This window comes from Leucopleurus acutus (assembly GCF_964270905.1).
Source record: "Leucopleurus acutus genome assembly, chromosome: 8".
Classification (NCBI taxonomy): Eukaryota; Metazoa; Chordata; class Mammalia; order Artiodactyla; family Delphinidae; genus Leucopleurus; species Leucopleurus acutus.
In genome coordinates this window covers 96,519,073-96,797,714 of record NC_139151.1, presented here as the reverse complement: position 1 = coordinate 96,797,714, position 278,642 = coordinate 96,519,073, and the positions used below count along the sequence as shown (strand labels likewise).

Sequence of the window (278,642 nt, the reverse complement as noted above, 5' to 3'; positions counted from 1 at the left end):
GTCTCTTGAGCTTGTAAGGGGTGCCGTTTCCCAGTCAGGACTCCCTGCAGAACCCTGAGAAAGGTGAAGTGGAAGCTTCCTCTTCCATGGAACTGGAAGTGATGAAAACATAAGGAAAATGCCACCTACCCAGTCCACAAAGACTCACCTTATTACTGCAGCTGGGGTGTTTGACCCTTTTCAAAACTACTCCATGGTTCTTCCTTCACAATGCCTGCATTTCTGCTAAAAGCAGCATATGTCTCAGCTCTCTTACCACACTAGAAGCTCTTTAAGTGTGAGAATCAGAACTTTTGCTTCTCTTTATCTCCTTAGCATCTGGCTCATAGAAGGTTCTCCAGCTAAGAACTTCAGGGCTGAAGAGCCATCACAGATTATGTAGTTGAAACCTTTTTTTTTTTTGACATAGATGAGGAAACTGAGGCCCAGAAAGGGGGAAATGTCAGGTTTCCTGACTCCCACTTGGCTTATATTGACTGTAACTCATCTCCGTACACTCATTCGTACAACACTAAATCACGGAGCAACCACACATCATAGGCCGCAGAGTAACTGTTTTCTCTGCCTTTGGCAGCAGGCAGGCCTACTTTGTCACTTACTAGTGCTGTGATCCCGGGCAAGTTACTTCTCTGGACTATTTCCTGCTCTACAGTAGAAGAGCATAATACTATCTATCTCATAAGATTGTTGTGGAGACTATAATCGTTCATTAATCGCTTAGCAAGGTGCCTGGCACACAGTAAGCATTCAAGTAACGTGGGCTACTATTATAACAAGACTCCGAGGCCCAAAGTTTATGTTTCCTGCTTTCAAAGAGATGCCAGTTTAATCAGAGAAAAAGGGAATCATGGAAATGGACAAGGGGCAACAGGACCATAACAGAAAGGCCTAAGGGCACAGGGAGGGCCCGACTCTGCCTCACTCTGCAGAGTGAGGACCATTGGAGTCAGCTCTCTAAGGACAAACAGAGACTTGCCAGGAAACGCAGGGGAGGGCAGCCCAGGACAAGGGCAAACATCTGACAAAGGGAATGAACGGGGCCCCGCCTGTAGTCCCGAGAAGGGCCGGACCCGCACATACTCACGGCGCGTGTCTGCCGCGGCGCTTTCCCTCCTCACCGGCAGCAAGAGCACCAAGGGTCTCCAGGCCACTGCATGGGAAGATAGACACCGAAGCGCAGGGTGAGGCCTGAGGAACTCCCTGCGCTGGGCGTGTAGCCGTTCCTGCCCCGGGCCTCAGCCAGCTGTCCACTGCTCACCTCTGGCCAGCGCAGCGGACCCCACGAGCCCCAGCCAACAGCCCCGAGCCGCTGCTGCCGCCGCCGCCGCCGCCATGTTCCCCGGATGCACTCCAGGTAGCCGAGGGCAGATCCATAGGACACGGAGCCCCAAGGGCACGGACCGGAAACGGAAGTGTGCAACAGAACTTCTTCCGGGCGGACGCGGGGTCGGAAGCAGAGGTTCCGGGTTCCGGGCTTCGGGCTTCGGAATGAAAGGAGGGAAGACAGGTGAGAAAGCGAAGCCAGCGGGTGGGGAAACCGTGACGTGAACGTGCCCTAGCTTGGTGTGACAGAGGCTGGAGAGAAGGCAAGGATCCTAAGGAACCAGACTGGTGAGAGAAGAAGGGGCGAGAAGTCTGGGTTCCACATTCCACACCCCTCCCCCGCTCCCTGAGCTAAGCTTTTGATGAGGGCCGTTGGGCAAGGCTAGGGGGAGGGAGAGAGAAGAACGGTTTCCCTAGCGGCCGTTTCCCAGGCGACTCCAGGTGGAGCGGGAACCCTGCACGTGGCGATGGGCTACCTCGGGCCCCGTGCTAGGGACGGCTGGGCTCCGTCTCGAGTTCTGGGAGGAAGCCTTGGGGAGTCATTAGGACGAGCGGGGAAGTGCCGGGGAGAGGCTCAGAAAAGAGCAAACGTGGATCTGAGAGATGTCCTAGGACAAACCTCAGATTGTAAGGTCTGGATTCCCTGCGCGGGGAAAGAGGGACCCGGCCACAAGGACATGGGGATCTTTTTGTCAGGTTCTGCTGCCCCGAGCCTCACAAGTTTTATGCTAATAGTTATTTGGTTAGTAAGGCTTTTTCCCAGGCTTTTAAAATCATAGGCTTTCTCCAATCCCTCGCTTTCATGTGTTGACCTAAATACCAGGCCTTTTGTTACATAAAGGAAAGGAGTATTCCGTGTTTTCTCAGGGAAACACCCAGAGTACGAAATTTTTATTTCATTAGGAATGTGATGTCATTGCAAGAGCGTGAGTCCAGCTTTGGTTGAAGGAGAACATCAGAGATGTCATTAACAGGGCCAGGACTAAGGCTAATCTGGTCCGACTGTGCCCTCACTTTTCCCTTCTCCTTCCTTGGACAATTGGATTCATAGGCTGTGGCTATGGACTACTTCAGTTATTCAGGGTGGTGGTGTTTTGCAGACAACTGGCAGAGAGAGAAGTTGGCTACTACCATGGAATCACCAGAGGAGCCTGGAGCATCCATGGATGAGAACTACTTTGTGAACTACACTTTCAAAGATAGGTCACACTCAGGCCGTGTGGCTCAAGGCATCATGAAACTGTGTTTGGAGGAAGAGCTCTTTGCTGATGTCACCATTTCAGTGGAAGGCCGGGAGTTTCAGCTCCACCGATTGGTCCTCTCAGCTCAGAGTTGCTTCTTCCGGTCCATGTTCACTTCCAACCTGAAGGAGGCCCACAACCGGGTAATTGTGCTGCAGGATGTGAGCGAGTCTGTTTTCCAGCTCCTGGTTGATTATATCTACCATGGGACCGTGAAACTTCGAGCTGAGGAGCTGCAGGAAATATATGAGGTGTCAGACATGTATCAGCTGACATCTCTCTTTGAGGAGTGTTCTCGGTTTTTGGCCCGCACAGTGCAGGTGGGCAACTGTCTTCAGGTGATGTGGCTGGCAGATCGACACAGTGATCCTGAGCTCTACACTGCTGCCAAGCACTGTGCCAAGGCCCACCTGGCCCAGCTGCAGAGCACAGAGGAATTTCTCCACTTGCCCCATCGTCTACTCACTGATATCATCTCTGGTAAGTTGAGAGAGGGGGAACATCATACCCAGCTACACCGGTATGATGTTCAGTGAATGTTCTAGTTTAGGAGAAGGGTACCCTCAGGCTTCCTGGTGTTAGTTTACATTATTATTCTTGATAAGAATTTAGATACCTTCTGAGAGAGAGTAAGTTGAGATTTAGTAGCTGATATCAGAGACAGAGTCCCTTCCAGACGAAGAGGCTAGGAAAACAAAGCAACATTTCACAGTATATACAAATCTTGGATTGAAAAGAAAAAAAACAGCAGCACTTAGCCACAAAAGGTAGTGAGGAGCTATCTGCATTTATATTCTAATCTCTCTTGTGCGTAAGTGGTCTCATCCATTCTGTACTTTGCATGTATTTGTGGGACTAGTTAGGTAAGTAAATTGACAGTGAGTCAAGATACCTAAATAAGAAGCTTCTCAAGTGATTTTCCAATTTTTAGGTAACAATCCTGACTCCACAAGTGAGGTATAACCATACTTCAAGTGTGAGTTTTGTAGCCTAGTAAATTGCTTCCATGGCAAGTAGGAGAATATCAAATCATCCATTTTGATTAAAAGAAACAAGGCAGGGACTTCCCTAGTGGCACAGTGGTTAAGAATCTGCCTGCCAATGCAGGGGAGACAGGTTCGAGCCCTGGTCCGGGAAGATCCTACATGCCGTGGAGCAACTAAGCCCGTGCTCCACAACTACTGAGCCTGCGCTCTAGAGCCCGCGTGCCACAACTACTGAAGCCTGTGTGCCTAGAGGCCATGCTCTGCAAAAGAGAAGCCACTGCAATGAGAAGCCTGCACACTGCAACAAAGAGTAGCCCCTGCTCGCCGCAACTAGAGAAAGCCCGTGCGCAGCAACAAAGACCCAATGCAGCCAAAAATAAATAAATAAATTTATTTTAAAAAAAGAAACAAGGCAATTTTATGTTAATTTCTCATACACGTACATATACATACATGGTGGTAGTCTGACAAAGATGTTCACGTTTTTAAAGCCACTTGTTCTAAATTTCCCTTTTGGATTGTCAGATTGCCATTGACCATACCTTTCCTCTGGTTTTTACAGATGGAGTTCCATGTTCCCAGAACCCAACAGAGGCAATAGAAGCCTGGATCAATTTTAATAAAGAAGAAAGAGAGGCTTTTTCAGAGTCACTCAGGACTAGCTTGAAGGTAAGGCAGATATCTTTAGGGTTGGGCACCATGATATCCGTGCATTCCAGCCATTTATTGGCCTGGCCTCTTTGATGCTGGTAAATAAGTCTCTGGCTTGAAACTGATAAGAGCTGGGGAGGAGGATGTGTGTGTGAGACCAGAAGCCACCAGCCTCTGGGCTCCAAAGCTCCTTGAGAGAACTACTCATCATTACATTAATAATCCAAAGTAGCAGCTCATGATAATTATAAAAAAGGCTGGAATGAGTGTAACAGGTTTTCTCTTTCAGCATAAGATGCCTGAAAGTGATTAGAGGAGAGTCAGGATGACACACAGTAACTAGAGCAGAGTAGGTTAGAGCAAGGTACAAGTGTGTGGTCTGGGACCTTAAGGATATGTATCTCAAGTGAGCCTTAGCCTAGAACTGATAGATACCATTTATACCTTTAATTTCACCAATAGGAAATTGGGGAGAATGTACACATTTACCTGATCGGGAAAGAGTCATCTCGTACCCACTCGTTGGCTGTGTCCTTACATTGTGCAGAAGATGACTCCATCAGTGTAAGTGGCCAAAACAGCTTGTGCCACCAGATCACTGCAGCCTGCAAGCATGGCGGAGACTTGTATGTGGTGGGAGGGTCCATCCCACGGCGCATGTGGAAGTGCAACAATGCCACTGTGGACTGGGAATGGTGTGCGCCTTTGCCCCGTGACCGACTCCAGCACACCCTGGTGTCTGTGCCCGGGAAAGATGCCATATATTCACTGGGTGGCAAGACGCTGCAGGATACCCTCTCCAATGCAGTTATCTATTATCGGGTAGGTGATAACGTCTGGACTGAGACAACCCAGTTAGAGGTGGCTGTGTCAGGGGCCGCTGGTGCCAACCTCAACGGGATCATCTACTTACTAGGGGGGGAGGAGAATGACCTGGACTTCTTTACCAAACCGTCCCGACTCATCCAGTGCTTTGACACAGAGACAGACAAGTGTCACGTGAAACCCTATGTGCTGCCCTTCGCTGGCCGCATGCACGCAGCTGTGCATAAGGATCTGGTGTTCATCGTGGCTGAAGGGGACTCCCTGGTGTGCTACAATCCCCTGCTAGACAGCTTCACCCGGCTTTGCCTTCCTGAGGCCTGGAGCTCTGCCCCATCCCTCTGGAAGATTGCCAGCTGTAATGGGAGCATCTATGTTTTTCGGGACCGATATAAAAAGGGGGATGCCAACACCTACAAGCTTGATCCTGCCACTTCGGCTGTAACTGTCACTAGAGGCGTTAAGGTGCTGCTTACCAATTTGCAGTTTGTGTTGGCCTAAGGCTGTGAGGGAAAGAGCGGCTGACTTTTGCCCTCCCTTTCTCCAGCACCTACCCATCCAAACTCAAAGTCCCGGAGGCCCCCATTCAGGTACTATGTTATTTTTTGGCACATGTTAGAAAGGCAGCGCCTCAACCCTTGAACTCATAAGGGTGTTCCGTTTGGGGCTTTTTAGACTGCTGCTTCTCAGCTGGCTGGTTGAACTGAGAGTAGGCCAGCCTGTTCGCCATCCCCTTGTAATCCTGTGCCTCCCTACAGAGCACGTAGAGCAAGCCTCTTCTCCGCCCTTAGGCACTGCCTCCCCTCTTTACCTGATCAGTGTTACATAGAAGCACCCCTGATCCCGGGACAGAAGGAAAGATGCCCAGTCTTCCTTTTTTTCCATAGCCTGTTAAGTGGCTAATTGGTCATTTTTCCACGAAGAATTAGGTGTTAGAGTTCTCCTTCAGGCTTTGGTTGGGAGAATGGACTAAGCTGAAGGTGTCCTTCACCAGCAAGAGTCTACCCTAGAATTTAGGACGTTTGTCTGTTGTTTTTCATCTGTCTGTCAAGAAATGTATACTTTGGTTTTATTTTTGGCTTATTCCAAGGAGTAAGCCAGAAAGTAGAAAGGATTATTTCTGATTAATCGCAGAAACTTTTTTCAAACTCAAATATATAAGGTCTCTATTCTTTTAAAAGCTCTAAGCTAAGCCAAGAGCTAGGAACTGTTCATACAAATAAAAGTTTTTGAAGCGATATGTGTGTCTGTTTTGAATTCTGAAGGGGTGACTTCCTAAGGGAAACTAATTACATACCCACACATTTCTAAGTCAGTCACAATGCTGATTGAATCCCATACTTCCTTGTCTGCATACAGGATGACTGCTCCAAGTGAGGAGAGCCCCATAGGGCCAGTGAATTAGGATTCTGACAGTGGCAAAGAGCCATAGCTGAGTATTTCTCTTCTCTTTTCCTAGTGTTAAACGTCTTTGAGTTATGGGGGTAAATATCATTAGGCACAACATCAGGTGCATGACAGATTTCTTGGACCTTTGGAAATAAACCCTTATCCCTGTCCCATATCCCCAGGCCCCATGAATAGAAGCCACACTAAATCTTCCTAGTCACACAACAGTGTTATTTCAAGAAAATGAAACAAGACACAGGGAGTGAAATTAACCATTACTTAGCACGTTTCTATTACATCAAGTTTGGGCTTAAGCCCCTTTGGTCCTGTTAAACATTCTTATTCTGTAGCAAGCCAGGGTTGTCCTGAGTTCTTTCTAATCCATGTACTTCATATCTGCGATGTGTGACAAGTCTCATTCTTTGCTGCTCCTGCAGTGATCACCCTGTGGAACTCTCTGAGAACTTCCAGCTGGCCAGGTCTGATGTAGATGTGTGACCGGATTTTGGTGATGGCTCTTACGGCCTCCTCTGGAGTCCAGTTGTACACCTGAAGTGCAGGGTTGGGAAATCAGACAAAGAAAGGACCAGGTGTTAAGGTGTCCTTGACCCAATAACAAGTGCTAAAGGGCTCTCAGAATTTCATTTTTTTAAAAATTCCACTTTGCAGGGAGTTAAAAGCTATGCCCCACATATTATAAGTGGGAGAGCACTTTAACCCCTTCAGTCAAAGTCCCACAATTATATGCAATAGGCTGGGGGAGGTAAAGGGGGGGACCCAAATCAGTCTTTCTATCTAATTTTTATTCTGCCAAACCCTGGAAATAGAAGGTTGAACACATGAAGCTGAGATCCTAAATTCAAGTGGGCATAGGCCTACTAGATGTCCTCTCTGAGCTAGGCTGTTGGTTACAAGAGTTTCCTGGAAAGACTACACAGTTGATGTTTCTATGCAACTTGTCACCATGTCTAGAAAAGAGTACTTTTAAAATTTAACTAGGAGGGCTATCTTTGTGTCCTCAGGATACTTACTGGTTTAGAACTCAATAGAACCAAGAAAGTAGAGATTTTTAGCCTGCTGGTTCAGTTCTCACTTTGCCCAAAATATCTCCTGACACCCAGTTTCCAGCAAAACAGAGTCCAAATGACCAAAGCTTTAGTATTGTTAAATCATATATTCACCAGTCCACAGTAACACAAGGCCAGGCTGTTTATCTTTACATTTCCTTTTTCCTTAAACTATCTACATTACTTAGTAAATGCTCTGCAGGGGCCTCACAGGTAACAAAAATGAGCCGGGGGTTTGTAACAGGAAAGGATGGACTAGAGTACTGGCTTCTAAATGTTTGTAAAAGCATCCCACCTGCTGATCATAACAAATTGATAGGCAAAATTCTGTTGGAGCCACTGTTTCTAGAAATTAATGTCCAGAACTTTACTCTGAAATACTTAAAGAAACGTGAGTCCTATAGAGCTGCAAGTGATCAGCACTATTATCTACAGAACTAGATTTCCTGACATGTTTATAACAAGTGTTTCTAGCCTTTTGCTGGTATTAGCATCCTTTGCAACTCCATATTTTGAATGCTCGTTCTAGGTCAGTGCTTGACATACATTCTCATTCAAGCTTCACAACACATTTAGTTTGAGGAAATTGAGCAATGGAGAGGGGAAGCCACTTTTGCCTAAGGTCACACAGCTGGCCGGTGAGAAAGCCAAAGGTCAGCCTGTCTGCAAAGTTCAGGTGCTTTCCACCTCCCAACAGCCTGAAATTGGGAACATGGCTCCTAGCAAGGTCTGCCAGTAGACTGGAGATCTGCTGTAAAGGGGACCGGTCCAGAAAGACCTTTTCTACCTGAATCAGATATGCTGCCACCATAGTGGCACTTCTGGAACGCCCAGCCTTACAATGTACGTAGACAGACTGGCCTAGCGACTGGTACTTGAGAGCAAACTGGACTCCTTTCTGGAGGTTAGCCAAGGTTGGGACTCCGGTCATGTCTATCGTGCTGAGCCACAGCTGCTCGACTCCTGCATTCTTCCACTCCTGGAACGAGGTCCACCAGCATAGAAAAGAAAATGAAAAAAGCCTGATGTGAATGGTAGGAAGATGGGCTCCCAAGAGGCAGCGAAACAACAAGGAAGCTTCACGGTTTACTACAATGTGAATATACTGTTTACTGTTTGCCTAAAAAGAAACTTCTTTCAGAAATGTCTTTAAAATGGCTGACCTACATGGCTGGTCTTTCATCACACAACAGCAATGCTGCTGAGTTAGGATTATGTCCAAGATTTAAAGTGTTCTTAAAGTACCATTAGGAGCTTTAGTACCAAAGCTAAAGTATTTGAATCTTTAGCTACAAAGTACGAGCTGTATAAAATTCATCTACAAAAGCTGTGTAACTATTTTCGCATGATCCAGCTGCGAGGCTGGACTACTATGTTTTGCAAGAACTTTCTGTTTCTCTGTCCATAAGCCTCCTCTTTTTTACCACTTTTTTTGAGAGGGTATGTGGTAGAAAACAGTTATTTTAAAATTAAAATAATGCACCTACTTTTGTTAGTGCAATATTATCACTTAGGAGGAAGAAAAGAATAAACAGGAGAAATAAGGCCTCTGGCAAACTGGGCAACTTTTTTATTTTGCCTTAAGACTTCAGGTAGGCTCCAGCTACTCTTGATATTAATCACTTTAGCAAACCAGAAACTTATGACTCCGAACGAGGGTCAATATTTTATACAGCTCATGAAATTAACAAAAAACAGCAAAATCTGGCAGCATGGGGCTTATACATCAATTATGTCAGAAACACCTAGGGAGCTTGCTAAATGTTCAGATTCCTGGGACCCCACCCTAAAGTTCCTGAGTCAGAATCTCTGGGGGTTGTACCTAGGAATCTGCTAGTTTAACAAGACTGCCAGGTAATTCTTAGGCATATTAAAATGTGAGAACCACTGCCTTGGAGATTAGGCTAGTGGGATAAGATAGCTGCTCACAAATGTCAATTGCCTCACACCCAGAGACGAGCACTTTCTGTGACTTGCTTCGCAGGATGGACCACGTTAAGGAACATTCACCATTTTGGCTAATAACTCCTGAGGTCTTGTGGCAAAATACTGTGGGAAATCCAAGGAACTGTTACCCATTCTTTAAAAATGTATGCCATCACTGATCAATATATTTTAAATGTGAGTCACAATTTTTTTAAGATTTCAAAAAAATCTACAGTTGAAATAACGGCATGTTCATTAGGCTCTATCAGTACAGTAAACAAGAAAATAATTGTGCAGTGCTAATAGAAGTCAAACACTGTAAAGATAGGGCAACATCTAATAACCATTATGAACAGTTCCACAAATAAGCATTCACATCTAATGAAAATTATGATTTAGGCCTGAACTTTATTTATGACAGTGCTTTGGAGTTCCACTATCATCTCTTAACATATATATAAAATTCCCTCAAATCAAAACCAAATGAACCCTATGCAGTTTTTGCAATGGGTTGTTTTATGATAAATTCACCAGGGATTGGCCGTAGCTTTTCTTTTTACAGTTTATAGGACCTTCATCTTGAATATCTAACAGTGTCTGATCCATACTTAGTGCTGAGTAAGTGTCAAATGAATGAAAGCAAGCCATAGAAAAGTTGCCTTTCAGTTCTGGTTACTGATTTGAGTTATCGACATTAAGAATACACTTGTGCACAAAGGAATAATCTAAGTTTGTCAACTCTACTTTTAAATGCCTTTCACATCAGTTTTTATTTCACAATTAATTTATACCCCCAGCCGCAGCCATTTAAGCTTAGAGGGCCAGATCCTCCCTGAGGAGGCAAAAAAGCCTGGGACGCCTGTCTCTGCGGCAAGGTCACCTACAGCACCCCCTCCCCCAACCTCCTCCGGCTCGCCAGGCCCTGTGTGGTGGGCGAGGCCGGCGGGGCGCCTCGGCCCCAGTTCTGCCCACGGGACCCGGCGCCTCACCTTTGGGGAGTTGCACAGGAACCTCGTCTCATACTCCTCGTTCATGGTGATGAGCCCTCGCACGTTCTCGTCCTGTACCAGCTGCCGAGGCAAAGAGGGGGCTCAGAAAGGGCCGCCGAGGCCCGGGCGGCGCTCGCCTGGCTCCCAGCCCCGGCGCGGCCCGGCCTCCCGGCCCGGCTCACCCGACGAGTCATGTTCCGCAGCGGCAGCGCGCCCAGCAGCACCGTGTTGTCGATACGGTTGTACCAGTCGCGGTGCGCCGGGCCCGGCATCTTCCCGCGGAACAGTGTGTACAGCAGCGTCGGGTAGAAGAGCACCCGGGCCAGGCCGGCCTCCAGCAACGTGCCGGCCGCCATCCTGCCCTACCCGGCCCGGCGCAGCGACGACCTGCCCACTCGCGGGCTCGCGGGGGGCGGCCGCGAGGAGGGCCAGAAGAGCGACGAGGCCGAGGACTGCGAGTCGTCCGCGGCCTCCAGCGAAGGCGACACGGCCGGCGCGGGCCTCTTGAGCACCGAGACCTCGGGCCCGGCCCCCAGGGACACTTCGGGAGAGCCTGGGCCCCGTGGGACCGGCACCATGTCTCGGGAGGAGGGGCCGCCGGCCTCGGGGGAGGGACCAGGGCTTCCCGGGCGGGAAACTGGGACCCCTGACGAGGGAGGGCGCGTCCTCGGTCCAAGGTTGTGAGTTTGCCGCGTGTGAAACTGTGATCGCTGCCTGTGCCATTGACCCCCCCTCCCGAGGGAGGGGGCTGTGACTCCAGGTGAGGAGGTCTCTGACCCCTGCGTGTGAAACTATGACCCCGACCGAGGGAGGCGGGGCCCTGGCCAATGGCCAGTGGGCCTGTGACACCTTCCCCAACTACCGGCCAGAGGGAGGGGACTGTTATCCCAGGTGAGGGTGTGACCCACCAAAGGGGAGACATGACAAGGAGACTCTCTGGTAGGGGTAGCCCTGAAGGAGAGACTGGAAGGGACTTTGAGCTTTTAAGTAGAGAGGCTTGTTGGAGAGGCCCTGATCCTGGACAAACAGGGGACCTGGGTTCATCTGGCCCTTCCTTCCCAACCTATCCCCCATCTGCCTGAATTCATGGCTGCCTCCTCCTGCACAAACTGCAATCACTATGTGTGTGTGTGTGTGTGTGTGTGTGTGTGTGTGTGTGCATGTGTGGAGTGAAATATATCAATGTTATCTACACTATTTATGAAAATATATTAATATTAAACATTATGATAAACTTAAATATAAAACCCACAACCTGCAAATAGACGAGAGGAATAGTTGTAATGCTTATTATTTATATTTAAATAGTACTCTGAAACGTGCATCTTGTGCTTTTTAAAAAGGTTTATCGCCTTATAAAAGTAATACATATTCATAACAACTGGAAAATACAGGAAAGTAGCATAATCCTACCACCTCAAATACATTTGTTTTTTCTTCCAGTTTTCTTTTCCATTAATTTTTTTTTTTTTTTTTTTTTTTTCTGTACGCGGGCCTCTCACTGTTGTGGCCTCTCCCGTTGCGGAGCACAGGCTCCGGACGCGCCCAGAAGCTCCGCAGCATGTGAGATCTTCCCAGACCGGGGTGCGAACCCGCGTCCCCTGCATCGGCAGGTGGACTCTCAACCACTGCGCCACCAGGGAAGCCCCTACAATTTTTTTATATAAGTTTGTTTATTTATTTATTTTTGGCTGCTTTGGGTCTTTGTTGCTGCACTCCGGCTTTACTGTACTTGCGGTGAGCGGGGGCTACTCTTCAATGCGGTGCACAGGCTTCTCATTGCAGTGGCTTCTCTTGTTGCGGAGCAGGAGCTCTAGGTGCATGAGCTTCAGTAGTTGTGGCTCGCGGGCTCTAGAGCGCAGGCTCAGTAGTTGTGGCGCATGGGCTTAGTTGCGCCGTGGCATGTGGGATTTTCCCGGATCCGGGCTCAAACCCGTGTCCCCTGCATTGGCAGGCAGATTCTTAACCACTGCGCCACCAGAGAAGTCTGGAAAGAGAAATTTAAACCACAGTAAAGTATCACTCCACTTCTACCAGAATGACTAAAATTAAAGGACTGATAATACCGAGTGATGATGAGGATGCACTGTTAATATTTTAATATTCTTTCTGGGTTTTGTCTCTTTCAACGAACACATTCTCTAACAAAAATGGGATTGTTCTGTACCTGTTAATTTGTTACCTGCTTTATTCACTAAGCATGTGTCATGAATATTTGCCCACAATTAAATATTTTTCTGTATCATTATTTGAAAAAATATATAATATTCTAGGCTATGGCTATATCATATACTTTATCAAGTGTTTGATATACTTGATAAAGTATATCAAGTATATACTTTTTTTATCAGATTTTATGCTATTCCAACAATGTTATGATCCATAATACATCAGTACATCTCTGCTTTTTTTTTTTTTTTTTGCTGCATGGTGTGGTGTGTGGGATCTTAGTTCCCTGATCAGGGTTGGAACCCATGCCCCTGCATTGGGAGCGTCCAAGTCTTAACCACTGGACCACCAGGGAAGTACTAGTACATCCCTGCTCTTATCCTGATTATTTTCTTAAGAAAAGCTCCTAGAAAGATATGTAAACTTTCAAATTCCTCCAAACAGACTATCTGAATTTTACTCCCACCAGCACTTGGAAAAGGCTTGCTTCTCTGAACCCTTGTTAACATTTTTAAAAACAAATCTTAATCAATTTGGAAAGCAAAAAATGAAGCAGGAAGCTTTTCATACTCGTTTATATCTCACATCAGGCTTTTTTGTATTTGGACTGTTTAGTGTTTTGTCTATATTGGGAAGCCCTTTGAAGTTAGAAGAATCTGTGTTCTTCATGTAATTGTTCTTCCACCCGACTCTGGGGTAATGGACTCTGGCCTTCCTTGGTAACTAGATGCAAGAATGACACTAGCGCCCTGCAAGGAGTGGCCCTAAGTCAAGGGGCAGGTAAAATCAGGAAGGTTACTGGTCGCCCTTTGAGAAATATCTGTTGAGCTGGACACTGTGAAAAGCATTGGAGAGACAAGAGGATAAGAAGACAGGTGTGGTCCACGCTCTCATTTAGCTCATGGTAGGTTGCAGGAAGTTTCTGGATGCTAAACAATTCATTCTCTTTTTTCATACTCAGCACCAAGATATGTCTATTCATTAATTCAACAATATTTATTGATGAATTGGGGAGTTGGATGAAGGTAGTCAAAAGGTACAAACTTATTGTTATAAGATAAATAAATACTAGGGATGTAATGTACGACATGATGACAATAGTTAACATAGCTTTACGATATATTTGAAAGTTGTTAACAGAGTAGATCTTGAGATTCTCATCACAAGGGAAAAAAGTATCTGTATGAGATAATGGATGTTAATTAAACTTATTGTGGTAATCATTTCACAATATATGGAAATCAAATTCAAAGAAGCCCCAGTATTTATTGAGCACCTACATGGTATTATTTTAGGCCCAGAGAATATAAAACAGAAAAGATCCCTATCCCATAGAGTTTACCTTCTGGTGTGAGAAGACTACAAATAAAATATGTAAAATATGAAGTACAAAATATACTATGTTAGATGGTGATAAGTGCTTTGGATAGAAACAAAGTGGCAAAGAGGGACTGGAAACACAGGTGTATGTGTGTGTAACTTTAAATAGGGTGGTCAGGGAAGGCCCAACTGAGAAGGTGACATTTAAGTCAAGACCTGAAGGAGGTGAGGAGGTGAACCACATGGATATCTGGATGATTCTATGGCACAAAAAAGAACGGGACAGATTCTCTGCTTAAAAGGTTTCTACCAGGGCTTCCCTGGTGGCGCAGTGGTTGAGATTCCGCCTGCCGATGCAGGGGACACGGGTTCGTGCCCCGGTCCGGGAAGATCCCACATGCCGTGGAGCGGCTGGGCCGTGGGCCATGGTCGCTGAGCCTGCGCATCCGGAGCCTGTGCTCTGCAACTGAAGAGGCCACAGCGGTGAGAGGCCCGCGTACAGAAAAAAAAAAAAAAAAAAAAAGGTTTCTACCATCTACAGCAGCTGGGAGACAAATATAAAATTAATTGTGGTAATGTATGTGACAACATTCTATAAGCTATAATGGTCTATAAATGTAAGATGTTTTCAGTAAATTACACATAAAACTATTAACAAGAACAAGATCATATATCAATATTACAAATGTATATAAAATGATAAACTACACCGTACAACTAAGGAATATGATAGTGTACAATTTAGGGGCTAATTGTTCAGATTTATATGGTACCAGAAACACTGTGGTTAGTGTTTTTTTCCCCCCACGGGGGAAAGAGATGCTTCCAATACATGGGAAAGCCTTTGAGGCTTCTGCTTGGGAGTCCACTTATTGTTTTGTGGTAAGGTTGGGTATAATCAGTATTTGTGGGTAGAAGAACTATTTGCTCTGGGAAGCCAGATGTTACAGAGAAATCATTTGCAAACCCATGAGTTATTTGTATGTTTGGGGCCAAAAGGTCCCTGAAGTAAGTTTCCTTTCTCTATCTGCATTTTACTGTCCCACAAGGTGTAGAACTTGTGGAATAAATGACCTTTTAAACGAACGAATGAACTACTGTACTGTTTGCATCCACCTAGATCCTGGGATTCCTGGGTCACTCTGAAGGAGGTCTTCAGGGACCTAACTTGGGTTATTGAATTTTTTTTTTTTTTTTTTTAGTCGGGGGAGAAGCAGGTTAGGGCTGGAACATCAGTCTTTTAACAGAACCCTTATGAGCTTCCGGGCGCTGCAAGGATTTTTGCAAGGTTGTGAGTTCACACAGCTGATCATTGCTGCTAGAAAGCATTCCCCTAACTCTGAAAGCTTGCAATACACTTACATTCCACATCTCAGCAGAGAAGGAAGGCCTGGATCCTGTTGCTTATCTGCTGGGGTAGAAAGGAGGGTGTGTCATGTGCCCAGCGCTGGCGAAGCACCATCCCATTCACTCATTCATTCATCCATCTAATATTTTATTATGCGCATATTCAGTGCCAAGTAGAGATCCTTGCCCACTAGTTCATCCAGAACTCCTGTGGAGAGCCGAGAACTTCAGGGTCTCAGGCCGGGGGTCTTCCTCCAGCAGAGCTCCGAGACAAAGAGATGTGCCCTTGCCGCTCCTTGAGCTGAGGGTTCCGCCCGAGGCCCCGGGGGCTCCTGCGGAGCTGCTTCTCCACTCCCCAGCCCGAGAGGGCGCTGTAGCGCCGGGCGCTCGACCCGCCCCTGAGCATTGCTCCGCTCAGATCGGCGCTGCCGGCCGCACCACGGTGGTACGTTCCCTCAAGCCGCCCTCCCCCTCCTTGTCGGCCCTCCCCGCCGGTGGTAGGTGCCGGAAGTGCCGCCATTTTGGGGTGTTCTGCTCGGGCGGCAGCGGCGGCGGCGGCGGCGGCGGGACGCGGAGGCTCCCACGGGACTCGGCCTCAGCAGTGAGGCGGCGGCGGCGGCGGCTGCGAAGGCGCAGGCAGCAGCTGAGGCAGCGGCGGGCTCAGGTGCAGCCGCTGGTGAGTGCGGCGGCCGCGGGATAACGGGCCGCGGGTGGGAGGGAGCGAGGGAGCGAGGGAGGGAAAGGGGCAGGAGGGAGGCGCCGCGGGGCGGGTCCGGTCCGGGCGGCCGCGGGTCACAGGGCCCTTTGGGCGCGCCCGTTCCTGGTTCCCCGCGCCTCGGAGGCAGGTCAGCGATCTCCTACCCGCGTCCCGCCGCGCCCAGGGAGACCCGCCCTCCTCGTGGCCTTGCTCCTCTCCCCGCGCCCTTTGCCTTCATTCTCCGGGCTCTGAGGGCTCCGTTCTCTGCCCAGGGATAGCTCCGTCCTCCTTTTTCCGGCCGCCGTGCCAGACACAGGCTGCCTGCTCCGGACACCCCTTCCCTGCTCCTGTCGCCCCACGTGTTCTTGGTGCTTACCCTTGGGGGGGGTCCCCAGGACCCCCGCCTCTGGAGGGCTGCGCTTCTCCTCAGGAGCTTCGAGAGCCCCCCTTTCCTCGTCCCACATCCGCTAGGGCCTTGGCTCGCCCTCCCCCCCACGTCAGGTGCTCACCGGTTATGGCCTAGTAGCGGGGCTGGATTCTCGCACCCGGGAACGCGGAGAGCACGGTGAGGAGCTTTTTTCGCTAAGGACCTGGTTTTGGATTTAAAGCCGCTGGTGTCTTGGTTGTGGTCCTCGGAGCAGGATGTTGTTTTAATTCTCTAAGACGGTTGCACTGGCTCTTAAGTAGCTTCTCCTTGGTTTACGCTCGTCCCCATAGTTGAGGGGAAGGTGGTGCGATTTTGGTCGGAGCCTGCTTTAGCAAAATGGAATCTTTTTCTCGCCAGCAAAGTTAATGCTGCAGTTTTATTACCTTCGAGGGAGAAGGCTGTGTAATAGTGTCCGGTAGTGTGGAGTGCTTTATAATGTCTGCAGTGTAAGAGGTAACAGGTACCCGATGAATCGTTTACAGGAACTTCACCCTTAAGAAAGGTCTCTTCGCTTTCTTTGATTCTCTGTAGATCGAAGAGGTTTTAATTTCATTCTTTCACCTTTTCCACAAGTGTTGGGTTGGCCCTTTTCCACAAGTGTTGGGTTGGCTCTTTTCCACAAGTGTGGCATCTCTCAGAGTGGTACGCAGTTTTCAGTTTCTCCTTAAATTCTTGCTGAGGAAGAGTCGTCTCTGAGAACCACCAAGGATTTTTCTGTTTTAACATTAATGAGTCCACTTGGAAAATCATCCAGTTACCATAGCGTGCATAAACTATTGCTACAGGTCCCTCCCCTCCCCTCGTGTTTTTATATTCTTCTAGCTTTACTTACAGTATGTGGTTTCTAATCATGAGTTAGCCAGGATTGAAGCGTTGCTGTTAGGAAAGCGAAGCAGGAACTTTCAGCTGTTGTTTTAACCTGGAAGTTTATGGTTTCCCCAGCGGTTCTTTCGTCTTGACTGTCCACCACCTGTTTCCATTAAGAATGGCCCTTGGCCCAGAGCATAGGCCTCAACTTCTCTCCAACCTTTCATTTTTGCCCACGGGGTTATTTTCTCCTCAGATGGTATCTAGACTTAAAATCCATTAGCTGGTGAGGCTAGATTAGCTGGAGAGATAGAATATCTTTTCCAACCACTTCACTTTTCAGATGAGGAAACTGAGGCTCCCAAGGTTATTTGCCCAAGATTATGTAGCAGGTGCACTTAAAACAGTTTCAACATAGGGTTTTTTTTGTTTTTGTTTTTTTTTAATACAATATCATGAAAAATAATGCAAATTGCCCTTTAAGATGTGATGGAATGGAAAGGGCCCCAGGCTTGGAGTTGAAGGCCTGAATTGTAATCCTTGGTCTGTTACTGGCTATAAAACTTTGACCAAGTCACTGTTTTGAGCCTCAGCTCATTCTCATCTGCGAAATGGAGGAAATCGTGTCTGTTTCACATGGTGCCAATTCAGCTTCAGTGCAGTAATGTGTGAAAGTGTCTGTAGTATAAGAGGTAGTGAAATTTTGAGCCAGAATGATTTATTTTTCTGAAGATTTCCAGTTATTTTTGTTATTACAGAAGTAACAGATTCATTATTAAAAATGCAGATAAGCCAGAAAAAAGAGAGAAACTCACCTTTAGTCCCACCACTCAGAGGTGATTGTTAATATTTGTGGTCTTTATCTTATTATCCTTTTTATATGCTGTAGAAATGTTTATTATTTTAACAAAATACGCTTATCCTAGTTACAGTTTTGTGATATGTTTTTAAGTTTAGTAGTAGGTGATAGGCATTGACAACCACATTTTAAATGATGCCCTGTGTTTAAGCTCCAGCACATATGAGTTAGGCCAGTGGATATCCCAGCATGGGAGCAGAGAATTTGCTGTTTTAAACATGCTGGGCTTGAAGAAGAGGAGAGGAAGGGCAGAGACCTAACGTTTATTGTATGTCTACTGTGTGATTTTTTTTTTTTTTTTAAATATTTGGGCTCTGCTGCTAAACGTGGAGTGTGAGTCGTGAATTCCATGCCCCCTCCTGTGACTGCCACTGCAGCTTCTTTAACTTAATTTTCCTGTGAGGCCAGATGTAATAAGGAACTGGAAAGTTACAAGGTGGTGGTGGTGTGCCTTGGAAAGGGAAAGAGAAGAGCTGTCACCTGGAGGCCAGGGTGAAGAAGTTGGAGGAAGTAGGAGCATAGGCTCCTCTGCTCAAGGCTTTGGGTACTTCCAACAGATTGCTCTGTTTTCTGTAAACCAGTGAGTGAAGCTCACTGGATTTGGTGAAACTCTGTGTCCTCTGCCTTTTTTTTTTAACAGCTTTATTGAGATATAATTCACATACCATGCACTTCAACGGTTTTTGGTATATTGCATTATTAATTTTAAAAAATTGTGGTAAAATATATATAACAATTTTCTATTTTAACCATTTTTTAATATTTACATTTTTTAATGTAAAAAACACATAACCTAAAATTTAGCATCTTAATTATTTTTGAGTGTATAGTTTTGTAGCATTAAGTACATTCATATTAATGGGAAACAGATCTCCAGAACCTTTTCATCTTCTAAATCTGAAACTCTATACCCATTAAACGACTCCCATTTTCTCCTTCCTCCCACCCCAGCCTCTCATAACTACCATTCTACTTACTGCTTCTATGAATTTGACTACTTTCAGGTATGAGTGGATTCACAACAGTATTCGGCTTTTTGTGACTGGCTCATTTCACTTACTGTATCTTTAAGGTTCATCCATGTTGTAGCATGTGACAGGATTTCTTTCCTTTAAAAGGCTGAATAATATTCTGTTGTATGTATATACCACATTTTGTTTATCCATTTATCTGTTGATGAACACAAGTTGTTTGTACCTTTTGACCATTGTGACTAGTGCTGCTATGAATATGGGTGTGCAGATATCTCTTTGAGACCCTTCTTTCAATTCTTCTTTCTTTTTTTTTTAGTGTTTAATTAGGCTGCTCCAGGTCTTAGTTGCAGTGTGCGGATCTTTAGTTGCGGCATGCATGTGGGATCTAGTTCCCTGACCAGGGATCGAACCCGGGCCCCTCTGCATTGGAAGCGTGGAGTCTTAACTGCTGGACCACCAAGGAAGTCCCCCTTCTTTCAGTTCTTTTGGATAATATTCAGAAGTGAATTGATGGATCATATGGTGGTTCTATTTTTAATTTTTTGAGGAACCTCCATACTGTTTTCCATAATGATCCTACTATTTCACAACACCACCAACAGTGCACAAGGATTCTAATATCTCCGCATCCTCACCAACATTCGTTTTGTTTGTTTCTTCTGTTTTTTTTTTTGGCCGCGCCACGTGACATGCAGGATCTTTGTTCCCCAACCAGGGATCAAACCCATACCCCCTGCAGTGGAAACTCGGAGTCCTAACCACTGGACTGCCATGGAATTCCCTTTTCTTCTTCTTTAATAGTAACGGTCCTAATGGGTGTGAGGTGATCTCTCGTGGTTTTGATCTGCATTTCTCTGACTAACGATGTTGAACATTTTTTCATATGCCTGATGGCCATTTGTATGTCAGCTTTGCAGAAAAGCCTATAGAAGTCTTTTGCCCATTTTTAATTTTTTGGGGGGGGGGCTGCATTGGGTCTTTGCTGCTGTGCACCGGCTTTCTCTAGTTGCGGTGAGCGGGGGCTACTCTTTGTTGCAGTGCGCGGGCTTTTCATTGCGGTGGCTTCTCTTGTTGCGGAGCATGGCCTCTAGGTGTACGGGCTTCAGTAATTGTGGTACGTGGGCTCAGTAGTTGTGGCTTGCAGGCTCTAGAGCACAGGCTCAGTAGTTGTGGCGCACGAGCTTAGTTGCTCAGCGGCATGTGGAATCTTCCTGGACCAGGGCTCGAACCTGTGACCCCTGCATTGGCAGGCGGATTCTTAGCACCACCAGGGAAGCCCCCTTTGCCCATTTTTAAAAATCAGATTTTTGTTGTTGTCGTTGTTGTGAGTTGTGGTACTTTAAATATTCTGAATATTAACCCCTTAATAGATATATATGATTTACACATAGTTTCTCCCATGCCATTTCACTCTGTTGTGTCCTTTGATGTACAGAATTTTAAGTTTGATGGAGTCTCCTTTGTCTGTTTTTGCTTTTGGTGCCTTATCCAAGAAACCACTGCTTAGTCCAGTGCCCTGAAGCTTATACTCTGTTAAGCTTCTAGGAGTTTTATAGTTTTAGGTTAAGGTCATTTTAACCCTTTTTATTGTTTGTTTGTTTGGCTGTGCCATGCTGCTCGGCTTGCAGGATCTCAGTTCCTCCAACCAGGGATTGAACCCGGGCCACGACAGTGAAAGCCTGGAATCCTAACCACGAGGCCACCAAGGAACTCCCCCATTTTAACCATTTTTAAGAGTACAAAAAAAAAAAAGTACAATTCAGTGTCATTAAGTATGTTCACAGTGTTGTGTAGTCATCACCACTCCTCTGTTTGGAAAATTGAAGTTTTCTTCACCCCAAACAGAAACTCTGTAACCATTAAGTAATAACCATCCATTGCTCCCTCCTCCTAGCCCCTGGTAACCTCTGGTCTGCTGTCTGTCCTGTGAATTTGCCTATTCTGGATATTTCATGTAATTGGAATCATATTTGTCCTTTTGTGTCTGGCATATTTCACTTAGTGAAAAACTTAGTGTTTTCAAGGTTTGTCCACGTGTGGCACGTATCAGGACTTCGTTCCTTTTTGTGGTTGAATTTCTCTCCTTATTGAGGTCAGGGATGACTCTTTCATCTTGGTATCTTGCCCTCTCTTGGTGCTCCATAAAGGCTCTTGAATTGGTTTAGAATTCATGCTCTTCATGTGGATTGCCAATTACTGGGGGATGTCCACTGACATGCTCAAATCTCTGGAAAAATTCAAACGTATCAGTGTGCTTAAAAGTATGTAACAGGGCTTCCCTGGTGGCGCAGTGGTTGAAAGTCTGCCTGCTGATGCAGGGGACGCGGGTTCGTGCCCTGGTCTGGGAAGATCCCACATGCCGCGGAGCGGCTAGGCCCGTGAGCCATGGCCGCTGAGCCTGCGTGTCCGGAGCCTGTGCTCCGCAACGGGATAGGCCACAACAGTGAGAGGCCCACGTACTGCAAAAAAAAAAAAAAAAAAAGTATGTAACAGTAACGCAGATCACGGTTAACAGCATCATTTCTAATTTCTAATCTAATGATAATTTCTAGTCATTTTCAAAATACAGATTATGTACGGAAGAAGTGTCACATAAAGAGAAGGTATAGGCAAGTTTCTGCTTTTGCTGTCTAATTAATATATGAGTATTATACAGCTTTTGCTGTATAATTAATATATTTTTTGTTAGAGGGGTGGAATGATATCCAGGTATTCCATATTGTATAAAGTTTATAAACCTGGCATTTAATGGCCTGCTTAGAATTAATAACGAATACTTTGAGGGTAAGAGCATTTTGAAGGTTATCATAAGCCTCCCAGTTTGTTTCAGTATATTCAGAGTATTCTCATGCATGAAAGGCTTTCTTCTCTTTTTTTTTTTATAAATTTATTTATTTTATTTATTTACTTTTGGCTGTGTTGGGTCTTTGTTGCTGCACGTGGGTTTTCTCTAGTTGGGGCGAGCGGAGGCTACTCTTCATTGTGGTGCGTGGGCTTCTCTTGGGGAGCACGGGCTCTAGGCACGTGGGCTTTAGTAGTTGCAGCACATGGGCTCAGTAGTTGTGGCACATAGGCCTAGTTGCTTCGGGCATGTGGGATCTTCCCGGACCAGGGATTGAACCCGTGTCCCCTGCATTGGCAGGCGGATTCTCAACTACTGCGCCACCAGGGAAGCCCCTCAAGGCTATCTTCTTAAGGTGAGCTTTTACTTAATTTTTTGGAGGTTCATAACTGATTTTGAGCTGCTTGATTGTCTACTTTTCTTCTCTTTGCTTTTTGGACCTAGCCTCCAACTCCCATTTTCCTCCCCAGTAAGTAATAAAGGGAGTTTAATATTAATCCTTGGGACATGGGATGAACTGAAAGTTTTATTTGGTTAACCCTTTTGTCCCAAACAAGTATAGTAAATTCCCTACATACGAACGAGTTCCATTCTGAGAGCGTATTCGTAAGTCCAGTCTGGTCGTAAGTCTAACAAAGTTACCCTAGGTACCCAGCTAACACAATCGGCTATACAGTACTGTACTGTAATAGGTTTATAATACTTTTCACACAATGCATAAAAAACAAACACAAAGAACATTTTTAATCTTTCAGTACAGCACCTTGAAGAGTACAGTGGTAGAGTACAACAGCTGGCATACAGGGGCACGTTTGCATCTTTGAAAGTTCGCAACTTGAAGGTTCGTACGTAGGGGACTTACTGTATTACAGGCCTCACAGTACTTAGCACATGGGATTTTATTTTAGTGTTAGGGAGGATTTATATACCTCTCTTTCTTTCTTTTTTTTTTTTTTTGCTACGTTGGGTTTTCGTTGCTGCATGCAGGCTTTCTCTAGTTGCGGCGAGTGGGAGCTACTCTTTGTTGCGGTTGCATGGGCTTCTCGTTGTGGTGAGGTGGCTTCTCTCATTGTGGTGCGCAGGCTTCAGTAGTTGTGGTACACAGGTGTAGTTGCTCCGCGGCATGTGAGATCTTCCTGGATCAGGGATCGAACCCGTGTCCCCTGCATTGGCAGGCGGATTCTTAACCACTGCGCCACCAGGGAAGTCCCTGTATACCTCTTTTTCAAACAACGTGAACCATTCTTTTGTCCAGAATTATTCCTTGATTCTTGATTATTTTTGGTAATTAAAAGTAGAATGTATCATGGAAGTTCAAGTATTTCACTATACTTTTTTTTTTTTTTGCGGTACGCGGGCCTCTCACTGTTGTGGCCTCTCCCGTTGCAGAGCACAGACTCCGGACACGCAGGCTCAGCGGCCATGGCTCACGGGCCTAGCCACGAACCCGCGTTCCCTGCATCGGCAGGCAGACTCTCAACCACTGCGCCACCAGGGAAGCCCCTCACTATACGTCTGAAACAAGAATTAACTTTCTATGTAGGCTTTCTGAGTGGAACTTACACAGATTCTGCTAGTTGGTTGCTATTAATATAATCCTGTATTTACCTGCACACTGTGCTGTGGCATTCTGAAATGGTCAAAGAGCAAGTAAAATAGAAACAAGAAAAATTTTTATGCTAATTTTTTTATTGGGGTATAGTTGATTCACAAAATTATATAAGTTTCAGGTGTACAGCATAGTGGTTCACAATTTTTTAAAGGTTATACCCCATTTATAGTTATTATTAAATATTGGCTATATTCCAAAACAAGAAATTTTGAACAAAACCTACAGAATTAGTCTTCCCATAATTGAGAGTTGATTCTAGGATTTTCGAGTTCTTAAAATTGTTTTGAAACCTGTGGTTTGAAAGAATGATGTGACTTGACTGGGGTTTATAGGCATTGCTTGGGAGGGTAAGTTTGACAGCTCCAACCTTTGGTCTTAAAAATTGGTAATATCACTGAGTGACCTTAACATTTCTGAGTCTTTTTTCCCATCTTTAAAATGGAGATAACCAACTTGGAATGTAATGTGAGAATTAATTGAGATAACTTAAGCTAGGCACTGAATAGTGCCAGGCACAGTGTTGATAATGCTATTTCCTTTTTTCATCCGTAAAAATGGGCCTGCTACTTATCTCTTGGGTCAGTAATGCAGTTCAACCAAATCAGAGACACTGTTAAAATGAGTAGCAGTGCCATACATAGACAGTAGCTACTGTCAGTGTTCCTTTCCTTTCCCCTTTTAGGTGTATTTTGTTTTGCATTTTCCTTTGTCCATTGTGGCTTAGGGATAAGATTGTTTCCTGAAGTCCAGTTCGTGCATCTGAATTGTTTTGCTATGAAGAGTGTCCTTTCCCATAGAACCTTTAAGCTCGTTGATCCCTGTGGAATGCTCAGGTAATGTGGTTTCCTAGATTTCATCTTCACTGTCTACACTTCACGTGGGAGTTTGTTGATAGGGAGTCTTCGATGTTCATAGGAAACTGAAAAATACAGATGAATGTATTATTGGATTTGCTGTAGGGATACCTAGGTCTCCTCCTAGTTATAGGTAACTAGTTTTAGGCTTGGAGAGAGGGTGGGCTCTAATATTTAGAGTTGTAATGTAGATGAAAGAGTTAATCAGTTTTAGCTATTTGCTTTGTAAACTATATTGTATCAAGAATCTTTATCTGAGCTTTATAATTTGATAAAGACAGTTTTCTTGATGAGATCTTTGTAATTGTAACTTGTCCTTGTCATGAAATTGGCTTTAGAATCTCCTTGAAGTACTGGTTTCCTTACAGAATTAATCAGCATAGCTGTTCTGTAGGGTTCTTTTTATTTTGGTTTGGTTTCTTTTGGCCTCACCACGCAGCTTGCGGGATATTAGCTCCCCAGCCAGGGTTCGAACCGGGCCCGCTGCAGTGAAAGCGCCAAGTCTTAACCAGTGGACCGCCAGGGAATTCCTGTGTTCTGTAGTTACTTTTTTAACCTCTGCTATGCTATGGAAGCCACGAGCATAAATTTGTTTATTTTTAACTTCTTTGAGTTCCAGACCTGTAAAAAATTTCAAGAATGTTTTATATTCATCATAAACTGCACATTGACTTATTAACACATTCTTTCTGCTAAGGAAATCTTTAATTCTTCTAAAAACGTTATCTCACAGGCTAGAAGGATAAATACCAAAATTTTCTCTGAGCATTGGGGCATGAGCAACTTTTTTTTCTTCATACTTGCCATTGTTTTTACATTTTTATACAGAGAACATGAAATTCATAAAAGTTACATTAAAATTAGACTTTGTGCTCAAGAGATAAGAAAGCCTAGTTAGGGGAGACTGAGTATAAAATATCTTAATAAATGATTTAAAGCATTTTAACTCTTAGAGCTTTGTGAAGTTCTGATGTGACCCTCAGTCAGCCAACCTTTTCCCCGCTTTACAAGAAATGGACTCACTTTCAGAACAGCTTATGGATTGTAACGTTTTGATTTTTCTTTTCCTCCACTTAGAAAATTTGGCAGCAAATATGAAGAGGAATGGTGAGTTCTGGTTTAGAGGCTGCAGTGAGATCTCACTTAATTGATTTTAATATGCTACTTTGGGGATGTGTTCATAGGTTAGGAGTGTAGCTTTAGAAAGAACTGTTCACTAACTTTATGACCTCCATAGCTATGTTCAGCTTTGACAATGGAGTTAAAATCACTCCCGCCCCCCCCCGCCCCCCCTCCCCCGCCATGTTGAAACTCCACTGAAATTATGTTCCCAAATTGGGAAACGTCTTTAGTTTGGGGATTATACAAAATGAAGATTTTTGGTTCTAAAGCCGTTTAATTTTATAGTGTTATACTTTTAATTTTGTTAGGTCAGTAGTTTTCATTTACATAACATTGCTACTTTTTAGCAAAGGAATCACTAAATTAGAAACTGTCACCACTTTCTCATTGTTCTTTTTACCTTTTTGTTTCCTGTGAGATTGAAGCAAGCTCTTGCAGAGTCTGTGGGAATGTGTGATATTTTGGTGATAATGTGGGGTAACTAATTGTCTACTGTGAGTAGACTGTCTTTTTTAACCCAGTATTATTTGGACATCTGTTCAGTTTTTGCTAGTTTCTGTTTTGTACAGATAATTTACTGTAGGCTTTTCCCAGTTTTTTTGTGCTTGTAGCTTTTGTGTGTGGGAAACATTCTTTTCTGCTCCAGTCCAGCCCCCCCCCCCACCTACTATTACATAGTTTAGCTGGTGTTTCTCTCTTGCATGAGTTGTCTGCATGATGTTGCTAACTTAACCATGCTAGGTTGGGTAGGCTATTACCAGGGAGAAACACCTTTGCTGTCCCTGCTGGCTGCCTGCCTGATTCTGAACGCTGCTGTCTGATCAAGAGTCTTAGGGGGTCCAGGGAGTGAAAGGAAGTCAGGGTGGTGGTGACAAGCACCTTGAAAATGTATGACTGACATTCATCAGCGAGCTGGTTATTCTTGCACATTGAAACAGTACTGCTTTGTGGTTATATAGTCATTTTAAACCTTATAGCAGGCTTCCAACTAGGATATTTCACTGGAAGCTGTTTATGTGGTAAAAAGACTATGTATTCCTTAGGTCCATAATTCTTAGATTTATGGCCAGAGCAAGAGGAGCAGGCATTGCATTTTGTGTTCTTCAGCCCTTCCCTGCTCATGGTTCAATTTCTGTTTGTCATTTAGTGCCTAGCTAATCTTTGTCATGAAGCTTTTCATGTCCATTCATTCTAATACTGTATCATAGGATGTTATTTAGTGTTAAGATTTTTTTTTCATTTCAGTGAGATTTTAAGGTTTTCTTGAGGATGGAGATTGCCTTATTGCTTATTTAGTGTATTATATATCTTTTAAGGAGTCAGGCATGCAGTCCCTACCCTAATTATACTCTGTGATCTAGCCCTTCTTGTAACAGTTCAGTGGGCCATGGCCCAAGCTGGGCACATCAGTTTCTTCTAGGTATTTGAGATTGGAACTGAGAATCGTGTCTTTAGGGAACAAACAGATCACCTCTATTCAGAGAACTTGAAACATATAGACTCAGATCCTGGGGCACAGCCAAGTTCAGGCTTAATACATGTGGAAGCAGTGAAGGTCAGTCTGCAGGGAGGGAGAATTAAGTACATTTATCCAGGAAGAAGCATTGATGAGAAATGTAGCTCTGGAGAGAGAGGCAGACTAGAAGCACATGCAGAATAGAAGCCTGGGTGCAGAAAGGCTTTGCAGGTGTGGCCCTGCTGTACTTTCTGCCTTTGGGTTCCATGAGATACTCCAGTATCTTTTCAATTAATGCCATTTTTTTTTTTTTTTTTTTTTTGCTTAAGCTAGTTTGGAGGACGTTCTCTTAATTAAAACCAAAAGAGCTTTTAATAAAATGCTTAGTGCAGAACTCTGCCCAACATTTCTTAAATTGATTTGAATTTTAGAACAGTCAAGCCTGGGATCATGGCTCTTTGGAAGATTGCCCTTTTCCCCCAGCAGCCTCCTCACCCTCAGGCTTAGGCTGCTTGGGGTTTTGGCTTCTCCATCTGTAGTGTAGACATTCATCTGTGTTCTCCCTTTTGGTGCACAGAGTGCTTCTCTCTGGTGCTTTACCAGCTCAAGAATGAGGGTTGGGTTTTTTTTAAAACAAGTTTCTAATGATTATCTGTGTACAACTAGTTATTTTTAGGCATGTAAGACTGATAATAAAGTAATAATACTATTTCAGGTAGGAAATTTAAAGCGAGCCATCATTTATAAAGAATTTTGTGAGGCATGTGAATTAGGTCCTTTCTTCATTTCTAAAGTAGCACATTTGCCTGTTTCCTGATTGTTTCCTCTTAAAAAAAAGTTGATGGACTTGAGTGGAACACAATAATGTGGGTTGAACGGCAGTTGAGACTTTAAACAAAGGGTAATGGTGAATGGCTGTGTGCCCAGTTGATGGAGTCTGTCTGCTCTCAGCTCAGTTAGTAACTTCATGAATGATCTGTAATAGGAGCATCACAGTGGTGTTTTTCTCTTTGAGAAATGTTAATGAGGGAGAGAGGGAAGCTCTGAGAAGGACAGTTTAATGCTTCTAATTTGATTTTTTTTCTTCTTGTGATCATTTGGTTTCTGTTAAGTTGAAAGACTGTATTCCAGAGAAATGTAAAATTTCTCTGTAATATTAAAACAGGAATTAAAAAGAAATGTGGATTTGTATACTACTAGGAAGGAATAGATTTGCAGGGTAGAAAAAGCTGGAAGTCGTTATTTTACATGGGAGGTCAAATTGTTGAGAAAATAAACCTAAACAATGTTATGCCTTTGTACTGTACTGTAGTGTGTGTATAGTATTGACCCAAGGGCTGTTCATGGAAGAAGTTATATGTTTTTACAGTCCACAGTGTTTACTGGTATGGGGCCCTTGCACAAAGTAAGTAATTGATAAATATTTGTTGAGTACTATATGTTGAGTGGCACTTAATTTTTTGTTTTGAGACAGTTCAGTACTAAGGACTAGGAATAGGAAGAAAACTTTTAAAATTGAAATTCTGTGAATCCATTTCTTCAAATCATTGTCTTTTGAAAATAATCAGTACTTTAAAGCTCCAAGGAGTTTTCTGGGGAATAAAATGTAAGCAGCTTTCCATTCAAAGACATTAAGTTGGCTAAGATTTGGACTATAAAAGCCTTCATGTATCTTAAAACCTCATATTGTATATTGCCTGGACAAAATCAGAAGGCTCCTAGACAACCCTGATTCTGGCTCTGTTTTCTGTAGCTCCAGAAAATAAGAAAAGGAGAATCTGATACTACTGGCAGTCTGTGCTCTCTTGCTTTTCTGGGCCAAGACATGCATTTAAAAATAAAATCAAGGAAATTGTAAACCAGTAGTAAAAACAAATAAAGCACCCAAGAGTTTGCCTCTTCTCATGTCCTGTGCCCTGAGTCTCTTAGATTGTCTAATATTAAACTAAAGTGACAAAACTATGCTCGGGGCTTGTCCTCTGCACTTCCTATTTAAAGTTTATGGGAAATAATCATGAAAAGACACCATATTTATTATATCATTATGATTTTTATCATATGCCGTTTTTGTTTAATAGCGTGTGCATGCATTTACAAGTCCAATTTTTTTTTTTTAAGCTTGCAAACTTCTTTACTGAACTAATTTGGGTTATAGATTGTGGTGATGGGATTGGAAAACTACTTAAAAATAACTCTTTGGGACCTGCTACAGGAAAGCTTAGGTGAGTAAATATATGAAAACCAGATACAATATTTCTATGGAATATCTTTTTTTTGATGTGGACCAATTTTAAAGTTTTCATTGAATTTGTTACAATATTGCTTCTGTTTTGTTTTTTTGGCCTTGAGGCATGTGGGATCTTAGCTCCCCAACCAGAGTTAGGAATAGAACATGCAGCCCCTGCTTTGGAAGGAGAAGTTTCTCGCTCTCTTTTTTTTTTTATCTATTTATCTATCTGTTTGTCTGTTTGTTTATTTTTGGCTGTGTTGGGTCTTCGATGCTTCACGAGGGCTTTCTCTAGTTGCCGCGAGGGGGGCTACTCTTCTTTGAGGTGCGAGGGCTTCTCATTGCAGTGGCTTCTCTTGTTGTGGAGCACAGGTTCTAGGTGCATGAGCTTCAGTAGTTGTGGCTCGCGGGCTCTAGAGCGCAGCTCAGTAGTGGTGGCGCATGGGTTTAGTTGCTCCACGGCATGTGGGATCTTCCCGGACCAGGGCTCGAACCTGTGTCCCCTGCGTTGGCAGGCGGATTCTTAACCACTGCGCCACCAGGGAAGTCCCTCTGTGGAATATCTTGATGTCTGTTGTTTACCTTTAGCTGACAGTATATCTTGTCTCCTTAGGTCCATTTTTTTTTCTCTTTAGACTTGTGAATTTGTGTTTTACTTTTATAGTACGGTTATGAATCTGGTTTCAACACGTTTTATCTTAGTGGCATTTATATTTAGGGTTTTCAGTAATTATTAGTTTGAGATCAGGGGAAGATTTTTATGAGCACAGAGACACTTCTTGAGCTTTGTTCCAGCTGCTTTCTAGCTCTCAAGTTATTGTTGTTATCAGGCCTAGGAAAGCTGAAGTTTTAGATTATTACTGTGAAATCAAGTTCTATTTTTATTTATTAATGTTAATTTGTCTGGTGTAACTTTGCTCTGGGCTAAGTAAGACATAGAGGAATGTTTTCTTTTGAATTCTGACTGCTCCACTTCTCTTAACAAACCAGATCCACAGATTAGACTTGTAAATGATCTGTTTTCTTAAGGTATCTTCTAACAGAATGGGTCTCAGGGGAGCTGAGCGCCAGCACACATTTAGCTGGGAGTGACAGTTCATCTCCCTGAATTACATCCCCTTTGTCCATACACAGCAATTTTGGAGGCAAGACTTGCAATTTAAACTCTGTTCTGGTCTAATCAGTGTGATTTATTTTATAATCAGTTTTATTTATTATAATTATTTTGTGTGATATGTTTCTGACATAATCATGTAGGGAAGCTGAAATTTCTTGAGTAGAAACTTGCTTTGGAGAACTTTGAAGTCTTGATAGGAAAATACTGAATATAATTTATGCTGTATCATGATCTGGAAAGATATGGAAGCATACGTAGGTCACTGAAACTTTATTGAGCTGTATTTATTTAATTGTTTTTATGAATAGGGAGATTAAAACTTGAATACATTTAACTCTTGCAAGAGAGTCACTAAAACAGTTAATATTTCTTCAGAATTGTATACTATATGGGAAATAATCATGGAAAGACACCAGGTTTATTATATTGTTTTTATCATATGCCATTTTTGTTTAATAGCCTCTGTGTGATGCATTTACAAGTCCTTTTTTTTTTTTTTTTTAAGCTTGCAAACTACTGAACTAATGTGGGTTATAGATTGTGGTGCTGGGATTGGGAAACTACTTAAAAATAACCCTTTTGGACCTGCTATATTTCTTGAAGGCAGCTTGCTGAAGAAAAATTAGATCAGGCTTTCTGGATTGCTAGATCCAGACCATCAAAAAATGCTCTGACCGGGCTTCCCTGGTGGCGCAATGGTTAAGAATCCTCCTGCCAATTCAGGGGACATGGGTTCGAGCCCTGGTCCGCGAAGATCCCACATGCCGCGGAGCAAATAAACCCATGCGCCACAACTACTGAGCCTGTGCCCTAGAGCCCACGAGCCACAACTCCTGAAGCCCAGGCGCCTAGAGCCCATGCTCTGCAACAAGAGAAGCCATCGCAATGAGAAGCCCGTGCACCGCAACGAAGAGTAGCCCCCACTCGCTGCAACTAGAGAAAGCCCGCGCACAGCAACAAAGACCCAACGCAGCCAAAAATTAAAAAAATGCTCTGACCAAAAGAAAAAAAAGCCTGCTGGATCCACCCCCAGGAATCCTCGTGGGTCCCCATGGTAACAACCTCCTTGCTTACAACTTGTCACTGTGTAACTGTCACTGGGGTTCAAAGAAAAGCCAGTATATCAAGAACTGTGTGGCATTAACTACTCCTTGGTAAAATGCTGTTGCACATTTGCAACAAGCCAGAAATAGAAAGTTAAAGTTTCTGTGTTCCATTAATTAGATGCTTTAAAAAGCTGCCTAATTATGGTAAGGTGCAGTAGTGGGAAGGTGGTGGGTGGCCAAGGCAGGCATAGGAAGAAGCCATAGGCTCCAAATGTTAGGACCTTCATTTTCTTCTCTAAACCTTTCATTTTCCAAATGAGGGAAGTGAAATGTGTTACTTAAGTTCACATAGAAGCAGAAGCAGGATGCCATCCCAGATCTTCTCATTTTCCAGGACGGTTCTGCTGTCTCTGCCCACACATCACATTTGCCATGCCTCTACTTTTCAGAAACCAAGTATCAGTTTCTGAGGTTAGGAAAAGACCTTAGAGGTCATGCAGGGGAATTTTCTACCCAGTGGAGGAATCCCTTCTACAGCATCCTGGGCAGGTGCCCTCTGCCTCTTCCCTCAGGTGGGGGTTACCTATCTAGTTAGCAAAAACCCCACTGCCTGACTTCAAAGAGAAGATAGTTTTACATGGCTTTCCCATTTTAAAGCTATAAGCTTTATTTTTCTCCCCTTATAAATTAGCAATTGAAAATCAGACCGGAATGTTTTTCATTAGCCTGTTTATCTCCGTTTAAGTCATGCTTGTCAGTCATGACAAGGCAGATAATTCGTTAGAAGAATTATGTCATGCCTAAACTCTAGAACTTTGAAAAGATAATGCCATATTTGGAACAAGCTAGTCCTTTAACAGCTGAGAGGGAAGGATGATAAATGCTATATTCAGCTTCAAGTATTTTATAGCGTGCCTAATAAGATGAGATGATGGTGAGCTAAAGAGTATCAAAGAGGCCTCAAAATATTTAAAAAATAAAATCAAAAGCCAGATAGGCAAGCTATTTTGTATTTTTTATGGTGCATTTGTGACTGTTTTTGTCATTGTTTAGAGTAGGTTCATTTACACAGAAATGAGTTTTGGATTCAAAACCAACATTATTTTGGTAATTATTAATTACACGTACAAAAAAAGAATTTTTTTTAAGGTCCGTTTCTTGGATGTCATTGTTGCTCAATATGCCAGTCATTTAATGTCCCTTCAGTAAGTGCTTCAGCTTTTATTTCACTTTTCTTCTTTCCTAACTGCTTAAAAGGTAGTAACAGGTAAACATTTAAGATTATTAGCTTGAGGTGTTTTTTTTTATACCTTTTAAGCAAAGCATAAATGCATATTTTCTAATAAGGTATACAGAAATGTTTTCAGTTTCTTATACCCACAGATACTTTTTCCTCGAAGAATTTACCATATTTAAAAATGGAGAATTTGGCTCCAATGTTAATTTTTCTTTCTGTCTTACCAGAAAGTTAAAGTGGAAATGCTGTTGGCAGTCTTTTGCTGTCTTGACTTCAACACAGTAGAGAATGCTATAATGAAAATGTGGCTGAGTTTTTAATATTCTGGAATTTCATGACCACTAGCACTTCTTGTTGTGCAGCCAGGGTAATTAAGGTAATCAAATATTTTAGTCATTAGCGGGTGTGGCCTGGCTCTGAAAGAAATCTCTAATTGTAGCCTCAACCCAGTGCCCTTTTCCCTCATTTAGTCCAAAACATATTTATTATTTTTGTCATTATTCTGGTTCTTAATTTGACCAGTGAATTTTTGCTTAAAAGTTCATCATACAGTTTTTCTTGATAAGAAAGTATGCTGAATTACAGTGTAATGACAGAAACGAGCTGTTAGACTTCACGTTTTGGGTGGGAGGTGTGGGGAGTGAGAGAGAGAAACGAAAAGGAGAGGAAGAGAGAGATGGTTTCATCGGTACCATTTTGTAGACAAGGAAACTTGAGGTTAGGAACCTCAGGGAGGATAGTAACTTATTGGGGGCATCCAGCTATCAAGTTGTAGGTCAGGGCTGGGCTTTGAGTCCACACTCCAAATTCTGTGCTATTTTCCTTTCCTTTTCTTGCTTCTAAAGGCTAAGCCTCATGAAAATAATGTAATAATTGGGCTTCCCTGGTGGCGCAGTGGGTAGGAATCCGCCTGCCAATGCAGGAGACTCGGGTTCGAGCCCTGGTCCAGGAAGATTCCCGCATGCCGCGGAGCCACTAACCCCGTGCACCACAGCTACTGAGCCTGTGCTCCAGAGCCCACAAGCCACAACTATTGAGCCCAGAGTGCTGCAACTACTGAAGCCTTGCACCTAGAGCCCGTGCTCCGCAGCAAGAGAAGCCACTGCAACGAGAAGCCTGAGCACCGCAATGAAGAGTAGCCCCTGCTCACCACAACTAGAGAAAGCCCGTGTGCAGCAACGAAGACCCAGCATAGCCAAAAATAAATAAATAAGTAAATATTTTTTAAAAAATGAAATTATTTTTGTAACCACTCCTTTTCATGTAGTAGTATAATTTTTAACTGTTAATCAGTAATGTAAATTCATTGTCTTATTTTAGAAGTTCTTACCATTGAGTTAGGAAAAAATGGGCGTATCTTTTAACTGCCCTGGTAAGATACTGTTTGCGTACCTTACCTAAACTGTTTACCTGTTTTCTTGTTGAAAAGTAGGAGTGATTTAACCCTAACGAAAGTGGCATGGAAATGTGGTTTTAAGGTAGGTAGCATTCATAGCATCTTTGTGCCTTTAAAAAGAAATGCATGGAGTTCCTATGGGCAGATAGGTGGGGGTATCCCTCCCACAGGTCATTTAGTAGGTGAGAAAACTGGATGTTACATCTTTATTTGGTTCCTTAGTGAGAAATGATGTGACATGAAAGACTGCCATCTCCCTTTTTTTACCCTTCTTCTTAAAGTCTGGTCCCCATCTTCCAACTCCCATGCCCCACAGCCATCCTTTTGGCTCTGACATTGCTTCTTAATTCCAAACAGCCATATTCCATGAGCTCCTAGAAAAGAGAGAGAAAGAAATCACCAGTCTCTTGGCTACCTTGCAGTCAGTGCCATTTTTACCAAATGGTCTGCTCTGTGACCATGTCCTCTTTTGACTGGACCCACATTAAAGTGTGTCCCAAATGCTATCTTGATATATGTCCTCACTAGCAATCTTGTTTTTTAAGTCTCCATTTACAGGTTGATTCACAGTGGGAGGGAGAGCCATGTTCAGAAACTTTCTGATAGCCTGATTTTTCTTGTCTTTCATCTCTTTGCTTCTATTTATGTTCTTTGTACCTCTTCCTTGAGCTTGCACCTTCTGCATAGTTGACTGTATTATATCATCTTTGAGGCTGCAAAATAAAAGTTGGAAGATTTTAAAGTTCCCAGAATAATGTTGTCGCCCACATTGCACATATGTCACATTTTGAGTTTACTAGTTAAGCCTCTAAATATGTACTTTATATACAGTATGTGCAGTGTGATGACTTAGGTTGCCATGAGAACCTAAAAATTTTAGGCTTAAATGGTTCAGTAACAGACACATTTTTTTCCTTTATTGTCTTAGAGGAAGGCTAGGTTTTTCTTTTATCTAATATACTTTTTACAAATTGAGATATTAGGCAGTGGCTATTCTCAGATATCACGTCTTGCTGACAGGATGGGTAGCTTCTTTGTTTGCCTATTATCAGTCGTCTTTATTCCAATCTTCCATGCTCTAGTTTTTTCCCTCTCTACCTGTCTCCTATTACTTTCTGTGCTACAGGATAGAATTAGAAGTAGGAAACTGGAGGCCTTAGCTTCTTAAAAAAAAAGTACACCTGGTAAGAGAGGAAGTATCTAGTGGGATGTTCCTCAGCAGATCTACAGAATTCCACTCTCCTGTAAGCCTCCTGAGGTGAGCTGTGGTAGTAAAATTTGCTTGGGAAAAAAAAATTTTTTCCTGAGGCTTTTTTTTTTTTTAATTGAAGTTATGGTTGATTTACAATAGCTTGAGAATTTTTTTTGAGAAATACTTATTTGTTTATTTAGGCTGTGCCGGGTCTTAGCTGTGGCACATGGGATCCTCATTGCCATGTGTGGCCTCTTTAGTTGCGGCATGGGAACTCTTAGTTGCGGGATGCATGTGGGATCTAGTTCCCTGACCAGGGATCAAACCCAGGTCCCCTGCATTGGGAGCTCGGAGTCTTACCCACTGGACCACCAGGGAAGTCTGAGAATTTTTTTTAAAAGGCATTATGTTAGTCTGCATCTAAAAACAATTGAGATTCTTTTGAATTGGGATATATTGTTTTGAATAATTTCTTGGCCAGGGTGACTTGTTTATTCTTGACTAGGTTTAGTCATGAAGATTGCCTTCTTATTGGACTAGGAAGTGCAAGAGGAGATGACAGAATGTTAGAGATGGAACAAACTATATATCATTTAGTCTTTGGTTCTTAAACCTGTTTTGGATCATGGACCCCCCTTTGAAAATCTGGTAAAAAGCCATGGACCCATTTCCCTATAAACATAAATTAAGTACATAAATATATTTTACATATATATAAAATTTTGCACATAATATAGTGGGGTTTATGGCATGCATGAAATATCCATGAATTCTACAGGTCTGTGGACCCTAAATGTGGACTCCTGATCTGGTCCAATACCATTTTTCACTTGAGGAAGCAGGTAACAGGAAAGAAATGACTTGCCAATGGCCATACTATAGGTGTGTATAGCCATTTTGATTTTGTGGTTATACTTTAAACACCCTTGCTGTATACAATTGTGGTTTTTTGCATTGTGTTATCTTTTTTTTTTTTTTTTTTGCGGTACGCGGGCCTCCCACCGCTGCGGCCTCTCCCGTCGCGGAGCACAGGCTCCGGACGCGCAGGCCCAGCAGCCATGGCCCACGGGCCCAGCCGCTCCGCGGCACGTGGGATCTTCCCGGACCAGGGCACGAACCCATGTCCCCTGCATCGGCAGGCAGACTCCCAACCACTCCGCCACCAGGGAAGCCCATGTTGTTTATCTTTACGTAAGTAATCTTAATGGGTAATTAAAGCTGTGATCTCACCCAAAAAATAACATAGTAGTCCACAATACAATACACTTTGGGAAATCAAAGTTGCTATAACAGGCCTGCTCAGAAAAATTAAATGTATTAAAAAAATGTATGAGACACTAACACAGTTAAGAGATTTTAAATAAAATGTTGAACACTTGCGTGTCCTTGTTTTGTGGGACATGAAAATGCCTCCATTGCTGGAATTCTGCTGTGGTCTTTTCTCTTTTTTTAAAAAAAAAAATTAATTTTTGGCTGCGTTGGGTCTTCGTTGCTGAGCGCCGGCTTTCTCTAGTTGCGGCGAGCGGGGGCTACCCTCTTCATTGCGGTGCGTGGGCTTCTCATTTTGGTGGCTTCTCTTGTTGCGGAGCACAGGCTCTAGGCGCGCGGCTTCAGTAGGTGTGGCACTCGGGCTCAGTAGTTCTGGCTCACGGGCTCTAGAGCACAGGTTCAGTAGTTGTGGCGCATGGGCTTCGTTGCTCCGTGGCATGTGGGATCTTCCCGGACTAGGGCTCGAACCTGTGTCCCCTGCATTGGCAGGCGGATTCTTAACCACTGAGCCACAAGGGAAGTCCCTGTGCTCTTCTTTTTCAGCACGTCAAACAGAGTGTGGACAAGGCTGTGCCTTGCACTGTGAGATCTAGGTGGTGGGATTGAGAGATCAGTTTTGCCATAATTTGGCATAATTTGCTCATCATTACTACATTACCTACAAAAGGTAAAGAGAAAATTTCAAATGGTCAATTTGCCTATAAAATATACTAAAGTAAATAATTATGGTGAACCAATTAATTTTAAGAATTTGAAGGGTTTTCTTTTTTTCAGTTTTAGAGAAAGCGTTTTGCTGGGGTGCAACCTAGTATGTTTATTTATGTCCCCCCAGCAACCTAGTATGTTTATTTATGTCCCATAAACTGGAGGATTGTGCACACACATATACCAGACATGTCAGTGATGGAAAGGAGCTAGGCAATGTTCTCTTCTCTGGAGCTCCCCTTCGCAACTGGGTGACTTAGCAAGTATTTTGTAATCAAAGATCTCAAATGCACAGTAAGTATTGGTTGATTCATTGAGAACTAAAGTACAGAATCATTTGAACCCATCGACCATGCATTTTCTTTCCTTCTTTGGTTGCCTGCCTTTTTTTTTTTTTTTTTTTTAAAACCATGCATTTCTTATCTTTGGAGAGTTCACTCTGGCCAGAAATTAAGCTTTTCATATATTTCACATTGAGATGAATCTGAATGAATTGTTCCAAGCAAAGTAATTTTTAGAACATAAACATTTGACTTCTGATTATATAAGCCAGCATCCTGGGAAATATATTTTAAAAGTTGTATCAAATTTATTTTAACTTGTAAATCAGAAGAAAAGAAAAAGAGAGACCTAAAACTGTCTGAGAGTTGGAATGAGACCTTCATTCTGAAAGCAGCAAAGGGCCCATGAAGTCTAGGACCCTTCACACACATGCGGAATAACCTTTTTTGCATGTTAAGTTCCAGGATTTAAATGATAAATTAAGCCTCATGGCTGCTGCTGGCCTGGTAAGAGTGCAGCCTGCTGAAGTTCTCACAGTGTCTTTCCTGTTTGCGGTGGCAGAGGGATTCTTGGTGTAAGTGACTGAAATTATCGGGAAGTTCCTTGGCCAAAATAGAATCTCAAACCTTTCTTCAAGTACCGGCCTGTGTGTTTCTGTTTTTTGTCTGGAGCATGTGAACACAGTGCATGTGTGTGAGATAATTGGGCTTTCACTAATGGCCCCCTTTCAGCAACCATGTATGGATAAAGCTGTTCAGGTCCCTGCTCCTCCCTCTCTGAGCAGGGAGGAGGACCTGTTTTGCTGAAGCTGCTGTTCCACTTTTCAGCTTTCTATATTTGTACAGCAACAGCAGGAGCAGCCCACTAGCTCGGCCGCGTGGCTGCCCTGTGTGCCCATCCTGGCTCTGGCCTGCTCAGGGCTCAGCCAGGGCTTGCAATTTGTGTTCTTCCGTGCGTCCATCTGTCTGTCTGTGTACATTTCTGTGGAGGACTGAGGTTTTCAAGTTGAAGAGGTGACCCGTTTGTCTTTTTTGTTTTGTTTTGTCAATTATAAATGGTAAAGAATGTTTCAGAATCTTGGGGATGGGGTGAGGAGACAAGATTTGTATTATTTAACAAAATATATTTTAGGGAGAGGATGCCAAACTGGTAAACATAGTGTCAGAAATGGTCTCTGGGTTCTCTTAGAAACTTTTCTCATTAAAGTAGTAGTGTTTTTTCCCTTTGGTTTTTCACTTGTCACAAAGCCCAGTTCTTAGGGGTGGAAATGAATTCCTTTCCTGGCACACAAATTTCCTGATGTAAGATTTGAGTAGAAAAGGCTGAGACACGTTTACCCCCTTAAGAAATGACCTCATACACATCTTTTTGGAAGAGGGTACAGTAGGGGCTAAGCCTCTTCCCTTGGCCTTTTGCCGGGAAAGGAACTGTGGGAAATGCCCCATTGCTTTGGGCTTTGCAGTGGCCTATGCTGTTTGCACAGATTCAGAGTGCTTTGTAAAGTTTGGCCTTACCAGAGGGCTTGTAATGTTTTTTGGTGTCATGTCTATTTAAGGAATAGTATGGGACATGACATGCAGACAGATTTCAGTTTATTTCCAAAGAGTATTGGATTTGTTATATATTTAAGGAGTACTCTCGTGCTTTGTTATGAGATATTCTGATTAGACAGAAATGAATTGCTCGATCTTGATCAACTTAAGTCTAAATTCAAGTTGGTTTCTTTGTTTTACCCTTTCCTTTTACTCCCCTCCCCCATCCCCCCCATGAGTCATAAGCATGCCGAGTTGGGAATAGAACTTGTCAGCTGAGTAGGGATGAGACAGTTCTCTGCACATATTTGTAACTGTGGCCCATGAGGAGAGTAAAGGACTTAAAATGCTGGAGAAATACAGTCACTGAGGCAGGTTCTTCTGTGGCTGTGTGGTATGGTTGCAGGGTTCCATGTGACCATTTACTGATGTATTCTACCTTTGAATCACTTAGGAGTCTGTTGTTCTGTGACTTGTCCATTGTTGGCTTCAGGTGTATGTGTTTGTGTAGGGCCTAGGACCTGGTGCTGAGTCTCTCATGGGTCCTACATACTTGATGACTTTATAAAATACTGTTGAGTGTGGCATTAAGTGGGCTTCAGCTTCCCCTTGGCAACTCTTAGTGCCTGTCTCATTTTGCCATTCTACTAATGTTTTCTCATTTATACCATGAATCACTATATACTCTCTTTAGGGTCTATCATTGGAGATTAAAATCAGTGGCAGCTCTCTGATTTTACTGCTCAACCTCAATAAAGGACTCTGTGGTTTAGCACATCTCTATTTCAGCTTTCCCTTTGTTCTTGATCTTTAAAAAAAAATTATAATTTTCCTGGTCTCATTAGTTGTTATTTTTTTCATTGTATGCTTTTTGAAAGCTTCCATAAATCCTTTTTTGATATGATGCGGGAGGGTAATAAATAAATGTTTATAAATAAATAAGTGCTCTTAGAACAAGTGGTTCAGTATTTCGTAATGAAGGTTACACTTACACTGGACGCGAACAGGCCCAGTTGAAGATTTGTCAGCCAGTCATTGCCTTCTTATCTACACCCCTCCCTCTCCCTCTAATAGGAAATATTTCTGTCTAATGTTAGGTACTCCATTTTGTTGGGATTGACATCTACACACTGCTGTATTTAAAGTAGATAACCAGCAAGGATCTACTGTATAGCACAGGAAACTCTGCTCAATATTCTGTAATAACCTTAATGGGAAAAGAATTTGAAGAAGAACAGAAAAAAATTAAAATCTTACGTCCTCCATTTTGAAGAGAAACAATCCTCTCCCACCATAGGCACCAACCTTAGTGCCTGGAATAATAATGATAGCAAAAGTTTATTGAGTGGTTTCTGTGTGCCAGGCAGTGTTCTAAATGCTTTTACATACATGAGTTTTAAAATTCTAACAAACATCTTCTAAAGTAGATACAGTTACCATAACCATTTGGCAGATGAGAAAACAGGTATAAAGAAGTTAAACAGTTTACCCAAAGCTAAACCTGGCTAGTAAGCTCAAAACTGGGATTCAAAAGCAGTGGTGTGGGAGCTTCCCTGGTGGCGCAGTGTTTTAAGAATCCACCTGCCAATGCAGGGGTCACGGGTTCGAATCCTGGTCTGGGAAGATCCCACATGCCACGGAGCAACTAAGCCCATGCACCACAACTACTGAGCCTGCACTCTAGAGCCCACGAGCCACAACTACCAAGCCCGCGTGCTACAACTGCTGAAGCCTGCACGCCTAGAACCCGTGCTCTGCAACAAGACAAGCCACCACAATGAGAAGCCCGTGCACCTCAATGAAGAGTAGCCCCCGCTCGCCGCAACTAGAGAAAAGCCTGTGTGCAGCAACGAAGACCCAATGCAGCCAAAGATAAAATAAATTAAAAAAAAAAAAAGTGGTGTGACTCCAGAGTCTGAGTGTAGGGTGCATTATAGGCTTATAGTCAATATTTGACTATTAATTTTATTAACACGTTCTGAGTTTTATTTGGGGATTTTTGAATCATGAATCAGTTTAACCCAGTTTCATTTTAGAATTTCCTTCTGAAAATGACTATACTATATGACTTTGGTTTTGCAGGTCTCTGTCAACTAATTCATTTTTTGATGATAAAAAGCTGGAAGGCAAATAGTCTGTGAAGCATTCCCAGAATTACTAATTTATCTCTGCTGGTGCCAGACTGTTTACTGAAGATATTGAAAGCAGAGTTAATTTTAGTTTCTTTAACTCTTGGTTCCTGCGCTACACATCTTCAGGAGAGGCCTTCATAGGGGAGCATGGGAAGGGAAGACTGGCAGATTTTACCTAATCCACTAGCTGTGATCTGTGTTAGTGTAACAGGATAATAGGGAGATGTGTTTAAAAGAAATGATGATGGAAGAATTATTGGTAGGCTGAGTAATTTCAGTGGAGGGTAGCAAAAATGTTATTCCATCTTAGACGTGATTAAATAGCACAAAAGTTTGATTTAGACAGGGAAGAATCAGTTCTTCTAAGGTGTTTGTCTCTCTCAAATTGATGACAGATTTTCTCTAACCGTATATGCTTTCCCTTGTGTATATGCTGTCCTATGGGTTTTTTTTTTTTTTTTTTTTTTGCGGTACGTGGGCCTCTCACTGTTGTGGTCTCTCCCGTTGCGGAGCACAGGCTCCGGACGCGCAGGCTCAGCGGCCATGGCTCACGGGCCCAGCTGCTCCGCGGCATGTGGGATCTTCCCAGACCGGGGCACGAACCCGTGTCCCCTGCATCGGCAGACGGACTCTCAACCACTGCGCCACCAGGGAAGCCCTGTCCTATGTTTTTTGTTTGTGTAAATCTTGTCTTCTGAACAGGGATGGGGATTGGGCCTTTTTTGTACCCTCTCTGCTTCTAGGTATCAAGTTGGATGTTCTCTATGTGTGTTTTTTGATGGATAGATCTCCCATTTTACAGAGAGCTTGTTTTTGTAAAAATGAAATCAAAGCACTGACAAGTTTAATTTTGTGGAACAGTGGGATTTTTTTTAGGAGTGATTTGAAGGAGGTGACAGAGATCATATAAATGGGTATTTAAATGTGAGAAGCACTTTTAGGAGCACAATTTGAGAGTGATGAAAGCATGATAACTGAAGTCACTTTTTTTTAAAGTGACAGTATTAAAGAGATATTTAGAATTTGCCCTAGGGCTGCACATCCTTTGGGATGAATCAAGTCATGCTGAACATACGCCCTGATTGGCTGAAGCAAAGGTGTAATTTTTGTATTTTCTGGCATAAAACCTAACTATCTCAGGAAGCGTCTCTACAGAAAGAAGTGGTTTCTGGTTTTGTAGAATTATGACCTTAAGAACAGAAAGAGATTGAGTAGAGTTTCCTGCTTTTCAACAGAATAGGACAAACCTCCTGAGACAAGACCATATGGAAGCATCCTGCTGAGTGCCCATGTGTTTAGGGTGAGGTTGGGGCAGATGGTACAGGCAGGGTTCCTGGCTGCTTGGTCAAAGATTTTGGAGATGATAGAAGTTAGGTGTTAGGTACTGTGGAAGAACTGTTGTATGTTGTATATATTGGGCATGTTAGCCTAAGAGTTGGGAGTGAGCTCAGTGAGAGGATATTGATGTATTTGGTAGTGTTGGGGGTAAGATAAGGGAAAAGGTGGGGAGATGCTGACCTGGAATGATAACCTGCAATTCGATCTTAACCTCCTTCTGAGATTAGGGAGGGGGACACAAGATATGGTGTGAGAAACAAGATTCCAGATCCCTGGCCTCTTTTGTTCTCTAGAGCTTTCAAGCAAGATATTGCAGGACTGTAGGATTTTTCTATTTAAGCTTGAAGCTGTTTTGATTCCTTTTTGAGGTACTAGGCCAAAAGCTGTATTTATAGAACTTGTTTTGACATATTATCTCACCCTGTCCTTTGCTTTCCTTACTGGAATCCGGCTAATGTTGCACTCTGCCTGGCAAGAAGGGTTGATTGAAGAAATGTACACATAGATATACAGCTGAGTGATTGAAAATACCTCCAAACTTTGTAGATAGTCCAGCTGTAATGTTTGCAGTCAGTTGAGTTGCTGGGATAATTTCAAATGGTATAATATAATTACTCGGCTCACACATGGTAGGTATACTGCTGGTTAACCTGGACATTGGCTGTTTCCACACACAAGTTTCTGGCAAAGCAGGAAAAAAAATACAAAAACAAGGTGCTTGTTTTGTAACAGAGCTTGAGTTGGGATTTTTCTTTGTCCCTCATAATTTCAAGAGTTTTCTTTAAAAAAAAATTTCTGTAGAATAGATAGCATATCCATATGTAGACAATTCAGTCAGTATTCCACTTCTGCAACCTTGTTAGCAATTTTTTCTTTATCCTTCCAGAGATATTCTATTTATGTACAAGCCATGTGTAAACCCTTTCTTTCTTTTATTTTTGCCTGCGCCACGATGCTTGAGGGATCTTAGTTCCCCGACCAGGCATTGAACCCGGGCCCTGGCAGTGAAAGTGCTAAGTCCTGACCACTGGACCGCCAGGGAATTCCCAATCCTTTCTTATATAAATATATCCTCCTGATCAGTCCTTAGTGGTACATTGGAACTACCTTTTTCTCTTTAATAGCTACAGAGTGTTCTATTGTGTCTCTGTACTATAGTTTATTTAACCAGCACCCAACTGATACGCATATATGTTTCCAGTTTTTGCTATTATAAACAACGTTCTTATGTATGCCCCTTTGTGTACATCAGGTGTAAGCTTATTTGAAGGCTGTATTTCTAGAACTGGAGTTGCTGAATTGCTGGATTCAAAGGGCATGTGCAGGTTTCACTATTGATAAGATATTTAAGATCATTTTTTATATTTTGCAAGTGCTATTATCAATTGAAGACTAGAAAGATCTTTTTTGTAAATTTTATTATAGTTGATTTACAACGTTGTGTTAATTTCTGCTGTACAGCAAAGTGATTCATTTATGCATATATAAATTCTTTTTCATCTTCTTTTCCATTATGGTTTATCATAGGATATTGATTATAGTTCCCTGTACTATACAGTAGTACCTTGTTTATCAGAATAGAAAGATCTTAATGCAGTGTCAGTCAGACTGCTACGCCAGGGCTTCCCTGGTGGCGCTGTGGTTGAGAGTCCGCCTGCCGATGCAGGGAACACGGGTTCGTGCCCTGGTCTGGGAAGATCCCACATGCCGCGGAGCGGCTGGGCCCGTGAGCCATGGCCGCTGAGCCTGCACGTCCGGAGCCTGTGCTCTGCAACGGGAGAGGCCACAACAGTGAGAGGCCCGCGTACCGCAAAAGAAAACACAAAAAACTGCTACCCCAAACAATTACTGGAATGAACATATGACCTGAAAGAAAAGACCTACGGAGACTGTCCTGAAATAAGTTGAACTATCAAAACCAGCAACCATTATTGCTGGAGAAGAGGCATGTTGCCTAGGGTAGGGAGGAGTAGCCCCTCCTTTTAAAAAAAATTTTAGGGGACATGGTGATGGTAGCTGAATCTGCAAGCCAGATATATTTCTTTTACTCTCAAAATGTTAGTTCCACCCATTTATGATCTCTGCCTTAGAAAAACATTTGTGGTCCATGTCTCATTCAGTCCTTTTCCCTTAAAACTACTCAGATGGATATCATGAGACCAGTCATCAAAATCAGCCTATAGGGGGCTTCCCTGGTGGCGCAGTGGTTGAGAGTCCGCCTGCCGATGCAGTGGACATGGGTTCGTGCCCTGGTCCAGGAAGATCCCACGTGCCGCGGAGCGGCTGGGCTGCTGAGCCTGCGCGTCCGGAGCCTATGCTCCGCAACGGGAGAGGCCACAACAGTGAGAGGCCCCCGTACGGCCAAAAAAAAAAAAAAAAAAAAAAAATCAGCCCATAAATTCCAAGTACTTGTTATGCTTAAAGTTTAATAATCACCTCAGAAAAATAAAAGCAAACGAATATTTTGAGTTCCCCTCCAAAAAAGCATTTTACAGACTGGCTTATTTTACCAAATAGAGTGCTGTGACTCCAGAAAGTAAAAATCTTACTGGCTGCTTGTGGAACCTGGGTCACTTAGTCTGCTATCTTCACTTTAGTTCCCTCATCTGGAAAATGGGAATGAAAATGCTGAAGAATCTCCTTTGAGCACTCAGGAGAATAAAGTCATTTCCAGAAGGTTATGTATTATAGAAATGACTCTTCAGAGACATCAAGATTATAAGGTAATTTAAAAAGTAACTCTGACAGTGTTTTAGAAAAAAAAATTAGTCACATTCTGCCTACATGGTACTAACATATGGTGCAGCCCTGATGAGCTGCACAAGTGGGCTGAAATCAAAATGCATTTGGAGAGAGGAGCAGTAGTGACTCACTAGATGAGACAGATTTGGCCTTATGGCCGGGCAGTGAAACTAAGGCGGAACTGGTGGTCTTTGAACATGCCAAATTTCAGGAAATGATACATGAATATTATGGGAAATTGGAATGACTGAGGCTTTGGGTGCGGATTAGGTGCTTTGTCAGTGTCTCAATTGTTGTAGCCCTCCTCTGTATCTTTAGAACCCCCACTTCTTCTACACAGTGGGGAACCTTTGCTGCCTCTGACTTCTGTGCATGGTTCCCTGTGTCTTTGGGAGGTAGAAGCTGCTAGGCAAATATTTAACACTGATATGCCTGGAACATTGGGTTCAAACTAGAAAGATACATAGGACAGTTAGCAGTTCTTCCCGGAGAAAGCTGCACATTAGCTTAGCTACCATATGTAAATTGCTGCTGCTACATCCAGCAATTTTGTTGCCCAGGGCTGACAGTGCTGCCAAGGAAACTGGAGGAGCTAAAGACAGAATGAGATTCCTACTCCCCTCCCCCTGCAATAGAGAGCTGTATGGGGAGGAGAGAGGGAATACTTAATGGGGATTTGAGAATTACTTGGAGAGTATAGGCATTTGGGAGGAAGTAGGAAAAGAGATTTTTTAAAATGTATTTTGCATTCCCTGTCTGCCTCACCTGAGCACCTCCAAAATGGAATGCCTCTTAGGTGAGATGAACTCTTGTTTAGCTGTGTACATAGTCGTATGGAAAGATCATATAACTAAACAGAGATAAGATGGCAGATCAGGGAAAGGAAGAAGAACAAAGTCCAACTCACCACCATTCAACTTTGTGAACCACTTTTTGTAGCAGTTTCAGAGGATTTAATAATTACGTTGGGGCTTACCTGGTGGTGCAGTGGTTAAGAATCCGCCTGCCAATGCAGGGGACACAGGTTAGATCCCTGGTCCGGGAAGATCCCACATGCCACGGAGTAACTAAGCCTGTGCGCCACAAGTACTGGGCCTGCTCTCTAGAGCCCGTGAGCCACAACTTCTGAAGCCCGCGTGCCTAGAGCCTGTGCTCCACAAGAGAAGCCACCGCAGTGAGAAGCCCGCGCACTGCAATGAAGAGTAGCCTCTGCTCGTCGCAACTAGAGAAAGCCCACGCCCAGCAACGAAGACCCAACTCAGCCAAAAATAAAAATAAATAAAATAAATTTTTTAAAAAAGGAAAAAAAAAGATGGTGGCTTTGTCAGATAGGTGTTATATTTATTGTTTGTGATATACAGATAAGGAAGATACTGGCAAAGTCAGGCTTTATGCCAATTCTGACTCTTGATTCTTTTTTTTAATAGATTTATTTATTTTATTTATTTATTTTTGACTGCGTTGGGTCTTTGTTGCTGCATGCGGGCTTTGTCTAGTTGCCGCGAGTGGGGGGCTACTACTCTTTGCAGTGCAAGGGCTTCTCACTGCGGTGGCTTCTCTTGTTGTGGAGCATGGGCTCTAGGCGTGTGGGCTTCAGTAGTTGTGGCATGCGGGCTCAGTAGTTGTGGCTTGCACAACTAGCCACAACTGTGGCTCTAGAGCACATGGGCTTAGTTGCTCCATGGCGTGTGGGATCTTCCCAGACCAGGGCTCGTACCCGTGTCCCTTGCATTGGCAGGCGGCTTCTTAACCACTGCGCCACCAGGGAAGCCCCCTGACTCTTGATTCTTAAATATGGGCTGCTCACAAGAAAAATGTTTATAATTGTCACATGAAGAAAGTGTTGCCATTTTGCATAACAGTGTTAACACTACTGAACTGTACACTCAAAAATGGTTAGATAGTAAACTTTTCTTTTTTTTTTGGCCGCACTGTGTGCAGCTTGTGGGATCTTAGTTTCCTGATCAGGGATCAAACCCGTGTCCCCTGCATTGGAAGTGTGGAGTCTTACCCACTGGACCGCCGGGGAAGTTGCTGTGTATTTTTTACCACAATTTTTTTTTTTAAAGCTGGGGAAAAATTGTTGCCTCTAAAGAGAGGATGAGCATACTGGCCAGTGGCGAAGGAGATGAGGTTGAGATCTGTTTATAATCTTCTCTCCTAGGGTCAGGGAGAGAACACACGTAGATGACTCAGTCAGTAAAGAATCAGAAGCCCCAAACTTAAGTGTGAATCATGGAAATAGTAGCCACAGAGCAAGTGTCGGAAGGGCGGGGGGAACGGTTTTTATATACCCCACAGAGGAAGTGTCGCGTTTTATCCCTGCTGACCAAGACAAATCAGAGCTAAGCCTGATGTACAGGACTCAGGCTGTTTAACATGGAACAGTTTACTACTGTGGAAGGAGATGCTCTGGGAGTGATAAGAATAGAAGAAGGGCATTTACTGTGTGTTTCAGTGTATCTGTTTAATCCACCTAATCACCCCCATTTTACAGATGAGCAGAACAGTTAGTGGTTAGTTTTTCAGTCTTGAGTCCACCTATTTGTTGCTGAATACTTTTACACATTTCATTTGATGCTCTAGTCTTTGAGTAGATTCTACTCACTATTAGTTGTGATGTGTGTGCCCAGGATCCTGAATTAGAATCTGGTGACAACTGCCATTCCCTGGCTGCAGGTTCCTAGGGAAAACAGGTAGAGTGGCTAATCCAGACAAACTCAGCTGGATTTAGCACTAATCCCTGGTGGAGTTCTGCATCATGAAGAGCTTGGCTAGCTAGGATAGCTTCCAAAGTTGATCCTTTCATCTGGTTATTTGGCTTTCTAGGGTATGGGGGTGGGAGGACATGCAGTTTTCCAAAGCAGTAAGCCCAACCTTCTTATTGAGTCAGCCGTATAACCGGAGGAAAAAGAAAGAAGTGAGGGCGTTGCAAACAGTCTAAAAGGTAACAAACATTTTTTAAAAGCACGATTTTCCTAAGTCATTCCTATTATTTGTCTTCTGTTCCAGTTAGAGATTTGTACAGTGGCTTGAGTGTATTCTGGGCATCCATTTGGTTCCTTTTGAGATAATGTGTATAGTTAAGTCCTCTTTTACAGGTGAGGAAATTGACACTTAAGAGATGTTAATGAACTTGATCAGAGTCACACATCTGCTGAGTAACAGCAGGAAGTTTTCACTACCTTTAATCAGATCTCTCTCAGGACAGTTGAGACTTTGGACATTTACCTACTTAACAAGATTTGCCTAAGAAAAAAGGTCAGGTTCAACTTTATGGAGCTCAGCATTTTAAACGGTCTTTTCTGTGGTTTGTGTGCATGATCTTCCTTATAGATAGTTTTTAACTTGATGTTCTACAGGACCCAGACTGTTCATTGTAGAGCAACTTATTACAGTGGAAGGAGATGCTCTGGGAAAGATGTGGCTAGGAGAAGGGAGTTTACTGTGAGTTTCAGTGTATCTGTCAGGCTTTCAACCAAGGTTCCAACTGCCTGGCATTATATTCATTCCAGCCAACTCCTTCATTGCCTGGATTCATGTGATCTTGAGAGTTACTTCATTGTATCTTTTCTCATCTGTAAATGGAGATAGAATAGGTAGGAGCATTAAATGTAAAGCACTGAAAACACCGCATGGCGTACAGTACTCAAAACATGTTAGCTTTTATAATTGTAGCCACTTATAAATGGACATTTCTCCCTACTTTCTGGTGATAAGGTGTGCAGATTTTAAATACCATATACCATCAATTTGAGGATGCACGCATTTATTACCATTGATGGCATCTTAAATTCCTTGATTTGTGATAACCTGTTAGATTCGAAGAGAAAAATCTGTGCAAAAAACTATTCATCTCAAAGCTGGATATAAAATCAGTGAATTATCTATTGTTTTAAATTATCCAGGCCTGTTTTCAAATTTCCCAGGAGACCTATGGTTACCCTGAGGGCCAGGAGAGGCAAACAGGTAGGATCTGCCTTGCCCCCCTCTGTCTTCAACCTGAACAGCTTCACCTTTATGTTTATGGGAAAAACACTGCATTTAAAAACATTTCAAAAATCTCTCATCTGGATAGTTCAGTTCTTCTTTAGCTCCCTGCTTTATTTATATCCAGGTATTATTGAGAGCACTTACTAACAATTGTTAGTAAGTTAGTGAGTCATGTTCATGAGGCTAGGGTCATGGGTTCAGGCCTTATGTAGGTCACTGAGAATTACTGTGCCTGTTACCAGCCTCTGTATCTAGAGTTTGGTTCAGTGCATACTATGTAAGAGCTGTTGATGGTGACTGAGTCAGTGACCATTTATCTTACTGTAAAGGACTGTGTTTTGTTATTTACTCAAGATAGAGGCCAGCAGAAAACTCTGAAAAATAAGAAAGGTTCATTACCTTGCCTACACTAAGGGAGGTGTGTAGGAGATCTGAGACCTTTCCTATCAGCCCTGAGAGATGGTACTGTTCATTCACTCTTGCATCCTTGAAACATGTAAGTTCCAGGATATATTCCAAAACCAAATATAAATTATTTCCAGATTATTTATTGTGGGATAGGTACTTTGCCTTTCAGAGTCCCCTGTACCACTGACTTGCCAAGTACAATTTTAATACATCATGGCAGGTCATGTTTGGAACATCTAAACATATCACGAGCAGACAGTCCTCCTTGTTTCCCTCCATCCTCGTCTGTTGCGTTGCTCCCCACCCCACCTAACTTTTTGGTGCTCCTTTTCCCCCCCTAACTCTTTTCACCCCTCTTTGGAACCACCTTTATGCTTCCACACATAGTGATTAAGAACATGAAGGTAAGATTAATAGAAATAGACTCTGTGGAGCTCCAGGGAATTACAGGACAAAGGTAGTTCAGGCTTCCTCACAGATCTTAATGCATTTAGTTTGGTTCCCCACAGAAATGAAAGATGTAAAAAACTCAAACCTGAAGCTTTTAGTTTCTATTTAGCTTTCCTCTCTCCCCAAAGCATTTCTGTTTTCTTACAGACAAGGCAACAAAATGTAGGAAAATTCAAACTGGAATGACAAAGCTTTTAGAGAAAATACTTGGAACTTCCCTGGTGGCACAGTGGTTGAGAGTCCGCCTGCCAATGCAGGGGACATGGGTTTGAGCCCTGGTCCGGGAAGATCCCACATGCCGCGGAGCAACAAAGCCTGTGCGCCAGAATTCCTGAGCCTGCGTTCTGGAGCCCGTGCTCTGCAGCAAGAGAAGCCACTGCAATGAGAAGCCTGTGCACTGCAATGAAGAATAGCCCCTGCTCACCGCAACTAGAAAAAGCCCATGCACAGCAAGAAAGACCCAGTGCAGCCAAAAATAAAATAAATTTTAAAAAACAATAACACCATTCACTTAAAAAAAAGGAAAAGAATCCGCCTTCCAATTCAGGGGACACGAGTTCGATCTCTGGGCGAGGAACTAAGATCCCACATGCCTCAGGGCAACTAAGCCTGCATGCCCACCAACTACTGAGCCCGCGTGCCTCAATGAAAGATCCCGCATGCCGCAACTAAGACCCGATGCACCAAAAAAACTAAATTAAATTTTTTAAAAAAGAAAATACCTTCTTGTGTTGTGTATTAGTCTTCCCACTGTCCTCCTGCAAGTGACTAGGGCCTGTGTGGAGGAAGATGGTGTGTCCTTTTTCTGTGTGCTTAAGTTTTCTTTAAAACGTCTTCGGGTGACTTAGTAGGATGATTAATATCCTACTTATGTGTTTGTTTTTTAAATAAATAATTCACTTTCCTTTTTCTCTTGGCTATGCAACTAAGGTTGTTCCTTAGCCCCCTATATATAGGGCCGCTATGTTCTCTGGGACCTAGATGTGTGTCCTTCATACTTTTAATATAATGGCCCTTCTTAACAACCCCAGGCCTCCCTTTTGCTCTTTGTATCCTGGAGATTCCCCAGCTAGCATGCAGTATGAGTCTGGTCTCACAGGGTCACACACTAGCAGTGTTTCTCAACTGTTCCATGCAACATATTGGGAAACATGACTTCTTGGTCTTTTATTTACCCTTTATATCTTCCAGAATAAAACTAACAAGTAGACATTTAACTTGTTCTCTACCCTCCAAGGTAACAACTACTTCAGAGCCCTCTCAAGACACACTGTCTCAATAAAAGTTTATTCTGCCTAGATGGTCACATTTCTCAAGAGAGATAGACCATGGGCTCCGGAGTTAGAATCCCTCATGTAGATTATTTTAGCATCTAAATTCTTAGAGTAATCCCCACCTTAAATGGGTATAATGATACAGGATTGAATGAGGTGTTGTGAACTTAGAAAATGTAAGTTCCTTTCCACTTAATAACTTAATGATGTAGGCAGGTCCAAGAAAGTGCTTTTAGAAGTTTTTTTTTGTTAGTGTAGACTTTGCATTAAAATGGTTGGGAGCATCATTAGTTCATTAGCAAAATTGAAGACCAATTAGGTCCATATGAAAAGTCAGATTAAGTACTCAAGCACCCATTTTATGTCAGTCAAGAAATGTCTGTGTGTTCACGGAGGGTAGGTAGAGTGTAGTGTCTCACAGTGAGTTCTGGTTCTAGCTTTGTCTTTGAGAATTCTTACACTTTCCAGAGTAGACTTGGTGACTTTCAGCAGTTCTCTGTAGCCAGGGCCAGGCAGAAAGTACAGTTGGCAGGAGTTGTAGATGGAAGTTTGTTGGAATTTGGGCAGCTTTTATAGAATCAATCTTGCAAGATTGTTCAATAACGTTTAAAAATGAAACAGACTGGTTTTGTGGTTCCTCTGTTTGCTTTTACCTTCAATTAACTTCCCCATCTTCCGATTTTTTGTTGGTTTCAGTGGTTCACCACTGTCCTGGGGCCACCAATATGCATTTGCAAGGCAGGAACTTGGGGTTGCCTTTGAAGAGCTTTATGCCTGGCACCAGCCTATTCAGGAAGGTTGGTTTGGGGAAAATCATGGCCTCTTCACATTAACAATATGATCGTTAATTGCTAAAAGGATTATACAACCTTTAGCTTTACTGTAGTTTCCCACCCAAAAGCAGATGCTAAAAAATGATTGTTTTGGTGACCTAGCTGTGCTACAGTTCAACTTCATAAATCCTAGTCAGTGTTTTGCTGTTTGTTGTGACATTTTGTGGTAAGCCTCTTCTTAAGCCTTTTAGTACTTTAGTTCTCCATTTTTAAGTTGATGGTGTTCTTAAATTAACTTTGAGATGTGAAATGTAATTTATCGTTAAGGTATTGTATACTTTAAAAATGGGAGAGGGAGAGTTTGTTTTTTATCTTCAGTCTTGGTGACAAAGGGGCTTTTCCTTGGAAAGAAGCTACATATCTGGAATTACGAGAAGTATAGGCATGGCCCACTTATTTTTCTTTCCTTGGTTTTTTAGAGTGAAGACAGTAGTCCAGAGAGGGAGGTGGAAAGCTACAGGTATGGGCTAACTGCTGGATGGGTGTGCTCTGTGGTTTTCTTTTTAACCTTCTTGCATGAGGCCTGTTTTGCAGAAGTGAAAAAATTGCCTTCAGAAAGGTGATGGCTTTTCCCTACATTATGGGATAAATTTCCTGTTCCTAGGAAGCTAGATTTTTTTTTTCTCTCTTTGAACTCTTTCTCCTTAGCTGTTTCCCAAGGCAGGCTTATCTCCCATTTGAACTAGCTGCTGCCTAGTTCTAACAGCTGGGGCTGGGCAGAGGGTGGAGAAGGAGAGGGGAGAGGGGAGGGAGGGTAGGTGTGTGTATGTATGTACATCTACACACAGCAGCTGCCCAGCTAGCTTTCTTTCCCCTTTGCACTTCATAGCTGGAAGATCCCAAGTAAACAAGAACAAGGATGAGGACAGAACGTAGTGGATTTCACACAGATAACATTACCCTCCTGGAACCAGAAGTTGTTCAACATACTGCTTTTTATTTATTTTGCGGCACGCGGGCCTCTCACTGCTGTGGCCTCTCCCATTGCGGAGCACAGGCTCCGGGCGCGCAGGCTCAGCGGCCATGGCTCACGGGCCTAGCCGCTCTGTGGCTCGTGGGATCCTTCCGGACCGGGGCACGAACCTGTGTCCCCTGCATCGGCAGGCGGACTCTCAACCACTGCGCCACCAGGGAAGCCCAACATACTGATTTTTAAATCAGCACTGGGGCCTAAATAAAGCTTAAGCTTACACTATATTGTTATCAACTAACAATTACACTTAAGTTCCAGAACTATTTTGGGACCTGAAAATATGACCTGATTTGAATGGTGGTCACAATTTGACAGGACAGTTTATTTGGTCAGGGTTAGTTAGTCCCAGAAACTCCAAGGAAGGCTCTGAGCTTAACACTTTTGCTGAGAGCACTAAGCATGGAAGAATGTCTTTCTGCTAGTCCTTTGACACTGACTGGGGAGAAGATAGTAGTGATTAAGGATAGGGAGAGGAAATGGAAAAAGATTTCAAAAAAGGTAAATTTTCTTCCCTTCAACCTTGTTCTATCTTCTCATACACCATATATGATAATTTTACAGGCAAACCAACTTGCACACAACAATTACTAAACTTAGTGCTTTTTGTCTTACAGTGGTTTTAGATTTGGAATGGAAGTTTTTTGTTTTTTTTTTTAAACTGGAAACTTCATCCAGAGAAGATATGCTTTACAATTCTTGGAGGTATCTTAACAACCTAGAATGAAACTCCTGTCACAGAATTTGGATGCATTTGCTCACAATCTGGAAATAACATAAGCCCTAGGGAAGGAGGAAGGGGGCTTTCTGCCCACATCCTATCAGCAGTCCTTAATTACTAGAAGTGGTTGAGCCTAGCCAGCAGGGCACACAAGACCAAAAAGCAAAAAATGCAGGCGGGAGGCCCAGGAACAAAATCCAACTCGCAGAGATCCTTGGTGGGCACCAGTGTTTTTCAAATTTTTAATTTATTGCCAGGTTTTAAACATGGGGATTTCAAGTACAAATGGGACTTTTTTTTTTTTTAATTAATAATTCTATTCCTTCTTTTCTTTAAAACCCTCTCCCCCCTTTCAGGAATTTTTTCATTGTCTAGATTCTCATGGAAACTCAACAAAGATTTTTTGTTTTGTTTTAAATTATATTTAACTGTCACATTTTTGCAAAAAGTCTCCCACAAAGTGAGATGTCACAGAGATAATTAGCAATTTAGGTCAGTATATTTTTGCATATGCAAGGTACTAGCTTGGGAGTTTTAGGAGACCCACTAATTACATTAGAAGTACTAAATTTTGGAAATGAAATTCAAGTCCATAAAGGTTTTAGGCTAAATTTTAAGTTATTCTGGTTGGTTATTTTCAAGTGGTATCAATTGGTTGCTTCTTTTCTACATCCCTTATGTACCATTTAACTGCCAGAAGCTCAGGGGGTGGGGGGGGGGGAAGCCAGTCTACTTAACTGTCTTAGCTTATGACTTTTCCCTAGGTTTTTGTACTTTTCCTTAAATAGACTAATGGTGGGGATTTTTAATGACATAGGCTCTCTTTTATAATTTAGTAGTAGGCTCTAATTTCCTCTATGCTCATATAACCAGACTTCACATTTTTGCACTTTAAAACACATTTAGATTATTGAGATGGAAGTATAAAATCCCTTCACCTGTCACTGAATTCCCTGGTTACATCAATCAAGATAGACAGCCTGTTGTTCGCACGTACCACCTGGGCTTTTTTGCTCACCTATGCTTTACTTTGCTCTTTCACTCTTAACAAAACAAATGCTGTGATTTCTAGCATTTCTCTCTTCTAATCCAGTTTTTAAACTGTTGATTCCCTTCTGATATTCTTTTTTTTTTGGCATTTTTGAATTTTATTTATTTTTTATACAGCAGGTTCTTATTAGTTATCTATTTTATACATATTAGCGTATATATGTATACACTATGTATATGTATGTATATATGTATACTCAATCTCCCAATTCATCCCACCCCTTCTGATATTCTAAATGCAGGGTGTGCTATTCTTTTGAGGGTTTCCCTTATCCTCTGATCATTTTTAATGATTTGGGTTATTAATGTTACAGCAGGCTGACTGCTCCTACCCTCACACAATTAGACTTTAAATTGTTTCCCTTAGAACAAAGTAGAGAGTATTCAAGGCAAAGAAAACTGAGACAGCCAACCAGGGACAGAAGAGGAAACCATGACTATAAATTCACAGACATGTGGTAAAAAGAGACTGAGGGAAAGTTAAGGTCTTCTTTTGCAGTGGACCCTGGGTTATAAGGCTGGAACGGTTTCTGAGCAAGAAATTTTAAAATACAACTACTTATGGACAGTTTTCTGTGAATAACTTTTTAATTTCCGCCTAACAGCTGCATTTTTGTATTTCCATAATTGTTTTTTTATCATCACTTAACTTTGTAACCCTTTTCTAAAATTGAGTGACTTGTGATTAATTTCTGTTCTTTCTTTTCACACAAGCATGTTGAATTTAATTATACTGAAATAATTCTTGTGACCTGCCTAAAGAGAATCACCCTCCCTCATGTAATAACATTTCCATCTTGTAGGTTTTAAAAACAGTGCAGCCTTATAAATCGTAAAATGAATTTTAAAACATTACAACCTTTGGCTTGGTAAAGATTACTGTAAGGAGTGCACATCTTTCCTACACTGAGCAGTGCTCTTTTGTTATAGATGTGATTTTGATTAAAATAGAGATGTAATTAGTAGTCATGTATTTCTAGTGAATAATAAAAGCATAACAACCAGTGGCCTTCCTGAAAACTTGATTCCTTTTTAAAGGAATCCTTGAACTAAAAAATCTAATTTGGTTGTTAACTGGCCTCACAAAGTTGCACCTTAGTCTAGGTAGTTTTCTATAGGAAGAGGCTTCTGATCGACTCCAGTGTACTTAGAAACAAGGACTAGCCTAACCAGTAACTCAACCAGCCCCAGCTTGGGTTAACATCTTTTTGTCTGGCAATCAGGGCTTGGTGAACTGTGTGTACTGTGTGCCAGTTGCAGTCTCCTCTCACTTGCTGCCTGTTTTTGCTTCCTCTTTTAATAGGGTGGAAGAGAGCTCCTGTCACTTCTGTCTCTAAAGTAGTAGATCAAATGGGCAGGGTCTCTGAAAAAAGCAGAAAAGCAGCTATCTGCTATTTTAGTTCTAAATTTTGCGTGGTTATGTCTGGATATTGGACAGAAGATACAGTTTCTACCTTCCTCAGTCAGATGCAGACAGGTGTCAGCCATCGTTACACAGACTAGAACATTTAGGCCTGTGCCACGACATTACTGCCTTTCATTATTTTTTGTTAACGTCATTCTGTATGTTTAGGAGTTCATCTGTTTACCTCTTTACAGGCTGAACATAACTTCTTTTTTTCAAAGTTCCCTGTATTGTGAACTGAGCTTGAGTGAAGTCTTTGAGGTAAGGCAACCCTAATGATAAAAATGGAAAGAAGGCCTGTGAAATTTGGGAGCCTTCAGAGATACAGTTTTAGAGTCACTGCCTAAATATTGAAATGCCACCATTTGTTGTTTGGAGGGATGTGGAGCTAAATTGAGAATGGGAGTACCACATCTGCCTTGACTGCTAAATATATCCATCTCTGCTGCTCACCCATAATAGAATTTTTATGTGCACATTCATTAATTATGGTTTTAGGAACAGTTTAAAAGAGGGCAGCCACTGAAGAGACTTAGTCTACATTCCTGTTTCCTTCCTTTAAGTGTTTGAGTATTTGTCCCTGGTAGGCCCCAGTTCTTTTTCATTATTATCACTGTGGTGGCTTTTGTTTAGTTTTCTTTTGTTTTTTGTTTCTCTAGAAAGGTCAAACTACTGAAAAAAGTGTTCCTTAGTACTTTATCAAGAGGCAGAATATACTATTCCATTTTTATTTTTCACTTTTTAAATTTTCTGGCAAATTAAGATTCAGAATTAGTAAAGAAGTTTTGCCCTGTGCTACCTAAATGAATGTCAGTGAAACAGCAATTTTTAAAGTTTTCACTGTGATGAGGAACCATTAGGTAGCATACTTTGCTCTCAAGACCATCAAGAAAGCAAGGCTGGTCCAGTGCAGGTAGTAGTATAAGAGCAGTATGTTTCTGGTGGCCAGTTCTTCAGCCAGCTTGCCTCTGGCCTGCTTCTGATGGATGGTCTGAACCATTAAATGACTCTTCTGAGGTTAGTTTGGAACCCAAATAGTGCGTTCGTTGCTGTCTTTGGCACGTGGAAAATAAGTTCAAACCAAGGCTAACAACCCAGTTCTTTCTAAAATAACATTTTCAGACCACATGAAGTGAACTTTTTTTTTTTCCCCTTTTCTTTTGCTTCAGGTAGTTTCAGGCTTTGGGGGTCCTCAAAAACTGATTCTCAGGGAGGAGTTTGGAAGATGTGAAACAAGCTTGTGTTTCTTCTGCTCTGTTAGCCACTGCTATCTTCATGGATCTGACACTATTTATCTGACAGTGCACTTAGTACTGCTTCGCCAGGGAAAATCACACAAAACAAGCCTGGCGCATCAGCACTTTCATTGTGTGCTGGGCTGAGCCTCCCTTCACATGGTCACATCCCCCTTTTAATCCAATACTCCCTTCCCCTTCCCCAGTCCTGCCTGTTTCTGTGGCACTTATTGCTGGTTTCCCTGAGCTCCTGTTTCCACTTTGTGTTTTTTGTGGGGCCCAGGAAGCTAAAGCTGTGTGTATTTGTGGATCAGACAAGTGCAGCAAGTTAATAACATTGGCTTCTGAAGGGGAGAGTGAGGTGATGGCTGCGTTTAAGTTGGATTTCCTTCCAGAAATGATGGTGGATCATTGCTCTTTGAATTCCAGTCCCGTGTAAGTATTTTTGTTGTCTCATTTTTATCATAAGTAGAGGAACTGGGCTGTTTTCTTTGTTATTTGATAAAACTGGTCCCTTTCCTTAAAAGAGGGAAGAAAAAATTGGGTGAGGAAGCCAAAGTCCACACTATTGTTATTTTCTATTGTAGTCTGATTCTCTCTCATTACTGCTGATTTCCTCTAGCTATAAAAGTTTTGTACATAAGGATGCATTTGATATATGACCAGCAACATCAGCTCAAGTGTGCTGGCTCCAGTCCTTTTAAGCTGTAGTTTTCCCACCTGATAGATTCCAAGGTATTTTTTTAAACCATAGTTTTATTACTTTGGGTTGGGTATACAACTTCAGATAATCTTTTGGAAAGCTATTTATTTGTATGTTTGTTTATTTTTAATGATCAAATTCTTAGACTCCTATCACAGAGGACTGGTAGCTAGGGTGTATTTAGTAGTATATACAGAACGCTGTATTGACATGTAAATTAGTCGTGAACCTTGATTTCCGCACCCCTCAATCTAATTGAAAATGCAACACAGTACATGATTCTGGGGACATCAGATGTGCCCCCCCAAAGGGGGGCAGACTGGATTAATCTTGATTGGGAATTTGCCTTAATAAATTTTGAATGTGGAAATGAGAAACCTAATCAGTTTGCAGTACTACTGTTCAAGAAGTGACACTGCCATTGTATGCAGCTAAAACGCCAACCTGGCTCTGAGTTATACCTATAGGGGGCCTGAATTCTGGGCTTTGTAGAAAAGAACACACTTCTAACTCTTGATTTCAGTTTCTTTAACCAGGCTTCATAGTACCTTGGAACCTAAGTAAAAGAGCCTTAGGTTATTCAAAGCCAAGAATATTAAATGGTACACTACTCCTTAGATAACAGTAGTGCAAGTCTTTTGAGATTAGGCCTCCATGTGCAAATCAGTCTGCCCTGGGATTAGGTGTAACAGGTGTTGTAATAGCAGATTCTCAACAGTTCTTTGTGGAATAGTTTTGGGGCGGGGGGGGGGCTCAAAGTTAGGTGGCTTGCTGATTTGGGATGGATCCTATGCCTTCTCTATAGTCTCCAAAATAATGGTAATTTAGTTGTGTCTTTTTATGAGAGTTCTCTTTACTGCTAAAATAAAACTTTAGCAGTAGATTATAGGTGAAATCACAATGAATCCCATCATAAAGACTTAATAAAAGTATTCCCATGTACCAGATATATGGTCCCTAGAAATAGGACTTTGTGGCTCAAATTATCTTTCACTGTAACACTTTCTCTCTATGCGTTGCAACTGCCTAGTGTTCAGTCCTTAGATACAGCATTTTTCCTCAGCCTGTTTCTCATCTTTTACAAGGTCGACCTAATTCAGTATCCCATGAAATCTGGATCATGGACCACTGTGTGAAAGTCACCTGGAGTATAAAAATGCAGGTTCTGGATCCATGTGCAGATATTCTCATGCTAGAATGGGCCCAAGAATCTATTTTAACAATGTCCCATGTGGTTTTTGTGTACACTTAAGTTAGAGAACTAATGGACTGAATACAATGCTCTTTCTGAGTACAAGTAATCAGGGAGTACACTGTTGTATTATTTTTTCCCAAGAGCTTTTACATTTGTTTTAGTCATCCAGCTTCACAAAAGCTTTGTGAGGTTAATTGGGCATAAACTATTGCCCCTGTTTTACAGATGAGAAACCCAGTTGAGAGAAGCTATACCTGACTTGACTGAGGACAGTTGGTATCAACCTTGGGCCTAAAATGCAAGTTTAATGATAGCTGCTTTATTTTTGCCCCCTAGACCTGGCTGCCTCAGGTGTCACTGAGCAGTTAACCATCAATGCTTCTCATTATTGCAAGTCCTCTGGCCCACTCCCATGGGCACCACACACCCAAACCCCACAGAGTTGGGAAGAAGAAAGTTCTACAGAATGGTGTATGCTTGCCACCTCTTTCTTGGACTCTCAGCCCTTCTTTTCACTCAGTACTTTAGCAGTAGGCTTGATAATTATTAGTTTTCTCTCTGAAGTGATATTGCCTGGGAATATGATCTAGCAATGTATCTATTCCAAAATTTCTTTACAACAGAGAAAAATTGCTGGAGGAGCTGTGGAAGGGCTGGGAGGACCTGATCCCTAGTTCCCTTTCTTATTTATAATAATAGATATTACAGATACTTATTATTTGTAATAAATAATACTCTTCAGCTTCCACTGGTTCCTTTTACTTTGTTTGCACACTAGGTCATAGGTGTTCTGTAGGGATTGTATCTCAGACCTTTTCCTCTTAGCTTTCCCATTGCTTAAGGGGGCACTGATGTGCTTCTCTGATTCTCAGATCTTTATCTATCCCCCAGATGTCCCTTGAGTTCTATGACTTTGTTCTAAATACTGCCTTTTGGATACCTCCATCTGGAGGTCTCCCCATGTAAAAACAGTTCCCCAAACTGTCTGTACTAGAATCCAAGAGTGATCAGTAATTTCTTTTCCTCATCTCCTTTATCGATTATCTCCAAGTTGTAGTGAGTCCTGCCGCCCAAATTTCTCAACATTGCGGGAATGGTTCCTAATCTTAGGGTCTGGTTTGTGCAAGAGCCTCCTGATCTGCATATTTCCCCACTTTATTCATCCTCTAGATTATTGCCAGATGTCTTTTAAAAGACAAATCTAATCACCCCTTGTTTAAAAATCTTGGAATAAAGTTCAGGCCTATCGGTATAACATGGAAAGCCATTTCCTGGGTCTCTCCAACCTCTTTATTCTCATCAAATTTCTCTTTCTGCTTTTTAAAAAATGTTTTTATACGCCCCCCCAACTTTCTCAAGTCCTTTTCCTACCTTTCTAATGTTATCTCACTCTTCTGTCCCTTCTGAGTCCTTACCATTTCCTCATCACCCCTTAGACTTTCATACCTCCATGCTACATAGCAGTTTTTCTAGCTGCCTACTCCATTCAGCTTAAATCCCTGTGCACACACACCCCCTGCCCCAAATAAGTTAAACCATATTAGCCACTTTTTTCACAGAACTTTTATAAATCTGTTAAAGCATTTGTAGCATATTGTAGTTGTGTCCTTCCACTTGTTCAATGCCATTGTCTACGGGGCCGGTATTGCTCAGTCTGCTTTTATAGCCCCTATAGTGTGTAGTATCTGATACACAGCAGGAGCTTGGGAAGTACGGTTGAATGAATGATAAACCCTGTGAGGCTTTTTTCTTAATAATTAGAGATGATTACTGAGGTAAGATCTTCAGACATTATCTCTCTTCCTCAGGCAAGAAGGCTGAAAACCTTCACAAGTAGATTGTTACTGTTCTGTTGTTGAATGGTGACTTAAAAATATTGATAGCTTTTTCTAGTACCTAACACCTCAACTAACAGGAAGATCTCCCTTTATTCAAATTAAAATTCCTTCCTTCCTTCCAGCATAGATGCATCTAGTCTTGTTCCCCTAGAGAACATCTGGTAAGTAACTTAGGCCAGTGTTTCTGGGTCCTTTTCATTCTGGTGTTCTTCTGTGCTAGTTTTTCCACAGCACATTGTGAGCCAGAGGACCTGGTAGGGGTGGGTGGTGGCTGGAGATTGGGATGCAACAAGTATTTATGCCTGCTGGGGAGGTGGAGGGGTAGGTAAGTATTTGAAATTTTTCTGTCTGTATAATGAGCAAATGGAGGTCAACAAGTAATGAGAAGGGGAGAGGGAAAAAACTGAGTTATTAAAGGTTTTGGAAATGATTTTTAACCAGATGTGAAGGTAGTATTTGCCAACCCGTCTGCAAGGAACAGATACCACTCAAGCTAGCATATATGAAAGGGTTTTCTTGTAAGGACACAAGTAGACTGGACTATAATATAATCAGGAACTCTACAGCTGAAAGACCCGGAAACTCCATCTTTTTGACCTAGGGCACACGTTCTGCTCTGTCTGCATGTGCTGCTGCTTCTGTTCTTCATCTACCAGATAATTTTGGTTGCAGCACGGCTTGGCTTTGCCATTGCCCTTCCAGGCTGTCTTGACACCCCCCGCCCCAGAGCGTTTTCATCCCACAAAAGAAACCCTGTACCCATGAGTAATCATTCCCTCCCTTTCTCCCTACCCCTAATCCCCATTCCTAGGCAACCACTAACCTACTTTCTGTGTCTATAGATTTGCCTATTCATTTCACATAAATAGAATCACACAATATGTAGCCTTTTGTGATTGGCTTCTTTCACTTAGCATAATGTTTTCAAGCTTCATCTATATTGTAGCATGACTCCTATTATCTCTTGCCACTGCCCTTTCATCTTGTCAGCTTAACTCGTGCTGTCCCGAGTTGCAGCTTTTCCTCTTCCAACTTCACCACTGACTGCCTGTTTCTGTTAACCCATTCTAGACTCTGTAGAGCAGTCCTGTGCAATAGAACTTTCTGTGATGTTAAAAATATTCTTCTGGGAATTCCCTGCTGGTCCGGTGGTTAGGACTCTGGGCTTTCACTGCCGAGGGCCCGGGTTCAGTCCCTGGTCAGGGAACTAAGATCCCCATAAGCAATGTGGCTAGGAAAAAAAAAAAAAACTTGTGTCTCTGCTGTCCTGTGCAGTAGACACTGGTCATATGTGGCTAGTGCAATCGAGAAACTGGATTTTTAAAATTAAATTTAAATAGTCACCTGTGGCTAGTGGCTATTGTCTTGCTCAGTGCAGCTATAGAGGATCTTGATTAGCCAGGCCTATCTTTCTGTTTTAAGCATAGGCCACAGTCTTAGGTTTCCAGCAAGCCAGTGAATCAGCTTGTTGGGTTAAGATCCACCTCCTGGTCTAGTCATCTGGGGCCAAGGAATGGGAAAGAAGTGGGATAGAACATTAACTCTGCCCTCTGAGCTGGGCCTGGTGCTGGGAAGTTTTGAAAGGAGAAAGAGAAGAGAGGGTTTAAGAGTTTTGAATGGAAGTGTGCTTTGAAAATAAAGCTCTTTGTTTTCTCTCGCCTGTCTCTTCCAAATTGGTTGTTTCATTTTCCTATGGCATGTTCCATCGAGAATCAGGTAGACAAGGCAGCCTCTGGTCCTGATCTCTCATTCTTAATGATTCGCCAGTTGCTGGGTCAGAAACATAAAAAGAAGTGGGTTGGTGTCATGCCTCTCCCCTAAAATACTTGCTGCCTTCTCATCTCCCTTCTTCCCTCACTGCTGCAGGCCATGCTTTTCCTCTCTTCCATCCTACTCCCAGGTTAATAATTCACTGAAGTACTGGCAGTACTTCCACAGAAGATAAGAATTTCCACAGACTTGTCCCTTAGGAATGACAGGGACAGTATAGGTACTTCTCCAGGGGCTGCTGAATTCATTGGTTCTTGAGTGAACATAATAAATGTATGTAATTTATGATCACTGACTCTGAGGAGCTCTCCATCAATGGGGAGGTAAGGCACAAATTTGAGAATGTGTCCAGTGATACGTAGACTGAATGCCATACCCGGATGTTGTGGGATCCTTGGCATATCACACTGGGAGTCTTGTCCCCAGGTGACTCTTTTATGCAGTGGTTACTTTTAAGGACAACATGCATACTGGAAGTATGTGTGGGAGGTTCAGAATGGAAGAGCATTGTTGCTCATCTCTTCAGACACAATAACAGTTTATGAGAAAGTTTGTGACTGCTTATTACATATACATAGGTACACATGTGGTTGCTTTTCTCTTTTTTATCTCTCGCTGATATTGGCACTAACTGTGTCTTCATGTGCTCCAAAGAAATACCCCATGTTTTCCTTATTCACTGATATATACCACATCTAACACAGTGCTTGGCCTGTATAAATAAGAGCTCAGTATTTATTTATTTATTTTTTGCGGTACGCGGGCCTCTCACTGCTGTGGCCTCTCCCGTTGCAGAGCACGGGCTCCAGATGCACAGGCTCAGCGGCCATGGCTCACGGGCCCAGCCGCTCCGCGGCATGTGGGATCTTTCCGGACCAGGGCACGAACCCGTGTCCCCTGCATCAGCAGGCGGACTCTCAACCACTGCGCCACCAGGGAAGCCCAAGAGCTCAGTATTAATTGGAGGAAGAAATAAGTCAGTGCATAACTCCAGTTGCATGATGTCCACTGCACCTTGAGCCTGGCCTGATCATTTGCTGTGCTCTAGAAGTGCGTCTTAAACTGGTGAAGGACCTTGTCCTGTCTCTCCCGCCACCCAACTTGTTAAATACAATATGATAATTTCATAGAAAAAATAATGAGGTGTAAGCTTGCATTTTGCATATCTTTTTAATATTCGATTGAACATATTTAAAATTATGCAGTGTGATTGCTGTAAAAGTTTCTAATGGTTAAGTTTGAAGATTGCCCCTGGTCCTTGGGGGATTCTTCTGGCTTTTGAATTGGTATACACGGCAGGAAAGGGTGATTCATGGAGTAGGTGGACATGAAGAAATGGAGAGGGATTTGGAGAGTAAAGAGAGAAAGGAAAGGCACTTGTCTGGAATGCTGAGTCTCCACTGAACTTTTGGGTAAATCACAATTCACATATATTGACTGTGTTTATGCTTTTGCACTAAACAGTGATATATTTAGTTTAGAAACAGCACACGAATACAGAAGGAAGGGACAAATTGAGTGCAGTTGCCTCCAGTGTAATACAAACTAATAAACTCCTGCCTCTTTTCAGAAATAACTGTCTGCTTCCTTTATAGTCAAAACATTCTAAGCACCATTTATTTGGGTTCTATATTAACCCTCCCTAGAATAGAAATGTGATTAAACTTAGTGACATTTTAATAAAATACTAAAACTGGTAATTAAAGTTGTTGGGAATGGGTTGTAGGGAGTGACTCCCATTTTTTCACTAGTCATAAGACTTTTTAAAAAAAATTCATGGTAGAATGATTTCTGTTAGAATGTTGGGATTAAGCTTCTAGAAGCAGCCATATTATATTTGTGCAACAACTTACCATACATGGTTTTAAATTAATAAAGGAAAACCAATAAAACAATGTATTCCAAAATACTTAAAAAGGAAAAAAGAGTAGGTTCATCTTGGGACAGTCAAACAATCATAGGAGATAATATCTGCTCTTTAATTTGTGAGCCCTCTTTGTGCACAGCATTCATTTTTATCAAGGTTAGTTGCTTAAATGGGGGAATTGTTGAGAACAAGAAGTTCTTCCCATCCCACATCTGAGTAATTACTTTGAATCAGGCACCATACCAGGTGTGGCTATAAGAATGAATAGGAAATAAAACAGTTTCTGCCTTCAAGGAGCTCTCAGTCTTGGGAGAGGTAGACAGAGCCGGATTATGCTAAAATGTGTTAAATACTACAGTGAAGTTGGAAATTTAGTACTATTTGAGTCCTGATGAAATTGACGAGTTAACTTGAAAGAGTATGAGGAACCTTCACAGACGTAGCAGCAAGGGTTGATCTGTATGACATTTGTCTTAAAGCTTTTGATGTTTAGTTAGTGCTAGATTCAGCACAGGTGACATGAGAATAGCCCTGTATTCAGTTACAAGAGATTTAGGAATTTAACAGAGGTTGAACTACTGGTTTCAGCATTCTCAAGGATCTTCAAATACTATTCAAAGGATAGCAGTGGTGAAAAAACTATTGTTTTTCCTTTAAAGAAAAGTGGCATTTTATTTGGGATTGAATATTAGAACATGGCACATTGGAACATGATGATATGATGTCTGGATTTAGCAAACACTAACAAAAGTTAAACATGCTATTTGGAATTTAAGTTGTTATTGGTTTGGATACATGCTAAGAATAAGATCATGAAAGATGGTAGGAGAAGGACTTTGATTCATTTTGAGTGGAAACATTTACAGTGCAGGAGTTCCCCATGGTTCTTGGCAGTGGCAGGGGTAGGAATGAAGGTATTTAAGTAGGAGTGTTACAGGTTTGATGTGATGGGATTGGAGGAATTTGTGGACATTATAATGGTTACAGTTGATAAGGGAATTAACTGGTAAAATCTTGGAGAAATAGCAGTAAATTGGATAACTTAGACACAAAAAACCCTAGAGTGATGACATCATTGTTTTGTTTATATAAGTCATTTGTGAAAGTTTAAGAGGCAAAGCTTTGTTTTGACTTGGGGGCTCACTCAAGAGCATCAGGATTATGCATGAGACAGCAACATCCAAAGGCTAACATTCTAGTCAGTTCTTAGCTTAGGCCTTGGAAATCATGTGCTTCTGCTCTAACATCTACTGAAAGAAAACTTTTCACCCATCATCGTGTAGGTTGAGAATCCTGAATCTTATCCATAAGCAGTAGTTCTTTGTGATTTTATGGACATTTTAAAAAGTTTTATTAGCTATGCTTAAAAATGATTAAAATTTGCTTTAGGAACTTTACTTCTTAAGTTCTTCTGAGACTTCTCTAGATAGACAAGGAATGACTGACACTCAATTCCTTAGTTAAAGCCCAGGGTTTCCTAATCAGAATGGTGACTTTAGTTTGGGAGTCTAATGGAAGGGGTGGCGTAGTGAGGGAGGACCAGGGAACTCTGGTAAATTGAATGGCAGTAGTGAAAGGAAGTAGAATTTTTCCCCCCTACTTTATCAGGAAGTAGTTGAGACCTTTAAGGAAAAGAAGATTCTCTAGGAAGCAACATGAATACATAATAGAAGTTTTATCTTATTTTACGCAGCTCAAAGAAAATGAACGGCACCCTGGACCACCCAGACCAACCGGATCTTGATGCTATCAAGATGTTTGTGGGCCAGGTTCCAAGGACCTGGTCAGAGAAGGACTTGAGGGAACTGTTTGAACAGTATGGTGCTGTCTACGAAATCAACGTCCTAAGGGATAGGAGCCAAAACCCTCCTCAGAGCAAAGGTAAAGGGCTTTGACTTCTATATGTATTTTCAATCATGTGCATGCGCGCTCTCATTGCCAGAATGCTCTTGTGGTCATATAGGGAGGGAAAAAAACCTGTCATTTTGTTGTAGCTATATCTCCAAGTCCAAACACGTTTAATGGCTTAAAAGTAAAAACTTAAGGTGACATCATGAGGATAATTTGTAAATTGGATCTTGGGCAGTCCTTTTTGAGATCTGTAAATTCAAGAGACAGACTCATGTGAGTGTCTCATTTGATCTTGAGAGTGGAATGACAAAAATAAAGTTGAAGTAAACCAACCACATAGGTTTTCTTTAGTATTTTGGCTAGAGTAAGTGGAAAGAGAAAGACTGTCCAGGTACCCGTGAGTTTCTGTTAGTGTTATAGAGGCCTTCTGGGATGGCTTAGCAACTAGGAGCAACTTGTTTGTAGGTGGCCTGTTATAGCCTACAAAATGAACAGGAGGGCTTCCCTGGTGGCGCAGTGGTTGAGAGTCCGCCTGCCGATGCAGGGGACACGGGTTCGTGCCCTGGTCCGGGAAGATCCCACATGCCGCGTAGCGGCTGGGCCTATGAGCCATGGCCGCTGAGCCTGCGCGTCCAGAGCCTGTGCTCCGGCACAGGAGAGGCCACAACAGTGAGGGGCCCGCGTACTACAAATAAATAAATAAATAAATAAATAAATGAACAGGAGAAGAAAGGCAAGCTGCTTCCAGAAATACCCAGCAGAGTGGAAGTTTTATAGGCCTGATAGTAGATAAGCTGTTAGCTTTGCCCCATACCACGTAGACATACACTTGTTTTCCCAAACGACCTATTTCAGAGTAATTTTCTGTGAAAGCTGTTCTACGGTGCAGATGTATGCAAGCATGATTTTATGTTTGAAACCAGCTTAATAGCAGAGGACCTAGAAGCTGAAGAATTATTTTCTCTTTGTGGCATAGTTAACCAAAAATATAAAGTATTATAGTTTCTGAAAATGACTGTCAATATAATATGCAGTAATTTAAAACCTTAATTGCAGGGTGATTTTGAAAGAAATCTATACCATATCTTATGGGACTATGGACTATGGACAAGACATACTTGCCCCCTCCGATCCCCAGTAAAGATACAGAGCACAAAATCTCCAGATCTCCTCAGTCAAGTGCCATGTGCTGTTAGACATGTGATTACATTTGATGAAAACCAAGAGTCCAAAAAAAGATATTGAGATCCTTGCTCTTAAGTCATTTTATAATTTAATAAATGATAATTATGTTTGAGGCATATGGTAGAAATTGGCTACAGTGTAAGGCTTGTTCTGAGAAAGAAAGATTTGTAGACTACAGGCTGCAGGAGTGCAAGTCCTCTGTCTGTCTGGTTTGTAGCTCAGTCTTCTTGCCCAGCACACTACCTGGTGCTGCAAGAAGGGCAGGTTGAATGGCATGGTGCTGTGACCTTTGTAAGAAAAGTCATCTTTCCCAAAGAAGTTATAAGAGCAGTTAAAGAAGAATTTTAATAAAACCAGGAGACTATAGTAATGAAGAAAATGATAGAAAATCTCCCCCCCCCCCCGCTAGGTTTTCTCCATCTCCCTCCCTCCACCCCACCCCCACCCCAATTTTAACAAACCCAGCCCTCTCTTTTAATTTTCAATATATACCTGGAGGAGGGAGTGCTCTAGGAATTACCTGCTTTCGAAGGACTGGTTTGATTTCCTGAAGTGTTGTTTATTGCAGGGTGCTGTTTTGTTACATTTTACACCCGAAAAGCTGCATTAGAAGCTCAGAATGCTCTTCACAACATGAAGGTCCTCCCAGGGGTAAGAAAGCTCCTACTAGTAAGTGGAACTGTGGTGGTTTTGACATATGGAACATACTTATACATTTCAGGCACACACTGAAAACCATTTGGGGAAAAGGGTGACTGCCACAGGAATTGATGTAAAGGAGGACATAAAGGGAATGTTTCAAAGAAGATAGGCTGAAAGTAATTCTCTTTCAACCAAGAGAATTTTGACTTGTTGACTCACATTCTATTTTGATATTTTGTGGAGGGGAAATAATGAGGCAGGCGAGAGTTCAGAGACAACTCTTAAGGTCAGTTTTGGTATTTCCTGTAGAGTCTTCATTTATGTTTCTGAATTCCTTTGGTGTGTTCAATAGTAATATTCATGTGTTTTCCTTTTTAGATGCATCATCCTATACAGATGAAACCTGCCGACAGTGAGAAGAACAATGGTAAGCAAGTATATAAAGCCCTCCCCTTGTAAGGTTTCTTCTCGTGTATTTGCTGTTCTCATGGCATTTGGATTTTATTGTGCTGTAATTAATCTTTTGAGATATAATTGACATGGTAGTTTCAGTTGTACAAAATAATGGTTCAATATTTGTATATATTGCAAAACGACACTACAGTAAGTCTAGTTAACATCTGTCACCATAAATAGTTACAAAAAATTTTTGTTCTTGTGATGAGAACTTCTAAGGTCTACTTTCTTAGCAACTTTTAAACATGCAGTACAGGGCTTCCCTGGTGGCGCAGTGGTTAAGAATCCGCCTGCTAATGCAGGGGACACGGGTTCGAGCCCTGGTCCGGGAAGATCCCACATGCCACAGCGCAGTTAAGCCCGTGTGCCACAACTACTGAGCCTGTACTCTAGAGCCCTCGAGCCACAACTACTAAAGCCCACGTACCTGGAGCCCGTGCTCCTCAACAAGAGAAGCCACCGCAATGAGAAGCCCGCGCACCGCAATGAAGAGTAGCCCCCGCTTGCCGCAACTAGAGAAAGCCCACGCGCAGCGACGAAGACCCAACACAGCCAAAAATAAATGAATAAATAAATAAGTTTATTTATTTTATTTTATTTTATTTTTTTGCGGTACGCGGGCCTCTCAGCGCTGTGGCCTCTCCCGTTGCGGAGCACAGGCTCCTGACGCGCAGGCTCAGCGGCCATGGCTCACGGGCCCAGCCGCTCCGCGGCATGTGGGATCTTCCCGGACCCGGGCACGAACCCGTGTCCCCTGCATCGGCAGGCGGACTCTCAACCGCTGCGCCACCAGGGAAGCCCCCACTGCCCATTTTTTAATCAAGTTGTTTTTCTTTCACTGTTGAGTTCTGCAAGTTCTTTATACATTTTAGATATTAACTCCTTATCAGACACATGATTTGCAAATACTTTCTCCTATTCAGTAGGTTGCCTTTTTTTTTTGTTGACGATTTTTTGGGTTTTTTTGGCTGTACAGAAGGTTTTTAGTTTGATATAGCCCTACTTGTTTATTTTTTGCTTTTGTGGCCTTTGCTTTTGGTGTCAAATCCAAAAAAATCATCGCCAAGACCCATGCGAAGGAGCTTACCAAGCCTTATGGTTTCAGGTCTTGCATTCAGTTAATCCATTACTTACTCAGAATTAATGCATTTTGAGTTAACTTTTGTTTATGGTGCAAGGTAGTGAATCAGTGCTGTAAATAATCTGTCATCTAACTTGTCTGTCCTTTTCTTTAAAATAAGTATGGCAAATAAGTCAGATAGAGTTGACAGGGAAATATTACATGAACATTTTAGAGTGAACTGGAATGCCTTTGATCAACATAATTTCTTTTGAACTGGAGTGAAATGGGGAACTGAACAAATTAGGAAGGAAAACTTAGTCCTCAAGAGAATAACCAGAAAATGAAAGTGGACAGTTACATTCACTGAGATTTGTGTTCTGTTTCTCTTGTCATATCAATTAAGTATGAAACCTCGTCCTTCTTTGGTACAATAGTATTGCTAATGAGAGCAGACTTTGCTAAGTGCTAGGCAAGATGCTGAGTACTTGCCATTTAATACTTACAGCTACCTTTGAGGTAAACTCAGTTATCTCTATTAATCACATGAGGAAACAGGTACAGAATGGTTAAGTAACTTTCACAAGATCATGAAGCTACTATATTTCGTCTAAATGGTTCCAATTACAATTTTAAGATACCATTGATTGTAAGAGTAGGTGCTAAATTATGGGGGAAAAAATGTGTATCTTAAAATCGGTGAAATCTGGTATAAAGGCACAGAGCTCTGTGCTGCACTACCTCTTGTAGTAGTAATGTTCAAGCCTTTTGTTTTTTACTGTCTTAGCAGTGGAAGACAGGAAGCTGTTTATTGGTATGATATCCAAGAAGTGCACTGAAAATGACATCCGAGTCATGTTCTCTTCATTCGGACAGATTGAAGAATGCCGGATATTGAGGGGACCTGATGGTCTGAGCCGAGGTGGGTACATTTTTAGCCTTTAAAAGTACTCATCTTAAATTTGGAGTCTCTTTTTAATTGGATCAGTGGAAACCGGTGATCTCTAGCCAACATGGCACTGTCATGATGGAGAGGGTTGGGTTTGGTGTTGTATATTTAGGTCCCGTCACAACAACTATCAGTTGATCCCAATTCCCTCAAGGAGTCTACATTCTACACTTAAGTGTCATGTATTAAAATTCTCTGCTTCAGTCCTTGGAGAGGTTCTCCATGCCAAAACGGAGACACTTCTTTCACAAGAGAAGCTAGAGAATATGATTCCTCCTTTATCCCTCAAGCACTTTTTCCCCTGTGTGCATCCCTGGTTTCTCATTAAAGCACGTATCACTCTGTCATAACATATCTGTATTCTCCACTGGATCATGAACCCCTGAAGGCAGGAACCATGTCTGTATTGCTAGCATGGTACTTGGGCACACAGTAGGTGCTCAGTAAGTGTAAGTCAGATAAATAATTAAACAAATGAATGGATGAGTTATTGATTCTTCTCTTACCAGGTTGTGCGTTTGTGACCTTCACAACAAGAGCCATGGCACAGACAGCTATCAAGGCAATGCACCAAGCACAGACCATGGAGGTAGGGGCAGATGAATGAAAGGGGGAAGTTCCTTGGACTGAGAGCGGTAGGACAGTTGACAGTCGAAGCCCAGTAGCATGTATAGCATTTGATTGCCCTAAAAGTTAAGAAGGCCAGACATCTTTAAATTAAAAACTGGTGCTTTCTTTAAAATTAGCATATTGGAACTAAACTGAATTATGTCTTGCCACTTGTGTCTATCAGGAAGAGAATCATTTGACAGTGAATGAAATTAGAATGCAGCCTGTGCGTCACTAGAAAGGAGGATTTTTCCCTTCACCCAGAATGAGGATTTTGACCCTTTGATTTTGGTGTTTTCATAGGGCTGCTCTTCCCCCATGGTGGTAAAATTTGCTGATACACAGAAGGACAAAGAGCAGAAGAGAATGGCCCAGCAGCTCCAGCAGCAGATGCAGCAGATCAGCGCAGCATCTGTGTGGGGAAACCTTGCTGGTCTAAATACTCTTGGACCCCAGTATTTAGCAGTGAGTCTTTGTGGTTTGCTTTCTGCAGGCTGTGCAAGCTCCCAGCTGTTTCTTCTGCTGCTGTCCCTAGCTAACATACATAATGGCAGTCACAACTTTTAGCATATCATAATTTTACATAAAAATTCAGGCAATGAAATGTTCTTTGTCACGTTAGTCTTGTGTGCACGCACACTCTCTCTCTCTCATCGCGCATCTTTGGTTATATCTTGAGCTTCTGCTCAAATTACAGTGAAATCCTAATTTTCTAATAAAAAAATTTAGCAACATCTCAGATGTTCCTGCCCCCAAGAAAAAAAATTCCTGAGGAAATCTTAGCTATCAAATATTCTTTCTCCGTATCTCTTTCTAGTAGATTGTAGAGGGCATCCTTAAAATCCTTATTGAGTCTTCCCTGTAGAGTATGATAGTAAATGTTTCCACTGACTGAGAGATCAAGAGATTAACATGGACATTATTAAATGAGTATTACAGGTGTATATTTGAATTCACTAAATAGTAAATAGGTTTCCTTTGATTTCTCTCTTGTTGTGTTTGAGTCACCGAATCCAGAAGATGGGCAGGCTCCTATTGGTTAGATTTAGTAGATCTGCAATGTATATTACGGGGGATTATCACTGCTTTAACCCTTAAAAGAATTGCAGATAGCACAAGACACTTAAAACTGTCTCATCTTTGAATCAGAAAGAACAAGTCATCTGTGAAGTTACCAAGGAAGGAAAATAAATGGTGAAACTACTAGATTAGTATGGATAGTTAGAAATATACACATAGAAATATAGTCATTCACTCCTCATCCTTTAAAATATTATTTTATATGGAAACAGAAGAAAGGCAATGTTTTCTGTCCCCCAGTACTAGGCTTTGGCTAATTTGATTCCCTCTGGTTTCCATGTTTTTAAAATGTTAGAAGAAATCCCAGTTTACCCTCACTAGTAATTCTCTGAAGTCAAAAAGTATAGATGGTTGTTATATTCCTACAAATTAAATTGTTTCTCGGTGCTAGAACATTGCTTGTAAGTTGAGAAAATTCAGAGAGATTTTCGGTCTTCTGCCAAAATAATGCCTAGAAAATTATCTCCATGATGTGCATTTGCTTTTGGAGAGTTTTGGAGCCTTCTTTTAGGGAAGACTCCCCATTTTGTTGTCATTGCCACATCTAGCAAGCACATGATGGTGTATGTTGAGAGCTGTGGTCTCTTCGTTTCAGTTAGACATGATCCCCGCCCTAAGAGCTCTTCTCATTTAGGGAGGAAGTGAAGTGCCAAGTACAATATGCACAGTCCACCAGTTGGGACTGAACTCGTTGCCCAAAGTATTTAAGAAGACAGAAATGAAGACATGTGAGTGCTAATGGACTGTGAAAGTGATAGTACATCATCATGAATTATGAGGTACTGGAATATGTGGACTTAGAACTAGAGCAGGTAGTTCTTAATCTTTGAGGTAGCAGACCCCTTTCAGAAGCTGGTAAATATTCTGTGTATGGACACTTTTTCATTCTGCCTCTGGAGGTTTGTGGACTTGCTGAAACACTTGTGGAATAGAGAGATTCCTGATGACAGAGGAACCAGGTCAGATGTTTATGGGAATGAATAACAGATTGAATAAAGAATCCAGAAACCAGAATACCATCTGTTCATAAGGAACAGTGATTGGGTTTGAATGGAACAAAAGGTTTCAGCAGGTTGGTTAGATGAGGGTTGCAGTTTGCTAAGGTACAGAGTAAGGTCATGGAGGTCATAAGCTCATGGACAGGTCCTCTTGTTTTATTTGTTATGGAACAACCATTGAAAGAGAATGTACGCTGAACGGATATGGACTGATCCAGCAATCACTTGGTCATCTGCAACAGTGAGATGAATGAGGCTAGATGAATGTGTAGCATTCTAGTTATGACAAGATTGATCTAGTCACAGGTTCATTGTGGCCGGTAAAGGATGACTCCAAGAAATACTCTGAAATGGTCAGGTTTGGTATTTTAAATAGTTGTGTGAAGCAGAAATTAGGTCTCCAGGTGGGAACAAATTACAAAATAAGATATGTGGACCTAACAAAGGAGCATTTGGGAGAGGAACTAGAAATGGCAGTCACTAATATGCAGACACTCCTCTAAGTGGACTACATGGCTGCTTGAGTTGAGTTTAGTTCTCTCCTCTACCTCTGTCCTCTGCTGTGCTGCATTCTGTTGCCAGGGACTCGAGCTTGGCTTTGTACTCAACAAACACAACTGTCTTCTGGGCCAGGGCTTTAGCTGTGTTGTGTTGTCCTGTGCTGTCATAAGCCTTATGTCTTTGTTGTGTTGGCTTGGGTTCTTGTCTTCAACTTTCTTCTCTGGGGGCCTCTGCACTCTCGCTTTGCTGTGCTGTAGAGTTACCCCAGATGCAGAACCAGCCCTCACTCTCACTCTTGTTCTGTTTTTGGTGTAATGTCTAGCTTTATTTGCAGCTCCTTCAGCAGACTGCCTCCTCTGGGAACCTCAACACCCTGAGCAGCCTCCACCCAATGGGAGGTAAGTGTTTCACTGCTGCGGAGGAGCAGCAGCAGCCAAGCCAACAGACCCGGCTGACAGCAGTCTGAGGGTTTTCTACCATTTGTGCAGAAAAAATTTTTTTTCCCACTCATTACATAAACCTGACATAAGATGAACCTCCTAGGATTCAACTACCTTGTCTGTAGAAGGTGGCTCTTTTAGCTGTTGATATCATATTGCTCTGCAGTTGTCTGCTGCTCCCTACCCCTTTAAGTCTCTATTAAGGAGGAAGATGGAAAAGCGCTGTTAGCATCTGCAGACTATCTGCAGCTACTTTGATAAGGAGAAAATTGCAGGAATTCTTTATTTCCACAATAAAGTGACTTTTTCAGTGACTCTGAGGAAAAGTCTAAGATGGCTTCTATGTGCATGGCTTTCCGTGAAGCTGCTAGAACCCAGGCAGTTACTGTCTTACACATGTTATTTCTTAGGTGAATTACCTTTTTTGGTGTTAACATGCACAGAAAACTTAATTGCCAAATACCTGAGTTTATAACAAAAGGAGACTCCACAGACAAACCTGAGGCAGGGGCTGTCAGGAAAGTTAAGGAAGCAGGGAGGGGACCATTCCAGAGCTGCCTCCCTCTGCCCTGCTGCAGCGAGATAGGGCTAGGCAGGTGCATCTGAGGAAGGGATGATCTTAGGAAAACTGCAGTGGTTCATTTTTGTCCCAGGGACTTAAAGTTTGCTGTGTTTTCAAAAAGTTGCTAGATTGTAAATCTGTGTTGTAGCCTTTTTATTCTCATTAATTCTCCACCCTCACCCATCTGCCTTTCATTATCTAGTAAAAGTTTGCCACACATTGTCAGTGCAGTTCAGATTTCTTGCTCTGCTTATACCTGTGTTGCCTAGGTTCTACTTGGAAGTCTTTTCCTCAGTGTTTTTTCTCTCTTCTTTTTCTGATAATTAATCTACTATTCAGGTGGTGGTTTTTTCTTTGTTCTCTCTATTATTGCTGTTTTCACGTGTATCCCCCTGTCATCTCCTCCATTGCCTTCTGGATCTCTACTACATTTTCTGCGTTTTCACCTCCATTGCAGAGAACAGATCCCCTGTAAAGTGTGAGTGAGGGGCTCAGATGCAGACTCGTTCTCTTCCACAGGGTTTGGCATTGCTCTCTTAGACACCAGGCTCCATGGTAGAACACAGAATCCACCCCTCTTTTCTGGTTTCCTAATTGCCCATCCATTTGGGCTGGCATGCTATTGGATTAGACATCTGTTATCTGAGGAAATGTTCAGTTTCTGAATGAGTTGAGTGAGATCTGAATCTTTTTGGAGCTCTGTAGTATTGCCTGTATCTAGAACAGTTCCTCTTTGGGACCAGCCTTCTGCCAGTGTGCACGGTCATTGCTGGAGTGGATATGAGGCAACCTTATCTGTTGGCTGATCTCTTGCTTTGGATGTTGCAGGGTTAAATGCAATGCAGTTACAGAATTTGGCTGCACTAGCTGCTGCAGCTAGTGCAGCTCAGAACACACCAAGTGGTACCAATGCTCTCACTACATCCAGCAGTCCCCTCAGCGTACTCACCAGTTCAGGTAAGCATGTATAATAGGGCCACTGTGCCCTTGTGTGCCTTGGGCAGAATCCCAAGAGAGGAGTATGTCATTCTGGAGAGTAGTTAACACCCATTTCCAAAGGGGTCAGATCATGAACAGTAAATTTTCAAATGTCATTTTTTTTTTTAATTAATTTATTTATCTTTGGCTGTGTTGGGTCTTTGTTGCTGCACTCCAGCTTTCTCTAGTTGCGGTGAGCGGGGGCTACTCTTCATTGCGGTGCACAGGCCTCTCATTAAGGTGGCTTCTCTTGTTGTGGAGCACGGGCTCTAGGTGCGCAGGCTTCAGTAGTTGTGGCATGCGGGCTCAGTAGTTGTGGCTCGTGGGCTTTAGAGCACAGGCTCAGTAGTTGTGGCTCACGGGCTTAGTTGCTCCACGGCATGTGGGATCTTCCCAGACCAGGGCTCAAACCCATGTCCCCTGAATTGGCAGGCGGATTCTTAACCGCTGCACCACTAGGGAAGCCCTCAAATGTCATCTTCTGACTTAAGAGAAATCTCGTAGTTTTTAGTCGGTTGTAATCATCACTTGCTTCTATGTCCTGCAGGGACAGTTATCAAAATCAATAGCTGGGGGGGGAAATCAGTAACTGAAAAACCTCTTTATAAAGAGAATACTTGAGTAACATAACTTGTGCTTTGGTTCCTGTTGACCTGAGAAGGTAAGTGTTGGTCTGAGTTTAACTCATGGATGTCTGACAGCAGGGTCCTCACCCAGCTCCAGCAGCAGCAGCTCTGTCAATCCCATCGCCTCCCTTGGAGCCCTACAGACACTAGCTGGAGCAACAGCAGGCCTCAACGTCAGCTCTTTGGCAGGTGAGGGCCAGTCCCTGAAAGTCATCGAGCCATTCTTTGTGCAGATAGCACATTTTAAACAACTCTGGTAGGGGTGCCGTTAGAATGAATGATTGGGGTGGCCCAGTGAAGTTAGAAATGATCATGGGAGTTTGAGTCAGACCTGAGTTAAATCCCATCTCTGCCCCTTAACTACCTGTAACTTAAGACCACCTTTCTAAGATCATTTTCTCATCTGTGAAGTGGGAGTAGAATACTTTGAGGGTTATTAAGTTAAATGAGAACATAGGTAAAGTGCTGAGCACATTACTTAGTACTGTGTCTGGCAACTAGTACATGCTCAGTAAATGTTAGCAGCTATTTTGATGATAGGATTTGCCCACATCTTGTCATAGACTATATGTATCCCTTTTAGTCCTCAGTCTTGGGACTCTTATTTTGCCACATTCCAGCTCTTTGTGAGAAAATGGCAGCAAAGCCAAAGAAAAAAATGGGGCAAGTCGTATAAGTGGTATCACTTCTCGCACAGATTGGAAGAAGATAATGGGGAGAGCTGCACCTGGGTGTGGCATTTTTAAATGTCCCCATTAGCTACAAGGCCTGGTGAGTGTCCTAAAATCTGACCAGTCAGAGGAATATTCCTCCTCAGGGAGAAGCTAAGGAGATGAAAGGGCGTACTTTGGAGTTTGTCTTTGGCATCGCTTGAGTCTTTCCAATCTGTTAATCCTGCTCTTCCCCCCACCCTCACCCCCAACCAAGGGATGGCTGCTTTAAATGGTGGGCTGGGCAGCAGTGGCCTTTCTAATGGCACTGGGAGCACCATGGAGGCCCTCACGCAGGCCTACTCGGGGATCCAGCAATATGCTGCAGCGGCGCTCCCCACTCTGTACAACCAGAACTTGTTGACACAGCAGAGTATTGGTGCTGCTGGAAGCCAGAAGGAAGGTGAGTGCCAAGGGAAACTGGAGTCAGGGACAGGGGTGGGTGCTCCATCTGACCAGCACTGAAAAGCAGGGCAAAGCCCCGGAGAGCCATGTAGGTGGTCAGGCCAACACTTCTCTTTTTTTTTTTAAACACTTCTCTTTGGCAGTGTCAAGGGTAGACTGAGAAACTGTGATCTGCTTTCTGGATGTGGCTCAGGTCAGAACCTCTGTATTCTCTCCTGAGATGGGGCTGCAGTTTTTAGATGAAGAAACATATTGGCTTTATTGTGTCTGACACCATTTGGCAGTCTGCAGTCTGTTTTTGTGTTTGTTTTTGTTTTTTAGTGGGATATAGTTGCTTTACAATGTTGTGCTAGCTCCTGCTGCACAGCAAAGTGAACCAGCCATATGTAAACACATATCCCCTCCCTTGCGGATTTCCCTTCCATCCAGGTCACCACAGAGCACCAAGTGGAGTTCCCCGTGCTGTACAGCAGGTCCTCACTAGTTATCTTGTTTCATACCAAGCGGCGTACATATGTCAATCAAATCTCCCATTTCATGCCACACCCCCGCGCTGCCCCTCCCCACCGTGTCCTCACATTTGTTCTCTACATTTTGTCTCTATTTCTGCTTTGCAAATAGGTTCATCTGTACCATTTTTCTAGATTCCACATATATGTGTTGATACACGATATTTGTATTTCTCTTTCCGGCTTACTTCACAAAAATATGGAACACTTCACGAATTTGCGTCCCATCCTTGCCCAGGGGCCATGCTAATCTTCTCTTTATCATTCCAGTTTTAGTATATGCATTGCCGAAGCGAGCACTGGCAGTCTGTTTTTGTTAGGAAGTCTTCTTTGTGGATTATAAATCTGTCAGAGGTTATCTTCTGTCTAGGTGTCCCTTATAGCTCTGTCATTTGGCATTTTCCTCACTTTCTGATCTATGCTTTTCCTAATTGAGGACAAACTGAAGGGTGATGAGACAGGAAGAGTTGATGGAGTGGGAAGTATGGAGTGGGAAGTATGTGCCTTGACATAAATGGTATTAATTCAGGAGAGGCTTTTTAAGCAGAAAGAGGCCTGAAAGTGGTTTGTATGAATAGAAGGTGCTGCCAACATCTCTGTGCTCATATATGACTGGGTTTTCTTAACCAGGAGCTGGCAAGATTTAAGCACTAATGTAGGAAATAGACAAGTATCCTCTCTTGCTTTAGCAGCAAGGAGCCTTGGTGCAGTGCATCCTTACCGGCTCTGAATTGGACATTTATGTGCCCTAGGATGTGGTAGTGGGGGAACTGATGGAACTCTGGAGATAGACAGTAAACAGAAGCATGAGGTGTTCCAAATGGTGCTCTGAAGAATGATGAGCAGCAGGAAGGAGGAATAGAGAGTGCCAGAAAGATAGCATTTTATAGAGAGAAGGAGGTCTCTCTAAGTTGATGTTTAAGTAAAGACCTGAAAGAAGGAAGGAAGCCATGCATGTATCTAGAGGAAGAAGAGTAATGGGGCAGAGGAACAGCAAGTGCAGAGACCCTGAGGCAGCAGTGTTCTGTATGTGTTTGACAACAGCAGGGAGGCCAGGGTGGCTGGAGACTGGCTGGACTGCGATTGTAATAAAACTCTGTTTTGAAGATGTGCTGCATATATACAATGGGATATTACTCAGCCATAAGAAATGAAATAATGCCATTTGTAGCAACATGGATGGATCTAGAGATTATCATACTAAGTGAAGTAAGTGAGGCAGAGAAAGACAAGTATCATATGATATCACTTATATGTGGAATCTAAAAAAATGGTACAAATGAACTTATTTACAAAACAGAAAGAGTCATAGATGTAGAAAACAAACTTTATGGTTACCAGGGGGAAAGGGGGTGGGGAGGGATAATTTGGGAGATTGTGATTGACATATACATACTATATATAAAATTGATAACTAATAAGGACCTACTGTACAGCACAGGGAACTCTACTCAGTACTCGAATGACCTAATGGGAAAAGAATCTAAAAAAGAGCAGATATATGTGTGTATATATATATAACTGATTCACTTTGCTATACAGCAGAAACTAACACAACATTGTAAATCAACTATACTCCAATAAAAATTTTTAAAGAAAACACCTCTTCTTTGGCCAGGAAATCAGTGAGTGTAAACGGTTGAAGAGGAAAGCATATTCTAGTTTTGAGCTTAGTTGTTTATCATAGGCACATTTTAAAAATATGTTTTTACTGAGGCACAATTTACATATGGTAAAATTCACCCTTTTGGGAATATAGCTCTGTGAGCTCTGACGAACACACATAGTCACGTAACTGGTGCCACAGATGTAGAACATTTCTATCACCCCTAGAAATTCCCTCATGTCTCTTTATAGTAGGTCCCTGCCCCACCTGCCTCTGGCAATTACCAATCTCTTTGCTGTCCCTATTGTTTCTAGGCACAATTTTGAAACCTGTTTTATTTATAATCTCTACCTCCTTTTCTGTTGTTCCTCTACAACCCTGTAGTCTCTGGTTTTATTGCACCACATGCAAATCTGCCTACTTACTGTCCCAGCACACCATCCTCCCACAAGGTCGAATTCTGACCTTTGTCAATGAGACAGAGATTGAGAATGGTGAACGGGAAAGAGGGCAGGAACCTGTTTCAGCGATCACCCTTCAGCCCCCTGCCTTGTATTTAGAGAATCTGTTTAGTTCTCCAGGTGAATTTCTGTTGGTTGGGATGCTGCGAGTTGTAACACAGGTGGAAATGAGAGTCGGTGCAGGGGATGAGTGTGCTTGACACTGACCTGTTCAATCAATGGGGATTTTGAAGGTCCAGAAGGAGCCAATCTGTTCATCTACCACCTGCCCCAGGAGTTTGGAGACCAGGACCTGCTGCAGATGTTCATGCCCTTTGGGAATGTCGTGTCTGCCAAGGTTTTCATAGACAAGCAGACAAACCTGAGCAAGTGCTTTGGTACGTTGGTGTTTCTTCTGGTGTCGGGAGAGCTAAGCACGTTCACCAGTTAGAAAGGGGGAGGAGGGGCTGAGAGCAGAGAAAGGGGGAGAAGGGGCTGATAGCAGGAGAGCTGCGTTTGAGTTTGTAGTTTAACTTAGCCTCTGGAAGGTTACATTGCCTCGTTTTGAGCCTCAGTGTTTTCATTTCTGTAGTGGGAATGATGATTTGTACCCACACTGTCACTCCAGAGGTAAAAATAATGTATGGAAAATGGCTTGGCCAAAAAAACTTTAAGGTACTGTGTAGATGTCAACTGCTGCTGTTAGGAACCTGATTTATTTCATGTGATATAATTTCAAGAATTCTTGTTCCTGCTGAGAAAAATTGGGATTTGAGAGTAAGCTCATAAGGTATCTCTTGCATAAGGAAGATTGAGAATCTTCCTGCCTCATTATGCCCCTCACCTAGGTTTCTCCTTGGACACACAGGTTTTGTAAGTTACGACAATCCTGTTTCGGCTCAAGCTGCCATCCAGTCCATGAACGGCTTTCAGATTGGCATGAAGCGGCTTAAAGTGCAGCTCAAACGTTCGAAGAATGACAGCAAGCCCTACTGAGCGTGCTCCCCTCTGAGACTGGAGTGAGAGGGTCTTCTGGTAAGTGGGGGAGGAGCACCCTTAATGATTCGAAGCCCTAAGGCTGTGTGTTGACAGCCCTGGACCCTGATCCCTGCCACTCTCGCAGGCACAGCTTGCCCTGAAGACTCGGCTACTGCCTTCTGTGGGAATTTCGCTTCGTACAGAGGACAAGTTTGTGCTTTGGTTTCCAGTGTTTTACTTTGGAGTTTAGGTGCCATATCCTGAGTTTTTTTTCTTTATTTAAAAGTTTGCTGTGTTTGTAACCAGTGTGTTGAGAAGGACCAACATCAAACTGCCCTGGGGGAGGAGGGGGAATGGAGAAACATTAAAAAAGAAGATCAGAATTTGCCCCAAACTACCCGAAGAGAGAGGACTGAGTGAAACAAAAAATTGACCCCCAGAATCTTCCTGAGCACGAGAGTGGGTGAAATGAGAACTGACATCCAAGAGCTTTTGGGGGGTGGAGGAGGTGGGGTTGGCTTTGGAGAGTGAGAGTGACTTGACACCCAGCAGCCCCGGGAGCTGGAGGCTAAAACTCCTCCATAGCTGCCTTCTGTGGAAATACTGAGTTCTTGCCACCTATTTTTTAGATTCTTGTCTGGGATTTCTGCCCCTCTTTCCTAAGAAGGGGCTAACAATTCTCTGGAAATAAAGCACCTGTTAAATTAGCCTGACATATGCAAAAAGCAGGGATATATCACCCATTACCAGCTTTCCCAGCCAGCCATTGGTGTTGGATTGGCCCTGCCCTCCTGCCTGGTGGCTGTTAGGAAGCAGCAGCCGGTCAAAGAGATTGTTTTTAGTTTATTTCAACACCAAACTATTAGACCGTGGCCATTTCTACCAGGTCCATTTAAAGAAGGCCTCTGGGGAAGACACTGTCTGGTCTCTTCTTTATAGTTGACCACAGCGAGGAATGTCTCTTCCATCCCCAGCCACAGGTTTCTCACGAGGGTAGATCCAAGAAGGGCTTACAGCATCTAGTTGAAGGGAGCACCTCTCCTGAGCAGAGTGATCAAAAGCCATCAAGCTGGGGGAGGAGGAGCCTGCTTCTTGGTGTACCTGAATCATAAGGTCCCTTTAAGCCAGTGCTGCGTTTGCCAGTGGCCAGCACTCAGTGCTTAAAAGGATTAAGAAATCCATGTTTGCCTCCTTGGTTGAGATGTCCCAGATGTAGTGTCAAAACGGAGGCAGGCCCCTCTTCTGCCCGCTCCAGCCCCATCTTCTGCTCTTGGCGACAGAGGAGACAACAGGACGTTTACAACCTCCATATGGATTTAGTGTTCATTTACCTCAGCATCACCGTGTTCGTTTTTGTCCTCGTGCTTACAGTTAGCTCCCTGCTGCCTCCCACAGGTCTCACTGCAGCCCTTGCCTGTGACCCACACAGCCTCTGGGCTCTGCCTCTGCTCCCAGAAATGCTGCAGGGGTGGAGAACCAGAAGGGACACGCTGTTGGGAATGTGTACCTGGGCAGAGGTGGCCCTGTTAATATACGATCTTTAGCCAAGGCCAGGGGCTGGGTCCCTGGGATCTTAAACCTCACAAACATCAGTCCTGACCCCTAGCAGCAGAGGTGAGATTAAAGGGGTTGGTTTGCTATTAAGTCAGATGGGGGCTCTCTCCTTGTCATGCTGTCCATTTGGGCCACAGACAAGGATTGACTGTCTTGCTGTTGTGCAGGTAGTTGGTGGTGTTGGATTATCCCATTGAAGCTGGGACAGCTGTTCCCTTCTCATAGTGATAACTTGGGTCTGTTGTCCTCTAAGAAACATGAAACGTACTTCTTAAGCTGAACCACGTAAACTTGAATTCCACGCACTGGGAGAAATGTGTCCTGTGTTTCAAGGATAAAACTGTTCCAAAGGCTTCCAGGGTCATGATGGGATTTTTTAAATAAATGCAAAAAATAAAAATAAAAAAGAAAAAAGACAACAAAAAAAGAAAAAAATGCTAGGTTGGGGAGGCGCTGTTCTGAATCCCAACCAGCTGGAACCAAGAATGTCGTTTCTATTTTTATAGAAGTTTTATACAGCTCCGGGGTGGAGAATATTTATTACCTAAATTATATCTCTGGAAAAGGCCAGGATTTTGTAGAATCCAGAATGTGATTGTTGTACACACAGGGTGCTGTGTATGATTGAAACTACTGACTTTCTGTGGCCGTTTGCAGCCCAGCTAATCTGCCAGAGGGGGAAGGAGTTAATGCTGTGAATTGGCGGAGGAGAGAGCTGTGCTCCCCAGGGTGCTGCCGGTGCTGTGATCGCTAACCTGTTCTGTCTTCCTCCTTGGCCACTGTGGGGTTTTCCAAAGCCCAGAACTCCACTCTTCTTCCCACTTTCTTCCCTTTCTCTCCCTCCTCCCCCAGTTCACTATTATTTGTACACAGATTTGCCCTGGGCTCCGGGACCTTATGAAACCCCTTCCCTATTGACATGAAAGGTAAAGGTGTAATCAGCCCACTTTGATACCACACTCTGAGGTTTCATACCTGCTTGTGGGTTCTTGTTTCTAAAAGAAGTGTGCACCTCAGCAGGGCCCTGGGCTGCCACAGCGGCCAGCTGGTGAGCCCAGGCACTTCCCTCTGTTCTCTTGTCCCCCGCCCAGCGAATTCCCACAGCAGTGCTGCCCTTGAGCACAGTTCTCTCCCTAGGCCAAAGATGGTTTTGTGAAGAAGCTGCTTCCCTACAAGTCTCATGGTGTGAAAGCGTCAGCTCGGAGAGTGGAGACTCGCAGTCAAGTCTTAAGCAGCCCTTTTCTGTTGTGTGGGGGTCTCATGTGTATAAGTGTGTTTTCTGCTGTAGTTCTGTTTCTTACTTGGGTTTCATCATGAAAGTGATTTGCCTTGAATGCAGCCAGACACTGTCTCCTGGGTCCAACATGAGTGGCCAGGGCCTGCGTGGAAGCTAAGAGCTTGGATTTCCGGGAACAAAGGGCCATCCGCATAGGATTGAGGAGAAATCCTGGCCCTCTTCCCTAAAGAATTCTCCCCACCCCAGCCTGCAGCTTTGACTTTCTCCCTGAGTCTTGACCAGGGGTTGAGGGAGAGGCTGAGGCTCTGCTCCACCGGAGAGACATTTTCGGATGTGTTTGGGCACTTCTGGGGAAATCCAAGCCTTAGGTTCCCTCTGTCTCTGGCAGTTGGATGTTTTCTTGGTGTCCTCCATGTCCTTTTTTGACTTTTCCCTGTGTCCATTGTTAGCATGTGCAAAAGTTCCCTGTCATTGCCCAGCCCCTGCCCCGCCCGCCTCCTCATTTCAGGGCTGTACAACAGTGAGTGTTCCTGTTCTCTCTCTCTTCGTTTGGATGTATTGCTCTGTGTAACTCAGTGGGTCTCCCTCTTTCTGGTTTGTTTTTTTTTCTAGATTCCTGCCGTTTGTTCATCGTTGTGCCTAAAGCATGTCGATGTGGCGTCAAGTACATCGTCCAAATCCCTGTCTCTTCAGCTTCTCTGATGCTTGAACTCTCACCTTTGACCTTGTGTTGACCTTTGATGCTGACGTGTATTTTTATTATGTTTGTTTCTTTCTTTGTTTTTTCTTTCCTTTTTTTTTCTTTTGTGCTGCCAAATTGGTTTTGCTAGAACGACTGCTGAAGGGGAAATATTTAAACTTGCATTTGAATATAAAAAAATCTATTTTTCTAGAACTTCATAAGATAACCACTTGATTTTGTGATTCCAATTCTTTGTAATTGTCTTCAGAGCAGCCCTACTAGCACATACCGCGTGGTGTTTGTATTTCTGTGAACACACAGCCAGTCTGTTTCTAGGCTTTGTTTCTCTGTGTGCTTAGTTTTAAAGACAACTTTGAAGTAAACAATGAAATAAAAGATGTCACTAAAACCTTTGAGGCTCCTGAGCACATTTTGCTGATATAGTTTGTGGGGCTTGAGGAGACCGCATGTGTTCCTATTTTTGTTTTTCTGAGTTCTCAACTGCAGAAAACACCTGAACTCTTTTTCCTTTTTGACCACCGGCTGCAGTTTGGGCCGCAGCCAGCCCTTTTTCTTGTGTGGTTCTTCCCTGGAGCAACCCTGCCGGGAGTCTGCAGAGCCCTCTGGCCCCTTCCCCTCAGCCCTGCTGTGCCCACCTCCATGCTTCTTCCCACAGTCTCCACAGCAAAATGTGATGCTTTGATTTTTTTGTTTTTGTATTGTTTTTGTGTTTTTGTTTTGAATTTTTTCCTTTCCTACTAAGATTATGCCCAGAAAAAACAAGTTTTGCATGTTTCCTGCTGTTTCTTCACACCTTCGTATATATCACCTTCACCTCTCTGTTTTCTATAGTTTGTGCAGAAACTGACCGATTTAAAAGGGTTTCAAAGAAGCTGTTTTAAATTGATGTGGGGTTAATTTTTTTTTTCCAAGATTGTATTATTTTTATTTTGAAGTGGCAACTTTCTCCTCTATTGCCCTTAGAGCGTTTGCCTGTGCACTTAGACTGTCACCTCATATGGCCCCCGGGTCTCGGCGGGGCCTTCAGGAGGCCGGTTGCTCTGCTCAGAGGCGGGTGGGAAGGGGGTCCAGAGAGGCACAGGGGCAGAGGTAGAACTCAGAAGGCGGCTGTGGGTGGGCGAGACGCTAGTAAGCACCCTCAGCGCCGAAGAAGGAGTGCGCTCTTAGCCACTCGCAGGAGGCCGTCTGCGCCCGAAGTGGCAGTACATCTGCAGCGCTTCTCCTAGGTGACAAGCACAATACTACAGTCTTCACACTGTTTACAGCCCTGGGCACCAGCCACCCCACACTGGCTCCTCACTGCAGCTCGGCTCTTGCTCAGCTAGTGGGGTGGGGGTTAGGGCGGGTTTGGTTTTGTTTTTTTGTTTTTGTTTTGTTTTGTTTTGTTTTAATTGGGTGAAGAGCCAAATAGCTACTGTCCCTGGGTGCCAGGCAAGCCAGTTCCTTGGTTCCCCGAGGGGAACTTGCCCTCCTCTCTTGTGGCACCATCCAGCCTCAGGGTCTTAGGGACTTGAGTAAGAATGTGAAGGGCAGAGGGAGAGGTCAGAGGAGATGAGAGGTCACACGATGGATCTGTGGAGGTACGAGGTTGCAGAGGGAGGAGTTTGGGATAGATCCCACCCAGGCCTAAGCTGCTGGTGGGTGAGAGAGCTGCGAAGTAGGATTTCCAGGGAAGGATGGAGAGGGGTAGCCAAGGGACTGGGGGGAGGGGGGTGGGAAGGTAGAAGCACTGTTAGCATCATCCATGCTGGAGGTGATAAAGGAAGGGATCTCGGCAGAGTTTCTGCTCTGGGACCTGGCAGGTTGCCTAGTATTAATTATGCTTGAAGCCACTCTTACTAGAAGGGAAGGGCGGCCAGGTGGAGACCCAGTGTATGGTAGGCTGCTTAATTTCTTCGAAGGGGTGATTGGATGGAAAGAGGCCAGGAACCCCAGCCTGAGCGAGACTGCCGTGCACCCCACAGTCTGACTGCACAGAGCTGCCTCTCTTGGCAGAAGGCGCTGAGGCTCCCCTTCCTGTGTATTCAGAACCCATGTTTGCCAATATATTTTGCTTTCAATTCCAAGAGGAGCTCTGGGAAAACCTGTGGATAAAACCAAATGCCAAACGTTGGACGTTGTTTCCTTTTCCTTTTCTCTCTGATTGTTTTAATTGTTCTGTGGTGGTTTTAATGGATTTGAGACCCTGGAGCGGCAGCTGCCTTTCTGATTTCCAGCTGCTTTTTGTGAATAATTTAAAAAGAAAAAAAAAAAGAAACTTTACATTTTGGAGACAAACCTGTGTGAGTTTTTTATTGGTACAAACGTTGTATTTAACACTAGGGGTTTTGTACAGTTTTTTGCCTTTTCTACTAGAAAACAATGTAAAGTGATTTCACAATGTGAAGAGAAAAAAATTGCCACTATGACCAAACGCACAGTCTGTTCTGCAGCAACAATGGGATTCAATCAACTCAAAGTCGTGATTCAGCCGTAGAAATGCTTTTTCTTTACCTTGTTTGAGCTTTTCCTTTCTTTCCTGTTTTGATTTGCAAAAGAAAATGTCTTTTTTGTGTGAACTTGTGTTGTACTATGTAGAAAATTATGAATTTTACTTTAATGGTTTTAAAAAAAAGGCAAGAAGAGCCCTTGTCGCTTTTCTGACCTGATCACAGAGTTTGTGTAGTGGATTAAAAAAGAAAAAAAATTGTTACCAGTTTCGAGCAAGGGAGTATGTGTCTAAAAGGAATCTCCTTCCTTTTCTGTGTGTTTTTCCTTTTGTCCCAATGGGGAACCTAAATCTGTTTTAATTGCACAGACACACGGACAAAAAGTCATTTTGTATCTGCCAAGTGTGGTACCTTCCTTTGTTTATTTGCTATTAAACTGTTTGAGAAGAACTGACGTTGTCTTCAGAGTTACTGATTGTTGGGGTAGGTGGCAGCCGGGGGCTGGAGGAGTCGGCGGCACTCCTGAAGAAGGGGTGGGCACTCCGGAATTACCTGTTAACATGCAGTGGGGCCACCGCAGGCTCCCGAAAGAGAATTTCTTCCAGAAAACTGCCTTCTCTATCATCCTGCATTTTTCTCAGCATCCCCGCTAATAGGGAGGCGCTTTAAAGTTTTTTGGCAGCATTCATTTTTGTGCTTCTGTTGCCAGTAGTGGCTGCCACCTTGCAGAGCTAGCCCAGACCTGTGAGTGCACGTCCCTTCCTGCTGTGGAGTCCCTGCACCTGGGGAGGCAGCCAGCGAGCACTGAGGCCCAGAGCTTGGGGCTCTTCCTCTCTAGGTCTTCAGGACTCCAGACCAAAGTGCTGCAGCTCCTTTCCCCTCATTTGGACCTCAGAACAGGGTCACAGAAGGGCATTTCTAAGATTTCTTGGGTTTACAACTCAGTAATTCTAGGTCAGTCTCTGAGTGAGGCCCATACTTGGGCCTCCTCAAACCTCTGTGAACTGCAGATTCAGTCAGCCCCTGGGCCAGGAGTCCCAGGCCCTCTGGCTGAATTATAAGTTTGTCTGCTCCTTACCTGCCACTGCCATCCTCATCCTCCGGGAGGCGAGTCTTTGTGAAGCTGGTGCCTGTCTAGGGGCATGCAACCAGCAATGGCCTGTGGGTGGGCCAGGCCTCAACCTTCTCATCAGAGTCGCTCTGTGTGGGGTGTGTCTGGAGTAGCATTTCCCAGTGGGGGTTGTACTGGGTACTAGCCCATGAAATGTTTATGCAGTAATTGTCCTAGCTAATGTTCATTGACTGTTCACCACCATCCTAGTGCTGTGGGAAACACTCGATACACATTATATGCTCTAGTCTTTATAACGCCCCTGGGAGGGAGCTACGGTTTTCATCCCCATTTAGCAGATGAGCAAACTGAGGTTAAAAGAAATTGGGTTGTGGAATCCCGTGGTGGTCCAGTGGTTAAGACTCCGTGCTTCCACTGCAGGGGGCACGGTTTGATCCCTCTGGTCAGGGAACTCAGATAATAACCTGCATGCTGCATGGCATGGCCAAATAAATAAAAATAATAAAAATACTTTATTTGAAAAAAAAATCGGGTTGTTTAAAAAACAATCCCCCCCAAAAAAAATAAAGTTACTGTTTTTTTATGCCATAAGTTTATTTACAAACGTATCTAGTATGTTGAGTTCAACAGTTTGATCCTTTTTTCAAAGAGAGTGCACCTCTTAAAATGCTCCTCTTCATATCTGTCTCATGGATTCCCCGCCCCCCATCCCCACCCCCCCACCCAAGGGCTTGTGGGATCTTAGTCCCCGCACCAGGGATTGAGCCCCAGGCCCTCGGCAGTGAAAGCGCGGAGTCCTAACCACTGGACTGCCAGGGAATTCCCCCATGGATTATTTTTTAAGCAGTTGGTGTCTTACTATAAAGAAAGGTGCAGTAAATCGAGATCCAAAGTACAAAATCATCATAGCCAGTAACTGCCACTTGTCTTCCACTGAAAATGGCAAATTCTTCCCTGGACTCTCCTCTTAGTGGCTCCTACGGACCACAGAGGTTGTGAACCTCCAGATGCTCTATCCCAGGTGCAGAGACTGAAGGCAGAAGAAATGGCGGCAGCACACCAAGACCTCCTTCCCTCACGACCTTGTTCCCCTGTGTCCAAAGTTACTATTAGATTTCATTAAGTCTTTTTCCTACACACATTTTAAAAATAAGACTGGGATCAAACTAAAAAGAAATTGGGTTGCTCCTGGAAAGTGGTGTGCACTGAGAGTCAAACCAGGTCCGCCTGACTTCCAAGCCCTTTCTCTTAACTACTCCCAAGGAGAAGTAACTCCGTAAAAGCAAATCAGTGTGCTTTAGTTAACCTACACAGTCTCATCACACACGGTTTGCATGCTGTCCTCTAGGCTCTAGGGAAGGGAGCCTACAACTCTGTGGCTCCCTCGGTGGTGCATCGTTTCAGCTTTGTCCTCAGAGTGACTGTCTCGGTGCTAAAGGGGTAACTCAGTGCTCCAAGTTGTTATAGTGCTCCTGCAAGGTGCCACTTCCCATGAGGACTGGAGTGCTTCTTAAACGTCACTCCTGCCACACAGTTCTTTCCTAGATCTGTTGCCACCGAAGCTGTTCTTTACCTCGTGTTTATTTTAATTTATTTTTTTTGCATTGTGGTAAAAATAAATATAGCAATTTTCTATTTTAACCATTTTTAAGTAAACAGTTCAGTGACATTTAGTACATTCGGTGTTATACAACCATCACCACCTAATATTTTATATCAACTTGAAATCCACCTTTTATAATTTCACCTCATTCTGACCATTAGTATTTGTGAAGTTACAAGTTTGGTGTCCTAATTGTAAAATACACATTATTTAAAAATACACATTGGGGCTTCCCTGGTGGCACAGTGGTTTAGAATCCGCCTGCCAATGCGGGGGACACAGGTTCGAGCCCTGGTCTGGGAAGATCCCACATGCCCGCGGAGCAACTGGGCCCGTGTGCCACAACTACTGAGCCCGCGTGCCACAACTAGTGAAGCCCACATGCCTAGAGCCCGTGCTCTGCAACAAGAGAAGCCACCACAATGAGAAGCCCACGCACCACAACGAAGAGTAGACCCTGCTCACTGCAGCTAGAGAAATCCCATGCACAGCAACGAAGACCCAACTCAGCCAAAGATAAATAAATAAACATTTTAAAAATGTAAAATAAAATACACATTAAGGGACTTCCCTGACAGTCCAGTGGTTAAGACTCCACGCTTCCACTGCAGGGGGCACGGGTTCGATCCCTGGTTGGGGAACTAAGATCCTGCATGCCTAGCGGTGCAGCCAAAATAAAATAAAATACACATTAAGCTGCATAACCAGTATGTATAAAATGTCCATGGGGTGGCTTCTCAAAGAGATCTGTTTCACACTTTGGGGAACTGGGTCAGGGTGGAGAGTCAGGGGCTTCCCCATGGACTCCCTTCCCGTACCTGTTTCCTCTGTGAGTAGAGGGTGGTTGAACCAGAGATTGTCTCCCACTTAGCACAGATGTTCTGTAACTCACGATTGAGGTGGTAGATCTTCGTCTTAGGACTCCTGTATTCCTGAGATAGAACTTGATATAAAAATAGAATGAAGACTTCCCTGGGGGTCCAGCGGTTAAGACTGTGCGCTTCCAGTGCCAGGGACGCAGGCTCGATCCCTGGTCAGGGAGCTAAAATCCCACATGCTGTGTGGTGCGGCCAGAAAAAAAAAAAAAAAGGATGTTAAGTATAATTTGAATATCTTCCAGTTTAACATCATACTTAAAGGCTGTTGTTTCTCTTTAAAATTTACCAAAAAAAGGGACTATGCCAAAGGTACTATTTTTAACCTCAGAATTTAGACTTGTGCATCTTTATAATCATATATCTGTGTCTTAAACTATTTCTTCTAAAAACCCACATGCAGTCACCTTTTATCTTTGAATAGATTCCTTAGGCACCTAATTGCCACACTCCTGGTTCCCGGCTTACTGGCTTTCCCGGTCAGTACATGGCCTCCCTAACTCTCCCAGGTACTTTACATGCTGTGCTCACCTGAGCATCTCAGTCCCTGATGAAGAAAAGCCATCAGGAAGGAAATGAAAGAGCAAGTTTGTTCCTTCACCTCTGGGAATGTCAAACTAATGTCTGATAACATTGTCCTTCCAGGAGGGATCATAGATGGCTTTTTTTTGCACCTTCTGCCTTTTTCAAGCTCTTTCCTTCTCTCTGGGGAGTCCTTTCTAACCCCCCCCCCCGCCCCCACCACCATCTGGTGTTTAATTTCTTCTGCATACATTGGCTTTCTCTTTACTGGTAAAGGGTCCAGCTGTTGAGAGGACTGTTGTTCTTTTCAATCAAAGTCAGATCTTGGGATGGGGAAATGAACACATTTCAGCCGGCAACGGCTGTCCCGACACTCCTGCAGCCAAGTCTATAGGACCTTGGCCCTGCTTCCCTCCCCACACCCCCATCCCCCCAGGCAGGGTCCCAGTGACCTGAGGCCTCCTGAAGTTTTGGGTGTTTTTATACTGTCTGGTTGAGGTATAATTCACACACTATACAATTTACCCACTTAAAGCATCCAGGTCTGGTGTGGGTTCTTTTGGTTTTTAGTGGGGGTTTTTTGCGGTACGCGGGCCTCTCGCTGCTGTGGCCTCTCCCGTTGCGGAGCACAGGCTCCGGACACGCAGGCTCAGTGGCCATGGCTCACGGGCCCAGCCGCTCCGTGGCATGTGGGATCGTCCCGGACCAGGGCACGAACCCGTGTCCCTTGCATCGGCAGGCGGACCCCCAACCACTGCGCCACCAGGAAGCCCAGAGAGTTGGGTTTTAACCCAGGTCACCCTGACTCCTGCAGAGCATATTCCTCTGGGAGTGAATGGTGGACCTTGGGGGCCCTGGTTTAAATTCCACCTTTAGACTGGAGCTTCATGAAGGTGGGGACCATGTAAGTATTGTTCTTCACAGGAGCCTTAGGGGCTGGTAGATAATAAGCATCAAGGAGACTTTAATGAGTGAGTAAATGAACAAATAAATATCAAAAGATGACAGTTGCTTTTGTCCAAGAGCTTCCGGACATGCTTTTTTCCCCAACTACATTACATTTGAGTTTTATTTAGAAATTTCCATCCACTCCAGAAAGAAAGGGAATAACTTATTTTCACACCTGTTTATCGATTACTAGCTACCAGCCAGTACCCAAATTCTCTGTAGGCCCTCAGTGGCTGTGAAACAAATGATGGCCGAGTCCGTTAGAGCCACTTTACAAGAATTCTGCTAATACAGCTTCCTGCCCCGTGAGGAAATTGGTGGAGGGGAACCTATGTGTGGTCCTCCAGCCCTGAGAGTGCCACCAGCCTGGTCATTCCTGAAGTGGAGAGTGCCCAGAGCCTGGGGCTTACATGACACAATGGCTTTTATTTTTTTAAGTTATTTTAAGGTTTGAGGGTTTTTTTTTTTTCCAAAACATAATGTTATAGACGAGGACTTGGCGTGTGGCGGGAAAAGCTTGTGTTTAGGAGTCTTAATCTGATTATAATACCAGCTGTGTGACCTTGGGCAGGTGACTTGATTCAGCCTCAGATTCCTCACCTGCCAAATGGAAATGAAAACACCCACCCAGCAGGGCTGGGAAGATGAGAGTGTCCCCAACGTTTAGCACACTGCCACCCTTGGCAGACATGCTCATTCAAGTCGCTAACGACCCTAAGTACATCAGAGTTAACAGTGAGCGTTTCCCCATCCCATAGCCCATTGATAACTGTCAAACAGATGGGGGAGTACGCTTCCAGAATTTCTCTCTATATACAAAAATATGTACACATATAATGATGTTTGCTAATAAAAATGAGATCATGCCTTAATGTACAGAATGTTTGCATTTTTTTTCAGTTACTTTGTCACGGGCATCCTTCCATCTGGACATGTACACTGGAATCTTACCATTTTCACTTCTAGAGACTACCTAGCATTTCATGGTTTCTCAACGACTGTCCTATTGGACACAGGTTATTTCTAGATTTTTCACTATTATAAACTGTAAGAGCCAATTCAAGGAAGGTTCAGGAGGTCCATTAGAGGGGCATTAGTGCAACATCTTGTTTTCAAAGCAAGTTCTTATTTTATCGTCTCATTTGGTTTTCACAGAAATTTTGACAGAAAGGTAAAGCTCCATTTACAACTAGGAAAATGAATTTGTCGAGAGGGACAGATATCCCAAGGATCCCGCTAATCGTGGCAGAAGGGGCCTGGGACTGTCCCCTCCAGTTACATTTGTTGTGCAGGGGCTATAAATGCAGGGGCCTGCAGGGGCCAGGCAGGGGAGGCAAGCCTGCGAAAGGAGGCCGATCTAAGATGACAAGTGACAGTTGGCTCAGTGTCAAGGCAAGAATAGCAAGAGGTGGGGACTGTGGGCGAACGAGAGACATTCTTGGTCTCTTGAGACCAGACACCAACCACTTGACTGGTTGACATGCAGACTCATGGGCCCGGGGATTGCCTGAGCTTCTAGTCTTCAACAGAAGCAGGAAATGCTGATTCTTATATGAAATCTCCCAGATAACAAGTGTAGCCAACCAACGTGGAAATCATCAGCCCTTGAATGTCAGATTGTGAGCCCTGCTTCAGGCCCAAACTTCATTTTCTACTTTCGATTATAAAACGGGAATCTAAAAGTGTACCAGGCCGCGTAGCTGGTACCTGACACAGCGGGCACTTGGAACAAGCCCCCAGGCTCCTGCTGTCTTGTCGCCCTGTGAGGTTAAGTGGCCCAGAAGAAACTCATTTTGTGACTCGCCCTCCCGGTTCTGGGGGCCTTTTGTCAGCCTTCATTGCTGGGCTTCGGTGAGCAAGGCCTGATTACGTTCACCTTTTCCTTAGCCTTCTTTGTATACATTTCTTCTGCTCACCCAGGCCAGAGCCTTGGACAGCATTCCCAGTGGGCTTGGGTGTGTCCGATGAAAATCACTATGATTCCTGAAGACGGCTGTCCAGTTCCCCTTCACTTTTCTCCCTCTCCTCTTTTCCGGGACAGTATCATGGTTAAGAGTAGGACCACTAGAGTCACACTGCTTGGGTTCAGTCCCTGCTCTGTCTCTAGGTCGCAGTGTGTTCTTGGGCAGGTCGCTTTACCTCTGCGTTATCTGTAAACTGGAAGAAATACTCAACTTAGGAAATGTTAGTTGTTACACTTCTGTTGGTTTCCTCTCACTTTGCCAGGGGCTGTGCAGGTGCTGGTGGTACAAAGACCACACCCTTGCCCTAAAGGAGCATGACCTTGACCTAACTGTGTGCAGTGGTCAGCAAATTGCTGACTCTGGGGCAGAGGAAACTGTCAAGCTTTTGAGTTTTGCAATCATTCGCGTTCCCAGGTACCCGTGAGGCTGTGGTTCCAGATTCCTTTGGGATGCTGAGGCAAACTGCCCACCTCCCTTCCCTCCTGTCAAAGACTCGACTCGAACTCGTGGCTGGACTATATCTGGTCTACAAATGGGAGAGAATCTGCTGGCTCTTCAGCACTTGCCCTGTGTGCCCAGCTTCCTTCCCCTCTGGAGGTTAACTTCAACCCAGGACCCACCTTCCCAGCTGAGAGGAAGATCCCAGCCAACTCTCCTGTGCCAGTGGCTCCCCGACTCTCCCCCGCTTTCCCAGCTTCCTGTGGTCCTGGTTCGAGAGCACTTCCCCTGGGGCGTCCCAGTATCCTTGTGGAGTCCCAAGGGCCCCTCCTCCATCCCCTCGACCTATGCTGAGCATGCACCCCCGCCCCACTCCCAGATTGCCCCACTCTGGACCCACTTTGCTCGCGGTAAACAGGAAGTCATCTCTGCCTCTACTCAGTTTCCCCAGGACGAGGCAGACATGGCAGATCGGCTGTAAGCCTGGAGTGGTTGCTTTAAATTTCAAAATTAAACTTTCACTTCTCCCCTTTTTTCCCCCATTAATTTAACATATTTATGGAGTGGCCGCTGTGTGCCAGGTCTTGCTCTGGAGACATAGTCAGTGATGAATGAGATGAAGTCCCTGCCCACACATCTGAGTGGGGGAAACAGACACTAAGCCAATAACCTCATTAATATGGTAAATCTTGTATCAGAATGGAATGTAATTCTCTATGAGTGTAATAATAAGCTGATCCACCTCAACTAGGACTTAACTGGGCAGAATGTCAGGGTAGGGACTACGAGGGGCAAAGGCCCTGGGGCAAACAGGTTGGCAGTTCCTCACAAGTTGAACACAGAGTTACCTATGACCCAGCAATTCCACTCCTAGGTATATACCCAAGACATATGAAAACATGTGTCCACGTGAAAACTTGTACATGAATGTTTATAGCATCCCTATTCATAATAACCAAAAAGGGAAACAACCCAAATGTCCATTGACTAATGAATGGATAAACAAAATGGTGTATTGAATACTATTCAATGAATAGTACAGTGAATACTATTCAGCCATAAAAAGGAATGAAGTTCTGATTCATGCTACAATATAGATGAACCTTAAAAACATTATGCTGAGTGAAAGAAGCAGTCACAAAAGGCCATATGTTGTATGATTCCATTTATATGAAATGTCCAGAATAGACAAGTCCATAGAAAGTAGATTGTGGTTGCAGAGGTTGTATTCGTTTGCTCAGGCTACTGTAACACTGTGCAACAGACTGGAGGGCTTAAGCAATAGAAACTTATTTTCTCACAGTTCTGGAGGCCGGAAGTCAGAGATCAAGGTGTTAAAAGGGTGGGTTTCATTCTGAGGCCTCTCTCCTTGGCTCCTTGATGACCCTCTTTTTCCTCCGCTGTGTGTCTGTGTCCTGATCTCTTCTTATGACACTAGTCATATTGGATCAGGGCCCCCTCTAATGACCTCATTTTACCTTTTTAGAGATGGTGTCTCCAGGAAATTCCCTGGCGGTCCAGTGGTTAGGACTCCGTGCTCTCACTGCAGAGGGCCCAGGTTCGATCCCTGGTCAGGGAACTAAAATCCCACAAGCTGGGTGGCACAGCCAAAAAAAAGGTGGTGTCTCCAATAAGGCACATTCCGAGGTTGGGGGGTGCGGTCTACATATCAGCACCAACATATGAACGGGGGCACAATTTAGCACCCCATAACACGAAGGAATGGGGGGTGACTGCTAATGAGCACAGGACTTCTTTTCAGGGTGATGAAAATGTTCTGATATTAGAAATTTGTGCTGATCAATGCACAAATTTGTGAATACAGGCACACCTCGAAAATAACTGCAGGTTTGGTCCGGGACCACCACAGTAAAGCGAACATCACAATAAAGCAAGTCACATGAAGTTTTTGGTTTCCCAGTGCATATAAAAGTTACGTCTGTGCTATATTGTAGTCTATTAAGTGTGCAATAGCATTATGTCTAAAAACACAATGTTCAGACCTAAACTAAAAAATCTTTTATTGCTAAAAATGCTAACCATCCTCTGAGCCTTCAGTGAGTCATAGTAGTAACATCAAAGATCACTGATTACACCTCACCATAAGAAACATAATAATAATGAAAGAGCTTGACATATTATGAGAATTGCCAAAAGAGAATCGCCAAAATGTGACACAGAGACAAGAAGTGAGCATACGTTGTTGGAAAAACGGTGCCGATAGACTTGCTCGACGCTGGTTTGCCACAAATCTTCAATTTGTGAAAAACGAAATATCTGCAAAGTGCAATAAAACACGATATGCTTGTATACTAAAAGCCAGTGTCCACTCTGAAAGGACAAATTTGCCCTGGGGCAAGAAGGAGTCTGGTTTGCAGAGAGGGAAGAGAAAGATGGGGTGAGTCGAGCTGGTGGAGATGGCAGGAGCCTCTCTCAACCCCATGAGCCCCAGTACTTCACTGGTCTGCTCCCTATACAAGACTTTGCCCTTCTCCACTGTGTCTGGCATTAAAACTCATTGTAAGGGACCCTTTCATACTGGGACTGGGATTGGAATTGGGTATCTTTTAAACCTTCAAAGGGCAACTTCTGTTCCTCATGGGCAGTTTGCCATGGAGCATACGGACGCAGCTCTAGATAACCTCTTGCTTATTGTCACATAGTGTTTCCTGTGTGTCAGGCAGGCACAGTTCTAAGTCCTTGTCAATTACTAAGTCATTTAGTTCCAGCAGACCAGTAAAGGGACTTCCCTGCAGTCCAGTGGTTAAGACTTCGCCTTCCAATGCAGGGGGTATGGGTTCGATCCCTGGTCAGAGAGCTAAGGTCCCACATGGCTCGTGGGCAAAAAGCCAAAACATAAAACAGAAGCAATATTGTAATAAATTCAATAAAGACTTTAAAGAATGGTCCACATCAAAAAGAAAGAAATCTTAAAAAAAAAAAAAAATCCAGTAAAGTAGGAACCATTATTCTCCTGCCCAAAGTCACGCTGCCCATGCAGATAATAAACGGCGGAGTCAGAATTCAGACCCTGGCAGCCTGGCTCCAGGGTCCACGCTGTTACCCACCCCACTGTGGGGCTCATAGCAAGCCTGTGGGTTAGGACTCGTTAGCCTATTGCAGCCTCAATTTACAGATGAGGAAACTGAGGCCCAGAGAGGTGAACGACTTGTGGCTGGGGTCGGACTGTGAGTTAGGACACGTTGGGATGGTGTGGGCACGTGCACGGTTAAGGGACCTCGGCGCCCAGTGACTCACAGGAACAGAGCCTGGGGTCGGTGGGTCTGGGGGGAAGGTTGTGATGGGGAGAGGCCCCAGCCTCCCTGCTGCCTGTGTGCCCAGCCTCATCCCTGCTTCTTCCAGCTCTCAGCCCACCCCTGGGGGCGGCTCCTTGGCAAGGCTGCGGGGAGGGCCTGCCCAGCCAGGAGGCTCAGGGCCAGTGTCAGAGGTGCTGAAGAGACGCCCAAGGGGATGCCTGGGGGGGCAGGCACCTTCCTCCCAGCGCAGGGGTGGGTGTGGCAGAGGCCCCGCGTGACCTTGTGGCTGACATTCCTTGGCGGCCACGTGGCCCCAACTGGCAGGGACAGCTGCGGACAGCGACGGACCAGCTTTGTTCGCAGGGTGGCGCCTGCTCTCCATCCAGGCCCTGCTCCTTCTGGGGGCTCGGTGGGCAGCTGGCGCTCTGCGGCCCCCTCCATGAGTGTCTAGAGGCACGGAGCCACCAGGGTCTCTCTGGAGGGGGCTCGCGGCGCTGGGAGGATGGGGCAGGACCAGACGAAGCAGCAGATCGCGAAGGGGCTCCAGCTGTACCAGTCTAACCAGACAGAGAAGGCGCTGCAGGTGTGGACGAAGGTGCTGGAGAAGAGCTCGGACCTCGTGGGGCGTTTCCGCGTGCTGGGCTGCCTGGTCACGGCCCACTCGGAGATGGGCCGCTATAAGGAGATGCTGAAGGTGGGAGCGCCGCGGCCGGGCTGGGAGGGCGGGGCTGGGGCGAGATTTCTCCCAGGCCTCCCAGCCCCCCTCCCGCCTCCTCAGGCTCCCCTGTATCCCACAGGCTAGTGGCTGGGGCCTGAGGCTCTGAATCCACTGGGTCTTGGCTTTGGATTTGGGCCTGTGGCCTTGAACTCTGGTGTCTGAAGCTCTGAGACTGAGGTTCTCAGCCTCAGGGTTCGGGGAGCTGAAGGCCAGGTCTCAGAGTCGAGGTTCCAGCCTTCCTGTTTGGGGTTCTGAGTATGAGCCTAGGGGGCGCTGGCTCCAGGTTTGAGGCTGCGGATGGGTGGGTGGTGGAGACTGCAGACCTAGGCTCAGGATGGAGAGGTGGAAGCTGTGGGTCTGGGTTTGGGAGGTGGAGGCTCCTGGGCTGCAGCTTCTGGGGCTTCTGGGACTGGGGAGCAGGGAGCGCATCTGAGGCCGGGGGTGGACGCTCTGGGCCTGAGGCTTTGGGCTGTGAGGCTTGGAGGGACGGAGGCTTGGGTCCCAGGCTCAGGGTCCAGACTGACGCTCCCGGCCTGCCACCCTGGCGGGCAGTTTGCTGTGGTACAGATCGACACGGCTCGGGAGCTGGAGGATGCCGACTTCCTCCTGGAGAGCTACCTGAACCTGGCGCGCAGCAACGAGAAGCTGTGCGAGTTTCACAAGACCATCTCCTACTGCAAGACCTGCCTCGGCCTGCCCGGCACACGGGCAGCCACCCAGCTCGGAGGCCAGGTCAGCCTGAGCATGGGCAACGCCTTCCTGGGCCTCAGCCTCTTCCAGAAGGCCCTGGAGAGCTTCGAGAAGGCCCTGCGCTATGCCCACAACAACGATGACACCATGCTCGAGTGCCGTGTCTGTTGCAGCCTGGGCAGCTTCTACGCCCAGGTCAAGGTGGGCCCGGCCCCCCAGGGAGGGCGGTAGAGTCTCGGGCTCCCTGAGAGTCTCCTGTGAGCCACGCTCCCTGTTGCATCACCTCATTCAGTCCTCCCATTTAGGTAGCGATGAGGCAGACGAAAGCCTGGGAGGGAAAAGACAGCCAGGAAGTAAAGACATGGCCAGGCAGGGCAGAGCCAGAATTCAAGCCTTGATCTGTCTGACTTCCTGGGGGAATGGGAAGCTCCTATGTGAGGACAGGCCGTGAACCTGTACTGCCACGTGTTTGCTGTGTGATCTTGGGCAAGTCACCTCTCCTCTCTGAACCTATGAAATGAAGGAGAATGAAACCCACTTTACAGCGTGGTTGTAAGGATTCATTCATCAAATATGTACTGAGCATCTATGATATCCCAGACACTGTTGGCCTAGGGTGCAACAGTGAAAACAACAGCCAAGTCCATGGGTTCATGAACCTTGCATTCTAGCTGGGGGAGAGAGACAAATAAATGCAATCAGCAAATCAAGTATACAGCATGGTGGAAAGTGCCTAGGAAAAAGGCGAGCAGGGAAAGGGGGTTAGAAGTGCTGAGGATGAGGTGTTGCAATTTCAAACAGGGTGGTTGGAAGGCCTTGTGAGGTGATGTCTGATGTCTTGGAAGAAATGAGAGGGTGAACCATGCAGAAATATGGCAAAAGAATGAAAAAGAGGGAACAGTTAAAGCACAGCTCTGCCCTTGGGGGACCTTACCCAGTATGTTCAAGGAAGGATGGAGGCCAGCATGGCTGCAGCATGTGTGTGAGAAGAAGGTAGGCGGTGGTGGAGTCAGAGAGGTAAGGGGGAAGGGAGATGGCAGATTGAGAAGAAACTGATGGGGTCAATGACCTCAGACTTTTGGTCCTGAGCATTTGCTCTCTTTCCCCCTAGGCATCTAGGCCCATGGGGGATGTTAGTGCCTGGCACATAGTAGATGCTTAAAAAATCCTGGAGAGTGTAAATGCTGATGGATCAGAGGTGGAAGTATGAGGAAGTGAGAGTCATCCACGACCACACTGAGGATTTTGTTTTCAGCAGCCAGATGTATGGGGAAGCCATTCAGTGAGATGCAATAGGATTGGAGAGGGATAGGGGTGTTTTATGACCTTTTTTATTATGAAGAAAATTAACCATGCAGGAAAGCAGAATAATGTAATGAATCTCCATATACCCACTACTTAGAGTTAACAATTATTAATATTTTGCCATATTTGACTTACATATTTTTCACTGAAGTGTTGTGATACAAAATTATAGACATCATGATTTTTTTTTTTTTTTTGGTGGTACGCGGGCCTCTCACTGTTGTGGCCTCTCCCGTTGCAGAGCACAGGCTCCGGATGCACAGGCTCACGGGCCCAGCCGCTCCGTGGCTTGTGGGATCTTCCCGGACCAGGGCACGAGCCCGCGTCCCCTGCATCGGCAGGTGGACTCTCAACCCCTGCGCCACCAGGGAAGCCCCATCATGATATTTTACCCCGAAGTAATTCTGTATGCATTTCTGAAAAAAAAAAAAGAAAAAAGAAAGACCGTTTTCTGATATAAGGACACTTTCTTACATAATCACAATACTATTTATCACACACACCATATTGAACAATTATCTCTTAAATTTCTCTGCTTATCCTGAAAATATGCCTTTATCCTCGGCTTGCTTGAATTGGAATACAAACAAGAACCACACACTGCAGTGGTTATTATGTCTCCCGAGTCTCTTTCTATAGAGAATTCCTACCCTTCCCTTTATTTTCCATGGTTTATTGAGGAAGCCGGATTAATTGCCTTGTAGAATGTTCCATCTCATTGTCTCATTGCTTCCTCAAGGAGTCATGTAAGTTGTTTCTTTGTCTCCATGACTCTCTATGAACTAGAACTTACATAATGACTTGGTAAGATTTAGGTCACGCATTTTTGGTGAGAATACTATACAAGCGAGGCTGCGTGCTTCATATCACATCATATCGGTAGTTAAGGGAGTGACCACCTGATCCCACTGTTTTCATCCTTGCTGTCTTCCTTTCACGACCAGTAGGTTAACTTTTGGGGTGACACTTTGGCTGTGAATATTCAGTTCTGCAACAACATTTTCCGTAATGGTTTGAGCATCCGTTCATGTTTGTTGCCTGAATCAATTCTTTCATTTCAACTCTCAGGAAATGGTGATTTCCAAGTTCTATCATGCCTTCTGCAATTATTAGCTGGGATTTTTCTATAAGGGAGAACTTTCCCTCTTTAACTGGAGCTAGTTGATTACGCTGAAATACAGTTCCTTAAGGAAAGGCAGAATAAATACTTTTTCCCTTTCCTTTAATTACCACTTTCCAGAATAATGAGTTGATGTGATAGTTGCCTTCAATGATCACACTTACTTGTTTTGCTTCCTCTTTTTGTAGTATCGTTATGAAATCATGGATTTAAAAAAATATTCAGTACTCGCCAGTCAGTTGCAATCATTGTTCCTTTTGATGCTCGTATTATCTTAATTTTAGTCAGTGGAATTCTCTTCAGTATGGCTACTGTGTCCTTTTGACGAGACTTCATTTAGTCTTTGAAAGAAAGCATTCTTGTTTTCTGGCACAATAGCCTGTCCCACACTCGTTTTGTATACTGTCGTCCCTCGGTATCTGCGGAGGATTGGTTCCAGGATCCCCCAGGACACCCAAATCCGGGAGTGCTCAAGTCTCTTATATAAAATGGTGTAGTATTTGCATAAAATCTACATACATTCCCTCCACCCCATACTTTAACTCATCTCTAGATTACTTATAATAATACCTAATACAATGTAAATGCTATGTAAATATAAACTGGTGTGTGGCAAATTCAAGTTTTGCTTTTTCGGAACTTTCTGGATCTTTCCCCCCAATATTTTCAACCCTCGGTTGGTTGAATTCAAGGATGTGGAACCCTCGAATCCAGAGGGCCCACTCTATTTCCTGCTCCAAACCTGGAGCCAGCCATTCCTCCGGGTCCTTTTTTAGTAGGAAATGGTATTTAAAGACCAAACGTGGGCTCTCAGGATGCTCGCGGCTTACTGGGTCGTTGTTGCTACTAAATCTCTTCTGTTGTGAGGACAACAGGACTTTATACTGATATTTCCAATTCAAATCCAATGTTTCAGGATTTTCCTTAATTTATTTCAGACTTGATTCTCTTTTCTCTTAGACTGAAAATCTTGGTTTCTAAATATTTACTTTATCCTACAAAGTACATAAAAGAATTTCAAAAGACAATACCAATATTGTCTTACTCAAAAAAAAAAAAAATGACGAATGAGATTTGATTTCTTTGCCATTCTTTTGTCTTTATAATATATCCCACTATGACTGAACTGTTCAAGTATATATTTTAAGGTCCTTTGAAATAATAACTTTTCTGTATGGCTATATTAATATATAACATATATAATATAATATATTAATATATATTATAAAACAATCGTAATATACTATGATAGAATATTATAATATACCTTGATTGTATTATAATATATACTTATGATTAGAATTGATTATAATATTAATATAATGATATACATTAAGGTCATTTGTTTCCATTTTCTATTTTTAGGGTTTTTAAAATTAAATTTAATATTTTAAAGTCTGTAAAACATTTACATGGCTTCAAGTTAAAAAGTACATAGTAGGGACTTCCCTGGTGGTCCAGGTGAGTCTCCGTGCTCCCAATGCGGGGGCCCCCAGGTTCGAGCCCTGGTCGGGGAGCTAGATCCCGCGTGTGTGCCGCAACCGGGAGTCTGCATGCCCTAACGAGGATCCCACGTGCCACAGCTAAGACCCGGTGCAGCCAAAAATAAATAATAAATTAATAAAAAGTACATAGTACAAATTAAGTATGTTAGGAACAGGTTTTTATTGGGGTTACCGAGAGTTCTCTTTTGGTCATATTAACTTGTTAGATATTAAATAAAAATTCAAATAGGTTTTCTACAAAGAAGAACAGAGAAGTGGGGCTGTAGCTAAATGGGACATGAGGTCAAAGAAGGTTATTTGATTGTTTTGTTTTGTTTTGTTTTTCAAATGAGGTAAGAAATGCCAGGCTGTGATTTTACATTGATAGGAATGATTCAGTAGAAAGAGACTGGGGAGGGGGTTCCAGAGCCCACATGGAGGGGTCATATTTAATTTGATAGGAGCAGGGAGTAGCAGGAAAGGAGGCAGTGTGGGAACAGATCTGGTGGGTTTGACGGATAAGGTGGATAAGGGAGCTCCTCTCTGATTTTCTTCTCTTTTTTTAAAAATAGTTAAGTTATTTATTTGTTTATTTTTGGCTGCGTTGGGTCTTTGTTGCTGCGCACGGGCTTTCTCTAGTTACAGCGAGCGGGGGCTACTCTTCGCTGCGGTGCACGGGCTTCTCATTGCGGTGGCTTCTCTTGTTGTGGAGCACGGGCTCTAGGCGCGCAGGCTTCAGTAGCTGTGGCACACAGGCTAAGTAGTTGTGGCATGCGGGCTCAGTAGTTGTGGCTCGCAGGCTCTGGAGCGCAGGCTCAGTAGTTGTGGTGCACGGGCTTAGTTGCTCTGCGACATGTGGGATCTTCCTGGACCAGGGCCCCTGCATTGGCAGGCGGATTCTTAACCACTGCGCCAGCAGGGAAGTCGCTCTTCTGTTTTCTTAATGGTGCATGCATAAGGTGAGCTCATGTGCTAATAATGGACAGGTTGAGAAGACATTTGGAAGTCTGAGGAGAAAGAAAGGTGAGAGGATGATTTCTTTGCCTCAGTGAGTCTGTCCCAATGTTTTTTGAGCTGACTGTGCTGGCAGTCACCGAACATTCAGTGATGACTGGGTGCCAGGGGGCAAACTCCAGTGGGGTTGGAGTGGGCTCTAATATCCCCACCACCACCCTTCTGTGTGTCTCTGAAGCCGAGGGGCCCAACTGGGACTGGGTGAGAGGAGAAGCCAACTGTATTTTCTTCCTTCTCATTCATTCGTTCATTCATTCATTCAATAAATGCTATAGGCTAAGTGCCAGGAACTGTGCTAGGCTCTTGCCATACATCGGCAAACCAGATGAAAACCCCTGTGTTCATGGAGCCCACACCTGTGCACTGGCTGTGGCCTCTGTCTGGATCACTCTTTCCCTGGACACCAGAATGAATGCATGAATGAATGAACACGCGGTGGAGCGTTCCACTTGGGGCAGCTCCTGCCATTCAGTGTGCCCCCTCCCAGCCCACCCCCTCCCTGTGTCCCCTGCAGGACTACGAGAAAGCCCTGTTCTTCCCCTGCAAGGCTGCAGAGCTCGTCAACGACTATGGCAAAGGCTGGAGCCTCAAGTACCGGGCCATGAGCCAGTACCACATGGCTGTGGCGTATCGCCTGCTGGGCCACCTGGGCAGTGCCATGGAGTGCTGTGAGGTGGGGCAGCAGGGAATGGGGGCAGTTAGAGGGTGGTAGTGTAGGCAGGGTCTGGGCCCAGTGCCTCTTCCTGCCAACTCAGCCCACTGAGGCCCCCAAGCCTTGCCCCTGGCCCCTCCTCTCTACAGCTGAGCCCCTGAAGGATGTGTTTGCTCCCCAGTCCCCCTGCCCCAAACCTCATTCCCTTCTAGTCTGTTTTCAGGGGAGAGCACTTCCTTCTGCCCCCCAACCCCTGCCAAAAAAAGTGCCCTTATGGGGCACTTTAAGTAGGAAGAGAGCCAGTCTCTGGAGTTCCACTGATCTGGGTTCGAATCCCAACTTTGCCACTTAATAACCTGGTGACCTTGGTCAAGTCACTTCTGTTCTCAGAGCCTCAGTTTCCAGTGCTGTCAGACCTCAGTGGTTCAGTGCATGGGCCTCAGCACCGTGAAAGGTGTATTGGGCTCTGAGGATGTTGGTGACCCTGGACTGCCCATCAGAGGGGCCCAATGGGTGAAGGCACCCCAGTGATGGGGGGCAGACGAGCAGGTCTGAGTGACCGGCCTCTGTCACAGGAGTCTATGAAGATTGCACTGCAGCATGGGGACCGGCCACTGCAGGCACTCTGCCTGCTCTGCTTTGCTGACATCCACCGGAGCCGTGGGGACCTGGAGGTGAGGTCACCGGGATGCAGGGGGAGGTGGTGCGAGCCTGGCCTGGCCTGACTCCACCCCTGACCTGGCTGTGCAGACAGCCTTCCCTAGGTACGACTCTGCCATGAGCATCATGACCGAGATTGGAAACCGCCTGGGGCAGGTACAGGTGCTGCTGGGTGTGGCCAAGTGCTGGGTGGCCAGGAAGGCGCTGGACAAGGTGAGGTGGACCCCTTTCCTGCAGCTCCCAGCTCTCCCCAGTGCTCCCACTTGAGGCCAGTAGGTCAACCAACAATGTGTGGGTCTGGTTCTGGGCTGGACTCTTTCAGACACTTTGTCTAACATCAGCCTCACCCCAGTCCCATGAGGCCAGGGGATTCCAGATCATTTTCCAGGCTCAGAGAAGGTCCATGACTTGCCCGGTCCAACAGCTAGTAAAGGGCTAGGCCTGGGGTTTGCACTCAGGACACTTTAACTGCCTCCTATGATTTCACGACACCTCGTGAAATAGGAATGTTCTTCCCACTCTATATCTGAGTAAACTGAGGCAGCTCTGGTGACTGTACCCCAGCCTTTTCCTCTTATCTCCACACACAGGGCAGCTGCCCACCGGTGCTGCCCTCCCCAGACCCACCCCTCCCTACCCCTTCCTTCCCTGTGAGCTAAGGCCTCTGTCAGACAGCGCTGCCTGCAGCCCTGGCCTGTGCTCACCTTCCAGGCTCTGGAGGCCATCGGGAGAGCCCAGGACCTGGCCGAGGAGGTGGGGAACAAGGTCAGAACTGAGTCCGTCTGCTGGGTCTGGAGTCAAGAGCCCAAGGTGGGATCTTGGGTGCGTGGGGAGGCCCCCCTGAGCCTGCTCCTGCACTGAGCCTCTCCTAATCTCCAGGAGCCGCCCCCATCATCCCCAGACCCTGGCTGTTTCTCTTCCGCTCAGAGAGCACTTCGGAGAGCAGGGCAAGAATTCCATAGCTCAGGGGATATCAGAATTCCTCAGAGGTTTCTTGATGGTCATTAAAACTCCTAACAGTGGCCTCCACTCATACAGAGGTGGGCATCACAGGGCTCTTCTAGGTATCGGGTCCAGGCCTCAGTGGCTCCCTGCAAGGTGGGTACAGCAAGCCCCATTTTGCAGATGAGGAAAGTGAGGCTCAGAGATGTGCTAACTCCAAAGCCCATGTTCCTTTCATAGTACATGTGGCCCCTCCACATTTGATAATCATATCCGAACCGTTAAAGGTTGAAAATAACCTCAGTGTTTCTCGAAGTCTTCTGGAAGATGTGCATTTCTCAGGGATCAGGTGCACAGTCCAACTGAACATGCTAAATATATGTGCCTTGGCTGGATGATACCTGCTCCGGTTTACTCAGATATCTCGGGCTCTTCAGAAGCGCTGAGGAGCTGCTGTGTGTATTTAATTAACAAAAACAGGAAAGAAAATTAATTATTATGAGGTCAGTGCAGCAGGTTTGGTCAATAAAATCCTTCAAAAGCATGGAGTCCCCAGCGGGTCCTAGGAGGAAGGATCACCCATCTCACCTACCTCCTTTCTGCGTGAGGGGAAACCAAGGCCCAGAGAGGGCAGGATGCTTTTCCTAGGCCCACCAGCAAGGCAGGAATGCAGCCAGGACAGGACCCCTGTGTACTGACCACCCCGTGGCCCTGTGGGGACAGCTTCTTGGGCTGGGCAAGGAGGGAAGCAGGGCAGCTGCTCACTAGCACTGACTTGTCTCATCCCACGTCCCGCTCTCCTGGCCGCACCGGCCCCAGCTGAGCCAGCTCAAGCTTCACTGCCTGAGCGAGAGCATCTACCGCAGCAGAGGTCTGCAGCGGGAGCTGCGCGCCCACGTCGTGCGCTTCCACGAGTGCGTGGAGGAGACAGAGCTCTACTGCGGCCTGTGCGGCGAGTCCATAGGCGAGAAGAATAGCCGGCTGCAGGCTCTGCCCTGCTCCCACATCTTCCACCTCAGGTGAGTGCCCCGCCGGTGGGCACGAGGCACTCGGGGCCTCCCTGGGGCCTAGTCACAATAGTGATACGAACAGCAAAGACTTACACAGTGCTTTCGGCATCCCATGCCCTCCAAGCGTTTCCTATTAACTCATTGAATCCTCCCAGTAGCCCTATGAGGTGGATGTTCTATTATTCTCCCTGAAGAGGGCCAGAGAGGCATCTCAAAGGTCATGGGATTTAGATGCCTAGGGCCAGAGCTGCCTCCATCACAACCTCCTGACTCCCAGCCCAGGCTCTGCCCTGGAGGCCTCCCCAGGCAGAGTGCGAGGGGCCAGCAGGGCTGCTGGCAGGAGCCTGGCGGGGGGGGGGGGGGGGGGGGGGGGGGGGTGGTGGGGGGTGGGGGTGGCTGTGGATACCTCCTGCACCTGCAAAGGAAGGAGGAGGAGAGAGGGCCAGGCCCAGGATGGGAGGACAGGCCCGCTGAATGGACAGGGCTCTTTGCTTCCCAAGGTGCCTGCAGAACAACGGGACGCGGAGCTGCCCCAACTGCCACCGCTCATCCATGAAGCCTGGCTTTGTGTGACCCCATCAGGTCGTGGGCTTCTGCCTCGCCTCCCCTGCTCCTTCTCTAGCCTCACGCTGAAGGCCGCCCTGACCAGCTGCGCCTCCAGTACCTGTTTACTCCTGGGGCAGCCTCCAGGGCCTCCTCTGGCCTCAGCCAGGGCATGGGGCCTGCCCACTGCTGCTCCTCCAGGCCCAGCTGCCCTCCCCCACTTCTCTGTACTTTGCTCTTTACAGAAAAATAAACCGTTTGTACCTGGTCCCAGCAATTCTGATTTTCCCTGCCCGAGGTCTGACGGGTGGAGTAGAGTGGGAGTGAGGCTCCCCACGTGAGCTTCCTCAGACAAACGTGTCTCTGTGCCCATATGTAGGAGTTCCTCCAGCTGCCCTTCCAGGTTTGGGGGCTGCCACCGTGAGCCAGAGGCAAGATCCTGCAGGTGAGGAGCACCCTTAAATGCTGACATGCAAGGCTGGAGAGGAAGATGTGATGAACAGTAAACATAGTAAACCAGCAAGGTAGAAAGCCTGTTAGAAAGGTGTTATGGAAGGAATTGTGTCCCCCAGATTCATGTGTTGAAGCCCTAACCCCCAGCATGACTATATCAGGAGACAGGGCCTTTAAGGAGGTAATTAGGGTTAAATGAGGTCATGAGGATGGGGCCCTAATCCGTTAGGACTGGTGTCCTCATAAGAAGAGGGGGAAACACCAGAGAGCTCTCTCTCTCTCTCTGTGCTGCACAGAGAAAAGACTGTCTGAGGACACAGTCTTACTGCAACCATCTGCAAGCCAGGAAGAGAGGCCTCACCAGAAACCTGCTTTCCTGGCACCTTGATGTTGGACCTCCCAGCCACCAGAACTGTGAGGAAATACATTTCTGTTGTTTAAGCCACCCAGTCTGTGGTATTTTGTTATTGTGAAACTAATGGCAGAAACTAGCAGACTAATATAAAAGTGATAAGTGCTTTGGAACAATAAAGAATAGAGCAGCATTCTTCTTCCTCATCTTCATTCCCTTCTCTTCTTGTCAGTCCTAAAACCATTAGGTGGGACAGAGCAAGACAGGCATCCATGTGGAGGGGTGGCCTGGTGTGGGATATCAGAGCCTAACTAGGTGAGGAGAGTGTCCACACAAGGGAAGCCCCAGTGTGGGGAGGTAGAGCCTGTGTGGAGAGAGAAGGGTCCCCATACACACGGGTGCCTCATCCTGAAGTGTAAGAGCCCAAGTAAAGGGAGAAAGGAGTTCACATGAGGACAAGGCCTGGTGCTGTGTATTGGGGCCAAGAAAGGTGAGGAAGACATCCATGCAGATGGGCAGTCTGGGAGCTGGAGCCTGAACAGGGCAAGGAGGGCAGCTATGCACAGGGCAGCCTGGTGTGGTGTGTCAGAGTCAGAGCAGGGTGATGAGGACACCCTGGAGGAGAAAGGCCTAGCATAGGCGCCTGAGCAAAGTGAGGAGAGCATCCACGTGGTGGTGGTGGGTGGAATATGGTCCAGTGCAGAGTGTCAGAGACCAAGTCAGGTAAGGTGGGCAGCTGGCATGGGCTGTTGGGGCCTAAGTGGGCTAAGGAGAAACCCAAGTGGGAGAAGGTTGGGTGTGAGGTGTCAGAGCTTTCTTTCTTTCTTTTTTTTTTTAACTTTTTGGCCAAGCCATGTGGCTTGTGGGATCCTAGTTCCCTGACGAGGGAGCGAACCCGCACCCTCAGCAGTGAAAGTGCAGAGTCCTTACCACTGGACTACCAGGGAATTCCCTGTTAGAGCTTGAGTAGAGCAAATAGGGCATGCACATGGGGCATTTGAACAAAGATGGATTGAAGAAGGATCTGTGCCTGGAAGGGAGTGGCAATGAGAATTTGATTACATAGAAGAGTTGATCAAATACGTAAACATATTAAAGGTAATGGGTGACAGGTCACTATTGAAGAAGAGAGTTACAAATAAGGAAAGGAAGAAAACCAAAGGGACCCAGTCATATTGAATTGGAATTGTAGAGATTAGTGTGAACTATTGGATTTCTAAATATATAGATTAATAGAGAAATAAATATAGTTACAAATGTGTGTGTGTGTGTGTGTGTGTGTGTGTGTGCACAAACACTCGTGCCTGGGAGTGACATGCCAGGAGCAATGAGCACATCTAGCGCCCAGATATTGGCTTCTAAATACCATGTTCCACTAATAGAACCAAGACTCTTTGGAGAAATGGCTGATTCTAGGCCTGGACCAGGGAAATTACAAGATGAACCTGGAATATCTTATGTCAGAAAGCAAAGAAAGCTGAAAGAATGATGAAGATAACCCAAAAGGTCACAGGAGCCAGAATGAATGGGCTCCCACTGGCCCATTAATAATGACTGTCTTAATCAGCTCAGGCTGCCATAACACAATACCATACATTGGGTGGCTAAAACAACTGAAATTTATTTTCTCACAGTTTTGGAGATTGGAAGTACAAGATCAAGGTGCCAGCAGGGTTGGTTCCTGGTGAGGCCCTCTTCCTGGCTTGCAGACAGCCACTTTCTCACTGTGCGCTTACATGGCGTTTTCTCTGTGCTTATGTATAGAGAGGGAGAGAGCAAGATCTTCCTCTCTTCCTCTTCTTATCAGGTCACTAATCCCATCATGAGGTCCCCACCCTCATGACCTAATTGAACCCTAATTACCTCCCAAAGATCCCATCTCCAAATACCTTACATTGAGGGTTAAACCTTCAGCATATGAATTTGGAGGTGGGGATACAAACATTCAGTCCATAGCAATGATTTATTGGATAAAACAAGAATCCATACTGATGTAAATAAATAAATGAATAAATTAAAAATTTGATGAAGAAGAATGGGATAGTTACATAGTTCCAAAGTACTTCCCCACAAAATAGTTATTAATTTCAAGGGGAAAACAATTAACCTCATAGTGGAGAAGGTTTGCAGATATGAGATTAATCAAGTGAGAAAGGTTAACATCTCCAGTAATGGGACAAAATGAAATCAACTGCTACCTGAATGAATGGAGTGAGAAACTCAGTATCTCTATTCCTGCAAAGATGAATCACCTGAATGTAAAATCATGAGGAAACACCAGATAAACACAAATTTAGAAATATTCTACAGAGTAACTGTAATCTTCAAAAGTGTCAAGGTTATGAAGCCAAGGAAAGACTGAGAAACAATTCCAGATTGAAAGAAACTAAAGAACTACAACTAAATACAATGCCTAATTCTGGTCTTAATTCTGGACTGGATCCAAGTCCACAATCAGTATGTCCTTTAATGCTATGAAGGACATTATTGGGACAGTTGGTGGAATTTGAATGCAGTCTGAGGATTAAATGGTAGAAACATATCAAGGTTAACTTCCTGATATTGAAGGTTGTATTGTGCTTAAGTATGAAAATGTCCTGGATTGTAGGAAATTCCCACCAAAGTATTTGAGGTGATGTGGTATCCCATCAGCAATTTTCCCACAAATGATGCAAGAAAAAAAATTATTTGCACTGTATTTGCAACTTTTCTTTAGGTTTGAGATTATTTTCAAACTAAAAATATATAATTAAAAAAAAAAAGAGCAGACTTCCTTGGTGGTCCAGTGGTTAAGACTCTGTTCTCCCAATGCAGGGGGAACGGGTTCGATCCCTGGTTGGGGAGCTAAGATCCCACATGCTTGGTGCGGCCAAGAGAAAAAAAAAAAAGTGGAGTTTTTGGGCTTCCCTGGTGGTGCAGTGGTTGAGAGTCCGCCTGCCGATGCAGGGGACACGGGTTCGTGCCCCGGTCCGGGAAGGTCCCACATGCCGCAGAGTGGCTAGGCCCATGAGCCATGGCCGCTGAGTCTGCGCGTCCGGAGCCTGTGCTCCGCAACGGGAGAGGCCACAACAGTGAGAGGCCCGCGTATCGCAAAAAAAAAAAAAAAAAAAGAGCAGCACAGGGTAAGGGGTTGAGGAGTGTGGGGACAGGAAGGACCCAGCAGGGCAGGCTGCAGCATTAAAAGGCTGTGAGTGTGGGTCTGGATGAGAAGGAGGTATTTGAGCAAAGACTTGAAGGAGCAAAGGTAAGGGAGTGAAGCAAGAAAATATCCTGGAAAGAACATTCCAGGAGAATGGAACAGAGTCCAAGATAGGAGCTGGCCTGGCCTGGTTACGGAGCAGCAAGGAGCCCTGTAACTGTGAGCAGGGAGGGAAGGAGTGGGAGTCGAGGTCCCGGAGAAAATCGTGGGAGAGCAAAAACCTGCAGGGCCCTGGGCCTTTGTAGGGATCTGGGGCCGTTGTAGAGACCTTGGCTTTTACTCTGAGTCTCGCAGCTGCTGCAGGGTTTTGAGCAGAGGAGTGACATGATCTGATGAGGCTTTAAAATAATTCCTTTGGTTGCTGTGTTGAGAACAGACTACACAAGACAACTGGCCTGGATGCTTCAAAAATGTTGATGTCATGAAAGACCAGAAAAGGTTGGGGGACTGTTCCAGACTAAAGGAGGCTAAAGAGACCTGACAACTGAATGCCATGTATGATCCTTGACTTGATACAGGATTTTTTAAAATTTAATTTAATTTTATTTTATTTTTATTTTTTGCGGTACGCGGGCCTCTCACTGCTGTGGCCTCTCCCGTTGTGGAGCACAGGCTCTGGACGCGCAGGCTCAGTGGCCATGGCTCACGGGCCCAGCCGCTCCGCGGCATGTGGGATCTTCCTGGACCGGGGCATGAACCCGTGTCCCCTGCCACCAGGGAAGCCCAGGATTTTTTTTTAAAGGCTGTAAGGGATGTTTTGGAGATGACTGGAGAAATTTTAATATGGATTATATATTAGATATTACTGCATCAATATTAAATTCTTTAGGTATGACAATATACTACGCTATAATGTGTTGTAGTTACATATTAGAAGGTCTTTACTCTTAGGAGACACAAGCTGAAATATTAGAGGTGAAGTGTCATGATGTCTTCAACTTACTTTGAAATGGTCCAGAAAAACACACATACACAAACAGAGCAAAAGCAAATGCAAAATGTAATCAATTAGTGAATCTAGGTGAAAGATATACAGGTACTCATCGTCTATTCTTTCAACTTTTTAATATATTTAACATTTTTCACAATAACAGATTCTAAGAGGTATATTCATCAGGGTTCTCCAGATCCAATAGCAGTCATATATTATATATATATAAAGAGATTTATTATAAGGAATTGGCTTACACAATTATGGAGTTGGGAAATCTCCATGGTCTGTAGGGTAAATTGGCAAACTGGAAACCCAGGAATGCTGATGATTTAGTTCCAGTCTGAATCAGAAGGGCTGAGAACCAGTAGAGCTGATGGTGTAAATTCTAGTCTGAAAGCTAGCAGACACAAAACCCTATAAGAGATGATATTTCAGGGCTTTCCTGGTGGCTCAGTGGTTGAGAATCTGCCTACTAATGCAGGGGACACGGGTTTGAGCCCTGGTCTGGGAGGATCCCACATGCCGTGGAGCAACTAGGCCCGTGAGCCACAACTACTGAGCCTGCGCGTCTGGAGCCTGTGCTCCGCAACAAGAGGCCGCAATAGTGACAGGCCCGTGCACCGCGATGGCCCCCGCTTGCCACAACTAGAGAAAGCCCTCACGCAGAAACGAAGACCCAACACAGCAAAAATTAATTAATTAATTAATAAACTCCTACCCCCAACATCAAAAAAAAAAGATGATATTTCAGTTCAAGTCCCAAGTCTGGAAAAGAGCCATGTCCCAGCTCAAGGCCGTCAGGCAGGAGAAGGTCCCTCTATCTAAGGGGATGGTCAGGTTTTTGTTCTATTCAGGCCTTCAACTGATTGGACGAGGCCCACCCACTTTGGGGAATCCCCTAATTCCTAACTGGGCCAGATTTTGAGGTTGAAAACCCCCTTCAAAAGCACCTTTTCAGAGCTTCCCTGGTGGCGCAGTGGTTGAGAGTCCACTTGCCGATGCAGGGAACACGGGTTCGTGCCCCGGTCCGCGAAGATCCCACATGCCGTGGAGCGGCTGGGCCCGTGAGCCATGGCCGCTGAGCCTGCGCGTCCAGAGCCTGTGCTCCGCAACGGGAGAGGCCACAACGGTGAGAGGCCCGCGTACCACCACCAAAAAAAAAGAAAAAAAAAAAGCACCCTTTCAGTTACCCACCAGATTAGGACTACATTTCCCAAGGGCCCTGCGGGGCGCTCTCGTATTTTCTCCCTCTCCTTTTCATTTGTTATCCAGGCCCCGCCCCACTGCTCGTGCCAGCCAATAGCGAATTCGCCTCTCGCTCCGGCATCAACAGGACTGGGGCGAGAACATTTCAGGAGCCGTGGGGGCGGGTCCTGTGGTCTCGGCTTCATCTTTTAATTCGGAGAAGCAGTTTCGCCGTGGCAACTGGCCCAAGCTAATTTCGTCAAGAGTCAGGACTTGGAGAAGGAGTCTGGCACCAATCAAGAGCAGGCGTGAGGAGAGATAATAATAACCTTTCGCCCCGGCTACTGCCCAGTCTGATCTTCGGCCTTCTCCTGCAGGGGGTGAATCTGCTGCCGAAAGTCGAGAGGCCAGTGACTCGGCAGGAGAAGATGGCGACCGTGTGGGATGAGGCTGAGGTGCGCGCCGGGAGAGCTGGGGGCTCTGGAGCTGGGGCCAGTGGAGAGACGCACGTGGCGGAAGCGGAGGCGGTGGCTGGGGGGGTTTCAAGGTCTAGCCCGGTCCCGGGGTTGGTACCGCTTGGGATGTGGGCAGGCGTCCCGACTCCTCCATTCTGGTTTTATGGGCGGGGAGTGGGCTAACTGAGGCTGTGAGTGGGCTTACTCGCAGTCCTGAGTTAACTAACCTGACTTTAAGAAAGACGAATTTGTTTTGCACAGCAAGATGGAATCGGGGAGGAGGTACTCAAGATGTCCACAGAAGAGATCATCCAGCGCACACGGCTGCTGGACAGTGAAATCAAGGTGGGCGCACAGCCCCTATGTCAGGCAGTGAAGCCCCGCACACAGCAGGCACTGGTGATCCACCTGCCTCGCTCACGTCGTTCTCGGCCTCTCTAGGCGAGGCGTGGGGACCGCGGTTTCCTTCTCGGACCAGGAAAAAAGAAAACTAAGCTTTAAAAGGGACCAGAAGAGGGACAGGGTGATGGGAAACCAGGCCTGAGAGAAGGAATCATCAGACTGCCTTTCCCAGCAAGGTCTTTAAGTATTCCTCTCAAGAATCCTTTTAGGAAATCCCCATTTTACAGATGAGGAAACTGAGGCTCAGAGAGTTTTTGTTTGTTTTACTGTGGTGAAGTACGCAGCCTGTAACAAAGGCAGAACCTAAAATCTGTTTGCGTGACTCAAAGTCTTGCTCTTTTCCCTTTAGTACAACTAATACTTCACCAGGAGGTTTCCACACTGGTCTCCTGTTCTGACCTCTGCTGGTTGTGGACACAGGCGCTGAGCATTCAGAGAGCCTTAGAGCTGAGTGAAGGGGGGCTGGAGGGTCCCCCAGGCAGCCTGGATAAGGCTCACCAATTACAAGGCCCTAGGATAAGCTGAGCTAAAGCTGAATATTTGCCTCCAATCACCCTCATCCCAGATCATGAAGAGCGAAGTGTTGCGAGTCACCCACGAGCTCCAAGCCATGAAGGACAAAATCAAAGAGAACAGTGAGAAAATCAAAGTGAACAAGACTCTGCCGTACCTGGTCTCCAACGTCATCGAGGTGTGTGTGTATGTGGAGGGGAAGAGAGGGGTCAGTGGGGCTTGGGACAGCCTGTGATGGGCCCACTGGGGAAAGAGTGGGTGGGTGTTTTGAGGCCTAAACTGCATGTAAGAGCTAAACCTCCTAGGGTTTCCACTCCAGTGTGCATTTCCAGGGAGATATATAGGGCCTGAAAAAGCCTTGGAAGCCTCGCATGTTTCCTTTTCTACTGGTTATTTTTCCCTGGGGGTACATGAGTTCTGCAGAGAAGCAACACCTGAGCAGAGATCTTACTAATCTGGTTTATTAACCACACCTTTGCTGGGCTCAGGGCTAGTCTGCGGAGTGAGGTAGGGACGGCCAGCCCTGCCAGTGTTGAGATTGTCGCAGCCTCAGAAGCACTGGCTTCTGGAGAGTTCAAGGAACTGAGCTGGGCTTGATCTGAGCTTTTTCCTTTCCCAGCTCCTAGATGTTGATCCCAACGATCAAGAGGAAGATGGTGCCAATATTGACCTGGATTCCCAGAGGAAGGGCAAGTGTGCAGTGATCAAAACCTCTACACGACAGGTGAGGCTGGCCCAGCCATAGGAGAACTGAGGAGGGTGAGGGGTGGATGTGGGACAGGGAGCCTTACTAAGGGCAGTAACTGAGGCTGCACCTGGAATCTTCCCTACAGACATACTTCCTGCCTGTGATTGGGTTGGTGGATGCTGAAAAGCTGAAGCCAGGAGACCTGGTGGTGAGTGGTGTCCCTGAGCCCAGGCAGGGCTTTTCCAGCGAGGTTTCTCCCACTGATTAGCTGACCCCCTGCCCCAGGCCCAGGTCATTGTTGGTCCTGAATGTCTGCAGAGCAGCCTGCAGAGTCTGAGAGCATGTCTGCCTGCTCTTTGATTCTTGTGTTGCCCACTCTCCTATCTTGCCTTTCATTCTGTAGACAACTGTCACCCAGCCACTTAGGTAGGCCTTGAGCTGAGACAACTCTGAAGTCTTTGTGCTGTGTCCCCAGGGTGTGAACAAAGACTCCTATCTGATCCTGGAGACCCTGCCCACAGAGTACGACTCGCGGGTGAAGGCCATGGAGGTGGACGAGAGGCCCACAGAGCAATACAGTGACATCGGGGGCCTGGATAAGCAGATTCAGGAGGTGAAGGAGACATGGCAGCCTCACCAGCCTTTTGTATTTCTCTACTTCAGTGACCAGAGCACTTTCCCCCAGTGTGCCTCTTATCCTCATAGCATCCTAGGGAGGCAAGGAGGAGACCATGTAACAGTTTAGGAGACTGAGATCTCCTGAACTGAATGACTTGCCCAGGATCACAGAAGGTTAGGGCCAGAGCCAGGACTGGAACTCAGGCTCCTTTTTCTTGGCCCAGTGTCTTTTCTGCCACATCCATCTGTTCCCGGGGAGTCCAGAGCCAGCCGTGGTGGGAGCGAGCATTCTGTGTCCTCTGGATGTGGGGGAAGGAGAGGGCAGTGTCTCTGAATTGGAGTAGGAGGGTTACAGGTAGGGGTTGAAGCTATTCAGGGTTGGACTGTAGGAGCCCACAGGGCTTCACTGTCCTCACCCAGGACTTCTTCCTGGCAGCTGGTGGAGGCCATCGTCCTGCCAATGAACCACAAGGAGAAGTTTGAGAACTTAGGGATCCAGCCTCCAAAGGGGGTGCTAATGTACGGGCCCCCAGGTACGGGGAAGACCCTGCTGGCCCGGGCCTGTGCTGCACAGACCAAGGTGAGTGCTTTGGGAGGGATGAGGAGGCCAAAGCTCTGCCAATGGGCTCAGATCGAAGGGGCTTCTCATCGCGCCTTTGGCCTGATCTGTCAACCCCACCCCCGCCCCAGGCCACCTTCCTGAAGCTGGCTGGCCCCCAGCTGGTGCAGATGTTCATTGGGGACGGTGCCAAGCTAGTCCGGGATGCCTTTGCCCTGGCCAAGGAGAAGGCTCCATCCATCATCTTCATCGATGAGCTGGACGCCATCGGCACCAAGCGGTGAGGGGGTGCTGAGTGCCACCTAGGGGGTTGTTGCCAATTCCAGCTCTCCCACCCTGTTCCCTCCTCCCCCGGGATGGTGGAGGCTCTGTTCTTGTGGTTGTACTTCTTAAGTTCTCTTCTAAGTAGCCTCCCTGCTTCGTTTCTTTTCCCCTGACCATCCTTTCTCCTCACAGCTACCAGCATGTTCCTTTCACAACTTCACTCAGCTGCACCCACAGTCCCTCACGCAAACAGATCCTGCTTTTCCTTCCTGGGCCTCCCCATTGCTTCTTGGGATAAATGCTGGGCTTGCCGTGGCCTGCAAGGCCCCCGCGTGGCTGCCCCTGCTCCCCTCCAGCTTCATCCTGTCCCTGCCTTCCCCTTGCCTCTGGACTCCCTCCACAGTGTCCCCTCAGTTTGCAGGCCCAGTCTGGTGGGAGAGATTTTGCACCTGCTCTTTCCTCTCTGGAATGTGCTTTTCTTTTTCCCCTGTTCTCCATTGGCTGGTTGCCCAGCCGATGTGTTTGCAGCCTTCAGATCTCAGCCTGAGGGGACACTTCCTCAGGGACGCTTGCCTGGGCTCCCTGTCACGTGCCAAGTCTGGGCCAGACCTTTGTATTTCTAAGTTTTAGCTTAGATATGATGACACATTCATTAGGGGCATAGGCCAGGCAGTGGATTTCGCTCACTGTTTTATCTTAAGCCCAGCACCTGATCCCAGGAGCTTCTCCAGTCCCTGACACCATTTCTGTGCTGGTCCCTGGGCTGGGGGGCCCCAAGTTGAGTGAGACTTTTCCCTGCCCTGGATGGGTTGGGTTGGGCTTCTGGTGGTAGAGGAGAGGAGGGCTCTCCCTGAGCTGTGTCCTCACCAGTGTGTTGGACCTCCTGTGTGCCCCAGCTTTGACAGTGAGAAGGCCGGGGACCGGGAGGTGCAGAGGACGATGCTGGAGCTTCTGAACCAGCTGGACGGGTTCCAGCCGAACACCCAAGTGAAGGTGAGTATTGTCACTTCACAGGTGAAGAACGTGGGGCTTAGAGGTCAGGGGATCTTCTCTGTCATCTAGCTGATGGAGCTAGAATTAGAATTGGGGTCGGTGTTGAATATTCCCTGCCGTTTCATATGGACCCTGAGCTACCTCTTTGCCCGTCGTGGCCATGACTGTTGCCTGTCTGTGAACCCTTCAAGTTTCTGCTTCTCCTGTTGCTCAGGTAATTGCAGCCACTAACAGGGTGGACATCCTGGACCCTGCCCTGCTCCGCTCAGGCCGCCTGGACCGCAAGATCGAGTTCCCGATGCCCAACGAGGAGGCCCGGGCCAGAATCATGCAGATCCACTCCCGAAAGATGAATGTCAGGTGGGCAAAGACACGAGCAAGGCGCTGAGACCTGAAGGGGCAGCAGCAGAGCTGTCTCTGTCCTCTTTGTACTGACCTTCCCCAGGCCTAGCTTCTCCCCCTCTCCATGTCCCTTTCACACCGAGCACTGTTCCACACGCTGGCCTCCATTTCTCCCCAGGTGCCCGACAGAGAATCGTGCTGGGGCCCAGGCCCCAACTGAAGGTGCTCTGCTCCTTCGGGCCCACCTGCACACCCCCCGACACAGCCCTCCCCCATGGTCGGAAGGTGTGCAGGCTGGAGGCCCTGTTTCCTGGCCACCCCTGCCCCAGCAGATGAACGCAGCCCAGCATGGCCCAGGGCAGTCCTGCCAGGGGCCAGGTGGACCTGGGTTCAGATCTGTGTGACCATCAGCAGGTGGCGTGACCTCTCTAAGCCTCAGTTTTCTTATCTGGGACTTGGGGATAAGGGCTCCGACCTCACGGGGTTGCAGCAATGTCAAGTGCAGTACTTGCGCATGAGATCAGTAAGTGGCAGCAGCAGTGCTGTGCTGATGCAGGGCCCGCGCTGCTGGGGAGACAGAGAGATGGCTCTTCTGTCTCCACAACCTCCTGTTCCCCTGCCTCAGGCTGAATTCCCGAGTCTCAGGTGCAGGCTTCTAGAATGCTAGCGCCCAGGAGACACTAGGAATAGCTTGGTCTAATCTGCTTTGACCTACCTGCGTTCCTCTCCCCCTTGTGTGGAGAAGAGAACAAGGTACAGTGGGGAAGGGAGTCGCCCGTGATGGCGGCGAGTTGACCTCGCTGCTTGACGGAGGCACGTGGGAGGACGTGGGCTCCCCCACCCACTCCCGTAAGTGGCTGAACCCTGTGATACCTCCCTACCTCCCAGCCCTGACGTGAACTACGAGGAGCTGGCCCGCTGTACAGACGACTTCAACGGGGCCCAGTGCAAGGCCGTGTGTGTGGAGGCGGTGAGTGGTGGGCCGAGCGGCTGGGCGCTTTGTGCCTCCTCCCCTGGGCAGGCTGCTGGGGGCTGCTGAGGGGAAGAGGCTGAGAAGGTGGAGGCCTCTGGGAGCCGGGCTGGGGGTCTGGGGAGGCACCCTAGAGCCTGTCTGTCCTGGCTGCAGGGCATGATCGCGCTGCGCAGGGGCGCCACAGAGCTCACCCACGAGGACTACATGGAGGGCATCCTGGAGGTACAGGCCAAGAAGAAAGCCAACCTGCAGTACTACGCCTAAGGGGTCACCTGCCACACCTGTTCTCTGGCCTCTTGCTGGTTAAAATTCGTAATAAAGGATGGTTTCAGGTTCCTGCCACCACCTGTCTGGCTCGCCTTCCCTGGGCTCTGGGTAGAGGAGTGGGGGCAGATGCAGGAGGCCCCTTCCCCAGGTGCTCCTACCCGAGACAGCCGAGGGCCTCAAACGCCTTGTCGGGGTGAGGCCCTCTTGGAGGGGTGGGCGTGTGCCACAGCTGTTCCCCGGGGTCTTCTGCCTCCCCCATCATGTCCCTCCAGACCGCTCTCTCCACACTCCCTGACCCGCCTCTCTGAGCTTTTGAGGCCTGTGGTGCTGCAGCTCTAGTATGAGGGGCCTGAAGGGAAGCCAGACTAGTTTTTCCTTCTTTTTTGAATTTTGGTGCTCTGGCCCTAGGCCTCGCTTCCTTATAAAGCCCTGGCTCTGGGTCTTTGCTCCCTTGTTTCCTGGCCCCCAAGCCTCCTGTTTCTCTACACGTTCCTTTTAGCTGTTGGCCCGTTTCCTCTGGCTGGAAAATCAATGTTGAGCAGGATCTACTCCGAGAGCCCTTCTAGGCCTAAGCGTGGTCATGCTGTGTTCTCTCCCACCCCCAGTTCTGCCGTCAGCCCCACATCCCGTCAGTTTCCTTTACCATCTTGGTGGTCCTCTTCTGTCTACCAGCCTTCCAGCTCCCCGACCTGGAACCTGACCTCGTGGTTCACCGTTCACTGAGCGCTCACCCTGAGCCACATGCTATGCAGGTCGTGTGCATGGTTTTATCTAGTTAATCACAGCAACTACCAATAGGGTAGCCCCGCTTTAGAGATGCATTTCGAGCAACTGGGCCAGGATTGCACAACTCTTAGATGGCATAGCTAGGCTTCAAACCCAGGACTAAGAATAAAGCCTGGTTTATGTTGTGCTGTCTTAGCAGCTTTAACTACCCCCTGAATGGCCTTTCAAAGCAGCAGCCCTTTAGAACTCTCCATCAGCTCTCACTTGCCCCCTGGCAGAAGCCCTTTACCCTCCTTTTCCCATTACCTCCCCTGAAGGGACATGCCCACAGTCACAGAGCTACTGACTGCCGGCCTGTCTGGAGTTCCCCTCTCTCTAGTCCCACCGCCTCCAAGCCGCCATCCTGAGTGTCAGGGTGCACCCCCATTGCGCTCTCCTTGGTGATCCCACTGACTTCCCATCCCCCGGAGAAGCCCCAGCACAGCCTCGGAAGTGCTCTTGTTCTGGCCCTGTCCTGGGCTTAGCTGCCCCCGCTCCTGCATCTCTCACCCCGACCCCCCGCGCCCACCTGCGTGAAGCTGCGAGCACCACCCTCACCCCTGACCTTGGGGTCCTCATTTATAAATGGGGCCCCACTGCCTCCTTCAGCGGGCAGAGTGCCATGACTGCACGTGCAACTGTCACCCAACACACGAGGAGCCCCAGGGCCTGCTCAGGGGAGGCAGGGACTGCCAGGACAGCCCTGGGTTCCTTCCTCGCTTCTGTCAGGCCACCAGGTCCTGGGCGTGTCACAATCAGGTGAAGCAGAGCCCTTTTTGCTGAAAATACTGAGTCAGGCACTCCCAGCTGAGGATACAGCCCATCTGGGCTTCACAGCCTCCGTGATGTGGCGCAGACACGCTGTCCGCCAACAGCCTGCTGAAGGTAGGAGAGGAAGTGGGACTCCACTTCCCCCTTCTGCTCTCTCCTAGCAGCACTGGGGAAGCAGCTCCCCCTGGGCCTGATGCTGTCTTCATTCTCAGCATATTCACTGGCGGTGAGGGTATGGTTTAGAATAAAGATCTCATTTTTCCTTTTTCTTTCTTTTTAATGAAAAATAACTTATTTCATAGAGGCCAAACCTGGAGATGACTTTGTGGATGGAGCTCCCTTCCGTGGTTAAAATTACTCAGGGGGCAGGCCAGGTAAAAGCCCTTGGTTCGTAAGTCTATGAGGACACCACCCTTGGGGGTGATGCGGGCTATAATGGCCTAGAGCCAGGCTTGTTTTAGTGGCATAAAAAGCTAACAACAAAATAAACCAGGGGAACATGAAATGTATACCCTGTTGTGAGAAGCACCCCAAAAGTAACAGCTCAGAGACGAAGCAGGAGGCCCAGAGGGTGGGGATGATGATGGAGACCAGCCAGCTGGGCGGCCTGCGGGAGCTGGGCCCACAGAGCAGCCAAACTGGCCGGAGCACGGGGTGGCCGGAAAAGCCCTGCTTGACCATGGGCTCTGGGACGCAGAACAGAGGCAGCCGGTTTGTGTATATTTATTTGCATCTCATCTATGGAACAGGTATTTACAGATACAAATGGAACCACAGCAAAGCTGCTGTAAAACCATTCAGACCCTCTCGATGGCTACTTCTCAAGACGCCCACGGTCAAGTAGCAGGGCTGGAGCCTGGCTGTGGAGTGGGCCAGCTGAGTACCTGGGCATCAGCCAAGGGAAATAGCTGGGGATTATGGCTTCAGCATCCCCAGAGCACATTCCTGAGTGCTGACAGTGTGCAGCCCTCGCCACCCCCGCCGAGCCCCACCCACAGTGGGACAGGAAAAGGGGCCCGCGCCGGGGGCGGGGGCGGGGCGGGGGGTGGGGTGGTGGCAGCCGCTGCTCCCTCTTCCTGCCCTCCGAGTGTCTGCCTGGACCCTGTGCTGGCACGAGCACCCCTGAGCCGACTGGGAAGCCTCTGGCCCGGGGCTGCTCGCTGCCCTGCTGGCTGCTGTTTGGCAGCTGGAGGTGGCAGAGCCGCGGGCGTTGCCAGGGAGCATTCCCTGGGGGAACAGAAGCTGGGCCAGGGCAAGCAGCCGCGGGGAAAAGGTCTTAGAAAGCATCTCCCGGCTCCATGCTGGGAGGGGTAGGACTGTCAGTGCTGAGTGGCGCTGGGGGCTACACGAGCACCTGCCTCTCCTTTCTTTGGCCTTGGAGCTGGTGAAGGAAGGGCCAGAACACTGGACACAGCAGAGAGGAGGCACCCCAGCCTCGGTTCCTGGCTGCCCAGGGCTGCGTGCATGTGCAGAGGTTCACTCCCTCAGGCCAGGGACCCATGAGGCCCCAGCAGGAGACAGCTCTGGGGCTCCCTGCAGCCCTGGGCTCCTTGGGCTGCTCCCACTCCTCCTGGCGTCCTGGTGGGCAGAGGCCTCTGCTTGGGACCAGTGTTCCTGTTCCTCACTGCCGACTCCAGGGGGTGCAAGGTGACGGGGGCCAAGGAGAGAAGACCGCAGTGTGGCTGGGGGCAGGCATGGGCATCGGGCCCTGGGCCCAGCACACAAGGGATCACAGTGTCGGTCTTGCACACGGTCACATGCACACCACACACACACCCCGTCCTCTTGTCAGTTAGGAGGACTCGCTCGCTCTCTGCTACACACACACACACACACACACACACACACACACACACACACACACACACGGTCACAGAGTCGATCTGAGTCTATTATTGCTGTGCAGGGGGTGGGGCGTCAGGGACAGTTACTCGACGAAGACCGAGAACAGCACCATCACCACAATGCCCGTGCAGAGCAGAAGCACTTGCTGCAGGGAGCGCCTGTGGGGAGAGGGGCAGGGGCTCAGGGGGTGGCGCTGGCCGAGACGCCGGGGACAGAGGCCCTGCGAATGGCAGTGCCAGTGGGTAGCTCACCATGGGTCATCTTCCTCCAAGAGGTCGGGCAGCACGTTCACCAGGGCGATGTAGAGAAAGCCACCAGAGGTGAAGGGCAGGATCCAGGCCACAGTCTCCTCTGCAGCAGGAGAAGCCCTGACTGGCTGGGAGTCCAGGGGAGCCATGTGTACTACACTCCCTCCCACGGGGTGGATGGGGGGCAGAATCTGGCCTGGACACCAGGGTCAGGGCAGCTGTGCCCTTTGTCTGGGGCCCCTCTGCTGACCGCCACCACCCACCACGCCCGTACCTACTCCCTTGGGGGACTGAGTACAGATGGCGAAGCAGGCGCCCAGCAGGCCCCCCAAGGCCGTCGAGAGCTGCAGCTTGGCTGCGCTCCATCGGTCAAAGCCGGCCCGGAGCAGGATGGCAAAGTCGCTCACCTGAGGGGAGGTCCAGACGATCACTCTGGGCCCCAGTGGGGCCAGACCCCTGAGCATCTCAGGCACGGACACACACAACGAGCCCCCTGCACCCGCCCTGTAGCTGGGACCACCCCGTGCCCCAGCCCGCATCCCATCGGCTGGGCCCCCCGTCCCGAGGATGCTGGAGCACAGCTGAAACGGTGGCTGCAGCCTAGTAGCTGAGCAGCTCCAGGCCTCTGTGGTCCAGCCGCCCAAGCCCACCACTGCTGGGTAGTCCCACCCCGAATCCCTGCCCCCAGCTCCACGCCCACATGGCCGATCATGGGAACCCTTTGGCACTCACCTCATGGGGGATCTCATGCAGGAGGATGGCCATGGTGGTCAGGAGCCCGATCTGCAGGGAGGGGAGGAGTCTGTGGGGTCTGTGCCGAGGGCTAGGGCACCCACTTGTCCGCTCATTCTACAAACATTTACTCTGCTCTGGGTGCCCTGGCTGGGTACCATCTGGCTGCTAGAAATATCGCAGCGAATAAAACAGACAAGGAACCTGCCCCCAAGAAGCTAACAGCCTGGAGTGGAGAGGCAAGGATTGAGTAAACAGACAAAGAACCATGTGATTACACACCATGACAGGTGCTATGGGGAAAGGATGGACTGGGTGCCATGGGACATGATGGGCCTAACTGAGATGAGGGGTCAGCAAAGGCCTCCTTGAGAACGTGCACTTTAAGCTGAAGCCTGAAGGATGAGGAGCTAGCAGTTCAAAGAGTAGAAGAAAGAACATTCTAAGCAGAGGCAACAGTGAGTTGGAGGCTACCAGAGGGGACAGAGGTTGGCCAGTTCAAGAGTAGGCAGACCCTGGGGCCAAAGCGCAGAGGGCAGAGGGAGGAGGTGGGGGGGGGGGGGAGAAGCATCTAGAAGCAGGCAGGGGCCAAGCATAGCAGCCTGGCAGAAGCCTGTGATCCCAACAAGGAGTGTTCGCAGCAAGAACAGACCAGTCGGTGGTGGAGACAGAAGGAGGCCGTGTCCAGGAGAGCAGCAGGGAGGCGTAGATGAGGGTGCTGTGATGGAGGGAGCAAGGAGATGCCTGGGGACCTATTCTGGAGGCAGAGCCCACTGGTTAACGCAGGCACCACCCTTCCCAGCAAAGAGCCTGGGTCCCACTGCCCCAGCCCCACTCACCTTCTTGCTCACAAGGAAGCTGGCAGCCACAGCCAGCCCGTGGGTGAAGTTGTCTATGGTGTTGGCCAGCAGGTTGAGATAGCCACTGACCTGGGTGAGGGGAGAGAAAGCTGGGTTGTGCCGGGCAGGCAGGGCTGAGTTGGGCCGGCCACTTGGGGTGGGGCGGCTGCAGGAGGAGGGGGCCCTGGGCGGGCCACTCACTTTGATGTTCCGGACCACGGCGCTCAGGCCGGGCCCTGCAGCTGGCTGGGCCAGATGGTGCCCTCCACTGAGCGCGGCCGCAGCTGCAGGGTCTTTGCTGGGGGCCTAGGGCCAGGAGAAGGAGGGAGACGTGACATTAGATGCCCCCCACTCGGCCAGGGTGGACAGAAAGGGAGTGAAAGATGGAGAACAGATAAAAAGGGAACACCCCTTTTACCTGGCTGGACTCTGCTGCTCAGTCAGCCGGGTGCCCCCAAACCCAGCAGACCCTCTGCCTCCCGCACTGCTCTCACTCTTAGTCTATGAGAACAAGCCACGGCAGGGGCTGATGCCCAGATCCTTCCAAACAAGCTGGCCCAGCCTCCCAGAGCTCCCAGGAAAGGGCCAAGAGACCCTCTTTTCAGGGCTTGACTCAGAACTTGGGCCTCCAGGCCCTGGCACCACCACAAAGCAGAGGCTGACCTGTGTAGCCTCTGGGGTTTTGGGCTCACCTGGCTAGTCTCCTCCTCCTTGCTGTCCAAGAACATCTTCTCCAGCGCCAGGAAGGTCAGGAAGCCAGCAATGACCCACAGTCCCAGTTGCTGTTGCTGCTGCAGGCTCTGCCCCTCACCACCTGCAGGGGGCAGCACTGACACACCAGGCCAAGCCAGGGCATAGAAGGGGGCTCCTTGGGATGGGACCTAGTCCAGGGCAGTGACAGGGGCAGGGTGCCAGGACTGGCTGGTGGGGCAGTTGGGCCCCAGCAACTCCCATAGGGACCAGGGCACTGGGACCAGGACAAGTTCCCTGCCAGACGTCCAGAACCCCCTCACAGTCATTCTGCAGAGCAGGCAGAGCCTAGGCCATCCCTAGGCATGGGCACCAGTTCCCACCTATCGCCTGCCACCCTCCTGCCCCCGGCCTGTGGTCTCACTCACCAGGGCTGGCACTGTACGTGTAGGCCCACGCCTCGGGCAGCAGGTGGAGAAACACATTGCCCAGGAGTCCCCCCAAGGCAAAGCTGAGCAGCTGCTTCAGGCGCCGGGCCCCAGCTACAAGGCAGAGATGTGGGACCTGGGGGCTGGGGCACCAGAGCCCCTGGCCTGACCTCTGCCCCACCCAGCTTACTGGGCTCCTAGTGTGGTCCCAACCAGACTGCAAGTCTCCAGAAGGCTGGACATGGGCTGCTGGCCTTCCTGGGTCCCCAACCCTTCAGTCCCAGTAAGGGCTGGTGCTGAGCAGGAATACACCACGACCTGCGGGCCGACTGTGGAGCCACTACTGCTTCAGGGTTAAGAGACTGGGCTTGGGAGCCTGACAGGTCCCAGCTCCCCAACCCACCAGCTGGTAACCTTGGGCAGATTACTTCTGGGACTCAATTTCATCATCTGTAAACTGGGGACAATTGTATCTATCTGATAGGGATCTTGTGTGAATTAAACCAGCGGTCCCCAACCTTTTTGGCAACAGGGACCGGTTTCGTGGAAAACGATTTTCCCACGGACGGGGGTGGTAATGCGAGCGAGGGGGAGCGGCAGATGAAGCTTCGCGCGCTCGCCCACCGCTCACCTGCTGTGCGGCCCGGGGGTCGGGGACCCCTGAATTAAACAACAATACATATAGCAAGTGCTTATGAAGTGGGAATGTTTCTCTTCTCAGCCACTGTTACTCTCAGAAAAGTGGCAGAGATTTGAGGACTTGTGCAGACGTGCAACCTCCAGAGTTAGAAGTGCCCTGAGGGGGCCTTTGGTTTGATAGACAAACCGAGGCCCAGAAGGAAGAGGCAGCTTGGTGGTGGGGTGGGGTCCCAGGGGGAAGCTGCTGCTTCCAGGCTGTGTGCCCTTGGGCTCCTCCAAGAACTTCTCTGTGCCTGTGCTTCCCCATTTGTAAAATAGAGCTAATAATCCAAGTCCTCCCTAGGTGGACCTCTCAGGGATGCTATGAGAGGGGCTGAACTGATACACAGGCCAAGACAGCAGAAGAGGGCCCTGTTCACAGCTGGGGCACCAGCCCTCAGCCCAGTGCCTGGCACAGTTGCGTTCATAACCATCTGTTGAATGAACAGTTCCTGGAGCCTGGCAGGCAGCACGAGCCCCTGGGGGACCCTCATTTCAAAGATTCCCGGGGCCTGGTCCAGACCTACTATGTCATACTCTTGGGTGGGGGTGACAGGCACCTGCGTTTTTAGCAGCTCCCCATCTGATCTTCTTTAGCTTTCATTATAGCATGTCACCTATGGACACGTGCGCAGCCAAGGAAGAGCCTTTGCCAGGCCTGCACCCACCTCCCAGCCCCCCTCTCCAGAGGCAGGCCAGCTACCAGCCTCTCGCGTGTTCTTGGGTGAGGCCGCCCCAGGGGCTCTGGGTCTGAGCGCCCTCTTGCACTGTGAGCAGGGACTGAAGCGAGAGGCAGCGCGACGCCCAGCACTGGCTCGCGAACATGGAGCCCCGTCCCCGCACCAGGGCCGTCTCCTAAGTGCTTTGCCGACGTTAGTTCATTTAATCGTCACAATAACACCTATGAGGTAGATACTATTATTATCCTCATGTTTAAGGTTGGGAGCTTAAGGCAGAGAGAAGTTAAGGAACTTGCCCAATACCACCCAACTGGTAAGTGGCAGAGCCAAGATTTGAACCCAGGCAGCCCAGCATCCGATTTCCAGCCTTGTTTCTTGCTTCCCAGTGAATGTTTGCTGACTTTCATCTTTCAGAACAAAAAGATGCACAAACGAATGAACAAATGAGCACGGCGCACCCTGGCTCACTGGACCAAGGTGAGGAATTGTGCTGGGTCCCCACCCTCCACCACAGACACACTGCCACTCGGGACCAGAGACCCGGCTCTCCCAGGAAGAGCAGCAGCATGTTTCCCGCGCCATCGGCTGCCCCTCGGTGCCAGAGGAGGGTCACTCACCTTCTGAGCGCAGCGTGGTCCCCATCTCCAAGGGAATGACGAGCAATGGGAAGACCCCGCTGAGCCCCACCATGAGTGAGCCCAGGAGGGAGCAGATCCACGTGTCCAGCCGCTCTCCGCTCAGCAGGGCCCCCCAGGACTCGCTTTCCTTATTGTCCAGGCGACAGGCCGCTGCCACCCCCCGGCTCCGGAAGGCCTGCTGGGAACCCCCAGCCCCTCCCAGGAGCTCCAGGGCAAGAGCAGCGAGGAAGAGGAGCCTCTGTCCCGCCATGCCACAACCAGGGCAGGGACATCCAGGCATGCCACGTGCTGAAAAACACAAAGGCCACTTACGTGAGCTGCCACCCTTGGCCGCACACCTGCTTAGGAAACGTGGCATCTTAACCCTCCCCCCACTCCCAGTGGCCATGGCACCTGCCCTCCTGCTTGCCTCCCCCAGGGCCTCTGAGGATCCCAATGATGGGTGCACAGAGCAAAAGGGCTCTGCTCCGCCACACCCCACCCCCAAGGAGCACACATTTTTTTCCTTGGGAGCCAGTTCCAGGCTGTGTGTCAGCCTGTCCGCCTGAGGCTAAACTTTCCTTAATGACAGGGTGAGGCACTGGCTGGGTTCCCCTCAGACACCGGTAGGCCCGGCCCAGCTGGGTGTCTGGCTGCCAGGGGAGGCTTCGCTGCCAGGATGCGCCCCAGTGAGGACACCCCCAGGGATGGCGGCCAGCACAGTCTAGCTTGATGGGGCAATGTTAGGAGGTGCAGGTGGGGAAACCAAGCAGCTGAGCTAGTTCAAGACCATCAGGGCTTTTTCCTAGGAAATGAGTCCAATATCGCTGGGGCACGGAGACAGCCAGGAGGTGGGAATGAAGAGAGGATTCTTCAGCTAGGAGCTGCCTCACAGATGTGCAGAGCACAGGCTTTGAAGACCCGCCCTTGACTTTGTGCTCTGCATTTACAGCTGCTTGACTGCGGACAAGTCCCTAGAGCCCTTCTCTGAGCCTCAGTCTCCTCGTCTGTAGCAGGGAGATGAGTATTGCCTCCCTCACACAGTGGTGAAAATGAGATGAGCTTGCTTATTAGGTGAGCATGCCTGGCACGGAGGAGGCACAGAGAACCCTCCTTATGTTGCGGGAGCCCAGGAGCACCAGGCAGCAAGAGTGTACCCAGCAGGCGGATCACAGGATCTGGATGTGAGTCAACCAAGACGGAAGTTCAACCTGGAAACTCAGGCATGAGGTTTAAATGTGGTCTGCCCTCCCTCATGCTGGCTGTGACCTTGAGCCAGTGATGTCCTTGCCTCAGTTTCCTCATCTGCTGATGGAAGTGGGAGGGAGGGAAAGCAGCTGGAAAAGATGCTCGGGTCTAGGACCTCCAGGCCTTAACGGGACCCTGATGAAACCCTCTGGGCTCCACTGGGGACCAAAGGCAGGACTGCGCCAGGCCGGACTTGGAGGCAGAGGCGGGTCAGGGGACAAGTTTGAGGACAGGAGAGGGGAGGGGACAAGTTTGGGACAGGAGAGGGGGTACCGAGAGAATCGGAGAGCAGAGGGAAAGCAGAAGCAAGAGCGGGAGAGCCAAGAATGAAAGAGCCAGAGACGGATGCGGAGGCGGAGAGAGAGGGAGAGATGGGGAGCGACGCGTGGGGAGACAGGGGAGAGCCCAAGGAAGTTTAACTCCCGGGCTCTGGGCAAGAGGCCCAGGTCTGATCTGGACAGACCGGGTCGGGGGCAAGGGGATCGGCAGAGTCCGTCTCGTCAGGGGCTCTGGCCCTGGGGGTGCGGCGGTCACTCACCGTGCGGCGGCGACGGCGGCGGAGGCGCTCCGGACGGCCCCGGCCATCCAGCTGCGGCACAGCGCCCCGCCCCGGCTCTGCCCCGCCCGGCCTGGCCGCCCGGCCCCCGGCCCGGAGCCGCCCCCAGCGTGCGGCCACGTCACACGGGACCCGTCCGGAACCCGACGCACCGAACGCCGCGGGGTCGTGGGGAGCGGCGGTGGGAGAGCGCTTCCGCCTCGAGGCCATGGGGGACCCGGGAGGCTGGCGCACTTCCGCTCGGGCGGGCCCGGGACGGCGGGGAGGGTCGGGCGGAAGTGGGGGCCCCGCGGGCACCCAGCACAGTCCGGCTGCGCAGGGCGGAGACGGCGGCCCCGCGGTGACCGCGAGCAGTTGGGTGGCCGCGCTTGCGGGTCTGCCCGCCGCTTCCTCTCTCGGGAGGCAGTCCCAGCCGCGGCCGCACGGGGGCGCGCTTTGCTGCCAGACTGCGCCGTCCCGGGACGGGGTCTGGGTAGGAGGATGGCTGCGGCGCTCCTGCTCTGAGTCAGCCCGGCCTGGCTCCTCCATGAGCAAGGGAAAGGGGAAGTGCCTGCCGCAGGGAGGGGCCTAGCCCCGGGAACCTCAGAAGAGGGAATTTTATTCTTACTCATCGAATTATTTTTATGCTTTGGTTTTTCACTGGGAACCTCAGGCCTTTGTCTCCAGGGCTTGTAACCCTTTGGAGTCCAATGCACGGTGGCCTGACACTGCTGCTGGTAACCCCAAACCTGGGGGAGCAAAGGCTCTGTGCTTCCCTCACCTCAGACTGGGGCAGCAAACAATAGCATTATTATAACTGCAATTTACTGAATACCTACGACGTGCCATTCACTCTGCGTGTATTGTCTCCCTGAATCCTCAGTCTGTCCCTTTGAGATGGATACTGTTAGCCCTGGGTCACACAATAGCACAGATGGCAGAAGCACGATTCAAACCTGGGTGTCCTTGAACCCAGAGCATGTGATAGCACCTCTCACTTATAGGGTCATGGGAATCTGCCTTGGCATTTACACTTTGCATTCTTCTCAGCCAGGACCATATAATACTCAGGAAGGGGCACTTGGGTACTCACTGGGGCAGAGATTGTGACAGGGTGGGAGTCTCCCAGCCTCTGACCTTCATCTGCCTCATGCGATAATTCCTTCGTCCGTCCTGTGTCACTCTCCCTTACCAGGGGCTCTGAGGGCACAGGGCTCTCACAGGCTGCACCAGTTGCCCGATTCCACCTCACACTCCAACATCTGCCCTTCCTAGACCCCCAACTCCTACCAGGCGGGATCAGCTTTCCTCTGAAAGCCCCGTGTCTGCTTCACCCGCCAGGCCCATAGGTCTACAGGGACGCCCTCCTGTTCTGCTCCCTGAGTTCTGAAGTGGAAGCCCTGTGCTGGTTACTTTGCAAAGGGAGGAAGACACTCAGGGATGCTGCTCAGGGATCTCTAAGGCGCGCCCCCCCATATATGCAAATCACTCCATCATATGCAAAGCACTTCACAATATACAAATGATTTCACAATAACACAGTCAGCATTCCTGCCTCTAGGAGCTGAGGGCTGCTGGCCACCAGCAAGGGGATGGGCAAGACCCAGCTAGAAACACCACTTGCTGCCTTCTCACTGCCCTTTCCTCTCACCTGGCCTGGAATTTCCACCATCAGACTCCCTAATGTATTGGGGGGTGGGGATGGGACTCTAGAGGATGACCATGAGCCGGGAGGGCCAAGTAGAAAGACAATGGGTGGACTAGTGTGTGGCCGTTAAAAACAGCGAATTAGGGGCTTCCCTGTTGGCGCAGTGGTTAAGAATCCACCTGCCAATTCAGGGAACGCGGGTTCGAGCCCTGGTCCGGGAAGATCCCACGTGCTGCGGAGCAACTTAAGCCCGTGCGCCACAACTACTGAGCCCGTGTGCTGCAACTACTGAAGCCTGTGTGCTCTAGGGCCCTGCGTGCCACAATTACTGAGCCCATGCGCCGCAACTACTGAAGCCTGCACACCTAGAGCCTGTGCTCTACAAGAGAAGCCACCGAAGTGAGAAGCCTGCACACCGCAACGAAGAGTAGCCCCCGCTCACCGCAACTGGAGAAAGCCCATGCACAACAACGAAGACTCAACGCAGCCATAAATAAATAAATAAATAGGTAAATAAATAAATAAATAGGTAAATAAATAAATAAATAAATAAAGAGAAGAGTTCTGGAGGAAAAAACAAAGAAAACCAGTGAATTAGATCTGCCAGGGGCTTCCAAATATGGACGAGTGAGAAAAGAGAGATGCAGAAATTTTTTTTACTATAACCCACTAGTTTAAAATAATAACAAAAAGGAAACTTGTATAGGTACATGTGATTATAGGTATTAGCATATATAAGTCCATTTATAATTGTGAGTAAATAAAAAATATAGAAGATCTCACGTCAGCATGGTAACATGGATTCCATGGTGGGGGGAGAAAAAAATATAAAAGGAAAATTTGTAAAAACATGTTAAAACATGTATATGATCATAATTTATGCAGTTATGTAAAAAAAGTTGTAAAAGCTTTTATATATATCATATGTAAATTAAATATATGATATATATATTAATTAACTCCCTATGCCTCAGTTTCCTCATCTGTAAAATGGATTGCTATATCAAGTAGTTGTGTAAGTTGAATGAACACAGAAAACACTTAGAACAATGCCTGGCACATGGGAAGTTCTACTTAAGGATTAGATGTTATTATTATTTACATGTGTGGACACATGTGTATAAAGAAAGTATTACAGTAATGAACAGATAAAGACACAGGGTGGGGGCCACCCCTCTCCACTCCTCGCTGAGCACAGATGAATGTTTTCCAACACATTTATCAACTAGTTTGAAGGCCTCAGGGTCTTCCTGGGTCGTGGCACTGGGCAGACAAACCACAGCAGGGCAGGGTGAGCCTGGACACTGCTTGGCTCTGCGTGGTTGGGAGGCGTCTGGGATTGGAGGGGCTGCAGACCAATTTCTCTGATCTGGCCTTTCTCAGCAACCAGGTCTCAGCCCCCTATTTCTAGAAGGTGGGACTGCTTCTGGGCCTACTGACCAGGCGACGGCTGTGAGACCAGCACAGCCTGGCGTTGGCATTGCCGATGCTCTGACAACCCTCCCCCTCCTCTGGCGGTCAAGGGCTAGAGGCTCTGGGATGGGCACATTACTTCTGCTTCCAGAGTATGGCCTTCTGTAAGAAAGCAGGCCTCACCTTCTCAGGGCTTTCCGTGGGGGTCTGCAGGTAGACATGTAGAAGGGCATCTGAGGCTCAGGGTGCCCAAGGTCGCCCTGAGGAGGTGAGGCAGAGCTGAGTGCCCACCCAGGGCCCTGCTGCTTTTACTGTGGCCTCCAGCTCTGCCTCTCCAAACTGGACCTGCCCCTCTGGAACCCCTGACCCTAACCCTCTCTCAACTTGTTCTTCTCAGGGCAGCCTTAGCTCCCTCGTGAGTTCCTGGGGTGCTTTCTCCCCTGAATTTCCAGCCCTGGCCTGATGATTCCCCAGTGACTCCACAGCAGCCCCTTTCCCCCACCCTCAGCAACTCTTCCTTGGGCAGCCCAGCCTCACTACTTTCTGTCCAGCCTCTCTGCCTTTACAACCCCCTTTGTAACTCCCACCCTACCCCTGGCAGGCCTGCCCTGTTCGTCCCCTTCCGCCGTCTCTCTCTGTCGATTGAAATCCTGCCCGTTTACAAGGCCGCTCCCTCTCTGAAGCCTTCTGGGTCTGTCCAGGCCCTCAGTGTTGTGTCTTTGGAGCCCTGAGCCCTGTACCCTGAACACAATGGGACTTCTTCACCCTCCCAACCCCCATTCCCGCTGTGGACTTCTGGAAAGAAAGACAAGCTCTTGCCTATACCCTGAATAGAAGTCTGTCCAAATGAGTTTAATATCTCCCTTTCCCCTCTCCTGTCTCAGGAGCACAAAGTGGGGTGAAATACCTGTGCGCCGTGCACAGTAATCTGAGCCTTCGCAGGGCTTTATTTAATTTATGTTTATTCATAGATTTGCTTACTTGTTACCCCTTCCCCATCCCATCTCACTGCTTCCTTCTTGGGAGAATCAGAGTGTTAACAGTCTTTTTTTTCCCCTAAGAAACATAACAGACAATATTCTGTCCAGTTTGGCCTTTCTTTTTAAATAAGGAAAAAAGCTCTTTTAAGGTTTTCTTTTACGTTATTCAGTGATGTTTACAATTGTTCTCATATAGGTCCTGCATAACTCTTAATAAGTTTACTTTTAGGTATTTTACATTTTGTGGGTATTTAAAAGAACATATTTCCCATTACGTTTTAAATGTAGTGCACAGGAAGGCAAATTATTTTTATGTATCCCTTTGATACCTGGTAAGCCAACTACATTTTCTTACTGGTTCTAATCATTTCTCAGTATTACTCTTGAGTCTTTTAGGTGGGTAATCATGTCAGCTCCTAATAACAAAAGTATGAAAAGGAAGGAACCAACATTGTTTTTTATAGAGGTATGGTTTGGCTTGGTTTTGAACTTCATAGGAAGTATCTGTCTTCTGGGACTGGCTTTTTCACTCAATGATACGGGTACTAAGATTCATTCATGATACGGGGTGAAACTGGTTCATTTGCTTGCACTACTGAACGATGTGCCACTGTGTGAGTGAATCCTCCGTAATTTATTTCCCCATTCTCTTGTCCGTGGGCATTTGGGTTATTCTCTAGATTTTTGCTGTTCAGAACAGTGCAGCTTTGAATGTTCTCGTTTCTGTCTCGGAGCACATGCCCAAGTTTCTCTTGATTTTAAGCCTAGAGGGGGATCTGCTGGGCCTCGGCTTTATAAGATAAGGCCAGATTGTTTTCCCCAGAGGCTGTAGGGAGTTGCACTCTGACTAACAACACACTGGAGATTCCGTGGCGCCACCTCTTCTCCAGCACTTGGTGCTGTCAGACTCGTTCATTTTTGCCCGTCAAACGGTATAAAATAGCATCTTATTGGGGCCTTCATTTGCATTTCCCTTATCACCAATGAACTTGTGCATCCCTTACGCGTTCATTGGACAACTGTGTTTTCTTCTTCTGTAAAAAGGCCTGTTCACGTCTTTCATCTATTTTTCTGTTGGATTACTTGTTTTCTGTTTTTTCCCATGGATTTCCAAGAGTCCTTTATGTGTTTTTGATGTTTATCCATTGCGGGTTGTACGTGGCAGACGTCAGACGTCTCACATCTCCTCCAGTTTGTGGCTTGCATTTCACTTTCTCAAAGGTGTCTCCACTTCTCTCTTCCCTCCCACGCTTGGGCCTGGGACGCTAGTGCGCGTGTGTGTGGATGGGGGGTGTCGTGCCCCTTAGAACGCCGTGCAGAGCAACCCCACCGCTCCTCCTGTTCCTCGGGGCTTTAAGGGACCCTCATCTCCCTCCCAGATTTGGCTGAGGCGGCCTGGATGGGAAGCCCCTGTCTGGTCTGCTTGGGGTGGGCACGCTGCAGCAGGGAGGGCCTCGCTGCGATGGTGCCCCCCCTCCCAGGAGTTATTTATCACTTCCGGCTCCTCACCTGGGGGCCGGGCGCCTCTCTGCTCCGCTGGGCAGCAGCCCGCGGCAGCTCGGGCGCTCCCTGGGGGCGGGCGGCCTCGGGGGAGGGGCGCTCCGGGCCGGCCCCTCCGGAGGCGGAGGCGGGGGCCAGGCCTGCGGCGGGGGCTGGGATGGGGGGGCGGAAGCTGCCCGAGCAGATAAGGGCCGAGGTCGGTCCTGCGGTGAGACTGTGCGGGACGCTGCCTCCGCCGAGCCCGCCCCCGCACCCTCTGGTCCCAGCTCCCCGAGCCACGGTCGGCGCAGCGGCCCCCTCCCTGCAACCCGGGGCTCGGCATCCTGGGCGTTGATCCCAGAGAGCAGTGAGAGATGGTGCTCCGGCCTGCTCGCTCCGTTCCAAACCTCAGTCATCGCAGCTGGAACATGGGGGTAGGAGTCTCCAGTTACCCCCCACGGCCGTTAGGGATGCAACAGGTGCAGGCTGGTGAAATCCCTCTGTAGATTTGGGCCTTTTGTAAAGGATGGGTACCATGAGTTCCTCGCATTGCCCCTGCTGTACTCGCTGACTCTCCAGGCTTCATCCCCGTTGTATAGATGGGAAATTGGGGGACTTGCCTTAAGTCACAGAGCCAGCCAGCAGGAAGCAAGTGGGGAGGGGAATGGAACTCCACAATCTGGGGGCCCTCTTTAAGAAAAAGATTACAAAATCACAAATACAAATTTGCTGAGGCCTCTCCCAGGGCCTTGGAAGAGGCCCAAGTAAGTGAGAAGCGCAAGTCCAACTTCTTGGTTTCCCGGCCTCACCCTGCAGGCCCCCTGGAAGGGCTTACACCCCTCCTCCAGGAGACGGTCAGACACCAACACAGTTGCAGGGTAGGTTCAAGATAGTACAGCAGGGGCCTGGAGGAGTCCGCACTGCAGCTGGGCCCAACCCCTTGTATATGCCTAGGCAGCCCTCCGGCCAGCCCAACCCAACAGCAAGAGCAGTCAGGCATTTTGGGACTGCGCCACCGCTGGGCAGGGCCAAGCCCTTGAGCACCAGCCAGTCAAAGTTTACTTGCCACTCAGGGCCTCTGACCCTGTGGGCTGGCAGTGGTAGGGAAAATTCCTAGGAAAAAAGGAAGGGGGAACCTGCCCGAGGCAGTGTAAGTGCATCTGACTTGGAGTCACATGGGACTGAGGTTTAAGCCACTGCAAGGCCATGTGACCTTGGGAAGACTCCTTCATTTGGGTGTCTTCATCTGTAAAATGGGAGTAATAATAGTACCTACTTGTCAGCGCTGTAAGGAGGCTTAAATGAGGCCATGCATGACGAAACTTGGCTTTTAGAAGCAAATTTCCCTTCTGTGAAATCTCCAGGTCAGGAGAGGCATCTTTCTCTCCATATTAGGATTAAGTCACTTACCCAGGGGGTGCTCTCTTGATGGCAAAGTTGAGATTTAAACCCATGAATGTCTGGCAGCAATGCCCTGGTTCTAACCATCAGGGAACACTGCCCCCTTGGGCCTGTCTCCCCCGGGAGGTGCGTGCCACTGCCAGGTGTGCATGTCCAGGGCAGGGAGCCAAGGGCAGCCTTTGATTCAGGAGGTCGCTCGCCTTTCTGGATTTTATAATCTCTTTGCTCTCATGGGCACCTGAGGCTGGAATTTTTCTAACTCTGGCATCCTACAACCTGGACCAGGAGAAGCAGGAGACTCTGGTGATGGAGACAGGGCAGGGGAGCCGGGAATAGGCCATGACCATGAGCCTGGGCAGCAGTGGCATCCCAAAGGACTCAAAGTCTTCTTCCAAACAAAGAGGCACTGCTTTGCCTCATGGTTTGCATAGGATTTCTCCTGGGTTGGTGGACAAGAGAACTGAGTTCTCAGCTCAGAGCTGCCCCTCTCTAGCCAGCTGACCCCATGCCAGTCACTCCTCCCCTCTGAGCCTCGGTTTCCTCGTCTGTGAAATGGGGATAAGAATACCTGCAGCTGCGAGGATTACAATATGTTGTGTACGTAGAGTGCCTAGTAAATGTTACTAGTTGTTAAAACAGGCGGTCTGAGGATGGAAGAGGGTGTCTTGGGAGGGCAGGAAGTATGCAAGCAGAAGTGGGGAGTCCTGCCAGGGCAGGAGTTTGGGCTTCTAAGGTCTCCATCTCACAGATGGAGTGCCTTGGGGTAGGGCTGGGAACCCCAGCGCCGGTACTCTCCCAGATCAGGACAGGTCAGAGTGAGGTCAGGGGCTCTGGGGGTGCAGAGAAGAGCAGGGAGCAAAGGTTCTCAAGCAGGTGAAAGGGAAAGGAGGGAGGAAGTGGGGGCTTCTGGGAGGAGACTGGAGTGGCGGTCGCTGTGTGATGCCGGCCACACAATCACCCCGAGGCCCCGTTCCATGACCTCCTTTGTCCCTCATTGCAGACTTTCAAATTAGGCATTTCCGACATGGGGAAACCGAGGCTCAGAGAGGTGAGATCACTTGCCCAGGGTCACACACTGCAGGCTCCCCAATCTGTCTGGCTCTGCAGCCTGGACTCCAACAGTCACAGCCACTTTCTTATCTCATCTGCCTGACAAGGTTGTGAGTGAAGCAGCGTGATCTCAGAGGCTCAAAGGGATCCCAGACCCTGCCGCTGTTTCCCAGGAGCCCCAAGCTCTAGGCTGGCAGCTGTGCAGGAGACATCACCAGGAGACCCGGGACAGGGGCCCAGGAGGATTTGCTCACGGTGAGAGCAGAGAGCCCTGGAGTAAGGGAGCAAGCATGCCATCTCAGGAGGGTTCAAGCAGAGGCATCCTGTGTCTCCCCAGCAGCTGGGAATCTGGAGGCATGACTCATAATGGGGCCAAAGCTAGCCAAAATTTTTATGAAATTCCTTCTTTTTATCTTAAAAATTCATACAGATTTGTACCCTTTTAAATATGTGGGCTTCCCCCCTCCCCTTTTCTTAAAATAAGTTTCCACTCTCAGTCTCTATCTGAGTGGACACTCCAGGAAGACATGGTGCCTCCACTGGCTGTGTGTATCTGTTGCCTGCACCGTGGACCCCATGCCCTGGGCCTCTGGTTTGGTTTGCGAAAGTGCAGGGACAGAGTTGAGGTCACGGCCCTGCCTGTTTTCGGTCTAGGGCCCTCCCCACCTCTGCTCCACGCTCCTGCCTCTTGCTTTGGCTCTCCCATCTCCTCTCACAGAAGTTTGTCCATCCCAGTCCAACTCTCCCACTGGGTGTTCTCAGAATGTCTCACCCCCCTCTTCATGCCCTGAGGGTCCTTGTCCGGAGGGACACTACCCGTCTTCAGCCCTCTCTGCTGGCCAGTCTGACCCTTCACCTCCCCAGAGGAGTACTCGACTTGGGGAAGTTCCATGCCCATTTGGAAGAAACGGAGGTGCAGAGCTGAGAGATGCTGGACCTCCAGGATGTACAATGAGAAGGGCTGTTGGATGCCCACGGGGATCTCTGGGCAGGTGGGGTGCCTCAGCCTGGGGAGAGGGCGCCAGATCTGGGCCCCAGCCAGGGATGCAGGAGGGAGGAGGGAAGGCCATGGGGTGCCGGGGGCTGCCGCCTGGCAGGTCCCTGTGCCCAGGGTAGGGAAGTTTCTTATTTCTCCTGCTCCGACTTCCCCCTTTGATTTATTATAGCCATGAAATGCTCTACTCTCTTCTCTTTTCCTTGCTGTCCCCGGGGCTGGAGGAGCACAGGCCTCCCAGTCATGGGGCCTTGGCCTTGTTGGACTCCCATCTCCTTCCAAAGGTTGAGCCTGGGGGGCCCAGAAGTGAGAGGTGAGTCAGGGCAGGCAGGGTGGGACAAGGAGGGGCCCTGACCCCCCAAAGGCTAGCCTGGGCAGTACCGCAGGGGCTGGCACAGTCTCGGTTGGGAAGGTCTGGGGCCGGGCAGAGGCTGTGGCAGGTGTGGACTTGACAGCAGACAGCTCCCTGGGGTTGTGGAGGTGGCAGGCTCTGGGCCAATGGCCTCTCAAGTCCTGGCAGGTCTGAGGGCTGCGCACAGAGTCCTCGAACGCTACCCACCAGGTCAGAGAAATGGCTTCTCTGCAACCCTGACGCCATCTTCGGATTTAATGGTGGCCAGAGCAGGCCTGGCCCAGGTGCGTCTGGGGATGGGGCTGAGAACCCAAAGGAAGGCTTGAGGCCCCCGTGCCCAGACCTGGGGCTCCTCAAGACCACCGCTGGACCTCACCCCGTGGCCTAGTCCAGGCAGGTGAGGGCTGGAGTCTGTCTGTCCGGCCCCTTGGCGGACCTGGCGGCCAGAGCGTTCCTGGCCGCTGCTGTGCAGCGCCTGTGGTAACGGGGCTGTTGGCGTTTTGCAATGGCCGGGGGTGGGGAGGCTGCACACACATGCTTCCTGTGGTGACTGGGCGCTTCCTGTTTTCTCAGGCGCCGGACTTGCTACTGCCGATGTGGAAACAGGGGCAGCTGCAGCCCGGGTGGCTCCAGGTCGGGCGCCCCGACCCTGCCCAGAGGGGCCTAAGTGGGCCCATCACCCCAGGCCCCGACCCAGGGCAGTGGATGGCCCGAGTTAACCCCCCACTGCAGGCCCCCATCCTTCCTGTCCCCAACAGCTTCCGCCAAGAGGAAGGGGCCAGGCAGGGCTATCACTCAAGGCTGAGCAGGTGGTCCAGGAGGGCAGAGGTCCAAGGGCGGGAGCTCTGGTCTCAGCTCTGTCCTTTGCTCACTGAGTGCCTTTGGCCATCCCTGACCTGATCCAGGCCTTGATTTCCTCTTTCTTGTGGTGATCATGGCGCCCATCATCTAAAATCCCTCCCCCATTTCTGCCCCAGTTCTGGCCTCCCTCGATTTTTCCATCCCAGCAGCCTCAGCTTTGGGGGCGGGTGAGCACTGAGGCTGGGACCCTCAGAGGGGGGCTTGGCATAGGTCTTGACAGAGAGGGGCTTGGAGAGACTGGGGAGAGGGAAAGGCACGCCAGGTGGGGGAACCAGACTTAGAAGAAGGCATGGAGGTGGGAAGGCCGGGACTGGGTTTGGGAGATGGGGTGTTGATGGCACAGACGGAGAGTGGTAGGCGACAAGGTTGATCTGGAAGGATTCAAAGCAGGAGAAAAATTTTAGGATCCTCTTTATTCCTGAAAACGTTAGGAAAGTGTCTGATACCCCCTCACATTCTTCCTCAGAAGAAAGGCAATGGGGGTGGGGGGCAGGGCCAGCCCTTCCCAGCCATTCACCAAGGAGATGGGTGCCCATGTGTTGTGGTGCAAGGGCCTCAGGAGGGATCTGAACCTTTCTCCAGGTGTCAGGTGCCTGGAGTTCCACCATCAGGGCCAGGCCTTAGGATTTGGCGTTGCCCTGTTCCCGAACATGTTTTGTTTTGTTTTTAAGCTGCTATTGCAAGAAGGGGAGGGGAGATGACTTGGCTTCTTGTTGAGTTTGTGGACAGCATCTGACCTCTGGAAGAAGAGTTTCTTTGCAGGAAGGCCAAGGCCTGAGCCTCCTGGGGACTGACCAGTCCACGGACCCAGTTCAGCCACACGCTTGGCCCAGGAGGTTCTGAGGTGCCCACGTCACAAGTGGCTCCTCCTAAACCTCTAGGCCTACCCATCGTGGACAGCCAAGGGCTGGTTCCAGCCAAAGAGGCCTTGAGGAGCCCGAGACCCTGAGGCCCAGCCTGAGGGGCCATCAGGCCAGCCTGGCCCCCACCATCCTGTCCCCTGCCTCGGTGCCTTGGGTCAGCCTAAGTGCTGAGTTGGCGGCTCAGCAGCTGCTTCTGCCCACGGAGGCCCAGTTATAAATAAGCCCAATGTGGCCAAGTCATCAAGTTCTGTCCCAGCTGCATTACCTCAGTGACCACAGGTTGGGGCTGCCCAGAACCAGGCCCACCAGAACCTGCCTGCCCAGGCCAAAGGCTGGGCCAGCCTTGATGCCTGCAGGGGTCCTCAAATCCAGGGTTGGGGTGTCTGCAGCTACTCAGACCTGGACCGCCCTGGACACGGGCCACGGAAGGGGCAGGGCCCATCCCGCCTGCCCAGAGCCAGCTATTTACAAACCGAAACCGGGAGAAGTGAAGCGGCTGCGGCCAAAGTGGCTCCAGGCCCCCAGCCCCCAGTCCCGCTCCATCCCCGGCAGGCCCATCCCCCCTCCTCATGGCTTCCTCTTTCCTTCCCCACACCGCTCCCCGACCTCCCACTGCCCGGCCAGGTCTCTCTGGACAACCTGCCAGTACTTCATGGTGACCCCTGGCCCCATGGCCACTTGCCTGGGGGGAATCCCCTTCTACTACTCACCCCCAAGACCCCATCAGTCTGGGCTCCTAGTGGCAGCCTCCTCCCACCCGGGCCCAGCCCACCGAGGCCTGCCCAAAGCACATTCCCACAGTTCTCAGTTCCCCTTCGTGGCTGGAAAAGCTCCAGCACCAATGGCCACCGTGACGCTGCCCGGCCCTGCCTGAGGGTAGCTTCTCCAGGGGACCTTGACCTTCAAGGGGGCGCCAAGTAATCTGGGGAGCTGTGGTGGAACTTGGGGCACCTGGGGCCTTAAGGGGGCATGTTTCTGGGCAGGAGGCTCCAGCCATCACTCTCTTTGAGTTCGGTTTCGGCCCACTCATCCGGCTGGCGTGGGTCACAGGCCCTTGTGCAGGTCAGAATTGAGCTGAGACAGACGGACACTGGGCCCGAGACCACGGCACACGCTGCTTAGGAAGTGGCAGGCAGGATGGTGCCGTAGCAGGGGCCTGTTCCAGGGAGAGACAACAGACAACATAAGTAATACTCACTTCTAATAATAGACGAACTCCCTCACGATGATGCAGAGGATGGCAGTTCTTTCTGTCCCCCGAACAAGCCTGTCCCATTATCTCCATCATAAGTGGACATGGGCTCACAGGGGAAGTCATGTGTCCCAGGCTACACAGCTAGAAAGTGTCTGGACTGAGATTCAAGATTTCCTGACATCCAGTCCCCTTCTGTCTCCGTCTGACTGCCCCTTGCTCCATCTTGTCCCTCAATCTCCTGCCCGGGAGGACAGGAGTTTCCCAGCACTGTGACAAGGCAGGAGCGGGGCTGGCCCAAAGCTCGAGGGGGAAGCAGGCCTTGGACAGCAGAGTTACCGGATGGGGTTCGTCAGTGCCCACTGCCGCTTTTCCTGCCCCATTCCTTGCCTCCCACTAAGTCCCAGCTGAGGCAGAGCCCTAGCCCCCCTCAGCCACAGTCAGCTGGCTGCCTTTCACCTAACTTCTCTGAGCCTCAGAATCCTCTTCTGTGACTTGTCATCCCACAAACACAGAGCACCTACTTGATGCCAGCCCTAGGCTGGGTGCAGTCTCTAGAACTAGGGTATGGCCCCTGTTCACAGTCTTGTGGAGAAGGCAGATGAGTTACAAGATCCTGAGTACTCCAAGAGGGAAACTGCAGCTGTGAGACACCAAGAACAAGTGATGAGTGCTTCCTGGGGTGAGGAGGGTGCCATTGGGGTGGGATAGGAAAGAGTTCCCCAACAAAAGCCGGGGGACTGGCTCTCCATGCTGAGTCACACCCCTGTGCCTTGGCTCTGGTAGTTACCACGGTCCGAGTCAAGTGCCCTTCTTCCCTCTGGGCCCGGTAAACTCCTATCCATCTGTCAGGACCCATGGACACACCACAACATGACCAGGCCTGGACTGGCCTGATGGCTCCCCACCTCCCTCTTCCCACGCAGGACCTGAGCATACCCGGAGGTCAGGCCTCCTCAGTCACTATGCCCTCACCAGCCCCACCCAGGCAGGCATCTGCTCCCGGGCTCAAGCCCCCACCGTCCTCTGCTCCGAAAAGCACCGTTTCCCTTTTCTGGGTGACCACACGCCATACACAGGGAATTTCCATCTCAGCCTGTGGAGCCTCTGATTCACTCAGGCTCACTCAGGACTCCTTCCGGGTCCATGCCTCCTACTTCTGCACCTTGGGCTGCCCCTCACACCCACCCGGGACCCCTAGGCAGCTTCAAACTAATCTTGGCCTCCACAACCTGGAAATCAAGTCAGCCCCTCACTCACCGGCCCCCTCAGGGCCCTCCCACTCCCATCCTATGCACAGAGACCCCTGCTCCTGGCACACACGCTGGGGCAGCTTTGGGCTGAGAGCACAGGCTTTGGAGTAAGATAAGCCTGGTCCAACCCTGATTTTGGCCCTTTCTGCTTTGTGACCTGGAGCAGTTTAAGTATATGCTCTGAGCCCCATTTCTCATCTATAAAATTGAGGTGATTCCTGTCCCATAGCTTTGTTGTAAAGATCCAGTGTGCTGGGCCCATGATGGGAGCTCAATAATGATTACTTTTCCTTCTTTGAAAAGGCCCCCTCATCCTATCACAAGGTCCCTACTGCAGACCTGGGCCCCCTTTCTCTGGCTGGCTTTCCCCTCCCGAGAGCTGGTTGCTCAGGCAGGGAGAAGGAGAGAAGTATGGGCAGAGCAAAGGAGGGCGAGCTGCTGCTGTCTCAAGGCTCTCCTCCGCCAGCTTCTCGACTCCTCACATTTCTCAGTTTTTCCAAGGAGGCTTTGGAGAGGCCAGGAGGCAGGAGCTCCAAGGAGCTGAGGGCTGCAGAGCTCCTGAGCTCTCGGGGACAGGGTCGAGCCTTCCTCCTCCCGAGGGATGCCGGGTGTGCACGTCACACACGAACATCTCACATGTGGGCTCCTCTAATTCTCACGGCCCGGTGAGGTGCGTCCTGTTATTGCCCCCATTTTACAGAGGAGGACACCGAGGCTCTGAGAAGTGACTTGCCCTCAGCCACGCAGCAAACAAAGGGCAGGGGTAGGATCCGAGTCAAGGTCTCTGGAGCCATACTCCTAAACTCCACAAGGCTCAGTAAGCATTTGTGGAGGCCGACAAGGGAAACGTGGACTAACTGAAACCCTACTGTATACAAAGGGACGGCTCACACAGATTGTCTCTTTCTGCCCTCTGTACAATGCTGCGGTCTGGGTCTCGTTGGCCCCTCTACAGAACTGAGGCATCTGAGCTTCGGGGAGGGGAAGGAGCTTGCCCAGAGGCCACACAGCCAATCGTAAGGAAGGATCCAGGGGTACCTAGATAGAAGAGGACGGTGTCAGGGGCTTCACAGAAGAGGGGGCCTGGAGGGGGAAAGTGGCTCCTGTCCTCAGTGAGTGAGCCGGCAGTGGGGGGGTGATGCCCGTGGTGAGCAGGAGGAAGTCGCTGTGGGTGGCGGTGGGTTTGAGGTGCCGGAGGCTGAGTGATGTGGCCGGGAGGTGAGCTCCCCGTCTGCAGGTCTGGTCAGCAGGAGACAAGGGTCTGGTGGGTTGGGGGGGGGGCAGCAATGGGATTCAGGGCACGCAGGAGGTCAGGCCGTTCTGGAAATCTGTGCCTACTGGCCACTGGGGCTGGGGAGCAGGGGGCAGGAGCTGGCGCAGAGTGCAAGGAGGGACTCAGCAAGGCTGGGGAGAGATGGAGGTGAACAGGGAAGGGAGGATCTGGGGGGACAGCCTGGAGGAGGCGAGCCGTCAAAAATGGAGGGAGGTCTTAGGGTGTGGGAGCGGGTGGGACTGTGAGCAAAGGCCGTGAGACATTGAGAAAGAAGTTCTGGGAATGTTGAGTAGTGTCTTCTGGCTGGGGGTGGGGGTGGGGCTGGTCCACTTGGGGTGGCGGAGGGTGGAAATGCTGGCCGGACTCCTGGGTGCTGGGGGCTCCAGCACAGGCCTCAGAGCTTTGAACTTCAGCCTGTGTACAAGCCAGAGCCAAGGGCAATTTTTAGGTGGGGAAACACCCATGGGAGAAACTCGAGATAGAGGCAGCAGCGGAAGCCCATGTCCCAGGGCCACTCAGAGTGGCAGTTACCTCCCACCCCCTGGCCAGCTGTGTGTGTCCTTGGGCAGCCCCCTCTCCAGCTGAGCCACGTGACCTTTGCCATTAAAATGGCACTGATGGTAAATTCACAGGGTCATGGGAGGTGGGGTGAGTTAATGCTGGTTGACTGCATCACCTCAGCCGATGCTGGGCCTTTCGCCTTGCCTCGTCCTGGCTCGCGGCACTTGGTGAGAGCCTGCGGTGGATACCACCGGGGTCTCCAGCAGACCTGGTTTAAGCCTCGCCTGTCCCTCGATTGGCTGAATCATGGGCCCCTTCCGATCCTCGGTTTCCTTAACTGTACCACAGGGATGATAACGGCCCCAACTTCAGATCTGAATAAGAAAATGAACTCTGCAGTGGTGGTCCTGTTTTCCCGGAATCAAAACCAAATTCCACACAACACACAACGTCCCCCAGCGCCCTACCTGACCAGACCCTCACCTCCCTCACCTCCTACCACTGGCTCTTTTCACACTGGCCCCTTGCTGGTTCCCCTGCCTGGAGCTCTTCTCCCAGGTGTCTGCTTGGCTGGCTCCTTCACTTGTTCCCAGGGTTTGTTCAGGTGTCCCCTTCTCCGTGAGGCCTGCGCTTCCTGCCCTCTTCACTCTGCACACGGCCCCCCCTTCCCCAGCTGGCTCATCCTCTTTCGTATAGCGTTTGCCGCCTTCTCACCTACTCTGCATATCCCCTGCCTTCCCTGCTCCAGAACAAGCCCCAGGAGGACAGGGGTTTTTGCCTGTTTTGTCACCTGGCCCGTAGAGGCCCTGAACAAATATTTGTTGGATGTCCTAATGCACTAAAGAGCCAGCCCAGCGCTCTGACCAGAGCCCGAGGAGCTCGGAGGGGCCCAAGGAGCCTCTCCCAGTGTCTCAACTGTGAGAGGAAGTTGCAAGACGGCCATTTCTGTACACGGGCTCAGCTTTTTTTGGTCAACTTGCCCAGCTCGTGCTCTGAGGCCTGAGTTTTCCCACACGCCCCGTCAAGCCCCATGGGGACCGGTGGCTAGGAAGCGGGGGTGAGGGGAATGCTGTTCCCTCCTCTTAGAGCTCTTTGGGCTGAGGTTGAGGGGTCTGTGTGTGGAGGGGTCATGTCCCCCAGGTGGACACAGCTTCGAGGACACAGTGCCCATGTTTCCTGTTGCCCATCTACCCTGTGACTGCAATAGCACCCAGCCTACCCCATCAGCCACCCAGCCCAGTGGGGGCAAAGGGCACCTGGTGCTCCACCACCCAGGCCTGCCTGACCTCCCTGTCACTCTGCAGGGCCAGCCCTACATGGTCACCCACTCGTCCAGTGGAGTGGGGAACAACACTGTCATGTGCTGCTGGTAGGAGGGTAAAGTCGATACAACTTTTATGCAGGGCAACGTGACAATATCTCTATATTTATCTACCTATCTACTTCAAAGTTTCAAATGCCGTACAGGACTTCCCTGGTGGCGCAGTTGTTAAGAATCCGCCTGTCAATGCGGGGGACATGGGTTCGAGCCCTGGTCCGGGAAGATCCCACATGCCGCGGAGAAGCTAAGCCCGTGCGCCACAACTACTGAGCCTGCGAGCCACAACTACTGAAACCCGTGCGCCTAGAGCCCGTGCTCGGCAACAGGAGAAGCCACCGCCATGAGAAGCCCGTGCACCGGAACGAAGAGTAGCCCCTGCTCGCCGAAACTAGAGAAAGCCTGAGTGCAGCAATGAAGACCCAGTGCAGCCAAAAATAAATAAATAAAATTTAAAAAAAGCAGTACACAAAACTAATACAGTATTATATGCCACTTATACCTCAATTTTTAAAAATATGTCTCCTTTGACATTAAAAGAGGTGAGTCAAAAATTTCTGTGACCCGGCTCAGCCAAATAAATGAATAAATAATTTTAAAAATTCTGTGTATACTTCAATAAAAAAATAAAAATTTTAAAATTAAAAAAGTTTCCTGCACCTACATTAGAGCATCTAAATAATTATCTGGTCTCTTTCCCAATGAGTTAAGATCGAAAGCTATGCCATTTTCTTTTTTTTTTTTCTCTGTGTATTTGTGCTTTTTTTGAATTTTATTTATTTATTTTTTATACAGCACGTTCTTATTAGTTATCTATTTTATACATATTGGTGTATATATGTCAATCCCAATCTCCCAGTTCATCCGCCATTCTCCATATTACTTATAATCGAAGAATTTTTTATTTCTATTTTAGGTAACTTCTGATCCTATTCATTAGTGTCTACAGGGAGGTGCACAAGGTTTTTGACTCAGCCTGCATTTGGTTGTGGTGATTTTCTTTTCACTATCACTCTCTTAATAGTCAAAATTAGACTTGGAAAATTAAATATAGAGAAAGAATTTATAGCATTTTACTTTCTTTCCCCTTGAACATTTTCTTCTGCAGAAGTAGGACTTTCTCCTACATAGTTTTCATTTAAGGTGGAAAAATATATTTTGTTCTTTACTGTTGCAGGATGTTTTCTAGAAGCAAGCAAACGTGAAAGCATGAGAACTGCTACCTGGAGCCAGCACTACAGTCCATCCAGCCCAGCAAACGACCTTTAACTCAAATCTTCCCCCAACTATTCCAGTCGACACTCCTCTCTAGTGTCCCTGGAAAAAAAAAAAAAACACAAAACCACTGCTCTTTGACCCAGTATTTCAACTTTGGGGAATTTATCCTAGACATACACTTGCATATGTGTAAGTTAACAAATTTTATCTATTGCAGTATTATTTGTAATAGCAAAAGACTGGAAACAACCTGAATGTCCATCAGTAAGAGACTGGTTAAGTAACTTTTTAAACAATGGAATACTATACAGCAATGAAAACAGACCGTGACTACATGCAACAACATAGTGAGAAAGAAGAAGTGGGATACAAAAGAATATTTACACTATGATTCTCTTTGTATAAAGATTAAAATCTGTTAAGGTAAAAACTAAACTATATTGTTAGAGGTGTTTACATAAGTTGGAAAATTATAAAGAAAATGAGGACATAATTACTGAAAAAGTTAAGATAGTGTTACTTCTAGAGAGAGGGAAGGGATTTGGGGGATACTTCTGTAGTGCTGGCAACGTTTTATTTTTTGACCTGGTTGGTGGTTACATAAGTGTTCACTTTATAATTATTTTTTAAACTGTACATAAGTGGTTCATGCAGTCTTTTGTATGAATGAGGTCTCTCATGATGTTAAACTATCACAGTCCATCCAAACAGTGGAATACTATATAGTCATTAAAAAGAACAAAACAGCTCTATATGCATGGACATGGGATGGATTTAGGGGGAAAAAACAACCAAAGTGAAGTGCAGTGTGTTTAGTATGCTACTTTCTGGGTGAAATTTAAAAAAGACTATGTCTGCCTCTATGTCTTTGTCTGCTTAGACTATCTCTAGAAAAATACCCAAGAATCAGGTAACAGGGAACTGGACAGTTGTTTCCCTTTTTGTACCTTATGGATTTCATACCATGTGTATATATTACCTATTCAAAAAATAAAGTAATTTAAAAAACTGTTTCACTTCTCATTCCCTGGAACACCTAAGATTTTTGGTCTGAAACCAATTTCTTGCCCACGAGAAATGCGAACCACAAGCCAACTTGATGCTCCTGGGGACCTCCAGCAAGTTGGGGACCCTCTCTGGTCCCGTTTCCTCTGCTGCAGAAGGAGGCCAGGCCTGTGCTCCCCTGAGGTCCTGTCGCTACCCAGTCCCTGCTGTCCTGTCTCCTCTCTCCCTCCCTTATCCTCCCCTCCCACCACCCCCGCCCCATTCGTTCTTTCATTGCCTCACTTCTCTCTACTCCCTTCTTTGACTCTTTCTCCTTTTATTTTCCTTTCTATTCCTCTCCAGTTCTGGCTGCCTTTCCCCTCTCTGCCCTTCCTTGCTCTCCCCATATTTGGCTTCTCTTCCTCTGCCTCTTTCCCCTGCCCTAGGATCCAGCCCTTCCTAGAGCCCCAGAAAGCAGGTTCATGCCCCAGCTCTCCACTCACAGGTTGTGTGACCCTGGGCGAGTCACTGACCTCTTGGGCCCCAGTGTAACAGACGGTTGTCCTGGTTACGTGAGATCACAAGGGTGGGAGCACTCAGCACAGTGCTGGGCACTCAGAAAATAATTGCCCCCCCTTTGAAAAAAGTTTTTAATTTTTAAAATGTTTTATTTTTGGCTGTGTTGGGTCTTCGTTGCTGCGCGTGGGTTTTCTCTAGTTGTGGTGAGCAGGGGTTACTCTTCATTGCAGTGTGCAGGCTTCTCAATGCAGTGCAGAGCATGGGCTCTAGGTGCGCGGACTTCTGGAGTTGTGGCACGCAGGCTCAGTAGTTGTGGTGCACAGGCCTAGCTGATCTACGGCATGTGGGATCTTCCCGCACCAGGGCTCGAACCCGTGTCCCCTGCATTGGCAGGCAGATTCTTAACCACTGTGCCACCAAGGAAGTCCCTGTTGCCCCTTTTTAAGGAGCTGTTAGCCCTGGGGTTGTGGATTATCAAACCTTCTCGGCTCTGCTCAGAATTGCTTAGAATCTGGGTCCTACTATTCCAAAGGCTTAGGATAACAACAGGTCCCTAGGAATTGGAATCTCGGGAAGAGGCCTCTGGTGCACTTTGGGAGGAGGGGCAGTGGGAGGAAGGATGGGAAGGACTTGCTGTGTGAATGGACACAGGATGCTGGAGCTGCACAGAAAGTGGGAGTCGGTTCTGCCCATTTCCATAGATTTGGGGTCCTGGGCCTTTTATGGGTTTCCTTACCCAGGCCCCTTGGGCTTGACCAGACTTGGGACAGTGGAATCTCTTTCTTCTCCTGAGGCCCCTTGAGACTTAGGGCTCAGGAACACAGAGCCAACCTGGTCTGCTCCCTGTGTCCACGGAGGGCAGCACCACACTCCCTGCTTATAACCAGCAAAGGCTCCGCAGTTCCCCCTAGATACCCACCAGGCTCCTGGGCTTGGGACTCAAGGCTCTTTGCCTTCCTGCCCTGTCTTGCTTCCAGCCACAAGGAGGGCAGCGCACTGTTCCCTCGTTCTCTCCCAACTCCTTGCCTTTGCTCAGGCTGGTCCCTCAGCCGGACATGCTCTCTCCCTCACACGCTTTCCTACCTGTGGCCCTGACCTGATTAACTGTTCACTAATGCACCTGGCGCCTCTTGTGCCCCTGCCTCCCAGAAGGACCATGCCGTCTGCACACATGTGTGTTCTCTCTGCAGGCCTGTGAGCTCCTGGAGGCCCAGGGCATGCTTCCTTCATGTCTGTGTCCCCTTGCCAGGCCAGCACATGGGAAACCCTCAATAAAAAGTTAGTGATTAGGGGCTTCCCTGACGGCGCAGCGGTTAAGAATCCGCCTGCCAATGCAGGGGACAGGGGTTTGAGCCCTGGTCTGGGAAGATCCCACATGCTGCGGAGCAACTGAGCCCATGTGCCACAACTACCAAGCCCACGTGTCACAACTACCGAAGCCCACGCACCTAGAGCCCGCGCACAGCAACGAAGACCCAGTGCAGCCAAAAATAAATACATTAATTAATTTTTTTAAAAAGATTAAATGAATGAATAAGTAGATAAATAAGCATATAAACGAAACAAACCAAGATAAGAAGGAATGAATGAAAGAATGAATGAACACATCAAGCAAGACCTGGTTCTCATGCAGTAGAGCCATCCCCACACACAGCCAGTCAGCTGGGACTAGGCCTTCTTTTTCTTTTTTTTTTTAAATTAATTTATTTTATCTTTGGTTGTGTTGGGTCTTCGTTGCTGTGCGAGGGCTTTCTCTGGTTGTGGCGAGCGGGGGCTACTCTTCATTGCAGTGCGCAGGCTTCTCATTGCGGTGGCTTCTCTTGTTGCGGAGCATGGGCTCTAGGCCCATGGGCTTCAGTAGTTGTGGCACGTGGGCTTCAGTAGTTGTGGCGTGTGGGCTCAGCAGTTGTCGCTCGCGGGCTCTAGAGCGCAGGCTCAGTAGTTGTGGCGCACGGGCCTAGTTGCTCTGTGGCATGTGGGATCTTCCCAGACCAGGGCTTGAACCAGTGTCCCCTGCATTGGCAGGCAGATTCTTAACCACTGTGCCACCAGGGAAGTCCCTAGGCCTTCTTGATGGGAAAGTGGGGACAGGGATGGAGCTGATGCCAAGTCAGCCTGCCTCTCCCCTCCTCTTGGGGAGGAACCTTGGTCAGGTACCTAGGGAGTCCTGAGGACCAGTGATGTGGACCCCTTGGAGAGTCCCAAGTGTGGATGCAAAAAATCAGTGAAGATGTAGGTGAAATAGATCTAATGGTGAACCCAGACCTGTGAATCCCTGGTCTTTGCTGCAAGTAAAGAAACACTTGGGCGTCTGGGATTCCACTGACAGGAAGGAGGCTGGCTAGTCTTAGTGGGAAGGGGATATAAAGCAAAGGGTTAGACTGCACAGGGGAGGAAACTGAATGCTCAAGAAGTTCTTCCCCAAGAGAAGAGGACTCACCAGAAATCAATGGATCAAAAAATGTCTCTGGGCTTCCCTGGTGGCGCAGTGGTTGAGAGTCCACCTGCCGATGCAGGGGACATGGGTTCGTGCCCTGGTCCGGGAAGATCCCACATGCCGCGTAGCGGCTGGGCCCGTGAGCCATGGCCGCTGAGTCTGCGCGTCCGGAGCCTGTGCTCCGCAACGGGAAAGGCCACAACAGTGAGAGGCCCACGTACCACGAAAAAAAAAAAATGTCTCTATTCATCCTTCTGCCCTCCAGACTAGATCAGGAATTCCCTGAAGGCAGGGATCTTGTCCAATATCTTTCTCTTCTCCCAGCGCTCAGCATAAAGCCTGGAACTCAATTAATATTGGCAGGATACATGGATGGATGGATGGATGAATGGATGGATGGATAAGTGGATGGATGGATGGATGGATGGATGAGTGGATGGATGGATAGGTGGATGAAAAGGACCAATGGATGAAGAGATTGATAGCTGAACATCAAGTGGATAAACAGATGGAAATGTGGGTGAATAACAGATGGATGGGCTGATATACGAACATATAGATGGCTACTTGGACAAGTAGATAAACAAATGGGTGGGCGGATGACAGACTAACAGATAAATGGATGAATGAATGCACAGTTGGATAAACTGGTAGACAAATGTATGACTGGCTTTGTGGGTGGATAGATGGATCGACAAACAGACAGATAAACAAATGGATGGGAAAATAGATGAATGGATGGACAGACAGGAAAAGTTTGTAAACTTGGAAGACTAGATTGATATTAAGGCATTGTTAAGGGGAGGGGACACTGAGAAATCTAGGCTGGGAGTAGAGCACCTAGGGATTTGGAAGAAGCGGTGGTCCTTAGGAAGCTGGGAGGGGAGGGTGTAAGAACCCTTCTGGTGGAAGGGAAGCTGGTGGACGGAAGGGGAAAGCGGCGCTGTGCTGAGGACCCTGCCCGGGAGCCCAGCCCCAGGCTGGATAGAACCCAGGGGTTGGGGTCCTACGGGCCCAGGAAGAGCCAGGCCTGGCACTCTGCTGGATCAGAGCCCTCAGACAACCAGGCTGACCCCAGAAAGCAGAGACCGCAAGAGGTCACCCACCCTTAACAGCTCTGACCCCAAGGAAGTGACTGTTGGCCACGTGGGGGTCTCAAGAGAAGCAGGTATTTGTGGGGTTAGGGGTTAGAGGTTAGAGAGCCTCTGCAGGGCCCGGGTGCAGGAAAGGCCTCCGGTGGTGGAGGCAGCCTTCCTCCCTCCCACTCTTCCTCCCACCCTAGCCCTCAAGGCCGCCCCTCACAGTCCCAGCTTCCTCTGGGCAGGGGGCCTGGCCCCCATGGCCTCCCAGGCCAGCCCCTGGAGCACCACCTGCCCCAGCCGGCCAGAGACTTCCTGTAGCGCAAGAGATTTATGCAAACGGGCTGGGGTGGTGATGTCACCCCAAGGGGACTATCTCCCAGCGGCAGGCCTTCGATAAAATCAGGAACTTGCGCTGGCCCTGCAATGTCAAGGGAGGGGGCTCACCCAGGGCTCCTGTAGCTCAAGGGGCAGGCCTGAGCCCTGTACCCGCCCTGAGTCCGCCCAGCCCCCGACGGGGCGCCCCATCCCCAGGGGCTCCGCACTGGCCCCCACCAAGGCAGGGGACCTGACCGGCTCGGAGCTCGGCTGGATGTTACAGGCGTGCAAAATGGAAGGGTTTCCCCTCGTCCCCCCTGTGAGTATTGGGGCTCCTCCACCAGCCCAACCTGTGGCCCTCGGACGCCCACCCGCCTGCCTGCCAGCCCGCCGGCTGCCCTCCCACTATCAGTGGGAAGTTGGTGTTTCCTCCCTGGAGCTCCCGGCCTGAGACCCAGCAAGGGGGTCATTGGCTTTCTCGGAGCGTGCCCTGGCGGGCTGAGGGCTGAGCCCATGGTGGAGCTGTGATCGGTGGGGCCTGAACGGTTATTTATAGATGGGGCTCGGGTGGCAGGCCGGAGCTCCACGGCAGGGTGCAGGGCTGAGGATGGTGAGGGTGGCGGCAGGGAGGTGGTGGCGGAGGAAATGGGGAGACTGGGGTGGGGGGGGTGCCAGTCCCCAGGACGGTACGGGCTTGAGGGCAGGCGGCAAGAGGCCAGAGGTGGCCTGGGTGCTTCTGGAGACTGAGGCTGCCTTAAGCCTGGGTCCCCACCAGCCAGCCTGGGGCCTGGTACAGAGGACACGGTTGTTGACCCAAGGGTCTGGGGTTTGGGCCCTGGGCCCTGGGCCCTGAGTGGCAGAGGCAGGGGTCGGGGCAGGCGCTGGGCCGGAGCAGTGAGGGGAGCAGAGGCTAGCCACGCCGTTAGGGGTGGGCTCTGGCTGGGGATCAGGGAGTGGAGGGCAGGGGCTGGTGCTGGGGACACCCCAGGGCTGAGATTGGGGCTGGGGTGGAAGCTGGGGGAGGTCAAGGGGGGAGCCTGGAGTGGGGGCAGGGCTGAGGCTGGAGGTGAAGAAGCAGGAGTCCCGGGGGACCCTGGGGAGGGAAGGGCAGCCGTCTGGGGCAGACCCCCTCTGCTGCTGCCCTCAGTGACAGTTGCAGCCTTCGGCAGGTGTCAGACCCGGGCCCTCTGAGAGGACCCCTCTCCCTTTTCCTACCCTGACCCAACTCAGCAGGGGTGGGGAGCCCTGGGGGGAGACGGGAAGGGCTTGCCCACCTGACTCAGCTTTCCCGGCCTGGAGGCAGCTCCCTTCACCCCGCCCCACCCCAGCGGGGCCTCAGAGCCTGGGGGAGGCACCCCGGGGCTTGACATCCCGCTGTGGGGTTGCGCTGCCTCCAAGCCCAGTGCCAGGCTCCTCCCTGGGCCGGACTCAGAACCAGCCAGCCCGTCGGCACCTGGCCCTGGCCCACCCTCCCCCGACCTGGGGGCCAGCAGTGGTGACAGAGGTGGTCCCGAGGAGAGCCAGCCCTGCCTCCAGAAAGCCACAGGCCCTGGGGTTTGGCCACCCTGTCTCTGACCCTTGACCTCTGAATCCCTGAACTCCAGCTAGAGAGGGGCAGGAGGCACATCCCCTTGGGCTCCCACACCGCGCCCCAGCCCAGGGGCTACTCAGAGTGGGTCCTTGGAGGGTGGGCTACCAAGGCAGCCCTGGTTGCCGAACCAAGCCCTGAGGGCCGGAGTTACTGTTGTGCAATCCTTGGGCTCACACTGTGTGGGGGAGGAAAGGCCTGATGACTGCTGGGAAGCCTCCGGGCGAGCATTCCCTATGCCAGTGGGGTGGGTGGGGGGGAGGAAGACCAGGGAGCATCCCAGGGAGGGTGTCAGGAGGAGGGGGGAGGAGGGAGAGGCCCCCAAACCTGCCCCTGCCTGGGTGAGTCCTGTAAATTCCATCAGTGTGAAGGGCCACTGCTAATGGTGGTGGCCCTGGGCACCGGCTAAGAGAGAGAGTGGGTGTCAGGGCGGGGCTGTAGCAGGAGGACAAGCGTGTGTGCCGTGGGGTGAGTGTGTAGGTGGAGTGAGAGTGACCGAGGAAGGGTGTGGGTATGAGTGTGTGGGTTAATGCATTTGCAGGCAAGTGGGTGGATACGTGTGTTAATCCCAGTGACGCTGCGTGTGCCTACAGGTGGGTGCATAATGGGGTGTGTTGTGTGACGACAAGCGTGTGTAAGTGTGAGTGCCCCTGAGAGCGAGTGTGAGGGCTGTGAGTGGACGAGGGGGTGAGAGTTCGCATGTGAGAGTGTGGGTAGAAGTGTGTCACAGGGAGTATGTATGTGTTTGGGGGGTGTAGGCATATCAGTGTGACCGTGAGAGGGTGCGTGTGTGAGGCTGGAATCCGGGCACACGCTAGAATGTGAGTATGAGTATGAGTGTGAGGTGACGGGCTGTCCTCTTAGACCTGGTCCTCTTTTGACCTCTGACCTCCAGGGTCCCTGTCACCCCCTTTCTGCAGGAGCCAAGGCTCTTGCTCCCCTGGGTCCCCCTCTACCTCTCTCTGTGGCCTCTCCCAGTTCCAAGCAGAGAGAGGGCTGTAAGCCTGATACAGACGGTCTCCCAGCCACATTCCCAGCCCTGACACCCTCCTCTCTCAGCAGCCATCGGAAGACCTAGTTCCCTATGACACGGATCTCTACCAGCGCCAAACGCACGAATATTACCCCTATCTCAGCAGTGATGGAGAGAGCCACAGCGGTGAGTACCGGGCCCCGGCCCAGCCCCACTTCCCCAGCCTGGCCTGCGCGCCCAAGCACGGCTGGGTTCCGGGGAGAAGGGAAAGAAGCCTCATTCCCAGGGCTTCTTTGGAACTCTGAGAATCAGATCCAGTTAGCTCTTGGGGATGTGAATTCACTATCCTGACCCCCGACAGTCCTGCTTCCCAACACCCCACGCCCCCAGCCTGCATTTATGGAGCACCCTTGGTGTATCCAGGCACGGGTTAGCTGCTTCCACATTTATCTTCTTGTCCAACCCTTTTGGCCCTTTCACACACGAGGAAACAAGCTAAGCGGCTACGGGACTTGTACAAGGTGGCACAGCCGGTCAGGGGGGTCCAGCTCTGTCGGTCTGCTCCAGGCCCAGTGCTTTTTCACCTTCCCCTCCCCCAATTCCCCGTCTTCCTCTCCGTTCTTGTCTCACATACACACACTACCCCCTCATCCCCTTGCTGGGACAGCCCCGCTCCCTGCTGTGTGTGGCTAGCAGAATTTGTCTATTGACATTTGGGCTGGATAATGCTATGTTGTGAGGCCTGTCTTGTGCATTGTAGGATATCTGGCAGCATCTCTGGCTTCCACCCACTAGATGCCAGCAGTACTGCCAATCACGACAACCAAAAATGTCTCCGGCATTGCCAAGTGACCCTGGGGGGGCAGAACCGCTCCTATGTGAGAGCTGCTGACCTGAAGGAAAGGCTCTGAGGACTCCCTCATTCAGTAGGGGCTGAAGACCCCAGTCTGTTCGGGGTGGGGGCGAGGATGGGGCCTGGGCCAGGGGCGTTTTCCATCTGGGCCTAACTGTGCTCCCCCAAGGCCCAGCCTTGATCCTGAAGCAAATTCAGGGGAGGAGAGAGAGGCCTTCAACGCCTGGGACCTGGGCAGGGAGATAAGAGAGGTTACCTGAGGTGGATCTTGGTATAGCGATGAGACATCTCTGAACCAAAGGCCAGGTGGCCCAGTTAACGGGTCTTCACTGGAGGATATTTCGGGGGGTCTGAGACCTGGGCAGGCCAGACACTGGGGTTTCTGCAGTCCCAGAGGGACAGGTGTGCTATGTGCCACAGCTGAGGAAGGTTTCACACCTGAGGGCCACACCTGGGAGCCATTCACACCTCCATTCTGCTGGCATATCTATTGCCGTTTAAACCTGACGGCCACACCCAGAGATGCCATTTGTGGTGAGTCCTTATTTAGGGCCCTCACATCCAGATGCCAAACCTTGCGAACAGTTTCAACTGGAACTCACACCTGACAACTACTATGAAGACTATACCTAGAAGCTGTGTCTTGGGAGTAGGTGGTGGATGTACTTCAAGGTCATATATGGGAACACACAGGCTTCTTTCAGAGCTCTAGGGCTAGAAAGTCTTTAAAAATACCCTTTTTCTCATCCGTTTAAGCTTGTTTATAATTCTACAAGAAATGCATCCTCTCTGTGGAAAATCCAGACAATTTAGAGAGTGTCCCTCATCCAACTCTATCTCCAGATCCCCCCCGCTGCCAGGGTCAAGGGCTGGGTCTCCCTGATCCAGAGACCTGCGCACACACCCTTCCACCAAGCAGTTCGGGACCAGAGAAAGTCCCTGTTTGAGGACTGGCGCCCCCTGGTGGCTTCAGGCAGCAGGACAGCTCGGGTCCCAGCAAGCTCAGGGCTACTTCTGACCCCTTCCAGCATTAGGGATCCTTTCTCCTCTGGCCTGACCCCTTGGCGGTTTCACTGGGTTTGGGTGCATTTCTTTTGGGTCTATTGAAGCCTCATTTTCTCCTCCTGTGATATGGGTGTGCTATGGGTTTATATATCTAGAAACCAGCTAGGCCTGGGGTGGGCTGATGGAGTGAGCACTTTAGAGAAAGCCAGTGCTCTCCTGGCTCAGTGACCAGGCAGATCCCTTATATCTGGGGTGGGGCTCTAGGAGTGACTCCTAATTGGATGTGTGAGCTCCCCATTTGGGTCCTTCAGACCCAAACCCTTCATAGACTCCTCCAGTGTCCCCAGGTGTTCTGGTCCCTATTCACAACCCCCGCCTCCCCGCCACACCCCTGCCATCACGGCCCACCGGGCCATCTGTTCTGTCCCTTCTTAATATCTTTTGGAAGGTATTCTCTGAAGACTCAAGAGTAGAGACACCCGCACATTCTTCCACCTGTTCCTGCATGTCCTCTGCATCTGTATTTTTAGGTGGTGAGGCTTAGTGAAAAGGCACTGGGGCCAGACCTGGGTCTAGTCCTGGCTCCATCACTCACTAGTGTGTAACCTTGGAGCAAGTGACTTAACCCCTCTAAGCTCCTGTTTCTTCATCTATAAAACTGAGGGCATGAAAACACTCCACAGATTTGCAATGATTAAATGAGGTTAACACATGTAATATATGAGGTAATATACTGAGTACAAGGCCCAGTAAACTTTCAGGACATAGTATGTTAGCTTTACTGAATCCCCCCAGGCGGAAGGGACGAAGCAGCTGAGAGAGTAGAGAAGCACAGAAGGTTCTGTGACAGATCAAGTGGGTCATTTTCCAACGGCCCAGATGACAGCCAGCCAGGCACCCGCTCATCCATCCATCCACTCCCCTCCCACCCACCAGCCACCCACCCATTCTTCCAACACTTATTGTCCAATCCACTTGTCCACTCATCCCTTCATTTGTCCATCCACCAAATAACCTCTGATTATATGCCATTCGCCAGAAACTGTTCTAGGCACTGGAGGTTCCATGATGAGCAGGCCAGGCAAGGCCACTGCCCTTGTAGAGCTTACAGTCCGGTGAGGGAGAGAGACAGTGAAAAATTGAACTAACAGACATGTACTAATAAGTCCTATGGAAAGTAGAGTAACGTGATTCGGAGTGTCTAGGTGGGGGACACTTTAACTGGGTGGTCAAGGAAGGCCTGTGAGGAGGTGGCAGCTGAGTGGAAATCTGAGTGCAGGGAAGGAACATGAATGTCAAGGCAGGTAGGGACAGGTGTTCTAGGGAGAGAGAACAGCAAGTGCAAGAGCAGGAGGGACCTCCCCCGAGGACCAGAGTGGCCGGTGAGCACAGGGGGGCAGAAACAAAATGAAGCCAGAGGGGTCTGCAGGGGGCAGATCACCCAGGGCGTGATGGCCGTGGCAGAAGTTTGGGTTTTATCCTGCATCTAATGGGAAGCCATTGGAGGGTTCTGAGCAGGGAAATGACATGATCTGAATAATCTTTGTGTGTGTGTGTGTGTGTGTGTGGTAAAAATCTAAATAAATTGTAAGTGTTTAATTTTAATTATTAAAACAAGAAATACCCATTGCAAACAATTTTAAAATACAACAGCATAGCAAGTGAAATATTAGCCTCTTCCCGTTCTTATTCTTCCCTGACAGCACCTTGGTCTATCCTTGCAGATATTTTATTTGACATGTATAATCCTGTATGTTTGTAAGTGTATACGTCCACATGTGCATATTCTATCCGTTCAAAAGTGGACTGTAGTATCATACTGTTCTGCAATCTGCTACTTTTTACATAAACTTATCATAGTCATTCCTCCATGGCATACATAACAACCAGAGATAGATAAAAGCTATTTCTCTAGTCTTTCTATTACAGGGCTATGTAAGTGTATATATGAAGATTTGAAATAGAGACTTAGAACAGCATTTATTTATTCATTCACATACATTTATTGAGTACTTTCTATATGCTAGGTGGAGATGACTCTAGCTTGATGTTTTACTTTGAGGCATCTGTTCGCTTGTACTATGAAAGATGAGAACTTGACTTTCTAGGTATTTATAACACACACACACACACTCACACTCACACTCACACTTCTCCACATATACCAAGATACTTAGAGTAACTTTTGCCCTTCTTTATCATTTTATTGCTGTAATGGGCATACAATGTAAGTGTATAAGTGTAAGGTGTGACAGCATAATGACCTCACACACATGTACATTGGGAAATGATTACCACATAAGTTTAGTTAACATCCATCACCTCATATACTTACAAAAGAATTTTTTTCCCCTTGTAATGAGAACTTTTAGGCGAAACTCTCTTGACTTTCGAAGTTGCCACACAGCACTGTTAACTATAGTCATCGTGTACATAACATCCCCAGGACTTATTTATCTTACACCTGGAAGTTTGTACCTTAGACCACCATCACCCAATTTCCCCTGTCCCTCTCCCCACCACTACTTCTGGCAACCACAAATCTGATCTCTTTTTCTGAATTTAGCTTTTTTTTTTAGATTCCACCTATAAGTGAGATCATACAGTGTTTGTCTTCCTCTGTATTCTAACTTTTGTTAAATCAGTATCTGAATTTTCCATTATTAGGACCATGTGAATATTACTCACAGCTGAGCCACATGGCGTACTTTGATTGCCTGTACTTTCTCGTCGCTGTGTTTCTGAGGGTCAGTGTAGCAGGGAGATGGAGCCCTCACGCTGCAACCAGGCTGCTGGGAGTCACACCCCAACTCCTCACTACTGGGTGGGGTGACCTGGGGCAAGACATCTCACCCCTCTATGCCCCAACTTCTTCTTTCTTTTTATAAATTTATTTATTTATTTTTGGCTGGGTTGGGTCTTCGTTGCTGGGCGTGGGCTTTCTCTAGTTGCTGCGAGGGGGGCTACTCTTCATTGCGGTGCGCAGTCTTCTCATTGCGGTGGCTTCTCTTGTTGCGGAGCTCCGGCTCAGGCGCACAGGCTTCAGTAGTTGTGGCACACAGACTCAGTAGTTGTGGCTCACGGGCTCTAGGGCACAGGTTCAGTAGTTGTGGCGTATGGGCTTAGTTGCTCCGCGGCACGTGGGATCTTCCCGGACCAGGGCTCGAACCCATGTCCCCTGCAATGGCAGGCGGATTCTTAACCACTGCGCCACCAGGGAAGTCCTTCACCTTCTTCTTAATGATACCTACTTCACAGGATTGCTGTAAGGAAGGAATGAGTTACTACAGTTAAAATGCTTAGAACAGTGAACACTATATAAGGATTTATTACTCTTCTCATTATACTCTCCTAAGAAAGGATGTATGGGAGGTAAGGTTTTGTTCTTGTTGTTTGTTTTACCTGGTGTCTTTATGCTCTCACTTGATTAACAGTAGTTTGGCTGTGTACAGAAATCTAAGTTGAAAATCATTTTTTTTCTCACTGAAATTGAAAGCATTTCTCTACTGTCCTCTGGTTACTAGAGTTTTTCTTAGGAAATCTGATGTCATTCTATGTCCTCTTTTTGAATGTAACCATTTTTGGTGTTTTTTGGTTTTTTTTTTTTTTCTGTTTGGTTTTGTTTTGTCTCTCTGGAAGTTTTCAGTATCTTCTCCCAATACCTAGTGGTTCCACTGAATAAGCTTTTAAAAAGATCACTCTGGCTGCTGTGTGGAGAGTAGATGGAGAGGAGACAAGAGTAGGAACGGGGGGAAAGCACAGTAGAAAACCACTGGAATAATCCAGGCGAGAGATGACGGTGGCTTGGACAAGGGTGGTGGCGAGAGAGACAGAAAGGAGCAGACAGGGACTTCCCTGGCGGTCCAGTGGTTAGGACTCTGTGCTCTCGCTGCTGAGAGCCCAGGTTCGATCCCTGGTCGGGGAACTAAAATCCCACAAGCCACACAGCGTGGCCAAAAAAAAAAGAAAAGGAAAAAAAGGAAAGGAGCAGACAGATTTAGGATAGATTCTGAAGGTAGAGCTCACAGAATTTGCTATTTATTATTATTATTTTTAAACTGTGATAAAATGCACATAATTTAAAATTTACTATCTTAACCATTTTCAAATGTACAGTTCAGTGGCATTAAAAACATTCACATTGTTGTGCAACCGTCACCACCATCCATCTCCAGAACTCTTTTCATCTTGCAAAACTGACACTCTGTACCAATTAGACAATAACTCCCCATTGCCCCCTCCCCTCAGACCCTGGCAACTACCATTCTACTTTCTGTTTCTATGAACTTGACTACAGTAACTACTTCATATTCATGGAATCATGCAGTATCTCTCTTTTTGTGACTGGCTTATTTTACTGAGCATATAATATCCTCAAGGTTCATCGACGTTGCAGCATAGGTCAGAATTTCCTTCCTTTTTAAAGCTGGATAATATTCCATCGTACGTTTATACCACATTTTGTTTATCCATCCATCTCTTGATGGACACGTGACTTGCTTCTACCTTTTGGCTATTGTGAGCAATGCTGCTGTGAACATGGGTATAAAAATATCTTTTTGAGATCCTGCTTTCAGTTCTTTTGGGATATATACCCAGAAGTGGAACTGTTGGATTATAAGGTAATTCTATTTTTAATTTTTTGAGGACCCACCATACTGTTTTCCATAGTGGCTGCACCATTTTACATTCCTACCAACACTGCACAAGGATTCCATTTCTCCACATCCTTGCCAACACTTGTTATTTTCTGTTTTTTAAACCATTTTTTAAATTGAAGTATAGTTAATTTACAATGTTGTGTTAGTTTCAGGTGTACAACAAAGTGATTCACTGAGTTATATATATTCTTTTTCAGATTCTTTTCCATTATAGGTTATTACAAGATATTGAATATAATTCTCTGCACTATACAGTAGGTCCTTGTTGTTCTGTTTTTTGATAGTAGCCATTCTAATGGGTGTGATAGGATTTGCTATTTGCAGTGGGATTGTTGAAGGAAATGGAGTTCCAAAGTATGACCCTTCTCTTGTCCTTCTATCTTTCCAAACACTTATTCATCTTTTCATACAACAGACCATCCACCAATTTATTCACATATTCATCTAATCACCCATTCATTCACCTTTCCAAGTGTTCTTCCTTCCCCCTACCAAACCCTCCATGCATCTCCCACTGACTTATACATCTAATAAATATATGCTAAGCATCTTTTACATGCCAGGCACATTGCTAGGTGCTGTAGAGTGAATAAAACACAGGTCCTATATCTTTGTAACAAGGGAAATAACTAAAACCTTAATAGTTAGGATACGATGTAGAAAGTAACAAGAAACATGAGACCCGGAACTCTCTGCTCTCTGGCCCTCAGTTTCCATATCTGAACAATTTGCAGGAGGGCTGGGCTTAAGGAGCCCTCATCCACTGGTCTGTGATTTCCTGTGAAGGTTTTCTTCTCATCCCTTGTTTTCTTAATTCCTCATCTTCCTTCTCTTATCTTGATCTTACTTCTCCTTCCCTGGGGTGAGCCCTGGCTTCAGGCTGGGGTTTCTGCTCTGAGGAGAAAAGGTCAACTGAATGACACTTAAGGCTTGAATTTTGTGTGTGTGGCGGGGAGGGGGGCGGGGGGTTGTTTTAAATATCATTTTATTTTTGTCCTAGTAACATGCAGGTATTAGTGACACCAAAAAACTGAGTTAGAATAGGAATGTGTGGGCAGGACTTTGGTCCCAGATTGGGAGCTGGTTTACAGGGAGAAAGTGAAAGATTTTGGTAAATGGGTAATTGTTGGCTGGATGAATGAAGGTTCAATGATGGAGGGAAGGATGGATGGATGGATAATGGATGGATGGATTAAATGATGGATGATGAATGGGTGGATGATAGATGGATTATGGTTGGATGATGGATGGGTGGACGGATGGATGATGGATGGGTGGATGGATGATGGTTGGATGATGGATGGGTGGATGGACGGATGGATGGGTGAATGGATGGATGATGGCTGGATGATGGATGGGTGGATGGACGGATGATGAATAATGAATGAGGGGTAAATGACGGTAGACAGACAGATGGATAAGAGCAGCCTGTAAATTCTCTCTGTCACCAAGGGCCTTGCTTAAAGCTTTCCTTAGCAGTCTTTTTCCTGAGAGGTGGTATGGCATAGTGGTAAGAGTTTAGTTCCTGGAGTCATACATAGGTGGGTTTGGATCCTGACTCTACCAATGACTGTCTGTGGACAAGGGACTTAATGTCTTTGAGTCACAGTTTCCTCATATGCAAAAGGAATATCATACTATAGTGGCCACCTTGTCAGAGCTAAGATGAGGATTAAATGAGATAATGTGGATTAAGTACTTAGCATAGTGCCTGGTACATAAAAAACACATTAAGAGTTAACATTTATTGGTCACTTAATCAAATATTGATTGAGGCCTAGTACGTGTTGGGTGCCTAACAGGCTGTAGAAGGGAGGGTCCAGAGCTATCTCCAGATATGCAAAGCACACTATGTTCTTTTGAGGAGCAGAGTTCATGCTAAAGGGGCAGAAGTTGCAGGATAGTCTGGGTGACCTCTTGAAGTGACAAAAAGGGATAAAGCAATGCATTCATAAACAGTCATCCAGAAATGAGGTCCAAAGAGCCCAGGAGTGCTGACCTTTGCATTAGGATGGACTCCTGGCATTGTGTTCCTTCAGAGGGCCCCATCCTTGGAACGTCTCTGCCTACCAAACAGACAGCATTTATTACATAAATGCCTAAGCCCTCAAATCAAGGGTAAAGGCAAGGTTTCCGTTGGGCTTTTTGAAACCTTAATTGTAGCCCAAGAGTCTCTGTTGCAGCTTTCAGGGGACCCTGGGGCAGGGTTCCAGAGCCTCAGTGAGCCAAGGAACCTCCTTAGGATCCTCTTAAAGGCCAGATTCCCAGGTCTCCTGTTGGCGCTGATGATTCCGTGGGTCTCCAGTGGGCTGGGGCTTTTCCAGCCCCCAAAGTGACTCCGATGAGGGTGTACTGAGACCTGCTATGGAAAGTGCTGGCCTCAGGCTGGGCCCACCAGAGTGAGCCCATGGGTCTCAGGAGGAGCTAGAACAGAAGTGGGGAGCAGGAGAGAAAGACAGAACACGGGGGCTCCCCAACCCAGAACTGGAGTAGGTGTGAGCATGTGGGGTTGGTGGGCAGGACACAGCATCCTATAACAATCTGGGCACTTCAGCCTGGGCAGGAGAAGGCAAAAATGGGAAGGGCCAGGAGTGGGGCCGGAGGGCAGCTCTACAGCTAAAGAGGAACCTGGATCCACTCACCAAATCCCAGGGCCCCAAAGAGCCCCTCGCTAAAAGACAAAGCGAACCCTCCCAGAGCAAGTGGAGAATTTCTGGGTCTTGTTAACTCACGGCAAGATGAAAGTACAAATTCAATGTTGCTGTGTTTTGTTTTCCCTTCAGATTTGGATAATTTTCTGAAGGAGAGTCAGAGTTCTTAAGAGGATAGGATTTACTCATTCATTCATTCATTCATTCCAGAAATGTTTGTTCAGTGCCTACTGCGTCTAGGCACTGGGAATACAGAGGCGAACAAAACCAGTCCCTGCCCTTGGTGCAGCGCTGGGCCCCCAACTCCAGCCTCTGGGAGAAAGTGACAGCCAGGGCCCTCGAACTATTTCTCTGGGCCACAGACTAAGGTGGCAGGGAGCAAGGGAAGATGAGGAACTCACACATATTAAAGCATCTGCTGTTTGCTCAAGTGCTGACTTAGGCTCTCTAAAGCGAGCATTAAACATTAATATACTAATTACTATAATGATGATGATAGTTAATGTTTTACCAAGTCTTCTTTTGTGTCATGTTCTGTTCTAAGTGCTTTGTGGGCATTAGCTCATTTAATCCTCACAGCAAGCCTACGAGATGGGTGTAATTATTAGCTTCATCTCGCAACTGAGGCAACAGGCATAGAGAAGTAGAATGACCTGCCCGGTGTCGCTCAGGGCTAAGTGGCAGAGCCAGGATTCGAACCCAGCTCTGGCCAAATCATGTACTTTCTCTCTCCTATGCCATGCAGCTTCACGGAGGTGGGAGCCTGGATTGTGGGTTCAAATGATTCCACACGTGGACTGGACCTCAGTAACCACTCAGTTGGGTCTCTGACTTTTGCAGTGGGGAATCAGAGGCTCAGGGAGATAAAATGTCTTGTCCAGGGTCACACAGCAAAGCCACCACAGAGCAAGATTCGAAAGTGAGTCTTCTGATAACCGGTGCAGAGCCAAAACAACACATGTCATTTCTTAGGGATGTGTGAGTATGTGTTTGTGAGAAAGAAACAGAAAGACACACACACACACGCACACGCACACCAGGCAGGTGATGGTCCCCCTACGGGGCCCTGTGTTTGTCCTGGAGACACCAACCTGGCTTAGCACCCTGTACACTCCCTCTTTGGACACATGAGAAAATCCCTCTTGTCACTTTATCACCACATCTTCTTTTGGACCCCAGGAAGTCCTCAGACATGTGGCAGTTTTTGTTCCTGGAAATGGTGCCCAGAGAAATCGTGTTGAAGGCCGGCTCCAGTCCCAGGCAGGGCTCCCAGTGGCACGTAGCTATTCCCCAAACTCAAAGCCACCCTACCGCAGACTCTGAAAGCACCCACCAGGAAGTTTCTGGGAAAGCCTCGGGTCCCCGCATCTTTGCTGGAACACAGGTGGAGCTGCCCAAGGACATGGCCTTGAGGGAGCGGCACCGGGAGCCCAGACAAGTTCCGGCGTGTGAGGAATGTCAGCCCTGTGACTTTGCAGTCACACCTTGGCCATGTGACAAGGCTGTGAGCTGTGACGGTGGGCAGCCAGTCAGCTCAGGGACCGCTGCTGGGTCTTAAGGGGAGGAGAGGGGACTCAACATTCCCCAAGGGCTGGCTCTGGGCCTAGGAGGTTTTACAACTGTGAACTCGTTTGTATCCTCCCGGTAACTATTATCCCCACTTTATAGGTGAGTCAACGGAGGCCAGAGGGGTCCATGCACGCGTTTGAGGTCACACACAAAGTAAACGGCAGAGCCAGGATTCGGACTCTTTGGCTCAAAAGCCTGCGTCCTTGTGATCGCACGCGTGGCAGGGTAGAACGGTTGTTGAGAACACAGCCTTTGCCTCGGACCTGGGTCCCAGCTCTGCCACTGATGAGGCCTTTGACTGCAGGCGTGCTACGTAGCCCCTCCAAGCCTCAGTGTCCTCATCTATAGAATGGGGGTCGGAAAACAACAGGGTGGGGCGTGAGATGATTAATGTCAACTTGCCGTCCAGCCTGGTCCGTGGCGATTATTATACGGTGACACGGGCCTGGCATTATTATTCTTTAATTAGCATAAGCCTTTCCTGCCCTGCCCCCCAGACCATTACTGGGACTTCCACCCGCACCACATGCACAGCGAGTTCGAGACCTTCCCCGAGAACCACTTCACGGAGCTGCAGAGCGTGCAGGCCCCGCAGCTGCAGCAGCTCTACCGCCACATGGAGCTGGAGCAGATGCACGTGCTCGACACACCCATGGCGCCCACCCACGCCAGCCTTGGCCACCAGGTGCGTGCGGGGCCACCCGGCCTGGCCCGGCCCAGCCCGCGGCCTGCGGTGAGGCCGGCGCTTCGCAGGAAGCTGACGCGGGCTCTTACTCAACTCGGCTTCCTGCCTCACAGCGCCAAAGGCGGCCAGAGCTTCAACGGCCGCCTCCTGACCCCCCGACTGACCCCGTGACCCCACACCCCTTATCTCCTCTCGCCCCACCATGGACAGAGCCCAGATCATCCCCGCGTCCCCACTGATCCTTCCGAGCCTGAAGGCCCGGCCCTGGGCACCTCCCGACCCCCATTCGCTGACCCCTCACGGATCCGGCACCCAAGTCCCTGTGCCCTGACCTCCACTGACCTCTACGGCCCCTCCTCCTCCCCAGCGACCCTAACCCCAGTCAGTGACCTCCACTGACCTTCACGACCCTCACGGACCTCCACCGCCTCTTGGTGCCCTTGCCACTCGCCTACACAACCCCGTTCGCTCCAGTGCCTGACTCTCTAGCACCTCTTCCCCCCAGGGCTGCTGCCGGTCCGTGCGCTTCCTTCCCCGGGCCACGCCGCCCTGAACCAGGGAGATGCGTGGGAATTCAGGGGCCCCTTGTCCCCATAACCTGCCCCCTGTGTGGGGTGACCCCACCTGACCTTCAGGGTGCCCAGCCTTCTCCCAAATCCCTCTGCCCCGCGCCAGCACCCCCTCTTCTCTCACGCAGTCGACCCCGACCTGGCAGCCCTGAGCTTTGAACTGCCCCTCAGTGACCTCAACCCTCCTTCCGCCGCCTTTCCAGGTCTCCTACCTGCCCCGGATGTGCCTCCCGTACCCCTCCCTGTCCCCGGCTCAGCCCAGCTCGGATGAGGAGGAGGGTGAGCGGCAGAGCCCCCCACTGGAGGTGTCTGACGGGGAGGCCGACGGCCTGGAGCCAGGGCCTGGCCTGCTGCACGGGGAGACAGGTAGGGGGCCCAGTCCCACCCCCGACCCAGACTGGGCCCAGCCGTGACCCGGTCCGTCCGTGCGCCCCGTACCCAGCGCGGCCAAGGCCGACGGACTCGGCAGTCAAGCCACAGAGCTGAGTGTGTGTGTTTGCGTGTGTGTGTGTGTGTGTGAGTGCATGAGTGTTTGACATGTGTCTTCACGTGTGTTTAATGAGGGCGCCTGGGGCTGTCTGTCCCCGCGCACGTGTCTGAGCACGTGTGCCGAGGCCGAGCGTGGCAGGGGGTGTGCGCATGCTCGCTGGTGACCTTTCCCCAGAGACCACCCCGGGGGGTCCCACGTCAGGGGGAGGCGGACTGGGTCCCCGCGTGGGCGCTGACCACCTCCGGCCGCAGGTAGCAAGAAGAAGATCCGCCTGTACCAGTTCCTGCTGGACCTGCTGCGCAGTGGCGACATGAAGGACAGCATCTGGTGGGTGGACAAGGACAAGGGCACCTTCCAGTTCTCGTCCAAGCACAAGGAGGCGCTGGCGCACCGCTGGGGCATCCAGAAAGGCAACCGCAAGAAGATGACCTACCAGAAGATGGCCCGCGCGCTTCGCAACTACGGCAAGACGGGCGAGGTCAAGAAAGTCAAGAAGAAGCTCACCTACCAGTTCAGTGGGGAGGTGCTGGGCCGCGGGGGCCTGGCCGAGCGGCGCCACCCGCCCCACTGAGCCCAGGCCCGAGCCCGCCGGGCCGCCAGGCCTCCCCTCTGGCCATAGCATTAACCCCCCGCCCGGCCGGACACAGGGGGGAAGCTCCCAGGGGCCAGGGGCAGGACTGGGGCGGGCCAGGCCTCGCCTCCCCGCCCACCCCCTCCTCCTCCAAGCCCCGCCCACACCCCTGCTTCGCCTCCCACCAGGACTCCAGCCCCGGCTCCAGAAAGCCACCTGGGCGTCTGGCCCCAGCAAGGTCAGCTTGCTTAGTACCAGGGGTGCTTCCTTGGGAGTTCGAAGTCATCGTATTTGTGTAAATTGAACCTTCCTCTTTAAGCATCCCTTTCTCTCCACACCTCTCCCCCATCAGCTTCCTCAGGAATACCAGTTATTAAAGTTATTCTCAGTGAGTCCTCTTGCAGCACAGAGAGTCTCTTTTAAAATTTTTTGTGCACCTTGTCTGCTCCCCGCCCCCCATTTGATCTCTCTTTTTCTCATCTGTCCATCGGGCATTTACCAAGGATACGACCCAATGCTGGTTGCTGGGGACGTGAGGAAAGATGACACTTCGTGCCTGACTAGGAGTCAGAACCGGTGGAAAGAACGAATCCTTAGTTGTTCTTAGAGGAATAAATCATTAAAAAGCCCTCTGCGGGCTTCCCTGGTGGCACAGTGGTTGAGAGTCCGCCTGCCGATGCAGGGCACACGGGCTCGTGCCCCGGTCCGGGAAGATCCCACATGCCGCGGAGCGGCTAGGCCCGTGAGCCATGGCCGCTGAGCCTGCGCGTCCGGAGCCTGTGCTCCGCAACGGGAGAGGCCACAACAGTGAGAGGCCCGCGTACCGAAAAAAAAAAAAAGAAAATGCCCTCTGCGCCTGATAAATTCTCTTTTCTTAATGCCTCAATGAAGCTTAAACTCATAACCTTTAGATTATGACCCCAGTGATGGTGATATTAATTAACAATGACAACAACACTGGATTTTCGGGCCATTTATTACATGGTAACCTTGAGAAGTGGAATCTAATATCATCCCATGTTATAGACTGGGAAACTGAGGCTCACAGAGGTCAAATAACTTGTCCAAGGTCACACAACGAGGCTTCCTGGGTGGGATCCCTGATCCCACCCCATGTGGGCCACCATGGCAGTGTGAGGTGGGAAGCTTCACGTGTCCGGAAGGGGGTCACGTGCAGCTTGGCCAGGAGCAGGAATGAAGCCTCGGAGCTCCCGTTGGCCGCAGAGCATCCTCACGGCATCCATGCTGGCAGGACCCTGATGCGGGTGAACTCCTCCCACGTACCCTAGTGCCTGGTTGCTCTAGCTCCTGGCACACAGCAGGGGAGAGCCAGAGAAGGATGAGCAGGGAAACCTGTAAGCGTCTTGCTTCCGACAGTAGCAAGAAGAGGTGGCCGACAGCCTGGGAGTGAGGGAACTTTCCTCAGCAACATGCAGACCTCAGAGAATCCAGATTCTGGGGCCATCCGTGTTGGGGCAGACACCCACACACACCTCCTCGCCCCGAGGGCTCAGACTGGGGAAGCCCAAACATGACACCCCCTACGTGGATCTCTGAGCCCCGAGAGAGGGAAAGTGGTGCCAAGTCCCCTTTTAAAGAAGGCCCAGGAACATAAGATGAGGTTTAAATATGGTTAAAATGGAAGAAAAGAATGGATTTCGGTGTTAAAAGGGATGGTAAGTTTTGACCATGTGGACAATCCTTGGGTACAGAATTCCTCCCTCCGGACTGTGAGGGACAAATGACCTTCCCTGATATTGGGTCTTGCTTACAGTAGGTCACATGTAATTTGCTTCTTTCTGTGTAGCAACTGATGTTCCTGATGTGACCTGAGCGGGGGCAGGGGGAGGGTGTGTGGAGGCAGTCACAGGGGGCAGAAGGTCACAGGGGAACACTGACAGGGGAAGCCAGGACCCCGGGCAGCCCAGCCCAGGGCTGTGCATGTAACCACCGCCCGGCAAGGATATGTTTGACCCATCAGCCTCAGGGTTATGGGTCCCACACGCTCCCACCGCACAATTTGCCTGTCAGAAGGACGTACAGACAGGGCTTGGGGTATCCCTGAGGTTTATTGAGGGCTGGGGGGCAGAAGCTGTCATATTGGGCTGGCAGGGGAGGGGACGGGGCCAGCCAGGAACAATGGGGTCCCATGTTCTCCCGGAGAGCCCTTGATCTCTGGAATTTGTCTATATTTAGCAGGTGGCTGGGCAGGGTGCAGATAAGGAGGGCCTGGGGAGGGGGTGGCCCCTTATATAGTAGGGGGACGGATCCCTGCTCAGATTCTCTTTCGGTGGCCCGTGTGTGCTCAGTTCCTGGCGTGACCTCTCCCAAGATGCCTGAGCCAGGGAAGAAACCAGGTAGCTCCAGGCCTGGGGTTGGGGCTGAGCGTGGGGCAGGGAGGGCTGGGGACATCTGCAATTGGGGGCGGGCCTCGGAGCGAGTTCCTGAGGGGGTTGATGAGGTCGAGGCCTCTGAGCCCCAGCACAGGGGCACCGTCCTCCTGGGTCCTTTTTTTGATTCTCAGTTTCTCCTTCTCATCCTTCTGATGAGAGTGAGAGTAAACCAGGGTCAGGGGCACAGAGTGGGAGAGAGCCAAGGCAGGAAGTGGGCCATCACCCCACTCTCAGGACGCAGAAGACCCCTTCCCTGCCTCCATGCCCATCTCCTGCAGCAAGGTTAGGTCTGGGCTTGCCTTTTGGGAAAAGGCTGCTGCAGGAAGGACCCCAGGATGACTCTAGACTTGAGCCAGGCTCCCTGAATGCTCTTGGACAAGTCCCTCCCCTTCTGGGTCTCAGTTTCCCCATCTATACAAGGAGGGGTTAGGTTGGTTCCTTCCAGCTCTGAGACTGTCTGCTTTCTGAGCCTGCACCCCTGTGGCCCGCACACCAGTCATGACCCCCGCAGTGGGGTATTGCAGCCCTTCTGCTCTGGGAGGGGATGGTCAAGAGGCCCCTGATTCCCAGCCAAGGGCAGAGAAAGTCACAGCCCAGAGTCCCAGTCCTGGCCTGTGCCCTCACCAAGGTCGTCCATGTCAGCGATCGTCCCCCCAGCCCCAGCTCCCTCCCAGGCCAGCCTTATCTCGGTTGCTGATTCTCAGCCTGAAGCTCTTAGAGGACAAATTTAGCCACGTCCAAGTAGGCAGAGTACTGGTCCCTGGCCAAGCGCCTCAGCTGGTGGGGTGAAAGGGGGATGGGCTTCCACAGGCTGAGAGGGTGGGGTATCCAGGGACACACCTAGCAAAATTCTTGTATGGAGGTTGGACCACAGGCCTGGCTCTCCTACCTACTGGCTATGTGATCTTGGGTAAGTCACTTAACCTCTCTGAGCCTCAGAGTCCTCATCTGACAAATGAACATAATAACTGCACCTACCTCATAGAGCCGCTGGAGCATTAAACGAGGTGATGCATTAAAGCGCTTATCGTCGCATTTAATAAGAAGCGCTATAGGGGTGGCGTGCATGGGCAAGCCAGGGGCCCCTGCAGATTCCATTTGCCCCTCAGTTTCCGCCTTCAGCAAGAAGCCACGGTCAGTGGAGGTGGCCACAGGCAGCCCTGCCGTGTTCGAGGCCGAGACAGAGCGGGCAGGAGTGAAGGTGCGCTGGCAGCGGGCAGGCAGGGACATCAGTGCCAGTGACAAATATGGCCTGGCAGCCGAGGGCACGCGGCACACGCTGACAGTGAGGGACGTGGGCTCTGCCGACCAGGGGTCCTATGCAGTCATCGCTGGCTCCTCCAAGGTCAAGTTTGACCTCAAGGTCTTAGAAACAGGTAAGACCTTGGGCAGTCTTCCCTGAAGTTGGAGCTACTGGGAGCAGGGGCAGCCCCACCACCTCTCCTTCGACCAGAGTGCAGGAGGTGTTTTCTCACTTTCTTACCTTTGCTTCGGCTGTGCCCTCAGCCAGCAATGGCCTTTTCCCGTTTTCTGTAGCAAGACCTTTCTGAGTGTCCCCACGTGGCTCCCTGGCCTGTCTCGGCCGTTACGGAGGTGGGGGAAGTTCAGAGATGAATAAGACATAACCTGCCTTCCCACTGGACATGCCCACGCAGATGGAAACTTGGTGGGCTGTGTGTGCTGGCAGGGAAGCCCCATGAGCTTATGGGTGTGGAGGGAGCCCCAGCCCAGCCTGGGGGGCTGGACCAAGACCAGAGCCTGGGGAAGGAGAGGAGGGATGTTCAGGCTGAGCCCCTGGAATGTGGGCACAGACGGCCAGTGAGGGCGAGGAGAAGGTGAGAGGCAGGCTGAATGAACCTTTGTACACACTGCAAAGGCGGGAAGGACCAGGGACAAGAAGAGGGGGTCTCTGGTTAGAAGCTGCTCCATGACCCCCCATCTGATCCCCTCCAGGGAAGGCAGAGCCTGTGCCAGGCCCTGCTCCCGCCCCTGCTGAGGCTCCTGGAGCCCCTGGAGAAGCCCTGGCCTCGGCCACTGAAGTGGAAGGAGGCTCCCCGAGGCCTGAAGGTGAGAGGGGCGGGTCAGGGAGGCTGGGTCAGTGGATGGGGGTGTCCCAGGGCAGGCCTCAAAGGCCTCTGTCCACAGGGTCAAGCTCAGCAGCCCCCGATGGACCCAGTGTCCCTGACGATCCCATCGGCCTCTTTGTGATGAGGCCACAGGATGGCGAGGTGACCGCGGGTGAGTACAGGGCTGCTGCACCCAGGGTGAAGTGGGGAGGGAGGCAGCAGGGCATCCCCGATTGTCACCCCTCTCCTGCAGGTGGCAGCATCACCTTCTCAGCCCGCGTGGCAGGGGCTAGCCTCCTGAAACCACCTGTAGTCAAGTGGTTCAAGGGCAAGTGGGTGGACCTGAGCAGCAAGGTGGGGCAACACCTGCAGCTGCACGACAGCTACGATCGGACCAGCAAGGTGGGACCTGTGGGGCACGGCAGGCACGGGGATGCATGGAAAGGGGACCTGGAGAGCCCCTAGAAGGCATGGGGGGCACAGAGAGGCAGGGGGCACCATGAGACTTGAGGCACAGAGGAGGTGCACAGAAGGTCATGGGGAGCCTGGGAAGCTGGTTGGGGGGCCAGGGGCACACAGGGAGCATGGGAAGGCTCAGGGGAGGGTTATGGGGAGGCACAGGGGACCTGTGGGACGTAGGGGGCTCGGAGGGCATGATAGTCTCAAGGGGGCATAAATAAGACTTGGGGGGCACCAGTCAGTGAGGGTGTAAAGGCCCCAGATGGATGGGTGTCAGAGCTCAAGGGACCCTCAATGATCAACCATAACAATTCTTCACAATACAGACAAGGAAACCAAAGCTTGAGAGTTTATTGTTGCTGGTCCCAGGTCACTCAGAGCCAGGCCTAGAACCTGTGCTTTGACTCTCAGCCTTTGCTCCTCCCACTCTTCCACAGTCCCAGCCCAGGCAAGGGGGCTTCTGGCAGGGCAGGGTAGACATGTACAGTTGTGTGGGCTGTGCACTGAACAAAAGTGCCTCTTTTTTTTTTTGGCCGAACCACGTGGATTGCAGGATCTTAGTTCCCCAGCCAGGGATCAAACCTGGGCCCACTGCAGTGAAAGCGTGGAGTCCTAACCACTGGACCACCAGGGGATTCCCCAAAGTGCCTCATCTTAAGTGAATGCCACGTGCCTTGTAGCCACCCTTGATTTACATTGTATCACCACCCTGTGCCAGCAGATGGCAGTCAATGTATCTTGAGAAGGGGCCCCTTTTTCTATTTATACAAAACTGTATGGATTAATTTAAGCCCTGAGGGGTGAGAAGGTCGGTGGCCCTTAACCACCCACAGTCTCCTTTAGGGGTGAAGGGCCTCATCTCCTCGCTTCCAGTCTCCCTTGACACCTCACCTCCACAGGTCTACCTGTTTGAGCTACACATCACAGATGCCCAGGCCACCTTTGCTGGTGGCTACCGCTGTGAGGTGTCCACCAAGGACAAATTTGACAGCTGCAACTTCAACCTCACTGTCCATGGTAAGGGGCCCTCTGGTATCAGTTCTGGGTTTGGGCTCCCCATGCGTCCTGTCCCCATACCTGCCTCCACTTCCCAATACTAAGGAGGATGCTGAGCCCTGGCCATGCAACCACTGACCACATGCCCAATACTGAAAGAAACCCATCGAGGCTTCCAGGGTTGGGGTGGGGCTTGAGCCCAGATCTCATCTGGGGTCTTAGTCATCTTGGTGTCTGGGATCCTGGCACAGGTGAACAGGTGAAGGGTAAGTTGAGAGATGGGCGGGAGATGAACCACCTCAAAGGTACCGGGAACGATAAACTGCCCCACGTCCCTGGTACCTTGACCCTGGCTGGGAAAGGCTGAGAAGATGGGGTCCTGGGGCAGATGCCCACTGTCAAGGGGTCATGGATGGGCAGGTCTGCAACACCAGGAGATCCCAGGGCAGGGCTTCTGGGATCGTCCCCTCTGAAGCCTCCTCCCCTGACTCATCCCCGTCTTTGAACCCAGAGGCCATCGGCCCCGGAGACGTGGACCTCCGATCAGCTTTCCGCCGCACGTGAGTGGCCACCTCTCGTCAGGGTCTGGGGGAGGTCGGTGCTGGGGTCTGAGGCCCCTTGGGGTTCGGGCCAGGGGTAATGCGGGGGGACCAGGACAGGGGGTGATATGGGGGTCAGGGCTTGGGGTGATGTGGAGGGCCAGGATAAAGAGGATGGGGATGGAAGAGAGTAAGCTCCCCTGGGCAGGTGAGAAACTGAGTCTAACCCCCACAGGAGCCTGGCTGGAGGAGGTCGGCGAATCAGGTACCCCTTCCTACCCACCTGTACATAGACCCTGGGGGTCTGAGATAGACAGGGAGAAGCCGTTCAGCCAGTGTCCCTTCCTCTCACGTCCATCCCCCCACCACGACCCCACCCCCTGCTCCCAAACCCCTTCTATGGCTCAACTGTGGCCTTATGGGGGTTCCTCTCCATAGTGATGGCCATGAGGATGCTGGGACTCTGGACTTCAGCTCGCTGCTGAGGAAGAGGTGAGCCCCTGGGTAGCAACTCTCAGAGCAGGTGACGTGGCCCAGTTTCAAATTCTGGCACCGTGGTTTTCCAGCCGTGTGGCCCTGAGCAGGTCACCGCACCTCTCTGAGCTGGTTTCCTTGCCTGTCAAATGGGACAATCCAGGTGTTGCGAAGAGTCAGAGGGCTCAGCAGAAGTTACATCCTGTGAACTAACATCGTCACACTGTTCCCATGACCTCCTACACTTGAGTCTGCGATAGCTCATCTCAATAGGCTCTGGGGACCCAGAAGCTGGGAGAAGGCTCCAAAGCCTCAGGAATTGCCCACCGAGCCCAGTGCAATTGAGTTGTGTCCTCAGTGTCCTGTCCCTCCCTCTCCTGGACCCTGCAGTATGGTCGATGCTGCTGCAGCCCAGAAAATGAGCATGGGGGTTAAGTGCTTTGGGGAGGCAGGGCACTGGCAGGACTCCGTAGCCATCCCCACCAGGGCGGATGACAGATGACAGGGCTGGGGATCAGACTGACCTGGGTGAGGATCCCTGCTGACTGGGGAGAGTCTCTGAGCCTCAGGTTCTCCTGATACCCACCTGCCGGAGCTCAGGAGGAATAAACAAGGCCACATGTGCCCTGTAAACGGAGAGGTATAAGTGCAGGGAAGAGGGTGGAGGTGAGGACCCACGGGCTGCGGTCCATGGAGGGATGACCCATTCCTTCGTTACCAAGTCCAAGCTCAGACTGCTTGCCACACGACAGGCCAATAAATTGAGAGACAAGGTGTTGGGGCAAGGACTAGCGATTTTATTGGGAAAGCCAGCAAACCGAGAAGATGGTGGACAGTGTCCCAAAGAACCATCTTCCCCAAGTTAGGATTCAGGCTTCTTTTCTACTAAAAGGGGAGGGAGTGTGGCTGGTTATTGCAGACTTCTTGGTGGAATCCTTTGTTCTTGCAGCCGGCCATGTAGGTCTGGTCACAATGTTCCTGTAAACCTCCAACAAGACAAATGTTATTTTCTGTTCTGTAATTTTTTATCTCTATACAAATGAAAAGTGCTATATACCTTTAAAGGTCAAGCCTGGGAGGCAAAGCCTTGAGAATAGGCTATCATATATAGTTTGGGCCATAGGCAACATTCTTTTACAAAGGTGCAGAGCCAGCATGACCAAGAACAGGCAACACAGTACAAGGGTTAGAGCTAAAGGAATAGATCCAATATGGAGTCAGGTTTGTTCTTCTCTGTTACACCTCTAATGTGTCCACTGCTTTTCTTCCCCACCTGGAGCAGCAGCTTCCGGACCCCGCGGTGAGTGCCCCATGAAGCTCTGCACCTGTCACCCCTACTTCAGCCAGGAGCACCTCCCAGTCCCAGCGCGCCCCCCCCCCATACTGAAGCCTTAAGCCCCCTTGAGCCCCAGCACTGGCCCAGTACCCACTCCAGCTCGAGCTGTCCCACCAGAAGGGAAGAGGCAGAGGGGCAGGGGCAGCTTCCGCTTGGGAGGGGAGGAGAGGGGGCTGCAGTTTTGTCTTGGCCATGGGGACTGCCCTGAAGCCTCGCCACGTGGACCGTGTGACACAGGGACTCGAGGCTGGAGGCCCCCGCGGAGGAGGATGTGTGGGAGATCCTGCGGCAGGCACCCCCGTCAGAGTATGAGCGCATCGCCTTCCAGCACGGCATCACCGACCTGCGAGGCATGCTCAAGAGGCTCAAGGGCATGAAGCGGGAGGAGAAGAAGAGCACAGGTGAGACCCCTCCCAGGGAGAGGAGAGGGCGAGATGAGCGCCTGCGCAGACGCGCGCGCGTGCACGCACGCGCACGTGCCCACGGAAAAAGAGCTGCGTCCAGCGTGGCCCAGAGACGCTCAGGAAAGGAGAGTCCAGGTGAAGCCCCACTCGTGTGGGGAAAAAGCGGGAGGGCCCAGGCAGGCACCTTGCCGCACAGAAAAAGAAAAGGGCCAAGTTAGCCCAGAGACGCCACGGGAAGAGGATGGAGCCCGGGCCAGCCCTCCTCCCCCAGCCAAAGCCAGGCGGCCTCTTCCTCGCCTACCCGGCTTGGGGAAAAAAAGCCCGCTTAATTCTCCGAACACCCAAAAAAGGGGAAGAAGCCAGTTTAGCCCAGAGACCCCCGACCCGCGAAGAGAAGAGCCTGGTTAATCTTCCTCACAGGCGAAGAGAACAGGTGGGTGTAGGTTAGCGCCCCTCGCCCCCAGGCGGGTCCGAGGAGAGGGCTCAGGCCAGCCCTTCCCCATCAAGGGGTTGACAAGGAGCCCTGGAAACTGAGCTGGGACAACAGAGGCGCCTGGCAGGAGGGCATAAAACCGGGGGTTGTTGGTAAAACAGTGGAGGGGAGGAGAAGGCCCGTTTGTCCCATCACCCATTCTCCTGCCAAGCTTCTGTCCTTTTGGAAAGCCCCGGACCCTATCCCTGAGCTGAGCAGGTGAAGAGGACTCCAAGGAAGACAGGAAGACAAGAGACAAGGAGGTGACAGACAGGGGTAGAGAGACAGAGTCACAGCGGAGGCACAGAGAGAGACGTGGCGAGGCAGGAGGAGGAGAGGGGCAGGACCTCGCCCTCCTCGCTGGGCGGCCCCGGGAGCAGGGGGCTGAGGGGTGGAAGCGCTCAGCCTTTCAGAAGAAGCTGCAGCCGGCCTACCAGGTGAGCAAGGGCCAGAAGATCCGGCTGACCGTGGAGCTGGCCGACCCCGACGCCGAGGTCAAGTGGCTTAAGAACGGACAGGAGATCCAGATGAGCGGCAGGTGCGGGTGGGAGTGGGACCCGGGGACACTGCAGGGTGAGGAGGGGCCCTGGGGGGCTGCTCCCCGGCCGTGCTCTCCCTGCCTCTCCCTCCGCCCATGCTCTCTGGCCAGCTCTGGATCCCTGTCTCTCTGGGTCTAACTCCCCACCTTTCTGTTTCTTCCTGGCTCTATTCCCTGCTCATTTTCTCTCGGTCTCGCTCCTTCCATCGGGACGCTCCAATGGCCCCTTCTGCTCCACAGCAAGTAAGGCTCCTGGAAGGCTTGGGGCGTGGGCACGGGGGTCCCGACGGCAGTTTGAGGGGGGGCCCAGAGCCCAGGAGGTGCATCCATGGCTCTCCTGCCCACACCCCGGCCCCGCCCAGGTACATCTTCGAGTCCGTCGGCGCCAAGCGCACGCTGACCATCAGCCAGTGCTCGCTGGCGGACGACGCGGCTTACCGGTGCGTGGTGGGCAGCGAGAAGTGCAGCACCGAGCTCTTTGTCAAAGGTGGGCCTGGCGTCCTGAGCCCCTGAGAGGGGAGGGGCCACAGAGCGGCCCACCCATCACGCTCTCTCTGCTCGGCAGAGCCCCCCGTGCTGATCACATGTCCCCTGGAGGACCAGCTGGTGATGGTGGGACAGCGCGTGGAGTTTGAGTGTGAAGTGTCTGAGGAGGGGGCCCAGGTCAAATGGTGAGTGCCAGAGGCGGGGGGCTCGGGCCAGGGCCAGGGACCTGGGGGCATCCCCAGAGGAGGCCCTGGCACCTACTGCCCACCCTCTGGCCAGGCTGAAGGACGGGGTGGAACTGACCCGGGAGGAGACCTTCAAATACCGATTCAAGAAGGACGGCCAGAGACACCACCTGATCATCAACGAGGCAACGCTGGAGGATGCTGGGCACTACGCACTGCGCACGAGTGGGGGCCAGGCTCTGGCTGAACTCATCGTTCAGGGTGAGGCCCTGGGAGGCCCCCTCAGCACTAGCGCCCCAGCCATGTAGGAGAATTGGGCAAACCCGGGATCGAGGCCTGCATGGCCTTGGACAAGTAACTTTGACACATCAGGCCTCACCTTTCTCATCCATAAAATGGGGGTGCTGAGGTGACCACCTGGAGGGTATTTGGAGGTTCAGATGGGCCTGGTTAGTGTCACCCACCCTGGCACACATGAGATTCCTTTTGTACACGGCACCGTCACAGGCACACATGCATTGCACTCATGTATTTTCACAAGCCCAAGGGATCTCTGCAGGGATTCACGCCCACACACACCCTCCCCAGCTCACTGGCTCTGCCCTATGTCCCCCAGAGAAAAAGCTGGAGGTGTACCAGAGCATCGCGGACTTGACGGTAGGCTCAAAGGACCAGGCCGTGTTCAAGTGTGAGGTGTCGGATGAGAACGTGCGGGGCGTGTGGCTGAAGAACGGGAAGGAGCTGGTGCCTGACAGCCGCATAAAGGTGTCCCACATCGGGCGGTGAGTGTGCAGGGTGTGCCAGAGACAGACACACAGAGAGACAGAGAGAAACAGACTGACAGAGACAGGGAGAGACACAGAGAGAGAGAGACTGAGACAGAGACACAGAGAGAGAAGAAGATGGTGACAAAGACAGACAGATGGATGGAGATAAACAGAAAGAGACAGACACTTAGAGACAGGACCGAGACTGAACTAGAGACAAAGAAAGTCAGACTGAGATTGAGAGATAGAGGGAGAAGCAGATGAACAGAGAGACAGATACACAGAATCAGGACAGAGAGAAATAGAAAGAAAGATACAGAGAGAGACAGACAGAAGTATGGAGAGGCAGACGCATACAGAGAAGAAGAGTCCATTGGAGACAGAGAAGGAGGGAGACAGAGACAAAGACGAAGCAGTGAGAGATACAGACAGGCTGGGAGCCCCCCCCGCCCCGCTAACTCGTGACCAGGGTAGAGTAGGAGGCCTCGGAGGATGGCTCTGGCCAGGGGCCCTCATTCTCTCCCACTCCCTTACTCATGCCCTGAGCATCTGGGCCCAAGTTCACGGAGACTAATGAGACCAGCCCCTGCCCAGTCTCCAGTGGCCCAGCCGAGGGGACACATCTACACTGCTTACCTCTGAAAGCATGTAAGGGAGCTAAAAGATTCAAACACAGAGGAAGAGAGCACTTTAGAACGCCACTGAGCTAGGGTGGGTGAGGGCCCCCTGGAGCCCTGGCTGGGGTGTCCGGTGAGGCCAGGGGTGCATGGCCCAGCAGGGCCCCTTGAGCCATCACTGCCCCGCAGGGTCCACAGACTGACCATAGACGACGTCACGCCCGCAGACGAGGCGGACTACAGCTTTGTGCCACAAGGCTTCGCCTGTAACCTGTCTGCCAAGCTCCACTTCATGGGTGAGCCGGTGCTGAGGGGCATGGGGGCCCCTGCCACTGGGCCCTGCCTTCACCCTGGTGCCACTTGCTCTTGCATCTCTTGCAGAGGTCAAGATTGACTTCGTGCCTAGGCAGGGTGAGTCTTGGGCCCCTGCGTGCTGCCTCCCACGCCCTGCCCGTGTCTCCCTTCCACTCACAAGCAGAGGGAAGGAACCGGGAGTGGGGACCCTGAGGCCCAGCCCCAGCTCTGCCACTCACAACCACGGGCCACCTGCAGTCTCTCTGAGCCTCAGTTTCCTCACCTCTAAAATGGGGATCCTGAAGTGGCTCCCCTATGGGATGGTAGGAACAATGATCTGACATGGTGTGTGTGAGCTTCCAAATGACATCACAGAGGTGAGGTTTTATTATTAAATCTTCTGCTTTTACAAGTACCTTTCCTGCTTTTAGATTAAACTGTGTAGGATCCTAATTTCAGGAGAACAGTCCAGGCTGAGGCATGCTGTAGGTCAGGGCTTTCTAAACAGGGTTCACTTAATAGGATACTCCATTTTACAAGGGTTCCATGGTGAAATAAGTTTGGGAACCTCTTGTTGATTCAGAAGGTGCATTAGCATGTCAAATGCTCTAAAAAATCCTGCTTAACTTTGTTTAACCTCGGGTTTCCTAATTGTTTGTCCATGGAAATTTTTTTTTTCTAGGAAGGCATTCCCAAACACAAGTTGAGAAATGCTACGCTAGGTGACCTGATGTTATGAACCTCCCTGGAAACTTCCTGGGGAGATGGAAATGTTTTAGATCTTGACTGGGTGGTGGTTACACAGGGTGTATACATTTGTCAAAACTCATCAAGCTGTATGTTCAAGTCTTGGCATTTTAGCGTGTGCAAACTATACCTCAGTAGAATAAAAACAAAACAGCCAGGGGCATGTGCTCCTTCTAGCTTTCCTCTCTTTCATAGGCCTTAGGCCCCTTCCTCTTTCGCTGACCTGTGCCATCTCCCTGCCAGAACCTCCCAAGATCCACCTGGACTGCCCAGGTCGCGTGCCGGATACCATTGTGGTGGTGGCTGGGAACAAGCTACGCCTGGATGTTCCTATCTCCGGGGACCCTGCTCCTACTGTGATTTGGCAGAAGACCATCACAAAGGTACTGTGGATCCCTCCCCCACTTCCCCACCTGTAAAATGGGTGCATGGGACTAGTGTATGGTGGGACCTGCTCCCCCCACCACATGTACACACCCTGGCCGCTGACTAGGGGCCCAGAGGCTCAGCAGGCTGAGAGGTCGGGGAGGTGGGCAAAGGAGGGACAGGGGTAGGGGTTGCTGGGCAGGGGTTCCCTCCAGGCTGAGCCAGACCCTCTCCCCTCACTCCTTCCTTCCTGCTCTGTTCCCAGAGGAATAAGGTCCCAGCCCTCGATGCATCAGGGGATGCAGGTGCCAGTGACGAGTGGGTATTTGACAAGAAGGTGAGTGAGGCTGAAGGTGGCTCATTGGCCCTTAGTCATTTTCTGCCCATGTGGTATCCAAACTCAGGTGAGGTCTCTGTGAAGGTGCCACATCTGGCAGGAGTTGTGCTCCTGCCCCTGGTAGGGTCTCCACGGGGCCCTCATGCCCCAGACAGACACACGTTCAGACCTTCAACATTGCCAGGAAGTCCTCCTGACTGGGGGCGCTCCCTGGCTCTTGTCTTCCTGAGCTGACCTTGACTTTGTGCTTCTTCCCGGCAAGGGAGTGGGGTCCCTGGCACTTTTCAATAGGAGTAGCTGCAGGGGCACCAATCAGGTCAGCTTCTCGTCCTCCACTCGCTGCTGGTTCCTCTACCCAGCTGAGGTCTTTCAGGATCCTCACAATAGCTCTGGGAGGTCCTGTTATTCCCATTCAGCAGATAGGAAAACTGAGGCATGGAGCAGACAGGCGATTGTCTAAAGTTCCATGACAGAGCTAGAGCTGGAACCTGTGACCCTTGCCCTGGTGTCGTGCCCATGGCAGGTGGTAAGGAAAGGGTCTTGGATTAGATGCTCACATGGGTGCAGTTTCCACACAGGCTGTGTCTCCCCAGCAGACCCAGCGCTGAGCTCCGTTCCCATCTCAGGGCTGTCAGCTGTTGCAGAGGCTGCAGAAGCCCCTGGGTTCTGACTTGGGTCCTTCCCCCCAACTCCTACTCCCCCGCCAGCTGCTGTGTGAGACCGAGGGCCGGGTCCGAGTGGAGACCACCAAGGACCGCAGCATATTCACCGTTGAGGGAGCAGAGAAGGAAGACGAGGGTGTCTATGTTGTCACGGTGCAGAACCCCGTGGGCGAGGACCAGGTCAACCTCACAGTCAAGGTCATCGGTGAGGCAGGGGTCCAGGTGGGGAAGCCACAGGAGCAACCAGGGAGGACCCATCCATACACACATTTAGTCTCTAAACAAACACTGTGGGCTACATTCTTAGATCCGTAGAGGGGTCTGGGGCTAGGACCGGTGAATATGGGCAGTGCGGAGCCGTAACAGGTTGTTTGCAGGCTGGTGATGTGATCAGAACTGCATTCTGGAAAGATCGTTTTAGGCTCTGGGGGCAGTGGGGGAGGCCTGTTGGTTGGGGTGCAGTGGGGATGGGCAACGTTGGCCTCGGCCGGGCAGGGCTGATGTGGGTCCCCCCTCCCCAGATGTGCCGGATGCTCCGGCGGCCCCCAGTATCAGCAACGTGGGCGAGGACTCCTGCACGGTGCGGTGGGAGCCCCCTGCCTACGATGGCGGGCAGCCAGTCCTAGGTGAGCCGAAGGCACAAGGGACATAGCCGAGGGCAGGGGGTGCGGGGGTGCCTGCGCTCTAGACCAGAGCTCCCACCTCCCCTCGCCAGGCTACATCCTGGAGCGCAAGAAGAAGAAGAGCTACCGGTGGATGCGGCTGAACTTCGACCTGCTGCGGGAGCTGAGTCACGAAGCGCGGAGCATGATCGAGGGCGTGGTCTACGAGATGCGGGTCTACGCCGTCAACGCAGTGGGCATGTCCAGGCCTAGCCCCGCCTCCCAGCCGTTCATGCCTGTTGGTGAGCCTGCCCTGCCTGCCCCGCCCCACGCCCTCCTGTCCAGGGGCCCCAGTAATAGCAGCTACTGTGTCGGTGGCGCTTACACCCGTGGTCTCCTTTAATCACCTTCATTTCACAGGTGAAGAAAGTGAGGCTCTGAGAAGTTAGATGACTTTCTCGAGGTCACCAGCTGGCAGGGGGTGGAGCTGAGAGACCTCTCCAGCCTCACTTTCCACATCTATAAAATGGGGATAATGACAGTATCTGCTTCATAGAATTGTTAGGATGAAATGAGGTCATGCAGGCGGAGCATCTGGCACACAGCAGCTCAGTAAATCATTGTTCCCTCTTCCCCACTCCCTTCAGCTAGCATTTGTTAACCAGGGAAGGGGGTGAGGGCAGTTGGGTCCCTCGGAAAGGGCCCTGGACCAGGAATCAGAGATGGGGTTTGCAGAGCCAGCTCTTTCATCCCCAGGAGGGATATCTGGAGTCATCGTCTTCCCCTGTGCCTCAGTTTCCACATCTGTATAATTGAGGTTGAGAAGGTAGAATAGACACCGAGGGTGTGGCACTCTCGAGGACACCTGTCCCTGTTGGGACATGTGAGTCTCAGGGGGAGGAGGGTGGCTGTGTGTGGTGGGGCAGACACAGGGAGGGGGGCACAGTGTGGTGAGATGGCAGGAAGAGGGTGCCTGTGGGGAGAAGGGGCCAGGCCTCTCTTTAGGAAGTGACTTCCAGTTTTCTTAGCTCTTAGTTGACTCAGTTACTCATACAGGGTCAGGAAATTTCCATGTTTTAGGCCAGTTTTTTCGTAAATTACATTTAAAGAATTTCCTCCACCATCTGACGAAAGTGGCTCTTTCTAAGCATGTTGGTGTTGTTTTGGGGCGTCTTTTCCTGTTTAGATCTCTTCTGTAATCACTGATGCTGCTTGGGTGTGTGTTTGTTTGTAAGCCTGTCTAGAGACATGTCTTTTAATGGAGCTGAAATATTTCTCAAAGTGCTTGAAAGCCAGTCGAAGGGGGAGGATTTCCCTGGATTGTGGTCCTCCAGCTGCCCTGGCTGGTGCAGACTCGCTCAGACCCCTCTCTGGCCTTCCCTCTACCCAGGCCCCCCCAGTGAGCCCAGCCACCTGGCGGTGGAGGATGTCTCTGACACCACCGTCTCCCTCAAGTGGAGGCCCCCAGAGCGCATGGGAGCTGGAGGCCTCGACGGCTACAGCGTGGAGTACTGCCAGGATGGCTGTGAGTGCTGCAGCCCAGCCCTGGGCCCTCCGCCTCCCAGCACCCTTCTCTGAACTGCCCTCCAGGCCAGGCCAGGTCCCTGTCACCCTGCAGGGCCCCTGTCTGCAGTGGAGGCCCCAGTCGGCCACCAGGGATGTGGGCGGCAGGGTGCGGACACTGCCCATGGCCTTGCCTCTTCATCCCCACCCCTGCCCCCAGGCTCGGAGTGGGTGGCTGCCCTTCAGGGGCTGACCGAGCACACATCGTTGCTGGTGAAGGACCTGCCCACGGGGGCTCGGCTGCTTTTCCGCGTGCGGGCTCACAATGTGGCGGGGCCTGGAGCCCCTGTCACTACCACGGAGCCTGTGACGGTGCAGGAGATACTGCGTGAGTGCTCCTCGTGCAGGGATGAGACCTGCCACTGACACCCTGGCCCCTGGGGTCCAGTGGAGGTGGGGGCAGTCAGGGAGACCCTACTTGGCGGGAATAAATGCTGGGCAGGGACAGGAGGGGGTCGGTGCCTATACCCGTGCCACAGGCCAGATGTGCAGAGAAGGCCTCCCTCTTGGTTTTCCATGTCAACCCCCAGTTCTGGACCAGGGAAAATGTAGGTCATTGTACCATCACCTTCGAGCTCTGTTTTGTGGGTCTCTGAGCTCCAACAGGTAGGTATTGTCCAAGTGTTAAAGACTGAGCAGTGAGGTCGCTTGTCAGATTGGTCCATGTGGGATCCACTTTCCATTATTTTGCCAACAAAGAGTCAGTCCTTTAAGGATTGGTTCTTAGAGTGGAAAGAGGCAGCAAACTGGGATGGAAACAGCAGGGGGCATGGAGTCGAAAAGCCTAGGTTTGCATCCTGGCCTGCGACTGGCTAGCTGTGTGACCTCAGTTAAGTTCCTCACTCTCTCTGATCCCTGCCTGTTGTAGCAGGGTGGAGAGGCTCGGGTGGAAGCATGAGCTTTGGGGCTGGGGTTGGGGAGCTAAAGGAGAGGAGGGCCCGGCAGGCGGCATGTTTCCTAGTTGCGGCTCTCCAGGCCCTGCCTCCAGCGGAGGGTGCTGTGGCGCTCCTTGGGCCTGCGGCTGTGGGGGCCCCCGCCGAGCCCCTCACTCGTACCCACAGAGCGGCCACGGCTCCAGCTACCCAGACATCTTCGCCAGACCATCCAGAAGAAGGTTGGAGAGCCCGTGAACCTCCTCATTCCTTTCCAGGTAGGGCTGGCCCCCGTCCCTGCCCCCCCCCCCCCCCCCCCCGCCGCGTGTGTTGTCCACGCCCGGCAGACAGATGTCTCAGCGAGACTGGGGCAGTGGCCGTTAGAGAGAGCCAGGCTCGGGCGTGAGCTGTCCTCCCGCACAGGGCAAGCCCCGGCCTCAGGTGACCTGGACCAAAGAGGGACAGCCACTGGCAGGGGAGGAGGTGAGCATCCGCAACAGCCCCACGGACACCATCCTGTTCATCCGGGCCGCACACCTCGCCCACTCGGGCACCTACCGGGTGACTCTGCGCATCGAGAGCATGGAGGACAAGGCCGAGCTGGTCCTGCAGGTCGTTGGTACGTGGCGTTGGGGCTTCCCTCTGAGTCCGAGCATTTTTAGTCCCTGCGCTGGACTGCCAGGGCCCAGGGCTCAACCTGGAGCTTCTCGTCTTCCAGGCCTGGGGCCCCTCCTCTGGGATGCCCAGAGCCCCTGCAGAAGATGGCAGGCCAGGCCCTGGCAGGGGCGAGGGGGCCCCTGGAGCCTGGCATCCCCTACTCACACTCAGGCAATGTCAGGAGGTTTGGGCTTCCCACTGGGTCTGTCTCCTGCAGACAAGCCAGGTCCTCCCCAGGATATCCGGGTCACTGAGACATGGGGTTTCAATGTGGCTCTGGAGTGGAAGCCACCCCAAGATGACGGCAACACAGAGCTCTGGGGCTACACGGTTCAGAAAGCTGACAAGAAGAGCATGGTGAGCCCGGGGGCCTGGGCCCCCCGCGCGCACCCTCTCTGGGTCCAGGCAGACCTGGGCCCCAGCTGCCCCTCCCTGGTATCCTTAGACTGGTTCCCTCCACAGGGAAGGTGCTGACCCCAAGGATACCCAAGAGAGGCCCCTGGCAGGAAGTAGGGCCTGCCCCAGAGAACCCCCTACCTTTCCTCCACCCCCCAGGAGTGGTTCACTGTCGTGGAGCATTACCGCCCCACCCACTGTGTGGTGTCAGAGCTCATTATCGGCAATGGCTACTACTTCCGGGTCTTCAGCCATAACATGGTGGGGCCCAGTGACAGAGCCGCCACCACCAAGGAGCCTGTCTTCATCCCTAGACCAGGTGCTGTACCTTCACTCCCACCCCCCGCGGGCGGGGGCTGGGGCAGGGGGGCGAGCCTGGCTAGGTGTGGCCCTCTTGGTACCAAGTTCTGTCACCAACAGGCATCACGTATGAGCCACCCAACTACAAGGCCCTGGACTTCTCTGAGGCCCCAAGCTTCACCCGCCCCCTGGTGAACCGTTCGGTCATTGCCGGCTACAATGCTACCCTCTGCTGTGCTGTCCGGGGTAGCCCCAAGGTAGGGAGCTTTGGGCCCTGATCCAGGCCAACCCAGGAGACCTGGCTCGTAGGCCCCTGCCTCAGGCAGTCCTCCCCGCAGCCTGTCCCCCCGTTTTCTCTCCACTTTTGGGTATCAGGGCCCTCCCTGAACAGGGCCTTGGCATTCCTCATTGGCTCCCTGTTCATACTCGGCCCTGGGCATAGTTTGGGACTCCAGTGGGATCCCCAGAGTAGAAACACAAGTGCCTAGTCTCCCTAAGTTCCTGCCAGGTCCTCTCTCAACCTGAGAGATCTCCCTCCTTCCCATCTACAGCCCAAAATTTCCTGGTTCAAGAATGGCCTGGACCTGGGCAAAGACGCCCGCTTCCGCATGTTCAGCAAGCAGGGAGTGTTGACCTTGGAGATTAGGAAGCCTTGCCCCTTCGACGGGGGTGTCTATGTCTGCAGGGCCACCAACTTGCAAGGCGAGGCACAGTGTGAGTGCCGCCTGGAAGTGCGAGGTGAGGAACCCGCTGGGCTAGGGCCTGGGGTGGTGGCAAAGGCCGGGTGCCAGCTGGGACTCTGGGCTTTCGCTTTGCCGTCCTGGCCCAAGCAGCCGCTCTGGCTGAAAGAGCAATGACTCTGTCATGTCCAGATGGTGTTGGCTTCTGGACTTTGTTGCCAGAGCTGCTTGCCTGAGCCTTCCCGAAGGCTGGGGGTGTGTGTGTGGGGAAACACATGTAGTGCTGGTAGGTTCAACACATGCATGGCATGGCCTCCTCTCCTGCAGTGCCTCAGTGACCTGGCTGGCTCCCTGGGGATGGCCAGGTATGTACTCCACATCACCCTGATACCCAGGGCCCAAATCAAAGGCTGAGCCCTGGCCCTTGGTCCAGGGGCAGCCAGCAGGAAATGGGGGTGCAGGTGGCTGTTAGGAGGATTTCAGTCCAGCTCATTCACAAGGGAGCCTGTGTCACAGGTGCAACTGGAGCCAACCCATGTACCAGGAGCCTGGAAGGAAGTTGGACAAGCCACCTTCTGCTGTTGGATGTGTGTGCAAGTGTGTGTGTTGGAGCTGGACTGGGGGAGCCCCAGTAGGGCAGCGTAGTTATGATGAGCAGGCATGAGGGGCACTCCGCACAGGCTAACCTGTCAGAGCTCCATCTGGAAGCTCCTCAGATCCTTGGGGCGAAAAGTGTGCGGGCTCAGGAATGGTGGCTGGGGACAGGCCTCTCTGGCCTGCCGTGTTTTCTCAGTGTATGAGGGCAATAAAAGATCGGTGCAATCACAGAGAACTGACTCTTCTTGTCCAAGATGTTTGTTTTCAGAAAAAGCACGGAAAAATTTACTTGATCTTGAGAGCAAACTGAAGGCAGGTATTCTTTCTCCTAGATGAATTAAATGAGGACCATTGTGGGATCCTAAGTTCATAAAACATTAATACTAGAAGGAACCTCAGTCCTCCCCACCTTCAAATGAGGAAACTGAGGAGCTGTGACAGAGGAAAGTGTATTATTAGCGAAAGAGCCAGAATCCCCAGGCTCTCCCATCTTTGTCCTGGTGACCCATGGTCACGGCAGCCTGGATGGGGGGCAGTGCTAGTATCAGTGTGGTTCTGTGCCCGTAAGGGCCTGGAGTGAAAGTGACCAGCTGCTTTGGGGTCCCGGTGGGCAAAAAGCCCACTGCCCATTCACACCCATATCGCACAGGAAGAGTGATCCTGTCTAGACAAGGCACTGGGAACCAGCAAGGTGTAGGCGCCAGGGCCCGACTCTGCTCTTCCTTCCCCCGTGGGGTGCCAAAAGCCCATCACCAGTTTGCTTTTGGGAGGAGGAAGCCAGAAGCTCTCAGAGGTGCCCTGATAGAGTGAAAAGGGTCCTTCCTGCCCAGGGAGTGGTTTCTCCATGGCATAGAAAGAAGTTCCATGAAGGCTGGTCCAAGGTTGCTTCTCGGAGTCCCACCCAACCCAAGACACTCCTGGCCAAGAGCCCAGAGCCCTGGGCTCCAGGCCCCGTGGGAGGCTCTGGCCGAGTCACAAAACCTCTCTGGAGCACACGTGTAAGGGGCACGGGGAGCTGAGAGCACGGGCCTTGGTTTTTCCTTTACTGCTAAATTCATCTCTGCTTAGGTGTCAAGCCCTGTTTGGCTGCTCCCTCTAGCGACCAACTCATAGCACAGCAACCCTCTGATGGGGCCCTGGGAAGGCCCCTCCCATGGGGCCTCTCTGAGAGCACAGGAAGCTGGTGAGCTCCACTGGGCCAGAGGGGTGGGAAGCGGGGCCTTCAGCACACCAGATTGGATGGGCATGATCTCACCTCCCTGATTCCTTCAGGCCAAAGGTGCCTTTTTCGAGTCCAGGGTCAGCCTTCCTCAGCCCAAGAGGAGGCGTCATTTAACGCATGGCAGCCAGGAGCCCAAGGGGAGTTAAGGACCTTTATTTCACATTCACACATCTGTACATTTTCTATAAATAATGTGGAGCTGAAATATTTACAGTCATCTCATGCCCACTCCCAGGCTCTCGCTCCCTCTGGCAGCCAGTGCTGCGATGCTACCCGAAGACACAGAGGTGGATACTGAACTCGGCCTCTCCCCACACCACCAGGTTCCTGGGCGTGGCAGCCTGTGGTCCCTGGGACTCTCCCAGCCCCAGTCGTTTTGCTCTCCCCTGCCGAAGGCCAGGCAGACCACAAGGGAACTGCTGCTCAGCAAACAGCAGCCGGTCAGTGCAGCCCCACTGCGGTGGTGGAGACCGTGGTAGCAGCAGCCAGGCCTGTGCCCGTGGGCAGTCGCTGCCAGCTTGGGAACTGCCTGGAAGTTCCAGGGAGGAACTAAGGAAGCAGGGAGGTTGCCACTCGCTCTGCTGCCCCTTGACTCCCCCCTTCCTTTCCCCACCCACCCCTCGTCTGGGGGGACAAGCCTCAAGCTTCCCTCAACTCCCCACAGTGGGACTGCTCCAGGCACCCCGTGGTGCCGGATCACAGAGGACGGAGAGCCCAAGTCCTGCTCTGGAAGGTTATAATGTCAAGGATGAGAAACTACAACACAAATGTCTCAATGACACGTAATAGCGGGCTCGCACTTGCCTGTACTCCGAGTTCTTAGAAGCCATTGGCCCAACAGACAGACACACACGTACTTTTGAGCCCCGAGGGGACAGGAGGATGGTCTTTTGGGGGTGGAGAGGAAGAAGCTGGAAGAGGCTAGCTCAGCCCTGTGAGACACACTAAGACACTGAGACACACAGAACTGGGACCCATCTGAGCCTCAGCGAGGGGGCTTGCAGAGAACACACACGCATCACCCACTTCGCAGTCACAGCAGCACGGTGCACTTGGGAACAGCGAGAGGCAAGGGACGGCCCCTGGGCTGGGGCAGCCTTAACCCCTCTCCATCAGCTAGAGACGGGCCGGGGTGGGGTTCTGAGATCTTCCTCACTGCTACGGACAGCAGCCACATATGAGAAGAGACACAACACAGAGTAGCAGATCTCGTGGGCCTGGAGGAGAGAAAACCAGCCAGATCAACGTCACGCAGATTCCTACGTCTTCACACGTGGAGATCTGCCAACTGGGAAACTCCTGCCCTAACTCTGGGCTCAGGCCTCCAGACTAAAGAGCCCCAAGCGAGGCCCCAGAGCTGGCCCGTGGGAGGGGATCAGCATGTGTGCCTCTCCCAGGCTGAAGACCTGCTTCAGCTCCAGCTGCATCTCTGGCATCTAGACTAAATTCTCTTCTCAACCATTCGTAACTGCCCCTCGCCCTGTGCTCTCAGAAGCCCACCCCACTCCTGCTGGAACGCCCCGGGGAGCCCTTCGCAGACTGGCCTGTCGGCGCACTCACCATTGGTGTCTTGTACTTGTGGCTCACCACTTCTTTAATTTCAGGAACTAAAACCGGACGGGCAAGAGACAAAACAGAAGGTTCAAAACTAAGAGCAATAGCGCCACACTCCCCCAGGCGGCAGCGCCCGGCACCAGGGTCCCCTTCCCCTGTGGGCCTCACTCAGCCCCGGCCGGGTGAGAGGACACTGGTCCCGACTCCTCAGCCTGACATCTGAGGTCTGCAGTGGCTCCTGGCTCCATGGCCACGACTCTACCGACTTTGAGAGCCCCAGCACAGGAGCAGGCTAGTCTCTCACCAGCCTGGTCGCTGCTACCATCCAGGGCCCGAGGACCACAGCTGACATTCCCAGGTTTTGGCTGGGAGGAAAGCACTGCCTCTAGCCTGTGCCTCACCTTGCTGAGACACCCGAGAACTCACCCCTGTCGCCAGCCCCATGCTCTGGTCAAGTTAAACACGTTCCCTGTACTCCCAGCCCCTGCACTGAGGGTCCTGAGGCTGGATGAAGAAATGGCATGATACTAAACCCACCAGACTCGGAAGTTTCCTTCCCTGATGGCAGGAGAGGCCCAGGCCTGCCTGTGTGAGGGAGAGCGTCAGAGGGCTCTGCAGCAGACACACCGAGCAGAAGAGACAGGTGAGTACGGCACCCGGGGAGGGAGGTGACAGGGAGCGTCAGGCAAAATACACACATGTCCACAGCCCGGAAAGCGAGCCTAAGAGTCACCCCGGCCCCAGCCATGCAGGGGTTCTGCTTGGCCAGAGGAAGGAGTAAGGTCCCCCAGCCTCAGCCATCATCATGGCCCCTGGAGACGGGGAGCAGGGGCATGGCATCCCCTGGGGGCCAGAAAAGGTAGGATGAGAGTCGGCCACACCTTCTTCTGACCCTGGGAGGTAGAATTCAGGGGGCCCCAGGGTTAACAGGGAATAAACTCATCAAAGGTAGAGCAGTGAGCCCAGGTCCTCCTCCTGAGTTGGAAGACTCCCCCAAACGTCTCTCTGGCAGAAGAGAGAAAGGAGCACACGGGGGAAAACTCGGAACCAATGAGCCAGCGCGAGGGTGGACGAGGTTGGGAAGGAAGAGGGTGGGGAGAGGAGGGAGGAGTCAAGTTGGTGATGTGAGCAGCTGGCTTGGGCGAAGGGAGCCTGCCCACCCACCGCAGGGCCCAAGGCAGGGGCCTGGGGAGAGGCAGCACGGCGAGGTCACTTTACCTGCTGGAGGACGAAGGTTTTCATAGCAGCGATGAGGGGCACGAAAGAATGAAGCACAAACACAGCAGGAACTCAAAGCCCCAGGGTGAGAACCCAGACACCACTCAGTCAGCGCTTGGCTGGGGGGGGAGCCTAGCTCCCGGCTTCCAGCTACCACTGCCCTCTGCCTCTGAGGCCACTAGGCTCGCCTGCCCCCTAGAGTGAGCCTGCCTGCACCGCCGCACGCCCTCCTGCAGCCCAGAGGCTCGATGGACCCTGGCGTGGCCCCAGGGTGGCCGGACAGAGCACTGGGCTGCTAGAGGGACCGAGGCAGGTGACATGAACACAGCAGAGCTAGGGAATGGCTCGTCTGCTCTGCCCCACCAGCTGGCCAAACAAGGGAAGGTGGCGCTGCTTCGAGGAGCCTCTTCACTACCAGCACTCATCTCTAAGCCCGGCGTCTAAGCCACTGCTCCTCGGGCCACTCTCAGGCAGCCACCGACCGACTGACTAGCTTTCCCTTCTCCTCCCTCCTCTCAGGTCAGGACTCCCTCTTCCTCCCTATCACTCCTGCTTCTCCTGACCTCTCTGCAGAGGCTCTTCTTCTCTGTCTCTAGTCCCTCCTCTGGAGCTCCGAGGTTTGAGTTACTGCCATGTGAGTCCAGACCTAAGAGCAAAATAGTGTAATTACCAAATTCCTCCAGGACAAAGACGCCTCGAACTGTATTGCACTTTTTAATGTGATTCAGCTCTATGAAAACCTGCAAGAGAGGGAGGGAGGGAGGGAGGGAGGGGGTAAGGCCCAGAGGCTCCCCCACTGCCCCGCAAAGCCCACTCTCCCAGCTATAGCCCCACCCACACAGAAAACCTATTTCCCACAGGGAGGATGGAAGAATACACACACACACAACTCAAAAGCGCTAAGAAGCGAAGACGGCAGAAAGGGCATGTACCTTCCGCTCCTGGCCGGAGGAGAAAGCATGGGAGAGAAAGGAAGGTGTTAGTTTTAACCATCAAAGCCAACGCAAAGGCCCCGCTGCTGGCCTGGGCTGCCTGCCCACACCCTCTGCCCAGGGCAGTGCTTGTAGGACACTGTGCCCCAGGGGCCCCCCCTCAGCCCATCAGCTCTCTACCCTTCCATGCATCCTCCTCCGGCGCAGAGGGCTGGCACGGGCGCAAAGCTCCCCTCAGACTGTCCTTGGGAGGGAGGTGTTGGCATCTTCCTTGAAACAGGATTCAGGCTCTCCCAAGAGTATGTGGTGATTGATAGTACTAACAGCAACCACTTGTGAGCACCTACTAGGAGTTCTACAAATACTACTTGTTTGTCCTTACGTCTACGTGGCGCAGGATATAGTATCACCCTCGTTTTACAGATGAGGACACTGTGGATCAGGAGGTTTATTTGCCCATGGATGACGAGGCTGGGCTCCAAATCCAAGTACGTCCTGACTCCAAAGACCATGCTTTTCCCATCTGTTACCCCACACTGCAGAACTCCACCGGGGGTCCAATGCTTCCTCAACTCCAGCTGACTGTTATGTGGTAGAAGACAGACCCCAAGGCCATTATCTCATCATCAGTCAGGGTTTGACTTTCTCTCTCTCTTCAGGATCTCTCTTCTGGGGCAAAGCCTTAAACTACAGACCAGCTTGTACATACTTTGTAACGGTTAGACGGTAGGTCAGTCCAAAGGGGGTGTACCAAGCGGGAAGAGGGCATCTGGGTGTCATTTAATGAGATCTCTTCTTCAGAAGGTGAGGCATCAGGGGAGGCCACAGCCCTAAAGTGCAGTCAGAAGCCTGGTCCCCGAGAAGTGCTGGCACCTTCATGGTCTAGAAAAGTACTTAAGTGAACCCCTCTTTGGGTGGACCCTAAGGTCTTATTAAGTATACTATTTAATGTATCACTGTGACTAATAGTAAATATACTACTGCAAGTATACTGCCAGGAAGCCTGGGCAGCTGTCTCCCATCACACCAAGTTGCCCAGCTGGATTCCTGAAAGAAGGAGAACTAAAATGGCAAGTGGTAGGAGGAAGCCCCAGAGTCCAGATGTTCACCACCCCTGAGTGTCTGCTGCCTGGCCAGGGGCCGTGGTGCTTCGCACATTCGCGTCTGGCTCAGGGCCTCAAGGAGACGAACCAGGACATCAGGGGAGGGGGAGGGAAGGCACTTGTGTGAAGACTCAGGACAGGGAGCGGACCTGGGATGACGCGCTGGCCTCAGAAAGGGATTAGCTTAAGGAATGTCCACTGAGAGAAAAAGTAATGCTGTGTTAGAACCAAGAGAAACAACAGTCAGCTCCTACGGTGGGGTCACAATGAGGGCAAGATGGATCCTGAAGGGCTCCCCAGTCAAAAGAAGGGGAGTGGGGCCTGTGGAGCTGGGGACAGAGTGGGGACGTTCAGAGGAAGGAAGAGAATAGGAAGAAGAATCGGCAGGAAAAAAAAGGCAAATAAACACACACACTCCAGATGGGACAGACACAAGCCAGCCACACACACACACACACACACACACGCGCGCGCGTGCCGCGCTTCACGCGCACCAGAAACACGCGAGGGGACCAGCCGGTATAGACTCTCAAAGCAAAACCACCAAGCAGAAGCACACCCTGGGATAAGGGAAGGCGGACACTGTGCGAAGAAGGGCCAGGTGAGACGCTCCCACTCACACTGTGCTGAGTAATGGGCAGGGGCAGCCGGGCCACCATGGCTCCCTCTCTCTCCCCTCCTCCCCGGCACAGGCTCCCTGCCGCACCTTCCGGGTGGTTGCCAGTGTCACTGCGCCCTCCCCTCCGATTGTTCTCTCCGATCCAGCTGCTCCAATTCTCTCACTAGCCCCGGAGGCCTCTCTCACGCTCACTGGGGAAGCACTGGGGACCTGGACACTGATCCTACTGCAGATGGAACACCGGGGCTGGGAAGCCTCATGCTGCCACTTGCACCTACCTGGTTGTGCATGAACTTGAGATTGATCCCTTCTAGGGTGACCTGCAGCAAGCCACCCTCGCCAGTCTTCATGTCCTGCACAGGGAACTCGCCACCCAGCTCCGGCCCTGTGGCGAGGGAGGAGGTCGTCAGCTAACTGGAAGGTGGGGAGTCCCGCCGCCTGACCTCCTCATCAGGCCTCCACCGCTCAGGACGGATGAAAACCAACAGAAGGCACGCGCCCAGGGAGCCGTCCTCCGCTCACCAGGTTTGATGCTCTGCTGTCGGGCGGCAGCACGCTCCATGCTGTCCTTCACGCAGTAGTACAGCTCCCGACACTGCAGCACAGTGGGGAGAGCTGTCCTGTCGTACAAGCTCTCCAGGCTCCCCACCCTCTACTCTAGAACGGCTGCTGGAGGCCTGGGCCGATGCCAGGACCTCGGAGACAGCTTTACGTGTTCCACGCCACAGCCAGAGGCCAAAGTGGGGCTCCAGCGTGGATTCTGCAACGTTAACCTCCCTGCAGGAGCTCCGCACTTTCCCTCAACACCCAACCCCCAACGCACACCGAGTTCATGGGTACCTTCTTAGTATAGAATTTGTTGAGCTGGGTCTCAGAGCCGTTTCTACGCCACAAGCATAGCACCTTGGTCTTGGGACAGTAGGTCATGTTGATGAGCTTCTCATACCACCAGCGCTCGTACACTGTCCCGATGTTACTACGCAGCACCACGCAGTCGTCACACACCTGCAGAGGCACACGGGGCAGTCGGTGGCCCTGGTCTCTTCCCACCCCAGGCCACACTGCACGCTGCTCCCCACGGGGAAAGATGGGACAACTGGTCCTAGGAGCATCCCCAAGGGCAGGTTTTCTGTCTTATGCTCAGTCTTTCTTACGTGGAGACACAAACACGGAACTGCTGGACACATCGTCCACTAGAAGGTTTACCAACAGAGGAGGAGCCGTTGAAAGGAACTTGTGGGCAAGGAAGGAGGCTCACTTCACTTCAGTCAGTGTTCATTACTTCTTGCGTGTTCTGGACTTAAAGTACGCAGAGGATATCTTATGCCTCCACCTTACAACCTTAGGAATCATCGCTATTGACAAGCACAAAGGCAGGGGATTAGGGCAGACTTAACCAAGGAGAAAAAAAATGGAACCAACACATTTTCTAATCCTGGCTCGGCTCTAGTTCTGCCTAAATCTTTTCAAAAATTAATTACACAAGTGACACACGGATATTGCTTATTGCAAAAAAAAAAAAAATTATACTACACAGGATGATATAAACTAAAAGGCAAAGTTCTCCACGTCCTCTTCTTGCTCAACATTCTCCCTCAGGTGGACATACCTGTTCGTATGCCTTCAGTTATGGTGGAGACATTATAGCACGATGGGTAAGAGCACAGGTCTAAGATCAGACTACCTGGATTTAGATTTAAGGCTGTCTCCTTACCTAGCTGTGTCACCTTAAGCAAGTTAATCTCTGTCTATATTTCCTCGTGTGTAAGATGGGGATAGTAATAACTTCATGGAGTTACTGTGAAGATTAAATAAGTTAATGTGCATAAAATTCTTAGACTCGGACTTCCCTGGTGGTGCAGTGGTTAAGAATCCACCTGCCAATGCAAGGGACATGGGTTCGAACCCTGGTCCGAGAAGATCCCACATGCCGTGGAGCAACTAAGCCCGTGCACCACAACTACTGAGCCTGAGCTCTAGAGCCCGCAAACCACAACTACTGAACCCCCATGCCACAAGTACTGAAGCCCGTGCACCTACAGCCCCGTGCTCCACAAGAGAAGCCACCGCAATGAGAAGCACGCACACTGCAATGAAGAGTAGCCCCCGCTCGCCGCAACTAGAGAAAGCCTGCACGCAGCAACGAAGACCCAATGCCAGCCAAAAAATAAATAAATTAGTTAATTAAATAAATGTTTAAAAGAATTCTTAGAATAAAGCCAGGCACATAGAATGTACCCTGGAGTTAGTTGCTATAACAACAATACAACTATGATATAAGAAATATAATAATTATTATGACCACATTGATGATTCTCACATCTTTCTCCACATGAGACCTGTCTTCCTGAGTCCTGACCTCTCTCTATCTGGATGTCTCACTGGCAGCACTTCAAACTCATCATGTCCAAATCTGAACTCCACATCTCCTCCTGGGCAGCTCCTCCTTCTAAGTTCCCTAGTTCAGTAAATGGCATCACCGTCTCCCCCCGCTGCCCAGGCCAGAAATGAAGGAGTGATGCAAGACTCCTTCCATCAAGTCCCACCATTCTACCCCAAATACCCCTGGAACACACTTCCCCTCCCCGACTCCAGCCATCAAGTCCTACTCTTCTTCAAGTCTAAGCTCAAAGGTCACTTCTGAAGGTCGCCCACGACTCCCAGACCCTCTGCTATGTATTCCCATAACACCTGCCCCCTGAACATCTTCTCGCAATGCTCACTATATTTTATGACACTGGGTGTTTAATTATCTGACTTCCCCAATGGCTTGTCAACCCTGTTAGGGCAACAGAAACTATGTCTCCCTTATTCACTGATATAACCCCAAACCCAGCAAACGAGTGCCTGGCTATGATATGCGCCCCATAAAAATTAGGTGCATGAATGAGGAATATACAAGATTACCAGTTTTAATCTACCATCTAAGACTTTACTGGGGCTCAAAAGCTTTAGGAAGAAAAGGGCCAACGTAGCTGAGTAGGAATTAGAAACTTGGATTCTAGCCCCAGTTGAACTCTGTGGTTCTCTCCATGTGGAAAATGGAGAATACCACTCCACTTTCCATAACCCTCTAAGAACACGATGGAAAGGAGAGGGACAGGTGTTTAGAAGAACATATGATTTCTAGGCTAGAGAGACGATGGTAACAATGTGTCATACCTGCCTATGCTGCTGGTAGAGGTGTAAACTGGCATAGTCTTTGGGAAGGCAATTTGGCAAAATCTATCAAAACCGTAAATGTATATAAGCTTGACCCAGAAATTTCACACGAAGAACCTATCCTACAGAAATTCTCAAGGGAGTGTGCAAGGATTTATGTTCAAGGATAGTCAGTGAAGCGTTGTTTAAAAAAAAAAGTGGGAGGGACCAGTTAAATAATGACACTTCCATATAACACCTCATGGTTAAGCATCCATTAAAAACAATAGAGACAGATTTCTATAATATGTAGACATATTGTAGGTATGCCTGTGATACATTAAGTGAAAAAAGCCAAATTATATAACAATATTTGTAGTTTGATATCACTTTTATAAACACTGAAACAAAATTCCATATAAGCTATATTTATACAAATGTGCATTTTTTTAAATCTGAAAGGATTCATGCCATGCCAAATTCTTTAACGGTGGTTACCTCTGAGACATGGCACGGGAAGGAAGTAAAGGAAAACTTTTACTTTTTACTTTATTTTTACTTCTATATGGTTTGAAACTTTTACGGCATATACTCTATTACTTTTGTAATTAAAATAAAAGGCAATAAAGATGATTTTTTAAAGTCTTTGCAAATTGCTATCCAACTACTCGTGCAACCAGTAGGCTGTGCTGAGAACAGCTAAATCTGATAGCATCACAGTAGCCAGGCACTGATGGAATGAGCAAGGTACCCTCGCTTTGCAGTACAAGGGGGAGCATCTATGAGATGATGGACCCACCCCATGCTCCAGGGCCCTCGTATGAGGCTCCCTGTAACAGTGGTGAGAGAGAATCCTATACTTCAAGGAATCCTCTGGAGAAATTTACTGTGGTGCAGATGCCCTAAGTAGCCCTCAGTTCTGATAGGCACCTAGCCAAAGTCTAACACTTCAAGGTGACATGAAAATGACTCCCTTCTCAGCTACATCATCATGTATGTTTCTGCCTCAGAGCAGAAATCCCACCCTACATTTGACAAACTACCACTTCAAAAAGCTGTGAATGTGAAAATCAAATTCAACTAAGCCAAAAGGCAGCAGAATATTAGCTAATTTCACTGCTTTATAGAGGAGCAGTACTTGGTCCCTAAAATTACTTAGAAAGAGATCCATATGAGAATTAAAAACACAGAAATGAAGAAAACATGGCCAATTTCCTTTACAATACTGGATTAAGAAAGGGTTTCTCTAACTATGACTCAAAATCCAGAAGCCACAAAAGAAATGACTGATTAACTACAAAAAAAGTAAAAAAAATCCTGCATGGTGAAAAATACCATAAGCTAGGGACTTTCCTTGTGGTCCAGTGGTTAAGACTCTGTGCTCCCAATGCAGGGGGCCTGGGTTTGATCCCTGATCAGGGAACTAGATCCCACATGTTGCAACTAAGATCCCGCATGCCTCAGCGAAGATCCCACATGCCTCAACAAAGACCGGGAGCAGCCAAATAAATAAACAAATATTAAAAAAAAAATACCATAAGCTAAATCAGAAAACTAATGAGGAAGTTTGCAGTGGATAGGTCAGGTTGCCCACATGTGAACCCGTTGATCACTAGGACAGAGCCAACCATATGAGGGGACAGGAAGTATACAGCACCACCTCTTCTTGCCAAAATCCTGAATCTGAAACTGACCAAATCTCTAGATTGAATTACTAGCTTGTACAAATACAAGTGATAGAGAAACATGTTAAACAACACTAAGGAGATGCAATCAGCAAAAATCTAAAATGTAATAGGGCACATTTCTTCAACAAAATAAATGGCAACGTGGGAGAGAAACTACTATATGTTAAGAGATACTTTAGAGTCATATCAACCATAATTATAAATGCATTTTCCCTTTGACCCAGCAATTCCACTTGTGGAAATTCCTGGATAAACCTGTACATGTGGGAAATGAAGCAGGCACAGCATCACCCGGAGTCACGCTACTGGCAACAGCAAAAATTTGGAAGAAAATCAAGGGTACGTAAATGCTGACTAGGTATATAAACTATGGTACAGTCACACGGTGGAACACTATACAGCTGTAAAAAGAATGAGAAAGCTCTTTTTGTAGTGATACAGAAGATCTCCAGGATAAGTTTAATGGAAAAAAAAAAAGGTACAGATCAGTAGATATTATGTGCTACCTTTAGGTAAAAGAGTAGAAAAATAAGAACTTAAGCTCATATTTTATTGTGTCTGCATAGAAAACCACTGGAAGGTACAAAGTGGTTATAAATAAAAGTGGTTACCTCCAAGAGGAAGGGGTGAGGTAGATGGGAAAATGAGTGGAAGGGGATAAGAATGAGAGCAAGACTTGCCAGTGTATACCATTCTATGTTGTTCTGACTTATGGACAATGTGACTATATCATCTATGCAATCTATATATAAAAGAAATGATAGGGATGGACTTCCCTGGTAGCACAGTGGTTAAGAATCCACCTGCCAATGCAGGAGACACGGGTTTGAGCCCTGGTCTGGGAAGATCCCACATGCCACGGAGCAACTAAGCCCGTGAGCCATAACTACTGAGCCTGCGCTCTAGAGCCCGTGCTCCGCAACAAGAGAAGCCACCGCAGTGAGAAGCCCGCACACAGCAACAAAGAATAGACCCCACTCACCGCAACTAGAGAAAGCCCGCGCACAGCAACGAAGACCCAACACAGCCAAAAGTAAATTAAAATTAAAAAATAAAAGAAACGATAGGGAATCACCTATTAATTTATTTGCATAAGAGCCTAACAATTTAATGATAAATGGATCATGAAGATGAATGAGATAAGTGGGGAAAAATATTCTGGCATCAGTTCTAGGAGTTCCTTGTGACTCTCAAATATTGCTTTGGGCCCCTAGCATGAACCAGCACCTACCTCCATGAAAAAGATATCTCCATTTGTGTCTGTCCCCGCATGTACCACAAATGTCTGCTTCTTCATGTGCCGGCTGCCACTGGACCGGATAGAGAGATCTCGTCCATTCTGAGGAAAGAGAGATCCTTTAGGGACAGCCAAACATCCCTCTCACACAGCCCTCTGGGCCAAGAATCCCTCATTCAGCAATTCAATTCTTATCAGCTTCCTTAGAGCGGCGCCATCTGCTGGCCACTGGCCGCCATGGCTGTGTTCTCAAACTTCCTGGTCTCAGGACTCTTATCCATTTTAACTTTATTGATGACGCCCCAAGAACTTCTGTCTTTGTAAGTTTTATTTATAGGTATTTACCACACTAGAAATTAAAATTGAAAAAATTTAAATGTTTATTAATTCATTTAAAAGGAATTAATAATTCATTAATAAATCCATTACATGATAATATAAATAACATATACTTTTTAAATCATCATATCTTCCAGAACAACAAAAAAAATGTGAGTGGCACTATTTTACATTTTTTGCAAATCTCTTTAATGTTTGGCTTAATGAAAAATAGCTGTATTCTCATATCTGCTTCTACATTCAATCTGCTGTGACGTGTTGCTTTGGTTGAGGTATATTAAAGAAAATCTGACCTCACAGATACGTATCTGGAAAAGGGAGGAGTATTTTACTAGGCTTTCCAGATAAATATGCACATTCTTCTTTGATGCTATACCAGAACCTCAAGAAGTTTCTTAAAGTTAGTAGCAGTGTGTAATCTGAAAACACATCAATGAACACTTTGTCCTTTGTTACATTAAAATCCATTTGTCTGCGTTACACCTGGAGTGGAATTTGTAACATCACACATCAGTCATCTGGAAAATACTGGTTCGCCCAGTTATGCAGCTCTTCTAAATGTTGATGCATTTCATTACACAATATCAAAAAATCACATTCATCATCAATCTCACTGGAAAAGTCTTTAAATATTGGGAAGCTTCATGCACAAGAAGTTTGCCAAATACCCAACTCCAAATAACAGTATGTTAGTCATTCTTTCAAGTAAAAATGATGTCCCATGACTGGCTGCAAAGCTGTCAGTTCACCTTGGAATTCAAATCGTCACAAATTCCCTTTCCTCGAAACAATCATATTTTCATTTGCAGCAATATGCTTTATGTATATTTCTCATTTTGTCACATAGAATACTAAGAAGATGTATAATCACTGATCAGATTGAATAAAACTGATGATTTTAACTGCATCATCAAGGACATTCACAAGTGAAACTGGCTTTTTGTTTTATTTTTAACTGAGAGTGTGTGGAGGTGGGGACACATACGGTTTGGTGCCACCATCTTCACCGTGTTAAGGCACCAGTGGTTTTACCCACCATTGCATTTGCACCCTTAGGGCAAATGTCAACCCAGTAAAAAAGGCAAACAACATTTTAGTATTATCATGAAAACAGTATTCACCTTGTGGATCCACAGGGGTCCACAGACCACACAAACGTTGAAATGGCTGCATTGGGATGGTTTTAGTGCAGAGAATCCTATCACAGAACAGAAGGGCAAAAGCCTCATCTAGAGTCAAAGCCCTATTTTCAGAACTAGGGATTTTGAAAACACACGAGCCAAGAAATGACCTACGCGGAAGCCTCTGCCTTAGGCCATGAGGCCCACGCCTGCGAGGCTGACTAGCGCAATGGAAGGGAGCCTAAAGGACGGCCCAGGTGTGCTCACCAGGTTTGCCAGCTGGTCAAGCACTTCGTTGATTTGCTGGCTGTACACAAGCCCAATATGTGACTTTCCCATCAGGCGCCTCACCTTCTTCCGGATATCATTCTTATTTACCTGAAAAGCCAAAACAAGATCTTAATATCTTTCCTCCTGAGAAAAGTAGAGTTCTAAAAGACCACATCACTGAGGATAAAACATTCAACTGTGTGTTCTGCCAACAGTCTGAGAAGAAAAACCCTGGTTCTGTCTCCAGGTGGCTTCTGCAGAAAAGTGGCTCTTAGAGAAGTTCTGGTTTAAGTGGACGGGGACTCACGGGGACACATCCTCCCTAACCCCCCAACCAATACCATAACATTCACCTCTAAAAACCCCTGGGGCTCCTCAGAGTGTGATTCTTAGATAGTAAGACTTAAGAGTAGCAATGTTCTTCACTCAGTTGTCACCAAGACACCATCTTAGGGTTAAAGATCACCACCCTTTCCCAACCAGAGTTTAACTGGTACCCCTGGAGTTCAAGAGACCCTTAAACAGAAAAGGAAACAAACCAAGAGTGCCTGCAGGGTATTCTCTGCATTTGATCAACTAATCCCTTCACATTTAGAGAGGCTGGGAGAACAGGAGGAGGAGAAACCCAGGAGCTCATTCTCAAAACAACTCTCTTCTACCCACCAAGTCCCTTTCAGAACAGGACTCTTCTATTTGGTAACACAGTTCTCCCACAGCTGTAAAAACCAAGTATAACCAAGTCAAACTAGAACCTACCATTGCTTTTTTCAATGAGTAGCTCTTTTTACATCTATGGCAAAGTCTATATGATAAAGGACTAATGCTGAAAAGTAAATTCTGGGCATTCTTTCTCAAGTTTCAGAGCCTACTATGTAAAAAAAAATTTTTTTCCACTGTATTCTGTAGGGAGTTCTACAGGCATCCTAAAACTATTCAGCAAAGGAAGTCCATTTAAAATTCAGAATAAACAAGTGGCATGCAATCATCAATCACCTTTACAACATTCCTTAGCACAACAGCCTGGCAGCTTCAGATAAATGGATCATGTGTGAGCTGCAGAGAGGCCTCAGACTTTCAATGAAGAAGAGAGCCCCAACAGGATGCTCTGACTGCTTCCCAACTGCCCCGAGATTTAGGCAACAGGAACAAGCCTTGCCCTCCACTATCAGCAGTAGCTGGGCGTAAGCCAAATAGACATTACCTTCATCAGCAGCATGTAGGAGATGAGGTTGTGCAAGAGCGTGGCCAGCAAACGATCTTCATCATCCTCTAGGCGCTTCCGGTCATGTTCTCCTAGGGACAGGTACCTGAGCAGGAGACCAGGACAAGTCAGCCCCCAGGTGGGAGAACACAGAATTAACTGGGAAGAGGCTGAATTTGCATTTTCCCAAGGGTTTCTAAGCCTCATACCTGTCTATCATTTCCTGGGGACCCTGGTCCATACCCATCCCTTCCCTCTCCAACATCACAGCATCTAAGAATGCATCTTCCCAGAACTGCATTTGGTCCCATAAAGTAGAACGCTCTTTGCCTGTGTGGAAGAGAGTTTTTTTAGGGGCTTATATAACATATAAAGAATATGGCTGCCGAACTAAAACAGAGTAAATTCCAGAAAAAAGGAAGTCATTACAAATTCCAGGGCAAAGGAAACACGAGGCTCTTCACCCCAGATCTAACATTCCTGCCACCAGCCCCAGCCGCCTCCAAGTGAGGCCCAATCCCTCCCGAGGAGGAGGGATGAACAGCACACAAAGAAAGGTGGTTACTTATAGAAAAGGTCTCCATAGCGGCATCCTCTAACTGGTCCCACATCGATCCTTTGTCCCTTCCTGCCGATTTGTGAGCAGGAAGGACCATGGTAGCAAGAAAGTAAAAGAAGACAGAAAGACAGAGGCTGTTGGTTAATACCAAACTTCAGTCTCTTCTAGTTTTCACCCACTGTTTTTTCCCCAGTAAGTCGCTTGCTTCAGATATAAAAATGTCCTCTAACGTCAGCACCGAGATCAGCAAAAAGCCAAGCAGCTACTTGTTCAGTGCCACCCTCTTCCCGGGCTGAGTCCAGCTTCCTTCCAGTGCAAGTGGCCTTCGCAGTCTGTTTCTCACCTAGGAGTCCCTCGTAGAGATAGACTCGCTGGCTTACATCTTCAGAAAAGCGAACTGGGCTGCCCACCAGCTTCTCCTTTACACTTGGCTTCAAGCTGTGGGCTTTACCCTAGAGAGAAGAGGCAACAGGTCAGCTGCCAGAGGTAACAATGAATAGGGGCAAAGGAAACCAAGCAGCTCATTAAGAGGCTCACACACACTAGGCACCATCATTAGTCGCATATATTCCAGTAGCCCTGCCTTTGCTACTCTGCTTGCCTCCATCAGAAGTCAATCTGATAATCCTGCTTTCTGTTACTGCCTCCCAAAACATGCAAGCAAGATTTCATTTCTACTTACCTTTACCCTTTAGTCTCTGTAAGACTTTCCTCTTCAAAAAAAAAAAAAAAAAATTAGGCAAATTCTCTGTAGCAGCGTGATGCTGTGAAAAGAACACTGGGTTTGAAGTCTAGACTGAGCAACGTTCAGATCCCTGACTCTTACTAGCTGTGTGATCTTAGGTACAACGCTTAGCTTCTCTGAGAGTCATTTTCCTCACCTGTAAAAGGAAGGTTATAATACCTACCCGAAAGGACTATTCTCATTTAATATGAGAAAATACATATACATCACTTAATAGTGCCTGGCACATGGTTGGTATTTGATAAATGTTAAGTCTTCTCTTCTACCATCTCTTAGAAATATCTTCCCACATAGAAATACCACTAACTTCATCTACCACTTCTGCAATATTAGACTTTCTATTCATTCAAAAAAGATCTTCGGCTGGGTGAGAGGTAGTTTTCTTGCCTGCTTCACAACACATGCAACAGCATAAGCAGAGAAGCCACTGAACAAAGGTTATCATTAGGCAATACCTAATTAGTGTGTCCAAATGCCAGCTTCCTGGTTCACAGCACAAGACTTTGTTCAATGAACCATATTAACCTAAGATAATTAATTTCTTACCAAAATAGCCCTTTTTGAGCCAAGAAATTTAGGTAACTGCTCTCAGCAACTCAACTGCACAAAGAGCCTTGCCCAGAAGTACAGGAAAAGTAAGAATTTGTCCCAGGAAGGTGCCAGGAAAGGTAGCACACAGCTGAACGGCTTCTTGCGAGACTGCTACTCCATAACATCTATCTCAACCTCCAAAATGGAAGCACACTAGGAGGATTTAAAATACTCTTGGGGCTTCCCTGGTGGCGCAGTGGTTGAGAATCCGCCTGCCAATGCAGGCGACACGGGTTCAATCCCTGGTCTGGGAGGATCCCACATGCCGTGGAGCAACTAAACCCATGTGCCACAACTATGGAGCCTGCACTCTAGAGCCCATGAGCCACAACTACTGAGCCTGCATGCCACAACTACTGAAGCCCACGTGCCTAGAGCCCGTGCTCTGCAACAAGAGAAGCCACCACAATGAGAAGCCCGCGCACCGCAACAAGAGTAGCTCCTGCTCACCGCAACTAGAGGAAGCCCGCGCATAGCAATGAAGACCCGACTCAGCCAAAAATAAATAAATAAAATCAATAAATGTATTAAAATAATAATAATAATAATAAAATACTCTTAATTAAAAGGGTCTGTTTAGACTCAGGGAGAGTTAAGGTCCATTAGCTTGAATGGCTCTGCTGACTCTCAATCCTATCCCCTACCTCCACCTTGGGATGTCACTTGCTCTATTAGAAACATGTATACAGAAGGCCCTGGCGGTGGGAATGATCACCAGTGTTAAATAATTTATTTCATTTCAATTTCATCTTCCATTCTCCCCACGGACCAAAGAGAAGAACCTATGAGTTCCTGTAGAGAATATCCATTCTCAACTCTGCCTAACCAAGTGGTGAGTGTATCAGAACCCTTAAAGCTGCCTAAAGAGGCCTGTATACACTGAAGGGCAGTGGGTCTAAAGGCAAGGACTAAAAAGAATTCATTTAATTCCAACTGATCACTGGCTTATTGTATAACCTAGGGCAAGATCTTTTCTTCCTAAGGCTTTGTTTCCCTCACCTGGCAGAAGAGATTAGTTGTAGCAATATACTGAATTGCAAACTTCTTGAAAATGGGAATCATGCCTTATCATGCTTGTTTCTTTAGTACAGAATCTGGCATTTAGTAAATCACTTAATAGATGTTTATTAATGAAGGAAAGCTTCAAACATACTACATGAAATGAAGGAATATACTAAAATGAAATGCTATTTTAAGGTGCTATATAAATAAAGCAGTGACCAGAATAAAACTAGACTAGTCCATAATAATAGGTAGACTGGTACAAAATGAGAGCTGCAACTGCCCTGACATTGCTATAAAGGCATCACTTTGCTTATTTTAAACACGGGGGTTACTGCCACATAGGAGTCGAAGCCCTTATCTGACTGGGCAGGAAGCCTAACTCATCAATGATTCAGGAGAAGGTTCTAAAAGCCCCAGATCATGGAGGCAAATGACTCTGAAAAAAGCTAAATTAAGAGACATTTTCTTTAAAGTCAAATATATGAAGGTTATCCATTCTTTCCTTCCTCTTTTCCTTCTAATTGCCTCCTAACTTTTCATCCTTTTCTAACCCATCCCCATCCCACTGAAAAAATGGTCTTCTTTTGTTAGTAAACAAACTTACAAAGATGGCACTGGTGGCAGAGTTGGTTTCAATTTCACTATCAGACAACGTGCCTCTAGAGCCTGCCAAGTGGGTGCCGCCCTCACCGCCTGGTCCATCACCTGCATTGCTGCTCAGGTCACTGTCCGCTCCAAGGGTCTCTCCAGAGCTATTACTCACCTGGAAAGGAAAAAAAGGTGGTTAAGGGATATTCCCCAGGATGTGTCCCAGAAATGCGAAGCTGCTAGAGCTCTCTGCTACCATAAAAACAGTATCCAACTGCAAAGGTGTGTCAGACAGCCTCTGGAAGTACCTTCTTTACAAGATGAGGAGAAGCCCTGGGTGAAATCTCGGGGTCTGATCCCACAAACAAAGACCTGTGACAGGTAGACATCTCCACCAAGAGAACCAACCTGACCTGAGACTAAGGACAGCCCCCAAAGGAGAGAGCAGCCCCCTTCTCCAAAGGGGGACCCACACCCCACCCACCAAGATGCCAGCGTGGTGTTCCCCTACCACGGTGCTAACTTCGGAGTCCTGACTCGAGCTTCGGATCATAACGGCTGGACTCACACCAAGGACAGAATCTGGATCAGTCCTCTGAAACAAGACACACGGACTCAGACACATTCGGGAGGTGTCCAATCTAGTCTCAGTTTCCCTAAGAAATACTGGATCTTCTTCCTTCTCTCCATCCCCACCCTTCTATTGTCATCCCTAGATAGGTCATGAAAAATGAACATTTTTCCTGAATATAAAATATATATGACTTACAAAGCGAGAAAAATAATGAACGTTAAAGAAGTACATGCTCACTACAGAAAATACACAAAAGAATAAGGAAATAAAAATAAGCCGTAAACTTGCCACCTACGTTAATCTCCGTTAAGTCTTTAGCATATTTCCTTTGTCTTTTCTATGTATGTTTTAAAAATAAAATTTGAATCACACTGTATATAGCTTTGTAAACACTTTCCCATGTCACCAAATTTTTGAAAATACAGTCATTAGCGGATACTAATATTCTATTACATGGATATATTACACTTATTTCATCATTCCCCTATGACTGGATATTCATGTTGTTTCAATGCTGTGATTTTGTTCAGTTTTGATCTTAAAGAAGTATTCTGAGATAGCAAATTTTTAATGCTTGCAATCCTCAACAAGGCTGTCACAAACCTGGGGACCAGACGTCAGGCTCACACCACTGTCTGCGCTGACTTGGGACTTTTTCTCCTCTGTCTCACCAAGGTCAAAGGCAGGTTTGATTACTTCAGGCCCTGAGTAGGGGAAGACTTGTGTTACTCAGTACAAGAGGCTAGGGGCAGGCTGGCGAAGGGAGTGGGACAGCAGCACAGCCTGCCCCCAGACCAGTTCAGCATGTCCCAGTCACCTTTCCAGGGACTGCCACTCACTCAGGCCGCACTGGACGAAGTCCCCAGATGCCTTAAGAACCAAGTAGGAAAAATTAAACCTGGTCTCAAGGGGTTCTGCAGCCATTTTCTCAACCTGAGAAAATTCTGACCAAATTATCTTAAAGCAGAAAAGCTCCACAAACAAACATCGGAACCACATTCCACGGCACTCAGAATCAGAGAGCTTCACTCGTGCCTAAGACCCTTTAAGGGTCCCCAGGTCACTCTGCTTCCCAAACAAATATGTCTAAAGGGGCTAGAAAAGGAAGAGCCCAGTGAGATTAAAAAACACCAGCTGTTTCAGCGGACGCTGCCTACCCCCACCCTGCAGCTTCTGTGTCTGACATTAAAAAACCACCCCCATATTTCCCGCCCGCCCACAATGGTATGGCAGAAGGACAGAATGACAGAAGGCAAGAAAGCGTGCCTAGGCAAGCCACCAGAGAGAGCTGGGAAGCTACAGACTCAACACGGAGGGACAGCAACCATCCCTGCCAACTGTACCCACAGGCCTTCTCATGGGGTGAGGGAGACATCAGCCAATGAGGGGCACTGAAATAGGCAAACGTTCTCCCCACCAACTCGGAAGCAATAGAGAACCAAGCTCTGAGGGATTTTACGCAGGAGATGCCCTGATTACTGCCTGATTGCTACAAGGGGAGGGGGAAGAAGCAGCCTACAAGCATATACGTGTGAGTCACATACCACCTACCTGCTTTCATTCCAAATACCCGCCCCCAAGAGCAAATTTGGGGTGGGGCTGACAAACGGAGCCTGCCCCAACTGGGCCTGGGGAGTTGGCAGGTATGGGAGACTTGGGAACAGGAGGGGGCATTTGTTCCTTACTCTGTGTTTCCAAAGCTTTTTGCTTTTTCACTTCCTGGTGCTTGTTCCACAATTCTACCCCAGATGCAATGTGAGCAGGAGAGAAAGACAGAGAGAGTCAGAGGCTGGTCAGACAGACGAAATGGAAACCCACCCACCCAAGATGATTCGGTCTCAGGCACAGGATTACAAATCAAGAGATAAAAAGAGATCTTCATTGCGGGGGAGGGGGGTTAAAAAAAAATCAAGAGATCGAACGCCTTCCCCCCAGGTCAAGAACTAAATTCCTATCCTAACCTCCATGTGGCAGTAAAAATCTCACAGAATGTTAGAGCTGGCAGAGCCTTTAATCAAGCTCCTTCATTCTGGCAGGAGGAAACTGATCCCAAAGAGGCTGGAGCACCTGCTCCAGATCAGGTAGCTCAGGACCAGTTTAAACTTCCACCACAGCACGCCCTCTGCCAAGTGAGCTAGGCAACAGCAAATTTTAAAGATTCCAGATAAGACAGATGATTACCTCAAGCAGCCAAAGGGTTTCAGAAGCATGAGCACAAACCTGTTTGATTCACTGGATTGGAGAGAGGCCACTCAAGGTAGGCAGTTAGCATCCCTTCTTGTTGCTACCAAAACCCCCCAACTTACCCTCAGCATCAGTGCCTGCCCTACCAAGAGACCCATCTTAGCCAGTCATCGGGAAAAAGGCTTCTGGTAGAGGTGACAGAGAACACTAAATGGTCAAGAAGAGCATCTTAGCAGGGGTTAAGAAGAGAGAGTACCGATCATAGCAATTCTCTTCCTGGAAGAACTTTAGAGTCTACTTAGGGCAATCTCCTTGTGTTCCAGATGAGGTGATAAGAGACCCTGAAAGGGGAAATGATTTGCCCAAAGTCACTTTCCTAGTTGGGGGCAGATACAGGACTAAAACTCCAGACCTCCAGACTGGCAGGTCAGTACATTTTCTAGAACATCACAACAGGTAGGAGAAAAGCATGGTTGACTGCCTCTAGGACAATATTTTGCTGGTGAGAGAAGCACAGCTCTCCTAAGAAGGAAACTGGTTCCTCATTACCATTTATGGGAGCAAAAGGCAACTGCTGATGGATGTGGCAAAGAGGCACCGGCTAGAAGCACATTGCCCAGGGACCTAGAACCCGAAAAAGCAAGACACAATCTAGATGACTCAAGGTCAGGCAGGGAGTGAGTCAAACAGAGGTGACACCCAGAGAGCTCACCAAGGCTCTGCCTTAGTGGGAATGGAGAAACACCAAACGTAAGCAAGGTCTAATCAAGTCCAGTAAGGACATGTTTAAAGAAAAGCTGACTCAGAACTCTGTACCTCGAAGTCCAGAACCCAGGGAAATGGGGTTGCCGGACATGCCCCAAAGGAGCAAATTTGAGGGCAGCATAATGGTTGGATGGGGGAAAACTGGCTTTAGAGACCCAGACAGTCACAATTTTATAGCCCAAAGATGCATCTATAAACTTCCTTATGGCTTCCAGGAGCTCATGTGGCCTCTCCATTATGTGAAGAAATCCAGATGTAAATAAAAGAGAGGGACGGGGAGGACAGCTCAGACTCCTGCACTAAGCCTCGCTCGGCCCTCTAAGCAAAACTTCCATTCTTCCTCTAAGATGTAGGTGAGGGTGGCTGTAAATGAAGCGTAAGGGATAGAGAAGTATAAAGAAATGCCATTAGAAAAGGACACAAACCTATCTTCCTGTCTACAGAGCAAAGCATGGGGAAGAGAAAGGCGGGATTCTGGATGAATTGAAAGGAGGGAGGGACATTAAGAAGCCAGAACTCCTCTGCCACACCCAACACAATACACACCGATAGATGCTACAAAGTTCTCCTCCTTTAGACTTCTGGTGTCCAGTTCCTTGGGACTCTTTCCTGAGGCACTTGGTGCCCGAGGTCCCAGCTGGGGGACTCTCAGCTGTGCCATGGCCTTTGGGTCCCCCCGCCAAGCCAGGCCAGGATCCTTGCCAATTGGTGTATTTACACTCTCTGTTGGACTTCTCTTCCGCTTGTCTGGTTCTGAGGAAAAGATCAAATACAGGAAGAGGTCAAAAGAGACAGTGAGTGAGAGTCAAGGTGTGGGAATGAGGTGGGAGAAGCAAGGATAGAGGAGGATGTGGAAGGGAAGGAAAGAAAAGCTGACATCGTTCTTTTCCGTGACAGAAAAACACCCACTACATACATACACGCACTAGAAAATAAAATCCCAAAGCCTAACAGGAAGCAGCTTGACACTGGGAAACTCATCAAGGGGCCGAGTTCATTCTTTCAGAGAAGAGTGGGAGAGCCGTGGACAGCATGCTGCCTTGCTGGTCCGATCCCTACCTTTACTATAGTAGTGGGTCTGGGCGATCTCCAGAAGCGCAAAGATGCTGGCCATGCCACCCAGACCTGCGTGGGCGTAGGACTGCTCCAGACTGAGGACCGTGCACTTGAGCAGGTCTAACATGCCCTTGTACACCTTCCGACCGATCTCCTGCAACAATAACCCAGGGGCAAGAGTTAGGACAACTGCCTCTGGCGCCCATGTCCCTCTTCCCAGTTGATTCCAACTCCCAACCCCCAGCACTGACCACATCTGGGATGATGTCCTGCTGGGCCTCGTCCTCTGACTGCACCGTGCGGCTCAGCTTGCTCAGGACAAAGACTCTAAGCTGCTCGCTCTCCAGCAGCCGTCGCACCTTCTTCGTGTTGAGCCAGCCAACTCCCTGGCCGTCCAGCACGCTGTGCACCACCTCCTTCAGGAACTGCTGGTTCTCACTGGAGGGTCCACATACCACTTCTGTGGTCACTGGCTCCTTTGCAGAGCATCTCCCCCTTTCACCAGGTTAGATGTTTGCCTCCAAGGGCAAAACACAAAGCCACGTCTCCAAACATCCAAGTCCACTGCAAACCCTACCTCTGCAGACAGCCTGGTTTGCCCGAGTGCCCACCACTACTGGTGCACTCTGCTCAGCACCATGAGCTATTCCTGCCGCGTGGGGATTGCGTCAGGAGGGGAAGGGATTTCATTTACCCACTGAGAGCTTCCCTCCCTAGTGTTTGGTACAAGGATCACTACCTCTATCTGAGAACTTTTACAACAGCTCTGCCGTTTATTACCTAGAATTGCTGGATCGACCCTGAGGTGACGGAGGCTCTCTTTTCACTGTTGGGCTGTGTTTAATGACCGATGACTTCTGGTCCACTAAGGCCCTCCTGTTTCCTACAGCCAGGAAGGTAGAATGAGAGATATCACGACTGTAGTCAGGTAGCTGGTGTCAGCACAGCCCTGGGTAGCCGTGTTCCACACCCACTCCCTGGCAGGGCTGGCTGAGGGCAGCACTGGGGCATCACACATAGGTAGAAAGCAGCCATGGCAATGTGGAGGAAGTGGGCATGGAGACTCAGGCCACTCCACATGCACCAGCAGCGCACCCCATGGGCAGGCGTGGGCATCCCGGGGCACGGGCCAAGGCAGGTCACTCGAGTGATGCCGCTTGCTCCATGAGGAGGATGGCCCTCAGGCAGGCACAGGAGATGCTAGGAAAAAAGATCATGCATAGCTCACGGGCAAGACCCACCTTCACCACTCCCGGGGCCGGCTTCAGTAACAATCTCCATTAGAGTATTTAGCCCAAATACTGGGACACAAAATACACAATTAGTAGGTGCACCATGATACCACAACCCCTGTACCCCTCAGCGGAGCTGTAAGTCAGATAATCTGAGCATCCTCCCAAAGCTTAGTGCACATAACCTTAGTTCTTAGGCACCTCAGAGCTGGAAGCCAAGTGGCCACGAGGCGACTGAGGCTCGAGGAAAGACCATCCTTAAGGCTATGGCCTCTCAAAGCCAGAGGCAGGGTAATAACACAAGGAGCCTTTAGGTACTAAACAGGCACATGCGTGAAAGGGGACCATGGGTTTTCATGAAACATCTAGCACAGGGGTCCGGGGGGCTGCAGGTATGCAGAGGGAAGAGACCCAACTTGTAGATGCTGTCATGGGAAGGGGGGTGGGGGTGAGGATGGGAGCTGGATGGGAGTGATGAGTGCAGCAAATGAAGTGAAGCAACAGCATGCAATGAAAGCGTTTCAATCGCTCTCCCCTTTAACTATCAAATGAAAGCCAGTGACGCTAACACCCTTCCATCCCTCACCTACTGAGCCTGCGTAGACTCACTCTACAGGGCTGGTTAGCTCCCTACACCTCTAGCTACGATGTCCTTTTGCCCATCTAGCCTACGTTCCCATCCCCACCAAAGAACATTCTTTAGATTCCTGACACTTTTAACACTGGGAAGAGAGGTCAGTTAAAAAATACATGAAGCTGCTTCTCGTTGTGCTTCCTTCTGTGATTAAATATTTCAGCACAAAATCCAGAATAAATAAACAGAAGTCAGAGTAAATTCAGAAGAACCCTTCAGGGCTTCCCTGGTGGCGCAGTGGTTAAGAATCTGCCTGCCAATGCAGGGGACAGGGGTTCGAGCCCTGGTCCAGGAAGATCCCACATGCCGCGGAGCAACTAAGCCTGTGTACCACAACTACTGAAGCCCACATGCCTAGAGTCCGTGCTCTGCAACAAGAGAAGCCACCGCAGTGAGAAGCCCACCCACCGCAACAAAGAGTAGCCCCCGCTCTCCACAACTAGAAGAAGCCACGCACAGCAACGAAGACCCAACGCAGCCAAAAATAAATAACCAAAATAAATAAATTTATAAAAAGGAAGAACCCTTCAAACTGTCAGAGATCACAAAACGAAAATCAAATAAGGTCTTAATTGCCCCTAGAAGCCAACCAATGCTATCAGGCCCATTCATAGGGCCTAAGTTGACATGAAGCCAAAGTAAGAGGCTTCTTGACTCTATAAACACTGCCAGGCTCTTCACAACCATTCCCTGGGGGGCCAGCTCTTTAGGATGGAGTCTGTCCTAAGTTCACGCAGTAGGAACCTGGCAGATGACTGGTGGCAGCTGATGAGCCCTATGTTAATTACGTGCCTCTGACAAAGGTTCCCCCCAGAAGCAGCAGTAATCCCCCAGTTGCCATTATCCTATATGATATAACAGGGCCTTCTCTTTAGCTACAAAAGACAGTTTTCCATCTGAAAACCAGCAAGAACTCATGATGTGCAGTGAAAGCCATGGGAAGCGATATGAGAGGCAATGGCCGGATCAAAGGATTCTTCATACATGGGGCTCCTGACAAGCACCCACAGGCCTGAAACATTTCCCAGAGGATCTTGGCTTGGCAAAAGGAGGGCTGGAGTTACCTTTCAGACTGGGGAAGGGCGTGGTTTTCTCTCGCGCTCCTTTGGTAGGCAGTGTGAGATTTGAAAGACTGAAGCTCGTACTGTGGTTCCGATACAGACTGCCTGTCAAGGGGAGCGAGTGAGAGCACTGAGTCAGAGGGATAAAGAATCAGAGCATTATGCTCCAATGACCGTATCATCCTCTTCACCCTCCTCCTTTTCAAATGCAACCCCAGAACCTCTGACCTCGCTGAGAAAGGATCACGCCTAACTCGGGGCAGACAAAGGGGGCCACTGCCAGGACTGCTCACAACCCAGTAACAACTTTCTCTGACGGCTTCCCACGATAGCATCCAAGTCTCTCCTCTACTGCTGACCCAGCATGAACGCCGGCAGTCAACGCGCTTCCGGGCTGATGTTGGCGCTGTCCCTCCTGGGCTTCTAAAGTCACCATCACAATTATCCCCCATGTCGGCTTTCTCCGGTCCCTAGTCTGTCTTTAGTCTTTAACTGACACCACCCCTCATTTCTGGTAATTTTCTCTACGCACAAGTCAATGTCACATAGATTTCAAGGCGCGTTGATGAAAAAGTCCTTTCCCAGGCAAAGAAGATATTAGATATATACCCAAGTCAAATTTGACCAGAGTGTTTCCACAAAATATATGTACAAGTGTATGATTTTTAATATAATGAGTATTCTTCAGTTAACAGCTAGCTGTCTTACCTGAAACAGACTAAAACCTCCAGGTATAAAGATAACGACTAATCTGTCCCTGTTCTTCGTTGACCTCCCCTGAAAATACCTTATTCAGTATCACCCAAACGACCTTATCCGGAGCTCGATAATGCCAACCCAGCCCTATATCTGAAGCTCTAAGCCATACCTGCCATGGTCAGGCCCTGCTGGAGCGAAGATGGGACAGAAGCGTGAGAGAGCTGAAGGCACTTACTGGCAAAAGACATGATGCCCCCGAAGCCCTCAGTGCTGTTGTTGGAGACGGTGGAGGTGGGCGAGCTCGCTCGAGAGTCTGACTCTGCATCTGAGTCACTTGCCAGTTTCAAGCTGTTGGGCCGCAGCAGCTTTTGAGCCCTTGAATGCACAGTGGCGCCTATAAGCCCCAGGCAGGGGCACCTCATCTTGGGCGTGTGGGCCTGATGCTACACTGCGGTCACCTCTCCCTCCCCACAATTCCTAAATGCCTAGATCAAAGCACGACCCTCTGGGGACACAGGACCACGAGAGCCTTCAGACTGCTCAGACTTTCTGGTTAACCCTCGCCCAGGGTCCACTGTAGTGAGGTCCTTCAGTCACCCATCTAGAAGGCAGCCCCAGGCTCTCACCGACTGCCACTGACATGTTGGCTGAATCGGGGAGTGTAACCTTCCCCCTGCTCAGCATCATCTTCCTCAGGGGGAAAGCCATACTGGGGCTCGAAGTATGGATTATCATAGGTTCGCCGGCGCACTGACCCCTCTCCAGTTTCTGTCTGACGCCTGTCCACGTTCGCTTTGCCAATGCTGGGAGGCACGCTGGGGAGGGACCTGGAGACGCCTACTGCTGCCTTATCATCCATCTCCGTTGAGTCGGCAGGTTCCTAGGGGACATATTAAATAGAAAGGAGTCACCTGGTGCCCTGTGATGCCTTCCTATGTTCTCAGTTCAAGCCAGGCCTGTCAGGTTGCTAGCCTAAGGGGTATGTGAGAAAAGATCTTTGTTATACCCCTGTTCTCTATCTCCACAAATTATGCAAAGGGGATCTCGGCTAACCCCTGAACAAAGCAGGATGTCCTTCTGGGGTCAAACTGTATCTCACAGGCTCTAAACTATAGGATCTACGGAGAGGAAGAAGGGGGAAATGTGGAGAAAGTAGTAAATTAAGTGAATAGCTTCATCCTAGCTTTCCTAACAGAGCTGAGGCCCACGTCCCAAGTAACAGTCCTCACTTATCCACTCCTCCAAGTCCTCACGTACAGAACTGGCTCCATGGATAACGGTGCTGGGGCTACTGCTGGCGGTGGTGCTGGAGCTGGAACGCAGAGGGGGGTTTTCCTGAGAGTTCTCGCTGTCTGGGCCAGGTTCCTCTGCTTCCTTCTGGCTCTGCAGCTCATCAATAGCTACCTCACTGGCATCCCCCAGTGCCGCGTGTGTCAGAGGATCCACGTCTGCCAAAACCCAAGGATTATGTGTATGGCTGATTCACTTTGCAGTAGAAACTAATACAACATAGTAAACCAACTATACTCCAAGGACTTCCCTGGTGGCGCAGTCGTTAAGAATCCGCCTGCCAATGCAGGGGACGTGGGTTCGATCCCTGGTCCGGGAAGATTCCACATGCCACGGAGCAACTAAGCCCGTGCGCCCACAACTACTGAGCCTGAGCTCTAGAGCCCGCGAGCCACAACTACTAAGCCCTCGAGCCACAACTACTGAGCTCACATGCTGCAACTACTAAAGCCTGTGCGCCTAGAGCCTGTGCTCCGCAACAAGAGAAGCCACCGCGATGAGAAGCCTGCGCACCGCAACGAAGAGCAGCCCCCACCCGCCGTATCTAGAGAAAGCCCAGCCAACGTGGCAACGAAGACCCAATGCGGCCGAAAAGATAAAATAAAATAAAAAATAAAAAAAGTATACTCCAATTAAAAATTAATTTAAAAAATTTTTTTTAATTAAAAAAAAACAACAACAAGGATGGCAGGTACAGACCATACCATCACAGAACCCCAAACCCTGTCCCAAGCTGGCCAATTTCTGCAAGTACACTTACTAGGAGTATCACCATTGATGTCGCATTTCATCATCTCACTGACAAAGTCACCAAGGGAAGAGTAAGAAGAGCTTGAGTCATCATAATCCATGCTATCACTGCCGCTGCAGAGTGAAGAGCAAAAAAATAAAACAGAAAGAAGGGGCAGGGAGGAGAATCAGCATTAGGAAAAATAAACAGAGGAGCACTCTTAACTCAAGGCCAGGGAGCAAGATAAAATAAGGAAACTAACGCAAAACAATCAACCAAAATATAACCCAAGGCTTCAAGGACCGATGTCCAAATCCTATGAAATTCTGCAATTGCGCTAAATAACGGCTAGCAAGAGCCTCTTAGACTTCAAGAACTGTCTTGCTGCCATAAGGGGCTGCTCACCTGTCATCAGTAGGGTCAGAGTCAGAGTCGTGCTCCGGCGGCACGCTCAGCGCCTCGGCCAGGTGGGAACTGCTGTCATACACTCGATAGTGGACAGGCTGCAGCTGGTGGGTGTACCACTTCGGCTTGTCGCCTATCAGGGCTGGATCGAATGTGTCTACCCACGGGGGAAAAAAGGAGAGAGTCAGCAATAAGGGAAAAAAATCAAGCAAAACCTAAAAGAAAGGTGGGAAAAAGTCTAAGGCAAAATCAGAATGGCAGGGGCAGGTGGAAGATTAGAAAGGGAAAAAGCAAAGGGAAGAGCCAGCAGACGGACAAACGCAGAAGGAGGGGCAAAGCAGAGGTAGGTGGACTCACTGTTGTGAATCCGCTGAAAGGCATAGTTGGTGGGGTTGAGGATCCATTCTCCAAAGTACTCCACAGCCTGAGTCCTGGCCAGTTTCTCAGCAAAAGGAGTCTGCCGGGGACGTGAGGCTAGAAAGGAGCCAGCTTGGAAAGCTACCACGGGCCGGGGGAAGAGACGCAGGGTACGTGTGTGCATCTGAAAGCCCTGCAGCACGTTGGGGGAGTTGAAGAAACGGACCATGGCCACTCTGGGGAAGAAGGGGATGGTGAGATGACCTGAGTCCCTCGCCCTGCAGAGCAAGGAGGCCTCAGACCACCTCCCACAGTCATCATTTCACGGGCTTCCAACAGCAAGGGGAGAGGTATCTTAAAGAATCATCAATCCCCTTCTTCACACGAGGTCTAAGAGGCCTGCGAGTATGATTATTTCTTCTGTTTGCTTTTACTAAGGCGGCAAATGTAACCAAATATTATATACATTGTATACATAAAGAACCTCTGGTTCAGGGAGGTAATCTGCCCCAAGGTCACTGAGTGAGCAGAGACCCATTTAAGAGCTTGTGACTGTGGGGATGGCTCGGCTGTACCTGGTTGCGACATCCACAGAATCCACATCGTTGCCATAGATGAGTGGGTTGAATTCAGTGGAAGGTGTAGACTGCAGGTCATTAGAAGGCCTTCCCAGGAGAAGAGGGATCTCCTGGCCTTCGTGGAATTTCTCCAGATTGAGGATGGGCTGGGTGTTGAGACTCATGCTGGCGAGGGCCTGCGGAACAAGAAGAAGTCCCTCAGAGAAGGCAGATTTCTGGGGCAACCAGCCAATCTCAATTCCTAGAAAAGAACCTTCACCTTTGAAACAAAAATCCAAATATTTTAACCTTTAGAAAACAATCTGAATTATGAAATCTTCAGCTTAAGCCAATCTGACTCAAGGCAACAATCTAAACCTGAAGTCTGAGGCAACAGTTTTCAAATTTGTTTTAGCTACAAAATCTTGTTTTTCAATTGAAATCTACGTAGAAATATAAACAATCGAAACATGTAAAAGTAAAGCTCCTCTGAAGGACATAAGGAACCCAGAGCCTCATATGCTCGGGGGTCCCAACCTAAATCAACCCTCAGCGGCTCCATGGGGCAGTTTGAAAACCACTGGTCTAGCCCAGCAGTGTTTCTTAGATGTTAATGAGCATAGGAATCACCTGGGGATGTTGTTACAATGCAGATTCTGATTCAATATACTTGAGGTGATTCTGCCCTTTTAACAAGCCCAGGTGAGGCTAATGCTGCTGGTTCGTGGACCACACTTTGAGTAACAGGGGTCAGGATACAGGATCTGTGAGCCCCCAAATCTTAGCTCCTACAAACATTTAAACTCCAATATCATATATCAACCTCTCCATCTCATTAGTCATACTAAAGCAATCATCAAGAATGAAAAACACAGCAAAGGAAGACAGCTAGAGAACTTTCTGAACTTGCAATCCTCACCGGACTCTGCAGTAACAAGATATCATATTACATCAATAGTGATGAAGCAAGTGAAAAAGAGAGAAGGATAATACAAAAATCACCCATTTATATCCAAACAGATTTCACCTAGAGGTATTTCTTTCTTCTTTTTTAAAAAAATTATTTATTTATTTATGGCTGCGTTGGGTCTTCATTGCTGTGTGCGGGCTTTCTCTAGTTGTGCGCAGGCTTCTCATCGTGGTGGCTTCTCTTGTTGCTGAGCACAGGCTCTAGGCACACAGGCTTCAGTAGCTGTGGCACGTGGGCTCAGCAGTCGTGGCTCGTGGGCTCTACAGCTCAGGCTCAGTAGCTGTGGCACACGGGCTTAGCTGCTCCGTGGCATGTGGGATCTTCCTGGACCAGGGCTCGAACCCGCATCCCCTGCACAGGCAGGCGGATTCTTAACCGCCGCACCACCAGGGAAATCCCCACCTAGAGGTATTTCTAAGAACTGAGACAACACAGACAGAGATTCCTGAAGACCCTTCAAATGACAGATTCCTAAAAAGAAATACAGAGCTATCTACTGGTGGTCCTACATAACACATACAGCAGCGCAGAGGACCAGGGCCTCATCACACTTTACCTTCAGGTACTGTGTTCAGCATGCAGAAGAAGAAGAAAATCAATCAATGAAAAATGTATTTAAGGGTTTTTACTCAAAGAAAGGAATTTGTGAAGAAATGATTCTATAGGGACCAGAGATCAATTCAAGAGGAAACCATAAAAGGAGCCAGATTATCCAAACTACTGACTCCCTCCTGTAACACTGAGAGAATGCTCCAAGGCCATTAAGAATGGCAGATGGGACGAGCAGCAGAAAGTGAAGGGCTGTTTTATACAGCATTACAAGGATGAGAGGGTGGGAGGGGGCACACAGAGAATTAAAAGGAATGTAAAAAGCCCTTTCTGAGATTCACCCTGCAACCCAGAAATGGGATACATCTCCTTCTAAGCCCACCCAAGGCTAAGAAAATCTACTCCACTTGAAGTCTGAAAGGAAACTGGCTCTTACAATAAGAGCTGTCTGCCTACAGCAGTCCTATAGCCGCTTGCTTTTCTTTTCTTTTCTTCATTCTTCACCTACCTGTTTTAAATGTTTTTTCAACTCTAGTGATTCTGGTTCTGGAAGGATAGGTAGCACTTCTGCATTGGTGGGGGCAATCACCTGCACCAGAAGAAAGATAAAAGGCATGACCTTAGAATTAGCTGCTCCAAAGTTTCTCTTACATAAAGGTAAGTAACAAGAATAGGAGGTTATATATACGGTATTATTATATATATGCAAACACATATTATATACACACATATAAAATACACACATACATGTGTATATGACACCTATACACACCTGAAAGGAAATATTACACCTAAATGTTATTGGTGACTATCTCTAGATAATAAGATCATAGTTTTTACTGACTTCTTTATACTTATTTGCATTTTCTAAAGTCTTACAATGAACACATATAAAGGCTGCCTACCAAAGTTTGAATGTACTCACACTGCAGAATGTTAATATACTTTTTTAAAGTCTGCCGTTTCTTACTAGAAACTACACTCCCAGAAAGCCATGAGATGACCTACACCACAGTAATGATCCTGCAACCACAACTGCCCTACTGCTCTTGGAAGATGTGGGGAAGCATTTAACTCCAGCAAAACTAAATCTTATAATTCTTTGAGTCCTAACCAAGGCTTATTAAGCCAATAAAGTAAAAGCAGTATTTTTTAAAAAGTTGTTTCAATGAGTCTCATGTGAGCCATCGCCCACAAACTTAGGAACTTCCTGGGAGTAATCTAGAAAAAGAGAACACAATCCTCTTCTAGACCCTACAACGCCTCAGCCAAGAGCCTCACCCTACTGCTGTCCAGATCCACTAGCCACACGTCATCAGGCATTTTGAAGTCCAGTTTGTAGAGGAAGAAGCTGGCAGGGACCCCGATGATGTATGGCGTCGGAGCCAACAGCAGCTGTGGAAAAGACAAGAAACAAAACCAAAACCAACTGCGATCACATATTGAGTCAAGATTTTTCTAGATAAGGAAAACGCAGGTCCACAATCCCTCTTCCAAATCCTTGAAGGTAGATGTGTTTCAAAGTTCAGAATTTTTCAGATTTTAGAAAAGTAATAGTGCATATTCTACATATTATGTAGCACCTGCAGTGGTGTAGCCAGCAGCCTATAATCATTATATTAACTGTGATAAATAAAAAACATAAATAGCATAGGTTTTGCCACCAGATCAGTTCAGATTTTGTAGACAAATAAGTTATAACAAGGAATTCAGGACGAGTACTGATTTACAACTTCTCTGGGCATTGAGCCTTCGCCCTCAGAGCTGGACAGAGTTAGAACAGAGGTGACAAAGCCAGAAGACACCTTGAGACTCACCTGTTCTGCGGACGCCATGCAGGTGGGCAGCAGTGGAATAACAGGAAACATATACTCCAAGGGATAAATCATTGCCACAAATGCCATCACAGACATGGAGAGTGCGTTGTAGTCTCGGGACTGCAGCACCACCTGCAACGAGCCACACCACAAGGGTTACCCGACAGGTGAAGGTCTGTGAGAAAACTGCTTCCCACACTACAATTTAGTTTCTGTTTCACCAAGTCTACGGCTCTGAGAGCTTAGTTTCCACACTTATCACTGCCTCACACCCCATCCTGCCTGCCACCTCCCAGCGCAAGCACTGCAATAATTCTCCCTTGAATCACTCCTTGTCATCCTAGTTCTTGGACCCCCAAATTCCAGGGTCACTCATTGGAACAGAACGACTGAAATTTTCAGAGAATTAGGCTGGTATAGTTAAGAAGAATTCAAATGAGTGTCAAGCCCTCTGAATATATCCCACACGATACTAGTACCTTAATTCAACCCACACCAACTGAATACCTGTTGTATACCTGGTATCGTGTTATCTCCTGGAGACAAAATGATGCAAAAGATGTAGTCCCTATCCTCAGAGAACTCATGGGTCTAGCCTCTGCCACATTTCAAAGCCCTTTCCCTAGAACAGTCTAGAAAGCTGGCCCTCTCACCTTGTGCTCTAACAGGATGCAGGTTAGCACCTGAAGACAGGCATCCACACCCAGAAGTTCCAAGGGAAGGTGCAGTGGGAAATCCACTAGGGTGAATCGAGAGGGGTCTGGAAGCGCAAAGGTCAGAGCTTGCTGGAGCTCCTGGGGCAGGACCTCAATGTCCACTCGCTTCTGCCCTGAGACGGGTACTGGGGAGCGCAGCAATCGATAGATCCAGGCCTCAATCTCTCGAAGGTCGTGCAGAAGGGCACTTGACTTCTCCTCCACTAACAACGATCCAGTAAAGATGCGCCACATGGTGTCCCTGAGCAGCAGACAGCAGGAAACAGACGCATAAGCACTAGGAGCCGACACCCCACTGCGGCCCAGCCACAGAGGGTCTAATGACAGACACTGGAGGAGCCCACCCTTTGGTCTCAGCTAGGATCACAGGGTATACATACGAATAATGACAAGGGCAAAAACGTATACACAGCAAGACTCATTGTCCTGCCCATCATGAAACAGCAAATTCCTCAGCATCACTCCAAACACGATCATGGAAGGAAGTCTAACTCTGCAGTAGTCTTTTGCTTAGCACGGACTAACACAAAGTGCTTAAGGAGGTCTGAAGGACCTCAGGCTTTAGAGGAAAATTCCTACGCCCCTCACAAGCCAATTACACCTCAACTCTAGATGCCGCCCCTCTCTTCTGAGCATCAGCAGAGAACCGTACCTTTGTATGCCTCGAGGGATGCCCAGTTTCTTGCCCAGCAGTCGCTCACTACAGCAGTCCACCAGACGTTTGAGGGTGTACAGACACTCCCGGAAGGTGGAGAAGAAGGGGTAATGGCTGAGCACACACAGGGACGTCAGAGTGCTGTTGCGGGAACGGCTCTCCGCCTTGGTCCGGTGTTTGCCCCGAGGAGACTGGTTCACATCCGGGGTAGAGTCGGCACTGGGAGGCTGCAGGGACGGGCCACTCTCCGAGCTCTCGGTGCCAACCTCTTCTGAGATGCAGGTGGCGTGGGGTCCTTCCTTCCCACGGGACCCTGCCCCGGCCTCCCCCTTTTCCTTAGGCACGCGCTTTTGGAAGGAGCGGTAGAAGTTAACACAGATGCCATAACGCGTGACTCCGGTGTCCTTGTCGGTGAGAGTGAAGACAAAAGAGGTGTCCTCGCGCAGGCTCATGCGCCGTTGTCGCACACTCAGGCAGCCCTCTGGCTGGCAGAAGAACACGACATCCGGGGGCAGGGGAAACTCGGCGTGATCCTCTAACGGGTATCGCCGTAGCAGTTCTGGAGTCTGGGCCACGCTATCACTGCTCGGGTGCCTGGAGAACAGAAAGAACAGAAAGAAATTCAGCAGCCTGAAGGGACAGAACGCTCTTTCAAATTTTAACCACAGTCAAGAAATAAATGCTCTTTTGGATAAAGAAACCTAGCTGCCGGACCTTGGAAAACATGCCACATTTAGCTGTAGGCTAAATGAGGTCTGTGCTGCCATGAAGATGCCCACCCTGAAATAAAAGGAAAATGGCGACAATAAAATTATCACTAACACTTTGAGATGACTAGCATCTTTCAAGGTGTATTAGCTAATGAATTCCCAAAACAGCATATGTAGAGAGAGAAGGAGCACAATGTACTTTTCCTTTGTACGAAATAAGGAAACTGAAGTGTATAGAGTATATTTGCTCAAAATCACAAAAACGCTAGTTAAGAGCAGAGTTTTGCTCTGTCTCTGCTCCTCCAGGCCAACACTCTCAATCTACCTGTTTTGTTTCCCTTACTGGCAGCAAGGTTCCCATCAGGGTGAAATAATAGAAGAAGAATGAGATATGCAGGGCTTCCCTTAACCTTCCCACAGGTTAAGACTCTGTGCTTCCAATGCAGGGGGCAAGGGTTCAATCCCTGGTCAGGGAACTAAGATCCCATGTGCTACATGGTGCGGTGGGGGGTAGGGGGTGGGGGGGTGGGGAAGAATGAGATATGCAAAGCAACGTGGAAATGGGGAAGGGAAATCATCACAGATTTTGTGGCTATCCCAGATGACAAGACAAAAATCAGTCACTTCTTGGTTACCTGGCCCCTACGATCACTAGGTAGTCAAGTAACCGAGGACAGGACTTCTTCTTTTGCACCATGGTTCCGATTCATCAGTTCATCTCAGAGAAACTTCAAGGCACCAAGCATGGAATCAATGTTCCCAGGAGGAATCCTGATATTATCTGAAAATCCAAGTCTAATAGGAAAAAAGTACTGATAAGATCCATTGCTGTGCCTAAGGGACTCATCCCTCTCAGCATCATCCCAGCCAGGGACATAGGTCAGAAGATCTTCCATTTTAGTACTAAAGATAGGAGAACATGACACTTTTCCTAGCCTAGAGCTCTGTCCAGGCTTATGAGCTCACAGAGTCAAATGTCAAGAAGTAGGATAAATAATGGCTCACCTCTCCGTCCCTACAAACGAGCTCATTTCCAGCCTCACCCCTGGGGCTGTTTCTGTTTCTGAAAAACAGGCCTAGTCAGTCTAATCTGGACTCAGTTATTATGATAACAAAAATTAAGTCACTTTCAGGACTGCTCCAGGGTGGATCAGAATCAAACCAGACTCTCTAATCAGAACTAATCTGCACTCCTAGCTCTAGGTGGAAACCTAATTATTCTCTGTTCCAACATTCTGCATTCAGCTTGATGTGAAATTACCACATAGTCTATACAGTTAATTGCACTCAGACACTAACAACAGCTGGCTACTCTACCCCATGCGTTCTCAAATGAAGAATATCTATGCCCCAATTGCTTCATCTAAACCATTTTTCTCCCCTCTTCAAGCAAGAAAGGGGCCCAGTGGCTACTGCTACTAGCTCTGCCCTTGGTGCTGAATCACAGTCTTCCACTTATATTCTGGTCCCAGGATTCGAATTAGTAATACAATATACACAGATGAGGCCTTGTCCTTCTTTATCTTACAGAGATGAAGAATTAGATGCAGAAACAACAGTATTCCTGCAAGGACAGGGAGAGGTGCTCAGAGGAATTTCTAAGCCATAGTCCAAAAATTAGAAAAAGCTTACGTGTCTTAACTGTAATTTATTTCCTGTTGGGTCTCCATACACTCCTCTAAATAAAATGTTTCACTCCATGACAAGGTTACTTTCAGTGCTTCCAGTATTCCCCCTCTGTGCTCCACACTAAGACCCTGTTCACTGTACACACAGAGAGAATCCCATTACACTACACACACCCTCACTCTCTTCTTTGCTGCTGTGTGCACTCCCATACATACAACGTACACACTCCCTGTATGCTTAAGGCTCTGTTTGATGTAGATGAGAAGCTCTATCTTTTTTCTCTCCTACTTATTAAAAAAAAAAAAACTATTTACAACACCTCTCAAATCCTCAAAATACTTCTCCCTCCTTTCTCTTGCTCCCAATAGAGGACCTGCAGGTAATAGGATTCAGTTTTGTCTCCATAGCAACTCTGGCTCCAGCACTATTTATAGCAGAGTCACCGCCCCTCCCCTGCTTGGGGACCGCACAGTGCTATCAGCTGCTACTCCAGAGCTGGCCAATGCCCATAATAGTTCATTCTCCTTGAATCTAGAGACACCTCTTCCACTGATAGCACTTACTAATTGTTAGGTTATCTTCTCCCCCATGTGCCTTTAGTTTGCACTTTGTCTTAATTCTGGATTTTGATAGAGATATCTCCTTTCTACACAACGAAAATGAAGTTCCCAGGCTTGCAAAATACTCATTTCTAGGCAACACTACCACCCCAAAAGCCCTTTGGGACTCTCCACTGCTAAGGACTCATAAGCATACTGCAGAACGTGAGGCATTGCAGTATGAACTGTTAGAGAGCAGAGTTCAGCTCCTCCCAAGCAGAATGAGAAGGGGAGGGAAACACAGAAATGAAATGGGAGATGGGTAAAAGCATAATTCATTCTCTAAAGAATTATATGGAAAATGCCTAGTGAGAGCCAAAGTATCTTAAAATAAAACAGAATTTACAGGACCAGAGCTCAAGGCTAAGCCTTAAAATCTATGTTTATGTTGAAAACCAGGAGCCCTTTCCAAATAAAAATCTCAAAGATCACACCTGAGGCATCTTCTAATATATTAGGCATCAGGCCTCTACCCTTGGCGGGATCCCAGCCCCCTCTCCACTGAGAATCACCTGATAAAACTGAAATCATTATCATGCACTACAGTGCTCACCTCCCTCCAAAGCCACAAGGACCCAGAGATCTTGTGACTATTCTAGCCACTAGTGATAGGATGGATTTTTAGTCTCAACTTATATCTCATCAACAGCCACTGCCTCTGGTTTTTCAGATTGCAGAGATAACCAAGGTTTTTCTTCCCATTCTCTCCCCTCTCCCCTCCTCACGAAGACTCTAAATTCTCTCGCATTACCTATAACTCACTCTGTCTTCACATCCATCCACTCTGCCTCTTGCCTCAGCTACACTTACTAACGTATAGCTCCTCGTTCCTAGCCCCTATATTCCAAAGGCATCAAGCTCAAAATGCATACCTATCTGCTGAAGTTCTACACAGCTACCATCCACTCCATCCACAGACCTTTAAATTAGCTATGTCTTTTCAGCTTACAAATGGCCACATTAACCAACCCTTTGGATTCGCCCCTCATTTTGGGCAGGATGTCATAGTAAAACCACAGGAACCAGAGAGCGATATGACATCTTTGCTGACGTGAGCACAACAGGAGGCTCTCTCCCCTCCACCGCCTCCCCAGGCAGTGACCTTGCAAGCGCATCAGCACAGACGGGTCCAGCGTGGGGAAGAATGAGAGTAAAGAGGCAGGCAATAGGCAGGGTTGGGGAAGAGGGGAGGGCAGGAACAGGAGGACTAATTTAGAGGTGCACGAGGATGGGGAGGGAAGCAGTTGCAGGAAAAACTGAACGGTGTCTCCACTCTCCAACAAGCCAATTTTGAAACACCAAATTAAAAAAAAAATTTTTTTTTTTAAAGAACCAAACGTGCTTTTCAAACCCTAACCAAAAATAAGGCGCGCGGGTGCGCGCACACAAATACACTCACGCACATACACACGCACATACACACGCACACACACGAGCCATGTGGCTAGCACGGCTCGGGCCCCCGAGCTGGACAGCTCTGGCCGCCCCCTCACCTGCTGGACAGTTCTCCCCCGCCCCCGCCCCGGAACCAGGACCGCCCGCCAGCCCCGCAGGAATCTCGCCCTGCAGCCGCGAGCTGCGCCTAGGCTCGGAGCCCGAACCCCCTCGGCGGCCCGGACGCCCCCACCTCTAGCCCCACCCTCTTCCCTACGGACCCCTGCTGTCCCTCTCGAGACCTACGCCCCCTCACACTCCTTTAGGGCCTCCTTAGAGGCCCCTTCGCCCTAGAGCCCCTGTTTCCTCCCAGAGTCCGTTTCTCCCGGGGAGCCTCGTCCCAAACACCCTTCCGGGGCCCCCAGCGGCCCGGACCCTCCTACCTCCCGAGCCTCGGGGGACCGGCCGGGTTCGGCCAGACGTCCCCCGGCAGCCGAGCGTCAGTCGCTCCTCGGCGCGGGCGCCGCTCCGAGCGCACGCCAGTTCCGCGTCTGCACCGTGAGCCGTGTACCACTCTGACTCGGTGAAGGAGGGGGAGGCTGAGGGGCCAGGGGCCGGACCATCCACCCCCGGGGGGACAGGGCTGCACCAAGCCGAGCGCTGCAGGGTGGAGCCGGACCTCGGGAGAGAGATGGCTACGCACACACCTATGCTTGTGGGAGTGGGAACGCGATGGGGAGCGCTGGGCCAGCCCAGCGCCTCTACGTGACAAGGGGAGGACCCAAAGGAATACTTTTTGTTTGGGTTGCGCGCAAACATTTTAATTCGACACGGAAACAGAGCCCATTTCGATGAACTGCGGATGAATCTGGAATCGACGTCTCAAGATAAGCTGCCCTAGGACTTTCTCACCGTTCCCCTCACCTCATCTACCTCCCCCGCTCGCGCTTTGGAAGTGCCCAGCCGCGTGGGCAGGAAAGCCTGCGGCCGCGGCGGTGGAGCCTACCAATTCAGGGGCGGCGGGGGGACTTGAGGCCGGAAGGCGCGGCCGCGGCATCTCCTCCACCCCGTGCGCTCCAAGGCAGGGAGCGTGAGCGGTGCCGCGGTGCGCGCTGGGAGAGGGAGTCCAGCCCTTCCGCGAGGCTAAACCCCGGACACAGCAGCCTACCCCTGGCTTCAGGGAACTTTTCTCGCTGTCCCACAGGGCCTGCGGGCCAAGAGGAAGGATTGTTGTACCTTCTTAAATATCAATGGAGAAACCAAGGCATTATACCCGCGCGCACGAACACAGGTGCACGACTGAGGCGTTAGTTCCGAAAATCCAACACCCTCTCCCTCACAGAAAGGCAACACGATCCCACCGGGATCACTGAAGGGGGGCAAGGGCGCGTCCCAGACTCAGCACTTCATTGACCCTTACATCGCAATGGGGCTGGTGAAAGGAGGTCCCCACTCACTGCCAAGGCTGTCACTTGTGACTTGTCTCCCTCCTCTGAGTTTGGAAACGGACCCGCAAGGACACAAGCTTCCCTCCTGTGTTGTCGGGCCCCACCCCCATTCCAGAAATTGGTTTCTCTCATTCTGAATTCGTTTTGGCCTTCCTGTACAAACAGTGCCAGGCCTATCGGTGAGGCAGCCCGGAGGCATTTATGGCCAAGCCGCAGGGTGACAGTGGAGAATTTATCTTGGGGCCCTATGGAGAAAACAGGAAGTGGTAGAGGCAGGATGGGCAGGGCCCTGGAGAACCTTGTGCAAAGTGGCCCCCAGGTTCATCCATTGGGCCCGGTTAGTACAGTCTTCACATGGAGCACCGTTTTACCAGGATCCCTACTACCCAGCAGCCACAAAACTCCCAACCCTTTGACTCTCCTTTAATGCCACTTGAGGATCTCCTTTGCCCAGCCCTCAGGAATGTTTGTCCTTCTCAGTCGGTTCCACCTCTAGGGGGCAGCCACCAGCCTCAGCCATCCAGCTCAGAAAACAGAAGATACAGCGGAAGATCGGTCACTCGTGCACATCCCAGATCTCAGAGAGCAGCGGGGGAAGCTTTTTATCCTGCAGGCGCAGCGCAAATACTTGCTCTGAATGGACACTGCTCAGTGTCCGGAGGTTCACCAGTTTCATTAGCATCCGTGGGAACATGAGTCGGTCCTGGGAAAGAAGGACAAGTACAGCCTTTGTCTCTCCCCAGGGAAGGGGAGCAAGGGTGGGGGGTTTGTGGGAGAGGTAGAGAATTGTCTGTGCACGACGTAGTCAGGGAGGGATTCTTGAAGGGAAAGTAGTTGTGTCAGGGGATGAGCCTGTGGAGAGGAGAAAGAGGGCACAGTGGGGAGACTCACATGGGGGTGGTGGATGGAGACGTAGGCATGCAGGGCCTCCACATATGTGTGTTGCAGCCTCTCTACCTGGAGCTGGTCCTGCACATTGGGCCGGTCTATAGGTCACCAACAGAGTTGAGTAGCAGGTCTGGCCAGGGTCTTATTTCCATACCCCAAATCACAACCAAAAAATAGGGACATGCCCTACCCAACCTCTCCCATCCCAAAGTAACACAACAAGGGCCTCCACCCCCACGATTCTTGCCCTATGGGGCCTGCAGCCCTCTTTGGTGTGAGTCTCTTGCTCGTTTTCCCTCTTGCCCCTCCTCCACACCTGCAGAGAAGATGCTGATGGCAATGAGCAAGGCAAACTCAGCATCATTTAGTTGCAGCTCATTCATGGCTCTGGAGAACTCAAAGATGGGGTTGATGAACTCCACCTGCAGCCCTGGGGAGGAAGAAGAGAGGCTGGGTTGTGTGGCACGGGCAGCACTGCTCAACTGAGGAGACTACCAGGAACTCAGTAAGAAGCCTCCAGGGCTCTGCTGTATAACCTTGGGTAAGTTTCTTAACCTCTCTAAGCCTCATCTGTGAGGCGGGAATCATATCTGAGCTTATAAAACTGTTGTGATGGTTAAATGATAAAGCATACAGACCACTTTGCACTGCACCCAGCATACAGAATGTGCTGAATTAAATGACAATAATTCTGTTAGAATTCTTCTTAGAATGCTTGAGGGCCCCACATTACTAGAAATAGAAGCAACCCTTATGTTTGTTTATAAAAAGACTGCTTCACTGGCAATTGGCCTTACTTATTTGAATACTAGCAATATATTTCTTGTTTCACATCACAGGGGAAACAAAGCAATGTGGTTGAGGGTGTGGACTCTGGTGTCAGACTCCCTGGGTTTGAGTCCTAGCCCTACCATTTACTAGGCTGTGTGACCTTGAGTAAGTTATTTAAGCTCTCTGGGCCTTGGTTTTCCCATCTCTAGAATGGAGATAATAATAGCACCTACCTCATAATGGGTCCTTAGAATAACGAGTGGCACATATGGTAACTCCATGTAAGTGTTTGTTAAATAAATAATAAATTTTAAAAATAGAACCAGCCTTCTTACTGAGGAGACCGAAGTTCAACAAACCATGACCTGAAGTGGTGACATCTAAAGAACACTTCTCCCAAACACACTGTCAAAGTCTCCCCAGCCCATGCCATCCCCTAGTTTTCTCAGATGTCTTTTAGCAACCATCTGCTAACTTCCATTCCAGGCTTCTTGATTAGTCACTTCCTGTGCTTTCACCCCGATGTTTATCAAGTGTGTGTTGATCCATTTAATGGACAAGCCCCATTTAGAAAGCATTTCTTGGTGAGGTGTCCAGCCTTGAATTGTGCTGAACAGCCCCTTCATACAGAGAGGACGAGCAAGTTCTAGAGTTACGCCCCCTGCGAGGGTCGGCTACTGCTCGCTGAGTGGACGCCCCCAGTGTGATCGGTTCACATCGTTAGTCACCCACGCGAGCAGCATATGGTAGTGGAAGTAAAGGAGGAGGGAGAACTGACCAAAGAGCAGCCCTGTCTCTTCTCCCCGCACTGAAAAAGTGAGAAATGAAAAACAAACATGATGACATAAAAACTGCTTATATAAATGAATCTATAAATAGATACAGATTCAGACAGCACAAGTCCGCAAGTGCTGAAGGAACACGCAGACATGAGAACAGGGAAGAGTTCAGAAAGGAGGATGTTATGAAGGAGAAGGCCGTGGTTAAGAAGGACTGGGGTAATAACCATCTGGGGAAAAGGTGATTGGGTAGAGAAAGGGGGCAGGACTGGGCTTTTAAAGCTGGAAAAAGTCATTACATCACTCCTATTAGGTGCCTATACATTCAGGCAGCACACGGGGCACTACAGAAGGCAAGAGGTGTCAACACAGCCCTGCCGTACCCTATAGTGAAGGGAGGCCTACCTAGAAAGCTCACTGGGTGGCCTGTGATGGGACAAGAGCTGGCCTGGGTCACCGGAAACCTCTGTGAGCTCTGCACTGGAAACCAGTATTCTCCAAACCCGAGGATGGAGTCAGCATCAGACACATTTTACAGACCCGCCCACTCAGGTGTTAAACCACCAAGTCTCTTGTTCAGCCTCAGTCCTGTCCCTCCGAAACACCTTCCACCTTCCATCCTTTCCCAGCCCTCCTCCCACAGCACAAAGCAACCATTGAATATGAGGAAACCAAAACTGCTTAGCCTGCAAGCAAATGTCAGCTAGAGAACAGCATTGTGAACTAATTCTTGGAGAAAGTACTCCAAGATACTCCAAGATGGGGATAGAAGTGTTCACTCTTATCCTAAAACTGCCTCATCTGGGCACATCTGCCATGTTTTAATGCCAATTCCATGGCTACTCAGAAAGCACAGCTGAATAGGAGGAAATCAGTCCGCATGATCCTTAAAGAGCACGTCTGAGAAAGATTTTTCAATTTTGACTACTAAAAGGCTTGGTGAGGTTTTCAAGTTTCTTTTCCTAGCTGTAAAGTCTTTTCTTCAAGCAAAATATTATTCAGAAGCACAATATATAACGCAGATTTAAATGGAGTTTCTGGTTTGGCTAAAGTTAGGGTGAAGGACGTTTTTCCTCTAAGGTGACACTTCCATGGAAACCCCCCCTCAGGTTCCTGGAAACACAGTTTGAGAACCACTGGCCTAATGCAACAGAGGACAGGAATCTATCTGGGGCAGTTAAGGGAGACCTATCAGCATTCCAACTTTCTGTCTTGGAAAAACAAGTGGATCCTTCCCTTTGTAGCCACTCAAACCCTGGGCCTGTAGCTCTGTAGTCACTATGGGCCCCATGACAAAATGCATCTGTTCATCCAACCCAGTCCCTTTGTGATCTCAGTTCTCACCTGCTTTGGCAAAGTCTTCCCGGTTATAACTGAAATCCTTGAGGAAGGTAATACTCTCACTTCCAGGGTTGTACCTCCGAGATGTCTCCAGAAGCATCACCTGCACACAAATATTGGGCTGGTCTCGGCCCAGGGCACCTTCAAGGGAAGGTCGAGCCCCTCATCCCTACTTCCCAGTGCATGTGGCTTCCCAGCTGTCTGGCGGGGGCCCCCTCCCACAGACATCCCGCTCTGGTCCTCCCTTCACCCTCGGCCTTGCCAGCCACCTCGATTGCAGAGGTCTTCAGGAGGGCGATCTGGTCCTCCCGGCTGAGCTGCAGGAAGCCCGGCAGCTGTTTGGCAAAATCAACGATCTCCTGCACAGAGACAATGGCCAGCTCCGTGAAGTGGGCAAAGCGTTGCTGACGGGCCTCCCGACTCTGGGGATCTGGTGCCATGGGCCAAGGCTACCCCGAAAGGCAAGGAGGAAAGAAACAAACCACTCTGAGTCAGGCATCAAGAAGCCAGCTGGTGCTCTGGGCACAGCGACCTCTCCCCAGGCCCCTCAGGTACCGTGACTCGAAGCCGGTCTGAGAAGGAACGTCTGTTACACTGCTGCTGGGCAGCCACCAGCTTCTCAATCATGCCCAGCTGCTCCGGGCTGAGCTGGGGCAGGACTTGGGGCGGAGAGGAAGCCCTCGGGGGCACGGATGTGGCCTGAGCCTGTTCCTCCTCTTGCCGCTTCAGTTTCTTCAGACGGATCTGTTCTTCTGACAGAACACCTGAGAACAGAGCCAGATGTGAGGAGGGGAGAAGAGGGGGAGACAGGAAGTGGGGATGGGGCAGAGGCGTAGTTTGAGCCTCCAGAAAAGCAGAGAGTGTTAGGTAAAGACAAGGAAGAGATTTTAATCCACACTTAGGGACCGTGTAGCAAGGCCCATAGGCTCAGCTGCCTTTCTGCCCCCAGACCCTGGTACCCAGACATGCCCTCTTCCCCATCGGCCTAACCACACCCCTCCCCCAGCTTCAGTCCCCAGACACTCACACTCCTCCCGCATGCCGGCCTGGCGGCATTTGCGAAGGCGGCACTCCTGGCACTTGCGACGCATGTAGGTGTCCATGGGGCAGTGGCCCCCACTGTGGCAGACGTAGCGCGCCCCTTTGATGACACTGCGGCGGAAGAATCCCTTGCAGCCCTCGCAGCTCAGCACGTTGTAGTGGAAGCCGGAAGCCTTGTCCCCACACACACTGCACAGCTCATTCCCCAGCATTTTGGGGGCTGGCCCCTTTTTCCGCTTTTGTGGACGAAGCTCTGGGTACAGGAAAGAGCCTTAGTGTTCTTCTTCAGGGAAAAGGCTAGGTGCCCAGCTGGCCACTGCCCTGAGCACTCAGTGACCTTCATTTACTTCACTGTACAAAGTCTATCCAGTCTCTCTATTCTAAGAAAGTAGCTCTCGTATGCAAAGTGCTATTTATGTCCTAGGTACTGTCTGAGCCCTTTATACGCACTGATCCTTACAACCATAAGAGATAGGCACTCTTGTTATTTCCATTTTACAAATAAGGAAACTGAGGCTCAGAAAGGCCTAAGAAACAAAAGTTACACTCAGATCACTTAGATCTAGTTGACTCCAAAGCCTTTGGACTTAACCATGATCTTATAAGGTAAAGAGCCCTGAAGTTACCCCTCCCGGATCCAGGGAGCCCTTACCTCCTCCAAATCCAGCAGCTCCTCACCTGTGGACTCTGGAGGGGCCTCCACCCCGGGGAGCAGGGCTGTGGGCTCTGTTGCCTCCAGCCCCAACCGTGAAGTGCTCCCAGCAGATTGGGGTGTGCTAGATTCCTCCCTGAGGGAACAGCTGCTGCTTCCCAGAGGCTGGCTGCTTGCATCTCGTGCATCTGGCTCCCACAGCTCCACTGCACAGTCTGAACCCCGAAAGAGAGGCACAAGGGCGTCTCAGGTGCCCAGCATTCTCCTGGGAAACTGCAAACTTATCTCCACCCATAGAGGGCAGTAAAACGTCGGCTCCGGCTTTGGGACCCTGCGATTTGTGTGGGCTCTAGGGCTAATCACTTGTAGTCCCCTGCACCTCAATACCTTAAATAAGGATGTTAACCTTTGTCCCCTTTCGGGGCTGAAGTGCATCCATCTCAGAGGTCAGACAGAACTCTTGAAGGCCCAGCTGGATAAGCATTGGACATGCCAAGCCTCCCCAGCAGCAAGCCCGGATTGAGAAGGACGGACAAGTATCTGCAAGGGCCAGGCACCAGAACCAGGGCAGAGACAGTGTGGGCAGAAGGGGGCAAGCAACACCAAGAGTAGCTCTGGACTGCTCTCCACGGAAGGGCAGAAGGTAGGCAGTGAAGGAGGCTGATTCCCGCGGGAGGAGAGGAGTTGGGGCCTGGGCTCAGGGGAGAGGGCTGGAGTGAAGAAGCTTACCAGGAGAAACATCAGGCACAGGGGCCTCCAGCCACAAAGACATCTCTTCCTGGAGCCCTGGACATTACCAAGGGACTGTCCTGCAGGAATGGTCCAGGTTACACTCTTCCCAGACTGGGTTCCCTCCCCTCCTGATCCTGCTTTTTGTCTGTACTCACATATCAGCTAACATTTACTTGCCATATATGTGTCAGCTGTGCTAAGGCTTTCCATGCCTTCCTCACAATATCCCTACGAGGTCAGGGCTATTCTCAAGCCCAGTTTACAGATGAGGAAACTGGGGTTCAAAGCCATTAAGAAAATAGCCTATGGGCACACAGTTAGGCAGTGGCAGAGCCAAGACTCCGACTCTGGTCTCTCTGACATTGAAGTCTGATTTCCTGGCTACCATGCCACCTTTTCTCCCCAGGACACCCTCCAGGCCATCAGGGAATGTTTGGGCACCACTGCCCTGCTTCTGTCAGAGCCCCTTCCCCCTCAGTCTAGCACTGGGGACCGCCAGAGTTGGGCAGAACCAGGACATGTGATCGAGGCTCCCTCCACCCAGTGAAACACACTGCTGGTTAGAGAGCCTCACTCCTGCCACCTTCCAGGGTCCCAAGACAAAACTCTTGCCTCCAGAAGTCACCCCAATTCACATCCAGGACCTCCTGCCCCTGACCCCCTCAGAAGTTATCATGGGACATAAACAGAATGCTGTCGCTGTCCGAGCTTCCGTCACCATCATCCTTTTCACTTCTCCCCAGAGACCCCTTTCTAAACGCACAGGACACCCCGCCGCCCCCGCCCCCACCCGCGCCCCAGACACACAGGCAGAGCCCCAGGCCAGCGCTGAAGAGCAGACCCACCGAGTGCCCAGGCCGCCAGGCTCTGGCTGGGGCAGTCTCTGGAGCCCCCTTGCTGGGAGAGGAGGATGGTGCAGTCCCTGGTCCACAGGCCTCAGCGGCCGGGGAGCCGGAGCGGAGCAAGAGAGGGTCCGGGAGCCGGGAGCCGACCGACCAAAGCCCTGGCCTCCTCGCCCCCGCCCACGGGCCGCTTCCCCACCGTGCTGACTCCGCCCCCTGCCGGCCTGCCACCCCCTCGGCCCGGCGCCACCTCCGGCCCCTACCCCCAAGCCCGAAGGCCGCATTTTCCTGCAGATCTGCCCGGCTCTCCCCTTCCTCTCCTCACCCTGGCGGCTCTGAGCTGCTCTTACAGGCAGCTCCCAGGCGCCCCCACCCCACTCCCGGCAGCCTCCAGAGTCGTTTCCTCCCTTCCACAGACACCTCGCGGAGCAAAGGTCCCGGCCCGGCCCGGAATTGCGACACCGAGCCCAAGCTTGCTTTCCCGGCCTCCCTCCTCCTCCTGTACCTCTGGAAAGGGGCCAAGAAGCTCTCCCCACTAGCCCAGGCCTCTACCAAGCTGATAGAACTACAGGGGTGGAGACAGGCAGGTGCTGGGCCTTCCAGGGAGTCTCTGAACGTGGATGCCCTGCGGAGGCCAGAGAAGGGAGGAGGCCGGAGGGGGAGGTGTGTGGGTGGTGGAAAGAAGTCGCTACAGCAATGGATGGTCTGGGACGGAAGACGGTAGATCTGGGTGCCAGTCCAGGATGGATCTGAGAGGGTATGCAGGTACCCTCATCTGGGGAAGGGTTCTGTCAGAAGTGAGGGCAGGCTCTGTCCAGCATCTACTGAGACTGTAGCCGTGCCTTCTCGCCAGAACATGAGGTCCATCCCTGAAGGTAGACACCTCGTTTTACTGATTTTACCTCCCCTGAAACAGGGCCTGCCATAAAGTAGAAACAGAGTAGGTACTGTGGTTCTGTTTGTTGAATGAATAAGTAAACAAGAAAAATAGTATCATCCTCTTCTATCCCATACTTGTTGGCTCTAGTCAATTTCATCATTGCTTTAGTGCTTGGGCTCTGAGCTCAAATTTTGGGTTCAAATCCAGGCCTTGCCTCTGCCTCTTATTTGCTGTGTGATCTTGATTAAGCAAGTTACTTAATGTCTCTGAACCTCTGTTTCTCTATCTTTAAAACTGGTATAATAATAATGGTTTTTGCCACATAAGGTTGTGAGAATTAAACAATGTATCAGAGCACACAGTAAGAGTACTAGAAATGGAAGCAGTAATTAAACTCCCAATCCTTTCAGCTATGGGTCTTCCCATCACCTTGAATCTGTACACTGTTAACCTTCGTGTGCTTATTTCCATCTACAAACCCCTCACTATCTCTTCTGGTCCTTAGAGCAGCCCCAGGAGGGAGGGAGGGGACAATAACACTGAGCTCATGGGAGAGTCTTTTCCAAGACCACACACAGTCAGTGGCCAAGCTGGGATCAGAATCCAGATGTTCTCACTCACGTCCCTGTCCTCTTTCTTTCTCCTGTGTCAGAATCCGGGATACATCTTGTTGCCTCTCAGCTCTGCTGGACCAGTGAAGCGAGATGGACGAAGCTGGGGCTGGTGGGCTGCAGTGGGAGAGGCAAGGGGCCCTGGGGATGCTTCAGTCCAGATGTGGGAGGCAAGGAGCTGAGGTTACTGCTGGTTGTTCCCCCCCTACCCCACTCCCAGTTTCCTGCTCACAGGCTCTTCCTGTTTTGCTGTGCACTTCAGTTCCCATGGGCTCCACATGAAAGCACAGAAGGACAGGGGGCCAGGGCAAGCGGCCAGAGGTACTGAGACAGAGATGAACAGGACACCAGGGAAGAGGAGAAGAGAGCGAGTAGGGAAAGAGTGGACATGGGGTGTGGGGGAACAGGACGGGAGAAGGACAGGGAAAACAGAAATAGAAAGGAGCTCGGTGAAAGATGGGAGGAAGCACAGGGTGGGGCAGGAGGAACAGGCAGAGGTTAGGGAGCAAAACTTGAGAAGACAGCAGTCTGGATGGTGTTGCAAAATCCGTCCATGTATTCATTTTCACATTTCAGAAAAGCCCCTCTGACACCCCCATCTCAAAGTTCTGCCTCCAGCTTTTGCTCTTGTTCCCTCTCATCACAAGGTCATCCCCTCACAAGGCCCCCACCCTGGTCCGGGCATCTCTGAGTCATGAGCACAAGGCTCTCCATGTCTCTTGCTTATGTTCCCTCCCTGATTTTTACAAGGCCCCAGCTGTCCTGGGAAAGTAAAAACCAGGGACCGTATCCCCTGGGAAACTAGAACTGTCCTGTCTTAGCACCCACATCATCGTTCCAGCTTCCTCCTCCACCTTTCCGCATCCCCAGAAGCTCCAGCACAGAGGCAGAGTCAGCGATGTCACTGCAACACTTGGTTCAAGGAACTTGGGATGGAACATTGGTCTGGGGGCTGATATCTATCTTCTGGGAGTTGGGAGAAGACCCATTCACTCCTGATCCTCAGCTCCCTCTCCCGACACCCTGGTCTCCCCACAGGACAGGACCCAGCAGTACACACAAGCCGCATCGGGAGCCCTCTGACCCAGGCTAGAGCCAGTTGCTGAACAAGCAGGTTAGGGCGCCATCTCCCCCACACAAGGGATTCAGCCTCAGCCTAATCTCAAGTAAGGGAGGAGGAAGCATTACTGCCAGAGTTACCCCTTCAGGTTACGGGGGTTCAGGAGCCTCCCCCGCATGAAGATGGGAAGGGAGAGCAAAAGGGGTGAAGACCAAAACCTGTTGGTGGTATTTCCACAAAGGTTCTAGAGATTAATGACTGGGACTTCTTCCCCAAACCAGGGCAAGTAGTCAGGTGATCTGCAATGGGAATCACATGTCTCATTTTGCCAGACACCCCCCACCCCCAGCCGCCACTGTGCAGTCCCACCAGCCCACTGGAGGTGTTAGGTGCAAGGCCTCCCAGCCCCATGGGGCCTTTCCTATGTTTTCTTGGCTCCTAGAAGAGGCAACATGCCTGGGAACTCCTTTTAGGGTCTTCCAGGTCACACTTCTGACCCCCAGAACCTCCAGAGGCTCCTCCTTGCAGCAAAGGGAATCTTGAAGCAAAGATAGGAGCATTCACCAGCCCACAGTTATATGCACAACTGGATAGCACTCCCATGAGGCAGGCCACAAGGTACAGTTTGCAGGGATGGACTGGGGCAACGGCTTCTTGCTGCCTCCATCACCATTCTGGAAGGCTGCAAAGTGTGGGGGTCATCTTGCATGCTGCTCAAGTGACTCCTCCCCAGCCTCCCAATCACAGGAGACAGAAGAACCCAAGAATTCCTGCTTCCCGGGTCTATGAGTTCAGAGATGATATAGACAGCAGAAAGAAGAAAAGTAACATTTATTAGGCCCTACTACATACATTTATCTTTACATGTATTATTTTATTTCTCCTCATATATAATCCTAGAAGAGAATACTAGCAAGGGGTCAAATATCAAATTTGAATACAAGTATAGCTGACTCAAAACTCAAACAAAAAATGCCCACCTCTCTGTATTACACAAAACTGCCCCCCCAGATAGGAAAAACAGTCCACCCACCTGGATTTAGGTTTGCTTCTGCCAACACAGGGTGCAGCAGTAGTTCCCAAACCTGGCCTCATTTTCAGAGATTCTGATTTATTTGGTCTGAGGTACGCCCATGTATCCATCTATCTAACTATCCATCTACACATCTATTCTTTTTGCATCTGTAGTTAGAAATCAAGGTGTGGGGACCACAGAATCATCTGGCAGAAAACATGCAGAAGCTGGGGGTCAAGAAACCAGGGCTCAGCTCTTGGCTCTACCATGTACTTGTGGTGTAATCCTTACCCTTCCTGGGTTTATTTCTCACCATAAAAAGTGAAATAGGGGCTTCCCTGGTGGTGCAGTTGTTGAGAGTCCGCCTGCCGATGCAGCGGACACGGGTTCGTGCCCCGGTCCAGGAAGATCCCACATGCCGCGGAGCAGCTGAGCCCGTGAGCCATGGCCGCTGAGCCTGCGTGTCCGGAACCTGTGCTCCGCAACGGGAGAGGCCACAACAGTGAGAGGCCCGCGTACCGCAAAAAAAAAAAAAAAAAAAAAAAGTGAAATAATATCTTCTCCATCAATCCTTCCTACATCGGATGCTTGCAGGCACAACGAATATAGAAATTGAACAAGTGGGAAGAAAAGCAAAAGATGAATTTAAGGGATTTTTGTTCTACTTGCCAAAATTTAATAAGCTCGGGATTTACATTCTGAAATCACAATGCTCTGGCTAGTTTGCAAGGAGAGTAAGGGGCATATTAAAACAAAAGACTCAAAAAGTCCCAATAATATGTAGAATTTTGCCAATTAGCCATGTCCCATCCAACCCCACCAATGTGAAAAGGTTTCCTTTGCTAGAAATCTCTTCATTGAAAGTATCGGAGGGCCACTGAATACAGTTAAGCAATGCAGCTTGAGTAGCCTGTGAGAAATAAACCATTTTAAGGGCTATTTGACTGGAAATCAGAAAACTTGAGTTTTAATCCATTCTCCTAAACTGTGTGACCTTGGACAAGTCACTTCCTCTCTCTGGGTTTGTTTTCTTATCTGTGAATTAAGGGGACTAGGTTAGATCGAGGATTCAGAGATGCTGATTTATGAAGCCTCGTAATGGTCTTCATGAACCTCTTGGGATTGTATGCAAAATTCCATTTGTGTGTGTGGACATTTTTCTGGAGGAGAGGGGACTATATTTTCATGATTCATAAAGGGGCCTGTAACAAAGAAGAAGTAAAATCCTGCAGCTCGTGGAAGGAAACGCACATTCACAGAAAGACAGACAAGATGAAAAGGCAGAGGACTTTGCACCAGGCGAAGGAACAAGATCAAACCCCAGAAAAACAACTAAATGAAGGGGAGAAAGGCAACCTTCCAGGAAAAGAATTCAGAATAATGACAGTGAAGATGATCCAGGACCTCGGAAAAAGAATGGAGGCAAAGATCGCGAAGATGCAAGAAATGTCTAACAAAGACCTAGAAGAATTAAAGAACAAACAAACAGACATGAACAGTACAATAACTGAAATGAAAAATATACTAGAAGGAATCAATAGCAGAATAACTGAGGCAGAGAACAGATAAGTGACCTGGAAGACAGAATGGTGGAATTCACTGCCACGGAACAGAATAAAGAAAAAAGAATTAAAAGAAATAAAGACAGCCTAAGAGACCTCTGGGACAACATTAAATGCAACAAGATTCGCATTATAGGGGTCCCAGAAGAAGAAGAGAGAAAGGACTTGAGAAAATATTTGAAGAGATTATAGTCGAAAACTTCCCTAACATGGGAAAGGAAACAGCCACCCAAGTCCAGGAAGCACAGAGAGTCCCATACAGGATAAACCCAAGGAGGAACATGCCGAGACACACAGTAATCAAACTGACAAAAATTAAAGGACAAAGAAAAATTATTGAAAGCAACAAAAAAAAAAAAAAAAAAAAAACCACACAAAATAACATACAAGGGAACTCCCATAAGGTTAACACCTGATTTCTCAGCAGAAACTCTACAAGCCAGAAGGGAATGGCACGAAATATTTAAAGTGATGAAAGGGAAGAACCTACAACCAAGATTACCCTACCCTGCAAGGATCTCAATCAGATTCAAAGGAGAAATCAAAAGCTTTACAGACAAACAAAAGCTAAGAGAATTCAGTACCACCAAACCAGCTCTACAACAAATGCTAAAGGAACTTCTGTAAGTGGGAAACACAAGAAAAGAAAAGGACCTACAAAAACAAACCCAAAACAATTAAGAAAATGGTAATAGGAACATACATATCAATAATTACCTTAAATGTGAATGGATTAAATGCTCCAACCAAAAGACACAGGCTCGCTGAATGCATACAAAAACAAGACCCATATATATGCTGTCTACAAGAGACCCACTTCAGACCTAAGGACACATATAGACTGAAAGTGAGAGGATGGAAAAAGATATTCCATGCAAATGGAAATCAAAAGAAAGCTGGAGTAGCTATACTCTTATCAGATAAAATAGACTTTAAAATAAAGAATGTTACAAGAGACAAGGAAGGACACTACATAATGATCAAGGGATCAATCCAAGAAGAAGATATAACAATTATAAATATATACACACCCAACATAGGAGCACCTCAGTACGTAAGGCAACTGCTAACAGCTATAAAAGAGGAAATCGACAGTAACATCATAATAGTGGGGGATTTTAACACCTCACTTACACCAATGGACAGATCTTCCAAGCAGACAATTAATAAGGAAACACATATTAACAAATATTAACAAATTAAAGAATAAAAACCATATGATCATCTCATGCAGAAAAAGCTTTTGACAAAATTCAACATCCATTTGTGATAAAAACTCTCCAGAAAGTGGGAATAGAGGGAGGCTACCTCAACATAATAAAGGCCATATACAACAAACCGACAGCAAACATCATTCTCAATGGTGAAAAACTGAAAGCATTTCCTCTAAGATCAGGAACAAGACAAGGATGTCCACTCTCACCACTATTATTCAACATAGTTTTGGAAGTCCTAGCCATGGCAATCAGAGAAGAAAAAGAAATAAAAGGGATACAAATTGGAAAAGAAGAAGTAAAACTGTCACTGTTGGCAGATGACATGATACTATACATAGAGAATCCTAAAGATGCCACCAGAAAACTAGAGCTAATCAATGAATTTGGTAAAGTTGCAAGATACAAAATTAATGCACAGAAATCTCTTGCATTCCTATACACTAACAACGAAAGATCAGAAAGAGAAATTAAGGAAACAATCCCATTCACCACTGCAACAAAAAGAATAAAATACCTAGGAATAAACCTACCTAAGGAGGTAAAAGAGCTGTACTCAGAAAACTATAAGACACTGATGAAAGAAATCAAAGATGACAGCAAGAGATGGAGAGATATACCATGTCCTTGGATTGGAAGAATCAATATTGTGCAAACGACTATACTACTCAAAGCAATCTACAGATTCAGTGCAATCCCTATCAATTTACCAATGGCATTTTTTACGGAACTAGAACAAAAAATCTTAAAATTTGTATGGAGACACAAAAGACCCCAAATAGCCAAAGCAGTCTTGAGGGGAAAAAACGGAGCTGGAGGAATCAGACTCCCTGACTTCAGACTATACTATAAAGCTACAGTAATCAAGACAATATGATACTGGCACAAAAACAGAAATACAGATCAATGGAAAAGGATAGAAAGCCCAGAGATAAACCCACGCACCTATAGTCAACTTATCTATGACAAAGGAGGCAAGGATACACAATGGAGAAAAGACAGTCTCTTCAATAGGTGGTGCTGGGAAAGCTGGACAGCTACATGTAAAAGAATGAAATTAGAACACTCCCTAATACCATACACAAAAATAAACTCAAAATGGATTAGAGACCTAAATGTAAGACCGGACACTATAAAATTCTTAGAGGAAAACATAGGAAGAACACTCTTTGACATAAATCACAGCAAGATCTTTTTTGATCCACCTCCTAGAGAAATGGAAATAAAAACAAAAATAAACAAATGGGACCCAATGAAACTTAAAAGCTTTTGCAAAGCAACGGAAACTACAATCAAGACAAAAAGACAACCCTCGGAATGGGAAATATTTGCAAACGAATCAACGGACAAAGGATTAATCTCCAAAATATATGAACAGTTTATGCAGCTCAGTATTAGAAAAACAAACAACCCAATCAAAAAATGGGCAGAAGACCTAAACAGACACTTCTCCAAAGAAGACATACAGATGGCCAAGAAGCACATGAAAAGCTGCTCAACATCACTAATTATTAGAGAAATGCAAATCAAAACTACAATGAGGTATCACCTCATACCAGTTAGAATGGGCATCATCAGAAAATCTACAAACAGGGCTCCCCTGGTGGAGCAGTGGTTGAGAGTCTGTTTGCCGTTGCAGGGGACGCGGGTTCATGCCCCGGTCCGGGAGGATCCCACATGCCGCGGAGCGGCTGGGCCCGTGAGCCATGGCCCCTGAGCCTGTGCGTCCGGAGCCTATGCTCCGCAACGGGAGAGGCCACAACAGTGAGAGGCCCGCGTACTGCAAAAAAAAAAGAAAAAAAAGAAAATCTACAAACAACAAATGCTGGAGAGGGAGTGGAGAAAAGGGAACCTCCTGCACTGTTGGTGGGAATGTAAATTGATACAGCCACTACAGAGGAGAGTATGGAGGTTCCTTAAAAACTAAAAATAGAATTACCATATGAGCTAGCAATCCCACTCCTGGGAATATACCCAGAGAAAACCATAATTCAAAAAGACACATGCACCCCAATGTTCATTGCAGCACTATATTTACAATAGCCAGGTCACGGAAGCAACCTAAATGCCCATCAACAGATGAATGGATAAAGATGTGGTACATATATACAATGGAATATTACTCAGCCATAAAAAGGAACGAAATTGGGTCATTTGTAGAGACGTGGATGGATCTAGAGACTGTCATATAGAGTGAAGTAAGCCAGAAAGAGAAAAACAAATATCGTATATTAACGCGTATATGTGGAACCTAGAAAAATGGTACAGATGAACTGATTTGCAGGGCAGAAATAGAGATACAGATGTAGAGAACAAACGTATGGACACCAGGGGGGAAAGTGGCGGGGGTAGGGGTGGTGATGGTGTGATGAATTGGGAGACTGGGATTGACATATACACTAATATAGATAAAATAGATAACTAATAAGAACCTGCTGTATAAAAAGTAAATAAAATTCAGAAAAAAGGGGGGGGGCTTGTGACTAAATAAGGCTAACTTTTTGACTATCTAGTCTTCAGCTCTCAATTTCTATTTGCTTCTCCATAACAATTCTGGAAGTAATGTTTAGATCCTGAGGTATATATAAATAATTCAATCTGGAGTCATGGGGCAAGATACTGACCCTGCTTTCTTCCATATATTCTGATCACGTTTTATTTCTCCAGTGATCTGAGGTGGTTTGCTACTAGGGGGCAGATCTAAATCAAAGCAACCCAAGGGCCTACGATCTGACCTCCTGGAGCTGTGAGTCCCCCCAAGCTGAGTCACAAAGCCCTGAAGCCAACTGGCTGCACCTGTATCCTAATGGTCAGTGCCAAGAGGGCCTCTCTGACTCTGTGGAAACCCCACCTACTCCCACCGTATATGCTCCTTCCCCTTACCCCTATATATCTCCCCACTGGTCTGAAATTTCGCCCCTACGGATTCACTGCTTTGGTTTTGCAAAGTCTGAACATCCTGTGCAACCCAACTCCTTTGAGAAGAGGCATGACATCTTGATTCTAATTAACTAAAACTTGGAAGTGGACGGGTGGGAGGACAGGGAAAGGACTGGAAGGGGGAGTGAGAGGAGTCCTGAAGCTTTGCTCAGGAAATGAGCATTGGCTACACCGGGACCAACCTCGGGGACACAGGAGTCCAAAGGGCTGTTTACACGCTGTGCCCTACACCCAAAACAAGACTTCTTCCGGGGAAGAGAGCCAGTGCCAAGGCTCAAATTCCACCCGAAGGAAGGGGTGTGGAGAAAGGCGCCCTATACCACCCCTCGCCCCAATTCTGCACCCGCTCTCGCTCTAGGTCAGGCCCGGCAGCACCCCGGCCCGAGGGGGTCGCTTGCTGTGCCGGCCACGGTCCGGCCTAATACAAGAGCCACCTTGGTACTGGGTCTCCGCGGGCAGAGGCAAAACCCACGCTCAGTGTTCTCTTTACCAAGACGAGGTCTTCAAGCCCTTTTCTGCAGGGCGAGGTCGCGCTACATTCCCACGCTTCTCCGCCACGGCGAGATCGCGAACCTCCTACAGGAATTCCCTACCTGATTCCTCCTCCCTCCATCCCTGTCCCCCCCTTTAGCAAGATGGCGGCGAGAGCACTTCCGGCGTGTGTCCTTAAGGGTGCGTCCGGGCGGCTGCTGCAAGTGCCACTCAGCGGGTTCCAGCCTCTTTGCTGCACAGACTACAGCGGTGATGGCGGGCAGACAGTTCGGCTGGAGCCGGGTGGCTCTTCTCCAGCTCTTCCTTGGTGTTAACCTGATGGTGATGCCACCTACCCAGGCCCGGCGTCTGCGTTTCGTTACCTTGGTAATGAGATGGGGTCGCCAAGGGCTCGCCAGTGCTAGGAGGGCACCGGCCTGCGGGTGGAGGGATGGGCGGGGCTTTGCTGGGGTCTGGGGTCCATTGGAGGAGGAGCTGGTTTAAGAAGAGACGACCGGCCTGCGGGGTTGGAGGCCAGGGTTCGCAGTTTTTGTGAAGCTCTGGGGTATTTGGGGGGGCAGGGTGTACGGAGTTCAGTATTAGAGGATAGGTCGGGTGAGTCTGCCTTGGGACAGGGATGTAGCTGAATGGTAAGAGGCTCGCGAAGAAAACCTTTGGTGATTTTTTTTCCAGTTTCCCCCACCATCTGCATTGCTTTTATTTCTTTTCCTTTCCCACCTGTACTTTTGATTTTCCCAAGGTCTCCAGTGACATTGCTTAGCCAAGTTAGAACCTCTGGAACCTGGAGGAAGTTACTGACTTCTGAGTTGGGGTCTTTTGCAGTTGGTAGAGTTAAGGCTTCCCAGAGTGAGTGACGGCTCCTTCTCAACATGGGGCAGAGTTTGGCTCTGTGTCCACATCGAGGGGACCCTTCTGACCTGTAGGCTAACCATTTTCTTCCCTCAGCTGTACCGACATGGAGACCGTTCGCCAGTGAAGACATACCCCAAGGACCCCTATCAGGAAGACGAATGGCCCCAGGGATTTGGTCAGCTAACCAAGGTGGGTCAGAAGCCAGCTCTCTCTCAGGATGAGCTGTAGAATGAGTGACCTCTAGAGCAGGCTGCAGAGCTTGGGGCCTCACCAAACTGCCTTTTCCCATGTGGGTGCTGATTTTGACCACATTTCTTAATCTTACTTTCATCTGTGCCTAGATTAAAATGGGCATACATAATGCCATGCACAGTCGGCCACTTAATAAATGACTCCTGGTATCAGATTAACCCACTCCTACTTTCAACCAGGAACTTGGAAAGCAATAGTGGCTAGGCCCTGTGGTAATTGTGAGCCATCCCTTCCCTGTGGGCCTCTTAACCCTTGGGTTTGCCCACAGGAGGGGATGCTACAGCACTGGGAGCTGGGCCAGGCTCTGCGACAGCGCTACCATGACTTCCTCAACACCTCTTACCACCGGCAAGAGGTAAGGCTGGGAGTTCTAGAGGCAAGGGAAATGGGAAGTGCTGTTCTCACTCTCTGCCCTCAGGGAGACTATGGGTGAGGCTGGGCACTCTGGCCTCCCTCCATGCACTTTTAGTTACAGCACAACTACAGGACAAGACATCCAAGGGCTGTCTAGAACAAAACCCTAGAGGCTGAGTTGCCCCTGCTTGGCTTGGAGAGAGGCAAAAGTGATCAAGCATCCAAGCTGACTTAAGGATCTAGCAAAGTAGTTTCTGACTCTGTGAAGTAACTCGACTTTCCATCCAAGACACTTACTGAGTACCTGTTATGGGGCAGGCACTATGCTAGCATTGCACATAATGGTGCACCATACAGATCTGATCTTTGTGCCTAGATGTTGTTATTGTTTCCTTGAGGGCCAGCCGTATCCTGATCTTGCCCTTTCTCACAGCTTATTCCTCCCTTTTCACAAGCAAATATCTCTGTTCCTTATTTTATTTCCTCTCCTGGTCTCTAAGACAGTTATAAAGGGAGGTGTGATTGAAGGCAGTTTCTGCCCTTAAGGACCCAGGCCTAGATAGGGAAACAGGTGTTGTAATAAACCAGGCAAGCAGACAGACCTGAGAGCCTTGTTGACTAAGCACTTTGGACTGGGAGGGGCATTTGAACTAGAGCCATTCCCACAGGAGTTCTTCACAGATGGGGGACAGCTACGCCCCCAGCTGAGTGGGCCTTGGCTGGGAAGAGGGATGAGGAAGGCCAGAGAAGGGGAGAGGGCCAGATGCATGGTTGATTTATAATTTGCTAGGTGACCATCAAGAACAGAACCACCCCTGGAGCCCCAGTGAGGGGCCAGAGCTCTCCCACCCCGCTCCCACAGATGAGACTTATGTTGTCATCTCTACAGGTTTATGTGCGAAGTACAGACTTTGACCGGACTCTCATGAGTGCTGAGGCCAACCTGGCTGGACTCTTCCCTCCCAACGGGATGCAGCGCTTTAACCCAAACATCTCTTGGCAGCCTATCCCCGTCCACACTGTGCCCATTGCCGAGGACAGGGTAAGACCAGCCAGCTCTTCCCTAGAGGTGGTGACAGGGACAATTCTGGCCGTTGGCCTGCTGATCCCCGACTCCTTCTCTGCCTCTGCTTCCCCGCTTTGGTCTGCAGCTGCTGAAGTTCCCATTGGGCCCATGTCCCCGTTTTGAACAGCTGCAGAACGAGACCCGGCGGACACCGGAGTATCAGAATGAGAGTATTCAGAATGCAGTGAGTGGGGCTGAGGTGGAGGTCACCACACTGTCCTTTCCCCCAGGGCAGGACTGATCCCCTGATCCATTTTTCATAGCAATTTCTGGATATGGTGGCCAACGAGACAGGGCTTACGGACCTGACACTGGAGACCATCTGGAATGTCTACGACACACTTTTCTGTGAGGTGAGCCGGCTCAGGGTCCCCGGTGTGACCACTCTTCTCTCATACCTCGACAGGCCTAGGTGACCAGGCCAAGTAGAACACAGTGCCTGGACACCATGCTTACTGGGGAGGTCCAAGCAAGCCACCTCTTGTGAAACAAGGCAACTTCCCTCACGGGTGAAAAAGAACCTCAGAGTGGGAAATAGTTTATCAGTCGTCAGCAGTTCCTGCTTCTGTCCACCCAGAGCTCTCGTGGTATCTGACTCCATTCTGCTGAGTCACACTTCTCGCTCCCAAGCCTGCTTTCCTGTTCCCTGCAGCCTATGTCTCCTGGTTCCAGTCCCTCTGCCTCTCCTCTCCCTCCCCTCTCTCTCACACACACACACACAGGTACTGTCCCACGTGGGAAGAGAGCTGCTCTCGGGAGAGGCTCTGGCCTAGGCTGGGGAGCTAACCTGCCCGCTGCCGTACACAGCAGACACACGGGCTGGTCCTGCCGCCCTGGGCCTCGCCCCAAACCATGCAGCGTCTGAGCCGGCTAAAGGACTTCAGCTTCCGCTTCCTCTTCGGGATCTACGAGCAGGCAGAGAAGGCCCGGCTGCAGGGGGGTGAGTGACAAAAGCAGCATGTCACTCCCGTCAGAACCCTACAGCATTAGACATCTGCTACTGGGGGCTTCTTACATGCTTACTTCTCTGCCTGAGGTGTTCTCTGCTCTTTCAGAACCAGATCCCCCTAGTTATCCCGTCAGCCATCCAGTCTCCCCAGTTCCGCAGATACTTAGCATGTTTGTCACTGTGTGAGTGACCACAGTTAGGTTTTTGTGCTTTTCTGCCATTCATATCCTTAAGTTTCACCCATGTCAGAAGACCCTCCCTTCCCTCAAATGACTTCCTACCTCCAGAGGACCACCGGGGGCCACTCTGAAAGGACGCTGAGAGTAATACACGTCAGTTTCTTCATCTGAGCACCCAAGGGAGTGCCAGCTGCCAGACCTTTCCAACATCTAGAAAGTTTTCAGAGCCTACACATGACAGAGTTCCCCTGGCCTGGAGCCCCCATCCTGTGTGCTCTGAAGCAATCTTAAGTTTATATTTATTCCCAACTGGAGTAATTCTTCAAACATGGGCAGGGCCTCGTAGCTCCTTTATAAATAAATGGGCAGGTTTCCGCACCTGTGAGAAATATAGATATCTTGTTTTGTCTTGCTTCCTTCTGTAAATTTGGAAGTTATTAGAGAGCAGGGGCTGCTGTAGAGTTTGCGTGGTTCCCCTGAATCTAAAGCGTTCTCTGTGCTGGTGATCAGACCCAGGACTGGCAGAGGGGGAGAGGACCTCAGATAGGTCTAGTCAGAAGACGGTGATGGCTGTAGCCACTGACACTGGGGACTCTCTCCTTCAGGAGTCCTGCTGGCTCAGATACGGAAGAACCTGACCCTGATGGCAACCACCTCCCAGCTCCCTAAGCTGCTGGTCTACTCTGCGGTAAGCTTCCACGGTCCCCAGTGTGCTGACGTCACGTAGGAGCTGGATCTCTCCTCTCTTCAGTGCCTGGGGGTGTGGGGGGCAGTGCTGATGGGGAGCCCTTCTCTCTTACAGCACGACACTACCCTGGTTGCTCTGCAAATGGCGTTGGATGTCTACAATGGTGAACAAGCCCCCTATGCGTCCTGCCACATATTTGAACTGTACCAGGAAGATACCGGGTGAGTGGAGCTATGGGTCTGCCCTGAGGAGAGGCGCTCACGTGGGGACTGTGGGCAGCTCCCATCTTGTCTCCTATCAACCCTCAGGAATTTCTCAGTGGAAATGTACTTTCGGAATGAGAGTAACAAGGCCCCCTGGCCGCTGATCCTGCCTGGCTGCCCTCACCGCTGCCCGCTGCAGGACTTCCTTCGCCTCACAGAGCCTGTTGTGCCCAAGGATTGGCAGCAGGAGTGCCGGCTGGCAAGCAGTCCTGCAGACACAGGTGAGCTGCTGCCTGCCTCCATGCTGGCCGTGTCCCAGAACAGCTTACAATTCATATCCACAGGCGTCGAGAGAGCTGATGCTCTTCCAGCCGTCCTGTTGCGGGGATGGCAGTCCTTTAGCCAGCTCAGACGCTGCATGGTTTGGGGCGAGGCCCATCCTATCCCTAGACAGTTAATTTCCCACCCTGCGACGTACTCCTCACCCTCAGGCAATGCCCCTCTTCTTATACTGAGAGAAAATAAAAGCAACCGGGAGAAAACTGTCTTGTCCTCCCACCACCAGGTGTCCCAGCTTACTCGCTGGTACAAGCCACCACTTGGAGCCAGCCTCTCCACTTACACTCTGGGTCCATCTCTTCTCACCTCCACACGGACCCCGGTGCTCAGTGTTACTGCTCTCCTGGATCAGTGTCATCTCAAAGCCTAAAAAAACCTCTTTGGCCCACGTCCTTCTCCAGCTGCCACTCCTTTTCTCTCTCCCCTTTTCGGGTGTAATCCTTCAAAGGGTTGCCTAGACTCTGGTGTCACTACCTCAGTGCCCATTCTCTCAGACTCACACTGGACAGTCTTATGTCACCTGCCACTCCATGGAAGCCACTCTTGTCAAGGACCAATGACCTCCTCTTACCAAAGCCAGTGACCAATTCTTAGCTTCTGTCACCTCTCAGCAGCATTACAGAATCGATCACTCCTTCCTTAAACACTTCCTTGGCTTCTCTGGTTCTTCTCCTAACTCATAGGCAGCTTCCTTTACTAGCTTCTCCTCCCCACTAACCAGTGGATGGCTCAGCCTCGCTCTTTCCCCATCCATGCCTGCTCCCAAGGTGAGCTTACCCAGCCTTATATTACCATCTCCATGCTAAGTTCTGTCTTTTTATGACTCACAGATTCATGACCTCTTCTCTGAGCTGCAGGTTCACATATCCAGCTGCTGACTTGAGGTCTCTACGTGGATGTCAACTAAGGCATGTCACAGTTGAAGTCTAAATCCAAATGCTCAAAAATCAATCAATCCATCCAAATGCTCTTCCCCCAAATCTGCTCTTCCTCCAGGCGTCCCCACCTTAGTATATGGCGCATTAGCCACCTAGGTGTATAGCATAACCCAAAGCGCTATTCTGAATACCCTCTTCCTCAGACCCCACCTCCAAACCACTAGCAGATCCTACCAGCCCCATCTTTGAAGTACACGCTCTTGCTCCCTAGCCCTGTCTGCCATCATCTCTTGCCTGAAGTACTGAAAAGCTTCCTAACGTTCTTTCTGATTCTGTTCTTGGCTCTACCAGTGTTTCAGCACAACAGAGTTAATTTTTTTTAAACATAAATCAGTTCACATCACTACTCTTCTCAGAATCTTCCAGTGGCTTCCCATTACATTTGGAATAAAACCCAAGTTCTTGGGCTTCCCTGGTGGCACAGTGGTTAAGAGTCCACCTGCCAATGTGGGGGACACGGGTTCGAGCCCTGGTCTGGGAAGATCCCACATGCCGCGGAGCAACTAAGCCCGTGCACCACAGCTACTTAGCCTGCGCTCTAAAGCCCGCGAGCCCCAACTACTAAGCCCGTGAGCCACAACTACTGAGCCCGTGCACCTAGAGCCCGTGCTCCGCAACAAGAGAAGCCACTGCAATGAGAAGCCCGCGCACCACAACGAAGAGTAGCCCCTGCTTGCTGCAGCTAGAGAAAGCCCACATGCAGCAACAAAGACCCAACACAGCCAAAAATAAATAAGAAAAATAAATTAAAAAACAAAACAAAAACAAAAAACCCAAGTTCTTTACCATGGCCTCCAGGCCCTACTTGGTCTGGTCCTCTGCCCTCATCTCCTGTGCTTGTGTATTCTGCTCTAGTGATACTGACTTTCTTGCTGGTCCTAGAACATGCCAAGCAAATTCCCTTTTGCCTTTGCTTCCCGTCCACCCACCCCACCCCCTGACCCCTGGCCTCAGGACACTCTTCTCTCAGATCTTTTGTATGTCTCAGTGACTCCAGGTTCAAATGGTCACTTTCTCAGTGACACCTTCCCTGACTGACCTACCTCTCCATCATTTCCCCCTTACCCTGCTTTGTTTTCCTTTATGGCATTTGCCACTAATCCATCATGTCTATCATTTGCCTGTCATGGCATCTCCTCTCCTAGAATGTAAAATCTACAAGGGAGACTTTGTCTTGGCCCTCTGTGATATCCCCATTGTAAGAACAGCACCTGGCATGTGGTAGGCACTCAGATATTTGCTGAATGAACACTGACATGACCTTTCTCTCGCCCTCCCTGCCCTGTGCCCAGAGGTGATCGTGGCCTTGGCTGTATGTGGCTCCATCCTCTTCCTTCTCATAGTGCTGCTCCTCACCGTCCTCTTCCGGATGCAGGCCCAGCCTCCTGGCTACCGCCACGTTCCAGACGGGGAGGACCATGCCTGACAACCACTCAGCCCCCTTCCCTCTGCCTCCTCGGGGAGGTGGGCTGGGCCTTGCTCCTGACTGTTGCTGCTCCCCAGCCCATGGACAGGAGACCCTGGGTTGGGCCTCCCTCTGGTCACCCCAGCCTAGATGAACAAGTGGCGCTCAGCTTGGCCTGTGGCACCTGTCACTCAGCATTCATGTGCCTGACGTTAACCAAGTACTATGTTGGACGCTGGCTTTCTCCAAACAGGATTTGCCTCCTGCATGCTCCCTTCTAAGGACCTGAAATGTAGACGAGTATTCAAGTTTCACTCAGGACCTAGGATAAAAAGGCTGAAGGAGTTGCCACTTGATCTACTTTGCCTCTCCATCAAGCCCTGCTCACTCTCTCTTCCAACCCAGAGTGTTTGGCAAATGGCCCAGAGGACACAGTCTTGCCTCTCAGTGCTTATTTTAGTGGGAAAAACTGCAAAACACTGGGGGTACAAACACTGGCCACCAAGGAACCAGATCACCCAAGAGCCAGCCAGCGAAGTTTTCCTTTGTCCAGCTGAAGCCACCATTAACTGGAGTCAGACATAATGCTTCCAGCATCTTTGTCACCCCTGCACCTTGAGCAGGTCGGAAGGATGTGGGTACTTGGGAGGGAGTCGGGGGAGGTGTGGGGGGGGGGTGAGTTGTACAGAATCACGAAACTACTATCCCTCTCATTTAGGCTGGGATCTCCTGGGATCTGCCAGGGATCTCCAGCTGGCAGGTTGTGAGCTGAATAGCTCCTGACTGTGGCCCAGAATAGGGCTGAGACAGCTTCCAGAGAATGAAGGTTTTGGACTCTTAGTGCTGTTTTCTGTGCCTTTTCTTCATTTTGGGGACCTGAGAAGCCCTTTGACCAGGTCAGTGCTGGAAGATCCACTCAGAAGCTCAGTCGGGTATGGTTTTATTGGCCATGTGAATAGTGAACACAAATCGAAAACCACTACCTGATCCTCTGCCACTGCATGTCAGAGAGGAGAAAAGAGAAGCTTGGCTCCAGGCTAGATATAGCAAGGACCCTTGGGGCAGCCGGGTTGCCAACTCTGGAGTTTCTGGAGCTACGTCCAGAACAGTACATGCCAGTGTCCCAGTCCCAGTGTCGCAGTCCCAGTGCCCCTGCTCCAACCCTAAGGACTCGGATACCTCTGGCCCTTTAACACAAAGCCGCCTCTTCTCGCAGAACTTGTTCCCATGGGGCTCCAAGCCCTTGCTTGGCCCCCACCTTCATTAATGTCTCTCATTTACGCTTCCCAGCTTCCTCCTGGCTCCAAATGAGAATGTGATAACCTAGGAGGAGTGAGACCAGTCTGACTCGCACCGTCCATTATCAGCCTCTGAAAACTTGGGGCTGGCGTGGGGAACCTAGGACTTGGTAAGGAGATACCAGGAAACTGGGCAGCAGCCAGGCATTGCTGTGACCAAGACAAAGCAAGAGGGATGGAGGGCCTAGGCCAAAGAGCCCGCTGTCCCCTGGTCATCATCTTTACTGACTACGACCCTGGGGTGAATGGAGCAGCACTAAGCTGAGGTTAACCTGCCCTGAACCTTGGGGAGTAGGGTGGGCTTTACCAGCCTGAGATTCACTCACCCATCACAGAGGCCAGTGTGTCCCCCATGGGATTGAACTCATTGAGCTGCAGAGACAAGGGGATAAGCATGAGGAGGGAATGAGGGTACTGGGAGAAGGGCACATAAGGATTAATTTCTGGTCATTTTTGATCCAATAAGGTAAGGTGAATCCCTGCTTCCTCCCATTATTATTTGAGGGCCCAAGCCTCACCGACATGATACCAGAAGATTCTGGGTCATACAGCTGATACATCATCTTTCCTGAGCTTCCGTCAAACACATCGATCGTCCTTAATTCATGGGAGGTACAACTTTTGAAATTAGGATCTGGGTATCGGCCCACGACAATGAGGTTGTACCGAGGATGCCAGGTTGCCTAGGAGATGGAGAGGCAGGTCACAAGAGTAAACGCAGAACACTGTCAAGAGGGACATCAAAAGTATCTTTGCCACTAACAACACTTGTTAATACAACTGCCAACAATAATGGAGATAAGACCTACATGAAACAACAGGAATGGTTTTCAAGTGCGTGCGCATCTACCGTTGCAAATTTAAAATCCCCAGCTGGCCTCCCTGACCCTTAGGACACCTTCAGGCCTTCTCTCTCCTTTGCATTTCCTGAGGTCATACCAACTGATAAATGTTTTAACATCAGCCCGACCCAGACATGAACCAAAGAGGTAAGCCTACAAAGCGAAAAGCCTCCGGTAAGCAAAACCAAATAGGACCTAATAAGTTCTGAAGTAATCCCACTACTCTCCCTCCTCCATCAATGTCAATGAGTTGAGTAGAAAATGGCTAGTGACTGAAGAAAGGGAGGACACCTGTGTTCCTCAGGTCACCCTGCTCAAAACAAATCTGGCAGCTATTGGAATGACAGAACTTGATGGGATTTTCCCAAGAAAGCTTTTCAAGGAAGTTCTGAAGGAGAAAAGACATGGTTAGCAGGAAGGAAGAAGTGCTACCGGCAGTGGCTTGGAAGTAAGTCACAAACAAGTCACACCTGGGATGCTGCTGGCTGGGCTGCCTGGATACCAGGTGGGAGATAAGGAAGGAAGGATCCATGGGGAACACCAACTGCTAAAGGACCCTGATGTTACTGAGAGCTTGGATTTGATTTGAGGTACGTGGGGGCCACTCTACTACCAAGTCATCACTGTTTACTGAGTACTTACTAGGCGCTAAGCATGTTGCCACGTGCTTTAAGTATAAGGATTTATCCTCACAACAACCTTGTCAGGCAGATACCATTATTCGCTTTTTATAGACCAGGAAACTGGGATCCAAAATTTGAGTAATTTGCTCAAGGATTCTAACCCCGGGGATGCCCGCCTGCCTGAACTATGCTATACTGACTAGAGAAGTACAGGCATGAGATCTGGAGGTCTGAAGAGGGGCTGTGGTTCTAGGAAAGAATATATACTAGTAAAGCAGAAGGACTGGCAGAGTTCAGACTGCTTGGGGCATGAGCAGGAAAGAATCACAGGACTTGAAGACTGTAAGCCTTAGGGACTGAGGCCAGAGAAGCCGCTAATGAGGGCTAAGATTAGCTTGCAGATCAGCTGCACACACAGGTAACTGAGACTAAGGGCAGAACCGAGGGTTAGGATCTCAGAAAGTGCCCACAGTGAGATCTGGGCTGCGTGGAAAAAACTCAGGGAAATAAGCTTATCAAAGAGACATGAAGAAAACTCAGCAAAATGGGATCACAGAGCTGGACAAAAGGTGCAGAGAGAGCCAGAGAATAAGAGATTGCTTTGTGTCAGCGCAGGAAGAGGTCTAGCATTGAAGGCTTCTGTATCTGCCCCCTTCTCCCCACCCTGGTAGACCTGATCCATCCCACGATCACAGCTCCCTTCCCTCCATTACTTACCTTGATGGGTGTCAGGTGCTGGAAGTGGCGATGAGGGTGTGGGATCAGGCTTGGGGGGCAGTCCCACTGGGAGGCAGAGTAAACACGGATCTCACTCTTCTGGTCAGTGGTCAGGAGCTGGGCACCGTCGGGACTGAAATGAGCTGGCAAAGTGAAAAGCCCCTGAGCTCGGGGAACCACGGGCCCCCTGTTGTCCTGGCCCTCACAGGCCTCTTGCAGGGGCACCCTCCCTCCCTCTCCTTTCTAGAGACAGGTGGAAGGGAGGTGAATCTGGGCTGCGAACAAAAACATCCTAGAGGCTCAGCAGCTGATACGAGCAGCTAGAGTCAGAAAGGCTTCAGGACTTCAGCTTGGCCGATGCTATCAGGGGTATAAAGGTTTGGCCTAGTGGCTTCTACACTTTGAGGGAAAACCCCTGAAGCGGTCGGGTCAGCAGGGTCTGCAGGAAGGACGAGGTCTGGTATATCACACCTGCGTTGACGGGATGCCTGTGCAGCAGCGAGTAGAGGAAGCTGGATTTCCCTCTAACCTGGCGCAGGTCCCAGATTTTCACTGTTTGATCTACGGAGGCTGTGGCCAGGAACCAATCACAGCACGGGTTCAGGGCCACGTGGGTCACTTTCTTTTTGTGCATTCTCAGATTCCAAAGCTGCAGAGAGAGCTCGGTTCAGGTCGGGGGTGCAGAACTGAGGCTGGGGGTCAGGGAGGGAAGGGGAGGACCTAGGCTCCAGAGAACGCACCTCCCTGCCGTCCATGTTCAGCAGGATCACGTTCCCCACGTTATCTCCTGTGACCACCACTCGGCTTCTGACAGACACATCCAGGCTGCAAAACCAGAAGCTGGAGGGAGAGACTGTGCTGTAAGATTCTTGGGGACAGAGGCAAGTTCCATTTATTCACTGTTGCAGCTCACGTATATTAGACAGTCAACAAATATTTGTTGAATGAATGAATAACTTGTCGTGGACTCCCAGTGAGGAGCACTCAGACTTGTCTACCATCCCCACAGAGGTTATGGGGGTGGTGGGGCTCAGAAACTTGTCCAGTTACTGCCGGGCCCAGGATCCTCAGCTACTCAGAGTCCCTGAAGCAGCCAAACCCAGAGCCATAACGCAGGTCCCCAGGCGGGCTTGCCCCCTTCAGCCCTGGGTCCTGAGGAAGACTCAGGTATTGCTTTCTCCCTTCACCCTCCACCCTTGGTCGGGCCAAAGGAGATGTGACACACCAAACAGGGACTGCCCAGCTCTGTTCCTCACAGCTGGCTAGAAAGGAACTTCTGCCCCCTTCTGAGCATTCAGGGGGAAAGGCACACACAACTCAGAAGCTGTATCTTGCTCTTTTGTCCCTCAGACTACATGATGTGAAGAGATGGGGTTGGAGGGTGCTTCAGGGGTCCTGATACCCAGCCAGGAGAGCTCAGATTCACATTTTTTTCCCTCAAATCCTTGCTACACTGCCTTTTGCATCCCTTGTAAACATCTTTCAGGGGGAGGGCTTCTTGTGGAAGAGTAAGTCTATTCTATCACCTGTCCTATTGCTCCTGTATTTCTTACCCCTGTGGGGCAGCCCAGTGCTAGTTAGACCCCCACACCCCCAAATACTTAGGGAGCAGAGTCATGTCTCTGGCTAGAAATCAAAGTGACAAGCATTTTGTAATTTCTCCAGCCACTTGCTCTTGGGGAGTCCAGAGTGCTTTATGGACATGATTATATCCATTTAAGCTTCCATCAAGGAACTGGTCAGGTCATTACATCCCAGTGAATGCAAGGAATGGAATCTTAAGTTCTTCACTCCTGGTCCAGGCTTTAAGTGGCTTTCTAGACAAATGCCATGTTGACTTGTCCAGTGAGAATCAAGGTCTAGTCTAATACAGGAATGACTGACAGAAGAGCTGAAGCTCCAGAACCGCTCCCTGAAGCAGTAGCCCACCTGGCCCAGAGTACGGGCAGCTAAAGAAAAAGTCTGAGAAAGAGAGGGAAACGTGCAAAGGAGCCGACACCTTTCCTTTCTTCCCCGTGCCAGGTCTGGGTGAAAGAAATGGGGTCTGGATGCTCTCGCCAGAACTACACCGAGAGCCTAGAAGCCCTTTCCCCTCTGAGTTAAACTACTCACTTGCAGGTGCCTGAGCTGGCAAAAACTCGGAGAGTGTTGCCTTTAAAGTCTTGCAGCCTAGTTGTTCCCTCCATTGAGGAGGTGAAAAACTGGTTGGTATTGAGAGGGTTAAACTTCAGCCCAGTGATGCTCCCTCCAGCTCCAATCTAACACAAGGAAGAAAAAAGCCAGTGAGTGACAACGGCCCAGGAAGAGGACCAGGCCTGGGTGCACATACTCCGCTCAGACACAAGAGCCAGCCCGACTGCACTTGGGGCCAGGCCAGCTTAGATGCCTAGACAGTAGGATGCTCTCCACAGTACTGTTTCTTAAGGTTTTAGTTTTAATTTCATACTTTTTAATTAACATACAGTAAATTTGTTGTTTTTGGTATACAGTTCTATGAATTTTAACACACGTATAGATTTGAATAACCACCACCAAAATTAGGGTGCAGGACAGTTGTGTCACTTCCCAAAAAATCCCTTGTGCTCTCCCATTGTCGTCCCATCCTCCCCCCGACTCCTATCCCCTGGCAACCACTGATCCATTCTCCATCACTATACAATAGTTTTGCCTTTGACAGACTGTCATATAAATGAATTATACGGTATGCAGCCTTTTGAGACTGGCTTCTTTCATTTCACTCAGTGTAATGCCCCTGAGTTTCATCCAACTTGCCGTCTGTATCTATAGTTCATCCCATTTTATTGCTGAGTATTCCATTGGGTGAATGTACCATAATCTGTTTATCATATAACTGCTCTTTTCAGAAGAGCTTCAGCTTGGAACAGTGGCTGGGTTAGGAGGGCTGATGTCAGACCTGAGCTCCTTCCTGTTTTTTCCAGACATCTCAGACAATGATGATGAAAATAATCATGACATCAGTAGCATAACCTTATTAAGTGTTTATTATATATCAAGCACTGTTTAAAGAACTTTACATCGTCAAGGCTCTTCCTCCACTTCTCCCATATGCTGTTGCTATCCCAGCCTTAGTTCTACAAGGCCTCTTACACAACATCCACTTAACTCAATCAGCATACTAACTGGTACTTTCCATTCCCTCTCTAAAACATTCTGATGTCCATGGTTCACCAAACCCTTGCTGCTATATGATAATCTGCTCCCACTAGCTGAGTTCTATGCTTACGAAGGGTTAGTTGTGTTTGCTCTTAAACCTATGTATTCCAATTGTAGTTTGTATTGTAATCATGTAATTTAATTTACATGATGTGATTTATTAAACATTTAAACTTTAAACACTTAAAACATTTCATCAAACATAATTTAATTAAACTGATGAAATATGTGCAAAAAGAAAGACTTGTTATTTCTGTGAAATCCATATGAACACTTTGGAAAAACTAGATAAAAATGATTTGCTAAAAAAAAATGATTTGCTAAAAATAATAGTTGTTGAATTAAGCATGGGTGAGATACTTATAAACAATTAGGGTGGGAAACAGTAATAAAAATTTAAAAAGAATCTGCAATCAGATTGCTCCACAACTAATTTTAAGTTATGTCTCCACTTTTGGGGAATGGAAACTAGACCCTATAAAAAAGGCATTATGGATATGGTTTATGTAAGACCAGGTGAACCCTAATCAGTGAACACTTACTCCAAGAAAAGGACTGGCCCTATGTCAAAGCGTTACTAATAAACACATGTAAACAGTTTAAGGTAAAACGCATGAGCATTCTAGCAAGGGTGGGCTAAATGGTTATGTCCAACTCTTGCACTGAGAAGGACTAACCAAACCTGGACAAAATATGAAAAAGAGAAATGTTTGAGACTTCCAATTCCAGTGATGGTGGGTTAGCTGGTGTCAGGCCAACCTTCTGTCAAGAAAAACTAGAAAAGACAGAAAAAATACATGTTTTCAAAGTAAAGTCTGAAGTCAACGAAGAGCTATCAAGGCATCAAGGACTTGAAGTCCAGCCTCCTAGAGAGAAGAGAAGCAGAGAGGTACGCCTGACATTTCGATGCTGCTTTTCCTCTTGAGTCATATGCAGATAAGAAAGTGGTGGCTGAGAAGCTGAAGAGAGGTTCTGTCCATCTCAAGAGGGACAAAAACTGGAGTTCAGACCTGTCAAGGAGGAGAGGTCTTGGGAAAAACCCAGCTTTTAGCTAGGATCCCCGAAACCCTAAAAATAAGAGCAAACTGGAAACAGACCATCCCTCACAAAGACTGAAGTCCAGATTCAAATCATTTCAATCGCTGATCAGATTAAGATGATCTGATTCCACCTGACCTGCCTGCCAGAGGAAAGAAATTCTTTCTGGAGGAAAATAACAGCACTCAAAACTTCAAATTATATCTCTACAAGTTTTTATATGCAATATTTGGCATCAAATCTAAAATTACCCAGAATATCAAATAACCAATAACTAAGAGAAAAAACAATAGTTGAAAGACACTCACAGGAGATCCAGGTATTGGTGCTATTAGACACAGGCTTTAAAATAATTGTAATTAGTATACATTTAAAAAATAGGCCTAATTTAAAAATGGACAAAGGGAATTCCCTCGCGGTCCAGTGGTTAGGACTTGGCGCTTTCACTCCCGTGGCCCAGGGTTCAATCTCTGGTTGGGGAACTAAGATCTGGGAAGCTGCACAGTGCAGCCAAAAAAAAAAAAAAATGGACAAAGGATTTCAACAGACATTTCTCCAAAGAAGATATACAAATAGTCAGTGGCACATGAAAAGATGCTCAACATCATTAGTCATTAGGGAATTGCAAATCAAAACCACAATGAAATACTATTTCACATCCACTAGGATGGCTATAATCAAAAAGACAATTACAAGTGTTGTAAGACAGCCTATGGAATGGGAGAAAATACTGCAAACTATATATCTGATCAGGGGTTAATATTAACAATATATAAGGAACTCGGACAGCTCAATAGCAAGAAAACAATCTGATTAAAAATGGGCAAAGGATTTGAATATACATTTTTCCAAAGAATATATACAGATGGCCAACAGGTATATGAAAAGGTGCTCAACATCACTAATCATCAGGGAAATGCAAAACTACAATGAGATATCACCTCACACCTGTTAGAATGGCTATTATCAAAAAGACAAGCGATAACAAGTGCTGGCCAAGATGTGGAGAAGAGGGAACTCTTGAATACTGTTGATGGGAATGTAAATTGGTAGAGGCATTATGGAAAATAGTATGGAGGTTCCTCAAAAAATTTAAAATAGAACTACCATATGATCCAGTAATTCCATTTCTGGGTGTATATCAAAAGGAAATGAAATCAGTTTCTCAAAGAGTTCTGTCCTCCTGTGTTCACTGCAGCATTATTCACAATTGCCAAGATACGGAAACAACTTAAGTGTCTGCTGATGAATGAATGGATAAAGAAAATGTGGTTTGTGTGTGTGTATAATGGAATATTACTCAGCCTTAAAAAAAGGAAATCCTGCCATTTGCAACAACATGGATGAACATGGAGGACGTCAGACACAGAAAAACAAATACTGAATGATCTCAATTTCATGTGCAATCTAAAAAAGTCAAACTCACAAAGGCAGAGAGTAGAATAGTGGTTGCCAGGGGCTGGGGTGGGGGGAGGGGAATGGGGAGATGTTTGTCAAAGGGTACAAAGTTTCAGTTATTCTTGAGATCTAATGTACAGCATGGTGACTATAGTTAATATACTGTACTGTATACTTGAAATTTTCTGAGTAGATAAGTGTTCTCAGCATGCATGCGCGCATGCACACACACAAAAAACTATGTAAGGTGATGGATGTTAATTAGCTTGATGGTGTAATCATTTCACAGTACATACATGTATTAAAACATCATGTGGTACACCTTAAATATGTACAATTTTTGTCAGTTAAGTGTTGGTGAGGATGTGGAAGAACTGAAGCCCTCCTACATTGCTGGTGGGAAAGTGAAATGGAGCAGTTGCTTTGGCAAACAGGCAATTCCTCAAAAAATTAAACATAGAGTTACCATATGACCCAGGAGATATATACACCCAAGAGATATATACTCAACAGAAATGAATATGTTGATGTAAAAACTTGTATGCAGATATTCATAGGAGCATATTCATAATGATAGTTAAAAAAGCTAAATATCAGTGACTCAAACATCCATCTCAAGGAGCTGTAAAACAAACAAGAAGCTAAAACCAAAGAAAGTAAAAAAAAAGAACAGAAATTAATGAAATAAAACAAATACACTGTGGAAAGAATCAACAAAGCCAAAAGCTGGTTCCATGAAAAGACTAATATAATTAAATTGATAAATCCCTGGTGAGAATGACCAAACAAGAAGGCACAAATAACCAATTTAATGAATGGAAAAGATTATCAATATACATCTTAGACATTTTAAAAGATAATAAGAGGACATCATAAACAATCTTTTGCCAATAAATTTGAAAACTTAAGAGTTAATAGTCAAATTCCTAGAAAAGTACAAACTTGCCAGACTGACAGAAGATGAAAAAGAAAAATCTGAATATGCTGGTATCTATTAAAGAAATTGAGTCACAACTAAAAACTTTCTTGCAAAGTAAATTCCAGATCCTAATGGCTTCAGTGGTGAATGTGCTAAATATTTAAGGAAGAAACAATCTTTTTTTTTTTTAACTTTATTTTCAAACTATCTCAAACTCATAGAAGAGTTGCAAGAATAGCACAAAGAACTGTTTTTCCGGAACCATTTGATAATAAATTGCCAACATGATGTCCCATCACACTCAAATACTTTATTGTGTACTTCCTACAAGAATATTCTCTGACATAGCCACAGTAAAACCGTAAAACCACCAAAACTTAGTGGTATCTAAAGTAGTTCAAGCTCATAGAAGCAGAAAGTAGAACTGTGGTTGCCAAAGCCTGGAGGGAAGGGGAAATGGTGAGTTGTTATTCAGTGGGCACAGTTTCAGTTTCACAAGATGAAAAAGTTTTAGAACTCTGTTGCAAAACAATGTGAATATAGTGTTAGTGCACTGAAAAATGGTTCAGATGATACATTTTGTGTTATGTGCTTTTCCCACAGTTTTCAAAAGAAGCAGTATCACTTGCTAGAAATATAACTGTAAAGGTAAAAGAGTGAAAAAAATAACATTTAAATGAAAACATCGACTATAACTAATAAACCAAAACAAACAAAAAACAGTGTAGTTTACCACATTAATAGAATAGAGGAAGAAAATCATTGCTGACCTCAAGAGACAAAAAAGTATTTGATGAAATTCAATTATCATTCACGATAAGAGCTTCTGGCAAACTATGAATAAAAGAGGAACTTAATCTGATAAAAAGTATTTAAAAACAAGTTTTAAAAACAAACAAGCTCTTAGGTATATACACAAAAGAACTGAAAACAGTTCTAACAAAAACTTGTACATGAACATTCATGGCAGCTGAATCATAACAGCAAAAGGCAGAAACAATCCAAATGTCCATCAACAGATGAATGACAAAACAAAATTTGGTGTATTCATACAATTGAATATTATTCAACTACAAAAAGGAATAAAGGGCTGATACATGCTATAACATGGATGAACCCTGAAAACATTATGCTAAGTGAAAGGAGTCAGACCCCAAAGGACAAATATTTATTTTATGATTCCACTTATATGCAGTACCTAGAATAATCAAATTCAGAGACAGAAAACAGATTAGTAGGGCTGAGGGGAGGGGTAATAGAGAGTCATTGTTTAATGGGTACAGAGTTTTATTTGGGGATGAAAAAGTTCTGGAGATGGATATTGATGATGGTTGCACAACAATGTAAATGTACTTAGTACCACTGAGTTGTATGCTTTAAAATGGTTAAAATGGTAATTTTCATGTTATGTATATCTTATCACAATAAAAAGTAGCAGAAACCTTGTTTAATGACAAAAAATAAAAGCCTTCTATAATCAAGAATAAGACAAGGGGCTTCCCTGGTGGCACAGTGGTTGAGAGTCCGCCTGCCGATGAGAGGACACAGGTTCGTGCCCTGGTCTGGGAGGATCCCACATGCTGTGGAGCGGCTGGGCCCATGAGCCATGGCTGCTGAGCCTGTGCATCCGGAGCCTCTGCTCCACAGCGGGAGAGGCCACAACGGTGAGAGGCCCGCATACCGCAAAAAAAAAAAAAAAAAGAATAAGACAAGGATGTCTGTTATAGCCAACATTCAACAAAGTAGTAGAGGTCTTAGCCAATGGAATAAGGCAAAAAAAGAAGTGAAAAAATGGTAAAGTGAGAATTCAAACTCTCATTTATTTGTAGATGACAAAACTGTGTAGGAAAAAAATTTAAATCCTCAGAGAAACTATTAAAATTAGTTAAGTATGAATTTCTACTTCCAGCTATGATGGAGTGTCAGAAACCAGATATATCCTCCTGCCTTACACAACTAAAAAAAAATGAAAAAATACATGAAATGAGTTTTCAGACATTGGGCAACAGGCAGCACAAGACAAGAGGGAAAGAAATGAGGTAACCCTGCAATTGTCCCAGTTTACTGCTTGGAAAGAGTATCCAGGCTGCAGCACAGGGAGAGAGGACCCAAACAGCCTAATAGTCTCATTAAGCTGAGGTGACAAGTTGGGAAAGCCAACAGGGCAAGAATTTGTGGGGGAGAATGCTGGAGGGGGAGATATACAGAGAGAGCATTCTGGAGATTTTCAGAGGGGTCCCCTCAGGCCTTGGAGTAAATATTGTTGGGTAAATATGTATAAGGAAACTACATAAGGCTGAGGTAAAACCACCAGAAGTGAGCAGAAGGAGAAATCCTCAGAACAGTCTGTATTCTCACCATCCAGAATGAAAAAATTCTTAATATACAGAACATTGAGTAGAGTCCTCAGAAGGGTACTGCCTCAGGGTGAGGTCAACTCACATCTAAACTACAGGTTGCCTTAGACCCATGCTAACTGGAGTAGGTTGAATAATGGTCCCCCAAGATGTCCATGCCCTGATCCCTGGAACCTGTGAATATTACTTTAGATGACAAAGGGACCATTTTTAAAGCAGCCAAAAGAAAAAATGAAAAAATCACGTGAAGAGGAACATAAGAATGAGAGCAAACTTTGCATCAGAAATTATCTTTAAAGTACTAAAAGAAAAAAAAAGTCCTATGAACCTAGAATTTTATACCCAGCAAAATTACCTTCAAAAAAAAAAAAAAACATGGAGGGGGGGCAAAATAAAGACGTTCTCAGACAAACAAAAGGAAAAAAAGCATCACCAACCGACCTACATGACAGGAAATGTTAAAGGAATCTCTTCAAGCAGAAAGAAAATGGAAAATGTTACCAAAAGGAAGTCTGGATCATACAAAGGAATGAAAAGCCCTGGAGATGGCAAATATGTGGGTAAATATTGAAGTTTTTTCTCATTTAAAAAATATCTTGGGACTTCCCTGGTTCCAGTGGTAAAGCATCCACCTTCCAATGCAGGGGACACAGGTTCGATCCCTGGTTGGGGAACTAAGATCCCACATGCCACGGGGCAACTAAGCCCGTGCGCTGCAACTACAGAGCTCGTGCGCCTCAATGAGAGAGCCTGCCTGCTGAAAACTAAAGAGCCCATGTGCTCTGGAGCCTGAGTGCCACAACTAGAGAGAAGCCAACGTGCCACAACAGAGCCCGCACTGCAATGAAAGATCTCGTGTGCCTCAACGAAGATCCCGCATGCCCCAATTAAGTCCTGACGCAGCCAAAAATAATAATAAAGTAAATATTAAAAAAAAATAAAAATTAAAAAAATATCTTTAGGGACTTCCCTGGTGGTCCAGTGGCTAAGACTCCATGCTCCCAATGCAGGTGGCCTGCGTTTGATCCCTGGTCAAGGAACTAGATCACATGCTGCAACTAAGAGTTCGCTTGCCGCAACTAAAGATTCCGCATACCGCAACAAAGATCCCATGTGCCACAATTAAAACCCAGTACAGCCAAATAAATAAATAAATATTTATAAAAATAAATAAAAAATATCTTTAAAAGATACCTGCCCTGCAATCCAGCTTTTCCACAACTAGGTATTTACTCGAGAAAAATGAAAACATATATCCACACAAAGACTTGTACATGCATGTTCACAGCAGCTTTATTTGCAACAGTCAAAAACTGGAAAAAGTCCAAATGCCCTTCGACAGGTGAATGGATAAATAAACTGTGGTATATCGATACACTGGAAAACTACTCAGAAAGAAAAAAAATACTACTGATACATGCAAAAATGTAGATGAATCTCAAATATTTATACTGCATGAAAGAAGCCAAAAAAAAAAGAGTATATATTGTATGGTGCCATTTATATAAAAGCCTTGAAAATGCAAATTTATCAATAGGGATAGAAAGTGGATCAATGGTTTTCAGATGTCAGAACAGAGAGAAGAAAGGGATGGATTTCCAAGGTGTGTGAGGAAACTTCGGGGGTGATGGATATGTTCATTATTTTAATTGTGGTGATGGTTTCATGGTTGTATACGTATGTCAAAACTCATCAAATCGTACACTTTAAACATGTGCAGTTTATCATATATTAGCTATATCTCAATAAAGATTTAACAAAAAACAGAAACAAAAAGATAATTGTGTAAAGCAAAAATAAAAATGTAGGGTTTATAACATATGTAGAAGTAAAATGTAGGACAATGACAGAAGGGAGAAAACAGAAGTAAATATATAGTTGTAAGAGTCTTACAATACATGTGAAGTGGTATAACATTATTTGAAGGTTCTCTCTTACATTAAAGATGTACATTGTGGGGAATTCCCTGGTGGTCCAGTGGTTAGGACTCCTCACTTTCACTGCCAAGGGCCCAGGTTCAATCCCTAGTCAGGGAACTAAGATCCCACAAGCTGTGTGGTCAAAAAAAAAGAGATGTACATTATAAACCCAAGAACAACTACTAAAAGAGAGAAAAGAGAAAGGAAAAGAAGTGTAACTAATAATCCAATAGTGGAGATAAAATGGAATCATAAAAAGTACTCAACCAAAAAGACGACAAGAAAAAAAGAAAAATGGAGCAAAGCAATGGGACAAATAGAAATATAAGATAACAGACTTAAACCCAATCATATTTATAATCATATTAAATGTAAATGGTCAAATGCTCCAATTAAAAGGTAGAGATTTGGGGCTTCCCTGGTGGCGCAGTGGTTGAGAGTCCGCCTGCCGATGCAAGGGACACGGGTTCGTGCCCTGGTCTGGGAAGATCCCACATGCCGCAGAGCAGCTAGGCCCGTGAGCCATGGCCGCTGAGCCTGTGCGTCCGGAGCCTGTGCTCCGCAACAGGAGAGGCCATAGCAGTGAGACGCCTCCGTACACCCCCCCAAAAAAAAAAAAGGTAGAGATTGTCAGATTGGATTTTTTTTTTTTTGGCTGTGCCACCATGTGGCTTGTGGGATCTTAGTTCCCCAACCACGAACTGAACCCAGGCCCTCAGCAGTGAAAGCACCAAGTCTTTTTTTTTTTTTTTACATCTTTATTGGAGTATAATTGCTTTACAATGGTGTGTTAGCTTCTGCTTTATAGCAAAAAGCACCAAGTCTTAACCACTGGACCACCAGGGAACTTCCCACAGGTTAACTTTATTCTAAATGAAATTTTTAAAAAAATTACTGAGATATTGACATATAACACTGTATTAGTTTTAGGAGTCCTAACCACTGGACCACCATGGAATTCCCAGACTGGATTTTTTTTTACATGCTATCTACAGGAAGCTCGTTTATATACAAATACACAAATACATTAAGAATAAAAGGATGAAAAAAAAGATATACAATGCAAATACTAATGATAAAAAAGCTGCAGTGGCTACATTAATATCAAACAAAGATTTCAAGACAAGAAATATTACCAGGGGTAAAGGGAGACATCACACAATGACAAAGTTGTCAATTCATCAAAATGACATAATTTTAAACGTGTAAGCACCTAATAACAGAGTTTCCAAATGCTTGAAGCAAACACTAAAGGAAAATAGACAGAACCACAATTTTATAGTTGAAGATTCCAATATTCCTCTCAATAATTGATGAGACCTAAAATCAATAAGGATACAGAACATTAAGGAAAAAAAAGATACAAAATATTTAAACAACACTATCAACCAACTTAACCTGACTGACATTTAGAGAATAATTCACCCCAAAACAGGGACTTCCCTGGCAGTCCAGTGATTAAGACTCCATCCTTCCACTGCAGGCGGCATGGGTTCTATCCGTGATCGGGGAACTAAGATCCCACATGCTGCGCAGTGCAGCCACAGGAAAAAAAAAAAAAAAAAATTCACCCCAAAACAGCAGAATACACATTTTTTTTCAAATGCATATGGAAAACTCACTAAGATAGTCCGTATGCTCAGCCAAAATACAAATAAAAAATGTAAAATGACTGGAAATCACATAAAATGTCTTTTGTTCGTAACAGAATTGAACTAGAAATCAATAACAGGGAGGTATCTCAACAATGCCCAAATATTTGGAAATTAAACAAAATACTTCAGAATAACCCACAGGTCAAAGAAGAAATCATAAAGAATTTGGGGGGCTTCCCTGGTGGCGCAGTAGTTGAGAGTCCGCCTGCTGATGCAGGGGACACGGGTTTGTGCCCTGGTCCGGGAGGATCCCGCGTGCCGCGGAGCGGCTGGGCCCGTGAGCCATGGCTGCTGGGCCTGTGTGTCCGGAGCCTGTGCTCTGCAGCGGGAGAGGCCACAACAGTGAGAGGCCCGCGTACCGCAAAAAAAAAAAAAGAATTTGGAAAATAATTTGATCTGAATGGAAACAAAAACACAACAAAATCTGTGAGATGCAGTTAAGAAATAGAGGGAAATGTATAGCATTAAATGGTTATATTAGAAAAGAAAGGTCTCAAATAAACAATTCAAGTTTCTATCTTAAGAAACCAGAAAAAGAAAAGCAAATTATACCCAAAGTAAGCATAGGAAAGAAAATAATACAACAAAAGTCAACAAAAAAGAAAACAGAAAAACAACAGAGAAAAAATATCAATGAAACTAAAAGCTGGTTCTTTGAAAATATCAAAAAAATTGATAATCCTCTAACAAGACTGATTAGGGAAAAAAAAAAAGAAGACACAAATTACCAATATCAAGAAATATGAGGGGGCTTCCCTGGTGGTGCAGTGGTTGGGGTTCCGCCTGCCGATACAGGGGACGCGGGTTCGTGCCCTGGTCCGGGAGGATCCCACGTGCCCCAGAGCGGCTGGGCCCGTGAGCCATGGCCACTGAGCCTACGCGTCCGGAGCCTGTGCTCCGCAACGGGAGAGGCCACAGCGGTGAGAGCTCCGCGTACCGCAAAAAAAAAAAAAAGAAATATGAGGGAGGACATTACTACAGATCCTATGGATATTAAAAGGATAATAAGGGAATACTATGATCAACTTTACACCACTAAATTCAAAAATTTAGATAAAGTGGACAAATTACTTGAAAGAAACTACCAAGCTCCTTCAAGAAGAAATAGATAACCTAAATTGCCCTGTATCTATTAAGAAATTGAATATATAGTTAGAAACCCTCCAACAAAGAAAACTCCAGGCCCAGATGGCTTCACTAGTGAATGCTATTAAAAAACTTAAGAAAGGAATAGTACCAATTCTATACAAATTATTCCAGAAAATTCGAGTGGAGGGAATACTTCCCAACTCTTTACATGAGGTCTACATTACCCTGATACCAAAACCAAAGGCATTACCAAAAAAAGGAAATAAGATATATATTTTTAAATTTTATTTATTTTAATTTTTAATTAAATTTAATTTTTAATTAATTTAATTTTAATTTTATTTATTTATTTTTGGCCCAGTAGCATGTGGGAATCTTAGTGCCCCAACCAGGGATCGAAACAGTGCCTCCTGCAGTGGAAGCATGGAGTCTTAACCACTGGACCGCCAGGGAAGTCCAGAAAATAAGATATTTTTAAGTGGTCGTCATCTGGTACAAGATGACTAAACTAGGATATGATCTCATAAGTAAAATACAACAGATTCTAGGATAGAATATTTACATAAAAATATAAGTAGAAGAACGGGTGTGTATAACAGTATATACACGCACATAAAGATGCCTCAAATGGGGATTTCAGGTAATAGTTACTCTATTCTTTATACTTTTTTCTGTATTGCCTGAATTTCTTGCAATGAGCACAGGTCATTTTTACAATGAGACTAAAATAACCTTCATTTTGAAAATGTAATACATGTCCCCTTGCCAAGGGCCTGAAAGATTAAGATCAGAGCCAAGGTCAGATGACTAAAGAAATGACAAAATGAAGCACTGCTGCTCCCTCAGTCACTGGTCTCAAATCAACTTTCTGCTGTCAGTTCCTGGGAGTAAAAACAGACAGTTCTCCAGACCACCTACCCTTCTCCTGCTACAACCTAGTTCCCTACTAGTCACAGAGTTCAAATGCCCAGACCAATCTCCACAACAGTGTGTAAGGAAACTTCACTTAAATGCACATCATAATAAAGGGTGATATAAACCAAAAGCAGCTTCAGCCTGACACAAGTTCAAAGCAGTTATCATTCCCCTTTTTGTCAGGAAACTCTTCCCCTAGGACACTCTTAGGCTGTTTCTTAAAGTTCTCTATTCCCATGTCCTGGATGCCTAGGAAAAAACCCAATCTCCTCCTGCCTGAGCTCTGGGTTCGGACTTCAACTTAAAGCTACCCCTCCTGGGGGTCACCTGTCTCACCAGCTGGGTAGACAGACCACCAAGTAATCCCCTGGCTGCCTTTCTTTGGGCTTCAGGCACTTATTTTCTTGAACACTGATCTCATACCTTGAATCCTAATCTTCAAGCCTGCCTAACCTGGCCTTTTCTGATGAGCTGCTCTCCAAACCCTCCACTTAAAAGAACTCATCCTGGGTTTACCTTTGGCCTCTAAACCTGAGGTAGAAAAACAGTGAGCTAATGCAGAATCCAGTTCACAAATGTGTTTTGTTTAGCTACAGAGCATGTTCAATTTCACTTAATTCCCAACATTAAAAACCAGGATATTTTAAATTGAAACCCCTGAGTACTGTTGGCAGGAATGTAAAATGGTACAGCCTCTATGGAAAACAGTATGGTGGTTCCTCAAAAAATGAAAAATAGAGTCACAATGTGATCCAGCAATTCCACTATGGGTACATAACCAAAAGAACTGAAAGCTGGGGCTCGAAGAGATATCTGTACAACCGCGTTCACAGCAGCATTATTCACAAAAGCCAAAAGGTGGAAGCAACCCAAATGTCCATCAACAGATGAATGGATAAACAAAATGTGGTACATACATACAGTGGAATATTATTCAGCCTTAAAAGGGAAGAAAATTCTGACACGTGCTGCAACACGGATAAAACTTGAGGACACTGTGCTAAGTGAAATAAGCCTATCACAAAAGGACAAATACTGTCTGATTCCACTTGTATGAGATACTTAGTCAAAATCATAGAGACAGAAAGCAGAATGTGGTTGCCAGGGTCTGGAGGGAAGGAGGAATGGGGAATTAGTGTTTAATGGCTACAGAGTTTCAGTTTTGCAAGATGAAAAAGTTCTGGAGACTGGTTACACAAGAATGTAAATGTACTTAAAGCCACTGAGCTGTAAACTTAAAAATGGTTAAGATGGTAAATTTTATATGTGTTTCATTACAATTTTTTAAAGTCAGAACATTTCAGTCTTCATTTGAAAAAATCAGACCTGATACCTCAGGACCTAGATTCTCACCTGTCAACCATCTCCAATTTACCACTAACCACCATCCTACATCATTCTTTTATCTGTCTGGCTTCTTTACGCATGTGAATTTGCGGCTCCTGCTCTAAACCCAGAGCATCACCTTTCACAGTATAGCCCTCCAATGTCAGTCCCCAGCTGGGCAAGCTAACGGTCTTGTCTTTGGTGGAGGGGCCAATACCCTCACCCCTCAGCGACTGATGACAAACACTAGCACAATTAAGAGCACCCCTAAAAAGCTCTATGCCAAACCTTGCCCCAAACACACTCTGCCTTTCCTCCTTTTCTCTCCATTTATCTAAATATTGTTCTTCCTCACTCCTCATTCATCTATGAAACCTCTATTGACTCGAATTCACAAGAGGTTCTTCCTTCTCTCATGTTCTGTATGTAGCATTTAGCATCTGTACTGCTGTATTGTTAGTTATCTTGTCGGTAGACATCCCACCTATCGAGTTATACTCCAAGCCCCTCATTCATTCAACAAATACAAAGCAGCTATCTAGGCCAAACGCTGTTTTAGGTACTGGGGTTACAGTGGTAAATCAGAAAAACAAGGTCCCTGCCATCATGGAGCTTACCTTCCAGTGGGTAAAGACATACAAATAAGTAAAACATTTCAGATATTGATAAACATTGTGGGGGAAAAGTGAAGCAGGATAATGAGATAGGGAGTCATCAGTGATTAGGCAGAGCGGTCAGTAATAGCCTTTTTGAAAAAATATATTGAGCCGAGACCTGAATGAGAAGAGGGAGCCAGCCATGAGAAAACCATGGGAAAGAGCACTCCAGTCAAAGGGAACAGCAAGTGCAAAGACTCAGCTTCAGGAATAGAAATAGCCAGTATGGCTAAAGCATAGGGAATGAGGAAAGACAGTAGTACAAGATGAGGTCAAGGAGGTAAGAAAGGGCTTAGATTCTAGGTGATTTACGAGGGTGATCAATATTTCATACTTCCTAATATTTTAAGGGCAGGCGTTCAATAAAGAGTTGAGTATCATCACCATTGACCCGTTTGAAAATACCCACAGTTATTTTTGATCCCAATTATCTCCTTGTTACCGGATGACTTTTCATCCCTTCAACACGCACTTCTTCAGCACTATCGTCTGGCACAGGGAACTGCTCACCCCTTTAATGAAGGTGGGTTTGTCCTTTATGCCAAAGTTCCAGAGCAAGATATCTCCCCCTTTGGAACCCACAGCCAGGGTGCTGGGGTGAGTTGGGTGCCACGCCAGGGATGTGGCCCTCCTGTCAAAAGGGGCAGCCTTTTGGAATATCCGGTAAGAAGCCAGAGAGTTCAAAAAGGACTGCTGGAGACCCTGATACAGAGAGAAAAAAATTAAGTTGAATTAAAACGTAAGGGTAAATTGCCAATCTCTGACTCCCGCATAGATAAGTGGGGTCAGGTCCTCCCACTAAAGGAAAAATAACTGCCTGACTCTGTGCATAAAAATATTTGCAATATACATGATCTAATCATGGAAAGCAAGGAGGCAGGGTGCATTCCTGCTGGGACGCCCTACAGCATAGGACTTCTACATGGCTGAGTGCCCAGTGGGCACTTCTACATGGCTGAGTGCCCGGTAGTCAACAAGATGGGGGTGATCTGACCACTCCGACGACCCACTGAACCAACCCAGCATCTAATTTTGGACCATCCAGCAGTAAAAAAAAAAAAAAAGGCACCATGCAAACCCTTGAGCTCTTCAGCCAGGAACCGCCTCACCTGCTGTAGTGATGGCCAGGCAGCTGTGCCCAGCTTATGCTGGTGGAGGGCCCTGACGATGCTGCATGGTGGCGGGACCCGCAGGCTAGCCAACCCCGCCCAAAGGCAGCCTGAGTCAAATCTTCTGCTAGGACCTGCCAAGCAGAACAGACACATATTTTCCGCTCCAATCTCACTCAAAGATTTTTCTGCTGAAACATCCCAAAAAGAAAGCCTTGTTCCTTCATTCGGCATAGACAATCTCTCTTATCATCTCCTAAGGTTTTTCCACGTTCTGCTTAGTCTCACCCAGCACAACAAATAAATAGTGAGTAGGAATTCAGCCCCTTCCAAAAAACATTCCCCAAAATAGTACTTCTGAAGTGAAACTATGATCTTGCAGGGTTCCTGAGAACTGAGCCAAAGAAACACATGAGAACTGCAGAACTCTTCCCAGTTTGGGCTGGAAAACTAGTGATAGGGTTGGGTGACAATTTAAAAGTTATATATAAAGCACAATAAAAAGATTTTAGGACAGCATAGAAGTGACTTTTCGGGAAAAGCAGTTTCTTTAAATCCTATATTAAAATAATGTAGAGGTGACCAGTGGTTGGCCCTAAGTGCAATCTCTTCTCCTTAAAACCAGCAGGATCCATAGGGTCCGGTGTGGCGCTAAATTCGCTAGGCTACTTTGGGGAAGGCAGATCCACCTAGAATAGGAATAAAGCAACTCTGGATTACCAACATGTATTTGAGGACCTGATCTCTATGAATCCCGCCTCGTGACAACCGATTCTTTCTTCTCATGAACAAAAAAAACACTTCATCAACAACCCCCTGTCTTTGGAGTTCCCTACATTCCTTATAGCCCCAGGTTCAAGCCCCAATAAACCCCTAAGAATGAGTTTTCGAAGGAAGGAAGGAGGGAAATGGGAGGGTTTCCGCAGTTAAACCAAGGACATACAGCTAGCAATCGTGAGTAGAGAAATTAAGTACACACACCACTAGGCAAAGTAGGATTATCTTAAGCAGTCCTCAGTGTGTAAAAATTCTGGTACAAACAAGGAATTTGAAAAGTCCGTTGTGTCTGTTGTAATGGAGCTCATCTGCCTCTTCCTGTCACCTGAGGGAGGTTAAGCCCAAGCTCTAAGGTGTCATAGGACCTGCAGACAAAATGCACAGCCTGAGGCGTTCATAATTTGGGACGGCCTCAGGGACCCTGGCGCACCCACCCCCCCACTCCAGCCTCCTGTGTGAGAACCCCAAATGGCGGAATTAATTAAAGCAGCAGGCGCAGGCAGTACCGGGGCCCTTCAAACAGAGCTTCTTGGCCTCGGGCTCCAGCTCCCAGGGGCTTCTGTTCCTCTTGCTCTTGGGGCGCACAACCACCTCGGGGGTCTTCTGGGTTTCTGGGCGTTTCCTGGGAGCCATGGCGTCCTCCGTGCGAGGGGTACTATGCCTTATGCCGAGATGACCGACGAAAGATTGAGAAGCTTCTGGGGAAAAACAAGGCGGGGACCACAGAACCCGCTGAGCCCCAGGTAGGCCAACTAAGCCAACTTCCCGCCAAACAGGCTCACCGGCAAGGCGGGGGCGCGCGCGGAGAGATGGGAAGTGTGTGAGGGGAGGGCCTCATCCGCTCCCCAGAGAAAAGGGATGCCGCCTACGTGTTGGCCCTGAGCTAGTCCAAGTCAGCTGACCTGCCAGAAATAAACATGGCCGTTGGTGCTCGGCCTCGCAACTTGAAGCCTCTTCGGACGCGGCGCTGCCAGGCCTCTGGGCCCCGCCCCCCGCCCCAGACCGGATGCTAATCAAGGCTTCGGCTCCGCCTTCTCCACCTTCTACTTGGCGACCACGCCCTCTCGGGTTGTGTGATTGGCTGATCAGTACAGTTGGCGTGAGTAGGCTTTGTAGAAAGCAAACCGCATCCCGGCAGTGGAAACCGAGCTGATTCTGCCTGCTGGCTTTGCGGTCGATGTCGATTGCTTACACTTCTCCAGCTTTGACGAATCCCAGCGTCTCTGTGGAGAGTGGTTGAAACTCGCAGCTTTTAATTAAAGTTTCCCCAAACCTGCTTAGCGTCCTCCTAAGGAGCAACCCGGGGCAGTGATGATGGGCCGGAGAGCGCGCGGCTAACTGCCCAGGCTGAGGTCTTGTGCCAAAGGCCATTGCAGTGAGCCTCATAGGCGTCTCACCCGGCCCGACAGGAGACAGCTCTGATGCACCCCGCTTTCTGCGTCGAGCCAGGCAGGAGATGGGGTTGGTCGGGAACTGCTGGTCCTTTCCTTCCACCGTCTAAGTCAGGTGCCAGGTGCTTTGGGAGAGTGACAGGAGACAAAAATGCATTAATGGTAGATCCTGCATTCAAGGAGCTTTCAGACAGGTAGGGACAGAAGAGAGTGCCAAAAAAAAATAATAACTCTTGGAAAGAAATGATTGCTCCAAAAGAAAAATTGGAAAAAGCTTTCTTGATGGGAAGATCAGCTCAGGGTGTTAGAAATGGCAGCCAGCAGGGGAAAGGGCAAGCTAATGGTTTCTCCCCTGCAGGCCTGTAGCTGTGTTTTCAGAGCTGTGATACAGAAGCAAGCTGCCCTCTCCCCCTTACTCAGACCAGCCATTCGTTTCACCTCAGCGGGTGCTCATTTCTGGAGGATCCTGAAGTATGAGAAACAGCCCTGCCCCTAAATAAGGTTTACAATCTACTAAGAAGAAAAATACATGCTAGGGCTTCCCTGGTGGTGCAGTGATTAAGAATCTGTCTGCCAATGCAAGGGACATGGGTTCGAGCCCTGGCCCGGGAGGATCCCACATGCTGCGGAGCAACTAAGCCCGTGCGCCACAACTAATGAGCCTGCGCTCAACAGCCCGCAAGCCACAACTACTGAGCCCATGTGCCACAACTACTGAAGCCTGCGCGCCTAGAGTCCGTGCTCCACAACAAGAGAAGCCACCACAATGAGAAGCCTGCGCACTGCAACAAAGAGTAGCTCCCGCTCACCGCAGCTAGAGAAAGCCCACACACAGCAAGGACGACCCAACAAGCCAAAAATAAAAACAAATAAATAAACTTATTAAAAAAAAATACGTGTGAAACAAGTCAAACAATTCAGGCTAGAATACAGTTAGTTGAGTACTAAACTGTGGTATGCCAACCAAGACTTTTAGATGCATTCAGAAAAGATACTCTAATGGAGAAAGTAGTATTTAGGAAAGCCTCACGGGGAAGATGGGGTTTTGTGGAGTTTGCTGGGGAACGGAGAATAGCATCCTAAGAGGAGAAACAGATTGATGAAAGTTAGGAATGGGTGTGGGTTATGAGAAAGAGAAAAGCAGCTCCTGGCATCTGGGTGCTGGCCTGGTATTATTAGCTAGGCCTTAGTGTTCTGTAGAAATAATTTTGCAAATCATCAGCACAGACAAGGCCATTCTGTGACCACGATAGATCAACACAAAAACATAATCACTGATGTTTGAACACAGG

At 48.4% G+C, this 278,642-nt stretch overlaps 13 protein-coding genes and 1 pseudogene across 43 annotated transcripts in view; 7 read left to right on the top strand and 7 right to left on the bottom strand.

Moving 5' to 3' along the window:
* NDUFS3 (NADH:ubiquinone oxidoreductase core subunit S3) overlaps positions 1-1,376 on the bottom strand; it is a 4,793-nt gene extending 3,417 nt beyond the window's left edge. Inside the window, exons 1-2 of the mRNA XM_082845644.1 lie at positions 1,259-1,376; positions 1,085-1,150 (exon numbers count right to left, since the gene is read on the bottom strand). Coding sequence (XP_082701770.1) covers positions 1,085-1,150; positions 1,259-1,334 — 142 coding nt within the window. The 5' untranslated portion in view covers positions 1,335-1,376. The remainder of the gene's footprint in view (positions 1-1,084; positions 1,151-1,258) is intronic.
* A 75-nt stretch (positions 1,377-1,451) lies between these two features.
* On the top strand, positions 1,452-6,588 carry KBTBD4 (kelch repeat and BTB domain containing 4). Of its 2 annotated transcripts, none has more exons than XM_082845641.1 (4): positions 1,452-1,507; positions 2,424-3,044; positions 4,113-4,219; positions 4,664-6,588. In XM_082845641.1, the coding sequence occupies exons 1-4, from the start codon at positions 1,489-1,491 to the stop codon at positions 5,522-5,524; spliced, it is 1,608 nt and encodes a 535-aa protein (XP_082701767.1). In that variant the 5' UTR covers positions 1,452-1,488; the 3' UTR covers positions 5,525-6,588. The 2 variants fall into 2 exon arrangements, with proteins under 2 accessions (XP_082701767.1, XP_082701766.1); XM_082845640.1 differs by having other exon boundaries at positions 1,488-1,611.
* An 87-nt stretch (positions 6,589-6,675) lies between these two features.
* PTPMT1 (protein tyrosine phosphatase mitochondrial 1) lies at positions 6,676-11,074 on the bottom strand. 2 transcript variants are annotated; one of them, XM_082845642.1, is made up of 4 exons: positions 10,577-11,074; positions 10,395-10,475; positions 8,267-8,458; positions 6,676-6,961 (listed from the first exon to the last, which is right to left on the bottom strand). In XM_082845642.1, the coding sequence occupies exons 1-4, from the start codon at positions 10,748-10,750 to the stop codon at positions 6,803-6,805; spliced, it is 606 nt and encodes a 201-aa protein (XP_082701768.1). In that variant the 5' UTR covers positions 10,751-11,074; the 3' UTR covers positions 6,676-6,802. The 2 variants fall into 2 exon arrangements, with proteins under 2 accessions (XP_082701768.1, XP_082701769.1); XM_082845643.1 differs by having other exon boundaries at positions 8,320-8,458; positions 10,577-11,072.
* Positions 11,075-15,770: 4,696 nt separating this feature from the next.
* CELF1 (CUGBP Elav-like family member 1) lies at positions 15,771-86,562 on the top strand. 9 transcript variants are annotated; one of them, XM_082845505.1, is made up of 15 exons: positions 15,771-15,906; positions 52,473-52,513; positions 66,501-66,688; positions 68,412-68,494; positions 68,864-68,912; positions 70,789-70,923; positions 71,460-71,539; positions 71,863-72,024; positions 74,461-74,536; positions 75,969-76,097; positions 76,820-76,933; positions 77,672-77,857; positions 80,669-80,812; positions 81,283-81,449; positions 84,796-86,562. In XM_082845505.1, exons 3-14 carry the CDS (start codon positions 66,511-66,513, stop codon positions 81,408-81,410), a joined length of 1,464 nt encoding a protein of 487 aa, XP_082701631.1. In that variant the 5' UTR covers positions 15,771-15,906; positions 52,473-52,513; positions 66,501-66,510; the 3' UTR covers positions 81,411-81,449; positions 84,796-86,562. The 9 variants fall into 9 exon arrangements, with proteins under 9 accessions (XP_082701631.1, XP_082701630.1, XP_082701633.1 ...); XM_082845507.1 differs by lacking the exons at positions 15,771-15,906; positions 52,473-52,513 and adding exons at positions 16,032-16,075; positions 57,718-57,869; XM_082845508.1 differs by lacking the exons at positions 15,771-15,906; positions 52,473-52,513 and adding exons at positions 56,447-56,460; positions 57,718-57,869.
* A 2,657-nt stretch (positions 86,563-89,219) lies between these two features.
* On the bottom strand, positions 89,220-89,783 carry LOC309965494 (cytochrome c oxidase subunit 7C, mitochondrial-like; annotated as a pseudogene). Its single transcript has 2 exons — positions 89,757-89,783; positions 89,220-89,399 (listed from the first exon to the last, which is right to left on the bottom strand). The product of its transcript is annotated as a cytochrome c oxidase subunit 7C, mitochondrial-like (transcript).
* An 8,713-nt stretch (positions 89,784-98,496) lies between these two features.
* RAPSN (receptor associated protein of the synapse) lies at positions 98,497-108,162 on the top strand (the record flags this gene model as incomplete). 5 transcript variants are annotated; one of them, XM_082845413.1, is made up of 8 exons in its annotated part: positions 98,497-98,688; positions 99,265-99,603; positions 104,840-104,998; positions 105,553-105,651; positions 105,728-105,850; positions 106,349-106,402; positions 107,399-107,598; positions 108,090-108,162. In XM_082845413.1, the coding sequence occupies 8 exons, from the start codon at positions 98,497-98,499 to the stop codon at positions 108,160-108,162; spliced, it is 1,239 nt and encodes a 412-aa protein (XP_082701539.1). The 5 variants fall into 5 exon arrangements, with proteins under 5 accessions (XP_082701539.1, XP_082701541.1, XP_082701540.1 ...); XM_082845415.1 differs by lacking the exon at positions 104,840-104,998; XM_082845414.1 differs by lacking the exon at positions 106,349-106,402.
* Positions 108,163-108,496: 334 nt separating this feature from the next.
* On the top strand, positions 108,497-120,398 carry PSMC3 (proteasome 26S subunit, ATPase 3). 2 transcript variants are annotated; one of them, XM_082844758.1, is made up of 13 exons: positions 108,497-108,577; positions 114,633-114,710; positions 114,972-115,055; positions 115,678-115,803; positions 116,245-116,349; positions 116,459-116,521; positions 116,789-116,926; positions 117,368-117,511; positions 117,622-117,770; positions 118,651-118,747; positions 118,962-119,107; positions 119,978-120,059; positions 120,216-120,398. In XM_082844758.1, exons 2-13 carry the CDS (start codon positions 114,684-114,686, stop codon positions 120,324-120,326), a joined length of 1,272 nt encoding a protein of 423 aa, XP_082700884.1. In that variant the 5' UTR covers positions 108,497-108,577; positions 114,633-114,683; the 3' UTR covers positions 120,327-120,398. The 2 variants fall into 2 exon arrangements, with proteins under 2 accessions (XP_082700884.1, XP_082700885.1); XM_082844759.1 differs by lacking the exon at positions 108,497-108,577 and having other exon boundaries at positions 114,619-114,710.
* Positions 120,399-123,135: 2,737 nt separating this feature from the next.
* SLC39A13 (solute carrier family 39 member 13) lies at positions 123,136-130,445 on the bottom strand. Its single transcript, XM_082843761.1, has 10 exons — positions 130,409-130,445; positions 128,623-128,931; positions 126,648-126,761; positions 126,222-126,343; positions 125,731-125,835; positions 125,530-125,619; positions 124,691-124,741; positions 124,233-124,365; positions 123,962-124,061; positions 123,136-123,868 (listed from the first exon to the last, which is right to left on the bottom strand). Exons 2-10 carry the CDS (start codon positions 128,921-128,923, stop codon positions 123,793-123,795), a joined length of 1,092 nt encoding a protein of 363 aa, XP_082699887.1. The 5' UTR covers positions 128,924-128,931; positions 130,409-130,445; the 3' UTR covers positions 123,136-123,792.
* Positions 130,446-153,672: 23,227 nt separating this feature from the next.
* SPI1 (Spi-1 proto-oncogene) lies at positions 153,673-169,548 on the top strand. 2 transcript variants are annotated; one of them, XM_082844470.1, is made up of 5 exons: positions 153,673-153,857; positions 156,189-156,285; positions 167,336-167,523; positions 168,296-168,458; positions 168,834-169,548. In XM_082844470.1, exons 1-5 carry the CDS (start codon positions 153,813-153,815, stop codon positions 169,151-169,153), a joined length of 813 nt encoding a protein of 270 aa, XP_082700596.1. In that variant the 5' UTR covers positions 153,673-153,812; the 3' UTR covers positions 169,154-169,548. The 2 variants fall into 2 exon arrangements, with proteins under 2 accessions (XP_082700596.1, XP_082700595.1); XM_082844469.1 differs by having other exon boundaries at positions 156,186-156,285.
* Positions 169,549-171,485: 1,937 nt separating this feature from the next.
* MYBPC3 (myosin binding protein C3) lies at positions 171,486-190,733 on the top strand (the record flags this gene model as incomplete). Its single annotated transcript, XM_082845012.1, has 32 exons — positions 171,486-171,510; positions 172,656-172,922; positions 173,500-173,613; positions 173,692-173,784; positions 173,866-174,014; positions 174,971-175,088; positions 175,579-175,627; positions 175,842-175,871; positions 176,045-176,098; positions 177,360-177,380; positions 177,654-177,817; positions 178,698-178,830; positions 179,193-179,317; positions 179,396-179,501; positions 179,596-179,762; positions 180,118-180,283; positions 181,075-181,181; positions 181,267-181,296; positions 182,170-182,309; positions 182,558-182,629; positions 183,337-183,496; positions 183,813-183,917; positions 184,007-184,195; positions 185,284-185,418; positions 185,617-185,784; positions 186,518-186,606; positions 186,752-186,947; positions 187,203-187,342; positions 187,541-187,700; positions 187,802-187,938; positions 188,233-188,419; positions 190,576-190,733. The coding sequence occupies 32 exons, from the start codon at positions 171,486-171,488 to the stop codon at positions 190,731-190,733; spliced, it is 3,954 nt and encodes a 1,317-aa protein (XP_082701138.1).
* A 76-nt stretch (positions 190,734-190,809) lies between these two features.
* MADD (MAP kinase activating death domain) lies at positions 190,810-227,712 on the bottom strand. 4 transcript variants are annotated; one of them, XM_082844949.1, is made up of 33 exons: positions 225,688-227,712; positions 224,340-224,936; positions 223,625-223,928; positions 222,972-223,103; positions 222,436-222,549; positions 221,663-221,743; positions 219,654-219,832; positions 219,079-219,314; positions 218,722-218,878; positions 218,347-218,450; positions 217,554-217,744; positions 217,052-217,176; positions 216,532-216,671; positions 215,601-215,702; positions 213,451-213,553; positions 212,922-213,108; positions 212,674-212,824; positions 212,161-212,367; positions 210,351-210,404; positions 209,269-209,369; positions 208,603-208,686; positions 208,108-208,266; positions 205,506-205,614; positions 204,813-204,933; positions 204,604-204,709; positions 203,400-203,510; positions 201,667-201,774; positions 196,447-196,611; positions 196,129-196,201; positions 195,885-195,991; positions 193,623-193,692; positions 191,741-191,787; positions 190,810-191,397 (listed from the first exon to the last, which is right to left on the bottom strand). In XM_082844949.1, the coding sequence occupies exons 1-33, from the start codon at positions 225,747-225,749 to the stop codon at positions 191,293-191,295; spliced, it is 4,692 nt and encodes a 1,563-aa protein (XP_082701075.1). In that variant the 5' UTR covers positions 225,750-227,712; the 3' UTR covers positions 190,810-191,292. The 4 variants fall into 4 exon arrangements, with proteins under 4 accessions (XP_082701075.1, XP_082701072.1, XP_082701074.1 ...); XM_082844946.1 differs by lacking the exon at positions 210,351-210,404; XM_082844948.1 differs by lacking the exons at positions 193,623-193,692; positions 210,351-210,404 and having other exon boundaries at positions 191,294-191,397.
* Positions 227,713-229,379: 1,667 nt separating this feature from the next.
* On the bottom strand, positions 229,380-246,941 carry NR1H3 (nuclear receptor subfamily 1 group H member 3). 6 transcript variants are annotated; one of them, XM_082845762.1, is made up of 10 exons: positions 246,921-246,941; positions 236,304-236,383; positions 235,601-235,789; positions 234,909-235,175; positions 234,437-234,645; positions 234,151-234,330; positions 233,885-233,984; positions 231,307-231,420; positions 230,994-231,088; positions 229,380-230,805 (listed from the first exon to the last, which is right to left on the bottom strand). In XM_082845762.1, exons 2-10 carry the CDS (start codon positions 236,344-236,346, stop codon positions 230,659-230,661), a joined length of 1,344 nt encoding a protein of 447 aa, XP_082701888.1. In that variant the 5' UTR covers positions 236,347-236,383; positions 246,921-246,941; the 3' UTR covers positions 229,380-230,658. The 6 variants fall into 6 exon arrangements, with proteins under 6 accessions (XP_082701888.1, XP_082701889.1, XP_082701887.1 ...); XM_082845763.1 differs by lacking the exon at positions 246,921-246,941 and adding an exon at positions 237,474-237,492; XM_082845761.1 differs by lacking the exon at positions 246,921-246,941 and adding an exon at positions 237,412-237,469.
* A 224-nt stretch (positions 246,942-247,165) lies between these two features.
* On the top strand, positions 247,166-254,806 carry ACP2 (acid phosphatase 2, lysosomal). 6 transcript variants are annotated; one of them, XM_082845184.1, is made up of 12 exons: positions 247,479-247,516; positions 247,662-247,768; positions 247,868-247,963; positions 248,295-248,381; positions 249,270-249,422; positions 249,532-249,630; positions 249,710-249,799; positions 250,254-250,386; positions 251,180-251,262; positions 251,377-251,483; positions 251,571-251,746; positions 254,035-254,806. In XM_082845184.1, the coding sequence occupies exons 4-12, from the start codon at positions 248,301-248,303 to the stop codon at positions 254,166-254,168; spliced, it is 1,056 nt and encodes a 351-aa protein (XP_082701310.1). In that variant the 5' UTR covers positions 247,479-247,516; positions 247,662-247,768; positions 247,868-247,963; positions 248,295-248,300; the 3' UTR covers positions 254,169-254,806. The 6 variants fall into 6 exon arrangements, with proteins under 6 accessions (XP_082701306.1, XP_082701305.1, XP_082701308.1 ...); XM_082845180.1 differs by lacking the exons at positions 247,479-247,516; positions 247,662-247,768 and adding an exon at positions 247,166-247,288 and having other exon boundaries at positions 250,257-250,386; XM_082845179.1 differs by lacking the exons at positions 247,479-247,516; positions 247,662-247,768 and adding an exon at positions 247,166-247,288.
* A 16-nt stretch (positions 254,807-254,822) lies between these two features.
* DDB2 (damage specific DNA binding protein 2) lies at positions 254,823-276,592 on the bottom strand (the record flags this gene model as incomplete). Its single annotated transcript, XM_082845186.1, has 6 exons — positions 254,823-255,470; positions 255,772-255,817; positions 255,964-256,128; positions 274,584-274,775; positions 275,183-275,316; positions 276,466-276,592. 6 exons carry the CDS (start codon positions 276,590-276,592, stop codon positions 255,421-255,423), a joined length of 714 nt encoding a protein of 237 aa, XP_082701312.1. The 3' UTR covers positions 254,823-255,420.
* Positions 276,593-278,642: the final 2,050 nt, after the last annotated feature.

Excerpts from the sequence above, each read along its gene's own strand:
- KBTBD4 (XM_082845641.1), top strand. Across the intron at positions 3,045-4,112 it reads ACTCACTGATATCATCTCTG|ATGGAGTTCCATGTTCCCAG; the intron begins GTAAGTTGAGAG and ends TGGTTTTTACAG. Across the intron at positions 4,220-4,663 it reads CACTCAGGACTAGCTTGAAG|GAAATTGGGGAGAATGTACA; the intron begins GTAAGGCAGATA and ends TTTCACCAATAG.
- PTPMT1 (XM_082845642.1), bottom strand. The coding sequence starts at position 10,750 with ATGGCGGCCGGCACGTTGCTGGAGGCCGGCCTGGCCCGGGTGCTCTTC. Across the intron at positions 8,459-10,394 it reads TCCTGTGCAACTCCCCAAAG|GAGTGGAAGAATGCAGGAGT; the intron begins GTGAGGCGCCGG and ends ACCTCGTTCCAG. Across the intron at positions 6,962-8,266 it reads TGGCAGCATATCTGATTCAG|GTGTACAACTGGACTCCAGA; the intron begins GTAGAAAAGGTC and ends CCTGCACTTCAG.
- CELF1 (XM_082845507.1), top strand. The coding sequence starts at position 57,799 with ATGGCTGCGTTTAAGTTGGATTTCCTTCCAGAAATGATGGTGGATCAT. Across the intron at positions 66,689-68,411 it reads AAACCCTCCTCAGAGCAAAG|GGTGCTGTTTTGTTACATTT; the intron begins GTAAAGGGCTTT and ends TGTTTATTGCAG. Across the intron at positions 72,025-74,460 it reads TTGGACCCCAGTATTTAGCA|CTTTATTTGCAGCTCCTTCA; the intron begins GTGAGTCTTTGT and ends TGTAATGTCTAG.
- PSMC3 (XM_082844758.1), top strand. The coding sequence starts at position 114,684 with ATGGCGACCGTGTGGGATGAGGCTGAG. Across the intron at positions 116,927-117,367 it reads TGGATAAGCAGATTCAGGAG|CTGGTGGAGGCCATCGTCCT; the intron begins GTGAAGGAGACA and ends TCTTCCTGGCAG. Across the intron at positions 117,512-117,621 it reads CCTGTGCTGCACAGACCAAG|GCCACCTTCCTGAAGCTGGC; the intron begins GTGAGTGCTTTG and ends CCCCCGCCCCAG.
- SLC39A13 (XM_082843761.1), bottom strand. The coding sequence starts at position 128,923 with ATGCCTGGATGTCCCTGCCCTGGTTGTGGCATGGCGGGACAGAGGCTC. Across the intron at positions 126,762-128,622 it reads GACCACGCTGCGCTCAGAAG|CTGGGGCCCGGCGCCTGAAG; the intron begins GTGAGTGACCCT and ends TCTGCCTTGTAG. Across the intron at positions 124,366-124,690 it reads TGCATGAGATCCCCCATGAG|GTGAGCGACTTTGCCATCCT; the intron begins GTGAGTGCCAAA and ends ACCTCCCCTCAG.
- SPI1 (XM_082844469.1), top strand. The coding sequence starts at position 153,813 with ATGTTACAGGCGTGCAAAATGGAAGGGTTTCCCCTCGTCCCCCCT. Across the intron at positions 153,858-156,185 it reads GGTTTCCCCTCGTCCCCCCT|CAGCCATCGGAAGACCTAGT; the intron begins GTGAGTATTGGG and ends CTCCTCTCTCAG. Across the intron at positions 168,459-168,833 it reads CCTGCTGCACGGGGAGACAG|GTAGCAAGAAGAAGATCCGC; the intron begins GTAGGGGGCCCA and ends CTCCGGCCGCAG.
- MADD (XM_082844949.1), bottom strand. The coding sequence starts at position 225,749 with ATGGTGCAAAAGAAGAAGTCCTGTCCTCGGTTACTTGACTACCTAGTG. Across the intron at positions 212,368-212,673 it reads GACCCACTACTATAGTAAAG|AACCAGACAAGCGGAAGAGA; the intron begins GTAGGGATCGGA and ends TCTTTTCCTCAG. Across the intron at positions 196,202-196,446 it reads ACAAATTCTATACTAAGAAG|TGTCGGGAGCTGTACTACTG; the intron begins GTACCCATGAAC and ends ACTGTGCTGCAG.
- NR1H3 (XM_082845762.1), bottom strand. The coding sequence starts at position 236,346 with ATGTCTTTGTGGCTGGAGGCCCCTGTGCCTGATGTTTCTCCTG. Across the intron at positions 235,790-236,303 it reads TGTGCCTGATGTTTCTCCTG|ACTGTGCAGTGGAGCTGTGG; the intron begins GTAAGCTTCTTC and ends TTCGGGGTTCAG. Across the intron at positions 231,421-233,884 it reads GGAAGACTTTGCCAAAGCAG|GGCTGCAGGTGGAGTTCATC; the intron begins GTGAGAACTGAG and ends CTTCCTCCCCAG.
- ACP2 (XM_082845179.1), top strand. The coding sequence starts at position 247,175 with ATGGCGGGCAGACAGTTCGGCTGGAGCCGGGTGGCTCTTCTCCAGCTC. Across the intron at positions 247,964-248,294 it reads GATTTGGTCAGCTAACCAAG|GAGGGGATGCTACAGCACTG; the intron begins GTGGGTCAGAAG and ends GTTTGCCCACAG. Across the intron at positions 251,263-251,376 it reads AGCTGCTGGTCTACTCTGCG|CACGACACTACCCTGGTTGC; the intron begins GTAAGCTTCCAC and ends TCTCTCTTACAG.